The sequence below is a fragment of the Balaenoptera physalus genome (genome assembly GCF_965194825.1).
Source record: "Balaenoptera physalus genome assembly, chromosome: 4".
Classification (NCBI taxonomy): Eukaryota; Metazoa; Chordata; class Mammalia; order Artiodactyla; family Balaenopteridae; genus Balaenoptera; species Balaenoptera physalus.
The window spans coordinates 17,418,419-17,621,534 of NC_138891.1; the positions used below are offsets into that span (position 1 = coordinate 17,418,419).

At 46.5% G+C, this 203,116-nt stretch overlaps 1 protein-coding gene, 3 long non-coding RNA genes and 1 pseudogene across 7 annotated transcripts; 2 read left to right on the plus strand and 3 right to left on the minus strand.

Annotated features, from left to right (window-relative positions):
• Positions 1 to 11,768: 11,768 nt before the first annotated feature.
• Positions 11,769 to 134,506, plus strand: LOC309660337. The gene is made up of 6 exons (XR_014263351.1): positions 11,769 to 14,240; positions 20,046 to 20,100; positions 21,842 to 21,927; positions 66,579 to 79,096; positions 79,208 to 79,441; positions 133,865 to 134,506. It is a non-coding gene; the product is annotated as an uncharacterized lncRNA (long non-coding RNA).
• LOC309660338 lies at positions 29,894 to 34,396 on the minus strand. Its single transcript, XR_014263352.1, has 3 exons — positions 33,523 to 34,396; positions 31,120 to 33,385; positions 29,894 to 30,797 (listed from the first exon to the last, which is right to left on the minus strand). It is a non-coding gene; the product is annotated as an uncharacterized lncRNA (long non-coding RNA).
• On the plus strand, positions 50,199 to 54,049 carry LOC309660340. Its single transcript, XR_014263354.1, has 3 exons — positions 50,199 to 50,304; positions 50,521 to 50,659; positions 53,188 to 54,049. It is a non-coding gene; the product is annotated as an uncharacterized lncRNA (long non-coding RNA).
• Positions 95,149 to 112,674, minus strand: AMOTL2 (angiomotin like 2). Of its 3 annotated transcripts, none has more exons than XM_082460836.1 (10): positions 112,516 to 112,674; positions 109,115 to 109,909; positions 106,089 to 106,386; positions 104,891 to 105,035; positions 104,440 to 104,532; positions 100,561 to 100,856; positions 99,443 to 99,750; positions 98,444 to 98,661; positions 97,697 to 97,873; positions 95,149 to 96,951 (listed from the first exon to the last, which is right to left on the minus strand). In XM_082460836.1, the coding sequence occupies exons 2-10, from the start codon at positions 109,846 to 109,848 to the stop codon at positions 96,893 to 96,895; spliced, it is 2,328 nt and encodes a 775-aa protein (XP_082316962.1). In that variant the 5' UTR covers positions 109,849 to 109,909; positions 112,516 to 112,674; the 3' UTR covers positions 95,149 to 96,892. The 3 variants fall into 3 exon arrangements, with proteins under 3 accessions (XP_082316962.1, XP_082316960.1, XP_082316961.1); XM_082460834.1 differs by having other exon boundaries at positions 97,697 to 97,876; XM_082460835.1 differs by lacking the exon at positions 112,516 to 112,674 and adding an exon at positions 111,822 to 111,937 and having other exon boundaries at positions 97,697 to 97,876.
• A 40,845-nt stretch (positions 134,507 to 175,351) lies between the features above and the next one.
• LOC309660335 (transcriptional enhancer factor TEF-4 pseudogene) lies at positions 175,352 to 182,192 on the minus strand (annotated as a pseudogene). The gene has a single exon. The product of its transcript is annotated as a transcriptional enhancer factor TEF-4 pseudogene (transcript).
• Between the last annotated feature and the right edge of the window lie 20,924 nt (positions 182,193 to 203,116).

Consider the following 203,116-nt stretch of genomic DNA (forward strand, 5'->3'; position numbering starts at 1 on the left):
GAAGTGATATGTACCTCTCCTCATTTGTTCTAGGGAGTCCTTGTCCCTGAAAGACGTTAAGAATCACGGATACACCGTCTCTTTTAAAGGCCGACCAGCGAGCTGGTGCACCTCGTGATGTATTTATTGATGTGTCGCGGTCAAACCTCCAGGTGCCGCCTCTCTTCGTGAGGTTTCCAAGCATCCCAGCCAGGCCCGGGTCACCTAGCCCCTGTGGGCAGGTCCCTGCCCTGACCCTATGTCTCCCACCAGCCCTGTGCCTCTGGGAACAGCTGCTTCCGGCCAGGCCCAGCTTCAGTGCACAGTTGCTGCAAGAGCAGTGAGGCCCTGGGAGGCTGCTATTTTTATCCTCTGGGGTGGGTGGGGGAAGAGCCTGGCTGATGAGGCGGGAAGTCCTGGAACTTGATTTTCTCCTTCTCTACTGAGAGGGATGGATTGCGTTTAGAGATAAACAGGCCTTGATTTGTCAAGCCTCAACTCCCCAGCACAGAATACTGTGCCCACCATTCTACAGGAGGAGGCTGAGAAGAGGGTGAGGGCTGAGGAAAAGTGCTCCACCCGAGAACGATAAAGCCACAAAGGTCAGCAAAAATACTTCTCTTGGGGCAGCCACTGCTACTTATTAGGGGACCAGGGCTCTGTCAAGAAGGGCTTGGGGCTGGTGATGTGCTGTGTGAACAGGCTCTCAATTCAGACAGTAGGAGTTTTTTTTAAAGGATGGCATCTTCCCGGCATTTTTTTAAATGACTCACAGTCCCCATGTAAGAAAGCCCCTGTCGTCAAGGCAATCTCCTCTTATCAGTGACTTCTTGAGGTAGAGTGTGGTGTCAGCAGAGCACGGAACTGTCTGGCAGTCAGGCCTGGCTGGGTTCTGGTACTTGTTAGTGGTGTGACCCTGGGAAAATTACTTAAACTCTCTGAGCCTCTGGTTTCCTCATTTATAAAATAAGGGAGATAATGCCAGATTCACAGGGCTTTTACAGGATTTAATTGGAGAAGATGTCAGGAAAACACCTAGGCAGACACCGGAGTGGGTGGGTGTCACATCCATTGTTGTTGTTATTATAATTAACGTCTTCCCTCTAATGACCACTTCCTGGAAATTTCATCACCAGTTATCTCCAACCGTTCAGACCAGGGATCCTCAAGACCTTCATTCCAGGTAGCACCATGCCTGGCCCAGAGCCAAGCTCAAGACATTAATGCCAGGCATCATGGTTGGCCCTGGGACGCAGGGGTGACAAAGGAGCTTCCTTGAGGAGGTATGATAAACATCAATTGCACATTTTCATCACTGCTAGGAAGAAAAAGCTAGTGGTTGTCAATGTTCCCAGACCAGTAGTAGTATCACCTGGGAACATGCAAAAATGCTAATTCCTAGGCCCCACCCCAGACTAACAGAAGTAACAATTTCAAGGCATAGCAACACACAGAGAAGTGGTATGCACATTGCATCATTTGTTCTAAGGAGTCCCTGTCCCCCAAAGAGTATCACAGGCCCTCCAAGTGATGCCGGCCACTCTGTCAAGAAATCTCAGCTCTACCATCTCTCTTTTGGACTACTTCAGTTGCCACTTCACCGACCCCCTGCTTTCCCCTTATTCCTTTAGTCTGTTCTCAACACAGCAGCCGGAGCCATCCTGTTAAACCTTAGGTGGATCAAGTCACTCCCTGCCTCTTCGACTGCCAATGGCTCCCTAATTCATCTAGAATAAAAGGCAAAGTCCTTACAAGATGTCAAGGCAGTTCTCATTCTTCACCTTCCTCCCTTCCTGTCCGATCTAGTCTTCTTCTACTCTCCCCCTACTCGCTTAACTCCAGCCACAGTGGCTTCCTTGCTGTACTTCCAACACATCAGACATGATCCTACCTCAGGGCCTTTGCACTGCTGTTCCTGGAATGCTCTTCCTTCTGACATCCACATGGCTTCATCCTTCACCTGTTCAAATCTACACTCAAATGTTAACTTCTGAAGATTAAAATTTTGACTTCCCAACACTTTAACTGCCCAGAGGGGGAACCACTTCCCAGTCTCTCCTACCTCTGCAGGGTACTTGGTCTCACACAACACCCAACCAATCTCTGAAGAAGGAGTCCCCTCTCCCTCCTGGGTCAGGGTGTGGGTGGCAACTTTTGAAATTTCCCAATAAGCCTCAGTGCGAAAATGCTGGGAAGCCCTGACCTCAGCCTTCTGAGGTTTCTTTGCCTGGAGGAAATGAAGGCCACAGTCGTCATCCTGCTCCACCCGCTGCCCCCGCTCTTGGTTTTGCTTGTCACTTTGGTTGATCTTACTCTCCTCCAGGAGACAAATTTCAGGCCCAGAAACTACCATCATCAGGACTTGTTTCACTGCTCCTAAAAAAGGCCAGCCTTGGGTTTGAGATGCAGCAGGGTGGGTGGGTGGAAACCCTGGGCCGTCGGGGTCCAGCGGGGAAGGGGTGAGACATCCTGGTTAAGGGAAATGACTGGGGTGTTCACGCGTGGAGTCTTATGCCCACTCAGAGCCTGGCTCACTCATGTCCACAAGGATAGATGCCCAGTTCACAGAGCCCTGAGAACAACTCCCAACCCAGACTGCGCTCACTCAGCTAGGGGAGGGATCTAGAAACGGATGGCTCTAAGTTCTGAAAACACCCCCTTCCTTTGCAAGTGGCAGCTGGGAACACTGCTCTGTGTACTATGGAACAGTTTACTTTTTAAACCTTCTCCCTCCACTTGCGGTGTGAATGAGTCAAGCAGCACCAAAGTCCTGGAAGAAAATATGAACATCCTTTTTGACGCAAGTCATCATCTCTCTCCACCACCTCCCAGACTGGCGTACGTTCTTATAGCCCTTTCTCTAGACATTTACCTACACGTATCACATACATGCAACTGTACGTGTGTGGTTTCTTTTCAGTTTTACAGAAATGGGTAATTGTTGACACGATTTGTTTTTTCCCTGATCAAAATGAATTGAGGTCTTGAGGATGCTTGCATGACAGGACACACAGAGGCATTTTGGTTGGGATGGACAGTGCTAGATTTCACAGTTCTGGTGATGGACCACACATCCTTTTGCGTGCATCTCTGTGCACGTACGTAGATATTCAGAAGGGCAGATTCTCAGAAGTGAAGTGCTGAGTTAAAGGGAGTTAACTTTTAATGTTGATGGATTCCACTGAATCGCCCTCCAAAAGACTTTACCAATGTACCCTTCCACCAGTGGCATAAATGAAAGAGCCAAGGTAATATATCAGGGTTTTTTCATTTTGCTTTTGACAGTCTGGCGAAAGAAAAAATAACTCTTTAATCTGGGTTTCCCTCATTACCAGTGAGGTTGAACATCTTCTTGTAGGTATTTATTGCCCATTCAATGTACAGCTTTTGCCTGTTTTTCTAGTGAGTGGTTCGCCTTTTTTCTTGATTTGTAGATATTTTCTTTTACTGTATCCCTTGTCATTCAACTTTGCTTATGATGTCCTTTACTTAATTTAAATTTTGGATTTTCATTTTAGATAAATCTTACAATCTATTCCTTTATGGCTTCTGCATTTTGTGTCTTGCTTAAGAAAAACTCCACAATTAATAATTTTTGTGTTTTTATAATGCTTTTGTACCTTAAAAAAAATTAGCCCCTTAATCCATCTGGAATTTATGTTTATATATGGCATATGACACAATTTTATTTTTCCATATGGGGAGCCATTTGTCCCAAGTGCTATTTATTGTATTTATTGAATATTCCACTCTTAGTTGTTGTAACTAACTGTATTAGGGTTCTCCAAAAAAACAGAACCAATGGGGTATAAATATAAATAAATAAGTAAATATATGTGGGTGTATATATATATATATATATATAGAGAGAGAGAGAGAGAGAGAGAGAGGAGAGATAAGAGGAGATTTATTATGGGAATTGGCTGCATGATTATGGAGGCTGAGAAGTCCCAGGATCTGCTGTCTGCAAGCTGGAGACCCAGGAAAGCCTGCAGTGTAATTCAGTCTGAATCCAAAGGCCTGAGAAGGGGGTGGGGACAATGGTGTAATTTAAATCCCAGTCTGAGGCCTGAGAACCAGGAGTAAGTCAGAGGGCAGCAGAGAGGGAATTAGCCCTTCCTCCACCTTTTTGTTCTTTACAAGCCCTCATTGGACTGGATGATGGCACCCTTATTGGTGAGGGTGATCTTCCTTATTCAGTCCACAGATTCGAATGCTAATCTCCTCCAGAGACACCCTCACAGACTTATCGGAAATACTATGTTGCCAGCTATCTGAGCATCCCTTATCCCAGTCAAGGTGACACATAAAAATTGACCATCACAAGTCTACCCCTTGTGAACTTGGCACCCATATACATCTCCTTAAACTATGTTTAATCTCTAAATAAAAACAATAATGAGATCATAACTCTGACGACATGATACAACTCCCCTATGTACAACTGAAAACATGCTAATTTCTTCCCCAGAAGTGGAGGTAAAATCCTTGAGTGATGTTTATTCTTCTCCTGATATCCTACAACACAGATACTATGATGTGAAATTAATAATACTGATATAAAGTCAATACATCTTATGTTACATGATAAAAGGAAATACGAGTGGAAAGAAGACAAAGATATTTGTGTAATATATGTGTATATACACACAAATGTATTCATAACAAAATTAATTTTTTTCATAATAAAATAAGCTTTGGGGACAAATGGTTCCCATATGGAAAAAATGAATGTAACAAAATTCATGATAATTACAGGCATCATTTCTGTAGCTGGTCCCATGACTGTAGCTGGTATTTATAACTACCTTCTTCTACTACTCATTCTGTAGTATTCCTTTTGCCTTCGGCAAACACCTCAGCTGGTCATGGTTCTTTATGTGGTAGGGTGACCCAAGCCTTCATTCCTAAAGGGTCTGGCCATTACTAAGCCTGCCTGGATTGGGTTGTCATAGTTTTCCATTGACCCTAATCAGAGGGCAAGGTAAACTAAGGACATCCTCAGGGGTCTCCTGTATTCCTAACATACTCTTCCTTACTTATTTCTGGTTTCCATTATTGCTTTCGAAAAGTCAGTTGTAACTCTGCCAGTTTGACACATTATTTTTCTTTTCTTTACGGCTGTTTAAGAGATCTTTTTTAGCGGTGTTCCAGTAGGATATATGTAAATGTGGATATCTTTCCATTTACCTTGCTTGAATTTATTGAGATTCCTGGATCTGGTGTCTTTAAAAAAAATTCCAGGAAATTCTCAGCTCCATTTCCTTTGTCACTCCTAGATGGATAGATTGAAATGCTTTCTTTTTCTGAACCATTTAAGAATGGGTGGTAGACATCATGAGTACTTCATTGTACATTTCCCAACAAACACATTCTCTTTCATAACCGTAGTACAATTTTCAAAATATAGACACTTAACATTGATACAATACTATTTTCTAATCCACAGTCCATATTCAAATTTTGTCAGTTGTCTCAACAAAATCTTTATAACTGTTTTTTCCTGATCCAGGATCCAACCAGAATCACACATTGAGTTCACTTGTCATGTCTTTTTAGTCTCCTTAATCTGAAAGGTTCCTCAACCTTTCTTTTGCCTGAATTTCTTGTATTTTGTAGAACATTCTTCAATTGGTGTTGCCTGACATTTCCTCATGACGAGATTCAGGTTACATGTTTTTGGCAGGAATATCACTGAAATGATGTATTCTTCTCAGTGCATGGTATCAGAAGACACAGGATGTTGGTTTACTGAATATTCCATTCTTTTTTAAAATATTTATTTATTTATTTGGTTGTGCTGGGTCTTAGTTGTGGCAGGCGGGATCCTTAGTTGTGGCTCGCCAGCTCCTTAGTTGGGGCACATGGGCTCCTTAGTTGTGGCATGTGAACTCCTAGTTGCAGCATGCATGTGGGATCTATTTCCCTGACCAGGGATCAAACCCCGGCCCCCTGCATTGGGAGCGTGGAGCATTAACCACTGCGCCACCAGGGAAGTCCCCTGAATATTCCATTCTTAAGTGTTGTAACCAATTATATTAGTCAGGGTTCTCCAGAGAAACAGAACAAATAGGAAATAAATATAAATAAATAAGTATATATATATATGTTAACTTTGATCACTTGGTTAATGTGTTGTCGGATACATTTCCTTTTAGTAAAGTTATTCTTTTTCCCTTTGTAATTAATAAAAAATTAGGGGTGGTGGGGGAGATACTTTGAGATTCTTTAAATCTCTGGTTCTTCATCAAACTTTTATGTACTAATTTGATCATCCACTGATGATTTTTTAACTTTATTATTCCTTCCATATTTAGTTGGCATTCAACCATAAGGGAGACCTTTTCCTTTTCTCCTATTTATGTTTAAAATTTACTTATATCAGTGTGGATTCGTGAATTCTTGTTTTATTCAATGGATTATAATCTATTACTATCATTATACATTTTTCAGTCTCAAGACATATTTGATGATATTTGAGATTTGGCCACTTCAGTTGGTTCCTATGTCCTTTGGTATGTCTCTGGCATTGGTTGAACATTTTCTTGCTTTATGGAACAACGAAATATTCTTGTCTCCTCTTGTACTTTTCTGTCCCAATCCTGGAATCAACCCATTTTTCTTAGGAACCCCAGTTCCTTTTAGTGGAGAATAGTATTCAGAAACCAAGATTGGGGAGCTAGGTATGCTTACTGCTACTGGGGTATAATTGGTTCTAGGCCCTCTGAGGAGACAGAGCAAGGAAATAAATGCATTTATGTATGTATATGCCTGTGTGTGTATATGCATGCATACACACATGGATCTGTAAAATCCATGAGTTTGCATCAATACCTCTGATTCCATTCTCACACCATTCCTTCCTCATCCCCTATTTGTAACTCCCTTCTATGACAGTAAGAAACCTGGCTCCATTTTCCTCACTGTATCTGCTTATTTGTTCAGTCCTTCCATAGTTAAGCAAACTCTTGGCCTTGCTTTCTAAAACCTTAGCCCCAGAAACACCAATCTCCACCCCCACTCCCCACTCCAGGTGTGCCAGCCAAAGCTCTGCCGCCATGAAGGGGAAGGAAGGGCGGCCAGTTAAAGACTGGGCCCTTGACATGCCATCCCTTACCTCTTGGGTACACTGGCCAGAATGTCAGTCACTAATTCCCTTTTTATCTGTGTCCAGTGTATTTTTCAGTTCATCTTTTTCATTTAAAAAATTGCCATAAATTTGATTTTAATTTACAAATTCTTAAATGGTTGCTTTTTTACCACAGCTGGTTCTTGTTTTTTTTCTAAATAATAATAATAATAATAAAAGAATATCTAATATTTATTGAGCACTTATTATTACCTGCTTAACCAAGTGTTTTCACATGGATTATCTCATTTAATTTTCACAATAATCCTATGATATTGGTATTATTTAAATCCCCGTTTTATAGATTAGGAAATCGAGGCACAAATTAATTACCTTGCCCAATGCCATCCACACACCTAGAAAGTGGTAGATCTAGGAATTGATTTCAGGTATTTGATTCCTGAGCCCATGTGCTTAGCCATTCTGGAGCAATTACTCATATGCATTTAAACTCTTCTCTTTGTGCTCACTCTTTCCCCAGACATCAGTCTTTCTTGTTGTTGAGTTTGCTACTCTCTTTTAGGGAACTGGTTTTCCTCAGGTACCTCTTGACTCTTGACTGCCTTCTCCTCCTTGGGCTTGTGAACCATGTTGGTCTTTTATTTATTTATTTATTTATTTATTTATTTATTTTTGACTGTGTTGGGTCTTTGTTGCTGTGCACGGGCTTTCTCTAGTCGTGGCGAGTGAGGGCTACTCTTCGTTGTGGTGCGCGGGCTTCTCATTGCGGTGGCTTCTCTTGTTGCCGCATGTGGGCTCTAGGTGCGTGGGCTCAGTAGTTGTGGCTCTTGGGCTCTAGGCACGCGGGCTCAGTAGTTGTGGCACACGGGCTCAGTAGTTATGGTTCACGGGCGTAGTTGCTCCATGGCATGTGGGATCCTCCCGGACCAGGGCTTGAACCCATGTCGCCTGCATTGGCAGGCGGATTCTTAACCACTGAGCCACCAGGGAAGCCCCCATGTTGGTCTTTGAGGTGCAGGTTCTGGGGATGAGAGTGTGCCCCTGCCTCTCCCCCCGCCCAGAGTATGGGGGGGCCTCTGCATGCGTATCTTTTGCTATGAGGTCTTCATGTCTGTCCTGGGTGTCACTTGCTGCCTAGACATCAATCTGCCCCTGCGACCCCAGTGCCCAGGCACTGCTTTATCCTGGGGACTACGCCACTGGTAACCCCTGCTCAGCACAAGAGGAGCTCCGAGATGATTCCACCAGCCCTGTTGCTTCAAATTAAATATCCTCATGGTTGACCCAAGGACCCTCCCCCCATTCCTCAGATCCATTGACTCTGAGCTTTGATCCCTTGAAGAACCATTCCCACCTCCAAAGCAGGACTTTTCTGGTTTTTCACTGTGGTTTTCTCTGATCTTGTTTCTCCTAATTTGATACCATCCACTTTCTGTTTTCCAGGGGATTTCTCAATTTTTCTGATCCATGCAAAAGAAATCAGTATTTCTGCATGACAAAACTACCATAAGCAAAATTATAAAGCAAAAGATAAGTTGAGGAAAAATCTTTACAATTTTTATCCCAGTCAAAAAAGTGTGCTGTATGAAGAACTTTTGCCAGCTGATGTAAACACACACACACGTATCTACAATTCAACAACAACAAAAGGAGGTAAAGAAATGGACAATTAGCAGAAAAAATACAAATAGTTTGGAAATATATTAAAATGCTTAAGCTCAGTCATAAATAAGAAAAATGTGAGTTAAAACTACACTGAGATACTGTATTTTAACCTGTTAGATTGACCAGTCTCTAACAGTTTGATAACATGTCATAGCTGACGGGAATGAAAATTACAGGTCTCCAAGGAAGGCATTTTGACAATTGTCTATCTAGTCTACAAATGCAGATATTCTCTGACCAGCAGTTTCACTTCTAGTACTTTATCCTAAGGATATATTTGCATACTTAGGAAGTGACATGTGGACAAAGTTATTCACTGCATTATTTCATAATAGCAAACAATGGGAAACGTGCTCATTGATAGTGCAGTGGTTCAGTAAGCTATGGTGGGTCCCCATGGTTATGTGGGTGTAAAGAAAAATGAGAAGGCTCTTTATGTGTGTGTATGAGTAAGACCAGGTGCAGAGCAGTATGTGGAGCATGCTACTATTTATACAAAAAAGGGGCAATGGAATATAATTTATATGCTTGTACGTGCCTAATATAGATATGGGAGGTTACACACACACCACCATCACCATCACCACCACCACACGCTGATATTGATTGCCTGGAGCAGCGATGGGAGGAAAACTTATTGTATATCCTTTGATACTTTTCAGAATTTTGAACTAGGTGAACATGCTCTCCTTTCCCTCAACAATTTGTTTTATAGTTCTTCTCAAAACACAATGTGGTTCAATGATTAAACTTATTCTCTGGTGCTATTATGTATTCCCTTCCTCCTCCTCCCCTCCTCCTCCTCCTTCTCCTCCTTCTCCTTTCCTCCTCCTCCTCCTCTTCTTCTTGCTCCATGACTTTATGAGATTTGGGAATGTGGGGAGGGACAGCAGATATGTGCACCTAGTTTGCTACCTGTTTCCATTCTCATCTCTCATTATTAATCTCTAATGCATAGTATCAAGTTCAAAATAGCATAAGCCAGTGTGTTATGACTGAGAGAGAGAAAAGAGCCTGGTTTTAAGGAATTGGTCTTGTGATCGTGGGAGCTGGCAAGTCCAAAGTTTGTAGGGCAGACCCACAGGCTGGAAATCCAGGGAAGAGGTGATATTGGAATCCTGAGCCCAAAATGTGCAGGCTAGAAACTCAGGCAGACGTTCTATGTTGCCGTCTGGAGGCCAAATTCCTTCTTCACGGAAACCTGGGTCTTAAGGCCTTCAACTGATTAGATTGAGGTCCACCCACATGATGGAAGGTCATCTGCTTTTTTACAAATCTATGGAGTCAAATGTTAATCACATCTAAAACATACTTTCACAGCAGCATCTAGACTGGAGTCTGACCAAATATCCGGGCACCACTGCTGAGCCAAGTTAGCACATAAAATTAGCTACTGCAGCCAGTCTTCCTGTTTTTGTCCTCTTCACTGCTCACGGCTCTCTGATTACTCGTTGTTGTTGATGTCGAGCAATGTGTTCACAGCATGTTGACCCCTGTGCTCAGCCACACGGTGCTCTCCAAGCACCCACGCCGCCACAGAGAGCATAGGGTGTCATTTTCACTCAAGTGTCGGAATCGCTCCATGGTTCTCCCAGCCTCACACAGAGGGAAGCTCCACTGGGACTAAGATTTCACTGGACCACATTTCCCTTCCCTGGCTTCACTGATTTACTGAAGCTGTCTCTAATCTTTTCCTCTCTTTCACTACAAATATAATCATAACAAATAAACATTATATTTGTGACACAATGCACTCTTGAAAAATTTCTTCTCCTTCTCCTTCTTTTAATGATGCTGTTAGGGGTACCTGCTATGGATTCATCAGCCAAAGAAAGAAAAGGCACTTTTTCTTTCCTGTTCAACAGGATCTTAGGTCATGGTAGCTTTAAATGTTTAAGGTCAGCCTGGCTCTCCTGAACCCCAAAGAGTTACCAGACCTGTGTTCTCAGGAGCTTGGTGAAAGAAACTAAATTGGATGAATTGGGAGTGGACGTGAGGGCTAAGTTAGAGCTTCCAGGGAAGGAGGGATCAGTTGCCAAGTAAACCTGACTGGGGCTGGGGAGGGGGAGTGTCTCAAGTTTTGTGAGGAGGCTGTAAGTCTGTGGACACTGAGTGGTGGCCCTGGTTGCCACAGGGGCCCCTGTAACTGAGCCCTTCTGTGAGGAAGGGCCTGGGAGGGCCATTTCAGAGTCCTGCCTGGAGAGGCAGTGCTGGTCCAAGCTGAAGTCCAAATCTACAGAGCAGGAGAGGCTCCTCTTTCCCCACTGTTCTGGACTAGACAAGCCTAGGCTTCTGATGTGACTTGAGGGAAGGGGAAAGAGTCACTGAAAATGACTAGTACTTTTTGCTGACCATTATGAGTGGGCCAGGTTTGACTGAGAAAAATAAAGGTATATGTCATCCTTGCAATTTGAGTACTGAGGAGTAGTCTTTACCTGATAGGTATGTGATTTTTAGATCCGGGCTCATTCTACTCAGGTTCTTTCTGCTGGATTCTGTCCTTCTCTCAAAGCAAAGTTCCTTCCCTTACTCAGAATAACCCTTCTCTTTGGCATCTGTCTCTATCCAATTATATCAAGAAATATATGAGACCCTGCAGGATTCTGGGGGTTCCTCATTCTTTCTGTAGAAAATATTACCTTTATGGATGATCAGTTTGCACTACCTAAAACCCCTGCTTAATGCGATGCCTGCATTTCCTCCAAGTAAATGCTTTTCTGCAAGGAAAGCCAGAGTTCCCAAACTCTGTCGTATGATATAGCGGCTTGGTAAGTGGTTTATAGTTGTTCCACCAAACTTTATCCAGTAAGTTTGAGAAATATTGCATATCAATGCCTGCTTTTGGAGAATCAAATGCACATTAATGGGGGCGGGGGAGAGATGGAGTGGGAGTTTGGGGTTAGCAGATGCAAACTATTACATACAGAATGGATAAACAACAAGGTCCTACTGTATAGCACAGGGAACTATATTCAATATCCTGTGATAAACCATAACAGAAAAGAATATTAAAAAACTGTGTATATATATATATATATATATATATATATATATATATATGTATGTAGATATATATATGTATAACTGAGTCACTTTGCTGTACAGCAGAAATTAACACAACATTGTAAATCAACTATACTTCAATAAAAAAATAAAATAAAAAATTTAAATGTACATTAATATAATAAAGATTGTGAGAAGTCCTGGTAAGCTTTACTTAACTCAATGGTTTCTAGACGTATTAAATCGCCACTTTCTCATGGTACACTCATTGGCATCATCAGTTCTGCAGACCATGTTTGGGAAACTGGAGCAGTGGAAGGACCACTAGGCTTGGAATGAAAGGAACTTTGTCCTAATCCATGGGAACCCCTCGACGGGGTCACCGTGCTTCCTTGGAACAACCTCTTCCAATTTGCAAAATGAGATGGATAGACTTGATTTTTTTATTCAGACCTGAAATTGAACCTACCTTTTTATTTGACCACTATTAGAAAATTGGGGCCTACGGGAGGAGCTAAGAGTTTATCCAAGAGAAAGGAGAGAGCAGTGAATGATGATGAGGCAGATCGGGACTCTGACCCCCTCCAGCTCTGTGACCCCAGGCAAGTTGTAGGTCCTTGGTTGTAAATGGAGTCAATAATAGCAATTCTGCAGCAGGGATGAGGAGAGGAGGGCGTGAGGCTGTACATGCAAAGCACCCAACCAATGGCCTGGCCCACTGGAAGCATAGCTGTGAAATCGTTGTCCTAGTGATGATACCACAGAAGGAGAGCTGCGGCACTCTCTGAGATTTAAGTATAATTGGTTTGAAACCCCACCTTTGCTTCTACTTAGGTTCATGCACCTCCGCCAAAAAATGCCCTTGTGTTCCTAGGATCCACAGACTCCAATTTCACCCTCCACCCCTGCTCTGAGTTCTCTGTTCCGAGCAGATCCAGACAGCACCAACCTCTTTCCTCCATTTGCAGGATCGTGGGGGGCAGTGTTTCTGTAATAAACTTTGTTAAAGATGTGGAGTAAAGGGAAGTGGGGTTGAGAGTAGAATGGGAAGGGTTCTAGACCAGCCCAGAATGGTCCAAATCTTGAGACACTGCTGATCTTTACATGACAGTCACTCCCACCGAGGCCCAATTCTCTCCAGCCACCCACTGAATTGGTGAGATATCTCCCCCCCACACCTCCCCCCGCTCCCCAAGGCTGTCCTCAATTCCCTTCCCACTTGAGATGCCTTTAACTCCCCGATTCAGGCTTATTTCCTCTGCAGAGGAGTTTAACTATCTCTGTTTTCTATTCTCAACTGTTCACATTCACCTGTCTCCACCCAGGTGTTTTGTCAAACAAAGAGCCTTGTGCACAAGAGGAATGCATGCCTGGGGGAAGACACAGCTGCAGTGTTATGATTTTAAATATTAGCTTTCCGCCCTCTCTGCTACAATTATAATTATTACTGAAATATGCCTAGGAGAGACGGGACAGTCAGACTAGCATGTAGATGGATCATTTTCGTGAAATTTAGAGGATAGACTAGAAGTGAAATGTAAAATCAGAGGTCGGGAAACCAGGCAGCAGGGCCTTCCTGATAGAGTAGGTGAGAGAGGATTGGGCCTAAACAGGGCAGGGCAGTGAGGATGGGAACAGGGGACCTGATGTGAGAGATATTTATGGGATATGATCAGTAGGCTTGATGATAGAGTGAGTTAGGTTGTGGGGAGGAAGCAGAGGCCAAGGACGAATCCCAAGTGTTTGGACTGGGAACAAGTGATGATGGTGCCATTATGATGGAGAGAGGATAACAGCAATCTTAATGCTCTCCTTCCTCACCATCCTTTCCTCCTGCTACTACTAATGATCGGGGCCATTTATTGAGCATGGACAGGAGGTCAGACACTCTGACGAGTGCTTAACACGCATGATATATGAGACCATTTGATCCTCTAAGGAATGCAGTATCATCCAATTTTCCAGGTGAGAATGCAGTAACTTTCCCAAAGTTTCACAGATAACAAAGTGCACTTTGAACACGTTTAGGTTGTGAAATAGCGATTTTGGTTCGGGACATGCTGAGTTTGAGGTTCCTGTGGAATATCCTGGCAGAAATGTCCCACCAGAAGATGGAAATGTAGGTCCGAGCTCAGCAGAAAAACTGAGCAAGAGACACAGCCATCCATACAGAGGTGGCAGGAGAGGCCAGGGCGATTAGCATGGGATGAGTCAGGGAACCTATGTAGAGAGAGGGGGAAAGAGAGGTGAGATGAACGCTGGGCATTTCAATGCAAGGGACAGGAGAGGAAGAGAAACTACAGGAGAGGCGTGACCAGAGAGTGAGGAGAACCAGCAGAGTAGCAGTGCAGTCCAGTAAAAGTTGTGTGTCCCGCCTGCTGAACGCTGCCAGGGAAGCCAAGAACGAAGCATGCCCAACGCATCTGTCAACCAAGGGGGCAAGAGAGGGTGAGACAGAAGGATCTGGGATCAAAGTCTGCAAGAAAAGGACGTTGACTTAGAGGTAAGTACATAGAAAACTAAGCAAAGGGGGAAAAGGGCAATTATTAAATCCTAGGAAAACAAAAATTGTTCAAGAAAGGAAAGGCAATTAGAGTATACTATAGGAAGTTAGTGTGTGTGAGAGTCTTCATAAAAGCTGAATCTTTTATCTCCCATGCTTGGAAATCAGTAAATAATGTCAAAAGGTCAAGAGGTAGTGATATAACTTCACTCTTTAGCAATATGGAGGAAAATATTTTAAAAAACAAGTTACAGGTGTAAAGTGAGAATGGGAGTAGAGGACAGGAGAAAGGACCAGAAGACTGCTGTTTTTCTAATGTTTTAGAGAATTACTTGACTTTTAAAATTATATGTATGCAGAACTTTGATAAAAAATTAAAATAAAAGATTGAAATGGGATAAAGAAGGGTCGATTGGAGCATGATGAAGGGGTTCTGCCCACCCCGTGAACTGAGCTGTCTGGTAGACCTCATTCCAACTACGTAGTAAAAACCCATGTAACTCACGAGACAGGATGAAACATGAAGTCTTAATCTGTGGAGGACTAATAGCTGAGACATCAAATAGCAGGTTCACTCCCCTCAGCCACCACAAGAAGCCCTCTAGCAACAAGAATGGCAGACGCCTTAGCTTATCACTTCAAAGAGGTTCTGTTCTCCGGTGGACACGAGACAAAACAGTCTGGAAAGTCTGCATAAACTCGGAGAACTGGTTTCCACCGTGTCTGTGGTGTGTGTATGTGTTTATAGAAAGAGATTTGTGCTGGAGGAGGACAGAGACGGGAGACAGAGTGATAGAGGGAGAGCAAGGGTGATAAGAGGTAGAACAGTCCTCCCCCTAACATGATTCTGACGTGAGGAGAAAGCAGGAGAGGTGCATTGCCCTGGAGGGGCAGGGGCACCTCCGAGAAGGGGAGGCTTGTGGGCTTAGTGTCCAAATTGCAGTTGCTCAGATGGGTCTTCTACCTTCTGATAAGGGGAAGCGAGTGGGATGACAGCAGAGAGATGTGAGTGGGCCCCCGGGTTTGCAGGTCCTAGAGTGGCTTAGAGGCTTCTAGGAGCTTGCAGTGAGTCACAGGTTAGTTGGGAGGGTGAGATGTGCTGCCCTGGTCAGGAAGAGACACCTACCCATGGGGGCCTGTGCCAGGAGGTAAGAGAGGGACAGGCCTGATCCTTAGCAGTGAGGGAAGGGTGAGGCTGGGCTCCATGGGATGGAACAGGATGTGCCACTGACCAGAGCTGCCCCACTGTCATCTCTGAGAGAGCACCACAGACCAGAGGACATCAGGAACTGACAACAGCCTGGGTCCCAGAGCCTAGGAGACCAAAAAAGGGATCCATTTCTCCCTTTGTATGGTGACTGTGCTGATGAGCAAAGTTCTCAGATTATGTTGGACCAGGCAGCAGTGCAGAGGAAGAGAAGGGGATGCGCTGAGCTCCAACTGGATACTGACCCCAAATGTGGCTGTGAAGTCATGGGCTAGGACTGCATGTACCAGGATCAACTCATCCTTCAAAGGCCAGGACAGAGTCACAGGATCAGAAAATAAGGCCAGTGCGAGAAATTAGTAAGTTTCTATTTTACACCCTTGAATTTTGTGAATGGCCATAACTGGCTATTATTTTCATTACACTGTTAATATCCTTTGACTCGAGAGGCCACAGGGGCCTGAAAACCTAGTTATCCTGACAGTTTAAGAGCTATTGTTTATTGAGTGCATACTAAAGGCCAAGTGCTTTACACCCAGAACCTCATTTAATCCTCATACACCCAGTGGTGTAGCCCCATTACAATCCCCATTTTACAGGTAAAGGAGCTGGGATTTAAACAGGTGGTATAACTTGACTAGAGTCGGTAGTAAATGGCAGAGCCTGAATTCAGATCCAGTCTGCGCTGGTTCCAAAACCTGAGCTGACACTGAAGAATGACGTGTGCAAATTGTGCTTATAGCCACAGAGCCTGGTTTCTAGAAAGCAGCTGGTGTCTGGACATTAGTGAGTGAGTGCACACATCTACTTCTGGGGGCCAGTCGGCACAGAAGGGTGTTGTCAGTGGTGTGGAAGGGCTGCCAGGTGAAAGCCCTGACGTGCGGTTTGGTGCTCTAACCTGTTAACAGTAGCAGAGGCAAACATAGAACAAGAAGCCTGAAAGCCTTCAAGCTCGAGGCATGCTTTGTCCTAGTGATTTTGAAACAATTGAGGAATTTCTTAACTTTGGAAGACGTTCAATAAATTTCTATTAAGTGAGGTATTTAGTTCATGTTCTTTCAACTCGTGCCAAAGAGCTGTCAACTTAGATCACGAAAGATCATAACATAAAAAGCTCTCTGTTCTGGCAAGATTCATCAAGCCCTGTGCCTTTCCCTGTTAAATTCTTCCACATCTGTCCCCTCTCTTTCTCGGCTCCCCGCAGTGGCTTACACCTTCATCACGTCCAGCCTAGGCCATGGCAACAGCTTCACCATTCAGCAGGCATGGACCCAACACACTGCTCTGGGTCAGGCAGCAGGCTCAGCACCAGGGTCCAGAGATGAGGAAATGTGGTTCCTGCCCTCAAGGAGCTCCCAGACTCAGGAGGAGATGAGCACTTGTGGCACAATTGCCACCGCCCACCCCAAGTCCCCTTCTCCACCAGGAATAGAATTCCCGCTCTATATGGCTGCCCAGCTGGGCCACATTTCCCCACCTGCCTTGGGCTTAGGTGAGGCTGTGTGTCCCAGTTCTTGACAAAGGCACTTGAGGGAAGTGCTGTGTGCCGCTTCCAGGTCCAGGACATCAGGCTCGCCTCCTACACCTCTCTTCCCTCTTCCAGATCCGCTGGAGCCAGATCTGGTGGTGACCAAGTTTCTAGCATGCAGTTAATGACATTGCCTGAGGGGATAGCAGAGCAATGACTTAGACAGACCTGGGTCCTTGAATGATCATGAGGAGCAGGTCTCATCTCATATAGGTGAGAAAAATAAACATCTACATGATTTAAGCCACCATATTTTGGGAGCTGTTTTTTATAGACAATTACCTTTACCCTAACCATAACAGGAATGTTTAAAAGAGTAGCCCAAAGTATTCCTGGTGCTATGATAAAATGGAAACATCAGTTTAGATCGGGTGGAAGGTAGGAAAATAGAAGAAAGAGGAGGAGGCTGCCTGGTAGAGGCGCCCTTGAACTGAACCTTGAAAGATGAGTGTTTTCAGCAAACTCATATTTCTCATCTACCCTTTATTCTTTTGGTCTGCTATTTTTCTGTCCAGGTTACTTCTTTCAGATATGTTCTCTTTCGTCCCTACTCTCCACCTATTACAGCCTACCGAGGCTTCAAGACTCAGATTAAATCTCATTTTCTCTGGCCTTTCTTGACCAGCTCCCCAGGAGTGACATCTCCCTCCTCCAAAGTCCTGTGGCCCTTAGTCTCTATTATGTATTGATCACACATTTAATATCTTCTCTACCCATATCTGGCAAGTTTTGGTAGCCTCCTCATCATCTGGCACACTGCCCAGACTTGATCTGGGCTCCCTGAGGGTATCAGTATACCCTATATGTCGATTGCTTCTGTAACAGTCCTACCTCAAAATTTAGTGGATTAAAATAACAATATATTTTTATTGCTCACAGTTCGGGGGTTGACTGGGCTCAACTGGATGGTTCTCACTTAGGGCCTTGCACACTATCGTGTTCAGATAGCAACTGGGGCTGGAGTCAGCTGAAGGCTTATCTGGGTGTGTTGTTCAGGATGGCTCACTCACGTAGCTAGAAATTGATGCTGCTGTTGGCTAGTAACCAGAGAGCCTACATCTGGCCTCTCTGTGTGACTTGGGCTCTCACATAATTATAGCTGGATTCCAAGAATCAATGCCCAAGAGGATCGTGCAAAAGCCTTGTGACATAGCCTCAAAAGGCCCAGCATATCACTTCCCCCACGTTCTATTGGTCAAGCAAGTCACTATGGCCAGCCCAGGCAGGGGAATTAGACTCTACATCTTGATGTGCATCAGGGAGATGAGGAATTAATGACAGCCATCTTTGGAGACTATCTCACACCATGTAATTGCGGGATCTGGAGTGATGGTTACTGCCAAATCAAAACAAGTAACCATCCTGTATTTCCTCACCTACAAATCAGAGCCCCAGGGTGACGATGCTTCCCCGAGTCAATGAGAAGAATTCAACGTGATTCTGGTGTTAACCTGGGGATAGGAGGGCCATTCAAATGCCAAACTGTCCACCAAAATCTGGATGGCTCAGTGCTGTGAGCCAAGGGGGTGCCAGGAGAGGATAGAAGAAACCGTGGAAAGCAAATGTCTCTGGGGAATTGGGGATAAAGTGTCTGTTCATCTGTGTTTCTTCTGAAAGTCACTGACCACCCGCCCTTGCCCACCTAACATGGGGGTTAAGGACAAGGTTGGAGCAGAGCTGAAACGGGGAGGGGTTGCAGGAGACTAAACTTGGAGGAAGGCTTTAGCTTATCCTGAGTGGCTCAGCCTCTTAGCGCCCATTTGAGCTGAGTTTAGGCCTTTGGCTAAAGGAGGAGGAGACTGTTCCCCACCATCTACCCCCAGCCACTTCGGCCTTTGAACTCTGTGGTAGACTGAATGATGTCCCCCCCCCACCAAAGTGTCCATACCCTAATCCCTAGAAACTGTGACTATGTTATGCTACATGGCAAAGGGGAATTCAGTTTGCAGATGGCATTAATGTTGCTAATAGGCTGACTTTAAGATAGGGAGAATACCCTGGGTTATCGGGCAAGCCCAACGTAATCAAAAGGGCCCTTACATGTGGAAGACGGAGGCAGAATCAGATAAGAAGATAGGTGATGAAAGCAAAGGTCGGTATAATGCGATTGCTGGCTTTGAAGAGGGCAGGGGGCCACGGAACAAGGAATGTGGCAGCCTCCAGAAGCTGGAAAAGGCAAAAAACAGATTCCCCTCCAGAACCTCCAGAAAGGGGCACAGCCCTGGTGACACCTTGAATTTAGCCCACTGAGACCCATTTTCGACCTCCTAACTAGAGAACCGTAAGATAGTAAATCTGCGTTGTTTAAAGCCACTAAGCCTGAGGCAAGTTGCTACAGCAGCAATAAGAAACAAACTCAAAGGACCTCAGTGATTAAAATGGGAGTCCCATCACTGGGGACAGTGGGCCTGCACACCTCTTTGACAGATAACATACAAGAGCAGGAAGTATCTCGTCAGGACCGGTCAGGACTGCTGGGGAGAGGGCTGGAGAGGAAAGTGACAGAAGCTGAGAGCAGGCCAGACTCTCTGGCTGAGAAAGCGGTGGGGGGCAGGGAAATGAGGAGCGAGGGGCCAGTGGACTGGGTAGAGGGCATTTTGTGAAAGAGATGACTTGCCCTCTTCCCAAGAGGAGGGACCAGGAGAGACTGCCATGGTGGGTGGCATGATCCCCCCCTCATTGCCCATTTTGGAAAAACATTCAGTAAAAGCTGTCTCATTCTACAAGCTTTTGGAGGTGGATTTGTGTGTGTTCTGGATATACCTCTGGGTGAAGTGTGGCCGCAGAGCAGCCAAAGTTGCTGATTAAATGAATGTCTCTTTTCCTTGTCTAAAGGCAGAAACTTAGGCCTCTCTGAGAAGTTCTTGCCCAAGTCCAAGGAGGAAATTTTAAAAGCCATAGGAGCAGAACAAGCAGGGCTCTGAGAAGGGGGCGTGTTTATAGGTCAGTTTGCTTGAAACGAGGAGCAGAGTTATCTAGAATCCTTCAGACCAACGAATATCAAGGAACGTCATGCCTGGTGCCTTGGGTTTAGGATTCAAAACCCAAAATATGTTTCCTTACCTCTCAGAGCAGCAATTTCCCCCTTGAAGACTAGTTCAAGATACATGGAGAAGAAAGATGAGGTTGGTGGCTTTTCAAATGGATGTTTATTATTTCCTCCTCTCTCTCCTGTCTCTACTGGAGAGCAGGGGGAATGGGGGTGGGGGGGGAAGAGATGCCATCTCTGCTGCTTCTCAGTTTCCATCTCTTGGTGAGGGAAGGAGCACCTCAACCCCCATGGTGCTTGGAGTGTCAGGGACAGTCCTGGCTTTGCTCTTGTGGGAAGGTGAGGGGACAACAGGGCACTGCTCACAAAATTATAAGGTGGAGAGTATTCCCGAGGCTGCTCATCTCAGGGAAGCCTGCTCCAAGGGTTTGGCCACTCAGCTAGGGCGCTCACACGTGGGTGCTGCTAGGCAGACCCCCAGTCTCCGCTGTCAGACCTCTGCCCAGGGATGGGGCTCCATACCCCTCACCTCTCACTTGCCTACACTCTCGGTCCCCTGCCTTAAGAGATGATTCTTGCTTTAAAAATACTCATGCCCTGATTTAGACTTAACATTTTTAGCTAATGTCTTCTGCTGCCACTGTCATAGCTGGTTAAAAGATAACATATTAAAAACATATGCAGTGGACTTCCCTGGCGGTCCAGCGGTTAAGACTCCATGCTTCCACTGCAGGGGGCACGGGTTCGATCCCTGGTCGGGGAACTAAGATCCTGCATGCTGCACAGTGTGGCCAAAAAAAAAAAAAAAAAGAAGTATGCAAAATGTAAAACAGTTTACATTTATTTTCCTTCCTCTTTGTGATCTTCACACAAAGTAAAGAAACTGTGAAACCTCCACAGCTTCCTGAACCAGAGTTGTACTCAATACAAAATGCTGCAGGTAGATAGTAGAGGTGCGGGCCGTGGATTATGCCCCAACTTGATTCTTCCCAGCCATCTCTTATTCTTCATCCCTGAAGGATTTCTCAAATGCATTGTCAAATTCATTGCCTTCATTTCCTTGCCAATTCATTCCAATCCAGCTTCCATCCCCCAACTCAGGGGAAACTGCCCGTGCCTTGGTCACCAGAAACTGCCGATGGCTAGTTCTCTTTTTTCCACTTACGTTACTTCTCAGCGGCATTTCACACAGTTCTTCCTCGCGAAAGGCTTTCCTTGTTTTCCTCCTGCCTGACTGATGGCCAGTTCTCAGCCTCCTTCCTCCTCCTTACCCGACCTTTAAGTGTAGGGGCCCAGAGCTCAGATCTGTGCCCTCCCCATTTCTCTATTTATATAATCTCCACAAGTGATCTCATCCAAGTTTCTACCGCTGGCTCAACTCTTCCCGCTCGAGTTCCAGATTTGCCTTTATCAAAGCATTTTCCAACTCTACTTCTGTCTTTAATAAGCAGCTCACATTTAACATGGTTCAAAGTCAAACTCGGTTTCCCTTGAGTTCTGTTCCTCAGCAGTATCATTCACCTCAGTAAAGGGTACCCCAGGTTGCCATTCCTGAAGCTGAATCCCATCTCTTACCTTTCACTTCCCTCCTTTTGCTAAGCCATTGGCAAATCCCATCTTTTCCACCCTGAAAATATATCCTGAATTCCCTCTACTTCTCTCCAATTCCATCATCTCCTTGGAAAGCTTGACCCTGACTCCCCCCTCTGCCCCCACCACCTAACACTATCCACACATACATACACCCACCCACACACACTTGCTCTCAGTCTCTCTGGCTCCCACTCCCTAATGATTCTCCAAAAAGTTGCCTTTATAGCATTCATCACATTCCGCAGTTGCATTATTTATGTCCTGACTGCCTTGTTTACATTCAGTCTCCTCAGGACCAGGACTAGAGTACGCTGAGTGAGGCAATTGCCTTGAGCACTTAAGGATATGCCAGAAAAACTCAGTAATCAAGGTAAGTAATACTTTATGCAATATTTTTAAAAATCAAAATGCAAAAAAGTTCACGATGAGCAGAGCCAATTCCAGCATCGCATAATTTAATTTTATCGTAAAGTCTTCAGTAGACGTCTCTATAGATAAAGACAATAACAACAACAACAAAAACCACAATTCCATGATCACACCTGACAAAATCAATAATAATTCCTTAACGTTACTGCATATCTGGTTCATGTTCCATTTTCCTTGCTGTCTCACAATGTCTTTTACAGATGGTTTGTTTGAATTGATTTCCAAATAGGGTACATGTGATGGTTAATTTTATGTGTCGACTCAGCTGGGCTAAGGGGTGCCCAGATAGTTGGTAAACATTATTTCTGGGTGTGTCTATGAGGGTGTCTCTGGAAGAGATTAGCAGTTAATTCAGCAGATTGAGTAAAGAAGATCACTCTCACCAGTTCAGGGCAGGCATCATCCAATCCATTGTGGGCCTGAATAGAACAAAGAGATGGAGGAAGGGCAAATTTGCACTCTTTGTTTGGGCTGAGATGCCTGCAGACATCGTTGTTCCTGGCTTTAGGGCATTCAGATGCAGATCAGGACTTACACCGCTGCCCCTCACTTACCCCCCCCCACCACCCCCAGTTCTCAGGCCTTCAGACTCGAACTGAATTACAGCATCAGCTTTCCTGTGTCTCCAGCTTGCAGACATAGATGATGGGATTTGTCAGCCTCCATAACTGTCTGAACCAAAGCCTATAATAAATTTCCTCCTGTATATATCCTACTGGTTCTGTTTCTCTGGAGAACCCTGAGTCCACCCATTGCTGGGTTATCTCGATTCTCTTTTTTCACTCTTTTAGGCAATTTGTTTTTTGAAGAAATCGAGTCACTTATATGTAGAGTTTTCTACGTGTCCTCTGTATTTCCTATAAACTTGTAGTTGGGACTTAATTAAATTCAGGTTCAATTTTTTTTTTAGCAATAATATTTTACAGATAGTGTTGGGTACTTCTAATTGCATCACATCAGGAGGCTTATAATGTCTATTTGGCTCTATTTTTGTGATGTTAAGATTGACCAGTGAGTGAAATGATATGATGTCTGGGATTTACTTTAAAGTACCCAGTTGTTTTAAAAAATTAATTACTAAGTTCAGATATTGTCAGCCTGCGGATCCATCTATTATAAAGTTCCCCCTTAGCCTTGCACCTATGATTTTAGTAGTTATTGATGATCATTAGTCAGTACAAATCTATGGTATTCTAACTCTATCATTCCTTGTATTGGTGATCTACTGCTGCACAACAAATTATCCCAAAATTTAGTAGCTTGAAACAACAAACATGTATTATCTCATAGCTTCTGTGGGCAGCAATCTTAAAGTGGCTTAGCTGGGTGGCTCTGGTTCAGGGTCTCTCGTGTCATTGCAACTAATCTGCTGACTGGGGCTGCAGTCATTTGGGGCTGGAAGATCTCCTTCAAACTCACTAACATGGTTGTTGGCAGGGCTAAGTTCCTACTGGCTCTGAATAACTCAGTTCCTCACCTAGTGAGCTTCTTTCTTCATAGACTATTTGAATGTCTCACAATATGACAGCTGCCTCAGAGTGAGTATGGAGAGAGAGAGAGAGGGAGAAAGGGAGACTGAGAGAACAAGATGGAAGCCAAAGTCTTTTCTGATCTAATCTCAGAAGCGACATGCCATCATTTCTATTATGTGCTGTTGGCCAAACAGACCAACCCTGATACAGTGTGGGAGGGGACCGCACAGGGTGTGAATACTGGGAGATGCGATCGTTGGGGACCATTGTGGAGGCTGGTGACCACATTCCTTTGCATGTATTAGCTGGAAATCTATGATGGAAAATTCTCCTTCATCAACTACTCAGTTACTCTAAAAGATAGTTTGTATGAAAGAGGCAAAATAAATTCTCTATTCTTTCCTTTTCTTTACCACTTTTCAAAATAATGAGTTGGTTCCCTAGCATCCACTTATCTGCCTAATAAATTATTTTTAATAGCATAATGAAGTCATAACTTGAATATGCTTATTGTGTTTCAATCAAGTACACACATCGTTATTTTCTCAGACATTTTTCGTTTTTATTTTTTGTTTGTTTACTTTTCATTTTCAGATTGTTCCATCTTTGGTTAGTGGGAATTCCTTCTTGTTAGCTGTTGTGTCCTTTTGGCACAAATCCAGTAGTCTCTGATAACTTCCTTGTTTTCTGGTACCACAAGACATTTCAGGCTTATCTTGTACATTTCCTGCCCTAGCAGTTTCTCCAAAGAGCCCAGGTTCCCTTTACTTTTTTGGTTTAGTCTTCCATTTTTTCCTTTTTAAAAAAATATCATATAATCAAATATTTATGTATACACATGGCCATATTTCTCCTGCCTCTTTCTTAAAATAAATATGGCATACCTGTTCCTTTACACATTGCTCTATATGTTGCCTTTTTCACTTAACAATATATCACAGAGATCATTTTGTAGCAGAATATCGATATTTCTGAATACATTTTACATATGCATTGTATTCCTTTGTGTGGATATACCCAGTCCCCTACTGAGGGACATTTGTGTTGTTTCAGTAACAGCATCTTCAAAGGAACAGTTGTGTGAAAAATATGATCAGAGGTTTAATTAATTTAACAAAGGTTAAGTATTCAAATGAATGTACATAACTCCAGGGTTTTATGTGATATAATCTTTTCCACTTATTCTTGAAATGTAGGGGCAATAGGATCCCAAGTTGATCCTATTTTTCTGCTAGGGAAATTCAGGTGCAAAGGGAGTAAGTTCCTTTAGATATCCTGGATTTTATTTACCCCTATATCTCATAACTACTTTTACAATAAAATTTGTATTGGTGACTAGAGAGATATATTAGCATTCTCTATTATATTAGCAGTAAGCCATTTCTCCACCTTCAATTAAAACAAAAAAATCAAAGTTAATTTTCGTTCTTTGTAATGAACTCCTTGCCCCGACACACATTTCTTGGGCTCATCTGTACCCCATCTCCACTTTAAAAGATTTTGCTGGGGGCTGCAACTGAACAGCCTTCTCAATACAGAGACCTGGACATACCTGATGACATAAATCACAGTATTGGTCTGTGACACAAACCCCCAAACCATTACCTGATATAGACAACTTGAGAAAAAAAGTCACACAAGTCCTAAAATAAAAGCATCTACCCTAACCCTCCATTCCCTCCACCAAGATGTTACACTCAAAAAAAAAACAAAGAAAAAAAATAAAAAAATAAAGAAGGATTTTAACAATTGGAGTTTATTCTATTCTTCTGAAGGGCCTCTGATAGAAAAGGCGTTGAACAGATGGGCCATTCCCAACCCTTGTTCATTCATCAGAAACGCAAGAGAATGGAAGGAGAGGCTAAAGAAAACTCCTATTCCCAGGCCCATCCCCAGGCCTCACATTGCCCGAGATACTTTTGGTCAACTTCTTATTTATTTATTTATTTATTTATTTATTTATTTATTTGGCTTAAGGGATAGTAGAAAGACTTACAACTCCTGCTTGTTGGAAAAAACAATGGTATAGCTCTAAAGTAAGTTTCATTTGGATGAAAGATTTAAATATTTTCTCAATAATCACTTTGTTCATTTTATCAAAAATGGATGTTGAACACTGTCAAATGCTTTTTCTGCCTCTATTGAGATTATCATATAACTTTTATTCTTCATTCTGTTAATGTGGTGTATCACATGATTGATTTGTGGATGTTGAATCATCCTTGCATCTCTGGAATAAATCCCACTTGATCATGGTGTATGATACTTCTAATGGGTTGTTGAAATTGATTTGCTATTAGTTTGTTGATGATTTTTGCATCTATGTTCATCAGGGATATTGATCTGTAATTTTCTTTTTTTGTTGCATCTTTGTCTGGTTTCGATAATGGGTAATGCTGGCCTCGTAAAATGTGTTTGGAAGACATTCTATTTGAGGGGAGAGTTTGAGAAGGATTGGTGTTAATTCTTCTTGGAATGTTTGGTAGAATTCACTAGTGAAGTCATATGGTCCAGACTTATGTTTGTTGGGAGGTTTTTGATTACTGATTCAACTCCTTGCTAGTAATTCATCTGTTCAAATTTTCTATTTCCTCATGATTCAGTCTTGATAGGTTGTATGTGCTTAGGAATTTATCCATTTCTTCTAGGTTATTCAATTTGTCAGCATATAATTGTTCATTGTAGTTCCTTACGATCCTTTGTATTTCTGCGGTATCAGTTGTAACTGCTCATCTTTCATTTCCGATTTTATTTATTTGAATCCTCTCTCTTTTTTTTCTTGGTGAATCTTGTTAAAGATTTGTCAATTTTGTTTATCTTTTCAAAAAACCAGCTATTAATTTCACTGATATTTTCTCCGTTATCTTTTTAGTCTCTGTTTCAATTATATCTGCTCTAATCTTTATTTTCTTCCTTTTACTAACTTTGGGCTTCATTTGTTCTTCTTTTTCTGTTTCCTTATGGTGTAAAGTTTAGTTGTTTATTTGAGACTTTTCTTATAAGGCGGGTTTAGTGGTGATGAACTCCTTTAACTTTTGCTTGTCTGGAAAACTCTTTATCTCTCCTTCAATTCTGAATGAAAACTTTGGTGGGTAAAGTATTCTTGGTTAGAAGTTTTCTTCTTTCAGCACTTTGAATATATCGTGTTTTTGGCCTGCAAAATTTGTGCTGAAAAATCTGCTGATAGTCTTATGCGGGTTCCCTTGTATAGAGCTAGTTGTTTTTCTTTTGCTTCTTTTAAGATTCACTCCTTGTCTTTAACTTTTGACATTTTAGTTATGTGTCTTGGTGTGGGTCTCTTTGGTAGCAGCTTTTATGGAACTCTTAGGGCTTCCTGGATCTGAATGTCTGCTTCCTTCCCCAAGTTAGGGAAGTTTTCAGCCGCTACATTTTCTTTTTTTTTTTAAGATTTATTTATTATTTATTTATTTAATTTATTTTTGGCTGTGAAGGGTCTTAGTTGCAGCACGCAGGATCTTCTTTGAGGCATGCAGGATCTTTCGTAGTGGCGCACAGGCTTCTCTCTAGTTGTGGCGTGTGGATTTTCTCTTCTCTAGTTGTGGCACATGGGTTCCAGAGCACGTGGGCTCTGTAGTTTGTGACATGCAGGCTCTCAAGTTGAGGCGCGCGAGCTCAGTAGTTGTGGTGCATGGGCTTTGTTGCCCCTCAGCATGTGGGATCTTAGTTCCCTGACCAGGGATCGAACCTACGTCCCCTGAATTGTAAGGTGGACTCTTTACCACTGGACCACCAGAGAAGTCCCAGCCATTACATTTTCAGATAAGATTTCTGCCCCTTTCTCTCTTCTCCTTCTGGGAGCCCTATAAAGTAAATGTTAGTCTGTTTGATGTTGTTCCATAAATTCCTTAAGCCATCTTCACATTTTTTCATTCTTTTTTCTTTCTCTCCTCTGATTGGGTAAGTTCCATTGCCTTGTCCCTGAGTTGACTGATCTTTTCTTCTGCTTCATCTAGTCTGCTGTTGAACCCTCTAGTGTATTTTTCAGTTCAGTTATTGCATTCTTCAGCTCTCTGACTTCTGTTTGGTACTTTCTTATATTTTTTCATCTCTTTGTTGAAGTTCTCACTGTGCTCATCCATTCTTCTCCCCAGTTCAGTGAGCATCTTTATGACCATTACTTTGAACTTTTTATCAGGTAAATTACTGATCTCTATTTCATTAAGATTTTTTCTGAGGTTTATCTTGTTCTTTCATTTGGAACACATTCCTCTGTTTCTTCATTTTGCTCGACTCTCTGTTGGTTTCTGTACAGTAGATGAAACAACCACTTCTTCCAGTCTTGAAGGAGTGGCCTTGTGTAGAAGATGAACCTTGTTATTACAAGGTTATACCTTGTTATAACCCTACCTCAGCTCCTGGTTTTCTCTTAAACCTCTGTGCTTATCCAGGCAGCCTATTATATTTTTAGTAGCTCCCAGTAGTTGAAGATGTGTCAAGACCTGCCACTGTCCCAGAGTGGAGAATCTCAGCACCTAGATTGAATCTGACTGGGAGCTAACCCTCAGACAGCAGCTTTTATGCAAATATATATAGTTCTGAGGGGCTGCAAGGGTAAGCCCCACTGGCTACCAGAGCCAAGTGATCCAGAGATGTCCACCGTGTGGGCTCCAGATAAGTGTATAAGCTCTGGTATCTGGGAGACACCAGAAAGCTGGAGCAAGGCAGAGGGAGAATGCCAAGATAGCGTCCACAGCCTATCTTCCTTGAGAGCAGCTCCATAGGCCACTAAATGTGAGCCAAACCTGGAGCCGGCTCCTCAGTTTGAAGCTCCAGGACAAGCAAAGTGGCCTCCTTCACAGAAAAAATGGTTGGTGTGCCTCAGTCCACTGTCTGTGCTGTGCCCTGGGCATGGTAGTTTGTTAAGGATGGTTCCTCCAATTCCCACATTCACATGGAACCCAGAAACACAAGCTCCTCCAGCCACCAGAGTCAGGTGATCAAGGGGTGCCCTCTGGGCATCAGCTGCATAAACCAGACACCAGACATGTGTAAAGCTTCCCTCCAGGAGCCATAATAAAGGCTCTATAGGACAAGCTCACCGCTAATATCATACTCAACAGTAAAAATTGAGAATTTTTCCTCAAAGGTCAAGAACAAGAAAAGGATGTCCACTCTTGCCACTTTTATTCAAGACAGTGTTGGCAGTCCTAGACAGAACAATTAGGCAAGAAAAAGAAATAAAAGTCATCCAAATTGGAAAGGAAGAATTAAAACTCCCTATTTGCAGATTACATTATATTATATATAGAAAACCCTACTCTATCAAAAAACTTTTAGGAATAATAAACAAATTCAATAATGTTGCAGGGTACAAAATCAATGCACAAAAATTTGTCATGTTTCTTAACACTAACAACAAACTATCAGAAAGCGAAATTAAGAAAACAATACCATTTAAAACTGCATTGAAAAGAATAAAATACCTGTCAATAAATTTAACCAAGGAGCTGAGAGACCCGTATGTTGAAAACTACAAGACATTAATGAAAGAAGTTGAAGAAAACACAAATAAATGGAAAGACATTCCATACTTATGGATTGGAAGAATTGATATTTTTATAGTTCAGTTTGCTTAAGACTTGGGACAGAGTTATCTCTAATCCTTCAAACCAATGAGAATCTAATGCCTGATGGCTTGGGTTTAGAATTAAACACCCCAAATAAGTTTCCTTATCTTTCAGAGAAGGCTTTTATCCCCTCTAAGGCTAGTTAAAAATAAATGGAGAAGAAAATAAAAACAATAATTCAAAAATATATATGCACCCCAAGTTCATTGCAGCTTTATTTACAATAGTCAAGATATGGAAACAACCTAAGTGAATGGATAAAGAAGCTGTGGAATATATTTATATATTATATATAGATATATATAATGGAATATATTATATATATAATGGAATATTATTCAGCCATAAAAAGAATGAAATTTTGCCATATGCAGCAACAGGAATGGCCCTGAGGGTATTATCCTAAGGGCAATGTCAGAGAAAAACAAATATACATATGATCTCTCTTATATGTGGAATCTAAAACAAAAGAAAACAGAAACCAAGCCCATAGAACAGATTGGTGGTTGCAAGATGCAAGGGGTAGGGGTGTGGAGGGGTAGGAGAAATGAGGGAACTGTTTATTTTTAAGTTTAAATAAATTGAATAAACATTAAAGAAAAAAATTAAGACACAATCCATGTTAAAACAATTGAGTCTTCAGGTGCACGCCCAGGGGGGAAAAAAAGGTTTAAATATTAAAAAACCAAATCATAGAAGACAAACTAGAAGAAAATAAAATCACATAATTATCAAGTTTCTGGATAGGAAATACTTTTGTAAGTTTTTTTTTTTTCACAACTCACACACCCACACACTGTATCTTATTTTTACAAGAGATAAAAAAACTGACACCAAGCATTGTGAGTGGATAATCACAACAAAAGCAACAATGATTGCAACTACTGAACATGAAACACACTCATACTATGTCATAATATTGACATTCAGTCCAGTAATCCTCCACTGTAACAGCTCCTTTACTTTGCTGTGAAAATTGATTTGTATATTTTTTGCCTCTGAGTCCTTGTGGGATTTTTTTTTTTTTATTCAAACAGAAAGTCACAAAAATTATAATCATCCTCATCAGTTCACTCAGTCCCATGTAATTAATTTTTTTTTCATCTTGATCTTTTGTTAGCACTTTTATGAGTTCATCAGTTTTCCATTAGAGTTCTGAAAATGCTTATTCATTCAGTTCAGCCATATAGTCAGTTACCAGAAACCTGTACTTGTCAGAGTCTTCTCCATGAATTCCTTGAAGATGAAACCCTTTTATAGGAACATTTTTGCAAAAGCATCAGAGTACACCCAGAACTGTCTGTAAATGACAAAAGACTTAAAAATGACCACGGTTAAAGATTCGATGAAAGTTCATAATAATGCAATTGACAAGGAAATTTAGTTATTTCTGAGATATACATTTTAAAGTAATAACTAGAATTATGACTTATAACATTATACCAGAACATATACGATTTTTAGAAATTTCATGTAATGTCTGAAACATTTATATTAACATATTTCCATACAAATAACCCAAAGAAAGTTTAGTATTAGTTGTTTTTTTTGTTTGTTTGTTTTTTTTATACTGCAAGTTCTTATTAGTCATCAATTTTAACTTTTGTAAGCTTTGAAGTGAAAACAAAAAAGAAAAAAGAAGAAACCAGAATGGAAAAGACTGACAAATTTGAATAAATTAAAATTTAAAACTTCTGCACTACAGTGAAAGCAATGAAAATAAAATAACCAAAATAAAAAAGCAAAGAGGGCTTCCCTGGTGGCGCAGTGGTTGAGAATCTGCCTGCCAGTGCAGGGGACACGGGTTCGAGCCCTGGTCTGGGAAGATCCCACATGCCGCAGAGCAACTAGGCCCGTGAGCCACAACTGATGAGCCTGGGCGTCTGGAGCCTGTGCTCCGCAACAAGAGAGGCCGCGACAGTGAGAGGCCCGCGCACTGCGATGAAGAGTGGCCCCCGCTTGCCGCAACTAGAGAAAGCCCTCGCACAGAAACGAAGACCCAACACAGCCATAAATAATAAATAAATAATAATTAAAGGTGCTAATAATTAAAAAAAAAAAAAGCCAAGAGACCAGAACAGGGGAAGTGGGGTGAGGCTCTAAGATATAATTACCACAGCTAGAAGACTAACATCTTTTTTATACAAAGAACTCATAAAAATTGGTTTAAGAAATTAAGGCTTGAATAAGTAAATCAACACCTGCAGTGACAAATCACACAAGTATAAACACTGCTATAAGTCAAGATGGCAAAAAGTTAAAATCTGTGGTATTCTGTGGTATTCACAGAAATACAAATTAAAACAAGGGAAAAGTATGGCTTTTTACCACCACAGTGACAATATTTATAACAATGATAATTCCTAATCCTGGTGACAGTGCAAGAAACTGGTATTATCGTAGATAGTGCTTATCACCACACAAATCTCAGAAAACAATTTGTCAACTTGAATCAAGAGCCACAAAAAATATTTTAATACTTTGACCCAGCTATCCCACATCTGGGAATTTATCCTAGGGAAATAATCTAACGAAGAAAGAAGCTCTTCTTGGTGAAGTCCACTGAGTGTTATTGGCTTCTCAGCAGCTTCTGGATGACCTGAGCGTGAGTCTACAGTGGTCCTGGTGGGTGGCATTAGGGGACACCCCTTTCCAGAAGTGTGTTTTCATCAGTTGATGTACATGGCAGCTTTGGGATTTTGGTTGAAGAATGAGTAAGAGGTTCCTAGGGATGATAAAGATGAGGACCGTGGGGGACAAGAGGGTTTGAGTCTCTGCCACTGTAGAATTGGCTGCCTCACTGGTTTTGATGCTTTGTGGGAGAAACAGAAGGAAAAGAATGAACAAAGGACTATGTGAGACCCTAACGTCCAAACAGTATAGTTTCAGGGCCTACATGGTCAAGTGCCATACGGAACAGAGTGAGAAGCATTCTCCTACTCCTGTCAAGGCGCAGAGTTCTCAGCAGTGCTCCAAAAGGTTCCTGGCAGCACAGGTGGTGTGGGCAGAGGACAAGAGCATGAATGGGGTATGTGAGGGTGGGGACTGCATCTGTCTGATTTTCTGCTGTATCCCCAGGTGTGTCAGGCACAGTGCCTCACCTCCAGCACACACTCAATGTATATTTCTGAATGAGTAGAAGAACTTGAGTGGTCTTCACTCACCTGTGGACTCTGGGAAACAGGGCTGATCTGGATGAGTGGGGATGAGAGCTGAGGCTCTTCCTGAGTGGGTGGTGGCCTACATCTGCAAGATGGCAGTCTTAATGCCAGTGTGGTCCCACCTATAAACATAGTGAAACTGGGGAGCTCTGATTATATTTATAATATTGAAAAATTGCAAACAATCTAAATGTCTAACTATAAATGATGGAATGTGCAATTAATGAAAAGTCATGCAAACACGAAGTTGAAAAGATGGCTCACAGGTACTCTCAGTTTCCTTCCTGGACACATGGAAGACTGCATTGTCCAGGCCTCCTCACACGCTGCCTTGCCTTAAGATACAGGTCCGTGGCTAGGAAGTGATACTTGTTCTGCTGGGCTAGAGCATCTAAGATGCCACACACAGTTCTTCATTACAGTCAAGAAGAGGACCATGTGTTCAAATGGAGGGGCCATACGGTTTAAGCAGCTTCCATCTCTAAGTCATCCCATGGAAGATCACTGCACGAGAGTCACTCGGGTCCACAGAGGACATTGGGGAAATAAGGAATAAGCCTTTATTATTTTAAGCCTCTGAGATTTGGAGGTTGATACTGGAGCACAAGCTATTCTAAACCTAAGGGGCAACATAGAAAAAGTCTCAAAACACAGTATTTCGAGAATGCAAACTTACTCTTAAGTATGAACAAGGCAAGACGTTTGGGTTACCATCATGAGGTTGTGAGTGTTTCTTTGCATTTTTTTTCTTCTTTACTCCTAAACTTTAAAAAATTATTCTCTATTTTCTTTATAACTAAAAATAAAATAGTGTGAGAGAAGGAGGAAGAGAGGGCAAAAGGAAGAGGAACTGGGAAGCCCCCGCCCTCCAGCTCCTTCTGTTCTTCTCTCTGAGCCTGAGGATCCCACAGGCTTCCTGTCAACCCATTCAACAGTTCTGAACAGACACCTTTTATCAAATGACAGCTGTGTGCTGAGAACCATATAGGTTCACTTTACATTGTGTCCACACAAGAGTCTATAAGGGGGATGCTCTAACCATCATTGTACAACTGTGGAGATAGTGATTCAGGAAGGTTGTCACTTGTTCAAGTTTATGGAGCAGGTTAGTGGCAGAGCCAGGATTCAAACCCAGGGCAGCCTTCCTTGTAACCAGCCTGTTCAGCTCTACAACTTAGCTCTCTGGGATACAGGGAAAGAGTGTGGTTTTTGGAAAGTTTCCTCATCTTTCTGCTTTGAAAGTCCATTACACTTTTGTTCCCCACCATCCACATGATAACATGCTTTCTGTTTCCTGAACAGAGCTAAAATTTACCTAATTTTTGAATCTTAACCTGTTTATGAATAACAGGGAGGCAGCAGTGATGGTTTCCCATGTATGTGGTGTGGCTGAAGAGACCTCTATGGGACCAGGTGTGTTCTTCCCTCCCCAATGGCCAGTCCTTCAAAGGACAAGTATGGTGTGATGATGAGCCCTGGACCAGCTAGAGGCAAACAGAGCTGCTCAAGTCCCAATTATGCCTCTATGAGCGCCTGACGTTAGACGATGCTCTTAACCTTTCTGAGCCTCTGATTTCTCTTCGGTAAAAAGGTATTAAGTTCTACCTTTTCGTGAAGCCCACATGGAAGGGAAAGCTATTTGAAAAGTGTCAGTCCTGGAAAAATGAAAGTTAATGTTACTATTTTCCATAGCAGATATGGAATCAGGAAATGGAGCCTGCATTACCCAGAAAATCATCGTATTTTCTCACTGCCATCTGGCCTGGTTCAAGTGCTTAGAGCTGGCTCACATTTGATCTCTTCCTCTTGACTGGCCAGGGCTCATCTGAGTTCCCTGAGCTCTGGGAGGGAAGTGAGCGAGTAGAAGAACATCTGTGTCCGAACAGGCTTCTCGCCCACTTTGCCTCTCCTCCTCTTCCCCAAGAGGGTGCCTAGGAAGAGATATCTACTTCTTACCAAATATCTCTAGGCTCACCCACATTTCCTAGACCCCTGCTATTATGTGGAGCCATGTGACCAATTCTGGACAAAAGGCTGTGAGTGGATGTGCTGGCCCTCACTTCTGGGCTGACACATTTAAGAACCAGAGTGGGTCCCTCCATCTCTATTTCCCTGCTCTGGACAGGGTGACCAGATGACCCAGCTACAATTCAAAAGAGCCTCCATCAGTCTGGCTTCCTGAGACTTGGTACTGCCAAGTACCAAGTACTTGGTATTGCCAAGTACCTGCCAATTCACTTTGGACATGTATCATATGTGAGGAGTAAATTTCTGTCTTATATGACTGAGATTTTGAGTCTGTTTGTTACCAGACTGAAGGCTGTCCTCTACTAGCTAATACAGACCAGAGAACCAGTGATTCTCTGCAGGGAACCTGAGACTGGGGAAGGGCACAAGGAAGATGTTTAGTGGCATTTGCTTTTGGCTGTCAGCCCCCAGATCACTCTTTTTCACGCTAGACATAAAGAAAATAAAGTCAATTTTTAGAAATATTACTCATTCATTAAAAAATATTAAAAACATAAGTGGCAAAAAAAGATTGGGAAAGAGGGAAGGAGGGGGAAAGGGATAGAGAAAGAAAAAGAGAGAGAGAAAGGAAGGGAGGTGAGCTGAGCCAATCAGGTTACCCAAGTCTTGTGATGGTGCCCCCGAGAAGTCCTGGTGAGGCACGGAAATGTGCCAAAGGGGGCCTTGAGCAAGATAAGTAAATGGAGAAAGATTAGAGCAATCCCACCAAGAAAGGAAAACACAGCAAAACCCCCTTGTTTTTGGACTTTCCTGGCTGTGCTTCTTTTCCTTGGGTTCCATCATTGGTTCAACAAGTATTTATTGAGTGCCTGCTATGTGCCAAGCAAGGTTCTGGGGCTGGATACTCAGCTTGAACAAACTGTAGTACCTGCTCTCATGAACTATGCTTTTTAGTGGGGAGAGAGAGAGCCAGCCAACATATATGTGTACTGTGGTGTGTTAGGAGCTGACACATCTCCATGCGATGGAGAGAAGGCAGGGAGATGACAGAAGGTAGGGTGGCTCCAGTGTTTGTTTAAAGGATGGTCAGAGTAGACATCACTGAGAAAGCAAAGCCCTAAAGAAGGAGAAGGAGCTAGCAATGCAGCTACCTGGGAGAAGTGCGAGGCACAACAAGGAAGCCAGGGTGGCTGGGCTGGGTGGCCAAGGAAGGGAGTGGTAGGGGATGAGATGCAAGAAGTACTGGGGAAGGCAGATCATGGTAAAGACTTTGCTCAGAGATGGGAAACGCTTGGTGAATTTTGAGGAGAGGGATAATATGAGCTAATTTACATTTTAAAAGGCTGACTCTGGTTGCTACATGGTTAGGGTTGCCAGATTTAGCAAATAAAGCTTCATGATGTCCAGTTAAATTTGCATTTCAGATTAATGAATATTTTTCTTAGTAGAAGTGTATCCCAGATAATATTTGTGACATATTTATACTAAAAAATTATTTTTTGTTTATCTGAAATGCAAATTTAACTCAGTGTCCTAAATTTTATCTGGCAACCCTGTACATGGAGAAAGCTTTAGGGCACGGAGGTAAAAGCAGGAAGATCAGCTAGGGGTGTTGCAAGAAACCAGGTGAGAGATAAGGATGGTTCAGACTGGGGAGGTGGTTGGTCAGGGGGGAAAAGTAGCTGGTTGGATTCTGGGTATATGACATCCCCTGTGTATGCTCTCTCTCTCTTTCTCTCTCTCAGACCTTTTTTTGTGAGCTACTTTGATTCATTTTGCAACAAAAATAGAGGAAAAGGGGTGGTGGTCATTGGGAGGATATGGCTGGGGGCCTTTTGGCATAGGGGGAGGATGTGGGTTTTACCACAAGTTTCGTATAGTTTTAGAGAAGCCATGAGAATAGAATTAGTCGCTCGAAAGTGGAAAGGAGCCAAAGGCCTGGTGACAGCCTCGAAAGAACTCTGTCTCTCCCTGCTCGGGGGCATGTGATACGCTCCTGGAGAGGCAGGAAGACACTTTGTCTATGATACCTCCTTTCTGGTTCCTTCCCCTTAGCTTGGCGCCAGCAGGCATCTCCTGGTTGGGGGAATGTTGACTTGTCACTGGATCATTGTATTCAGATCTTTTGTTCGGAGCCACCATGCTGAGGATATTCTTAGAGGACAGGGGCAATGCTTTACAGGTGGTAGGAGCTGGAGGGGGGGAAGAGAGCCCCTGTGATGTGTCCTAAGGGGTGTTACTCACAGCAAGCCAGATCCAGACATTATCACCCCCTCTCACGGCGAGGAACTGGCACAGAAAGGTATGGCGACCTCCTCAGGGTCACTCTGCGGGGCTTCCTGACTTCCCAGCATCATCATGTGTCTAGTTCAACAGAAATCACTCCGGTGCTAATGAGCTGAGAGTCTGACAGGAGATAAGACAGCTGTACAGTTTTCATTCCACTAAGCGTTTACGACCAAGTGTTTGGTCAAAAGAGAGCCACATAAACATAATTCTTACCAGCTGCCTTCACTCACTCCTTGCCTGCCTCCTGCCTCATTTCTTCAGTTGTTCAACACGAGTGTATTGAACAGCTTCTATATGCCAGGTTCTATGCCAGGCCCCAACGGTGATACATTGGTTGAGCAGGTAGAGGTTTGAAGGAAGAGGATAGTTAATCAGGCCAAGGGCGAGGGATGGGGTTGGTGTCCCATGAGGAAAGCTCATGCACATGCTATGTGGCAGGAGGGAGTGTGGATGATACCGGGGGTGAAAGAAGGCTGGAGGGGAGACTTGCAGATGACAGGGTGCCGTGTGAGAGTGTCTGTCAGGTCATGGTTAAGGACTTTAATTTTTATCCCAAGAGCCAGGAGATGCCACGGAAGTATGGCATGGAAGTACTTTAAGCAGGACTGCAACATTTTGAAAAGATAAAACCCAAATGTCTGTCACTAGAGGACTAGTTAGATCAATTAGGAAACACCCATATGGGGAATCCCAGGTACCTGTTCAGAAGAATGAAAAAAAAAAAAACCCAATGTGCCCACAAAACCCAGCTACCATGCCACTTGGTTACATGGGCCCATTGAGCAAGCACTGGGGTGGCTGAGAAAAGAGGCTGACGGATCTCCATAGCACATGTTTTGTTCACCTGATTGAAAAAAAAAAAAAAGATGAATAAAGAATGAATGCAAACTAATAGCATGATTTCTATGAATGTTGGTAAATATTTGCAAATGGTACAGAACAGTGCATATTGTATTCTCTCATTTGTGTAGGAAACACATATATAGAAACAGTTGATTCTTGTTATTCATGGTAGTTATGTTCTATAAAGTTGCCACAAACACTGAATTAGCAGATATTGAACTATTGTTCCCAGGGGAAATACAGGGTTAGGTTCCTGCAAGCTCCGGTCACAATATTTTCATCAACAGACCAACACATACATAACTTTACTGTTTCTGTTTAAAGACATTTTATTTAATATGTATTGCTGATTCATTAACACTGAGCTCATAGCCAACAGCACTGGAACTCCTACCTGAATGAAACTCATCTAGCACATGTATCTTCTCCGTAAGGCACATCGAAGTCTTCTTGTGCGCTTAGGAACCCTAGACAGCACTTCAACACTATGATTGGAGGCAATTTTAAGCAGCACAATTATTAACAAAAAGCATGAAAATTCAAAAAACATGGCACTAAATAGACTGCAAAGAGGACACTTGTTTACAGGCTGAGAGCTGAAGCAGGGAGGGAGGGGGCCGCCTTGTTTGACCTCAGCTTGGAACGTGCATGTTGGATGACTCAGATTTGTCCCTGCTTTGCACATGCCTGTGAATGGCTGTGCAAGTGCCTGGAGTGTTGATTTGGGGCTCCAAATAAAGGTTAGTGAGTAGATGAATTTGCAAATACTTGAACCCATGAATATGAACATCAACTGTTTAGGAGAAATAACCACAAACTTAGACATAAGTTGCAAAAATAAAAGTACTACAAAAATATTCATCAACACTTTACCCAGATTCACCTATTGTTAACATTTACGCCATTTCCTTTATCGTGTGTGTCCTCCCTCCCCTTTTTATGTACACACACACACACACGCACACACACGTTTTTCTTCCTGAAACATATGAGGGTAAGTTGGACATCATGGCCCCTTTACCCCTAAATATGTCAGTGTTTATGTCCTAAAAAAGGGATTCTCTTACATAACCGCAGTAAACTTATCAATTTTGGTAAATTTAATATGGATACAGTACTTTTATCTAATCTACGATTCTCCTTAATTCTGGAACACGTCCACAGTCTTTCTTTGTGTTTTGTGATTTTGATGCTTTGTAACTGCCACTTTAAAAAACAGAATATTCCTCATTTGTCTGATGCTTCCTCATAGTTAGATGCAGGTTGTGGATTCTTCTCCCCTGGAATGCTGCACAGGTGGTGATGGACAATATATTTGCTCTAAAACACATGGAATATCTGTGGAAGGAAGCTAAAGAAACTGGTGACAGGGATTGTCTTTGGAGAAGACAACTGGGAGTCTGGAGGAGAGAAGCAGGAAGGAGAGTGACTTTCCACTATGTGCCCTTATATACCTTTTGAATTGTGTACTAGGTATACCTAGAACCTATTCACAAATTAAATTAAAAAAAAATTCTGTAAGGTCGGTGGGTCTGGTATGATTACCCCATTTTCCACATGGAGAAACAGGCTCAAAGAGGGCAAGTGAGCATCAGGAAGGCCCCAAGGCAAGTGCCATGCCTGCTGCCACTCAAACTGCTCCTCTGACACTCGGTGGCCAGGTTGCGATGAGTGCCCAGAGGGGACAGTGAGGGCGGGGTGTTAAGGAAGGCTTCCTGGGGGAGATACCTGAGCTGAGTGCAGAAAGGTGAGAAGTTAGCCAGGTGACCTGGGGTTACAGGACTAGGGGTGGGCTGAGGGAAGAGGAGCAAGCAGGAGGGTATTTCAGACAGAAAGTGCCTTGGATCCAGGGTAGCTGGCTTGCAAAAGTACACACGCCATTCCGACCTGCAAAGAAGATGAGGGTCTTACTTAGCAGTTCCACCCTACAGTGCAGGGGGAAGCCTGGGCTTGCCTCTAACACTACACCCGGCTCTCCATGTGGAATGGTCTCCCTTTGGTCTGAGTAGTCAGTCTATTTGGAGTTGAACTCCCTCGTGTGGCTGGTTTCCATAGTTTCTTGGAAAACTCACTGTCCTGAGCTCTGTGCCTCACGCTTCCTCTCCTCAAGATGCTCTCTGGGTATCTGGGTAAATAAGGACGCTTACTGTATCCACTGAAGTTTAGGGGGCCCTCAACACACCAGGTCCACTGGACCTCTGCTACTCTCTTTGAGGAAAGGGGCATCAGCTCCTAGCTGTTGACATGAGAATTGAGACTGGGCCCATATGACATCCTGGGCTAACGTGCTGCCATGGCCAGCTACATAATTTGCAGGACCCAGTGCCCCCTTGTTCAAAAAGCAGAAAAAAAAAAAGTACTACTACAGGTACTAAAATATTAAGTTTCTCCTTTCTTCTGCAGTCTCTCTCTTGATTTGTCATGGTGTTTTTTATTTGCTATTTAATGTCATTTTTAAGTAAAGAAAAATTAAAATTTTATACTCTTACTATGAATTTTACCATTCATCTTTAAATTGTACAATGCCAGTTTTAAATAAAAAATAAAAAACTTAAGAGCATTTAACTCATATGTAAAAATCACAGAAATTATGCAATTTATATTTCATAGATCATGCATGCATTTGTATTTTACTCATACCAAACAGTAGAAATGTTGCATAAAACCAACATTTTAATTTTACATCTTGGTATGCTCACATGGTACCAACATTGTCTACCTTCACCTTACTGATGATTAAAGGACTGAACATCACAGGAACTCTGGGTTACCCTATCATTTATCTGTCATCATTTTCAAAGTGAGTGATTGACAGGGAAGTAAGTGAATACAGGAAAGTAACACAAGTAAGAAAGGATACGGTGGGTTCCTTGGTTGTTTGTGTTTCCTAAAATGCCGCTACCTTCTTTCTGTATTTGAAGCAAGTTCTGATTCCAATGGAAAGCGTGGCCTCTCAGGGCTGTGGGCTCCCACTTAGTCATGGATTATAACATGCTTACCTGTACTCACTTTGAATCTTGATAAAAGCCCACACGTGGTGAGTCCACTGAAATTCTGTGCTCCTGGCACACGTGGAAATGGAAGGCACACGTACTACACATCAGCCATTGTCCTACTGGACTTCACTCACAAAGCACAAGTTCAAAGACAGAGTTAATTACAAATTCAAAACAGGAATCCAGAGCATTAAATTAATGCCTGCATGGAGGCCCTTTGATCGGAGTACAAGGTAAGCAATGTCATGGAAGCTGCATGCCAGGCCTTACCTATGTTGCGTGAGAGTGAGGGCTGCAAGGAGCGATGACACACAGGCACATTGCATGGATTTCCTCTGCTCGTGGGCATGCTCTGTTGTCCCATCAGACTTCTTTTACAAAACAGAAGTTCAAAGATAACATTACTAAGATTTCAAGATGGTGACAGTCCACCATTAAACTGAGTTGGGCCCCAAGTGATTGCACAGGTCACATGTCCACGGAGCTGAGGGTAGGGAGGGCTGCCCCCTTCTGCTCTCCTCCTCCTGCCTGCTGGATGTGAGGGGTGTGATGGCGGAGCTTCAGCAGCCACCTTGGGCCATGTGGATGAGAGCTGTGCCTAGGAATGGCAGAGAGGAAAGACCAGGCAGACACCTTTCTGTCCCTTTCCCTGGGACATAGGAACTTCTGGATCCCCTGCAAGCTACTTGGAGGCCATGGGGAGCCAGAGGTGGGACCTCTAGCTCAAATATCCAGCTACCCAGCTACCTCCAGCTGTGAGTGCTGAGCTATTTTCTGGGCCATATCTGAAGTGGCCTCCCAGGGGGATTATCTCAGACCAGGGCTTGGCAAACTACATGGCCCAGGGGCTGGCCACTTAATTGTAAATAAAAGTTTTATGGGAACACAGCCATGCTCATTCATTTAGATATTGTCTATGGCTGCTTTTGAGCTATAACAGCAGGGTTGAAAAATTTTGAGATACTTCTATTTATTTGAACCTTTAAGGAAAAGTTTGCTGACTCATACCTTAGAAGACTTCACTAAGAATGCCACTAGTTCCCCCATGACCCATCTAACCCTGCGGCCTTCACCACCTGCTTTCACCATCTTCATCTTCCTTTTTATTCTTACAATACTTCAAGCCAGACAGATCAGGCTTTCCCATGGGTATGCTGGTAAATATTTAACAACACGCTCTCTGGGAAGAAAAAAAGCCCTCATGTATAAAGTTTGCTATATCTGTGGTGTAAATATTCCCACTATGGCTAATTTCAAGCTAATGTCATGATGTCAGTGAGAGTTGGGAAGAGATGAAGACAATCAGCTCTAAGGAACTGTTAGGATGCCTCCAGTACAGCCCTGGAGCCACTTCCTTTGCATCTGGCCTGGGCTTTTCCACCAATTTTGTGATTAATAGAACCCTATACTCTAAACAACCAGGCCTGGCTTTGATATACTAATTGCAGCTAAAGGAATTTAGAGAATTTAGCTTTCTGGCTTTCAGCAAAGTAAATTTTCCCCTTTATTTTGTCAAGGTTTCTGTTCTGCTCATTTCATTACATGTTTTGTCTACAGATTGAGTCTAAGATATCAAACCCCACGTAAATAACACTATTGTAACATGTAATTCTGATGTTACAATTGTGTAAATATTATTTGCTACAGAATCAAGTTGTATGACTGGAGCACTTAAGAAAAAAATAGCCTTCAATTACTAAATCTCTGTAGGGCAAAGGAGAATGTTCCAGGTATCCAAGTCCAAACTAGTATCAGTTCATTTTTTTTCTGTGTTTATATTTCTTTGAACATTCAGCTTCTATTGTTTTAAATCTCACTTACTGTTTTTTGAATTATTTGGTTTCAGTGGGACATCTTCTTGAGTGATTTCTTCATAGACCATGCTTGAATGTTAAATTTTCTGACTCCCTGGATTTCAGAAAATGTCTGTATTTTGTCTTCACTTTGGGTGGTACTTTGGCTGGCTATAGAATTCCAGATTCAAATTAATTTTCCTTCAAAATCTGATGCAAAATCTGATGTCAGGCTGAATCTCATTTCTTCATAGGTAACCTGTTTTTTCTTTGAAGCTTATATGATTTTTCTCTTTATGCTTTAATTTCTGAAATTTTACCCAAGTGCATTTAAACGTGATTATTTCTTTATTAATCCTCATTGACCCTCAGTGGGACCCTTAAAAAAACACAAAACCAAAACAAAACATTTATTTGGTTTAATACCAAAATGTATTATGAGGAAAACAAGGATGGCAATAATAGCAACACAGAGATAACTCCAGTTAATTTTTTAAAGCATAAAACAAAACAATATCATGGAAAAAGTGAAACAGTTCTGTACTGTTTAAAAATGGAAGGTACAGCTCTCCTCAGGCCTCACCTGCAGTCCCTCTCCCCTTTTTCCTTGGTTCATTGGGTATCCATCTATCCAGGAAAAAATGTTTCTACTGGCAAATAGTATTCACTTTTTGGAAAGTACACACCACACACACTTAACCACACAGTCAGCCTTCCCTCACTCCACTCCCTCAGGGATCTAAGTGTAATAGGGAAGAACAAATCTGATTCCGAATGGATCTGTTTCTTTTACTTTGACCTTTGTATTCTATTGCTTTTGCTACAAACTAAGAAGGTTGCCTATAGCCTGAAGTATACAGCATAGCTTTAAAGTCAAGGCTCTGACCTTTAAAGGTATAACACTTTTCCATTCACAGAGAGATGAAAAAAAATAGCGGAACAGAGAGTAACAGTTGTCTTGTTGGAGGTTTACAGGAGCATCATGACCTGACTTAGGAGGACAGCTGCAAGAACAAAGGATTCTGGCACCAAGAAGTTTTCACCAACCAACCACACCTCCTCCCCTTTCAGTATAAAAGAAGCCTGAGTCCTAACTTGGGTAAGGTGGTTCTTTGGGACACTAGTCCACCATCTTCTCAGTCTGCTGGCTTTCCAAAAAAAGCCACTATTCCTTGCCCCCAGCACCTCATTTATTTATTGGCATGTCGTGTGGCAAGCAGTACAAGCTTGGACTCAGTAACATAAGCAGTCCCTTGTTGATGGACGTTTAGATAATTTCAAGTTTTATGGCTGTGCAAACAATACTACAGTAAACACCTCTGAATGACTATAGGTATCTTGACATACTTTAATGACTATATGCAAGGGATAAATTCCTAGTAGTGACATTGCTGGAATAACGAGTAAGGACATTTTATTTTTTGATCATTTTTTGCCAATTTGCCCTGCAAAAGTTTGCACATTTCATTCTCAATAACAGGTTATCAGTGTCTCATTCTCTAGAAACTTATTAATAGTAGGTATTATCAAGCTTTCTAAGTACTGCCAATCTGGACAGGTGAAAATATTGGTGCTTTCATGTGTGTTTCTTTGGCTGAATGTATGGCTTAGTATCATTTCCTATGTTTACTGGCCCTCTGAATTTCTTTTTCCTGACTCCCCATTTATGTTCTTGGCCTCAGTGGATCTTTTCTTGGATGACCTGAGTCTTTCTTTGCCTCAGGAAAAAGTCTTTTGGTTACTTCTCCAATTGTCTCCTTTCTTCTACATTCTCTGCCTTTTCTCCTGCATTCAGACATCTACGTTTGTCCTTGGGTTATTTTATTTTTATCTTATATTTTCCAGCTGTTTGTCTCTTCACTCTGTCTTAAAGAAAATGTTTTTCAACATTATCTCCCTAACATTCAGCTTGCTTTTTAAAAAATGTATAAATAAAATATGGCTTATCCAGTTTATAGATAGCACTGTCCCGCAATTTCTTATTCCTGATACCCCTTCCTAAACTTTTTAGCAGTATTTTTCTGGTATGTACCTCTGCATTTCTCAGTTCTTTGTATTTCTCAATCAAGACATTATCTTGATTTCCTGTTATGGAAAGTGAAGGTTTAGTACTAATACCACTTCCGTGTCCCCACTGCCATTCTCTCCATCCTGCTGCAACAGCTGTGCCCCAACTTTTTGTTAAAGTATTAGCTACTTTTGGAGATAAATAAGTGAGTGTAGCTCATGGCTGAGTTAAAGTGCTCACTATGGTTATGTTTCCTTTATTTTTCCCCCTGGAATTAACAATTACCTTAAAAAATCTTTTTTGGCTTTAGTTTTACATGCGTCTTTAACTAAAGCCTTCTAAGCCCTCCAAAAGGAATTGCAAAAGACTTCTGAATTTTGAAGAGCCGTTTTCCATGGATTGGCTCCCTCCTTTGTTTCTCTCCTTCTTGAGGTCTGAGGACAGAACCAAGAAAGACAGGATCAGGGCGTCAGGGGAAGATGAGAGGTAGGAAAGGGCTGGGGCCCAGAAAGGGGAAACAGATCCGCAGTGATCCCGGGACTGGAGCTTCAGGGGTCAGTTGTCTGAGTTGGGGATGTCTCCACAGAAAGGGTGTTCTCGGTGGTGGGTGGTTCCCAGCACCATCCCCCCGCAAGATGGACAGCTGTACTGGACCTTTACAGGAGAATTGTAACACTGTAGCAGTGTCATTTTTCTAATTAGCACCAACAAGTTTGCATTTATCTAAGAATAGTGTGTTAAGGGCAGATGGGTATGTGGTGAGTCATACTTGGTGGAGGCAGAAGTGGGCCAAAGGTAGGCCCTCAATGTCTCCAGCTGGGCAAATGGGGTGAGACAGGTGTGAGAGAGAGAGAGACCAAGTCACGAGGAACGGGGAGCTTTAAACTGGGCAGGAGCCCTTCCCTGACCTCAGTGCCTTCCTTCCCCACCCCTGCCCAGCACAGAGCAGGTGTTAAGAAGTAATATAAGTCCTAAGCACCGTGAACTCAGGGCACCTCTCAAGGCTGTTGGAATGTTAGAGGTTTGTAATTTAGAGGCAGGATGGGGAGCGCAGCAACAAGTGGTCCATGTATTTTGATATAATTTTATTCAATGAATTGTGGAAGGACCAAGAGTCCCAGAAGGGCCCACCAAGGACTTGGCAGATCTCTTCTGGGACACCAGCCCCTCCTTCTTTCTCCACCAGCAAACCCTTCTGCAGGTGGTGAGGGGAACTCTCAGAAGTTGCTAGTTTTGAACAGAACCAAATTTTATTGAACGAAACCCCAGAGATGGGGTAGGGGTGATTGAGAGACTGTACCTCAGACTTTTCCCTGGCTTCACCTGAACTGTGCGGGGCCCAGGACTTTCCAAAGAGCTGGGTGGTGACGCACCTCTGGCAGGACACCCGAGCAGAGAAGTCCTTACTCCGCCTGGGCCTGGTTTTGTGCACTTCCTGAGATTCTGTTCTGGTGGCTTCAGGGAATACAATCGCTAGTCTCCAGACCACCAGTCTAGACTGACCTCCCGACATCCCTCTTGTTCAGCCCTGAACTCTATCTGAAAGTGCCTTGTGACAGGCATTTGTTCCGTCTTGTTAACCCTGCCCAGCACATAGTAGGTGATCAATAAGTAATTGTTGTGTGAATCAATAACCCCCATCCTCTCTCAGAGTTGAGCTCTGCAGTGTGATTAGAGGAAGAGGTGACACTGGCTTCCCCTTTGTCAGCACTGCTCCCTTCTGGGAGGTGCCCTGAGCATCTTGCAGAGCTCTCTGCCTTTCTGCCGCGGCTGTGCTTGTACACACACACACACACACACACACACACACACACACACACACACACACAGGCTGATGCTTACCACCAGTGTCCAGGACACATTCACTGCTCATTTGTGTCTCTTAGCACAGAAACACAAGAGTTCCTGCTCACAGTTTCCCACTCTCCCTCCAGGGCTGCCCCCAGAGATATTTTCCAGGTGTTTTTAGATGTCTAGAGGCACTAACATCAATCATCATGACATCACAGTGCAGTTCTTCCTATGTGCTTGGCACTGTTCACTGCTTTTCACTCAGCATCTCATTTAATCCTAGCAGCAACTCTAAAACTCAGAGAAGTTAATTTGCCTGGGACCATCAGATGAGCCCAGATAGGAAGCCAGGTCTTTCTTACCTGTGTCTGTGCAATTGATCACACCACAGTACTTGAACACCAAAGCCAGGGTTCAGCAAATGTTACAGCAGGAGGGATGCCAGGGTTCTGAGGCACTGTGTGTCCCAGCCAGCAGGGGCCGCTGTTTCCCCATGCTCGGGTCAGGAACCTGGCCGCGGTCCCCCACTGACCTAGTTTGTGCCCCACAGAACACAGTCGGAGCTTGGACTTGTGAGCCCAAGGGAGTCCCCCAAACTCTAGGGGACCTGCCCTACCTTACCACAGTCCTCAGCACAGCCTTCAGCCTGCATGCCCCCCAACCAGACACAAGGGAGCATGGGAGGTTAGCCATTGCAGACGTCAAAGTAGAAGTCTGAACTGGAGAGTTCTGCTCTGTCAGAATTTCTTCCAGGTGTAGGGGTCTATCCATCTGGTTTTTGGGGGCCTGGCTAACTGTTGGGTTCTCTTCCTGAGAGAGGAAGGTTGGCTTTCAGGGAGGTGGGCCCCTGGGGTGGGAGAATCCAGTTAGACTACTGGTCTCCAAATTGGGATATGCAAGATGATCTGTTGGAGGTACAGCGAGAAAATACTAGAACTTTTATTTATGTATTTATTTATATTTTTAATCTAAAAATAAGAATGTAGCCTCGCTAATATTTAATATACAAATTGGTGGTGGTTCTCTCACTGGAATGGATGTCAAACAGTCCTGTATCAGCAAAGCATGTGTGACAGACTTTATGTGTCCCCACCAGGCTGGACTTATGGAGTGTATTATGTATGTTACCTAAACTAGTCCTTGGGACTTCCCTGGTGGCACAGTGGTTGGGACTCCATGCTCCCAGTGCAGGGGGCCCAGGTTCAGTCCCTGGTCAGGGAACTGGATCCCATGTGCATGCTGCAACTAGGAGTTCGCATGCCACAACTGGGGAGCCTGCCAGCCACAACTAAGGAGCCAACCGGCAGCAACTAAGGCCTGGCAAAACCAAATAAATAATAAAATTAAAAAAAAAAAAAAAGTAATCCTTACAGCACGGACAAGTAACTTTTAAGAATTCCCTGTGACGAAACCAGAGTCTGAAGGTAATACAAATGGTAGCTGCACAAGTGACCCAGAGAAAGAGAAATGACGGAGCTCTCATTCCACTCCTCGTATGAGCTCTTAGCTGCATATGACATAAAAACAAGGACAGCCCATTCAGATCTGACAAGACATCAGTCTCCCAAATTCAAATCTGTCAAAACCGTTTGAAATTATATCTATTACCATTTATAAAGAGCTTTGCTATAATAACAAACATAGCTGGGCCTTGATATCAGTAGTACTAGGGATAGGAGTACAGCCATATGGCTTATCAGGGGTGCAAGCAAAAATGTGTTTGGAGGCTGAGGCCCAGATCAAAAGAGCCTGGAGATCACTGGTGTGTGCCGCTGCCAACAGCCCTGTGTTCCTGTCCTGACCGTTCTTACAGTTTGCTGTGTACCAAAGGCTTAAGCACTGGGTTTTGTGAAGATTGTTGCTGACACTGCTCAAGGCCAGACATTGCAACCATGACCCTTTGGGATTTGGTTCAGATTCCAGCTGAGGCATTTCAAATAGGGTGGTTTTTGTTTGTTTTTGGTCTGCTTCATGAGTGCCAGATTCCTGTAACAGAAGGAGGAGGAAGGGGAGGTGGGAGCCTTCTGTGCGTGGCCCTCTTCCGGGCTCACTGGAGTAGGCCTACTCCCGAGGGTCCGTCCTGGTTTACTGCATGTTTCCCCACCCTGCATAATGGAGGGGCCTCCCTCTCAGCCCCAGTCCCTATGTGCTTCCTTTCGGGGGCAGACGATTAAAAAGATCTGCCCAAATCTTGACAGAGGGAGAGTTCATTCTAAGTGGACTCACTGAGAACAGATGCACGGTCGCCTGTATCAGTTCTTATCAAAGCACAGTCCAAAGACCAATGGCATCAGGATTCCTTAGGATGATTTGGAAACATGCAGATTCCCATGTCCCACCTGAGACCTCCTGACTCAGAATCTGTGAGTGGACTGAGGAAAAAGCATTTTAAGTAAACCCTTGTCCCCACCTCTACCAACTGATGATTCTAAAGCATGCTTGTATTATAGAAACATCACTCTATATAATGATATTTTTGAAAACTATAGTTTTCCAAAGGGCTTATAATCTGAATTCATTTTTCTCAATATGGGATAGGTAGGGCCCAGTAGCCTTCTGTTGATTTTAAGCCCAAGGGTGGAGTGAGGCTCGGAGGGGGTCAGTCACTCACCTAAGTGTGTGGGACGTTACCAGTGGATGGGAGCTGGCCCTCCCTGCCCAGTCCTGCCGCACACACCAGACTCACAGGGTTGTGGGGAGTGAGATGACAGTCCACACATCAGCAAAGGGGGCCCTGGCTTCAAGTAACTCCATGGGAAGGGGGTGAATTTCTGGGGTAAATTCATCCCTGAAACCATATCCCAGCCTGGGCCCTGTGAGAATTACAATCCCACTCATCTTTAGAAAGCGACCTCAGAACTCAAGGCTTAAAGGCTGGCCAATCTAACGACATGACCAGCAAAATCCATGGAGATTCTTTAGCAAAAAATAGCACAATGCACGTTGGCCTCACAATACTGAAGAGGACTCTGGAGGTTAGAAGCAAGAATTAGAGCGCCCTCTTCTGGCAGAGCCTTCCTTCCCCCCCACCCCAACCCTACCTCTGTAAAAGACCCTCCTGCCCATGCTCTGCCCCAGGCTGGCCAGCACCCCCCTCCCCAGTCTGCCCCCCCTGCCCCCCGCTGCATCCTGGGCCTGTCTCTACCTCATCACTCATCACACCATCACACTGCATTGCGCTGCCCGGGTTGGCGTCTGTCTCCCCCAGTGGACAGTAAGTCTCCTGGAGGTAGGGCCTGGGTTCAGAGAACGTTTGGAAAGTGAATAGACTCATCACTGGCGTTTCTCTTGTGTCTTTCACGATCACCTCAAGCACCCTCACACCCCACTGAGACAGAGCCCTGGCACTGCCATTCGGTGAACCGCCAGGGTGGTGAGAAAAGTCTAGAATGTCCATTTTCTCTGTCATGGGGAAGAGGCAGACCTGGAGCCAGGGCTGCAATCGCAAACCAGAGCTGCAGGGCCACCTGCCAACTTGTCACTCTGGGCCTACCTCCCTGCCAGGTAGGAAGGGACCACAGTATTTTCCTCCTCTTAGAGGCTAAGAAATCAACTGAGCAAGGTAAGCCAGCTTTCAAGGCCAACTTCCAATCCAGCTCCCCTGCCACCCAACCCTTTCTTGCAGCTGAGGTGTTGGCCAATGAGAGTTTGGCTTCTGCTTTCCCATCTTTCCTGGCAACATTCACAACCCTCCCCAGTGGTGAGCAATGCAAGTTCCAGGCATGCCTTGCTTCATTACTGGCTGCCCAGGTGTCACTTTAACCACGGGGTGAGTGCCGAACTGGTCGTGGGCTGATAAACATGCAAATTTCCATATGCAAACAGTGTTAGGTTGAAGCTTCTTTCCCACTAAGAAAGATACCTGACAACAAGCTGAGAAAGTTGGGTGCGAGCCCATGTCTTCCTGGCACCATCCACCATTCACGGTTACCAGGTATCTGTGAAAACAAGCTGCTTGTCCCCTCATGCAGGAGTGAGTAAACAGTATACACCCCTCTTCTTCAAGCCCCTAGAGGGTGACTTAAACAGGTACAGCCTGATCCTGGTTCTGGGTAAAAGTACTTTTTTGCTTACTTGTTTCAGTGGTGTTTGAGGTTGGTGCAGTTTCTGTGCATGTGATGTGAGTGGTCATGTGATGCGAGTGGCTTCTACACTATCATGGAAACCCTCAGCCTAGTGGCTTTCCACTTTCTTGGGGCCTCGACTCCCATCAGTAGCAGGGATCCTCGCTGTGAGGCAGTTGTGCTTTTTCCAGTAGGTGCCAACGTACAGACCTACAGACCCAGGCTCATTTTCTCACAGGTTTCAACCTGGGGCCACAAGAACTAGGGATGGACTGCATCTCCTTTCCTGAAGCCCTCAATGGAGCAGCGGGAAGTGACGGTGCAGGCATGGGTGACTCGGCCAGGGTGAGGCCTGCAGCTCATTCATCTTGGTCTCTGGCCCTGATGGGGAGGAGATGACACACAAGGGTAGGAGACTCCCGCAGAAGCACCCACCAGAGGAGGGTCAAGGGCGGCCTTCTGGGTACAGGATGGGAAGCCAGGAAAGGAAACCACCCTGGAGTTAGGATTTTGTGTTAAGGCTCTGGGGAGCCATTCTTTTTTACGTGATTTGATTGGCAGCAAATAACAAAAAAAGAAAACAACAGTGGAGAAGGGTTACTGAGATACAAGCAACAAAAGGCCCTCTGGAATCCTAATCAGTGTCCGGAAGCTGGAAGCTACCCGGGGAAGAGGAAGGAGTGGATTCTTGGATCCAAAGGTCAGGCTGGGTGCGGGCGGGCGCAGGGAGCGAGGGAGGATAAGGGGAGGACGCGCAGGGGGCCGGGACTGGAAGGCAAGGCCCGGGTCTCACCTCCGGCCGCCCGCGCCGCCAGGGGGCGCCCTCTCGGGCGGGGGTCCCGCGTCCGGCGGACGGGGCCTGGGGGCGGAGGCGGGGGCGGGGGCGGGGGCGGGGGCGGGGCCGGGGCGGGGTGGGCGGGGCGGGGCCCGGTCCCTGTTTCCGCACCGGCCAGAGGAATGCGGCCTTTGGCTCTTTCCCTGTCCGCATTCCGGTCGGCGCAGGAATGTGAACAGGATGTTCACTGCGCGCCCTGGACGCACAAGTTCGGTCCCCTCCCATCGAAGAACACCTGGCAGCGGCCCCAGGGGAGGCCCCCTGTCTGCCACCCCACAGGACCTGCCGCACGTCCGGCTGGAGGACAGGGTCCTGGGGGCTCTCAGGCCAGCTGGGACTCAGCACCAGCCCCCGGGTAGCGGTGCTTCGAGACCAGGTGTGGTTTAGAAAAGGAGGGAAACCCGAAGTAGTCCACTCAGGCACCGAGAAGGCAGGGCCTATAGCTGGAAGGGGAGATGGAATCCACCTTCTCTGCCACCAGCCTCAAGGGGCAGAGTTCAGACCCTAGATTTGCCCATCTTTAGGGCATGTTGTGGATGGCAAGGCCTGGAGATAGGAAGGGAAAAGCAGACAATCCAGTTGGGGATTAGGTGCTCTTTGACCAGCCAGGGAGAGACTGAATATCCAAGAATAAGCATTTAATTTATTCAACAAATATTTACCAAGACTCTGCTCTGTGCCAGTCCCTGAGCTAAATTCTGGGGACACAGAGGTGAACAGGGCATCACCTGTCCTTTAGGAGCTGACATTCTGATCCTAGAGACAGTCACTCAAACACCCAGAGAGAGGGAAGAAGCTGAGGGTGATGGGGAACATAAAAGAATAGCCCAGATTGGGAGATCCAGGAAGGCTTCCTGGGGGAAGCTGTCAAGTGACGTGAAAGGCCAATAGGAGTTAGCCCAAAAGATGGGGGAACAGTGTCCTAGACATAGGGAACCTTGTGTTCAGAGGCTGAAGGAAGACCATGTGATCCAACTGGTTCCCTGAGCCTGCCTCCCCAAAAGTGCCTGCCATGCCACCAGCTGAGTCACAACAAGAATCAGGGTTCCACCTCAGTTGAGCCCATGATATTGGTTGGTTTATGGAGCTCCCATTCTGCAGGAAACACAGTAGTGGGCCTGTGAGGAGTATAAAGAGCATCATGACTCAACATGATGCTTTGGGGTATTTTGGGGACAGAGACATAAAGCCCATAAAGCATCTGGCATGGTACCTAGCAACTAGTAGATGCTCAGTAAACACTGGCTGGTCTTCGACGCCCTGCCTGATTCATTGACTCCTCTTTCCCTTCAAAGTAGCTGTTTGTGCTTCTGAGAAGGGCAGCTGTCCAGCTCTTCTGCCCTGGGGAGGTGCTTGGCTGAGGGATGGACACTGGTCATGGAACTTCCTATTTTTTTGTCCCTCCCTGGTTGAGGAGAGGAGCAGGCAGGAGATGAGAGTGGTGTGGTTGGCCATCATAAAGGTCCTGGAATACATCTGGGGCATCTGGTGCTGCAGGTGCAAAGGACTGGGAGCAGGGAAGGACCTCACCTGTAGGTGCATTGTGGGAAGACGGCCCGTGGGTGAGGATAGGAGGGTCAGGGCCAGGAAGGCTGGACTTGGGCAGTAGTTCAGAAAAGGAGCGGTAAGAGCCTGATAAGAGCTGAAGGGGGAGTGCTGTGTGACAGAGACTGAGGAGGCTGATGAGACCAGACTCTTCAGCTGATTGGCTGCAGGGTGGAGCCAAGGCCCCAAATCCACTGTTAGATCCTCACCTGGTGTGGGTCAGTACGGATCTGAGTACAGGAGGCCACCTGGGATGATAGCCAGTGCATCCCAAATGTTCCTGAGAGATGGAACAAGAATGTTTACGTGCAGAAATTCTTTGTCCAGCCACCCTCCCAGGAATGCACCAGGACCTAAATTCTTCTGTATAGAGGAAAAGTGCAGGCCTTGGAATGGCCTCTCCAGCATTGTTCCTTGGCAAACACAGGAAGATGGGTTTCCTTTAGCTTTGTGGTGCTGACATCTGAATCCGGAGCCCTCCCCCAGTCTTTGGGGTGGGGGAAGGGAGGCAGAGGACCAGGCAGTCAATGGAAAATAAACAACCACCTCTGCTCTTCTGACTTATTTCACATTCTTAGAATTTCCTCCCTTAGATTCTGGCTTTGTTATTTTAAAACTCCATGCCTTGGGTAGGGCTGGGAGAATCCCTTGTTGCTGTTGCTGTGGTGAGGCAGGTCCACACAGGGGGCACAGGCCCGGCACCCCAGGAGAAGGGGCCCAGCCATCAGCCTGGTATCAGTGAGCTCCTGACTCAGCCTGTGTGAGGGAGACTTTCGGGGCTGGGTGTAGTGTTTCCTTCCGTCACCAATTCATTCATTCATTTATTTGTTCTTTCATTCTTTCAACAGCTGTTTATTGAGCACTATCAGGTATACTGCACTGTGCTGGATGCTGGAAATAGAGAGACGAATTAATTGGAAAAATTGAAAATAATCTTAGGGGAAGATGCCATAATCAAGATGAATATTATTTTAATGCAATATTAAAAAAATAAAAATCAATCCATGGTGAACAAAACAGTAGAATTTTAAATAAAGACAGAAGAATCTGAGGGAAAGGAAAAATGAGTAATACTGATTATGGGTTCAGAATTGAATACAGCATTGGCAGAATATCATACAAGTATTAAAATATCTCATGGAATTTTGCTTATCGACTTAGAAAGAAACTCATGGTATATCATTGAGTGAAAAATAGATTACAGAACCATATATAAAGTATGGTTTCTATTAAAAATGTATCCAGGTCCTGGAAACTGTAAGAGCATATGCCAAGATGTTAATTGCTTTCTCTCTTTTATGGCCTTCATTTTGTTTGTCTCTGCTTTTTTGGTTATTTTAACAGTGAACATGTAATACTTGTATAATTAAAGGTATTTCAAAAAGACAAGAGAATTGTAGCAGAGCACGCTGGGCTGTACAATGTAGTTAATCCTGGGCTATGAGAGACTGGAGAATTCCCCAAATCGCCCTGCTTCTCAGTGCTGGCAGGGGGGCAGGGCCAGGTTTACCACTCCCACTTTATAGATGAGGAAGCCGAGGCTCAGCGAGGTGGAGGACTCAGAGAACAGTACCATTGGGACCTGGTGGAACCGGCCTTTTCATGCTGCCCTACTGGATCCGCATTACCCACAGCCTGGTTTGCTGGGTCTCTTGCTTCCCAGCTTCTTCCAAACTGAAACCTCTAAGCGTCCCTTCTTCTTGGCCAGCTGCTCCCCCATTGACCTACCTCTTCCGTTGGTGCTTTCTCAACAGAGAGCATAACTGTAGGAAGAAAACCTGCAAGAAATATCTGGGTGGGTGTGGCTGGCTCCTCTCTGGGCTTGTGAGGGACTGAGTGAAGGAGTGAGAAAGTATTTCCAGTGTTATGTTTTTCTCTCTGGCACAGACACACCCCGCAGACTGGCATGAATCATAAGTAATTCTCTAAAGACCCCATCTTCCTGGAAATGCCTAGTGGTATTTCCCAGAGTTCAGAAGCCATCAGCCCTTCATGCCAGCAGGCTTGCCTATTGCCCACCATCTGCAAACTTCTGGCCGTCCCCGGGGGAGGGCCCTGAGGGAAGAGGGGCCTGAGGCAGAGGTGCCACTTCTGGAAGCTGTGGCCACTCTGGGGTTTGTTCACATAAGCCTCAGAGCTGAGACCTTCCTGACTTAGCAGTCCAACTGTCTTAAGCATGGTGCCTGTGGAGGCAGAATTGAGGCCCCTTCTCTCCTAAGAAGCGGGTTCCTAGGCTCCAGCCCACTCTTAGCAGTGTGTGGCCTCTGCTTGTCTATTGAATGCCATGAAGCAAGGGCACCCTTGCTTCTAAACGTGGGTGTGGCAGATTGCATTTCCCAAAGATGGCTGTGATAATATTCCTCTTGCAGCTGGCTATGGCTATGTCTCTAAGTTATGGCAATGACATGTAAGTGGAATTATTGTGTAGAAATTTCTGGAAAGTTTCCTTCAAAGAGAGGTGGAATGCCCTTCTTGTCGCTTTCTCCATACTGCTGCCTGTATTACAGATTGGATGGCTGGAGCTCTAGCAGCCTTCTTGGACCATGAAGACTTGGGGTGGGGGAAAGCTTTAAAAAATGCAAGAAACCCAGAAGCTATGAAAGAAAAATTAACATATTTGACTAGATTACAATTTCAAACTTTGTGTGGCAAGAGATAACACAAAGACAACAGATAAAGAGATTTGAAAACCATGTTTATAAACCAGGACAAAGGGAGCAAAGAATTTTTAGAAACTGACAAGAAAAAGATAAATGACCCAATAGGAATATTGACAATTTATTTAAGAACAATTCTAAAGAACCAAAAGATATGAAAAATCACTAGTAGTTAGCAAAGTAGTTAAATCAGCCACCTCCCCAAAATGAAAAGGATTGGTAATACCTATTGCTTGTGGACCTGCAGAGAAAGAAAGGGATTTTCACATACACTGTTAGTGGCAATGTTCATTTTTATAGGCTTTCTAAAAAATCAATCTGGCAGCATCAATTAAAATTATTATATAAAATTAACAATTTGATATATTATAAATTGTATAAATTATATGTACATAAATATATTTTGACTGCCAATCTATTCTTTATCATCTATCCTCAATATCTGTACAAGATAATGTTAATTATTGCAGCTCTGTCCATAGTGTCCAAAAATTGGAATCAAAGTGAATGACCAGTTATAGGTTGAGTAAATTAGGGTGCATCCATACCTAGGAAAGTTGTGCAGCCATTTAAAAGAATGAAATAGAGAAATGCCATAATAAATTATGATTAGACATTGATGAATAAGAAAAGCAAGATGAAGAAAAGCATTTACAGTATTTAGGGAAAAAGATGATTTAAAAACCTAGATATAGCAGAAGCAAGAAGAACTACAATCCCGCAGCCTTTGGAACAAAAACCACATTCACAGAAAGACAAGGTGAAAAGGCAGAGGGCTATGTACCAGATGAAGGAACAAGATAAAACCCCAGAAAAAAAACTAAATGAAGTGGAGATAGGCAACCTTCCAGAAAAAGAATTCAGAATAATGATAGTGAAGATGATCCAGGACCTCGGAAAAAGAATGGAGGCAAAGATTGAGAAGATGCAAGAGATGTTTAACAAAGACCTAGAAGAATTAAAGAGCAAACAAACAGAGATGAACAATACAATAACTGAAATGAAAAATACACTAGAAGGAATCAATAGCAGAATAACTGAGGCAGAAGAACAGATAAGTGACCTGGAAGACAGAATGGTGGAATTCACTGCCAAGGAACAGAATAAAGAAAAAAGAATGAAAAGAAATGAAGACAGCCTAAGAGACCTCTGGGATAACATGGGAAAGGAAATAGCCACCCAATCCAGGAAGTGCAGATAGTCCCATACAGGATAAACCCAAGGAGAAACATGCCAAGACACATAGTAATCAAATTGGCAAAAATTAAAGACAAAGAAAAATTATTGAAAGCAGCCAGGGAAAAACAACAAATAACATACAAGGGAACTCCCATAAGGTTAACAGCTGATTTCTCAGCAGAAACTCTACAAGCCAGAAGGGAGTGGCATGATATACTTAAAGTGATGAAAGGGAAGAACCTACAACCAAGATTACTCTACCCAGCAAAGATCTCATTCAGATTCGATGGAGAAATCAAAAGCTTTACAGAGAAGCAAAAGCCAAGAGAATTCAACACCACCAAACCAGCTCTACAACAAATACTAAAGGAACTTCTCTAAGTGGGAAACACAAGAGAAGAGAAGGACCTACAAAAACAAACCCAAAACAATTAAGAAAATGGTAATAGGAACATACATATCGATAATTACCTTAAACGTGAATGGATTAAATGCTCAAACCAAAAGACACAGGCTTGCTGGATGGATACAAAAACAAGACCCATATATATGCTGTCTACATGAGACCCACTTCAGACCTAGGGACACATACAGACTGAAAGTGAGGGGATGGAAAAAGATGTTCCATGCAAATGGAAATCAAAAGAAAGCTGGAGTAGCAATACTCATATCAGATAAAATAGACATTAAAATAAAGAATGTTACAAGAGACAAGGAAGGACACTACATAATGATCAAGGGATCAATCCAAGAAGAAGATATAACAATTATAAATATATATACACCCAACATGGGAGAACCTCAATAAATAAGGCAACTGCTAACAGCTCTAAAGAGGAAATCGACAGTAACACAATAATAGTGGGGGACTTTAACACCTCACTTACACCAATGGACAGATCACCCAAACAGAAAATTAATAAGGAAAAACAAGCTTTAAATGACACAACATACCAGATAGATTTAATTGATACTTATAGGACATTCCATCCAAAAACAGCAGATTACACTTTCTTCTCAAGTGTGCACAGAAGATTCTCCAGGATAGATCACATCTTGGGTCACAAATCAAGCCTCAGTAAATTTAAGAAAACTGAGATCATATCAAGCATCTTTTCTGACCATAACACTATGAGATTAGATATCAATTACAGGGAAAAAAACGTGAAAAACACAAACACATGGAGGCTAAACAATACGTTACTAAATAACCAAGAGATCAGTGAAGAAATCAAAGAGGAAATAAAAAAATACCTAGAGACAAATGACAATGAAAACATGACGATCCAAAACCTATGGGATGCAGCAAAAACAGTTCTAAGAGGGAAGTATATAGCTATAGAAGCTTACCTCAAGAAACAAGAAAAATCTCAAATAAACAATCTAGCGTTACACCTAAAGGAACTAGAGAAAGAAGAACAAACAAAACCCAAAGTTAGCAGAAGGAAAGAAATCATAAAAATCAGAGCAGAAATAAATGACATAGAAACAAAGAAAACAATAACGAAGACCAATAAAACTAAAAGCTGGTTCTTTGAGAAGATAAACAAAATTGATAAACCATTAGCCAGACTCATCAAGAAAAAGAGGGAGAGGACTCAAATCAATAAAATGAGAAATGAAAAAGGAGAATTTACAACAGACACCGCAGAAATACAAAGCATCCTAAGAGACTACTACAAGCAACTCTATGCCAATAAAATGGACAACCTGGAAGAAATGGACAAATTCTTAGAAAAGTATAACCTTCCAAGACTGGAGCAGGAAGAAATAGAAAACATGAACAGACCAATCACAAGTAGTGAAATTGAAACTGTGATTAAAAATCTTCCAACAAACAAAAGCCCAGGACCAGATGGCTTCACAGGTGAATTCTATCAAACATTTAGAGAACAGCTAACAGCCATCCTTCTCAAACTCTTCCAAAAAATTGCAGAGGAAGGAAAACTCCCAAACTCATTCTACGAGGCCACCATCACCCTGACACCAAAACAAGACAAAGATACTACAAAAACAGAAAATTACAGACCAATATCACCTAAGAATATAGATGCAAAAATCCTGAACAAAATACTAGCAAGCAGTATCCAACAACACATTAAAAGGATCATACACCATGATCAAGGGGGATTTATCCCAGGGATGCAAGGATTCTTCAATATACGCAAATCAATCAATGTGATACACCATATTAACAAATTGAAGAATAAAAACCATATGATCATCTCAATAGATGCAGAAAAAGCTTTTGACAAAATTCAACACCCATTTATGATAAAAACTCTCCAGAAAGTGGGCATAGAGGGAACCTACTTCAACATAATAAAGGCCATATATGACAAACCCACAGCAAACATCATTCTCAATGGTGAAAAACTGAAAGCATTTCCTCTAAGATCAGGAACAAGACAAGGATGTCCTCTCTCACCCCTATTATTTAACATAGTTTTGGAATTCCTAGCCACAGCAATCAGAGAAGACAAAGAAATAAAAGGAATACAAATTGGAAAAAAAAGACGTAAAACTGTCACTGTTTGCAGATGACATGATACTATACATAGAGAATCCTAAAGATGCCACCAGAAAACTACTAGAGCTAATCAATGAATTTGGTAAAGTTGTAGGATACAAAATTAATGCATAGAAATCTCTTGCATTCCTAAACACTAAGGATGAAAAATCTGAAAGAGAAATTAAGGAAACACTCCCATTTACCACTGTAACAAAAAGAATAAAATACCTAGGAATAAACCTACCTAGGGAGACAAAAGCCCTGTATGCAGAAAACTGTAAGACATTGATGAAAGAAATTAAAGATGATACCAACAGTTGGAGAGATATACCATGTTCTTGGATTGGGAGAATCGATATTGTGAAAATGACTATACTACCCAAAGCAACCTACAGATTCAGTGCAATCCCTATCAAATAACCAATGGCATTTTTTACAGAACTAGAACAAAAAAAACTTAAAATTTGTATGGAGACACAAAAGACCCCAAATAGCCAAAGCAGTCTTGAGGGAAAAAAACGGAGCTGGAGGAATCAGACTCCCTGACTTCAGACTATACTACAAAGCTACAGTAATCAAGACAATATGGTACTGGCACAAAAACAGAAATATAGATCAATGGAACACGATACAAAACCCAGAGATAAACCCATGCACATATGGTCAACTCATCTATGACAAAGGAGGCAAGGACATACAATGGAGAAAAGACAGTCTCTTCAATAAGTGGTGCTGGGAAAGCTGGACAGCTACATGTAAGAGGATGAAATTAGAAAACTCCCTAACACCATACACAAAAGTAAACTCAAAATGGATTAGAGACCTAAATGTACGTCCGGACACTCTAAAACTCTTAGAGGAAAACATAGGAAGAACACCCTTTGACATAAATCACAACAAGATCTTTTTTGATCCACCTCCTAGAGTAATGGAAATAAAACCAAAAATAAACAAATGGGACCTAATGAAACTTCAAAGCTTTTGTACAGCAAAGGAAACCATAAATAAGATGAAAAGACAACCCTCAGAATGGGAGAAATATTTGCAAACGAATCATCAGACAAAGGATTAATCTTCAAAATATATAAATAGCTCATGCAGCTCAATATTAAAAAAACAAACAACCCAATCCAAAAATGGGCAGAAGACCTAAATAGACATTTCTCCAAAGAAGACATACAGATGGCCAAGAAGCACATGAAAAGCTGCTCAACATCACTAATCATTAGAGAAATGCAAATCAAAACTACAATGAGGTATCACCTCACACCAGTTAGAATGGACATCATCAGAAAATCTACAAACAACAAATGCTGGAGAGGGTGTGGAGAAAAGGGAACCCTCTTGCACTCTTGGTGGGAATGTAAATTGATACAGCCACTATGGAGAACAGTATGGAGGTTCCTTAAAAAACTAAAAATAGAATTACCATATGACCCAGCAATCCCACTAGTGGGCATATACCCAGAGAAAACCATAATTCAAAAAGACACATGCACCCCAATGTTCATTGCAGCTCTATTTACAATAGCCAGGTCATGCAAGCAACCTAAATGCCCATCGACAGATGAATGGATAAAGAAGATGTGGTACATATATACAATGGAATATTACTCAGCCATAAAACGGAACGCAACTGGGTCATTTGTAGAGACGTGGATGCATCTAGAGACTGTCATACAGAGTGAAGTAAGTCAGAAAGAGAAAAACAAATATCGTATATTAATGCATATATGTGGAACTTAGAAAATGGTACAGATGAACTGGTTTGCAGGGCAGAAATTGAGACACTAAAGCAGAGAACAAATGTATGGACACCAAGGGGGAAAAACGGCGGGGAGGTGGGGGTGGTGGTGTGATGAACTGGGAGATTGGGATTGACATGTATACACGGATGTGCATAAAATGGATGACATAAGAACCTGCTGTATAAAAAAAAACAAACCTAGAGACATATATATATATATCCTTTTTTGGGTCCTTCAAGAATCAATCACTAAAATGGGATATTAGACTTCAAGTTTATTGGGAAAAACTCCTGTGATTAAAAAAATGCGGAGTTCGGGGCTGCCCTGGTGACGCAGTGGATAAGAATCTGCCTCCCAATGCAGGGGACACAGGTTCGATCTCTGGTCCAGGAAGATCCCACATGCTGCGGAGGAACTAAGCCCATGCGCCACAAATACTGACCCTGCACTCTAGAGCCCGTGAGCCACAAGTACTGAGCCCACATGCCACAACTACTGAAGCCCGCACGCCTAGGGCCCGTGCTCCACAACAAGAGAAGCCACCGCACCGCAACCAAGAGTAGCCCCCACTCGCAGAAAGCCCACGCGCAGCAACGAAGACCCAAAGCAGCCAAAAATAAATACATAAATAAATTTTAAAAATGGGGAGTTTGCTGGAGGAGGCTAGGAGAATGCAGTTCTAAGAAAGTTTCGGCAACTCGGATGGGGTGTCACTGAATCAAAGTCCCAGGTTCCTGGAGTCCAGTGTCCTGGGAACAGGCCTGGCTTAATGTCTGTGCCTTGCTGGGTCAGAGACTGGGGAAGCCTGGCCTCAGTGCAAACACTACAGTCAGAGGTATGAGAGGCGCAGTCCTGTGCTGCCACGTGTTCACACATGTGGATATGCTTGCATATGTTTGTGTCTAAATATGGATATATGTGCATGTATGTATACATGTGGAGATGTGTGTGTATATATACATTTAGTAGATGTGTGATATCTAGGCATAGAGACAAGTGTGGAAGTATATGCACTAGGTTGCTGCATGGGTTATGGGAAGGGGTCCTACAAAAGAAAAAAGGAAAAAAGAGAAAGAAAGAAAGGAAGGAAGAAAGGGAAAGAAAAGAAAAGAAGAAAAAAATGCACTAAAATCCCTAGAATTCCAGGCTCCTATATTCAACAGTCTATACAACATCTGAAGAAGTATCTCAATTTCTACACGTTTAAAAAAATGAATTTGAGTTTCCCCCCTTCAATGATCAAACCCCACTCTTCTTGCAGCCCTACTCAGTTTCTGATTCCTGTTACCTGTTTTCCTCCTACTGGAAGTCTTTAGAATCTTTTTTATGCCAGGTATTTGGAAATCTCTCCACCACTTCTCTTGCTCTGGGTCTTTCTTCATTTACTGTACTGGGTACTTGACAGGCACTTAACTCATGTCCTTCCGTTCAGGGAAGTTCTCTTGTGATATTTTTACATACGATTTCCTTCTCTCCACTTCCTCTGTACCTCCTTTCCTCCTTGGGCCTCTGATTGAGCCTCCAAATTTTTTCATCTTTCCTCTCCTGTCCTTTCTCTTTTTAGTCTCTCTGGATGATTTTTCTCATCTCCAAATCTTCCTATTAAATCTTGTCTGTTTTTATTTTAGAATCACAATTTTAATTTGATTTCTTTTTTCTTTTCTGTCTTTAAAAAATGTTCTGATCTAATTTAACAGAAGCCATTTTCTCACCTCTCTAAAGATATGATTGTTTTTCTTGACGTTCTCTTCTACTCTGCATTATATGTTGTCTGCTTTATTCTGCTTCTTTGTTGTGGTTTCTGTCTTTTGTGTCAGGAGTTTTTTCAAGTGACTGGTGACTCTTGCACATCTGTTCATAATTCAAGAGGGGTGCTCAGAAAAGTCTAACAGGAAACTGTGTGCTTAGCTAGAGATTTGTTTCACTGGAGGGTGATAGGAGGACCGGGGTTTGTCTGGGGAGCGCCAGGTGTCAGTTTCTGTGGGTCTGTCCTCTGAGGCCATTCAGTTTCTTCTGAGAATGGTATAATCTGGCCCTGGTGGAGAGGGCAGGGCTCACAGCATGGCTGAGTGGCAGCCAGAGTTTGGGGGTGTGGGGGAAAGGGGTCATGGGTTCATCTTCCATGTGTGGACCTTCACCCAATCCCCCGTTTTCAGTGCTGGGTCCCCCTTGCCCTCTGTTGTGCCCTGGTGCCCCTGAATCTGGAGTCCCCGGGGTCTAACTTTACAGTCTCCTCCGGGTGAAGGATAAGCTAGCCTGCTGCCCAGTGGGGAGGGAGCCGGGGTCTCACTGCTTGTGCCCTGCTTTCCACTCCAGCCCCTCCTGCAGTGCCTGCCTCCTGAGAAACCAGAAGAGTAGTCGGTGGCCTCCTGACGGACAGGTCCCTCCAGACTGGCACTTGGTTTTAGTTTGTCCATCTGCCACTTACTTTTCCTCTTTTATAAACGCACTAACATCTTTGCTCTGTTAGTTTTTCCCCTCTACCCCCTGCCATCTAAGGGTCCTTGTGGGACTATATATGATTTTTTATATATATATATATCTCCCATATATACATATATATATGTAGTTCTGCAATTTGCTTTTTTCACTCATTACTAGGTCATGGGCATTATTCCATACTGCATATTCAGGTCTATCCATCCCCTGGATGTATTTAACTATCCCCCCTTGTCATGACTTCATGTGGTGGCTTGTTCAGAATTTTCACCCCTGAAACCAGGGTTGCTGGGAGCTTCCTGTGTGTCCACAGTGGTGCACCCTGCCCTCCACCCTGGGCCTCCATCTGCAGGACCCTGCCGGTCACAGCTGGATCGGAGACCCTCACACCATGTCTCTGCTGGGAGATGTGCTGAGATGGAGTTGGAGGGTGGCTCTCGCCCTTCCAGGAGAGAGTAGGCGTGCAGGAGGGTGCTAGTGAGGGACCTGGCTTCCCTGCCAATCGGCCCATCGGAGTGCCTGACACTGACTCACTCCCAGTGTCTCCACTTTTCTAGGGAGGAGGCCTCCCCACCTGCCCAGGGCAGCACCGTGAGTCAGAGATGAGGCTCCTGTCCCACCTGCCCCCACCCTCGAGCCCTGGTTCCCAGGTCCGTGTTCCCGGGTAGGCTGCCGCAGACATGCCAGTGAGAGGCTTTAAGATGACCCGGCAGAACAGACACATGAAAGAATGCTCAACATCATTAATCATTAGAGAAATGCAAATCAAAACTACAATGAGATATCATCTCACACCGGTCAGAATGGCCATCATCAAAAAATCTAGAAACAATAAATGCTGGAGAGGGTGTGGAGGAAAGGGAACACTCTTGCACTATTGGTGGGAACGTAAATTGATACAGCCACTATGGAGAACAGTATGGAGGTTCCTTAAAAAACTAAAAATAGAACTACCATACGACCCAGCAATCCCACTACTGGGCATATACCCTGAGAAAACCATAGTTCAAAAAGAGTCATGTACCAAAATGTTCATTGCAGCTCTGTTTACAATAGCCAGGACATGGAAGCAACCTAAATGTCCATCGACAGATGAATGGATAAAGAAGATGTGGCACATATATACAATGGAATATTACTCAGCCATAAAAAGAAATGAAATGGAGGTATTTGTAATGAGGTGGATGGAGTTAGAGTCTGTCATACAGAGTGAAGTAAGTCAGAAAGAGAAAAACAAATACAGTATGCTAACACATATATACGGAATCTAAGGAAAAAAAAAAAAAAAAGGCCATGAAGAACCTAGTGGCAAGACGGGAATAAAGACACAGACCTACTAGAGAATGGACTTGAGGATATGGGGAGGGGGTGGGGTGAGATGTGACAGGGTGAGAGAGTGTCATGTACACATATACACTACCAAATGTAAAATAGATAGCTAGTGGGAAGCAGCCGCATAGCACAGGGAGATCAGCTCGGTGCTTTGTGACCACCTAGAGGGTTGGGATGGGGAGGGTGGGAGGGAGGGAGATGCAAGAGGGAAGAGATATGGGAACATATTGTATATGTATAACTGATTCACTTTGTTATAAAGCAGAAGCTAACACACCATTGTAAGGCAATTATACTTCAATAAAGATGTTTAAAAAAAAAAAAAAAAGAAAAGATGGAAATGACCTAAAAAAAAAAAAAAAAAGATGACCCGGCAGCCTGGGCTGAGAAGGTCTTCAATGGTATTTATTTATTTTTTGAATAAGTAAGATATCCACAGACTCTTTACATTCTTGGGCTCAAATATGGTGAAATTGTCCCTCACGTTCTTGTCACACAGCCAGGCAGCTCCTTTCATTACAGGCAACTGGTGCTAATTTCTTGTGCAGTCTTAAAGAGGTATTTTAACGGAAAAAAAAAAAAGGTCAAAGAAGGTCCACACGCCCCTATCTGGAACACTTGGGGGCAGGTGATTTTGGGAATTCGGGATTCGAGGAGTGTACAAAAGTAGTACGTGTATATTATGTCACACCCCCAGCAGAGTCTGTGATAAAACACGCTAGTATTTCTGCACCAGGTAGGATAAATGGAGCCGTAATCAGCCTTAAGTAAGTTCAGTTCAGTTCAAGTTTTGCTACCACATGTGTTTGTGCCAAATTTCCTAAGCAGACAAACAAAAACTTCTTTTTTTTAGAGAGTTTTGAACTTCATAATTGTGGGTAAGGGAATGTGGACTTGTGTTTATACTACTCCTTATTTAAAAGCTTACAGTAGTATTCTGTACACAGTGGATCAGTACTAAGGAGGTTTTTTTCGGTTTTTTTTGTTTTTTGTTTTTTTTGCATCTGCATAGTATTCCATTATACACATGCACCAGTTAATTTAACCTTTTTAAGGACATTTGGGTTATTTGCAGTTTTCTCCCCAGCTGCATCAGTGCTGCAGTGAATACATTGTACACTCATTTAGCACATGTGCAAGCGTATCTGAAGGATAAATTCCTAACAGTGGGATTGCTGGGCCAATTAATAATAATGATATTAACATTTGCATGGCATTTGCTAAGAGCCGGACACTATAGTATGTGCTTTACAATTACTAATAGATTTTAATCCTTTCATGAGCATCTCCAGAGGTAGGTACTATTATCATCCCCTTTTACAGATGAGAAAAACTGAGGCACAGAAAAGTAGGTGACCTGAACAGCTAGGATTCATACCAAGGTTCTGGGGCTCGACTTCATTCTCTTAACTATTACATTCTACCGCCTTTGGAAGGTCATGGGAATTTGTCACTTAAAGGGATGTTGTCAATCTTCCATACAGCGTTACCAATTCCCATTCCCACCAGCAGTGTGTGAGTGCCCTGTTTTCACACCGACGCTGTGCTGAATCAAGGGTTTTGATCTTTGCCAATCTGATATGTGAAAAGATTATCTCTGTGTAGTCGTAACTGGATTCTTTCATTATGAGTCAGGTCGGGCATCTCTTCACCTAAGGGCCGTTTGTGTTTCTTTTCCTATGAACCATCATTCATATCTTTTGCTCATTTTTCTGTTTGGTTATGTCTGTGACTTTTGTGGAGCTTTTTATATCTTGGGAAGGTGAATCCTTGGTGACTCAAGTAATACGGATTATTTCCCGGGTAGTCATTCATCTTTTGATTTTGCTTGTGGTGAGTTTTGGGCAGAGTATTGTAAGGAGGTGAATGAAAGAAAAGGCATCAGCATTGGGACGCGGAAGGAGGGAGAAGACAGAACAGATCCCCGAGAGAGATGTCCTCTGCCGACTGAAGCAGGAGGGAAGGAAGGTGATGGTGAGAGTGAAGGGACCACTTGTGGAGACTGGGGGACAGGGTTCAAATGCTCCAAGTGTGGTCCACTCAGACTGGCGGGTGGGGGCAGGAGAGGTTCCATGGCAGACGTGAAGATGTCTCTCCAGGAAAGGACTGCCCAGCTGCAAGGCTGTGGTCAGCTCACAGCCTACAGCTGTTGACTCCTGCTACATCCACCCAGCTTTCAGAACAAGTTTAAGGCCTTCTTGGGGTGGCCTTGGCAAATGACTGAGCAAGGTGGTGGTACAAGGGCCGAGGCATTTCCATGCTTCCCCCTAACCCTGGGCTCCTCTAGCGCTCCCTGGTGGGCTGGCAGAGATTGTCAGATCCACACCGCAGTCTGGAAGCTCCAATCGTGTTTTCTCTCCTTTCTTTCACAGGTGTTTTCTCCTGTGCCACACTTCACCCCGTAAGTCATCTTGCATTCCTAACTCCGTCTCAGCATCAGCGTCCTGGAAAACCCAGGCAGCCCAGACTCCTAAAATCCTCTGGTAAAAATTGACATACAAATTTTAGAATTCAAGAGCTATTCCTCAGTTTTAAAAAGTTCACTGAAATATATTTCTTGTTTGAGTCTAGAGATTTGCTTATTTGTTTTCCATTTGGTGGTGACTGTAAGTGTCCTTTGGCTTGGACATAAACCAAAAATGTTGGCCTGTGGGTGAAGACAGCTGAGGGCAGGCCCACCAACACCTGGCGGGGATTCCGATCTCAGCTCAGAGGCTGGAGGAGGGAGCATTGTGGAGTAGCCGGTCTGGGTCTGGGGTGACTGACCAGGCAGGCCAGGACCTCTGGACGGGTCTCTGAGGTAAGGAATGTGGGAGCACCTCCAACGCTGGCCCCAGGCCTGAGAACACACCACACAGGAGGTGGGGCTCAGAAACGCCTTCCCCAGCAGCTGCAGGTGGACCTGACTGCGCAGCCCTCGTGGGCAGCCTCTCTCTGGCCCAGCCATCTCTCCCGGGCCTGCTGCCGTGCCCTGACTGGTCTCCAGGTTGCCAGAGTGACCCCATTATAACACGTCTCGGCCTTCAGCTTTGGATGTTAAAACCTGGAGTCCACCTCCTTAGCCTGCGATTCAAGGCCCTTCATACACTGGCCCTGCTCTTCCTTTTCGGTCCCTTTTTAACCACCCCCATCCTTTAATCCCTTCATTCCACAGTCACAGGACCACCGGCCAGTCTGAGAACCCAGTGGGCATTGTGTCCCAGCTAGTCTCTCTGCCTGAAACACCCTCTCTTTCTCTCTCCACCCTTTAAGGCCTAGGTGGTATATCAGCTCCTCAGATGTGATTTACGGAGAGAGAGGTAGAGAGGAGACAGGAAAGTGTGGGTTCAGTTTGCCATGTTCAAGTTTCCTTAAGAGACTGCAGTAAATATTCAAAGTGCTCTTGATTAGAAAACATCTCTCCCCCACCCACTCCCCACCCACTTAGTTCCACTAAAACGTGGAACTGCCACGTCTTAGCGGATGCCCAGTGCGGAGCCTGGACCACATGGGAGCTGGGTTATATGGGTTACACATACATTCCTGGAAGAGAGTCTAACAGGCAGTTCTTAGCCTTTCTTCCTGCAGCCATTTTCACCCCCTGTTGGCCACCCCCATTTCCTCCGTGACCACAATCACTGATCAACATTAAAACCACTAATTTGTGTCAGACATTCTTTCAACTTTCTTACCAAGAGTGCTTGAAATGTTGAAATGCAGTAGAATGTAAGTCAGCCTTACTGACACTTACTGAGCATGTAATATGGGTGAGGCATGGTCATAGGTGGTAGGTCAGTGTGTTACAAGGAAGCATAATATGCAACAGAGTACGTGCCTCCACGGGAACGGATAGCTCCATTTGTAGACAAGGCAAATATCAGTCAATCAGTGGCTATGCGTGGTAAGTGACACAGGTCCTAAGTGACCGGGAACCTCAGAGGAAGGTGCTCAGAGCAGCTGAGGCAGCCGGGGAGCGCTTCCCACAGGAGGTGGGGATTGAGACGGTTTTTGAAGAATGGCAGGAGCTTAGCTAAGGAGAGCTAAGAGACTCTCCTCTCACTCTTAGGGAGGAGGGCCTCGAGGGAGAATGTGGCTCTGTGAATCACTCAGGAGGAGCCCTACTTAGTTTGTTTGATGAGCCTGGGATGCATCAGATATCTTTTTTCTTTCTTTCTTTCATTTTTTAAAAAACAAATTTATTTATTTATTTATTTTCAGCTGCGTTGGGTCTTTGTTGCTGCACACGGGCTTTCTCTAGTTGTGGCGAGCGGGGGCTACTCTTCGCTGCAGTGCGTGGGCTTCTCACTGCGGTGTCTTCTCTTGTTGCGGAGCACAGTCTCTAGGCGCGCGGGCTTCGGTAGCTGTAGCACGCAGGCTCAGTAGTTGTGGCTCGCGGGCTCTAGAGCGCAGGCTCAGTAGTTGTGGTGCACAGGCTTAGTTGCTCCGCGGCATGTGGGATCATCCTGGACCAGGGCTCGAACCTGTGTCCCCTGCATTGGCAAGTGGATTTTTAACCACTGCACCACCAGGGTAGCCCCAGATATCTTTTTAAAACACTGGTTGTCAACCATGGCTAATATTTTAATTACTTGGAAGCTTGAAAAAATGCTAATATCTGGGTCTCGCTTCCAAGGAGCATGATTGCATTGGTCTGGGGTGCGGCCCGGCTGCGGGGAGTTTTAGAAAGCTCTCCTGGTGATGTGCGGTGTGCAGCCAGGGCTGAGAGGCTCGGCTGTATGGGAAGTTCAGGCAACGTGAGGCTGTCAGCCTGTCAGCCCTTGGGCGCATGCAAATGTTGGGCTCTGGCACTTCTGAGGCGTGCCTCTCATTCCATCCTCCTGGACAGTAGCCACCCCAGGGAGGGGTCCGGGCCTCTCTTAAATCCCACTCGCACACCTGGCACGAGGTTCCCAGGAGGATTTCACAGTTTCACATTAAGCAGTCACGCAGTCATTGAGCAGGCTGCAAGCTGCTTGGCTTTCCTTCCGCCATCAGTTCCTCTCCTCTGGTGCTTTCCTGAAGCTCTGAAGCTGTGACCGTCGGAGGGGGGTGGGGGGCGGGGGCAGCTCCCAGGACAGCACCACGGGCAGGTTCCCTGAGCACACATCTACACACGCGGGCTGGGCAGGGGCCTGGCGTGGACCACAGAGGTGGTGCCAGAGGGGATTTCTCTCCCTGCGTTTCCTGGCGCTGAGTGGGGCCTGAATGAAGTCCACCTTGCCGTTTGAAGCTCTCTCCACTCAGTGGTCTCAGGAATGCTGCTCCTCATTTCAGAGAACTCTGTAGGTGTGTGGTTCTTGGCTGCCTGCTGGCATGCACATACTGGGTGAGGACTGGCCACCAGTCACAGGTTTGACCCAAGAAGGCCACGGCCCCACCCCCTTGCAGCAGCAAAGCCAGGTGTCCGAGCAACTCCAGGAAAGGGCACAGAGGGGTAACACCATGATTTTCTGACAAGAAAGATTGCTACACCCTGGGGTTTACAATCAAGGCAAGAGATGAAATGCCCTAGCTCGGTGGCCCTTTTATTTAGTTATTTATTTTAAAATAACTTTATTGATTTTGTTTTTAAATGATCCATGTTCTTTATTAAAAGAAAACAATGCAAACAGCAACACCCCCAGAAGAAACTGAAGTCCCACTGGCTCAAGAAAGCCAGTCTCTTTAACACTTTGTGAGCATCTCCAAAGGTCAGTGCTGCTGGCACTGGGCCTGTGCGCCAGGCAAGGGCACAGAGAACTCGACCTCTGAAAACCTTCTCAGTCCTGGGCCTGCATAAATGATGCGATGACTCTCTCTCCAAACAGCCCCTCTAGAGACTTCCCACCAGCCTGCCTTCTTGGAAAGAACATCCAGTGCTCCCACACCGGAACCGGTCCAAGCAGAGAGGATGCCGAGGCGGTGGCTCATCTTCCTCGGGTCTGCTCGGGAGCGGCCTCCTGGCAGTCATCTGCAGTCAGCTCCTTTGCCTCACAGCCCTGCAACTATGCTAAGAATGTGAACCATTTCCCATGGGACTGGCAACCGAGAAGCAATTCTGAGCCCAACCTCCCCAAATATCTGCTTTGCAAACAGATAAAACAAAGAAGCATCCTGAAAATGTGATCTTCGGCCGGTCACCTTAAGCGGTGTGCACATCTGCTCGCCTGCCAGGAGTGTTTCTGCTTCCAGAGGCCGTCTTGGAGTTGTTGAGGAGCTGGCTTGGGCTGTGGTGTGTTCCCCAAGAGGGCAGAGAACAGAGAACTCTCTGAAAGGGACCTCTCAGGGGAATGGGGACCAAGTAATGACCCAGGTCCTTTGCAGGGGTCTGGCTTCCATCCCAGTTCTGGGGTCTTCTGGGTGCCTTTTGGCCCCTGAGATGTCTGGGCTGCTTTCACCGGCAGTAAGAAACCACCTAGAGCAGCCTTTGGCCTGTCCAGCCCACAACACCTCCAATTTTGTGGCCTGATGGGGCGGGGGCGGGGGCAGGGCCAAGACCATGGCGAGCTTGTGAGAGGAGGAAGAGGACACAACTTTCTGAGTCGCTCTCACCTTCTGAGAGGCTCCAGAATACCTTGCTGCACCACTGCAGGCATGATGGGGTCCCCATGACCTAAATAACCTTTCAGATGTAGGGCAGGTGGGAGCCCTGACTCATCCCAGGGGAGCCTGCCTTGGGGAGGGTGGAAGTGGGGATTGATAATCCTGAGACGTTGAAACCACCTGCATGTTCAGTGATGGCTCAGTGAATCATGATATGTCCACAGTGTAGAAAATCATGTAAAAATCATTACCGTGAAGACTATTTAGCAACATTACAAATGTTCATGATACAGTGCTAGGTGAATGAAAGAAGAGATTCATGCAGAAAAGACTACAAAGGGATTTAAAAAAATAACAGTTGCTACAGTGGTGTGATTATGGACATCATTCTTTTTTTAAAAAATTTATTTATTTATGTATTTATTTTTGGCTGCATTGGGTCTTCGTTGTTGTGTGTGGGCTTTCTCTAGTTGTGGCGAGCGGGGGCTACTCTTCATTGCGGTGCGTGGGCTTCTCATTGTGGTGGTTTCTCTTGTTGCAGAGCATGGGCTCTAGGCACGTGGACTTCAGTAGTTGTGGCTCGCAGGCTCAGTAGTTGTGGCTCGCGGGCTCTACAGCACAGGCACAGTAGTTGTGGCGCACGGGCTTAGTTGCTCTGCGGCATGTGGGATCTTCCTGGACCAGGGGTCGAACCTGTGTCTCCTGCCCTGGCAGGCGGATCCAGATTCTTAACCACTGTGCCACCAGGGAAGTCCCAGGACATCATTCTTTTAAAAGAAAGCAGTGGCTTTAATGTCAGACAGATCTGGATTATTTGCTTAGTTATACAGTATTTCTCATTAGAAGCGACATTGGCAGGTAGCTTAACGTCTGTGAGATTGGTTAATATCTCTGAGATTGGTTCCTCGTCTGTAAAAGGTGCACAATAATTCCTGCCTTACAAGATTCCTGGGAAGATAAATCAGATGATGCGTCTGCTCTCTTCTTGCCTTCTTTCCTCCTCCTCCTCCTTCTCTCCCTCCCCCTGCATATTTTTCACTAACACAGCACCATGCAGTTACCCACAAAGGATTCCACCACCGAATCATCCTTAGGTCTGCCTATCTTTCTCTCTGTCTCAGGGAAGCGCATTTGCCTGTTTGGGCTCCAAGCAGAGCTGGAGCCCACATGCTCAGGGGAGGAGGGCCACTAATGACAAGAGTCTGGGCCGCCAGGGGCTGGGGAGGCCTGTTTTGTTTTAAATTTAATTTTTATTTTATATTATAGTTGATTTACAGTGTTGTGTTAGTTTCAGGTATACAGCAAAGTGATTCAGTTATACATATACACATATCCATTCTTTTTCAGATTCTTTTCCCATAGATAGTTTATCACAGAATATTGAGTAGAGTTCCCTGTGTTATACAGTATGTCCCTGTTGATTATCTGCTTTATATATAATAGTGTGTATATGTTAATCCCAAACTCCTAATTTATCCCTCCCCCACCCCTTTTCCCCTTTGGTAACCGTAAGTGTGTTTTCGAAGTCTGTGAGTCTGTTTATATTTTGTAAATAAGTTCATTGGTATCATTTTTTAAGATTCCACATATAAGTAATATCATATGATATTTGCCTTTCTCTGTCTGACTTACTTCACTTAGTATGATAATCTCTAGGTCCATCCATGTTGCTGCAAATGGCATTATTTGGGGAGGTCTGTTTTGTCTTTGCTTTCAGAGCTGCAACCGTGGTGCCCATCTCCAGCCCCCAAGCAAAGTCACAAATGCCATTCGGTTGAAGCAAGGATTTGGGATGCGGCCCGGCTGACACCACACAGCAGACCCTTCTCCCCTCCCTGCTGGTGGGCTCTAGCAGGATCCATGATTCCCAAGGCAGGAGGGCAGAGAAGTGATTTCCAGTGGCAAGGGGACATACATGTTTCGTTTCAAGAGTGTAGGATTTACATAGATGTTCGGAAAAAGTGAAGCAGTAGCTATAATGGTACAACAGACCTAAAACTGAACTAACATAAAGGGAAACATTATGTAAATAATGGTTGGGGTTGTGCCTGGATATGTCAAACACCAGGAAAGAGCAGGGGCATGACTGAAGCTTGGGGGCCACTGCCCTGACCTCTTTTTATTTTAAATTAATTGATTTATTTATTTATTTTTGGCTGTGTTGGGTCTTTGTTGCTGCGTGAGGGCTCTACTCCTCTCTGCAGTGCGCGGGCTTCTCATTGAGGTGGCTTCTCTTGTTGGGGAGCACAGACTCCAGGCGCGCGGGCTTCAGTAGTTGTGGCTCACGGGCTCTAGAGCACAGGCTCAGCAGTTGTGGCTCACAGGCTTAGCTGCACTGTGGCATGTGGAATCTTCCCGGACCAGGGCTCGAACCCGTGTCCCCTGCATTGGCAGGTGGATTCTCAACCACTGCGGCACCAGGGAAGCCCTGCCCGACCTCTTGCATCCATCCTCTAACTCTGACCCAGCCTCGTCTCTTCCAGGGTCTGTCCTGCCCCCCTCCCACTATGGCCAGAGGTCTTCCTAAAAAGAAACCTTCACTACAAGGCAGTGCCCTTAGGGAGAGGAGACGTCTGGACTTCTCCTTGGCAAGGCCTCCAAGATCTTCTAGGATGGGCCTCTGCCCATCTCGCTAGATTCTCTGTCACCCTTGTCCTTTTCCCACTTTAGATTCCTATACAGTGGACTTCCAAACCCAGCTTGCTCACGACGCCTCTGAGTCTTGGGATATGCTGACTCCTCTACCTGTGATGTCCTTTCCCCCTCGTCTGTCTTAAGGACTCCTATTCAACCTTCAAAGCCTTTGCAAGGGTCTCTTTCCTCTGTGAAACTGTCTTGATCTCTTTGCAAAGGGTTAAGCCCACCTCCCCCTCTACCTTTTCTTTTTATATATAAATTTATTTATTTATTTATTTATTTATTTATTTATCTTTGGCTATGTTGGGTCTTCGTTGCTGTGCGCTGGCTTTCTCTTGTTGCGACGAGTGGGGGCCACTCTTCATTGCGGAGCGGGGGCTTCTCATTGCAGTGGCTACTCTTGTTGCAGAGAACGGGCTCTAGGGGTGCAGGCTTCAGTAGTTGTGGCACACAAGCTCAGTAGTTGTGGCACACGGGCTTAGTTGCTCCGCGGCATGTGGGATCTTCCCGGGCTCGAACCCGTGTCCCCTGCGTTGGCAGGCAGACTCTTAACCGCTGCACCACCAGGGAAGTCCCTCTCCCTCTGTCTTGAACACCATTTTATCACATGGAGCCCAAAGCTGCTGTTTCCTTGACTGTCTCCTCGGTGAGGTGGCCTCTGTGGGCCCTGAACGTTTAGTTCAAAGTTACTGTACCGGGACTTTGTACGGTAGCTGGTATATGACAGGCACTCAGATACTAGAAAACATACAGTAATTATAGCTACTGTTTGTGAAGTGCTCTCCATGTATTATCTCCCTGAACCCACACAGCCTCCTTAAGAGAAAGAAACTACTGACGCACCTATGTGAGACATGAGGCTGAGAGATGGAACGCATTTGCTGCAAAGCTGATAGTGGAGGGGGCAGGACCAAAGCCAGGCCACCTGACTTTCGTGCTGGGCCCTCGGCCCACTGCTCTCTGCTCTCCTGCGCTCAGAGCTGCCCCTTGGTGGCGTGCACCAGGCGGGCCTCTGGCCCCAGTTAGTTCACAGGACTCCTTCCGGCCACCAGGTGTGGCCACAGCCCCAGGCTGGAGCGCACAGGCTCCTGGGGCTGCTCTATAAAGGGCACAAGGCTCAGGGTGGAAAAGCAAGAGGAAGGAGAAAATAGAGTTGAGTCAGATGCCTTGTGGAATTTCTGGCCTTTTTTGAATTCTGGGAAGAGAAAAAATGGCCGTACTTATTCCAAGTATGTCAAGAGAATAAGGGGCTCCCTACTGTTTACATGAAAAAAATCTCTGGCAGCCAACACCTGCAAGCAAGAGGCTGGGAATCTGTGAGACCCAGACGCCCTGAGCTGGGGCCCCAGGCCCCCAGGGAGGCAGCTGGCCAAGAGGGAAGAAGCATGAAGGGAAAGGGGCAGACAGGACCGTCCTCGCAGCCCCAGCATTTCCTGCAGGAAGAATGTGGTCCCCGTCCCTGGAATGTGGGTGGCCCCTCCTGTGTGGAAGGGGAAGTGAACGGCCACCTCCCTCCAAGCTCCCACTGCCGGCTGGGCGCCCTGCTCTTGGAGGCACTGGGCTGTCTAGTCCAGCTTCATTCCTCAGCAGCCCTCTCCTCGAAGGAGAGGCCCCGCGCTCAGAGCTTTGCAGAAATACATTAAGAACAATTAATTAGCTATCTTCATGCACATGTACGTGCATGAATTCAGTCAGCAAACATTTATTCCTTCATTCAATATGTGCCCTGGGGCTGGAACTGCTGTCAGGTCCTGAGGAGCTGGAGGCATCTGGCAAGGTCTAGATTGCAGTTTCTCACTTGGGGGTGGGTTTGCTTGAGAATCACATACACGTGCTGGGCCCCACCCAATCTAGGAATCAAGACTTTTGGGGAGGGGTCTGGGTCTGGGCCTGAGGAATTTGAAAAACTCCCCAAGTGGTATGGACGGGAATTCAGACACAATGACCAGGTTGGAAACATTTTTGTTCAGAGCTATCTCCACAGTCCTATCTCTCTGGGAGGATGGAGGCATGATCTCCATCTTGAATTCATTCATTCATTCATTCATTTGTTCCACCGGTATTTAGTATTTATTGAATGCTAGGCATGGGGTTGCAGAGTGACCCTGGCCTCCCGGGGCTCTCACAGGTGTGAGGGCCCATCACGCCAACCCCCTCCTCTGCAGAGCTCCCCACTTCATTCTCACAAAAGCCAAAGTCCTCATCGGGCCCCATGCGGTCTCTTCCCAGGTACCTCTCCCACCGCCCTAGCCCCTGCTCAGGCCTTTGCTCTAGCTGCCCCTTCCATTGCCAAGCTCCTCCCTGGGGTCCCCTCTGCTAACTCTCTTGAAGGCTACCACCTGCCCCCACCCCGAGCACCGCTTTCCCTGCTCTTCAGCTTCTGTTTTCCCTAGCGCGTATCACTTTCTGATGTTCTCTGTCGTTTGCTTATTAATTATGAATACTATTACTGTTGTCTGTCTCTCCCTCTCCTCCAACGGAATGTAAGCACCCAGAGGGCAACATCTTTGCTTTATCACAGATCAGGAATAGTCCCTGGCCTAGAGTGGGTGCTCAGTAAATATTTGTTGAATGAATTAAGCAAATAATAACACAGATAAATATAAAATTACTAATGTGGTAAGTGCTGGCTAGAAAGAATGATCAAAATTATCTCTGAGCTCCTCCCAGCTTGTCAGCTGTATAATTTCACTTTTGTGTTTCTTAGAAACATCGTTTGGTGTTTACAATTATCCCATGTGGTCAAGACCATTCCTTTCTATCTTTGTTATCATTGTATTCTTCCCATAATCCAGGCCTCAGGAGGGGAGAGTATGTTGAAGACCCAGAGGTCTCGGTCTCTCCGCTGCCCCAGGAATGAGGGCAGCAGGGGACCAGTTGGTGGCCGGTGGCCAGTCACGTATTCAGCCAGGACCAGTCACAGAACCTGTTCAAAGGATGAGATAATGGGATTTTAGAACAGTTGTAAAAATACCTTACATGCCAGCAGGGAATGGATCAGCGGGTTCAAGAGGTGCTGAGGCTTCTGACCTCCCATGGAAGCCAAGGGAGAGAGAATTCCAAGGAAAGTGCTCCGGAGTGTCAGTATTGCGTATGTTTGTTTTTGTGTATGTGTGCACGTATTTGTGTAAAAGGAGCTGATGCCACTGACCCCATTCCCAGAACCCCAGCAGAGATCAGAAAAGCCACTTCTGCAAGGCAGAAGGAGAACCACATCCAAGAACTAACCCATCAAAGAAAGGATGTGTCAGGCAGCACCCTGGCACAGAGGGCAGAGGGGACATCAGCCTTAGCCCAGCCATATGGACCCTTAACCATCCCAGGGATGGGGCGGGGGGCAGCAGGTCAGTGCAGTCTGAGACTCTCAAGCCCCTTTCTTCTGTCTCCCCTCTCTCTCCCCAGGCGGCTTTTGGCATCTGCCTATTATGAGTGCCCGGCATCCTGGTCAGGGTGACCATGAGGGTTAGGTTAGTCTTTGGCCTGGTTGATGTGCCCATTTCCCAGAGAGCCAGAGCTGGGCTCCAGGAAAGCTGGGATGAAGAGCGGGCTAGGCCAAGGAGAGAGTGCCCTCCTGTGTTCTCTGGAGCAGGGGGCCACCCGCCAGCATTTTCTCCATGCCCAGATATTTCTTGGTGCCCCAGAGATGTTACCCTTCTTTAAATGTGCTGAGGGCAGTGCCTGATGATTCAGGGAAGTGGCGGGTGAGGATGGCGCCGCTAAGGAGTGTGCAGTGAGGGCGGGAAGCTTGGGAAAGCCCGGCGCACGGTGTTCCACCAGGGCAACATGTGGCCGTCTCCGGGCCAGAGGGGGCCTACGGAGACGGAGACACCAGACCAAGGAGGCTGCAGGAGGGGGGCCAACGTCAGAGGTGGCATGGCTGGGTCAGAGCTGGCACACTCCAGCAAGGGTGAGACCGGAGGTCACAGGCGGTGACTGAGGTCACGTGGTGGGGATGGGGTGGGGACAGGTCCTGGGAGCCCACGGGGAGGAAGGAAAGCATCCCTTCTGCTGGGTATGACTCCAGGCTGGAATTGTGTGTGGATTGATCAAGTCATCCCTGTCTCAAGCACCTTCTGTGGTTCTGATACCCCCAGATCCAAGTCAAAATCCCTCATGGACAGCCTTCAAAGCCCCACCACAGGTACCAGCTCCCTCTCCCAGCCTCTCCCAGCCTCTCCCAGCCTCTCCCAGCCTCAATCCCACTTCTTCCCATAACCGCGGCTTCTTCTTTGGTGCTTTCAATCTCATTCCTCACCATAAAGTGCCACCACTTCCCAGAAACCTTTCCCAAACATGCCTGTGCCCTTGGTGACCGGGAATGGCTCTTTTGTCTGGGGGTGTCCCTCCTTCAACCACAGACAGGCAACGGGCACAGAGTGGAGAGGGCTCTTGTGAAGGCTGGGCCCAGGGAGCCCACCTTCCCCATTCTCCTCTGCCCAAGCTCGTGTACCCCCGACGAACCAAGCCTCTCAAACACAAGGACAGCACCGAAGTGAGCACACACAAAGCGTAAGGCAGGCAGGCTTCCAGAGCCCAGTCCCTGACTCTACCATCCAGACCAGCAGGCCCCAGAGTGGTTCCTTGAGACAGCAGCTCTGTCAGGGACAAAGGGATTCCATGCCAAATGCATTCAGAAATCTCTCTGGTGATTCAGAATCACCCATTAGCACATTAAAGACTCTGAAAAGTCCTGCAGGAAAGTGCCTCTTTGAGTTATTTAAGCCAGCACTTCCCAAGTTTACGTGACCAGGAGACCTGTTGTGTATGTGTGTGACACAAAGTATGACACTCATTAACATTGCCCAGAGCTCCTGCGTTGGGCAGACTTGGACCTCCTCTGTGCCTGATGTGCCATCTGACTTCAGGCAAGTTCCCTGGATGTTCTGAACCTCAGATGCCTATTTGCAGAATAAGTTCCTCGTGTGGTCAATGAGAGTGAGTGCGTGTTTGGCTGGCGGTCCCAGGAGGACATACCGTGGGCTCCTGTGGGTCCAGCCTTGTCGTTATGGCCCAGGGCTCATGGGGCAGAAGCAGGAGTGAGTGCTCTGGAGGACATGATCCTCGGGATCACACGCAGGACCCCCCCTTCTGACCCACCCTGTGGCCATCCGACAAAAGAGGCCCCCTTCCGGGCAGCAGGCATTTCCTGGGGTCCGTGCTGTCCTGGTCACCCTCTCTCCAGGCCATCTTGTACCCCTCGGCCCTCCACTCTCTAGCCGTATAGAATGGCTGCCGGCACCCCCTGCACACTGCTCTCCCTGCCCTCACCCCGGCCACCCGCCTTCCGTCCTCAAGCCTCTTCCTTATCTGGCAGGTCAACCTACAGGCCTCAGGTGAGATGCTCTTCCTCTCTGAGATTTCCTGGCTTCCCTCAGGTCTCTGCCCTGGGCTCCTGTAGAATCTCTGCTTCCACTTCACGAACTTCACGAACGCTTGCTCCACATGTTGTGAGTTTCTCTTATCAGCTGCCTCCAGCCGGCTTGAGCTCCTCTGAGGCGGGGCTGCTGCACCACCCGTGGCCAGCATGACAGTAGAGGAGGGGTCAAAAATGATGTGATTCCCTCTCACCCACTCTGGGCCTGCTCTGGCCTCCTCCTCCCTCCTCCTGCGGGAGCCGGAGACTGTGTCAGCCACCTGCTGCTGAAAGTGATGACTCACCTGTCCCCACATCAGCCCCACATGGTGAAAACCCCCTCCCAGGAGCATGGAGGAAGTGCCGCAGACTGTGGCTGGGCCCTGTCACAGGGAGCAAGTGAGTGCTGGATGGGAGGTGCCTGTGCGGGGGGGGTGGGGAGCCGGTGGGGGGTAGGGGGGGTTGGGAGGCTCCCACCCTCGCCCTGAGCATCTTCTTGGTTTCTGCCAGCTGGGGTTGTGCAGAGGGGCGGTTGTGTGGCCCTCAGCAGAGGTGGGGCTTAGGGACCTGGGCATCCCGGGCAGATGATGAGAGAGGACGGTGCTCAGAAGCCCAGCCCAGCCCAGACTGCCTGACATGCTGTGAGATCCGCGAGTCCCAGGTAGCTGGTGAAGAGCCAAGGCCCAAATCATCCCCTCCTTAAGCCTGAGGTGGGAGGCGGACAGCAACCCTGATGCGGGGCAGGTGAGTGAAGGACCTGAGACGGGGCCCTGGGACCTTCTAGCTTGGCCAGAGCAGCCCAACGGGCCAGCAGGGCAGGGAGGGCGGGCCCAGTGCCTCGGGGAGCCAGTGAGCTGCTAAGGGGCTCCGTTTTGGGTGAGGCCCAAAGCCCGAGGGCCACGCTTCCTCCCATGCCCGGGGATGCTGGGCCTGAGGGTTCCCATGGTCACTGCCCAGCAGGGAATCTCCCATGGGCAACTTGCTTGCTGGGGCCCCTGGCAGCCTCCCCCAGCCCTCCTGTAGGTCACTATTTTGAACTTAAGGCCAGAGCTGCCAAAGAAGTAGCAGGATGGACTTCCCTGGTGGCGCAGTGGTTGAGAATCTGCCTGCCAATGCAGGGGGACATGGGTTCGAGCCCTGGTCTGGGAAGATCCCACATACCGCGGAGCAACTAGGCCCGTGAGCCACCATTTACTGAGCCTGCGTGTCTGGAGCCTGTGCTCCGCAACAAGAGAGGCCGTGACAGTGAGAGGCCCGTGCACCGCGATGAAGAGTGGCCCCCGCTTGCTGCAACCAGAGAAAGCCCTCGCACAGAAACGAAGACCCAACACAGCAAAAAAAAAATAAATAATAAAAATAAAGGAATTCCTTTAAAAAAAAAAGAAGTAGCAGGATGCATAGCACTGTGGGCCTTGGGATAGGGATGGCGGGGCCCACAGGGTGAGTCTCCAGCTCCTGAAATGCAAACTGACCTTGCCACTCCCTGCCTCCCATCCCTCCCTGTGCCCTCCAGGGTAACAGGGTAACATGCAACCCTTGCCTCCAGTGATGTGGTCTCGACACCCTAGGAAAGCCTCACCTCTCACTCTTCTCCACTTGTGATCACTTCTGTTTCCCTCTGCCCTGAATGCTGGGTACCAGCACCCAGCTCCATCCCCCTCCTCCTGCCCTTGCTGCTCCACCAGGGCGTGACTCTGACCCCCAGCTGCTTCCTCTCTGCAGCCCCACAGCTCCCCCCTCCCCTCCCACTGCCAGCTCTGTGCACTGCCAGGTGGGCCCAGATGTCACACTCTTGACCAAGATGCTGAGGATCCTCTGGGAGCCTCTCCCCAGCAGTCCCCTGCTCAGCCTGCGGACGCCTGCACCCATTCACCTCCCTGAGTGCAGGGGCCGCCTGGCTCTACCGGGAGTCTCTTATCCAACCTTCCCAGCCACTCCTGCTCCCGGGGGCTCCCTGAGCCTAGCTGTGGGGTCTTGTTCATAATATTCCGGCAAGGTCTGACATCTTTCATGTTGTTCACATTAGGGCTCCTCTATGGGGACCCAGGCCCCTGGGTCCCTGTTCTCTGCCCTGAGCCCCTCACCTGTAGATTCCCCCCTGCAACACCTTACTCTCCCCCCACCCCCCCTCCCCCGCCATCACCTCCCTGCATCTCTGTCCTCCCTGCTCTCAGCCTCCTCTGATAGGATGCCGCTGGTGGGGCAGTCTGAGTCCCCTTGTTCCTCTCCCCTCGCAGAGCTTGTCTTAGATCAAGTTTTGCTGGTCTCAGCTAGCTGCATGCCCTGCTGCTCTTGTCTGAGACCTGCCCTCCAGTCTCTGGGGCTGTCCTGGCCCTGACACCCACTACTAGCCCTCCCTAAGGTCCTCATGGGAGCTGCTCAAGTGATCGCTTATCCACTGACAGCTCCCACTGCCGGCCTCCACCCCACGCCAGGCCTAGGCTGGAGCCGGGGCTGCAGTGTGGACAACAGGCCCTGTCATCAGGGCTCTCACAGCCTGCTGGGCAAACAGTTTACAGAATCAGATAGACCCATTACTGCAGGAGCCGACCAAGGTGCTTGCGAGCTTGGTGGGCAAATGGGGTTATGACCGGGAGAGAGTCCAGGAAGATGTATTTGAGCTTCTCCAGACTCTGGCCGTTTGACCTCTGCCCTTCACCTGCTCACACCATCTCCTCCCAATGGCTTCTGTGATGCTCGCTGGTCTCTGATCACAGCTTTGGGGGCACGTGTCCAGACAGTCCCATTGCCTTGAGCCGACCACCTGCTCTTGTGACCCCATCATGTGCTTCACAGGGGCTGAGTTCTTGGTTGCCCCTGGAGTGAGGGCCCCTCTACTTGGTGTGCAGAATTGTACTTAGGGACTCCTTGGGGAAGGAAAGGCTCTGATCCCTAGGAGGAGGCTACCCCTCTAGCCCTATCCAGCTGAGGGGCCTCCATAAAGGTCCCTCTGCCTCCTTCCCATCTGAACCAAAGGCCTCACTTGTCATTTTTGTTGAGGTTGTGAGCAGTTGTGTTTGCTGCCAGGGCAACCTGCTCCAGGTTTTTGTGGGAGCAGAGGGCATGGTACCTAGAGCAAAACCAGCCCACCATGACGGTCTGCTGGCCAGCGCCTGCTGCCGAGGGGGCAGCCAGGCTGTACAGAGGGGCTGGCCCTCATCGTCTTGGTAACAGGGCCCAGACATGAGAGCACTGGAGGAGGCTGAGCTCCATTCTCCCCCTGCTGACCACCTCCAGGTGCGTGTCCCAAGGTTCAGGTTGAAGGCTGTAAGTGGAACACCATGTGAGTGGTCCTGCCAGCCCCTGGGCCTCACCTGGTGCATCTCACACCAACTAAGGATGACCCTGGATGAAGATGGAAGTTCCCATTCGAAGCGCATGGTTGGAGAAGGGTGAAGAGCAGATCCTAGTAGGAGGGTTCTGCTCTGGACAGACAAAACAAAGGTAAACATAGCATGAGAGAATGAATGAATAAATGAATGAACCAAGAGCAAAAGACATCTTTACAGATGATGGTACAGTTTGCAAATCATTCTTGTTGGTTCTTACAAAAGGCCTGTGACCCCAGTGTATAAATACAACCAGGATTCCACCCATTTCTGTACTAACTCCCTGGTTTGAAAATCTCTTGCCTCAGTCAGCATTGTGCATGAGGATATAGCTGCTTCTTTGGAGATTTGAGATCATGCCATCCTTGCTTTAGGGTTAGTCTATGATCCCCAGCAATGATTACCTGAGCTTGTGACTAGAGCCATGAGGGCCCAAGACATGGGTCATTATCCAGAACCAAAAATGAGAGGGCCCTTCGCCTGGGAATCAGAGAGCAAGCGGATTACTCAGTTTAAACCTCATACTATCTTCCCCTACAAAGAACGCACTGCTTTCTCTCAGGCTTTTATCCAAACACATGGCTCATTCTCCAGGGCATCATGATCAGCTGCTGCACTTGCTTCTTAAGGGCAAGACCTGCATCTGCTCATCTTATCCTCCCAGAACTTGGGACCTATGGTAGATTGTTTGCAAAGAGAGTTTCAACAACCCCTCTCATTCCTGTGTGTATGGTCCTTTGCAATGTGGCTCTGCTGCGTTTTCCATGAAGAGGTGGAGTCTGTCTCCCTACCCCTTGAACTTGGGTTTGCCTGTGGTTTGCTTTGACCGCTATAATGCAGCAGCCTAGTCCTCAAGAGGACTAGCTTTTGCTAGCCCTAGTCCTCAGCTTTTGCTCTTGTACTCTTAGAATCTGCCAGCCTGTGTGTGAACACGCTTGGGCTAGCCTGCTGGAGCATGAGAGACACATGGAGAAGAACAGTGCCATCTCAGATGTGACTCACGAGGCTGACTGCCACCAGCGCCAAGAGCCGGACATATTAATAAGGCCATCTTGGACCTTCCAGGCCCAGTAAGGCCACTAGAAGACTGTAGTCACACTAGTGATCCAGGTGAGACTAGCAGAAGAATCTCCCAGCTGAGCCCAGGCCAAATTGCTGACTCATAGAATTGTGAGCAAATAATACGGTGGTTGTTTTAAACAGCTAAATTTTGAAGTGGTGTGTTACACAGTAATAGGTAATGGGTACAGGGAAGTTTGTAGTTGTAGAGGGTTGAACTGCGTGTCCCCCCAAAACATGTTCAGGTCCTAATCCCCAGTACCTGTGTAATTTGGATATAGGGTCTTTGCTGATGTAACCAAGTTAAGATGAGGTCATACTGTATTAGAGTGGACCCTAAATCCAATGCTGATGACTTTATAAGGGAAAGGAGAGAGATATTTGGATATAGAGACACAGAGGGAACACAGGGAAGAAGGCCATGTGACTACGGAGGCAGAGATTGGGGGTGTGATGCGGCTATAAACCAAGGAATGCAAAGGATCGCTGGGAGCCACCAGAAGCCAAGAAGAGGCTAAAAAGAATTCTCTCCTAGTGCCTTTGGAGGGAGCATGGCCCTGCTGACACCTTGATTTCAGCCTGTCAGCCTCCAGGACAGGGAAATAATACATTTCTGTTGTTTTAAGCCACCCCACTTTGTGGTGATCTGTTACGGCAGCCCTAGGAAATGAATGCACTAGTTCAACAGTTCTGCTCAGGGAGTGCTGGCTGGCTGCATGGAGAAACTGAGAAGCACAGAAGCACAGAAGCCATCCTTATGGCACCTCTTCCCCGCACTAGCTGCAGTCACCATGTAGCTGGGTCACCACCGCCCATGCACACGCATGTCCTGCTTAGCCCTGGAGGGCTGGCTCCAGGTCTGCCAGGCATGATGCTCATGGCTTTCTTTGAAATGAAGGTGCAGGGTGTGTGTGTGTGTGTGTGCACACTTTTTTTCTGCACATAAAAGTAGTTTTGTGAGCCTTTAAATATGCTTAGAAAATATAACAAAGTAAAAAGAAGAAAAGAAAAATTCCCCATAACTTTATCTTCTAGAGACAGCCACAGTCAACACTGGTTTGTAAATCCTTAGTCTCCTCGTTTATATAAGTATTAACATACTATATGTGTTGTTTTGTGTCCTATGTTTTTCACTCAGTAATATGCCATGGACCTTTTCTGTGTCAGTAACCACGAGTGTGTTTACTCAGCACGTGTTTATTGAATACCCCTTGTGTGTCAGATGCATGAAACAGTGCAATGATGAAAATGACTGCATTCACAGTTCCTGTCCTCGTGAAGTTTATAGCCTAGCAGAGGACACAGCCAGCAAGCAAATAATTACACAAATGCTTTTTTGATTTTCTATTTTGTGACCATTTTAGAATTACAGAAGACTTGCAAAAAATGATGCAGAGTTCTCATATACCCATCACTTAGCTCAGCTTCCCCTGGTATTAACATCTCCCACAACTAATATTATAGTTCTGAAGACCAAGAAATTAACATCGGTGCAGTATTATCTAGTACAGATTTTCTTATTTATATATATATATTAATATCTATCTATCTATCTATCTACATACACACATAAGAATGTTTTTTTCTGTTCTAGGATTTAAACCAGTGTCTCATGTTATGTTTAGTTGTCATTTTTCCTTAATTGCCTCCAATCTGTGACAGTTCTTTAGTCCTTTATGACCTTGAGACTGAACAGTATTCGTCAGTTACTTTTTAGAAGGTCCCTTAATTTGGGTTTGTCCAATGTTTTCTCATGATCAGATTGAGGTTATGTGATCAGAAAGGATGCCACAGGGGTGGTGTGCCCTTCTCAGCGCATGGTATCAGGAGGTACATGATCACAATATGTCTTATTACTACCGATGTTAACCTCTTGGTCACTTCGTTAAGTTAAAATCTGCCAGGTTTCTACACTCCAGTGTTGCCATTTTTCCTTTTGTCATTAATAAAAATTTTGTTTGGGGAGAGTATTTTGAAACTATGCAAACATCATTTTTATTCTTTAATTTTTGCCACTAAGATTAACATCCAGGGGTGGACCTTGCCTGCAGAGATCTGGAGTTCTAATGGTAGTTTTGTATTTCCTCATTCTTTCTATATTTAGTAAGAATTTTTCTGTAAGGGAGAGTTGTCACAAATATTTCTTCTGTGACAGCAGTGAAGAGTTTTACAAGGATGCAATGAGAACAGAAAACAGAGTGACTTAACTCAGTCGGGATAGTCAGGGAAGTCTTTCCTGGGGAGGTGACATTTGAGAAATTCCTGCAGGATCAAAACAACTTAGCAGGGCAAAGGGTTGGGGGCACAGGGGAGAATATTCCAGGCACAGGGAATAGCATGAACAAGAGATCTACACCTAAAGCCGATGGAGACTGCATGAAACTGCGTGACTGACTTTGGCCAGGTAGAAACCTTGGTCATCTGGAGGGGCTTCCTCAGTTGAGAGGAGCAGCTGTTTCTTACTCCAGCCAAAGCCTTGCCAGGTGGAAATAAGGGCCTAGAATTGCTGGAAGTTCTGGGGTTCAAGAGAAAATGGACATCTGGATTTTTTTTTCCATAAAAATTTTCAATCTTTTTAATTTCAGCAAATAATCCCATTCTCCTTAAAAGCCAAATGTAACCTGTGAGCTGTCAGGGTTTTGGTTTTGTGTGTGTTTTTTTTTTTTTTAAGACTTTATTATTTTAGAGCAATTTTTGGTTCACAGTAAGATTGAGGCGAAGGTACAGAGATGTCCCATGTGCCGCCTGCCCCCCACCTCCCCACACAGCTTCCTCGTTATCAACACCCCACCCCACAGTGGTACATTTGTTATAACTGATGAACATACACTGACACATCATAATCACCCTAAGTCCCAAGTTTACATTAGGGTTCGCTCTTGGTATTTACATTCTATGGGTTTTGACAAATGTATGATGACCTGTATTTACCATAATAGCATCATACAGAGTAGTTCATTGCCCTAAAAATCCCGTGTTCCGCCTCTTCATCCCTTTCCTCTCCCTTCCCTCCCACCCCCAGCTGTCAGGTTTTACCTGTGCATGGCTGGATCATAATTTATTTATCTCTCTCCTATGGCTGGACCTTGAACTTATTATCAATTGTTCACTGTTATAAACAACGCTGTGATGAACATCCTTGTACAGACAACCTTGGCACCTTCTTTAGCTGTGAAGCTTTGCTCTGAATAGTCACCTGTGGCCTCTTCATCACCAGACCCTGTGGCTTTTCCAGGCCTGCTCTCCTCCACCCCTCTGCGCCTGATGCCTCCATTCTCCCTCTACTTTCTTTCAAGCCAGAGTTGACTGAGACACCCTGGAGTTCACTCCTTAGTAGAGTCTGTGAGGTGATCTGGGATGTGGTCCCATAGAAGGTGCTTAGCTCTCACCTGGGCAGAGGGGCACTGCTGGTCCTGGTCTTAGGGGCATTTCAGGCCGGAGCTCTGGCCTGGCTCGTTCTGCTGCTCTGCTTCCTGGAGGAGAAGGGCCCAAGGCCAGCTCTGCAAGAGCTCTGGTTGCTGAAAGGGCAGCAAATACATTCTTGGTAGATTCACTGAATTGCTCTGATAAGGCTGGTATGGAGGAGATAAGGAGCTCAGGCCTGATGCCAGAATCCAGAGAGGAATTCCCAGCACACGGGGAGGGAAGAACCTGGGGTCCATTCTTAGAGCTGGCAGGCAGGGCCCATCGCCCCAACTCTCTGGCCAAGATCAGGTTTCTTCCAATTTTGCCCTCTTGTGCCTTGGCATCGTGACTGGGCAGTTCTCACTGTGTATGTCAAAAGCCAGGCTGACACATGGTGGAGGGGAGAGGCAAAATGAAAGGCAGCTTTCTTTTCCCCTAAAGCTCCTACCTGGGGAGACAGGAGAAAACTTCCTTGCTGGCTTGTCCTGAAGAAGTCTTCATCTGTGTCCAGGTGAGAGGAGAGGGTGGAGCCCTGATGGCTGCTCCTGGGGGGTGAGGTGGGGGATACCTCATGTTCTCTAGGTCTTAGATTGGTCCAAGTGGCACCTACTGAGGGATTTTTAAAGTTATGAATAGAATAAAGCTACAAGAGAGTCTGGCTGTCAATGGACTTCCTTCCAGAATAATTTTAAAAGTTTAAAAAATGACCATAGAAATAATAATGTCCCCGTTTACTGAACACCTAATCTATGCTAGACATCATGCTAAGGGCTCTTCATACATTTTCTCATTTAACCCTCATGCCAGCTTCCAGCAGTTCAGATTAACAGCCCTGTGTTCAGGATGAGATTAAAAACCTATTCAGAAGTTGTATTAAGGCCAGGCCTGTGAGTGGTGACAGGCTTGGCTGCCACAGCATCCAGAAATCCCCGCCCAGATCACAGTGGACAAGACCCCGCTGTTCACCACACACCCACTCATCTGTCTTGTGTCTGCTCTCAGGGGCCCTAGAACATATGTCGCCACCCTGGGACCTTGTCATGTTTCCCCAGCTTGGGGGTGGGGGTGGGCCGCCTGTGGAGGGAGGGTTCCAAGTCTCCAGAAGCTTCTGCCTCCTGAGTCTGGGCCGTCAGGTGAGATACCCTTGACTGGCGGAACAAGCTGCCCAGTGTCCCCTCCCCTGGGAAGGGTTTCATTCTAGTTCTGGATTTTTCATAGTCTCCCCTGCCTCTGTGCTTTACAAGGATCATGCATACGCAGACATTTGTGATAATGAAATAGTCACTATTTCTAACATGGCTTCTTTGGAGGCTCTTGAGATCCTATGCTTTATAGATTCATGTTTTTCATTCATTTCTTGGGGCTCCGTGAGTACTCACTGTACCTGGCACTGCTGGAGGGACTGGGAATACTGCAGTGATGTGGCCCCAGCCTTCCTGGGCTTATATTCTTTTTTTTTTTAATTTTTTAATTTATTTTTGGCTGTGTTGGGTCTTCGTTTCTGTGCAAGGGCTTTCTCCAGTTGTGGTGAGCAGGGGCCACTCTTCATCGCGGTGCATGGGCCTCTCACCGTCGTGGCCCCTCCCGCTGTGGAGCACAGGCTCCAGACACGCAGGCTCAGTAGTTGTGGCTCACGGGCCTAGCCGCTCCGCAGCATGTGGGATTTTCCCGGACCAGGGCTCGAACCCGTCTCCCCTGCATTGGCAGGCGGATTCTCAACCACTGCGCCACCAGGGAAGCCCTGGGCTTATATTCTTGTGGGAAAAATCCTCAGTGAAATACTAGCAAAATGAATCCATATAAAAAAGATTATATACCATGACCACGTGGGATTTACTCCAGGGATGCAAGCTTAGTTTAGCATCTAGAAATCAATGTCATTCTACATATTAATAGATTTAATAACAATAATCAAATGATCATTTTGATAGTTGCAGAAAACGTATTTGATAAAATCTTACACTCTTTCGTGATGAAAGCACACAAGAAACTGGGAATAAAAGGGAACTTCTGAACTTGCTAAAGGGCATCTCCAAAACCTCACAGCTAGTATCATACTTAATGGTAAAAACTAAATGCTTTCCCCCTAAGATCAAGACAAGGATATCTGCTCTCACCACTTCTATGAGGTATTGTACTAGAAGTTGTAGCCAGAGCAATTAGGCAAGAAAATTAAATATAAGGCATCCATATTGGAAAGGAAAAAGTAAAACTATTTATAGATGACATAATCTTATATATAGAAAATCCTAAGGAATCCACTAAAAAAACTAATAAATAATAATAAATTACTGCACACAGCAAGGGCTCAGGCCCCTGACACAAGCTCCCCAGTGCTGCAAAGACCTAACCAAAGGGCTAGAATAAAAGACAACACCTATTTAACACCTGCTGCTCCATGACAGCTGGGTTTTCCCCAGTTCTGTTCCAGTCAACCTTGGGTCCCAGCATGCAGGCCAGCACTTCTCGTCATGGTGACCTACTTGTTGGGAATGCAAAAGGCTGTCTGCTCCTGGCCTTGAGTCAGCTCCCGGGAGCTCTGACACATTCCTGCCCCAAACTGATCCCACCTCAGCCTTGACCTCCTGAAGGCCTGGTGGTGAGGGGACAAGCCTACTGCTTACTCCTGTGGGGCTGTGTTGGTGGGGCCACCTGAACACATGAGTGAACTTTGTCCCATCTATCTGTCTGCCACTTGATGTAGCTACCAGATGTTTTATCCTAGTAGAAACTCTCTTGGGAAGAGTGAGTCCATGTGTAAGGAGCATGTGTGCATCTCTGGGGGTTTGTATGTGGTGTGTGCATGGGTATGGATGTGGGCCCACAAGGCTATGTGTGTGTGTGTTTTTTTTGTGTGTAAAAGTGTGCATACCCACTTTAGTGTACCTGAAGGTTTACCATGGATGTTGGTGGACAGGTGTGCATGTGGCCAAGCCTGCGAGTATATTTCAAGTCTGGGTGTGTGTTTGGTGTGGAAGTGTGTATGTAACTGGATGTGAAAGTGTGTTCAACAAGAGAAGGGACTCTTGCCTGTCCACTGTGCCACATATCTGGGCTCTGGTCTGAACCCTTGTGAGTTGTTCTTGGGACTCAAGTATCATAGGGCATGGCTGGGAACTGTCATCCTGATACAAAGAGTTCCACACTGCCCCTACCCAGAGGGAGCCCCGGGCTGGCAGGGGCAGGCAGGAGTGGCTGTCTTGGAAGAGGAGGGAGTTTGGTTCTACCAGCTGTTCCCATGGCTGGAGCTGGCCGGGGCCCATGTGGCCTGCAGTGCCTGGGCCTGCCTCACGGGCCAGCCATCCTGCAGGGCCGGTTCTGAGCTCACACACCCACGGCCACCTGCTCAGCTACTCCCCTCCACCTCGGCCCAAGCCCTTGGGCTCAACCTCTCCTTCTCTGACCCCAAGACTCCACCCATAGAATCTCTTTCGTCCTCCCTTAGCTCCAGAACGGTGGGGGTCTGGCCAAGGAGAGGGGCATCGGCCCTCTGGCCAAAACATCCTAAGAAGGTACTGTCCAGGCAGTGTTCAGGGCCACTTTTGACCCCAGCATGGGGACAGGAGGAACCTCAGTGTGATTGAAATTATATATTCTTACATGCTCCCACTCAACCAGCAGAGCCACAGACTAATGTTCGCTAACAAGGGTCTCTCAGTCTGCAGGTCTCACCTCTCCTCCCTCTCCTGATCCTGAGGAACACAAAGGAAGCTGTGGAGGGGAGGCTGCAGGAGGAAGTGATGCTCAAGCTGGGTTTTGATGGATGACTTTTGAGTTAAACAGTCCAAGAGAGGAGAAAAGAGATGAGAAAGGCATTCCAGAGAAAAGGAGTAGCATGTACAAGGGCCCAGTGGTGAGAGAGACCACAGCGCACTCAGAACCATACATCCGTTGTTTGTATGGCTGGGTGTGCACAGGAAGGTTGTGGAATCCAGAGCCAATAGAGTCGACAGGGGCCAATTCTTGTTAAGAATACTCGTTTAGTCAACACTTTTGACCACCCCTGCGCTTGGCTCAGGATGGGGTATAACAGTAAAAGAGATGGTGGGAACATAAAGATGTTTGGACACACAATTTGCCTTATTCATCACTGTACCCTCAGTGCCTGCCCCAGTGCTGGGAACATGGCAGGCACTCAATAAACATCTGTAACACAGATGAATGAATGAATGAATGAGGAGATGGCCCAGTCACTTACAGAGAAATAGGATGGAGTAAAGAGAAGTCAGTCTTGCTGAGTCAGAGAACCCAAACCTTAGAGAAGAGCTTCTGGGAAGGAGGGCTGTTTTTCTTTATTTTATTTTTCATTTATTTATTTATTTATATGATCACCTCCTTTTCTTTCTCTCTCTCTTTCTCTGTTCCTTTCTTGGTTGTGTTGGGTTTTCGTTGCTGCACGCATGCTTTCTCTAGTTGTGGCGAGCCGCGGCTACTCTTCGTTGCGGTGCATGGGCTTCTCATTGCGGTGGCTTCTCTTGTTGTGGAGCACGGGCTCTAGGCATGCGGGCTTCAGTAGTTGTGGCACACAGGCTCAGTAGTTGTGGCTCGCGGGCTCTAGAGCACAGGCTCAGTAGTTGTGGCTCACGGGCTTAGTTGCCCCACGGCAAGTGGGATCTTCCCGGACCAGGGATTGAACCTGTGTCCACTGCATTGGCAGGCGGATTCTGAACCACTGTGCCACCAGGGAAGACCCAAGGGAAGTCCCTTTATTTTAAATTAAAGAAGGTTGCTGTAGTTTTCGGGGCGAACTTCAGCTGTGGCTTCCTCAGTTAGTCACTCCATGGTTGCAATTCTGGTATTTTTGCCGCTGATGCAACTCGCTGTGAGGATTTCCACAGCACATTGTGTTGAGCAGCAAAAGCTGTAGAGGAGAAATGGGGCAGGGCCTCCTGGAGCTGGAAAAGAAGGCCAAATCGATGCAGGAAGAGGCAAAGCAGTGCAGGGAACTGTCCACATTGTTGCTCAACCACATCTGGAATGTGGCCGCAGGTAGGAGCCTTTGGACTCGCAAGAGGCATTTATCTGAGGACAGCTTGTGACATTTGGCCAGCTCAGAATCAAAGGCGGACAGACAGGCCCTGCCACCATCGAGTTGGCATGGCTCTCCAGGGCACCTGGGGAGCTGACTGTCAGATGTCTGTTTGTCCCCACACCCACCCCAACCCCATGGCCCCACCAAGCTCTGGCTGGGGGGCTGGAGCTTTGCTCGGTGGGTGAGAGCAGGGGGCGGACATGGGCCAGCCACGGGTCTGGTCCTCTGCAAGCCCTATTGTCCGGGTTCTGTGGCAACATCTCTCTGCCAGACTCCAGGCCTCCTGGCTGTAGGCACCTCTGCCCCAGGGGAAAGAGCTGGGTAAGGGTGGGTACCCAGAAGCAGCCACTCCTTGTGTCCTGGGCTGGAGTAACTGCAGCTTCATTGTTCCCCAGCTCCAAGCCTCATTGGAGAGAAACAAGGATGAGTCCAAATTGAATCATGGTGCCTCCCAGGGCACCGTTCCTTTGGACACTCGATGCCGGAAGCCCAGATGCAGACTGACTGGGAGGTTAATGAAGCTTACGCCTCGAGGCACTCCCTTGAACAAGCGCCTTCTAAGACTCTAGACCTCCTTTTGTATTTGCCATTTTGCATTCTTCTTCTTCAAGGGGGTCCCCCCAAATGATATAAACTTCAGGTCCCACAAAACTGAACCCACCCCTTGACTCTGGACAATCTTGAGCAGACAGTGGGTGCCTGGTGGCTCAGTGCTTGTGGGCCTCCTGCCTGAATCTCAGACCAGGACTTCTGCCCGGCAGCCTGGGGGTCAGGTGGTGGAGGGCTCCAGCTCTGAGCAGGCAGTGTCCTCTTTGTGGCCCAGGGTGGGTGTGCTGGAGCTGTCGGGCAGGCCCAGTGAAAGGAGACCGTCAGCTATAGGAAGATCAAAGCGTCGTCTTGAGAAGAAGGAGCCAACAAGTGTGACTGCACCAGATCAAATAGCACTTCTAATTATGTCCATATGGCCCACTGGCGGGGCGTTTGGTGCTAACCCACGGTTGACCGCTGGCTTAAAATGGATGCTGTGATATAAAATACCCGGAATTGTACACTTTAAAAGGGTGGATTTTATGGTATGTGAAGTATATCTCAATTAAAAAAAAAAAAAAAAAAAAGAAGGCTGAGATCTGGGTTGCTGTGGAGCTGGGTTGCTAGGTCCCGGCTTGGACCCAGACGTGGCGGGCCCATGAAGGCACTGCTTGGTGCCGGGGCTTCTGGGCTGCTTCTTGAGGCATCGGTCACACGCAGGGACCAGTGTTCAGGGACTACTACGTCCTGGCCGGGTCCTCAATGAGTTAGGAGACAAGACGGTGGCACTGCAAACAAGGTTCCTGTCCAGCTCAGGTCCCCGGGGCCCGTGGAGGGGCTTCAGCCACTCCTGGGCTACTGGGCCCCAGTTTGCTGCCTGCATCTTGGCATTTTTCACCAAACCCTCTGAGCCTGGTACCTGCTCTGCTGGGGTCAGGCGAAGAGTTAACCATTAACCTGGAGGTGAGAGAGAGGAAAGGGCTGGGACAGTGCCCACTGATTGCCTTCCCGCCCTCTGGGCCAGTGGGCGTCCCTCCTGAGCCGCACTCCCAGCCCTGTTAGCGGAGGCACTGGGTGCGGGCAGGCAGAGCAGAGCTGTCTCTCGCAGAGGAACTGGGCCTCCAAGGGCCCGGCAGAGCCGCCTGTGGGACCCAGGGACTGGTCCTGTCGTGGCCCAGGCCCCCTCACCGTGGGTGCCCGGGCACATGGGCAGACACTCCCCTCCCCAGGACCAGCGCAACAGCACGCCACCAGCCCAGAGCTTTGTTAGTTAGGCTGCACGTCAAATGGCACTGAGAAGCCTACTCAACCCCTTTTCTGGGAAGACATGGCTCCTCACACCCACTGGTGACCCTGTCGCTAGACGCTGTGGTGACCCGGCAAGGACACCAGCCAGAAGATATCGGTGCCCCTCCAGTCTTTCTCTGTGGGACACACTCAGGCACACACGTGCACATACGCATACACAAATACACATGCACATGCGTGTGTTGGGCACACTGGTTTCTTCTACCACCTGGTCTGTGCCAAGGAAATATTAAAGTGACTCTTCATGGACTGGCTCCTGCAAAAGGCACAGATGCTTTGCAAGCCCCCGGCCCAGGTCCTGGGGGTGGGATGGTGCCCTCGTCAGGCCTTATCGCACCAGGTCCGAGCTGCCCTCCAGGGCTCTGTGGGCAGGTGGAGGTGAACAGGAACCTCGTGGCCAGGCTCTTCTTTGGAGCGCCCTGCCACAGGCGCTGCCATTTTGTCTGGACACCACATCTTATCGAATGTCTCTGTGGGCTGGTGTGGCCGAGGGAAGCAGATGGGAGCAGCAGCTCCACTGTTCGGGCCACCTCTGAGGACCAGGCCTGCATCTGAGGAGGGCAACCTAGCCACAGTCCACACAGCAAATCACAATCCGGGGCCTGGTAACATGGGCAGCGATGCTGCCTGCGTGGTGGGAGGTGGCCTGGAGGGGCTGGGGTGGAGGCGTGGCCACGGGGTGCATTGTGCTGGCCGGGGAATCTGGGGCCCATCGCTATCGCAAAGTTGCTAGAAGGTCCTTGGATGTTCCCAGTTCCTCCACCTGTTTGGCTCCATCTCTTGTGGGCAGGTCGGCCGGCTCAGGAAGCTGATCTCTAGGATCCTGCTCGGATACTCATCAACATGGCTGCTGGGTCCCTACACCAGCCCTGAAAATACTTCGCTCACTGCCGTGGAGGTGACCGTTCCCATCACGGGCCTGTCTGGCTGCCTGGTGGTTGGCCTCTGACTGACAGCCCGATGAGGCTGATGGTTCCTGATGGAGAACCTCAGTGTGCTGACTGGCTCATGGCAGCAGAGGCTTTGTTTCTGATACAAGGACCCCTGAGATTGAGATGGTTTTCTCTTTTGTGGATTGGAGTGATATGCTTTCCTGGAGCTTGGGCAGGAGCGCTGAGGCCACAGCCAGGGAGGGAGGCAGAGCCCAAGATCCTGCCGCACACATGAAGACCCTCTGCAGGGCTCCAAGCAGCACGGCTCCCTGTCTCCTGGATGGTCCCAGACAAGGACTCCATGCTGGGCAGGGGGAGGGAAGGGTAAAGCCACCTTTGGACACCCCTTCCTACTGTGGAGTCACCACAGCGTGTGGGCAAACAAAGCCAGTTAGGACAAAGTTACCTGGGGAGGCTGCCCTTCTGCCAGACTCTCCCGGACTGCGAGAAATGTCCTCTGGGGAAAGCCAACCACATCCTCATTCCAACCTTGTCCTTAATACAGCCTCACAAATTCCCAGGACTTGTGGGTCCTATCAGAAATTACACTGTGTAGCCTCCTAGCCTTGCAGATAAGGAGGGACCTGCCTTGCCCAAAGGTTTCCCTCAGTCAGAAACCAGCCTTCACTCCTCTTGTATGAGAAATGGCAGTCACCCTGAGCTGGTGGTTTATGGACGTGCTGTGGTCAGTGTTTAAGAACCAAGGCGTACAGGAGCACGGGGTGGACGAGTAGGGGTCCAGCTCAGTGCTGAAGGTGGTTGGGGACTATGACATGGGTGGCCCCCCCAAAGTTCCTACCCCCTCTCCTTTCCCTCTCAGTGCAGTTTCTCACCTGTGCAAAGACACCACTTTTAATTAATTTTTTTTTTTTTATTAAAATACTGTTATACCCAGTGGAATGCAGCAGCAATCCTGGTACAGGGTGGCATAACAAAACAGCCATGTTTACATTTTAAATATTTACGATAACTTAAACATACAGACACACATCATGGTCTTTGGCAGAAAATGTTCACAGCACAAAAAAATACTTTAAAAGAAATACCAAATATTAATCCAAAATATATTAAGTTGTGTTTTTTCTTCCACAATATTTTTTTGCCTTTTTTTCTCTTTTTTCTTTTTTCTTTGTAAACAATGCATATGAACCAAATGCATTTTTCAGCTTTCAAGAGGGGTAGGGGGATTTAAAAAAATATGCAATTGTCCAGCAAATGCAAATGTTTAAAAAGGAAACTTGAGGAACCATGGGAATAAAATAACACATATAAAACCTAAAAACGGTAAAGGAAAAAAAAAAACACCAAAGATTCAAGGAGAACTAAAAACAGTCAAGACAAACTGCTAAAACCCACCAATCGCTCCTGGGGCTGAGCTGGGGGACTCTTTAAGACCAGAAGTCAAAGTCACGGCCACTGGCAGGCTGCCATTGGATGCTTCACTCCAGTTCTCAAGCGCTGGCCCTGCTTCAGGGCGCTGGGCACGGGTGGCTCGAGGAGCCAGCCTCACGGCGCCATGCTGTGACGGGGGCTCCATTCAGAGGACCATCTGAGTCACGTCTCATGGACTAATTTTCACCAGCACAGCTCCCTCTCCCAATCCCTCCAGGGTGGGTGGACAAATGCCCTGATGAGAACAAGGCCATCTCTCCGGTTTCCTTTGGGAGAACTGGTGCTGGGAGCCCCACCACAGCAGACTTGTGTGGTGGCTCACTTCACCTGGCTCAGGGCTCATAACCAAACTGACAGGATGTCCCAAGGACAGGAGCTGTGGAGCCATTTCAAGAGGCTGGTGATGGGGGGCGGGGGTGAGGGGTGTGTTCCGTGGGCATTTCAAACAGGGTTCAAGATGGAGAAAAAGACAGCCAATATCCCGTGGATCAACTAGATCACGGGCCAAGGACTTGAGGAGGGGAGATAACTGGGCGGAACCGTGACGGCAGGGACGGGCGCACAGAACGAGGGGGCAGATCTGAAGCAGCCCGCTTCAGCCTTCTGTTCCACAAGGAAGGGAATTATATACAAACCGCACAGCGCACCCCAGTCCTCTGCAAGCGAAGGGGTGAGGCTGTGGCCTCGACGGGCCCCACAAGATGCAAGGCTGGGTGAGCCCAAGGCGGCAGTGAGGAGCTGAGAAGACGAGGCTGGAGGGGCCACACTGAGCCAGGCCTGGCTATGAAACCAGCCCACCTGGTGTCCACGGGCAGCCAGCCTTGGAAACCAGCCCCCAAACCAACATATCCTGTCCCTCTCTGCCCGAGTGTCCACTGGGGGTGCAGAAGGGGCTACTCCCTCCTGAGCTTTCAGTTGCTACCCCGGCAGCAGGCCTTGGGCTGCAAGCAGGTTAAGGTCCAGTCCTCATTCCACATGGGCCCAGGAGGAATGCGGGGCTAAGGAGCAGAGTCTTCTGGGGGCCGGGTGCTCACAGCTCCCCTCTCCTCTGCAGCATCCTTCCTCAGCTCCTGGGACCAGATGGTCAATGGGAATGAGTGCTGGGCTGGGGGAGGGTGAAGCAGCCGCTGGAGGGGCTGCTGGAATGGCCACGTGGCAGAGGGCAGAGGAGAGCAGGGAGTGGTTCGGAGTCCCCAAGGCACCACCTCCTTCAGATCAGTATCTCCACCATGTCCGACAAGTCCTGGACTCTGGATGTAGCAACAGAATCTGGAGAGATAAGAACACAGGCACATGCCAACGAGTGTTACCACACTGCTCTTTTAAATCCTACCACGTTTGAAAGATAGGATCTATCTTCACCAACTTTTCCCAACTCAGCTGCCCAGGTCGCCATAACTTGGCCAACCTAAGCACAAAGCTCTGCTCCCTCTCAGCTCTCTGTCCAGACCACCAGCCTCCAGAGTGGAAGACGCAGTTGTTTATAACTTGGAACTGGTTGGAGGGCTCGGAGGGAGGGTGGAGAGCCCCAAGGGAGGGAGGCTGCCGCATTCTTTTCATGCCTGCGGTTTTCTGAGATGGTGAGGCGCAGGCAAATATGCAAAGGCTAATGTGAAAGGGAGCAAAACACAGTAATGGCATCGTCTCAAATTTCTCCTTCCCGGATTCTTTTTAAACAAAGTCTTCTAACTTGAGTGGAAGGGTACCTCACCAAGCTCCATTATCTTAGATATTCAGACCGGCAATAAAAGAAGACTTCCAAAGAGAAGATAAAGAGCCTCCCAGGTGGATCTGTCTGTAATCAGGGTTTTCAGTTCCCCTATTCATGCATCCAACCAGCTCTCACATGTACTGTGGTGGGCCTCACACCCTGCTCACCCGCCCCTGTGCAGGGCTCCCTGTGGAGTGTGGGCAACGAGTGGGGCTGGGTCCGGGAATAAAGGGTCAGGGGCCCCAATTCACACCCCAACATGCCCTCAGCCCCGCAGAGAAGTCGGGGGGAAAGGGGACTTACCCAGCAAGGCTGTCCTCTGGCCACTGCTGCACCCCAGAAGGCCGTCGGGCTCCAGGCCCAGGCAGGAGGCGGCGCTGTCTGGGGGGCCGTCAGTCTGGGTGCTCCCATCCCTGCTCCCGTGTTTGGCGTGGGCAGCTAGGGGAGCCTCGGCCACTGGCTCCTCCGCCGGGGCCCTGTCTGCTGGAAAGGCAGGAGGTTCACAGTTATTGCCTTGGCCATAAGATGGAGCCCCCAGGAAGAACACCCCTACTTAACTGTACCTATTCGGGATGCGAATTGCCCTTGGTTTGCAAGAACTTCGATTACAACTAAACGCTCCTGTTTTCCGAATGGGAATAACTATCAGGTTGAATTGGGTTCCAAAAACTTTGAGTAGAGGAGCCTTTCTTAAAGGGCTGTAGATTAAATCTTAAAACCAGTAGGGACTCTCGGATTTCTGTGGCATCTGCTTAGAAGGGGGAGTGGAAGGGCTGGCCCAGAAGGTACATCTGTGCAGGGAGCTCTATTTTCACTTAGATGGTAAGCGGCTGGGGCCAGGGTGGTGGCATTTCCAGAGATGGGGGCCACAGCCTGCCCCTTCACACCAGGGGGACAGCTGTGGGCTGCAGGATCGCTGGAGCCAGAGTATAAGCCAGCTTCCCTGGGTGAGGGGCTGGGACGCCCTGGCTCCTCTGAGCCTCGGTTCCGAGAGGAAAGGCCTGAGAACACCCTAGCCTCTGCCTCTGCCGCTTACCCGCCTCCTCTCACCTGCAGCCAGCCGGGCAGGGGCATCCACCTGCCGCTCGCTGGAGGAGAGCCCGTGCCAGCCCTGGGCCCCTGCTGCTGCAGCCACGAAGATAGATGGCACAGACTTGGCGGGCCTCAGGGAGCCCTGGGTGGCCTTGCCAGGGTCTTTCCTGGAGCGCTGCTGAAGGACCTTGATCACCGCATCCTTCTCCAGGATCTGGGCGTGGAGCACCTTTAACCTGAGGGGTGAGAGGCCATGCTTACATCTTCAGACCTACAGATCCAACAGCCCGCATCCTTCCCGCCTTGTAGAGGTTGGAGGGAAAGCCTTCCCTACAGCCAGGCTGGGCTCTCTGGGGCTTGCAGCAGGGGCCAGGAGGGGGCCTTCAGAAATGCCATCACAGCTCTGGAACTGGATGCTCTGAAAACTGCCCGTGTGTGAAGTGCTAGGCCCTTCTCACACCAGCAAAGGTAGGTCATCAAGGGGCAGGTTCTGGGTTTATCCGATGACAGCAATGGTACAACCCCCGTCCTGGAGGACCACCCCCAGGGCTGTTGACCAAATGGGCTCAGTCAACGTGCTTGTGCTTTTGAGCCAGGTATAGGTCAAATGGAAATCTTGTGGGGCCTCTGAGATTGTTTTTGGAGAGAAAATACTAGCTACCCCCAGGCCAGGGGCCTCGGCCACATTCCTTCCGGGGGTGGTACGTGGTGTGGACTCAGTAGCAAAGTCTTACTCTCTGATTTACATGGGGGAGGGGGAGGGGATAGAGGCCCAGAGCCTTGGATGGCATCCACCAGTGGGGTCACCTGGGCAGACCAAGGACTTGGTTGGTACTTCTGGGAAAGAATACGTGTATGATGCCAGCTATGCCAAAAGCACGGGGGTCAGCTCAGAAGTAGGAGGGACTGTTAGGCCAGGTGGGGCGAGGGGTGTTTATCACGGATTAAGGACGGGGCAGGGACTTGACGTCACCACCCCACTACCCCCACCCAGGTGCCTGGCCTGTGATGCCCAACCTGCTTTCCATCTCCTGATGCCTGTGGCCGCCGGTGAGCAGGCCCTCGTTGAAGCTGCTGCTGGGCGAGGGCTGCGGGGAGTGCCGGATGAGAGTGGTGTCGCGCTGGGCGGCAGCCGTGGCGGCCGCATCCATGGCAAACTGTCTCATGGCACGTTCCTCCAAATACTTCTGCTCCCACTTGGTCATGTCGGCCTCCAGTGCCAGGACCTGCTCCTCCTTCTCCCGTAGCTGCTCCGACAGCCGCAGGGCACTGAGCTCCGGGGACCCCCCACTGCTACTGCCACCACCGGGGGTGCCTGCCTGTCTCTGCAGAGAGAGGAGCACCGTGGTCAGGGGCGGCAGCTGGGGCGTGTCGGCCACGGGTCCTCGCCTCCACACGAGGACTCTCACCGAGCCTTGTGCTTGGTCAATCTCCCCGTACGCTCTTCACAGCCCGCTTCCACCCACAGACAAAGGGGAGGCACGGGTCCCCACACCCCTGCCCCAAATCCTGTGGCCAAGGGTGTGAGAAGATCAGGTCTGCCTTTGCATAGTGACCACATAAATTATCTTCCAAACTGGGAAAGGGGTGCAACTTAATGACACTGGGACAACCAGTGTAAACTAGGACAGAACTGGGCAATCCAGGAGGTCTGGTCACCCTATCTCAGGGTCTGGTCACCCTTCCTTCTGTGGGAAGGGTAAGGTTGGGAGTGGACACAGAACCCTATCTGGTCTGTAAACACAAGAGCTATTCACACAGCCCAAAGTGAGGATAAAGACTCAGGATCTGGGCGACTATCTTCCCCCATGATCCTGAGGAGGCACACAAGAGGTAGCTAGTCTCCTCCATCAGTGCTCCTGAGTGACTTTCTCTAGAGACCAAGTGTGCCAACCCGTGCTGCTGCTGAGGACAGAGGCCCAAGTCTTGAGTCCCCGAGGTCGGCCCACGGCCCCGTGGCAAAGCCTCTGCTAAGGCTGGTGGCTGGGAGGGGCCTTCAGCAAGGCTGGCACAGATCACCCTGGCTTTCCAAGGGGGCTCGGCCTGGATCTCAGCAGGGGCTCCCGGGGGCTTCAGAGCTGGCCTCCTCTGATGCTGCTCCAGTTCTGCCACCTCCACGGGCCTTCCCAGCTCACCTGCTGCGCACGCAGGGCCTTGAGTTCCTGCTCCAGGCGCGTGCGCAGCCGTAGCTCCAGCTGCTCACGCTTCTCGCAGGCAGCCTGCAGCTGCCCCAGGGCCTGCTGCAGCCGCTCCACCTTCTCCACGTAGGCCTGCTTCTTCCGCAGCTCCTCCTCGGCTCGTGCCGCCCGGCCCTGTGCGTTGCTCAGCGCCTGCTCCAGCAGCTCGGCCCGCCGCCGCTGGTCCTCGATGGCCCCGCGCAGCAGCGCCATCTCCCGCTCCAGCTTCTCCTGCTCCTGCTGCTGCTCATAGCCTGCAGGGACAGAGGGAGGGGGCCCGGTCAGTGACGGCAGCCACCTAGCCGGCCCCACTGAGCACCCGCCACGTACTGGGCTCTGTGCTGACCTGCACCTGCATGACTGCATCTTGTCCTCTCCACAACCTACGAGTTAGGTACCCGTATTAACCCCATCGCATGGGCCAGGAAACTGAGGCTCAGGTTAAGTCATGAGTAAAGGACAGCGCCAGGCCGGGGCCCTTGCAGTAATCACTGGGCTACACTGCTCCTCCGCTGGGACATGGCCTTGCCAGGAGACAGCCCCAAACACTGCCCACTTGCGCCAGGTGTCACCATTTCCAAAACACATTCACAGTTTCCCTCGAGCCTCACGGTGACACTAGAGACTGGACCGGTAGGAACCGTGACGCCCATTTGCAGATGAGAAAACGGAGGCTCAGGTGGACTGTCGCATGGTCATCATTCAAGTGGAAGAATGAAGGAAAGGGGAAGAGACCACCGTGTGCTGCCCCAGGAGCCAGGCACTTACACATCTTATTCCACCGAAGCCTCCAGTAACAGTCCCTTGAGGCAGGATTTGTGACCCCTCAACTTAAAGGGGAGGAAACATAGGAGGTGAATGGTGCTGCCAGGATGGGGACCCAAGTCAGCCTGCCTCTGAAGGACCAGGCTGCTCGGCTGTGGTGCGAGGCCCTCGCACCTAGAGGGCTCCCGAAGTGGGCTCCAGGGCTCATTCTGTGGACCCGGGCGCCCCTACCCGCAGAGCGTGTGGGCTGCCCGCCTTGCTGGAGGGCAGAGGGGGACAGGCTCTGGGGCCCGCCTGATGGACTCAAAGGCACTCTCTAGGCCAGCACTATGATATAGCACGGTGGAATTCTCTGTTGTGATGGACTCTTGTCCTACACCGTGCCAACCAATGCAGCAGCCACTAGGCATGTGGGGCTACTGAGCACTGGAAACGTGGCCAGTGCGAGGGAGGAGCCGAATTTTTCATTTTATTTAATTTTAATTAATTTAAATCTTTGGGCCATCTTTAATCTTTGTACCTATCATATAGGACAGTACAGGCTCTGGAACAGAACAGTGAAGGCTTGGGAGCTGGCAGGCAGAAGGGAGGATTCATTTCCTCAGGGCCCTGGGGCAGAGAGGGAGGACGCAGGCGACTGACCCAGGTCAGCTCTGGTTCACTCGATTTCTGAAGGCTGGGTCCAGGCTGGCCTCATTCTTTGGGGTGGAGGGAAAGGATGGCAGAGCTCAGTAACACTGAAATTGAGCCTTTCATCCCAAGCTGGCCTGACACCTGAGTGGAGTGGAGGGGGCAGGCAGGAGTGCTGACTGGGACTTTGGACCTGGAGACAGTGACCCCGTCCTGGGAGGCTTCACAGAGCCCAACAGCTTACAGAGTTTGCAGGAGGCCTGCATCTCATCCCAGTCTTATGATGGCCCCATCTTACAGCCTCAGAATCTGAGGCTCAGTGGGAAGAAACTGCCCAAGGGGGACAGGGCTGGGAGGACCAGGCCTCAGGACTCAAGGCCAGCTCCCCAGGGAGGACAGGGCCTGACCTGAGCTGGAGGTCTGTACGGTTTGCCTAGTAGGAAAAGCAGATGGCACTGGTGGCAGTGGCCACACTTCCCTACTAGTGTTGACTGACTCCAGAAAAAAGGTGAGATCAACCAGAGGCATCTTCCCTGAGAATTCTGGTTTCCCCATGGCTATTGGGAGCAAGGAAGGGCTGCTTGGCTTCCATCAGCCCTTGGGGAGGATCCCCAGGACCCAGCCTTTGGCTTCCAGAAGCTTCCTGCCACCTCCCACACCTCTAAGGCCCTGGCAGGGGCAGGGAAGCCTGAGCCCTTGGCCATCCCCAGCCACCAGGATAAAACCCTGGGCCTGTCTGGTGGGCAGAGGTCAGGGGGCGGGGGCGCTCCCAGGCCGGGGTGGCCGCGAATCCGGGAGACAGGGCGAGGGGCCAAGGGCGAGCGAGCAGTGGAGGGAGCAGGAGGCCTTTCCCCCTGGGAAAGCGAGGCCCCACCGGCACGTCCCAGTCCCTTTGTCCCAGTGTCCTCCCTCCTCCCGCAGTGCGGGCGGGCGGGGCGCGGGAGGGAGCGGCGGCGGCGGCGGCGGCGGCGGCGGGGCGGGGCGCAGCGGAACAGCCCGGGCTCAGGAATGCCTGGCATCCAGGTCACCCGCCGCTGCCAGATTAATGGCTCCAGCCCGGAGCCAAGAACAGCCTGGCGCTCGCTCCCCGGGGAGCGGAAACGCCTCCAGGCCGGCCTCCCCCCTCGCCCCTCCCCTGCCCGCTCCCAGAAACCCGCCGGTGACTTCCTTTCTTTGGCAGAGCCCGGCCCCCAAAGTCGGCCCTCTACTACACGGCGCCCCATTCTGCCCCCTTCCAGAAACCCGCCCTCTCCGGACTCCCAACGGGACCCCCGGGGCCGTCCCCTCCCCCCTCTCCCTCACCTCCACCACCTCCCTCCCTGAGACCCTAAGTCATCGCCTCCCGCCAGTACAGCCCCGCCTGCCCCCTGCCCACCCCCAACCCCCAGCCCTTCAATGCTGGGCTCCGGGCCGAGCCCTCCTTGAGGAGGGAGGTGCTGGCAGCACAGCTCAGCCCTCAAGCTGCCCCTCCACTTCTGGACACGCCCTAAGTATCCAGCTTCAGCACAGTAGGCTTTCTGATGGGTTCCTCCTTCCTCGAAGCCACCCCTCGCCCAGACACCAGCTGCCCCCACTCCACTCCTTTGCAAACACCCTAACACCACTATAGCACATAGTAAGAGCATACAGGAGGAGTTTAATAAATAACTGCCTCTCTGTCTCTTCTGACTGCTGCAGCTTCTTCCTACTGCTGAGCTCGGGGCTCCCTTTGTCCTCCCCCTTCCCCCAAACTCCCTGCTCGCACCTCCACTTGAGCTATCCTGCTGCTTCTTCACCTGTCTCCTGCTCCCCACCCTGCTACCCCACAGAGCCCCTCTCTCAGGCTGCTGGGGACCTCTCCTCATCTCGCCTCCGGGGCCAGGCCACCCTTGTTCCCTGGAATCCGGGGTGGGAAGACCCTGCTCCTTCCCTCAAGCTCACCGCCTCTCTTGACCTCCCTGCCCTGGCACCTTCCTGACCTGTTCCTGCTCTGCTCCACGCTGGCCAGGGGCTCAGCACAGCTGTGCTAGTGAACAAATGAGTGACTGAATGGATGAGTCAACAATGAACTCATCTGTTCTCTGACCCCCGCATCCCCACTGGGCACCCCCGGGAGACTCAGGCTCTTCCTTCTCTCTCATCCCACCTGTCTCCAAGGCTCTCTGGCCTCCCGCATGCTTCTGAAGGACACGGAACTGATGGTCAGCACCACAGCTCAGCAAACCACAGCTCCCCAGCTATCCCTCTGGATCCACTGATTTCCCCAATACACAGAGAACCAGATCTTGCTCCTCTTCAGAAACTACCCCTCCCCCAGGTCTAGTCCACTGCTGGGTGCATAGGAGGCATTCAGTAAACCCAAGCTCCAAGCACTGCTTTGATAGAGGAGGCCGATCCTCCCTGTCCAGAGGGGCTGTCCTGGCCACCCCTCTGGCCAGGCTCCTGAGTGGGACCCCTACTCACTTTGAGCCAGCAACTTGGCCACCATGTCCTGACTGCCTGCCTGCGCTTCCTGCGTCTTGCTTGCCAGGCGCCGGTTTGCAGATTCCAGTCTCTCTGTTTCAAATAAAGAAAAGAAGTTTTAAGGAAAAATGTTTGAATACAGGTGAAGCTGCCTGCTGGGGTGTCCCCTCGGTCCTATCTGTCGGGCTGCATTCTCCAAGTTGGGGGTGGGCTCATAGGGAAGCCCCCTGGGCCACATGGGTGGGAGCTCCATGAGGGGCCCTAAGGTCTAGAACACAGAGACAAGCATCTCTCTATCAAGGTGGCCCCCAAGGAGTCTCAGCCTAGTCCCCTTTGAGTTGATTTATACTATTATCGCGGAGGACAGAGATTCTGAATTATTCCCTAGAACAGAGGGATCAAGCCGTCCGCAGGCACTCCCCCCCCCCCCACCTGGGTGAGCTGTCCTCACCTCTCAGATCCCGGTTGAAGTCCTGCAGCCGCCTCATCTCACTGTCCATCTTGTTCCGCATAGTCTTCTCCAGGGCCTCCCGCTTGGAAGAGGCCCTCGTCAGGCTCTCGTGGGCCTCAGAGAGCCGCTGGATTTCGCCCTCCAGCTGCAAGAGGCAGACAGCAGAGCTGAAGGAAGGGGAGAGCCCCCAGGGAGGGAGTGGCATCAAGGTCCCCTCCACAGACCCCGGCTGATCTGCTATTCTCCATCAGAAAGGGTGAGAGAGGAGAGGATCAAAAGCCACAGCAAAAAAATCCACCTAGTTCTGGTGGGACGGGCTGCAGCCTGTAGCCTCTAGAGGTGGACCAGACTGCTGGAACAGGCAAGCTAGGGTCCCTTCAACTGTCCCAAGGTCCTGAGCAAACCCAAGGCCAGGTTCTCTGGAAGTGGCTGCCTGCAGCGTGACTAAGCGCAGCTTTCTGGGGCCCACTGTCCAGAAAGAAGCATCTTCCTTTTGTCTGGCTTCTACTGAGAAATCTGAGCACAATGGGCCAGGAGTGGGCACTCAGACTCCAACCATGGTCTGGAGGGTGGACTTATCTTGGACACCACGGGACGGCCTCAGGAGGCCTGAGGCCACCTGCTAAGGCCGAGCGCACAGCTGGTAACCCTTCACTAAGACGGGAGGGCCAGACCCCAGCCTGAGCCGCCTCTGCTTGGAGGATCTGCTTCTCCAGCCATCGCCATCCACCCCAGAGGGCCAGCCTGGCCCTGGCTGCCCCTCCCACTTGGCGGCTGGCAGGTTCCGCACGTGCTCCTCGCTGGCCTGTGATTCCAATAAGTCGCTCGTTTTTTCCAAGAGGAGGGGCTTCCTCTGTGGCCAGGGCTGGCCTGGAACAGACTTGCTGTTGTGTGGGGGATACAAAGGGCTCTCTGTGGGAGGTGTCCACGGGAGGGGGTGTGTGCAGGGGAAGGGCGCGAGTGTGAGGGAGCCGAGTGTGAGGGAGCCGTGAATGGGCTCTTTCTAATCACCATTGGGCAGCAACTGCTCAAGCTCCAGGCCTGCTGTGCCGGCGGCTCCCCAGCTGTCTGGAGTCAGCCAGGGAGGGTGCACGAGGTATGGGGGTGGGGGCTGAGGGACGGCTGAGAAGCCCAGCCAGGCCAGCCCCGTCGGGGTCCCTTCTTCCCCCTGCCCCTCCGAGGCCCCAGCAGGGCCTACCTTCTCGATGCGGCCGGCCTTCTCCGCCGAGCTCTCCAGCTCCCTCTTCAGCCTCTCGTTGTCCCTCTGCAGCCTGGCATTCTCCCTCAGCACAGTCTCCATCTGGGCCAGGTGGGCACTGCCCGAGGAGGCCTGAGTGCTTGCTGGGGCCTCCACCCCGGGTAGGCTGAGGGGGCCTAGCGGGCCCTGGCTGAGGGGAGCCGGGGATGGGGGCGGGGGGTGCCCCTGGGGCTGCTGCAGGTACTGGTACTGCTGCCGCTGCTGGAGGAACACGGGGGGCACCTGGGCCTGCAGGATCCTGGGGAACAGAAGAGTAGGTGCTCAGAGACCGAGAAGCCACCCCGAGTCGCCCCAGCCCTCTTGGGCAGACAGCCTCCCCACAGCGTGAGGCAGCGACTGGTGGGGAAGGCCTTTCCACATGGCGTCCCCAAGACCTTCAAGGGCCAGGGGAGCAGGGCTGGAGGGGATTAACATGAGCATGCTTATTTCATGCCCAGCCTCACTGTGGCCGAGGCCTTGGGGATCAGCCTGAGCAGTCCTAGCAACCCGAGCTTAAATAAGAGATCTTGAAAAATGCACTCTTGACCCTTCTCATCAATAGAAGGCTCTTTTTGAGTCTGGAGGTCACATCCATCATGACTGAACACACAAACTTCCAGGCCCCTGGGCCACTTGGTGTCTGTTCCGGCCCCTGGTGTCAGGCCCTGCGCTCACACTCACTTCTTCTCCCTCCTATTTTGGGTCCCGTCACCCCTTGAAGAAACATTTTTAGAAGACTGCGGCTAAGGTTAGAGCGGCGAGACAGATGTCAGGGGTAGAGTCTGGGCTCCAGAGTCTGACAAAATAGGCATTCAAACTCCGGCTCCAGTGTTTAAGCCCACGGTGCGGCAGCACTGCTCAGTCATGAAGATGAGGTTCTCAGCCTCAAGTGGGTTTGTGAGGGCCACATGTGCCTGGCAGAGTGCTGGGCCTGCAGTGGGCGTTCCCACAATGACGGCCCATCCTCCGTCTCTCCTAGTGAAGACAGCGGCTTACTCTCTGCTCAAAGAGTAAATGTGACCCAAACACTGGATTTTCTGGGGCGTAGTGGTTGCCTCAGGACTATGACAATAGCCTGAGTTTAGGGACAATGTTCTACTGGTGTAACGTCAGCCTCAGGGCCCCATGTCAAGGGAAGGAGCAAAGGGCAAGAGGCATGGGGGGGTCACAGAGCTTTTCTGGGGCCTTGTGGCTCTAAGTGTAAAAGAGCTGATGGCCTCAGTTTCACCAGGAACTTTCCCAAGTCCCGGAAGCCCCACATGAGTCCATCACCTCAGCACCCATGCCTGCCCTTCCCCTCATCCTTCCCCTTCATCCTTCCCCCTCCAGACTCCGGCTCCCCTGCCCTTCTTATGACCCTAGGCTATAAGAACAGTCCCTGCCCCCAGTTCCCAGAAAGCAAGCCTCATCGGATCAGCCAAAGCAGAGGCTGGCAGATGTATTTCTCTTACTGCCGAAGGTAGAGCTTCCAGTGAGAGCTGAGGGTCCCCACTGGAATGTGCAAACTCTCCCTGTGCTGCTAAATGTGGCATCTTGGGGGTGCTTCTTGAACTTGCTCCCCCTGCCCTGGGCCAGGCAGACACAAATGGCATTCTTTGGGGATGACTTGGCTCCAAGAAAGAATAGAGCCTCCTTTCCTTCACACTTGCTCTCCCTTCCCCTTGTCCGCCCCTCCCCCTCCCTCATTTTTTGTTCTCCTGCAAACAGTCTACTTCCTTTCCACGATATTATCTCTTCCTGACAGGGCTCAATAAGGCTGGTCCAAGAGAAGAAACTGCGAGTCAGCTTCCGAAACTCTCCCAGGACGGAGCCCTGAGAAAGGAGATAAGGTAGGGGGGCCTGGGAGGTGGAGGGGGGCGAAAACCCACAGCCTCCATCCTCTGGTGCCTTCATTCCAAGCCATCACGTCACTCATTTCTCGAGAGCGAAGAAAGGCATCTTTCCCGGGAAAGGGCACACACTGGGAAAGTGGGTGACTAAATGAGGACTCAGCAGGCATGAAGAGAACCTGACTTGGACCTTGGGCCATCAGAGGAAGAGGGAGTCTGCAAACCTTCAGGCTCCTCTGGTGGGGCTTCCTGGACCCCTGTGTGGGGAAGATGCAGGGCGTGTGAAAAGGGCATGTGTCAGCTTCTCAGGAGAAGGTGCGGGGCCAAGCGAGAGCCTCATTTCTAGGAACCCTATTTCTGCAAACTATCTGGGCTTCCTGCCCCTCCCGGGCATCCCTGCTTCCATTCTAGCCCCTAGAATCCATTCTCTACATGCAGCAGAGGAACCTTTTTAAAAAGGTAAGCCAAATCACAGCCTCTAAAGGCTTCCCTTCACACTGAGACTCAAACACTAAGCCCCCCCAGCAGCCTCTCCGGAGCCTCCACAGAAAGGGGCTCACCTGGACCAAGAATCCTCTCCCACTCCAGGCTCCAGCCACATGGACCACACAGAAAAACATGAAAGGAAATGAATGGTAGGGACAGGGCAGCTCCCGCCCCGGTAGGAGCGGGGAGAGGTCCCTAAGGAGGCCATCTGGTCCTTTCTTCCTGCCTACAGTTAGGAATGCCTCCCAGTAATCACAGAAAGCAAACATGTCCACTTATTCTTAGAAACCTCCAGAGAAGGAGGTCCCACCTTCTTCCCACTTAACTTGGAAACAGTTTGGCAATGATTCCCAACCCTTGTCTTTGCAAGTTCTTTCTGAAACCCAACCTTTAACCCCCTGCTGTAATTCATAGCCTCTGAGAACCCTAGTTACTCACAACTGCTACAGCCAATTAGACAATGGTGTCCACCTCCAAATTAAAGCAAGGGATGCCGCTAAGTTCTCATGTGACCCTGGCTAAATCCCTCTTTCCTTCCAGCATTAGCTCCCATCTTGGGAGGGAGAGGGTATCATCGGCCTTCCTCTGGAGCTCGCCAGGCTTCTGGAGGCTCTTCACCCTGGGAGAACTATGCTGGAAGCCAAGAGCTTGAAGACCGAGGTGGGCAGTTACCTTACTTCCGCATGCTGGAAGTGCGGGCTGCCACGGGTGCGGTACCGCGGGTCGGTGACAGCGGAGGTGGTCTCATGAGCTAGCACGATGTGTGGGTACTGAGGTGGAGGTCCGCGGGGCTCCGGGCCCTCGGCAGGGGCGCCCCTGGGCGGGGGTCCCTGCTGGTTGCGGGCCAGCTGGGGGAAGCTGTGGGAGGCGCTCATGTGGCTGGGGGTACGGGCCCCGTTCCTCTCCAGGGACAGCTGCAGGAGCCGCTCGCTCAGGGAGCGCACGTGCCCGTGCCTCAGCTCACGCAGGGCCTCATCCTGCCTCCGACTGCCACCCGGGGCCCCGCGGGGATCCCGGTCCCCCATATGTGGCCGGGGCCCCGCCTGCTGGGCCGCATAGTACTGCGAGTGGGCTTTGGCCTCCTCATAGGTGGGCAGCTCCTCGCCCTTGCCGGGCTGTGGGCACAGCCGGTAGAGGCTGTTCTCTGCCAGGTGGGTCTCGGTGCCCTGGTGCTCCTGGCCCTGGGGCTCCTGCCTTGTGGCCTGCTGCAGCACCTGACTGTCCTCGGGGGCCACGATCTCCAGGGGGGCCTGGGGGCTCCCTGTGCCCCCAGCCCCAGCCCCACCCCGTAGGGCCTGCTGCTGGATGGCCAGCAGCGTGCGGGTCTCGGTCAGGTTGCCATAGCGCAGCTGCTCCTGGATGAGGCGGTGCAGGACCGTACCCGAGGAGTCTTCCAGTGTCCTCATGCTTCCTGGGCTTGCACACAACCGCCTGGACAAAGGCCAGCGGCACCTGGCGCCAGAGCACCTGGGAGGAGAGAACGAAGACCACTCAGTGGGAGCACATGGGAAAGGCGGGGACTTTCCGTTACTGTCTGGTCGAAGGCATAATGGTAAAGAGCAAGGCTATGGAGGGGCACACAAGCCTGGGTTCAACTGCCAATGCTGCCACCTACTGATTAAGGCAAGTCACTTAACTTCTGAGCCTCAGTTTCTCCATCGGAAATATGGAAAGAATAATGCTAGCCTCACGGAGTTGACAATTAAAACAGGCAATGGCTGTTGAGCTCCTGGTGCACCGTAAATTCCTGGCAAAGGACTGCCATTATAATCATATTCATGGAGACTTACTGTGCCTAGAGAAAAACACCAGTAACCTAGACACAAGGAAACTTGGCCTCCTGCAGTCAGCTTCCCATCAAAGAGCCTGATGAGAGACTCTAGGGCAGGCCTAATTCAGCTGTAACCACTGAGCATTCCAGTCCGGGGGTGGACAGGGCCCCAGTTTATTGGCAGGTGATAAAGAATGAGTCCAGCCTGGTAGAAGCCCTAGGCAAACAGCCCCCAGGACCCTCTAGGATGAAGCATGCCTGAGCGCCGGCCTTGGCACAGCTAACTCACCACACTTTACTCTGCTGAGCCCTCCCTGTCATGGGATGACCTTGGCAGTCACTCTGCAAGGTGAACAGGAAGAAGGAAAAAATGCATCTGGATTGGTGAATAAGGGATGAAAGAAGAGAGACTATAATAGGACAATGGTTTTGTGAGATGAGGCAAAAATGTGCCACCCATCAAGGTTTGTGGGCCAGTCACATAGCCTGTGTGCTGACAGTAAGTGCACACGTGCTCCAGGAAAAAAGAAAGGGTGGCACGATGTCTTAGATTTTATGAATACCACCCCCAGCTACACACACACTTGCTCCTTGGAAGTGCCCTGATGGCCCTCTAGGCACGCAGGGGATGATGGGCCCTCAGCATCTTGACATCGGTAACACCACTTGAGCCAGTAACACCACTTGAGCTGACTGAAGAAGTAAGGGAGCGAGCGCGGAGGCTCTTGGCTGCAGGGACCTGGGGCTGGGGGCTCTGAGCCTGAACTGCAGGGAGATAATATCTCCTGCGGAAGGTGTTCCCTTCTGAGCCTGGGCTCCCAGTGGCTCATGGCCTGGCAGGCTGCCCACCTCACCCAGCTTCCTTTCCACAGCCTCCTCTACCGCAGACCTCCAAACTGGGATTCAGTGAAGACCAAACAAAACCCACACCTCCGGAGGTCCTGTGTGCACGGGAGGAGGACAGTGGGAGGAACGCAGCCCCTCCTCTGCCCCAAAACTAGCCCCAGTGCCCTGCTCCAGTTAGGGCCTGGCTGACTGGCAGAGCAGCCATTCCACTCCCTCCTCCCAGCTGCCCAGAACCGGGGAGAGGGAGATGCATCTGGAGGGTACTCAGTATTCATCCTTCCTGGCACCCCCTCATTCCCCCCGCCCCAAACACACAAGGAGGGGAGATGCAAGACTCTAGAGCTACCCGAGGCAAAACAAACCGGAATCAATTCTCCCTAGCGTTTCATCCCCGGGGCACTCCTAAGTTAATCACTGTCTGGGCTGACTGCAGCCGAGGAGGACCGGAGAATGCAGCTTTCCGAACAGATTCCAGGCCCTCTCCCCACCAACAGTGTGCCTGGGTGCAGGGAACACCTCCCGCGCCTCTCATCTCGCGTTTGTCCCGGTCAAGCCCCTCGGATGCACATCCTTTCAGCTGAGCCGTTACTAAAATCTGCGCCCGCGACCCGGGTCGTGCACCCCTGCTGCACTAGCGCGCCCGGGTCTCTGAAACACCCTCTTCTAAGCAAGCACGCAACTCCGGCCTTTGCCTGGGCTCACGCTGGCCTAAGGAACCAAAGCGAGGGTCCCTAGGTCAGACCGCACCCCATCCCGCCCTACCCGGACTCCTGGCTGACTACGAGCACCCGGTGGCCGCCGCTGCGCCGGGAGCGGGGTGGACGACGGTAGCCCGTGGTCCGGAGAGGTCTTTAAGCGTCGTGGAGCCGCCTCCCTCCCTCCCTCCCGAGCCCTCTTTGTTTTCCAAATGCTCCAGCGCTGACGTCAGCGGGCTGGACGGCAAGCTGCATTCTTTCTAAGTGAGAGCCAGACCGTGGCTCAAGAGAGGATTTTCCAAGGAAGACAAAGAGGAATTCTTGGGCTAGTTGGGGGGCAAAGACACCTGTAACCCCTACCTAACCAAATCAGTACCCAGGGCGCTGCAAATTGAGCTCCAAGCGGCGCCTTCCGCCCAGATCCGCATCCCCTGGCATCCCCTCTTCCCGACCCGCGACCCCAAACACCCACTATGCTCTCCCCAGAGGCTGCCTCCTCCTCCAGCCCCAGCGGACCCGCGCGCTTTCGAGAGACTCCGGGCGACCCGCGAGACACCCCCGGGCGGAGCGGCCCTTGCCCTGCTTCGTGGCTGCCGGGAAAGGCGCGCTGTGCCTTGGAGGACGCTGGGTCCGCTCCGCTCCCGCTCCCGCTCCCGCTCCCGCTCCCGGAAAAGGCCGGGCTGCGGCGGGGCTCGGGCTTCGGCTGGAGAGAGTCTCTGCGGCCCCGCGCGCTCCCCAAAGCGCCGAGCAGCCTTCCTTACCGCAGCGGCCCGCGGGTGCTCGGCGCGGTCAGACCCGACGACCCGGCCCGGCCCGGCTCGGCTCAGCGCGGCGGCGGAGGTGTGCTCTCGGCCGTGGCGCCGACGCTCTGGCCGCTTGGGCCCCAGCACGCAGCCCCAGGGTCGGCCAGCGCCGGAGGCGGCAGCTATGCCAGGAATGTGAGAGTTTCAGGTTCCCCCTCGGGATCAAAGCGAACCACAAATAACCTCGCAGCGCGCCGCCCTCCTCCGCCCTCCTCCGCCCTCCTCCGTCCTCCGCCTCCTCCCGCCCCCTCCTCCCCGCCCCCGCCTTCCTCCGGGGAGGCGGCGCTGAGGACCCGGAGGCCCCGGCCTCCTGGACTCGCGGCGACCCTCCCCGGCCCGCACCCCCTGCTCTGCCTTCGGAGCTGCTGGGGACAGAGTCCAACTTGGCCCCTTACCGCCTCCAACCACGTCCCTGCCTTCCTCTCTCCTCCAGCTCCATCGGCCGGACGACACAGAGGGCTATACATCGCATGCCCCCGAGGGACTCTGGGTGTTGCTTCGGGACGTGGTTGGGGGTGAGGGGGCTTGGGGTGTGTGTGTGTGTGTGTGTGTGTTGTGTACAGGGAGGGAGGACTGCAAAGATGTCCCTATCTGCCCGGCTTGAACCTTGCCCCCGGCGAAGAGATGACTCTTGCTTCCAGCACTAAGCCTCGCTGGTTGGCGCTGGCGGCAACTTTCGAACTGCACTTTTCTTGTTTACAAACACCTTCACCAGCTCTTTTCGGATCTGTCTCTACAGGAAGTGTGAATCTGGGTTGAAAAACCTGGTGAATTTGATCCACTTAACTAGCTGATCACCCGCCGCCAGGCGCTTTGTCCAGTTCTTCCCAAAGACGGTAGTGAGGAGCAGCCCTTTACGGAAAGTGCACGGTGTGCTTGCGCCTGGTCGTCCTATCCAGCCTTTCCAGTTACCCTCCCAGGGATTTCTGTTATCACCCGTGTTTTATAAATGAGGAAACCAAGGCTCAGAGAGGTTAATTAGCTTGCCCAGGGTCACACAGAGAGGAAGTGATGAAGCCAGGTAACCAGCGGGCTGCAGGTTCTCATTCCCAGAACTTTTCCACAGCCACCAGAATCTGGGTTCCCTAGGTGGACAGGGAAGACCCTGGGGGCCCTCCTCTCTTCAACTGCCCTCTCTCTGTGCTGGTTTCTTTTTATTTTTTTAAATAGGAAGTCACACACACACACACACATACACACACATACACACACAATCCACAGTTTGTTTTTAGGGGGACTTCCAAATTCTGCTATATCTTTTTTTTTTCTTTTTAATTTATTTATTATTTATTTTATTTTTGGCTGTGTTGGGTCTTCGTTTCTGTGCGAGGGCTTTCTCCAGTTGCGGCGAGTGGGGGCCACTCTTCATCGCGGTGCACGGGCCTCTCACTGTCGCGGCCTCTCCCGTTGCAGAGCACAGGCTCCAGACGCGCAGGCTCAGCAGTTGTGGCTCACGGGCCCACTTGCTCCGCGGCATGTGGGATCTTCCCAGACCAGGGCTCGAACCCGTGTGCCCTGCATTGGCAGGCAGATTCTCAACCACTGCGCCACCAGGAAAGCCCCTGTTCTGGTTTCTTTATTTCCCTCCACAACCCTGCCAGCCAGGAGCCCTCCCTTGTGTCCACTTCTACTGCTCCTCCTCTGGATGGAATTCTGTCCTCTGCCCCTGGCACCCTTCCTCCCCAGCCTTTGCACTAGGCTGGTCCATCTGTGCCGGTGGAAACCCCCCTTTCTGAAAGCCTGCTCTGACAGATCCTCCTGGGCCCTCACCACACTGGGCCTCTCAACACCTCCATGTGTGAGGCCCAGGCCCCTGTCCATCCTGAGAATGAGGGCTGACTTCCATCCCTGGCTGGGTCCTCTCCACCTCCCCTCACGGTGGAGTTTGCAATTGCGAGATTCACTGGAAGGGACAGGGACAAGAAAACTTGGTAAGTTCAAAGAGCTGTTTACTAGCCAGGGACATTGTTAATTTTTAATAAAACCCTCCCCAAAAATGTGTGTATGTGTGTGTGATTTACTTGGAAGCCAAATATTGTGTTTCAAACACAGGAGTACCTCGTTTCAGTGTGCTATGCTTTACTGCACTTCACAGATACTGCATTTTTCACAGATTGAAGGTTTGTGGTAACCTTTCATTGAGCAAGTCAATCAGCACCATTTTTCCAGCCGCATTTGCGCACTTTCTCTGTGTCACATTTTGGTAATTCTAACAATATTTCAATTTTTTTTTCATTTTTATTATATTTGTTATGTGTGATTTTTGATGTTACTATTGCACAAAGATTATGACTTGCTGAAAACTCAGATGATGAGCAATAGAGTATTTTTTAATTAAGGTACGTACATTGTTATTTTAGACATAATGCTATTGCACACTTAATAGACTGCAGTATACTGGAAACATAATTTTTATATGCACTGGGAAACCAAAAAATTTGTGTGACTTGCTTTATTGCAATATTCACTTTATTGTGGTGGTCTGGAATTGAACCTGCAATATCTTCAAGGTATTCCTGAAGTGATCGGCTAAGACAAATGAGAAAATAAGTCACTTGTGCCAAGTTAGGGGATACTTGGTCATCCAAGGACCACCTCACCAAGAGGAGCTATAGCCAAGATGCCGCTGTCCCGACTAGATACAATAGGTAGGAATTTTAGAAATAAAAAGAAACAGAGAAGAGGTACCCAGGTGGCCTCTTACCCTGTGGACAGCATTCTTCTTGGAAACACTTGGTGGAAGTGTGAGAGTGGGTGTGGGCATGTGCACTCTGGTTGCAAAATCAAGGAAAAGGTCGCATGGTACAGTTCTGTGTTTCAGGGGCATTTGTGGCGACACTGGACAAAATGCTGGTCAAACATCCTTGAGATAGTTGCAGAAAGGGGCCGGCTCAAGATGGCTGGAGTCAGGAGGTACATCTTGGATTGGGCAGGCCTGCTGCAGCCCTAAAAGGGACCCCCTGACTGTGTACCTCTGTGTTCCCGAGACAGAAGAGGGAGAGAGATCCTGAAACCTGGATGGGAAATTTACACACATTGTTCTTCTTTCTCCCTTCTCTCTGCAAGGATGGAGGGCAGGGCCTCCCAGGCAGGGCAGGGCAGGGCAGGGCCAGGGGCCTCAGTGGAACCTGCCTGGCTCTGCAGGGTGGTTGGGTAAGAGGGTCATCACAGCTCAGACGTGCCGGAGGCAGGTGTGCACAGGTGGGTGCTGGGCTGGCCAGCTGGCTAACACACACACACACAGCAGGGGAAGAGAGGCTCGCCTAGTAAGCCAGTGCTTTCTACTTCCCAGCTTTGTCCGTCTCTGTCCACACTGCCTCCCTCTCCCTTAGCCCCCTCTCCCTGCAGGTAATGATTCTTCCCAGGTGAGAGTGTGGCTGGCTGGACCTGGAATCCTGCCCAGGAAAGATGCAGTGGTGACCCAGTTCTCAGAGTAAGCCAGGCTTGACGCCTTTGCTCAGGAGAGTGCAGCTCCCAGGGGTGTGGCTGCCTCATAGGCACGTACATGGCTTAGCAAGGGATCCAGGCACTCACACCCTCATCCCCGCTTAGCCTGGGCCTGGGCTCCGGCCTGGATCTGTGCCTGTGACATGGCCTCTCAGTCTGACCCTGCCACTGTTCCCCACTGCACCCAACAGGAAAAATAAAGGTGAGTTCTAAGCTAGACTCTAGCAGCCTGGGTCCCCCATGGAGCTGGGAAGGGAATGGTCCCCTTACTTCCCAAGTGGTTGATTGGCGAAGGAGGGGCTCCAGGGCCCAGGGGGCAGCATCAAAGGAAGACTCTGCTAGTAGTGAAATCCTCCCTTCCAGCCTCCCCTGGGCACTTCCTTTGACAGGTTATGGGACACAGGATGCCCACCAGAATCTGGAGCAGGGAGCAAATTCACAGGAAGAGACTGGACGTTGGGATGGAAGTTCCCATCTCCACTTCCAAGAGTCAAGCTGGGGGCCTTCTTCTCTTTGTCCTTTTGCAAGTCCCCGTGACACACTTTCTGCCCCCTTCTCGGTCCTCCCCAACCCCAGGTTTCCCCGTAAGTCTCTCCTTCCACCACCACCCCTCCTTCTATTCCAGGCATCAGGCCCGAATCTCCATCAGGCACTGGCTGCTTCACAGGGTCTATGTCTTTTGGGGGATTAATTCCTCCAGAGTGGAGCATTTTGGAAATTAGGCCCCACAGTGGTTGAGGTAAGAGGATGTTATCCTAAAAAATGAAAGAGCCCTAACTTTCCAAACTGCACACACCCCTCAAGCCCCTGGCCTCCATCCATGCCTCTTGGCTTCTGATGCTTCTGCAGGCCCAAGGCTGGGATGATTCCTGTGGGCAGTGAAGTCCCCCTGGGGCAGGATCTCTGAACACTGCTCCCATTTCCCCTCCCTGCTCTGGGGTCTGTAACTGCCCAGAATTTCCACTGGCCCAGCCCTGCAGACAGGTGTGTCCGGTGGATATTGTGAATAAACGGGTAAACTGCAGAAGTCCACTTTTCAATTTATTCTTATCTGAGCAGCCCTCAGGCTGGGGAAGGTGATGGGGAAGGAGATCTCAGAACTGGCATATTTGAGGCAGTAAAGGAGGGAAGATCGTTTTGATATATCAACGTAACCCCAGACACCGGTCTTTTCTGCAAAGCTACTTTGTACTGAGTGGGTACGGATTTGGTGGATGCTCACTGCTGCTTGGAAAGAGCCTCTGCTCTTGGCCAGAGGCCGCAGGGAATGTGAGGAGGCCCCAGGGTTTGCAGGGTTCCTTGTAGAAAAGAGCCTGGGGCAGGTTTCTGTGTCTGCTTGGGCAGGGCCAGTGTGATGGAAGAGTGCCCCCTAGTGAGACGCATCCCTGGCTGCTGGGGACAGCTCTGCCCAGGGCTCCCGAGGTGGACCTGGGGTCCCAGAGCCGGCCAGCAGGGATGTTCGGGACAAGGTTTCATTCCAGGGACACGTATTTCCCAGGTCCCTCCAAGAATGGACTAATGTCTCCAGTTGTGTTTCAGAGCTTTCCTCCCATTTCAACCTCTCCTGGGCTTTCCCTTGTTCTTTAAGGAGATACCATCTTTAAAACAAACAATCTTATATCATTGACATTGGGAAAATACCTTTCATTTACTCACCCATTCACCCTTCCGTGCATCTCTTCTGTCTTCTATTTCATGTATTCGTTCAACAAATATTTCCTGAGCATCTGCTCTAAGCCAGGCCCTCTGAATTGAAGGGGGGGTCTCCATCTTTGTGGAGGTCATGGATCACTGGGCACGGGAGAGAAAGAGGCCAGTACACTGCAGAACGGAAAGTTCTGGAGGCACAGGGAGGGAGTCAGGCAGGCTTCCACTAGGAGGTGCTCCTCAAGTTGAGCGCTAAAGGCCAAGATGGCCTGTGAGGTCTTCCCCAGCCTGGCATCTGGAGAACCTGCACTAGAAACACAGACCGAAGGGGGAGTGTTGAGCCATTCACAGGTGGTTCCTGACCTCCAGTCACCCATACGTCCCTGTCCCGGAATGATCCTGGGAGGGAGGGACTACAAAGGGATACAAGGAAACTTCGGGGGGGTATGGTGTGCATATGCCCAAATTTATCAAATTGTGTACTTTTAATCAGCATTGTTTATTATAAGTCAACTATACCGCCATAGAAAAGAAAAAAATTTTTAAAAGTCAAATAGTAGTACAATGTAAAAAGCAGCACCCTGTCGTACTCTTCTCCCCACCAAATTTCATTCCAAAGAGACAACCACTTTCAAGTCTTTTAGATGTTCTGTTATTTACACCTAAATTTCTAAAATATCTTCTTTTATTCCATGGTGTTTCTGTTTTAGGTACTGCCTATCTACTTCCTACTACTTCTTACTCACCACATACACACACAGACACTTAAACACATACACACTTCTCCATCCTCCACATGGAAACATGACAGTTTGGTTAAATTACTATTCAGTGTTTATGTTATTGTGACTGTAAATATTGCTAAAAGCTGAATCACCTACTGTGCCATGAGTACACTTCCTTTCTTGTACAACTTTTGTTTTTCTTGGAGTTAAATATTTGCCTCATTTTTTCATTTTCTTGGCATGCTATATATTTACCATTGATTTGTGCCCAAAGGGATAGACAGAGCCCTAAAATTCTACGCAGTGAGGGTAGACCCACTGGCGTTCGATCAGGTCCATTTTGGCCTTGGCATCATCCCTCCTGGGGAGTTGGGTGGGCTGCTCTCTAGTCCCACCAAACAGCTTTCATCCTGAGATCTCCTTTCATCTTCACTGTGGGTCCTCCCCTCACTTCTGTTTGGTTCCTTGTTTTCTGGATCCCTTGTCTTCATCTTCCTAAGAATGGAACTGTGGGAGGCAAATGTTTTTAACCATTTTGTGTCTCAAAGTGTCTCTACTCTACCCTCATACACTATTTGTGGTTGGCTGGGTATAAAATCCTAGGTTAGAAATAATTTTCCCTGTGTATTTTGACAGTGTTGCTTCATTTTCTTCTTGCTGCCAGTGTTGCCATTGAGGAAAACTATGTGATTCTGAGTACTGATCTCTGGATAGAAACTGTTTTCTCTCTGGAAGCTTTTAGCATTTTCTCGGCATGTCTGTTGTCCTGAAATTTCCCAGGGATGTTTCTTTGTTCTGGGCCCTTGATGGGTCCATCATTCTGGCACCTCAGGTCCCTAAGCACTGGGAAATTTTCTCTTATGATTTTGTTGTTACTTTCCTCCAGTTTAACTGTTCTCTTTTTTAGAACTCCAGTTGTTTGGATGTTAAAACTCCCAAAATACTTCTCTAAGTGTTAAATCTTTTTTCCTGTTATCTTCATTTCTCTGGGAAATTTCTACCCCTTTATATTTCAACCCTTCCATATTTTGCTGTCATTTCTAATTTTCAAGAGATGTTCCTTACCCAGTGTTCTCTTTTATAACATCATCCTCTTGTTACATGAATTAACAATCTTCTCTTATCCCTCTGGAAGTGGTGATTATAATGAAAATTGTTTTTCTTATTCCCATCTCCACATTATCTCTGTTTCCTTGGAGTTCATTTTTTTCTGTTTGTTTGCTTTGGTCTCTGTTTTTCGTAGTTAAGGCTTCCCTCAAATGACTTTGATTCTTGGCTGTCTGGTCCTATTTAAGAGGGAGGCGGTTAACAGCTGAGGGAAGCCCCGTGTGGATGCAGAGCCAGTTTCTTGGTGGGTCTCACAGATAAAGGATGGGATACGGTTTCGGCCCTGATGTGGAGGACCCCAAAATATCATAATATGTAGGTCAATTCCCTTGAGCCAGTCAGTTTACCAGTGGAGGATCCTCTGAATTTCCTGCTGGAGGCTGGAAGCCTGGCTCCCTGTGTTTCGAGAGCCGAACAAGAAAAGGGAGCAGAAGGGGGTTGGGGGAGTGAGCTGTGCCACACCCCAGGCCTCCGACCACAGCCTTCAGTCTCTCCGTTTAGCAGCAGGGATGGGGGAGGGATACGGAGGAAGGTGCTGGTCTCTCTCACTTGGTGAGGGAGGGATCTCCTTTCCTAAGGCCTTCAATCCCCAGCCCTCCCCCCCGACCCCATGCCTACTTTCTGCCTCCCCTCGTCCCTCTCTTGGAGATGCTGGAGGCTCCGTTTGCTAAGACCGTCTGAGGCGCCACTGAACTTGCTTCTTTCCCTCCCGGAACACTCAGCAGTGCGGGGAAAGCTGAAACCTCATCTATCTGCTTTCCCTTTTCCAGAATTTTGTTGACATCCCTCTCCTGCTCTCTCCTCCCCAGCCTTCTTTCGCTGAGGGGTTAGGCTTTTCCCTTTCAAGTCTGTCCTGTCTGGGAGGCGGGGCCTGGGGCGGAGCCAGGGTGAAAATGCTGGTCTCTCCTTCCTCCCAGTTTGGCTGGACTGGGTCTCCTCTTGGTTTTTCTCACCGAGGTGGCTCATTCCATGCCATGTCGGGACTGGTGTGGGCACTTGGGGCAGGAAGCTGGCAAGCTCAGGGTTGTTGAGCTAGTTCGACAACTTCGGGGCTTGCTTTCCCTGCTGTGGTGGGCTGGGTCCCCGTACCTCCGCCCAGGATAAGCCGGGATGGGGGTGCTTCCGTGACACGAGCTCTCTGCGTGACGCACGCTCGGGGCTCTGCCACTCAGGCCCTGTACGGCTGCAGCTAGGACATCGGACAGGAAGACTTGAGGCTTGGGGTTTCAGAGCTGCAGCTCCAGGAAGTGGATGATTCTCCTTCAGACACCGCTTCCTCTTCCCGAACTTGGGTCTCTGGGCGAAGGCTGGCCTGGAGCTGTCCTTGCTTCCCGTCTGACCCCTCTCCTCTTGGTGCATTCACAGGAGAGGGTGTCGGGGAGAACACCGCCTCTCCCAGGCCCAGCTTTGCTGTCTCCTGAGGGCTGAGTCTCTGGCCTTTCAGCCCTGTTGGAAAGGTTCTGTTGTTCACATGGGTAGGGGATGGAGAGTCACTTGGGAAACATCACAATATCTGGCTTAGTTCATGCAAGAGGCTCTCAGGGTGTGTTGTGTGGGTACTGGCCCTGTGGGGTGTTCCACGAGCAGTAAAATGTGCCAGGGAGACTCCATAAACAGTATTCCTCCCTTAGAGATCCACGATGACATCAACCCGTGTGGAGTCTGAAAAACATCTGCAGGAAAGAAACCATGTCTTTGTTTAAGGCACCCACATGGGTGAGGACGGGCTGAAAGAAATTACACTGATCTGAAAAGGTATCAGGCAGTAGACAATTGGGAGTGTCCAGTGTATCATCCTGGTGGAAACTAAGGTGGCCGCAGAGTTGGAGACAGTGAAGAATGTAGCCCATATTTAGACTAGTCCTTGGCTCAACTCTCCTGGCAGCCCAGTGGGTCTTGGCTTTCTGGCCTGCTTTTTCAGACCCTTTTGGATAACCCCTCCCCAAAGCAGCCCAGATCCAAATGGCTGGTGCTGGAGGAGACACGGAATCTGGCCCTAAAACAAAGAAGTGATCTTGGAGAGGTACAGGGAGAGTGCTTCCTCTGAGGTCAGCAGAAACAAAAGGACATCAGCCGTGGGGAGGAGATGGTAGAAAGAGGGGGAGGCAGGGTCGTGGGTCAGGCAGATCAGTTCTCATTATTTCTGGACAAGATCTTGTATCTTAGTAAGATATAATGTTATATAACGTATATAAGAATATATATAATATATAACAAAATTCAACCTTTTTAACGTATAGTTTGATGGAGTTTGATAATTGTGTACGGTGGTATAACCACAATCACAATAAGGATTTAGATTTTTTCTGTCTCTTTAAAGAGTTTCCTTGCACTGCTTTGCAGGCAGTTTCCTCCCTTGACCCCCCAAGCCCCAAGTAACTGCGGGTCTGCTTTCATGTCACTACAGTTTTGCCTTTTCGAGAATTTTATTTTATTTTTATTTTTAATTAAAAAAAATTTTTTTAGCTGCCCTGCACGGCTTGCGGGATCTTAGTTCCCTGACCAGGGATTGAACCTGGGCCCTAGTCAGTGAAAGCGCGGAGTCTTAATCACTGGACCGCCAGGGAATTCCCATAGAATTTTATATAAATAGAATCATTAATCATACAGCAGCAGTCTTTGGCATGTAGCTTAATTTCTTTCACTTAGCATTATTCTTTTTAGATTCTTTCAACTTGTTACCTGTATTAATATTCTGTTCCTTTTTTTATCGATGAGCAATATTCCAGAGTAGGGATGTATCACAGTTTTTATGTCCTTTCACCAGTTGGTGGACATTTGGATAGTTTCCAGTTTTTGGTTATTATAAATAAAGCTGCTGTGAATATTCACATACAAGTCTTTGTGTGGACACACATTTTTATTTCCCTTGGGTGACCAGCTAGGAATGAAATTGCTGGGTATGTGGAAAGCGTGTGTATCTTGATAAGATACCACCACACTGTTTTCCAAAGTGCTGAACCATTTTACATACCCACCACGAATGTATGAGACATCCAGTTGCTCCACATCTGTCTGCACTTGGTATTATCAGCCTTTAAAATTTTACCTATTCTAGTGGGTCCATGATGGTGTCTCATCATGATTTTAGTTTGCAACTCTCTGATGAATAGTGATGCTGAGCATCTTTTCATATGCTTATTTGCCACTCATACATCTTCTTTTATGAAGTGTCTGTTCAAATATTTTGCCTGTGGCTTGCCTTTCCTTTTGAGTTGGAGATGGACCACAAACTCTCTGGGTGACCTTGGGCAAGTGACAACTTCTCTAAGCCTTGGTTTCCTCATGTGTAAAAGAAGAATAAAAATGGTATTTAACCATAAATTTGTTATGAGAATTAATTCATAGTAAGATAAGTCTCCCTGGCACTGCCTGGGACAAAGTGGGCTATTGTTTCCAGGGGATGCTTGCTCTTCCAAGCATGAAGATGAGGTGACAACCACCGTATAGATAGCCATGGCCATCGCTAGTAAACTTGACAGATGAACTGGTGCCAGGCTACATGATTGTGGGCCTAGGAGAGGCTGGGTGGGCTCCATCTGGTATGTGTAGGTATACTCTAGGTCAGTGGCCTTGAAATATTTTCTCACATACACCCGGCACTTTTGAACATTTTTTACTCTCTAGCATGCTTTTAAGTTAACATTTAAATTTATAGCAGAAGTTTAAATAGTTCCAACTGATGTGATTTTCAGTAAAAATGACATTTAAAAATAAGACTGCTCAATTGCTCTTTTAAATGTATCATATGAGCTCTAAATATTATCACAGTTTGATACTCACCAATATGCTTTAGGGAAAAAAATTACACGAAAGATCTTTTTTTAAAAAATCAGAAATTCTAGTTAGTTCTTTTCTTCTTGAAATCGTATTTCTATTCTCTTTTCCACAGAAATATTTTCTCTTCTAGTATATTTTTATGCTAGAAAGTCTTTTAATGATCCCTCCTTGTTCCTCTCAATAAAAATATAAATTAAACTTTTTTAAAAATTATATTTTTATTGAAGGGATAAAGTAGGGATTTGGGATTAACAGACACACACTACTATATATAAAATAAAAAACAAGAACCTACTGTATAACACAGGGAACTATGTTCAATATCTTGTAATAGCCTGTAATGGAAAAGAATCTGATAAAGAATATGTATATATGAATAACTGAATCACTTTGCTGTACACCTGAAACATTGGAAATCAACTATACTTCAATAAAAAATTTCCAAAAATAATTTGAAACATTGAAAAATTGTCTGTGATTGTAAAGCTCTAGGAATTAAACATTTCTATCCTGAATTGAGTTATTATTACAATTATTATTAGTGTACAATTGATCGAAACAAAACATATTACACATTTTGACAAATAATTATTAAACAAAGTAACATTTTATTGGAAATCTATTTCTCAATGATATGGATGGGGTGTGTGTTAAATGTCCTCTTGTTAGGGATTCTGGCCCTGGGGGGGCAATGCACGTGAGTGAGACTGCTTCGCCCTGTGGAGAGGGTGAGGCTGAGAGGGGGGATGGGAAGGAGTCCAGCAGGACACCTCTATAACAGGACTCGCAGGTAGACCAGTTTTAAGAGGTTGTACAAGTAAACTGAAGATCAGGAAACCGGTTCTGTTAAAACACTGGTGCCCTCATAGCCCTTGGCAAGTCCATAGACACCCCAGGAATGTGCACCAGTTTGCAGCATGCCAATGTTGGTTACACAGAGGCCTGTTTGGCCTGTGTCCCATGCCAGTGATGCAGACATCTGATGCATAGGGTGAGTGTGTGTCTGGAGGTGAGTGGGGCATGCGTGTGTGGTATGAGGTGTCTATAAGGAGGCAATAGCCCAGTAACACAAGCAGAATAAATAAATAATACACAGTAAAATGCTTGGCATATTTTATCCATGTCGCCTCCTCAGCAAAGCAAATGACAACACATTTTCCCCCCAGGAATGTTTGTTTTTTATGCATAGAAAAAGAATTCATATTGAATTGAATTCATTGATACAAAAGGCAACTTAATCTAAATAGCTTTTCTTCACGAGAAAGGTAGCTGTGGTGGTTAATTTTATGTGTTCACTTGCCTAGGTTGTGGTGCCCAGCTGCCTGGTCAGACACCAGTCTAGATGTTGCTGTGAGGGTGTTTTGAAGATGTGATTAACATTGAAATCAGTAGACTTGGAGTAAAGCAGACTGCCCTCCATAATGTGGGTGGGCCTCATCCAATCAGTTGAAGACCTTAAGAGAAAAGATTGAGAATCCCAGAAAAGGAAGGAATTCTGCTTCCAGACTGCCTTCAGACTCAAGGGGCAACATCAAATCTTACTGGAATTTCCAACCTGCCTACCCTACAGATTTTGGACTTGTCAGCCTCCACAATTGTGTGAGCCAATTCCTTACAATCAATCAATCTCTCCCTCTCTTTCTCTCTCTCCACACACACATCTTATAGGTACTGTTTTTCTGGAGAACCCTGACTAATACAGTAGCCAACGTTATATTCATTGGATTTTCACATTACACACAGCCCGCCCTGGGATTTTTGTGAGAAAAGAATAAATTTCTTGTTTTTTACATTGCCACAACTTGGGGTTTATTTATTATTGCTGCCTAGTCCACACTAACTAATACACAAATCTACTATGTGCTGGACACTGTCTGGGGATAATATTCACCTCAAGGTTGTTTTTTTTTTTTGTTAGAGTTTAATGAAATCTTATATGTGGGAGAGTGGTTTGGCTGCACAGGGTCTCTCGTGAGGTTGCAGCCAAGACATTGGTGGGGCTGAAGTCCTCTGAGGTATTGACCGAGGCTGGAGGATCTACTCCCAAGGTGGCTTACTCGCATGGGTAGCAAGTCGGCGACACAAGTCCTCAGACCCTCGCCTCTTGGTCTCTCTCCCCTTTGAACATGCATCTCCTGGGGATGCCCTGAGTATCTCCTTTCTTTGCCTGGGAGACCCAATGTATCCTTAAGGACTCAGCTTGGTGATTACTGGGAGGAAGTCTACTGACCTCTTGAAAAAGCCAACTGCCTACTGGGAGGGATTCCATTCTTTAAGTTTCTAAATAGCTTCACTGCCAGCTTTTACATTGACATGTCTGAACACTTTGTGCCATTGCTTTCCTTCTACAGGCACCACTGGTGTCATGAGTGTGATCCACCGGCGCGGCCTTGAGTTCAGCTGCAGGCATTGTCATCTGCATCTGCAGTAGGTGCAGGTTTGGAAGAGCCCCCTGAGCTCTCTCCACAGCCTCCTATCCCCATTGAGGTAGAGTTGTCCCCTCCTACCTGGTCCCCTGTACCTGTACAGACCTCTCTCTCCACACTCAGAAGAGCAGCCAGTGAGCTTGTTCCCATGACCATCTTCTCACTGGACACCTTGCAAAGGCAGGGACATGGGTCTTACTCATGTCTTGGCACCTGGCACTTAGGAGGTGCCTAGTAAATGCCCATTTCTCTCCAGCGCTACTAATTTTATGCTAGTCCACACCACTGCCCTCTCTCTCCTGGCTCTGCAATCGTGTCCTCACTCATTTACCTGCCTCCACGACTGCCCCTTTCAAACTATTCTCCCCACCACAGCTGGGGTGATCTTTTAGAAACACGGCTTAGATCACAGTAGCTCCTTTCCTGAAACACTTGGTCAGGCACTCGGAATGACATCAGAGTCTTTTCTGCATGGCCCCTCTCGGCTCTGCTGCCCCGTCTCCGTGGAGCTCACAGTGCTCCAGCCGCACTGGCCTTTTATCCCTCACTCTGGGGTCTCTGAGCCTGCAGCTCCCACCACCTGGAACGCTCTGCTCCACCTCTGCCCGTGGCTGGTCCCTTCTCTTCCTTCATGTCTGATCTCAAATGTCACCTCCTCAGAGAGGCTGTCCCTGACCACCCAACTGAAAACACCCCTACCTGCCATGCTTTCCAGCACATCTTCCTTCTTGTTCTCTTCACAATGGAACCAGCGATTCCATTACCACCTAATATTTTTTGTGTTAGATTGTTTCCTCATTGTCAGTCTTCCCCTAGTGATATGTAAACCTGATGGGGAAGGACTGTCTTTCTTCACTGCTTTATTCTCAGTGCCAGGCACAGTGCCTGGCACAAAATAGTTGAATTATAAATATTTATTGGATCAATGCATACAAAGAAGAAAAGGAAAGAGGAAAAGAAGAAAGGAAGAAGACAGAGGGAGGACTAAAAGATCAGAAAGGGAAAATTGGGGAGAGGGGAGGGGAGAGAAAGACCACATCACAGTGGCTAAGAGCCAGGGCTGGGAATTCCCTGGCGGACCAATGGTTAGGACTCCGTGCTTTCACTGCCGAGGGCCCGGGTTCAATCTCAGGGAACTGAGATTCTGCAAGCCGTGCAGTGCGGCCAAAAAAAAAAAGAAAAAAGAACCAGGGCTTTTGCATCAGCAGAATCTTGAGCGTGTGACCACCTCACTTCTGTCTATGAAATGGAGTTTCCCTCACTGGGCTGTGGTGAGGATCAACCACCTGATAAGCGGGAGGGAGAGAAAAGAGAGAGAACTCTGGGTCTCCTCTCATGCGTACTGATGTGGGAACTCCATCTCCATTCGGGGGAGTGGAGCCCCGAGGAGCATCCCGCTGCCCAGACGGCTTCACGTCCTGGCACACACTGGCGTCCAGCTCCTGGTGGCTGAGATGTCCTGTTTATAGCGAGCAGATTAGAGGGACTGAGCAGACTCCAGCTGCGGTTCCCCAGGAGAGCTAATGTCCCTTGCACATTCCAGACCCCTCCCTTTGGGTCAGGGCCTATAAAAGTGCCACCAAGAAAGTGTCTGCCCCGCAGCCTCATTTCCATGAGTAACAAGGGCCAAACAAGGAAGGTCCAGGGGAGCAGTTGGGTGGGGCAGTGGGGTGGAGGGGTGGGATGGGGCCTAGGTGAGGGCAGAGCCCCTGGTCTCTGCAGCTGGGAAGCCCTTAATGCTAAGACCTGGCCCTTTGTCCCCTGCACCTGTGCTGCCACCGGGCCCCTGGAACCACAGGACCCATTTCAATGCTTCAGTCAGAGGAGGAGGGAAACGCTCAGCTCAGGCTCAGGCTTCCAAGGGGTACCAAGACTTCCTAGTGCTCCTTTCTCTTTACTTCCTCTTCTGCATTCTCTGTAGCCCCTGCCCTTCGCCCGATGTCAGCCTGATGGGAAGGCCCTGGAAATTGGATGGGTGGGTTTGTGAGGTGCTGAGGGCATCAACTAGGGAAGCTTCCCTCGCCATTTACTAGCTTTGCCACCTTTGGCCAAAAGATGAGCCTCCTTCTCATCTTGTGTAAAACGAGCATCACAGTAGAACCCATCTCATACATAGGGTTGTTCTGAGCATTAAATGGAACGATCTTTCTAATGGCATCCAGAACGTGTGTAATAATTACCCTCACCACAGAGCAGTTATGTAAATTCTCACCTTACACTACTTTGCAATGGGACCTCCCATATGCTCGACTGCCCCTCCCTAAGACTTAGCAGCAGTTCCGAAGCAAGCAGCACCCTCAGCCAAAGCCATCCATGAAGACAAGTTGTATTTTTCCGGAATCTTTCCTCTTGCTTTGCCATGAGTGGGTTGAAACATTTTGCCCATGTCATTTGTGTCCTACTTTCTCCATTCAGATCTTTTATCAAACATGACCTCTCAGTATGACCTTCCCTAATCATACTGAATAATCATTATTTAAATTGCAACCTGGACTTCCCTGGTGGCACAGTGGTTAAGAATCCGCCTGCCAATGCAGGGGACACGGGTTCGAGCCCTGGATCCGGGAAGATCCCACGTGCTGCGACGCAACTAAGCCCCTGAGCCACGACTACTGAGCCTGCGCTCTAGAGCCCCCGAGCCACAACTACTGAGCCCATGTGCCACAACTACGGAAGCCTGTGCACCTAGACCCCATCTCCGCAACAAGAGAAGCCACCGCAATGAGAAGCACGCGCACCGCAACGAAGAGTAGCCCCCGCTCGCCACAACTAGAGAAAGCCCGTGCGCAGCAACGAAGACCCAACGCAGCCAAAAATAAATAAATAATAAAATAAATAAATTTTAAAAAAATTTGCAACCTACCCCATTCCCTGTTCTCTTTCCTCCACTGTTTCTCTCCATCAACTTATTACCATTCTATATGCAATTGATCTCACTTATGTATTTGCTTATCTTTTCTCTCCCGCACTAGAATGTAAACTGCAAGAAGCCAGGGAGTTTTGTCTGTTTTGTTCATTGCTGCATCCCTGCTGGCTAGAACAATGTTTGGCACATAGAAGATGCTCTATAAATATTTGGTAAGTGGATGCAATGAACTCATGGACATTTGTTTTTGCTTTGGGAAGATCCATGTTGTTTTATGATTGTTGGCTGCCTACAAGAAATCACTTTCCCCCACTAACTCATTTAAGTTGCTTATACCCCCATACCAACATCCCTCTGGGTATGAGAGATGGGCACTTATGGGGCTTTCCTGTGGCTAGTCCCAATCCATTAAACTCTCCTGCAGTCTGATTGGTCCAAATGGTCTAAGTTACATTGTGCTCATTAGAGGTTTTGCATGGTACACAACCCAGTGGTTTTAATTGGTTTAAGGTTAGTATCTGACACTCAGAGGGTTTTGCAGATGTAATACCCTCAACCTTGTGTATCAGGAATTGTGCTTAGCCACAAGCATTGGACACCACACACAGAGTGGTTTAAACTTTAAAAAGTTAGGGATTTGTTTCTCTTTCATAAAGCATGAAGTTGGAGGTGCGTTGTCTAGGGCTGGTATGGTAGCCCCACAGCATCTTTAGTGTCCCAGGCTCCTTTTTTCTTTCTGCTCATCCATCCTCTGCCCACAGCTTCTAGACTCAGCCTCATGGTTGTAAGATGGCCACTGAAGCTCCAGCGATCAAGTCAGTCTCCCAATAATTAAGAGGGTTAAGGCTAAGGGGAGCAAGGCAAACGGGTGCATGCTCCCTAAGTCAGCCTTCCTTTGAAATAATCTGATAATCTTTGATCTTAATTGGAGCATTTAGCCCATTTATTGAATATATTTAATAAAATTACTAATATCTTTGAGTTTAAATCCATCATCTCACTATTAGTGTTTTGTTTCACTTGTTTTTTGTTTCTTTTTTCCTCCTTTCTTGCTTTCTAAACAGTTTTTATTATTCCATCCCATTTAACTTATTAGTTACATATTCTTTTATTATTTTTTAGTGTTCACCCTGGAGATTATAATATGTACCTTTGACTTATTAAAGTTTAATATAAATTAATATTTTTACCATTTCCAGGACAATGCAAAGATATTAGAACACTTTAACTCCATTACTCCCCTCCCATCTTTTGTGTTCTTGTTGTCATGTGTTTTAATTCCATATATATTTTAAACCTCACAAGGCATTATTATTATTTTCTTATATATTATCAATATTCATTTAGTTTTACCATATATTTACCCTTTTCATTGCTCTCTATTCCTTCCCTCAACTCCATGCTTTTACTTGGGGTCATCTTCCTTTTGCTTTCTAAGTGTTCCCTTAATGTGGGTTTGCTGGTGACAAAATCTCCCCATTTTTATTGGTTGGAAATGTCTTTATTTTGTCCTCGCCTCCTGTCTGGAGAAGCAGAGCACTCTTGGCTGCCAACCTGGGGCCCTTGTAGAGCCAGGCTGTCCTGGATACCACAGGCTGGAGAGAAAGTTCACCCCTTCTTTCTAGGATGCGAGAGGCATCAAGCAAAGCCAGTGTCTGACAGAAGTCAGAGGCAGGCATTTGATTCTGACTTGGGCCAACGGATCAGATCTGGCTCGGGTCAGATTTTGGCAGGAGAGCTGCTCTTGGCACCTCCTCTCACAAATCACCATCTCCACTGAGCAGCTCTGGTGTCCAGCCGCTCTCTGGGCAGGTGGGGTGGGAAGGAGAATCACTGAGTGCACCCAGACGTCCACTTTCACACACAATAGGATAACTTTATCAGGCTTACTTCCTTCACAAGGCAACTGAAAAACATTTTGTAAACTGCTCTTCCCTTGAATTCCTCAGGTAAACCTAAGGGCTGTGCGGATGGAAGTGAGTGGTCATCAGTGCCCCTGTCTCCAACCAGCTCTCAGCATCTAGAGTGGCTCTGGACGGATGTCTTAGACCCTCAGGGGGTCTGGCCCAATGTGAATTGGTAGCTGGCCCCAGGGATCTCAGAGTGAATGGGACCGTTCAAGTCTTCTCCAGATGGTACCCCTCTGGCCTGGGGTCCCAACCACCCAATCCTTACATCCTATACTCTGTGTCAAGTAAGAAAGCCACACCAGGGCAGAGGGCGGGATGGAGAGGCATTAGGCAGCCTCCTTCCCTCTTAAAATCACAGAAGCCCCACCTGCCAAGGTGAGTAACTGCCTATATTGAGGACACAGGAAACAAACAAAACAGAAACATAGCTTACCTCTGTCTGGACCCAGAGCTCTCTCTGGAGCAGGAGGAAAGTTGGAATGCATTTCTGGTGGGCTGCCTGTGTTTGGTTATTTTTCCTACAGGCTAAAAAGAGAAGCCGAAAGCCTTTCCTTCTCTAAATGTTATTTTGCCAAGCAAAACAAAAATGTATTCTAGACCATTCCTTCTGTAAGGAACACTTTCCCCTTAGATAGCCCATGGCCCATGCTTTCACTGCTGGTCTCTGCTCAGATGCTACCTTCTCAGGGAGGCCTTTCCAAACACCCTACAACTACCGTCACCCCCAGTTACTGCTTACCCAAAACCCTGGCAATTTCCCATTCCCCTTCACCAGGCTTTGTTTATCATCTGCCTCCCCTCACTAGGCTGTCAGCTACATGAGGGCAGAGTTGTGTGTATGTTTTGTCCTCTGCTATGTCCCAGGACCAAGAACAATGCTTGACACATTGTTGGTGTATGAATTATGTATTGCTTCGTAACAAATTATGATGTCCCATCACTTTTGCTGCATTCTGTTCATTAGAAGCAAGTTGCTAGGTCCAGTGCACACTCAAGGGGAGGGGATTACACAAGAATATAGTTACCAGGAAATGGGATCATTGGGAGCCATTTTAGAAACTGCCAACCACATTTGATTTTCAGTTAGTGTTTGCTGAATGGATGAATGAATGAATTTGGATAAATGCAGAGGGAGCATAGAGACAGGTGGGAGCATACTGGTGTTAAGAACTTGTCTCTTGAGCACACTGGAAAGCCAGGGACCTGCGCATCAAAGGGCTCACCAGTCTCCACTTGTCACTTGCTACATTTTCAAGATCAGTTAATTTCTACTCTGATTCCATCCTCCTCATTTACTCACAAATGCATGTGTGCATACGGCATACAAACAGGAGGGCAATTCATTCTTCAGAGAGATGAAGAAAAGAAACTGGCGAGCTTACACACTGGGCTTAGAGGTTTGTGAATTGCTTTCAGAGGAAAGGCTGGGGGAATTTGTTAATTTTGGGAAAAGCACATTTTTTCCCACTTGCACAACTCAAATAAGTCTGAACACTCCCATGTTGGAATTTTCCAAACCATTTTCATTTCTCAGATGGAGAGGGGAAAATTTGGAGAAAACAAAGCCTTGTTTTTAGGGAGAAATCAGCTATATCTGTGGTGTACCTTTTGTGTGCTCAGCTCGATCTTGCATCTCAGGGAGGAACACCCAGGACGGGACCAGACTAACAGCAGGGGGTAACAGTGGACCGCAGAGATCTTATTGCCTCATTTATGAGGCTCGGATGCTGTGTGCTCCAGAGCTCAAGAAGAGGGGCTTCATAGGGCTGATGTGGGCAGGGAGGGGTTCTAGAAATATGTGGGTTACAGCTTTACCTTTGAGTCTGAAAAATGTGTGAGTAGGAGGAGGGCATTCCAGGCGAGGAGCAGCATGGGAGAAAAGGCACAGAAATGGGAATTGGTGTGTCATGATCATGGGCAGAGAAACAGGCCTGAATAAATGGAAGGTACATGGTAACGACTCAGAAAATAATGAGAGACTGCGGGCCATGACTTTTCTGAGTTTAGGAGGTGGGATTTGTGGGAGGAGTCTTGGCAGAGAGATGAGGAAAGTACTCAGTTTTGGGGGTAATTAGCTCATCCCTGGGCCCAGGGACGGGCAGCCCCAGGAATGGCTGTGATGGGGCAGGGGGGAGAGGGGGGCTGCCATGATGCCCTCCTCCTGTCCAGGAGAAGCTGCTGAGAATACGAGCGGGCCTTGGATACAGCTGCCGAGGGAACAACAAAGTTCACCCTGATTCCTTGTGGTCTGCTCTAAGATCAGGGGGAAAACCCATCACAGGTGAGAAAAGGGCGGGTCATGCCAGAGCTTCCGTGTGACTCCGCCTCTTCCCTCCCAGCTCCACCCACAACCCCTTCTTCTACCCTTGCCTCCTCTCCTATCTCTGCTTTATTTTTCTTCACTGGACTTACAGCCATCTGACACATTGTGTGTTTATTTATTTGTCTTGTATATGGTCTGTTTTCCCCACTGGAATGTAAGCTCCATGAGGGCTGGGATTACCAGAGACCAGAGCACCTGGCACGTGGTAGACACTCAATTAATATTTGTTGAATGGAAGAGGACTTGTTACAAAGTGAAAGCTTGGCTATTAGAGCTTGATCTGGTCCGGAGGACGGGGGTGGTGGGTCTGCTCCTTGCCCACAGCCGGGGCAGCTGCGCGGGCATATGTGTGCGTCTCCACCTGCAGAGAAGAGCTTGCCCTTGCTGGGATCAGCCCCCACCTTGGTCTGGACACCCAGGAAAGCTGCAGGTGACATAGCCTCCCCCAGGGTCACACTGGGGTCCCCATGCTTTGACTGCTCCTAACAGCCTAATTTCCCACGCTTCCGCGTCTGGGGCATCTGCTGGCCTGGAGGCCTGCACCAGCCTGCCCTACCTCCCCAGATGCCCGTAGGAGTCCCATCTCCTCGGTCCCCTCCTGCCAGCCTCGACGGGTGCCAGGACCGCCTCTGCGTGAGACCCTGGCTGGAAAGGACAGGCAGAACTGGGGTTTTCTCTTCCCCACATCCACCCCCAGCACCAACAAGCAGCAAGAGAAAGGGTTGGTGGTGGTATTTCAGAGGCTCCATGACCCCATAAAGTATGCTTCGTTTTTCTCAGAAAATGAGCCATTTTTTCCCTCTTATGTTTTCATATGGTGCCCAGAAGTCCCTGGATTTCCTGGAATTTATATGAAGAATTCCAGCTATTCTAGCCGTCGTTTTCACACACATAGCTCCTGCCAACAGACTTTGGCCATCTGGGGGCAGCAGTGGGGGTGGGGTGAGCTCGCTGGAGCCCTAGAGATCCGGCGTGGGCTTCTCTGCTGACCCTGTGCGCGCTCTTGAGTGCTTTTGAAGAACAGTTTTGGGGCTTCCCTGGTGGCGCAGTGGTTGAGAATCTGCCTGCCAATGCAGGGGACACAGTTTCGAGCCCTGGTCTGGGAAGATCCCACATGCCACGGAGCAACTGGGCCCGTGAGCCACAACCACTGAGCCTGTGTGTCTGGAGCCTGTGCTCCGCAGCAAGAGAGGCCACGACAGTGAGAGGCCCGCACACCGCAATGAAGAGTGGCCCCCACTCGCCGCAACTAGAGAAAGCCCTCGCACAGAAACGAAGACCCAACACAGCTAAAAATAAAAATAAAGAAATTAATTAATTTAAAAAAAAAAAAGAACAGTTTTGTTGAGATCTCATTGGCATATGATAAACTACACTGAAAAATGTGTTAAATTTTGACTGAATATACAAAATCATCACCACCATCAAGGGAGTGAACATATCTATCGCCCCCATGGTTTCCTTGTGCACTTTACAGCACCCGCTCCTCCCTGGCAACCACTGATCTGAGACCCTTTCTTGTCTGGTTTCTTTCACTCAGCATCATTCCCTTGAGATTCATCCAGCTGTTGTGTATCTCAATAGTTCATTTTCTTTTATTCTAGGTTGTATTCCATTGTATGGGATATACCACGATTTGTTTATCTTTTCATCTTTTGATGGACTTTTGTTTTTCCCCCCAGCTCTTAGGTATTATAAATAAAGCTGCTATGAACATTTGTGTCCAAGTGTTTGTATAAACATATATTCCCTTTCCTCCTGGGTAGTCACCTAGGAGAGGGGTGGCGGGTTAATCTGGCAGGTATATGCCTAATTTTGAAAGAAGCTGCCAAACTGGTTTCCAAAGTGGTTGTACTATTTAACTTTCTCCCCCACAGTGTATGAGAGTATAATTTCCTCCACAGACTCACCAAGGATGGTATGGCAGGTCTTTCTAATTGTAGCCATTTAATAGGCATGTAGTGATATCTCATTGTGGTTTTCATTTGAATTTCCTTCATGGCTATTGAGGTTGAGCATCTTTTCATGTGTTTATTTGCCAACTGTATTTCTTCTTGTGAAGTGTCTGTTCAAATACATTGCCTTCTCTCCCTTTTAAATTGGGTTCTTTGTTTTCTTTATTGTTGAGTTTGAGGATTCTTTATATATTCTGTTTTCGTTTTTATTTATGTATTCTTTTTTTTTTTGGCCGCATGGCTTGCGGGATCTTCGTTTCCCAACCAGGGATTGAACCCGGATTCCCGACAGTGAAAGTGCAGAGTCCTAACAACTGGACCACCAGGGAATTCCCTATTCTGGATACAAGTGCTTTATCAGACATATGCTTGGCCAGTGTTTTCTTCCAGTCTGTGGCTTGTCTTGTCCTGTTCTTAACAGTGTCTTTTGAAGAGCAGAAGTTTTTAATTTTGATAAAGTCCAATTTATCCACTTATTTTTTTTATGGATTGTGCTTTTGGTGTTATACCTAAGAAACCAATGACCAACACAACATCATGAAGATTTACTCTTATATTTACTCCTAACTTTCCTCTAAGAGTTGTGTAGTTTTAGCTCTTATTTTAAGGTCCATGATCCATTTTGACTTAATTTTTATTAATGGTGCAAGGAGTGACTTTCCTTCCCCAGCGCCCCCTTCTTCTCCTCTTCAGAGTCTTCATTTTGCCTATGTATAAATCCAATTGTTCCAGCATTATTTGCTGAAAAGGCTGTCCTTTCTCCACTGCGTTACTTTTGTCCTTTGTCAAAAATCGGTTGTTCATTTACGCATAGGTTTATTTCTGGATTCTGGATTCTCTATTCTGTACCATTGATTTATTCGTTTATCTTTGCACCAATACTATGTTGTTCTTATTACTACAGCTTTGTAATAATTTCTGAAATCAGGTGTTTTCACTGTGGATAAGAAAGTTAAATAGTACAACCACTTTGGAAAACAGTTTGGCAGCCTCTTTAAAAATTAGGCATATACCTGCCAATAGTCCTCCAACTTTTAATCTCTTTTTCAGGGTTGTTTTAGGTATTCTAGGTTGTTTGTATTTCCATATGGATTTTAGGATCAGCTTGTGAATTTATATTCTTTAAAATGCATGTCAAATTTCTGACTTGGGTTGTTTGAATCTACAGCTCTTAGATGTTTTACTTTACTTCCTCCTGGAGCTTCAGTTTCCTCCTCTGTCATGTGGAGATGATAATTCCTGCCTCACAAAGCAGTTAGGAGGTCCATATGGGCTAATACTGTAAAACTTCTGACACAGTGCCTGGAGCATAATAGAACTAAGAGACGTCAGTTCTTTTATACCTTGTAATATGACAAAACCTTGCGTCTTTTACTCCTAACCTTCCTTGTAGAATTCCCTCTGTCATTTTTGGAAATTTCACTATCACATACTGCCGTGAATGTGACTTTTTTTTTGTCCTTCTCTCTTTTAAGTGGCCTCAGAAACAATGTATTCAGGATCTGTTCAGTTTGAATCACCAAGACAAAATCTGGGCTTAAGCTCCAGCCATTAATCTGTAAACTTCCACAGTCAAACTCTTGACTGAATTCTTCCTCTCTAGGTTTGATTCTCTCCAAAGTTTTCTGAGCTCCAGCCTATTAGTTAGGAATGTGTTCAGTTGCAAGTAACAGTGAATTTGGCTAATGATGGTTTAAACAAATAGGGGTTTATTTCACTCAAGTAACAAAAAGACTGGAGATAGGAGGTTGCTTGCATTGGTTCAGATGGTAAACAATGTGACTGGAAAACCAGAGGGCTTCACTCTTTCTGATCTGCCATGCTTAATCTGAAAGCTTTCACCCTTGAGCTGTTTTCTTGTGGTCATAAGATGGCTGCCAGCACTCCAGACCACACTTCACCTTAAGGCAGGAAGAAGGATGTGGGAAAAGTAGAAATTTTCTCAGAATACTTCCTCCCCCAGTAGACTCCTGCTTATTTTACATTGCCGAGAATAGGCTTACATGGCCACCCTTAGCTGCAAGGGGGTCTGATTCTGCAGGGAATAGAATTTGTGTGATTCATCACTAGGGCTGGACACATTCTCACCCTACACAAAGCTGGAGTTGTAGTGTCAGAGAAGATATTAGGATATTAGGAGAATGGATATTAGGTAGGCAATGGACAGTGCCTTTTACGCTTAGTTTTCTTACCTGAAAATGGAGATAATAATGAAGTTGTTGTGGGATTAGATGAGGTGATGTGTATAAGGTGCTTAGCGCCTGGCCCATGTTAAGTGCTTAATAAAAGGTATATTATTATTATTATTATTATTATTATTATTATTATTATTATTTTGCCACGCTGCGTGGCACGCGGGATCCTAGTTTCCCAACCAGGGATCAAATCCGTGACCCCCAGCAGTGGAAGCGTGGAGTCTCAACCACTGGACCACCAGGGAAGTCCCAGTATATATTATTTTCATTACAATTATTATCATCCTTGACAAGGTCCAAAGGATTCCTTCATTGCTTATAAAACCCATTTGGTCCCCAGTGAAATTAGCTCCTCCCTCTGGGCATGAAATCTTTCCTACTCTCCATCCTCCTCTCCTGACCACAAGGCATTGTTGTAGCAGATATTTAAGAGCATTCGGCATGTTCTAGTTAGTGGTGCTGTCACAGGGAACAAGGCAGACAGCTCCAGCCCTCATGGGAAACAGGCAATAAAAAACAAATAAACAAACAGGGGTGATTACAGCTAGTGACGAGTGGTACACAGGAAATAGAGTGGAAAGCTGCAGGGCTTGGAGGAAGCCTCTTGGATAAGGCAGCCTGGGAAGGCCTCTCTGAGGGCCCCATTTGAACTGAGGCTTCAAGGATGAGCTGGAGCCTCCAAGGGAAGTGTATTTATTCCAGGCCAAGAAAGCAGCAACAGCAAAGTTCTAGAGATTTGAAAGGGTTGGTGAACTTGAGGAGGCTGGAAGAAGGTCAGACTGCCCAGAGCTCCATGAGAGTGGAGGAAGAGAAGGTAAGAGATGCTGCAGGTGAGGGCAAGCAGAGGCAGGCTTTGTCAGCCATGGTAAGGAGTGTAGATTTCATTTTAAGTGCAATCATTTTAAGATTTCATTTTAAACAGAAGTTTTTAGGATGGGAGGGAAGTGATCTAAGTTTTTAGCTGATCACTCTGGCTGCTCATTCATTCAGTCACTCATTCAAGCACTATTTATTGAGTGCCAGGCAATGTGCTAAATGTCAAGAATAGAAATAAAGCAGTGAACAAAACAGAGGACAATCCCTGCCCTTGTGAGTGACCACCATCCAGTTTTCCAGGGACTTCCTGGGACATGGTCATTTCAGTGCTAAAATAGGGACAGTCCTAGGCAAACTGGGATGGCCATGATACACAGAACATACACTATCCCTACTAGAGATGAAAAATAAGCAAACAAATGAGTAAATTGTATCTCTGGTTTGATAGTGATAAGAAAGGGGATCTGAAAGTTTGGGTAAGAGGTGATGTTTTGGATAAGGTGGCCAGGGGAAGTTTTCCTGGGAAGGTGAAGCAAGGGGATTAGCTGTAGGAGTTTTGGGGAGCAGCATTCCAGGTAGAGGGAGCAAGTGCAAAGGCCCTGAGGCCATTGTGTGCCTGACAGTGTTTGCAGAGCAGTAAGGAGGGCAGTGTGGCTGGAGCAGAATGTGTGAGGGCCAGAGTATTAGGGAGTGAAGTCAGAGAGGTGGGGAAGTGAGGGCAGGTTATGTAAAGCTTTGTAGACCATTACAAGGACTTTGCTTTGCTCTGAGCTGCAAGCCATCAGAGGTTGGGAGCAGAAGGGTGGCATGATCTGATCTACTTGTAAGTATCACTGTCATTGCCATGTTGAGAGAAGACTGAAGGGGGCAAAGGCAGAGCAGGGAGAGCAGTTGTGAGCTATGGCAGTCATGCAGGTGAGGGATGCTGGGGGTTTAGACCAGGGAGAGGCATGTTTTGGAGGCAGTATCATGTTGATGGGTTGAGTGTGGTGAAGAGGTGGTAAGGGAGAAAATGGGTGAAAGGTGATCCTCTGCCTTTTGTCTGAGCAAGAGGGTAGAAGAGGGGACCACTGCTGAAGTCAGGTTTGGGGTGGAGGCAGGGAACCTGGAGTCCCAGATGGAGAAATGTGTGAGATCTGCAAGTGGAGATGCTAGGGGGAGATGGGTTGTGGGAACTCGGGGGGGCTTGAACTTAGGGGACGACTGGGGACTGAAATGTAAGTTAAGGAATCCTTAGCAAATGCATAGCATTTAAGGCGTGGGGATGGGTGTTCCTTAGGAAGGGAATGTAGAGAGAAGAGATTGAAATGTTGCTCCCAATTCTTTGCTCCATGGTAATACATACCATTGCCACTATTTCATCATGAACATGACCCCCCTTGACTTTGGGCCATGTGACTTATTTTGGCCAATAAGATGTTAGCAGATATTATGCATTTGTAGTTTGGCTTGGATGTCATGCTTCTGTCATTGCCAGAGGAACATACCCTAGGGAGTAAGACACCTCAGCCTAGCCTCAGGATAAGACACATGGAACAGAACTGGCCCACAGTTTACAACCTCAAGCAGAACTGCAGCTGGCCTGCAAGTGCTGAGGAAGAAAGAAATGCTTATAAGTATAAGAAATGCCATAAGTATTTTGTGGTTGTTTGTTACGCAGTGTAAGCTACCTGACACACCTCCCTTCAGCCTCTTGTGCCCATTTTTAATTAACTCCAGCTCTCCTCCACATTGGAACAGCCTATAACCTCCCAGCTGCCGAATCTTTCCTTTTCTCATCCAAGATCTTCAAATCCTATCCCCTTGGACTTTGCTCAACAAGGTGAGGTGGAGAGAATAGTGCTTTGTTTCTAGTAGTCATGACTTGCCAGCACTCAGCACTCCCGCAGGCCTGGAGCACTTTTTACACATTCTCATTTGGTCCTAACAACCTCATGTGGCAGATGTTCTTGCCGTCATCTTGCTGAGGAGGCAGCCAAGGTTCAGAGAGGAGAGTCTTGCACTCGGTCCCACAGCTGGAGGCAAGACAGGAGCCCAGCAGCTGAGACGGAAGCCTTCCTGGGGCCAAGCAGAAATCAAACACTGGCATTCTGGGAACAGGGTGGAGGGGAGATTTGTTTTTCGCTGAATAACCATTTGTTCCTTTGGAATTCTGTGCCACATGCATGCATTATCTACACACACACACAAACACATGCACGTGCATATACACACAGCCCAGGAATAATCAGCAATATTAACACACTTTAAAAAATCCATTTGTTTTGGGGGATGGGAAAGGGGATTCTGGGAAGCACATTTTTTACTTCCAGTTCTGTCCAAGGGAGGAGACCTGAGGTGCAGTATCCCACAGAGGCCTCTCTACTCCCAGTTCTGATTCCACCCCTCCAGGCCTTCCTTTGGATGGAGAATTAGGAGCTGGAAGCATTGAAAGTTCTAGAGGAGAAGAGCCCCACTCTGAATGGGATTCTGCCCTGTCTTGTGTGAACATGCTTCCTGGGGGTCTGAAACTTCTGGGGTGCTGGCACTCTCCTTTCCTGGCCGCAGGGTCAAGAGACCGACACCTACTAAGGTATCAGCCTGGAGAGACCCCACCTGAGAGATCAGCCCCAAATCTCCCCCCTTGAGCCCTGACACCCCTCTTTGCATGGATATGCCTGTTAGTAATAGCAACCCAAATTGAGTGTGGGTGCTTTTGTTTTTAAATCCATAAAATCCACATCTGTCCACAGTTTCCTCTGTCTCTTAGCCTTTGGTTTTCCATCTATGAAAAGGGGTGATGTGCTTGTTGTGTGGGAGAGAGGGGAGTGGGGTTGAGTGGGAGAAAGGTGAGCTCCACAAGCTGTGGCCTGAGAGGTGCCTAGGAGGGAGAGTGGATGATTAGAATCTTTGGGGGGCACGGCAGTAGTTTGAAAAGGTGAGTAGTTTGAAAAGGTGAGTTCACAACGGCTATAGCTTTGTTTTTGTTTGTTTGGTTGGTTTGGTTTGGTTTTGGTCGGGATATGCCAAAGTATTTGAAACTTCCAGTAACTTAAAGGAAGATGTGAGCTATTAAACACATGTGGCTGAGGAGAGGACTGCTGGGGCAGCAGGCTGGCAGGTGGGACGGGAACGGGCCGCATTTGCAGTTGCAGAAAAGAGAAACTCTTCTTTCAAGCCTGCGTCCCAGGAGGCCCGGACAATTGGGGTAAACTCGGAGGATCACACTTGCAGACAAAACCTACATCTGCATTTGAAACGGGATCGCGGGGGCTCTTCAGGAAGGCTTCCGGCGGGATCTGCCGGCTGACGGGCTCCTGCGGTTCCGATAATATCCCAGAAAGCCCAAGCAGAGGGCTCCGGCTCAGATGGCGGACCCTGGGTGTCCGGGTGCAGGAGGGGCCCCCAAAGAAGCCCTGTGCCCAGAGCTGGAGTGGGAGGGTGCCGGCGAATGTCCCCGGGTTTGGCTATTTGGCTCAAGGTCACCTCCAAACGGGATTGGAATAAACCCTCCTTGTTTGCCTCTCGCCCGGGCTAAGCCCCGGGTCCCCTTGGGTGTCTTCCAGGACGCCAGGCGCGGCGGCTTACAATTGCGCTCAGACGACAGATGGCGCGCGGGGCGGGGCAGGGCGGGGAGGGGAGGGCGCTGGCAGGTGCGCGGGGCAAGGGGCGGGGGAGGGGGGACGCGCCACCGCTGCGCCGGCCGCCCCGCTGAGCTCTCAATGGACTGCAGCCCGCTGGTTGCAGGCGCCCCCCAGCGCAGCCCCGAGAATAGTAACCGAATTCTCCGAGCACCCCCGACCCCGGGCTCGGCCACGCGCCAGCCGAGCTCGCCCATCCCCGTGCGCCCGGAGCTCCCGGTGGGCCGGCGTAAGGGCCAGCGCCTCGTGTGCGCTGGGGAACACGTGCACGCACGGACACACACACACACACACATGCTCACGCGGGGCTCTGGGCCAGTGAGTGCTTGCAGAGGTCGCAGGTGTGGCGATGCCAGTGCCGAGAGCACAATGGCTTTCTTCCCTGGCACGCACGCGCACCTCAGAGAAGCGGCGATTGGCTTGAGTGCAGAGCTCACTATCAGAAGCCACGGGGCTGGAAGATCAGACAGGGCAGCGACACAGAGGGCCCCGAATCGGAGTTGGGAGGCCCGCAGCCTGGCCCTGGCTCTGCCTCGCGGAGGGGCCAAGTCGTGGGTTCGCTGAGCACCTTCTCCTGCGTTCGCCTTTCCCCTCTCCGCTCTAGCCCGCAGGCCCTGGCAACTACTGTTACACGCCCCTCCCCACTCTGTGCTTTGTACTCCTTCCTAGAAAAAGGGAACCTGAACCCGCCAAGGCAGGTAACCCACAGCAGCCCTTTGTGTCCATCTCCTCAGGCCCGAAGCTTTCCTGAGGTCGGGGAGGCACTTTGTGAGCTAAGTGGAGTGTTAGGTCCTTAGGGGGAGGGGGGGGGGTCTCCCGAATCCTCAGGAGACACAGAGCAGTTGGGCAAGTCCATTGCAGATGGAGGCAGGACCCAGCGCAGGATGAACCAGGACCCTTTGTTGGTGAGGAGCTCACAGCAGCTGGGTGATGTGGGTCTGTGAAAGTTTAAGGGGTGTGTGTGTGTGTGAGAGAGAGACTTTGAGAGAGGTGTGGTGTGTGCCAGCAGGGCCTCTTAGAGGTGCCACAATGACCTCCCTCCCTCCCTCCCCCACGCCTTGTGGACAAGTATTAATGAACATTACACAGCAAAAGAAACAAAAGAAACACGTGAGGCACTTATTTTGGAAGGAATTCCTCCCTGTAGTAAAGGCATATTGGGCTTTGAGGTCCTCACTAGCCCAGACGCCTCTATGGAGGGGGTACCCGGTGAGAGAGGAAGTCCCTTGTGATGGTTACAACTCCTGTCCGACCTCTCTCTAATAGCCCCGGGGTTCTGTGTCCTTGCAGCTATTATATCTAAAACATTATAATGTCTGCCTCCTTGCTTTCTTGAACTATCTGTGTCTGTCCTAAGTTCTGTCTATGTATATGTTATACATATGATACATGTGTATTGTACATACACAGTGTGTATATGTATCTGTGTATGTATGGCTTATCTAACCGTGGAGAAGTCATTTTACTAGTTTAGTTCTGATTGTGAGCTTTCGGTTTTTTTTTTTTCCTTTAAAGGAACACATAACACCTTGTTAGAAGAACACTCTGGTAATTCTGCTATGTAGAATTCTGCTGTGAAAGGAAAATTCAACATTTTTCTGGTGTAGTATTTCCCAGGCTTTGTTGTTCGCACACCACCTTTGTGATTTCTGTCATAGCATGTATTGCCCGTAATATTATATACTTAAGAGGTTTCTGTAAATCCTTTTGCTTTTTAAACTAAATTCATTTTAAAAGGATATTTTAGAGGTGATTCTGGGGACATGGTAACTTGAATGTGGTTCCCTTTCCATCCATTTCCAAATGAATTTATCTCTCTCTCTCAAGCTAAACGGTTGTAGGTACCAGTGGAAAGAATGAGGGATAGATGTTCTCCCCAGTCAGTTCATCAAATACTGGGGAGCCTTGAAATGTCCAAGAAAAGGTGGAGCCTGGCGAGAGTTTGCACCCCAGAGATCTGTGGATGTCCAGAGGAAAGCTGACATTGGGTCAGATGAAGACACCTGGACCCCTCATCCCAGCAACTAAGAAGTTGTTGAACCAGTGGGCTTAGTTCCCTTGCTCCTGAGTCTGGAGATGCCAAGGAACCCAGACCAGGAAAGCATCTACCAGGTACCCCCACAGGAGATGGGCAGTATGCCTGCATCTGTGCTACCTTGATTAGGACAGAGCTCTTTCCCCTGTTTTCCACCAATAGAATGCCCATCCCTTAGGCTGCTAATTACTGTCTATTCTCATTATTCTAGGATTCTGTATTTGCAAATTCACATACTTGCTAAACTTTCTTTGTAACCCCAAAATCAATTTTGCAAAGTACAATACGTATAGGAAATGCAAAATGTACAGCTACTGTGGAAGATAGTTTGGCAGTTTCTTACAAAACTATACATACTCTTATCATACGATCTAGCAATTGCCCTCCTTGGAATTTACCCAAATGAGTTGAAAGCTTATTTTTACATAAAAACCTGCACATGGATGTTCATAGCAGCTTTATTCATAATTGCCAAAATTTGGAAGCAACTAAGTAGACGAATTTCCTTGAGTAGACAAATGGATAAAATAAACTGTGGTTCATCCATACAATGGCGTATTATTCAGCACTAAAAAGAAATGAACCATCAAGCCATGAAAAGACACGGAAGTACCTTAAAGCATATTACTAATTGAAAGAAGCCAATAGGAAAGGGATCATACTGTATGATTCCAGCTATGTGATATTCTGGAAAAGGCAAACAATGGAGACATTAAAAAGATCAGTAATTCTGAGGGGATAGTGGGGAGGGAGGGAAGGATAAATAGGTGGAGCACAGAGGATTTTTAGGGAGGTGAAACTATTCTACAAGATACTGTAATGATGGATATATATCATTTTACATTTGTCAAAACCCATAGAATACACACCAAGAGTGAAGCCTAATGTAAACTATGGACTTTGGTGACAATGATGTGTCAATGTAGGTGCATCAGTTGTAGCAATCGTAGCAAACGCAGCACTCTGGTACCAGTTGTTGATAGTAGGGAGGCTGTGTGCAGGGGCCCTGGGGGCATATGGAAACTCTCTGTACTTTCCACTCAGATTTGCTGTGAACCTAAAACTGCTCTAAAAAATAACTATCGGTCTATCTTGGATTAAAAAGATCAAAGTTATATAACAAACTGTCTAAAAAGCAATGGAAAACTGACAAATAAAGAAACTGAGTATTCATCTTACAAACGAGAAAAGCGAATAAACCAGAAAAAGTCAGATACTAGATTCTAGTTTAAAAAATAAAAGAAAGGAATCAAGAAAAGGGAATCTAAAAAGATAAAAACTGAAATTAATGACATAGAAACAACAAGAAATATGTCAAAGGAAAAATAAACCTCAGAATGGGTTTTTTGAAAAGATGAATGAAATAGATAAACTCTCCACCCACTTGATCTTACTCCTTAGTCCAAAGGGAGAGAAAGGGCAAAAACAAACATGATTAGGAATGAGAAAGGAGACATAATTACAGATGAGATTAAAAATAATTATAAAGAATACTACATGCAAGTCTTTTAACAACAAATTTGAAAACTTACACAAAATGGCTGTTTCTCTGGAAGCATAAATTTCCAAAATTGGCCCTATAGAAGAAGTAGAAAATATGAAAAGGCCAATTACCATACATGATGGGAAATGTGATAAAAGACTTACTACTGAAAAACACTCTAGTAGCAGATAGGTTGATGGTTGAGTTTTTTCTTACCTTTAAGGAAAACTAGGCCATAGAAAAAGATGGAATGTTTCTAATTCATTTAATAAAGTAAGTTGTATTAGTCAGGTTCTGCTGCAATAATGCTGCATAACAATTTTTTAAAAATCTCAGTGGCTTTCAACACAGGCTAAGGTCTGTGGGTCAGCTATGGGTTGGCTGGGCTTGGTTAGGCTTGGCTTCAGGCTACAGTCTGGGGTTAGTTCTGGTCCATATGTTTTCTGACTCTGGGACCAATGATTCCCAGGGAAACGTTTTTCTCAAGGAGGAGGATAGCATGGGAAGGAGGCAAGTCAAACCAGGGATGAATGTGGCATATGCTGTGTTTGCTCACATTTCACTGGTCAAAGCCACTCACATGGCTAACGGCAATGGGGTGACCATGTCTACTCCATCCTCACTGAAGCCTTGGCAAAGGCGGTGGGGGAGGTGGAGGGGGAGAAATGTGTACAGATAGTACTATTTACTTGCCAGTATAAGTTGAATACCAAACTTTACTATTTTATTTTATTTTATTTTGGCTGCGCAGCGTGGCATGTGGCATCTTAGTTCCAAGACGAGGGATCCAACCCACGGCCCCTGAAATGGAAGCACAGTGTCTTAACCACTGGACCTCCAGGGAAGTCCCCCAAACTTTACTTTTTAATATAAATGCAAAAACTCTAAATAAAATATTAGCAAATAATAGAAATATCTCTACCTTGACCTGAGTGGTGGATATGTAATTATTTGAGCTATTCACTTAGGATTTGTGCTCTTTTTTGTAAGTGTGATATTCTTCAGTAAAAAGCCTGAGTGTATACTAGAAAATTAAACACAAGACCAGATAACTGACAGACCTATGAGCAAAGAATAAATGGTTTGTTATTGAAGGTCACTGAATTTTTTAAACAGCTTCCTAAAAGGTAAGCTTCATGAGATCAGAGATTTTGTGTTTTGTTTGTTGCCGTGGATCTAAACAATGCCCTTGACACGGTAAGCTATCCATAAGTATTTGCTACGGATAATGAAATAAAGTAACAAATAGATTCCACCAAAATATCACAAGAATAATGTATTTTGACCAAGTAGATTTTTTTTCTAGGAGTAAATATCAGAAACTCCATTCAACATAATTTATTATATCAGCAGGTTAAAGGGGAAAAATTGTAGGCTCATATTAATAGATACTGCAAAGATCTGGTAAAATTCAACAACCGTTCTAAAAAATTTTCATAATAAACTTGAAATAGAAAGAAACTGCTTAAATATTTCAACAGGCTATTCACCAAAATTCAATAGGAAATGCTATTCTAAGTATTGAAACACTGAGATAATTTCAATTAAAATGGGAAACTTGACAGGGGTGCCTACTATCATCATTGCTATCCAACATTGCTTTGGAGGTTCTAACAAATGCAATAATAAAAGAATACGAAATAATTGCTATGAACAATTAGAAAAGGAGAGCTAAAACTATCTTTTTTTCTTTCTGTTTATGTTATAGTTCACCCAGAAAATCCAAAGACTAGAAAAAAACCTGCTGGAATTAATAGGATAATTTGGAAAGTGTTTTAGTAGGTGATACATATGTCAGAATAGCCTTTCTTTATTTTAGCAATAAACACATAGATATAGAAGTAGGAAAAAAATTTCAATACAAGGTTGGCAAAAGATACATGGTGCCTAGAATAAATTTAGCATGACAAGCACAAGGTCTACTTATAGGAAAATCTGAAATCTTATTTAAAGACATTCTTAGTTGAGAAGGCAATATTATAAACTATCAATTCTTCCAAAATTAATATAAAAATTTAAAACTTTAAATTTCCATAGGAATTTTTGAATTGGATAAAGTTATTGTAATGATTATGAAGAATAGTATAATGCCTGAGAATTGGCCAAAAGGTTAATATTTATAATATGATAACAGCTCTTACAAATTGATAAGTAAAAGATGACCTAATTTTTTTAGACAAGGGCAAAGGTTATGAAAAGGAAGTTTAGAATGTCCAAGAAGCAAAAGAGAATATACTCAAAATACCAGCCATCAAGGGACTGCAAATTAAACTAAAAATGAAATAATACTTTTCGTTTATTTGACAAGAAAAATTTTAAAGGTACAGCATTGTTTGCTGGAGGAGATTCAGGAAAGAGGTACTATCATACGGCCCTGGTGGAAATGTGAGTTTTGGGGAATAAAACATCTATTAAAATAAAAATATAGCTCCTCTTTGACCAGCAACCTCACTCCTGAGGGTCTTCCCCTTAGTTATTAAACCATGGATGTATAAAGATACATATACAAGGATGTTTATAGCAGCGTTGTTTACGAAGGGCAAGAATCAGAATCAGTGTGAATGTTCATCAGTGGGCGAATGGTTGAAAGAATTGGGACACATCCATGCCATAGAATATACATGGTGCATACAGCTTCTAAAAGAATCAATTAGGGCTCTAGCAGTGGACTTGGAGGAATTTCCAAGAGGTAGTTTTAAATAAGTAAAGCAAAATGCAGGACAGCATATACAACATGATTACATTTTTGTGGAGCAAACAGTGCCAAAGTCCTTCTATGAATGAAATTAAAAAAAAAAAAGAAAGAAAACTAGCATGATTTTTCAAATAAAAAAGTAAAACGGGAAAGAAAGAAAAACGCTTTTGTCCCTGCTAATAGTCAGACATGTTTATCTACACCTAGTTTATTTCTGCTGAGTATCTGGATAGATAACAAAGCAGTGTGAGTCAGAGTTGTCATTTGCAGTTGTCTGATGCTTGAACTGATCATCTTTAATTCAATAAGATTTGCTAATGCCTTAGATTTTCCTTGGTCCATTCTAATATTTAGAAAGGTTAATCCCAACAGGTTTACTTAAAGCACACTCCGTATCCCAACCCCTGTTTTCCTCCCTACAATGTAAAATGCGAAGCCCTTTTTAATGGAAAAAAAAAAACAAAACTGAAAAGGAATCTATATTTTCACCATAAGTAGAAAGCTAGATACAGTTAAAATAAATAGAAGGTAGCAGAAAAAATTAAAATAGTAAAATCAAAATGAAGTTATATAACTCCAGCTGCTACTGCCAGCAGATGGCTTGGACCCAAGGCTCAAGCTCAACCTGTAATAAAGGATGATTAAAGTCGTTACAGAGGTGTTAACGGCCCACCAGCACCAAACTGAGACTTTCTATGCTCCAGTATTAAAGAACCGAAAGATAACTGCAAAGAATTCTTTCAGTGCCTGCTTAAGTCTCATCTGATGCTCTGCTCTTGTGCCACCTAAATTCCCTCGTGTCACAGCTCCAGCACTTGGGCAAATGCTGATTTAGTCTAATCTTCATTTCTCCAACTGGAAAATCAACCCCAGGAAAGATGGGTGTCTCATGCAAGGTCAAACACCTGGACCGTAGCATGTCCTTCTGCCTACCAGGCTGGCTCTCCCTGAAGAAGCAAAAAAATAGATGGCATTCAGTTCTGTTCTTTGCTGGTCGTGGAAAATAACTCCTTACTCCTTTCCTTTCAGTCACTTAGAAAAATAATCTTATTGCCATGAAAATGAAAACAGACGTTCAAAGTGTAGCATGGAATATGTAAAGGTTCTCAGAGGAGAAAAATGTTCATCAAGAAACCATTTAAACTGCTTTGTCTTGTTTCTCAGGGCGGAGAAGGAATTTAAGAATAGAACTCACGGAAGCAAGGGTTCCAAACGGAAGAGAGCGGGCCGGGTAATTACAATGTGATAGGTAATTACGGCTTTCCAGGAAGTGCCTAAATTACAGGGCAAGTGTCAGGTCCATGCTGCTTCCTCCTGAGAAGAATAATACAGGCCAGAAAAATCGAGGTCTGGCTGGTAGGCATTTGAAACCTGGGCACACCTGGTCCAAGGCAAGACAGTTTTGTGTCCGGGGCTCACTACTGCCCCCTCCCTTCCTTCCGCCCCTTGTCTGGGGGGTTGAAGGGGCGCTGTCACTGACGCCCCCCTCCCTTCCCTGACCAACCTCCATAGTAGGGTGGTGCCCTTCACCAGTCTCCCCCCGGCCTTCTCCTTAGCTCCAAGAGAGATGAAATGGTGCGAAAGTCAACACTGATGAAGTCATGGAGAACAGGCGGCCATGAAATAGCAGATTCTCCTTCCCCTCTCCTCTGTACAATGGCAACCTTTCATTCCCTTGGAAAAGTCCACCACGGGCCCTGGTGAAGAAATGGTCTTCCCCAGGACTTCTGTTTACCCAGCTCTTGCCTGGGAGGCCAGGCCTGGCTGACACAAATGCCATCCTTTTAAGCCATACTGACCTTAAATTGGCAGGGTGGAAAAATAAGAGTTTGTGTGAGGGGATCCCACAGGGAAGGTCCATGGAATTTTCCTGCAGCCATTTTGACTGCAACTGCAGCAGCTGTTAAACACACAGTTGTTTTGATGCGGGGCTGTTTTGACTCAGCCTAAAACCCAACCATTAATCTTTAGGCTTAAAAAAAATAGGCCAAGTACACAGACATCCCTATCCAGCTCTTGAGCCTCACCCCTTGGGTGGGGTGAGTCAGGAATGGAGTAAGAGTTATAAGAGTCTGTTTTACACATTGACTGATGATTTTAAGAAAGTGTTTTACACTTTTACATAACCTATCAAAGTGTCAAGAAGGTAGCATCAGAATGGCCACATCAAAACATCTTGCTTCTCATGCAGCCCCACTCTTGCCCTTCCACAGGGCACCCCCTTCCTCATATAGCCTCCTCTGTTGGTTTTTGTCTCCGCCCCAGCATAAAGTCCTCAGGGGCAGGCACCACTTCTTTTGAATAGCAAACAGTAACAGCTGCTTAGTGCATGCTTATTTGACTAGCAGAATAAAATATGCTTACATTCAGCTGGGACTTTACCCACATCTCCAGGAGAAAAGATAATAAGTGAAGATCTCTAGACCAGTGGTTTGTTCAAACTCTTTGATCACTATCTATAACAAAAAATTTTTAAAGCATTCTATACTACAACCCAGTGTAGTATAACCTCTCTCTCTCTCACACACACTCACACTTGATACAAAAGTTTGGTAAAATAAAACTTACATTTACTATGTGCAATGCACTTTGCTATTTTCTATTCTATGCTATTTTGTTCTCCTTGATTTCATTTTCAAAAATGCTTGAACATTCTGCATTCAGTTGATTTACCTGATGGATGTTGACTCACAATATGAAAACACCACTCTTGACTTTTGCTGGACCCATTCCTGACAGTGCTCAGCAGGGCATCCGCCTCGTGGTCATTGCTCAGGGCTCACTCACCTCCCTGAAGGTACATAAGCAGGAGCTGCACTGTGTGCTTCTGAGCTTGGGCCCATGATGGCTCCCATCCTCACTGACCAGGTAGCTGGCACTCAGTTGACTTTATGGGATAGGTAAGTAGGCTGAGTGTTTTGTGCCAATGTAGAGCTCAGGCCTGGTATGCCAGTCAGGGTGCAGTTGGGAAAAGGGAAACCCCATTGGTATTTCAACAGAGGGGAATTAATATAGGGAATTGCTAACACAGCTGTTGAAGGGCTGACAAAACAAAAAGGCATCATGAAGTAACTCACAGGTAAAGTCAGGCAGTTAAGTGGTTCCTAATCTGGCTGATTTGCTGCACATCCACAGATTTGCCTGGTAAAGGGACAATGAGATTTAGACAAGTGGGTTTAGACAGTTTATTTCTCACAGCACAACAGGTCTCATGAGCTTCCTGTTTGCATCCATTTCCCTTGTCCTGTATTCCACATTCTGTCCAGTGCAGTGGAGTGATAAAGAGAGAGTGATAGAAAAAGAGAAAGGAAGGGGAGAGCTCCCTGCAGGGACATAGAGAGGGCCTGAGAGAGGGCAGGAGGCCACGCTCGGCCACCCAGGGCCCCGTCTGTGGCCTCTTCCTTCCTGCTACAATCCCTACCTGCCCTCACCTCAGGGCTCATCCTCGCCCTCTCTGCGCTCCCACTTCTCAGTCCCTGATTTTTTTTTAAACCGCTCTATTGAGGTATGATTGACATGGAAAAGGCTGTATATGTTTCATGTATACACCTTGATGAGTGGTAAGTATACACCCATGAAACCATCACCACCATCAGGCAATAGACATATCCATCACCTCCCAAAATTTCCTCCTGACACCTTTATTATTATTGCTATTGTTATTGTTATTGTTATTGTTATGTGTGTGGTAAGAACACCCATTACTCCCTCCCCCACAACCCCCGGCAACTACCATTTTATTCACTGCTTCTATAAATTTGACTATTTAGATCCTACCTATAAGTGAGATCATACAGTATTTATCTTTCTGTATTCAGCTTATTTCACTTAACTTGATGACTTCAAGGTCCATTGTATTAGTCAGGGTTCTCCAGAGAAACAGAACCAACAGGAAACATATAGATACATATAAGAGGACATTTATTATGGGAATTGACTCGTGTAGTTATGGAGGCTGAGAAGTCCCACAATCTGCCATCTGCAAGGTAGGAAAGCCGGTGGCAAAATTCAGTCCAAGTCTGAAAGGCTGAGAACCCAGGGGCCACTGGTGTAAGTTCTGGAGTCCAAAGGCCCAAGAACCAGGAGCTCTGATGTGTGAGGGCGGGAAAAGCTGAATGATGTCTCAGCTCAAGAAGAGAGAGCATATTAGCCCTTCCTTCACCTTTTTGTTCCAATTGGACCTTCAATGGATTGGATGATGCCTGCCCACATTGCTGAGGGTGGATCTCTTTACTCAGTCTACTCAATCAAATGCTGATTCCTTCTGGAAACACCCTCACAGATACATCCAGAAATAATGTTTTACTAGGTATCTGGACATCCCTTAGCCTAATCAAGTTCACACATAAAATTAACCATCACATCCACCTATGTTGTTGTGAATGGCAGGGTTTCCTTCATTTTTAAGGCTAAATAATATTCCATTGTATAGATATCCCACATTTTCTCTATCCATTCATCTGTCAGTTGATATTTAAGTTGTTTCCATATCTTGGCTATTGGGAATCTCAGCCTACCCACCATGATGTTCCCAGGACTTGGACTTTGGCCACTACCTGTGGACAATGGAGGAAGAGAGAATTTGGTACCCAAGACCTCTGGATAAGGTCCAAGGGTCACAAAGGAGACATTGTTTAGCACCTCAGAGCTAGAAGTGATTTTAATCACCACCTAATTGAAGGCTTCATTTCACAGAGAAGAAGGCTGGCCTCAGGGGCTCGGGGACACCCACAGGTCTTCAGGTTCCTCTGGCATGGTCTTGCCCACCATTGTAGAGCTCTCCCACCCAATCTGGGCTGGCCAGGCCTCTAGTACCAGGCCCTGTGTGGGGCAATTTTACCACTGGATGTCATCTGCCCTTGCTTCTTTCAGTGTGTACTTGTACTGTGTTCTCTCTCCTTGTGGAAAAGGATGGCAACAAGTCCTGGGTTCAAATCTGAACTCTGACAGTTACTTGCTGAGCAACCTTGAGCATCATTTCACTTCTCTGAGACCAAACCTCCTCTCTCTGAGAATGAGGATCTATTTTTTTAAAGGTGTGGTACATACTAGATGAAATAATGTTTACGCATAAGGCAGCTATGGCATCATGGAAAGAAGTCAGAAGAATTGGGTTCAGTTTCCTGACTTGCTAGTTGTCTGAACTTGGGCAAAGTTGTAGCTTCCCTGACCTCAGCATACTGATCTGTAAAATGGGGATAATAATCCCTCTCAAAAATGGTTGTTATGATGATGATTTTATTCATCCATTCATTGAACAAATGTTTATTAAACTATAAACTCTTATGTGCCAGGCTCCATTCTAGATGTTAGGAAAGCCACAGTAAATAAGACCTACAGAATCTGTCATCATGGAATTTACATTCTATTGGGAGAGACAATTAATAAGCAAATGAATAGATGCACATACAATCTAATATTCTGAGGTGAAAAGGACTATGAAAAATGAGAGAGAGAGAGGCAGAGAGAGAGGGAAAAGAGAGAGAAAGAGAGAGGGAAAAGAGAGAAAGAGAGAGGGAGGGAGAGAGAGAGAGAAGAGAGATTGATTGTAGGAAGGCACTTGGTAAATTACAGAGCACCAAATAATTGCCTGGCATTTAGCTCAACAAATGCCAGTTTCCTTCTTGTCTACATTTCTTATTTCCACCTTCCTCAGGCAATTCCATGCCCACTGTTATTCTCAGGATGCCCATAACGCCACTTTGAGCATCCTCACCATTTCCATCCACCATCCACCCAGTCATGACGTGTTCCTTCCCACACCCCACCTCTTGCAGCCCCTGGGCCAGGCACTGGGCATTCAGTGATAGCAGGGCATCAACGACAGTAGGAAGTTTTGTGCAAGGCAGTGGAAAGGCAAGGAAACAGAGGCACATTATATAGCCAGGAGCATTCCCCTTGGTGCTGCGCAGCGGCTTATGCGCTGGGGCCTTGCCCTTTTAGGACTGGGAGCTCATCCTGGACAGAACTTTCACTTTAGTAATGAAGAGATTCTCTGAAAATATCACACTGATTATCAAGGATCAAGCCTCTCTCTCCCAAACTTATTCGTATTAATGAAGCTTAACATTATTGATTTATCTTATTCACCAAAGAGTATAAAAAGCAATTCCAAAATATAGAGCAAAACCAAGGAAAAAAATTTTTTAAATTTTTTTAATGAAAAAAGGCAAGGAAAGGAAATTTAAGAAGTCCATCATACTTTTTTTTCATTTGTAAATACATACTCTGTCCCCTTGTACTCTCTCCCTTAGTTATGAATGACTCCAGGTGTGAGGTGCTTGTCTATTCTGCTGAGAGTTGAAGGTCGGGAATGTCCTTGATTAGTTCTGTTTGGGGTGTCAGAGGGACAGCTTACCTCTTTTGGGTGAGAAAAAGTCTAAAACAATCTTCCTTCCATTGCAAAGTCTCCCTTTCGTCCTTTTCTTTCTTCTAAGGTCCTCATCTCAAGCCCCCTCTCTGGAGCAGGCACCTACAGTTCATCTCTGAGCAAGGCTGGATGCTGGTCTTGGAGGGCACGCAGGGGTGAGGACACAGAGGCCCCCCTCTCAGGGAGAAGTTACTTTCAGTTCCAGCTCAACCTTTCACCATCCAGGCCTCAGTTTCCCCACGTGTAAAATGAGCGGGCAGGCATAGATCAGTTATCCACGTACAGCAGTCCCATGAGATGCTCTGGGGAAAGCGACACTTTGGACAGTAAGCTGTGAGCCACTCCCTCCTCCAGGACCACCTGGGAAGGCCTGCAGGTGAAAGGTCAGCTGCTGCGTTGCACCCAGCCCAGCCGCCCACCCTGGTGGGACACAGAGCTCTTTCCTGCCAGGTGCCTGCAGGCAGCTTTCTGGGAAGAGCCCGCTGTGGGTTTCTGGAGGCCTTTCCTAGTCAGAGCACAGGGCTGTGAAGCTCTGGGCACCCTCTATGACGTATGGCCTGTGGTCACATCCCGCCTCCGTGGAGCTGCTCCCGCTGCAGCGGGGCCTGATGCTCTGCAGGCTGGTGGTTAAGGGGGCAGGACCCAGCCAGGTGCACAGCCGCAGCCATGAGCAAGCGGGGCTTCGCTGCCTGCAGCCCCAGACAGCCTGCCTCATCCTGCCCCTTCTCACACCCTCCCCCAACCCCTCCAGCTTTTCAGAGATTCCCTGGGGCAAGTGAGACTCACGCTGAAGTTCGGAATATACTGTGGAGGGGCAGGTCGGCCTTGCCTGGCGGGGACCCCTGTCCGAGTCACCAGCAGGGACATTGCCCGGCTTCTAGAAGCGGAAGAGGGGCAGTACCATCAGAGCAGCTGAGTTAGTCTGATTGCAGAAAGAGGTGACAAATGAACCATCCTTGGTGAAGGAAAGGAAGGACAGTGCACAGAGCCCCCGGTTACTGAGACCGTGGTGGCAAAGGTCAGTGAGAGGGAGATGGTGACCTCAGCCTCTGCGAGGTCGGCCAGGAGCCCAGCTGGCACAGCTGCAGGAGCCAGCAGGAGGTCTGGCTTGAGTGTAGACTGAGTCATCCCGGGACGGCGGAGTCCAGGGTAGTCACCCCTGTGAGTGATGAGCACCTTGAGGGAGGTCAACGTCACGGACGTGTCTGGAAGGTGAGTCAGGGACCCACGGGACAGAGGTCTCGGCAGTCCTGGGAATGGCTTCCTCTACTGCCTTTTTCTCATGTGTTTTCTCCCCTGAGTGACCTCAAAGGAATGAGAGCTTCACAAAAGACATTTCTACAGCAAAATGAGCCAGTGTGCATCAGCGCTCCAGCGGGTGGTAACTGTGGGGATTCAGAGGCTGATAACTCTTCTCTTCTTCCCTCCCTCCCTCCCTCCCTCCTTACTTCCATCACGTCTATATCCATCTTTCAAATATTTACTAAACAACTACTGCGTGCAGGCAGCGTGGCTGGGGACCGAGAGATGAGCGAGACACGGATGGTCCCTGCTCCCACACGCCCTGTGGTCTATGGCGGGAGAAGGTCGCTAAACAATCACAAATAATCAAGTGCAATTTTAACCTAGTCCTGGGGGCTCTGAATGCCTCTAAGTGGACTTGGCAGGACCTGGAGGGCCAGGGAGGGCTTCCTCAAGGGCAGTACACTTAGGATGAGACAGACAGGGTGGAAACTTCACAGGGAAGAGTGTTCCAAGCAGAGGAGACAGAGGAAGTGGAGGCTTTGAGAAACAGTGTGGTCAGTGTGGCCTGAGAGAGGGGAGTGACGGGGAGGGACAGGAGTCAGGCCCGGCAGGGCCTTGGGGGGCTGCGCTGAGGATGCCGGGATTTATCTTAAGGGCAATTCTCAGGTAGGGGAGGGTGGAGGACAGGGTCTCCGGTGGCGCTGCAGTTGTGAATCCTGCTGGTGGAGTGTTCTGATCCCCCACCATAGTCACACCTGTGTAAGAGTGCGAGCCCACGGTCAGGGAGAGAGAGGCTCCGGACCAGATGTTCTGCCCCAGGAGGCTGGCTTCCAGGTGTCATCCTGCCCAGGCCCACAGTGGGTTGAGTAAGACTTGGATCAGCATGTCGAATTTCTAAGGGGAAACGATTGCAGTTGCTGGAGGGGTGCCCTGTGGTCTTCTAATGGACAGTCTAGGCCTAGATGGAGGCTGCTGACTGCCCTGCTCCAAGCCAGCAAACCCTGGGGTCACGGAACATAGCAGCCTCTTCATCGCGAGGTGGTACCTTACTCTAGGAAGTGGAGAAATCCCAAGGAAGAACCAAGTAGTTCACAGACACTTTGATATAGTAGAAGGAGTCCAGGCTTTGGAGCCAGAAAGACTTGGACTTGCATTCTGGATCTGCCACTAGCTGTGTGGTTCACTTAACCTCTCTGAGCCGCATGTCCTCATCTGTGACTCAGGAACAGTTGCAACAAGCTACCCTTATCCAGTTGTTTCAAGGATTACAGATGGTGTTTGTAAGTAGTGGAGGTAGGGAAATGTTCACACCATCTGAGAGAGGTGGCTTTTCACCTGTGTTCTGAGAAAGGAGAAACTTCCTCTGCCATCAGGGCCCTGTGACAGTCCTTTATCCATCAACCATCACTGCCAGGAAGTCCTGCCCTGCGTCTCTCTGCGTCGCAGCTGGAGCCCATCTTCCTTGATCTGTCCCAAGTTGAGACTGGCCGCGTCTGGGCACCATCACCAGCGAGAGGTGCCTGAACCCCTGACCACTTACAGGCCTCCTCCCCTAGTTCCCACGTCAGAGCTTACAGATGCAGGGAACACTGGTACCGCTGAAACAGCAGGAAGGCTGCCTGCATTAAACCCTGTCAACGCAGGCATAGACACCCCCTCCCCATCACTGTCTTTGAGCCACACACCAACACCTATCACTGCAGCACTAAACCTTCCCAGGACCAAAGCAGGAGAGACCCACCCTGAAGTGAGCAGGGGCCCAGGATGAGGATACAGGGTTCTGGGGCTCCAAACACACACATACATACACACAAACAAGGACACACATGGGAACACATAATTATGTAACACACACAAGGAGAGACGTGTCAGGGGACCCAAAACCTAGAGACCCCCAGACACTTCAGTCCATGAAAATGTTATTTAACTTTTCCAGACCTCAGGTCTCCTGTCTGTGAACAGGGAGGATAATAAGAGGGTAATGGGGTTAAGGTTACACAGAAGGTACGTGGAACACTGCGGGGCCCAGAGTGGACGCTCAGTTTTCGTTAGCTGTGATTCATTACAGTTGGAAACCTTCATAGGACACAGACAGACATGGGAACACCAGTACACCAGGCCCTCAGGATCAGATCACAGGCACACATACCCCAGGTCTGGCCACAGATGTAGGTGCAGGGGCCCGTCTGAGAGAAGCCTGCTGGTGGCCAGTGTGGTAAGGCCCACACGGTTTGGCCTTGGCCCAATTAGGCCTGGTCTGTTTCAGCCAGACTGCAGAAAAAAAAAAAAGAACGAAAAAAGAAATTGCCTGGCAAATTCTAATGAGCAGAATTTTGAGGAGTGTGGAGGGAGACCAGGGAGAGAAGGAGGGTGTGAGGAAAGTAGGGGGGCTGGGCCTGAGAGTCAGAGCTTCTCTCCAGAGTTCAGATAGTCTGTTTTTAGCTGTCTAATGGCTGGGCCTGCAGAGTCGCCCCGTCCCCAGCCCCTGCCTCTTCAGTGGAAGGTGTGTTGCTAGCAGCACCTGACATAACAGGTGTTCGGAGATGACCCAAGAAAGGGGGCTGTGTCCCCATCTGAGTTACTGCAGCGCTGGCCACACTTAGAGGCAATACATAAGAGATGATGGATTCAGTGGGAGCAGGAAATCAGAGCCTGCTGACCAGGACAAAGGGAAGGGGCCTGAGGCCATTTGAAGACGGGGATTGGAGTCATTTCTATGGCTGGACGGCCATCTGGGTGGCCAACTTCTGAATTATAAACAGAGCTGAAATGTGAGCACATCTGTCCAGCTCTCGCTAAAACAATATTCCCACCTGCTAAGGGAGGCTGGAGGGAGGGTGTGGGAATTGTGTGGGTTTTGTAAGAGGAAGCTCTGTGAAAGGTGAGTGTGGAACCGAGGAGAACTACATTGCGGTTGACCTGAAAGCAGTGCACGTTAGACGGTGAGGGGCTCCTCCAGGAACTTTCTCTCCATTCACTAAGAGATTTCCCCTGCTCCCACACTGCGTAGATTTAAGAGGAGTCTGTGAGTGGCCCTCGGATAATTAGTCCCTATCATCTTTCTTTCGAGGATGAAGCCTCCCTCCCCCACAAAATCTGTGATTGACACACACCGGCTCTGGATGTCACCGGGGGTTAAAGGAGGGGGTGAGGCGCTTTTGAAGAAAACGTGGCCATCTGGAAGGTACAGGTGCAAGGGCTGGGCTGGAAGGTGGCAGATGGTTTGGTTTTCTGAAGACAAATTAGGGAACACGGAAGATGACAGACAGGCAGGTGTTGTGAAAGGGTTGTGCCCAGGTGAAACAAAGAGTTTTTTCTATTTAAATTTGGGATGAGCACAAAGATTTCATCACTATTTATTAACTGCCTTTCAAACTTTGCCCACAAACACAGGAGGAATCTCTTTATGGCAAATTAATTTGGGAAATAACTCAAGCAATAAAAAGAAGAGAAATGAGAAGACAGGCAGTCCTAGCATCCCTTACCTGCAATTCCAACAGGTAAGACAGCTCTGAAAACTGCAAGTTTTAAAAAAACTCATTTTGCAGCACGACCTGACCTGAACTGACCTGTAGGTCTTTGTCATATTTATCCCACATAGTGCAAACGTTTGGTGCAGAAATACTGATTGATGCATTTGACTATTGAGTCCTGCCCCAGGCCCCACGGGGGTTTTACATAATACAAGTAATATGCACTATAGTAACTTTCTAAAATCCCCAAAGTTCTGGATTCTGAAACACATTTGGCCCCCGGGGTTTGTGGACAGGCCCCGCCCACCTCCAGGGACGGCTGAGAATGAATGCTGGGTGGGCTGCCTGGTGGTGGGTCTCAGTGTGGGATGCTCAGGTGAAAGAGAGTGGGAGAAGCTCCAAGGAAAGGCTGCAGCTCTTTGTATGGGTACATTTGGGGAGGGTGTGGGGTACACTTGGGGAGGGGGTGGGGTACACCTGGGAAGGGGATGGGGGTACCCTTGGGGAGAGGGGATCAGGGGTACACATGGGTTAGGAGGAGCAGGGATATGGTACATGCCCAGGCTGGTTCTACTGACTCCAGGTTGTGAAATAAAGAAAAAGAAGGAGAAGCCCTTAGGAAAGCCATCCTCCTGGATGAAATGATAATTCACTTTGACATAGTGCTAACGATTAAAATATTTTTGATGGCAGTTTTCTTTTTAACAGACTCATTTTGTTAAGTCCACCTGCCAAGCCACTCCCACTCCTTTTACAACACATTTCAGAAGTCTGGGGTGTGATTTTGCTGTCCCCTGACTTGCCTTTTTGTCTCCATCAGGTGGGTCCCAGTTCTTGGCCCCTCAGTGTCCCTTTCTTGGCAGTGAGGAGGAAGGTGGAGGTGGGAGGGATCGGGGCCAGGGCATCATAAATAGATTCCGCCTTCCCCGTTCGTCTCACTGAGTCCTCCTGAGCTTCCCCAAACAGCTGCAGCAGCTGCAGCCGTGGCCACAGGAGTGTTGGTATCACCCAGGACACAGCATCAGGTAAGAGGGGTCCTGCTGGCTGGGAGCTCCAGAGCAGCTGATGAGAAAGGCTCAACAAGTAAACAAATAAACACCCAGAGAGCTCTCGTAATAAAGGAGAAAACTTACCAACTTCTTGGACAATTTTTTAAAAATAGAGCGTAATTCAAGAAGAAATATCCTGTGTGGTGTTTCTGCAGAGAACCTTGAGTGACCTGCATCTGTAACAGTGGTTTTGCCATTGACACAAATGTAAATTTTTAATGATTTTTTTTGTTGATGTGACCAACAATGGAAGACCTCAAAAGAGGCTCCAGACTAGTGATTCTTTGGGGGCCACCTCGAGCATTCAGCACAAGCACTCCTGTTACAAAGGATGTGGTGCAGGCTGTGCTAGGTCCCCTGCACAGGGCGCAGGAAGAGATGCTCTCTGGCACAGCTTATTAGGCAGGAGAGGCTAAGGCTCTTGGTGGGAACCCAGAGTCCTCTTCACAAATTAAAGGACTTCCAAAAGAAGGAGGAATCAGGGAACCAAGACCAAGGGGAGGAGTCTCTATAGTCACCTTCTGTCTGACTCCATCGAAAAAATGCTTCCCAAATGATGGAATGGGCTGTAGGGGGAAGTAAGGAGCTTCTCATCACTGGAGGTGTTGAAGCAGAGGCTGGCAACTCATTGACAGATGGGCTGCAGAGGGAATTCATGTATCAGGTGGGGGATTAAAATAGACAAGTTATTCTAGCAGGAAAGACAGTGGAGAGAGGGTTTCTGAATCCATGGGTGGAGGGGGTTAGAATTTACAGTCGTCTTTGGAGCCACTGATCTGCCTCTCCCCAAATCTTACATCGTGAGTTGCTGAAGCCGGTGGGCAGGTATCGTGTCCTTTAAGCTGTTGGGGAAGAGAGGTTGAGGACCTCTGGGCTGATGCTCTCACCTGAGGTGCTTGGAGAAACAAATACCTGGGTAACTAATGGACAATACTGCGTAAGAGCTTCCTAGGAGTATTTCAGCCCAGGAAGGGAAGCTGAGCTCGCATTTGACAAAAAGCAGACTTCCCAGGGGTTGGCTTCTTCCCCAGGTAAGCAGGACCCCGAAACCCCACTGCATTCACTGGCCTGGCTAGGGGCTGCTTCTGGTCTGTAGGCGATTGAACATAAAAGACTGTGGTGTCGGCAAGTATTTAAAACCAGGAGAAATGTGGATCTATCTAATTTATGTCTGTCTCCCACTGCCTATCCCCAGGCCAAGCGCTATCCAATAGAATTCTCCGCGACGTGAAAATATCCTCTGATCCAATATGACAGCCACTAGCCACAGGTGCTCCTGAGCACTCGCAGTGTGGCTAGTGACAACGAGGAACTGAAATGTTTAGTTTCATTTAATTTTCATTGATGTAATTTAAATAGCCACATGCTGCTTAAGTCTACTATGTCAGATGGCACAGTACTAGACTATTTTGTTCATGGGTTCTGCATCCATGGATTCAACTAAGCTCAGATCAAAAATATTCAGAAAAAAAAATTCCAGAAAGTTTCAAAAAGCAAAACTTGAATTTACAACTATTTACATAACATTTACATTGTATTAGGCATTAAGATGATTTAAAGTATACGGGAGGATATGCATAGGTTACAAGCAAATAGTATGCCATTTTATATAAGGGACTTGAGCATCCTTGGATTTTGATATCCCAGGGGGTCCTGGAAAAAATCCCCCATGGATACTGAGGGACAACTGTATTTATTCTTTGAGAGCAGGCATTGTTTTTTAAAAAGTCTTTGTGGGACTTTCCTGGTGGCCCAGTGGTTAAGACTCCGGGCTTCTACTGCAGGGGGTGCGGGTTTGATCCCTGGTCGGGGAACTAAGATCCCCCATGCTGTGCAGCATGGCCAAAAATAAAAAAAAACTTTTTGTCTCCAACTCCTTGGATAATGCCAGTAAGTAGATATGCGATAAACAGATAATAAATGAAAATGAGGACTTTCTGGGAGGTTTCTGGAGAGAGCATGGTTGAAATCTGAAGGCTAAAGGATTGCTTTTAGTAGATTAATGTAGAAAGCAAGTCACTGGAGATTGTTGGCTGGTTTGTCTGCAGTTTTGTTCTCAGTGGTTTTGGTAATTTCTGCCATTTGCATTTTGACAAATGTACACAAACATGTCACCACCACCAAAATCAAATATAAAACATTTCACCCCTACTAAAAGTCCTCTTGTACCCAGGGTCGGTTTCATGGGTGTGCGACCTGTGCCCTCACATGGGGTTGGGGAGTCAGGCTCAGAAGGGCCCCTCGCTCGGTTTAATGCTCTGCTGTCCCTGCCTTGAAATTCTTAACTTCTGAACAGGGCGCCCCACATTTTCATTTTACACTGGGCCCCACAGATTATGTAGCCAGTACTGTTAGTACCTCTTCACAGCTTATCCCCTCCGACAACCCCCAGTCTCAAGCAACCACTGATCTGCTTTTGTCGATATAGGTCAAATTTGTCTTTTTTTGGAATTTTGCTACTGACCCAAACTTGGGTTCACTCGCCTGGTTTGCAGCAAAGCCAATGTACTGACACCAGGTTGCGGTGAAGGAAAATACAGGGTTTATTGTAGGGCCAGGTAAGGAGAATGGGCAACTCATGCTCAAAAGACCAGAACTCCCCAATGGCTTTTAAGGAAGGGTTTTTAAAGACAGTGTGAGGGAGAGGGTCACAGGGTGCACGATCAGCTTGTACGTAATTTTCTGATTGGTGGGTGGTGAGGTAACAGGGAAGGTCACGGGGGTCAGCATTATCAGTCCTCAGGCTCCAGCCCGTCTGGGGGCTCATGGTCACCATGCAGTTAGCTTCTTCCACCTGGTGGGGGTTTTAGTATCTGCAGAACAGCTCAAGGATATGGCTCAGGATATTATCTAGCTCTTGAGGAAGAACTAAATGTCCTTGATTTTGTTTTATGGCTAAACTATTTTTATTTTGTCTCACTTGACTCTTTTTCTGTGTCTCTGCACTTTCTCACTTCTCTGATTAAATTTGCTCTTTGGAACTCAGGGAAGGCCTAGGAGGCTAAAGCTTTTACATAAACAAGAGGCATGGGACATGCAGGTGTGTACCTGGGAAGGCTCCACAGGGTCCCACTCAGTTTCAGTTTCATATAAATGGACTCATAAATATGCACTTCTTTGTGTCTGTTTTCTTTTACTCAAAACAATGCTCTTGAGATTCATTCTGTTTATGTGATTAGCAGTAGTTTGTTCCTTTTTTATTGTTGACTAGTATCCATTTGTGTGGATATGCCACAATGAGTCTATCGATTCATTTGCTGATGAACATTTAGGTTGTTTACAGTATTTGTATATTATGAATAAAGCCTTTGTGTGGACATAGGTTTTCATTTCTCCTGGGCAAAAACCTGGGGATGGGATTGCTGAGTTGTAGTTTAAGTGTATGGCTAACTTTTCAGAAACTGCCAAACTGTCAAATCGCCAAAGTGTTTGTAGCATTTAGTATACTCACCAGCAATGTGTGAGAGTTCCAGTTGCTCCACATTTTCGCCAGTTCTCTGTATGTCCACCTTTTAAATTTTAGCCATTCTAGTAGATGGGTCATATCTCTTATTGTGATTTTACTTTGTATCTACTTGGTAATTAGTGATGTCGAGCATCATTTCACATGGTTTTGATTATTTGTGTATCTCCTTTTGTGGTTTCTGTCCAAATCTTTTGCCCATATTTGTTTGTTTGTTTTCTGATTATTGAGTTCTTTATATATTTTAGATATACATTCTTTGTCAGATGTGTATGTATTTATCAGATATATTTTCTGCCATTTTGTGGATTGCCTTGTCATTTTCTTAATAGTGTCTTTTAAAAGTAGAATTATTTAGGACTTGCCTGGTGGTCCAGTGGTTAAGACTCTGCACTTCCACTTCAGGGGATGCAGGTTCAATCCTTGGTCAGGGAATCCCCATGCCGTGTGGTGCAGCCAAAAGAAAAAAGTAGAAGTATTTTTAACTTTGAGGAAGTCTTTCCTATTTAATAATCTTATCTTTTACGGTTTGTGCTTTTTGGTATCCTAAGAAATTTTGCCTACCCTAAGATTACAAAAATCTGCTCTTAAGTTTTCTTTTAGAAGTTTTATAGTTTATTCTTTATCTTTAGGTCTATGATGCCTTTTGAGTACATTTTTGTGTATGGTATGAGATAAGAGAAAAGGTTCTTTTCCTTTTTTTTTTTTTAAACATACTATATCCAGTTGTTCCGGCACCATTTTTCCAAAAACTTCTCTTCCAACATTAAATTACCTTTGCACTTGTGTCAAAAAACAATGGCCACGTAAGTGTGGGTCCATTTCTGGATTGATACATGTATCCTTATGCTAATGCCACATTGTCTTTTTTTTTAAAGCATCTTTATTGGAGTATAATTGCTTTACAATGGTGTGTTAGTTTCTGCTTTATAACAAAGTGAATCAGCTATACATATACATATACCCCATATCTCCTCGCTCTTGCATCTCCCTCCCACTCTCCCTATCCCACACCTCTAGGTGGTCACAAAGCACTGAGCTGCTCTCCCTGTGCTATGCGGCTGCTTCCCACTAACTCTCTACTTTACATTTGGTAGTATATATAAGTCCATGCCACTCTCTCACTTTGTCCCAGCTTACCCTTCCCCCTCCCCGTGTCCTCAAGTCCATTCTCTACATCTGTGTCTTTATTCCTCTCCTGCCCCTAGGTTCAGAACCATTTTATTGTTTTTAGATTCCATATATATATGTGTTAGCATACGGTATTTGTTTTTCTCTTTCTGACTTACTTCACTCTGTATGACAGACTCTAGGTCCATCCACCTCACTACAAATAACTCAATTTCATTTCTTTTTATGGCTGAGTAATATTCCATTGTATATATGTGCCACATCTTCTTTATCCATTCATCTGATGATGGACACTTAGGTTGCTTCCATGTCCTGGCTATTGTAAATAGAGCTGCAATGAACATTTTGGTACATGACTCTTTTTGAATTATGGTTTTCTCAGGGTATGTGCCCAGTGGTGGGATTGCTGGGTCATATGGAAGTTCTATTTTTAATTTTTTAAGGAACCTCCATACTGTTCTCCATAGTAGCTGTATCAATTTACATTCCCACCAACAGTGCAAGAGGGTTCCCTTTTCTCCACACCCTCTCCAGCATTTATTGTTTGTAGATTTTTGATGATGACCATTCTGACTGGTGTGAGGTGATACCTCACTGTAGTTTTGATTTGCATTTCTCTAATGATTAGTAATGTTGAGCATTCTTTCATGTGTTTGTTGGCAATCTGTATATCTTCTTTGGAGAAATGTTTACTTAAGTCTTCTGCCCATTTTTGGATTGGGTTGTTTGTTTATTTGATATTGAGCTCCATGAGCTGCTTGTAACTTTTGGAGATTAATCTTTTGTCAGTTGCTTCATTTGCAAATATTTTCTCCCATTCTGAGGGTTGTCTTTTCATCTTGTTTATGGTTTCCTTTGCTGTGCAAAAACTTTTAAGTTTCATTAGGTTCCATTTTTTAATTTTTGTTTTTATTTCCATTTCTCTAGGAGGTGGGTCAAAAAGGATCTTGCTGTGATTTTTGTCATAGAGTGTTCTGCCTATGCTTTCCTCTAAGAGTTTTATAGTGTCTGGCCTTACATTTAGGTCTTTAATCCATTTTGAGTTTATTTTTGTGTGTGGTGTTAGGGAGTGTTCTAATTTCATTCTTTTACATGTAGCTGTCCAGTTTTCCCAGCACCACTTATTGAAGAGGCTGTCTTTTCTCCATTGTATATTCTTTTTTTTTTAATAAATTTATTTATTTATTTATTTTTGGCTGTATTGGATCTTCATTGCTGTGCGAGGGCTCTCTCTAGTTGTGGCAACCAGGGGCCACTCTTTAGTCGCAGTGCTCAGACTTCTCATTGCGTGGCTTCTCCTGTTGCGGAGCTTGGGCTCTAGGCACGAGGGCCTCAGCAGTTGCGGCTCGTGGGCTCCAGAGCGCAGGCTCAGCAGCTGTGGCGCATGGGCTTAGCTGCTCCGCGGCATGCGGGATCCTCTCAGACCAGGGCTCGAAGCCGTGTCCCCTGCATTGGCAGGCGGATTCCCAGCCACTGTGCCACCAGGGAAGCCCTCCATTGTATATTCTTGACTCCTTTATCAAAAATAAGGTGACCATATGCGCGTGGGTTTATCTCTGAGCTTTCTATCCTCTTCCATTGACCTATATTTCTGTTTTTGTGCCAGTACCATACTGTCTTGATTACTGTGGCTTTGTAGTATAGTCTGAAGCCAGGGAGCCTGATTCCTCCAGCTCCATTTTTCTTTCTCAAGATTGCTTTGGCTATTCGGGGTCTTTTGTGTTTCCATACAAATTGTGAAATTTTTTGTTCTAGTTCTGTGAAAAATGCCATTGGTAGTTTGATAGGGATTGCATTGAATCTGTAGATTGCTTTGGGTAGTATAGTCATTTTCACAATGTTGATTTTTCCAATCCAAGAACATGGTATATCTCTCCATCTGTTGGTATCGTGTTTAATTTCTTTCATTGGTGTCTTATAGTTTTCTGCATACAGGTCTTTTGTCTCCTTAGGTAGGTTTATTCCTAGGTATTTTATTGTTTTTGTTGCAGTGGTAAATGGGAGTGTTTCCTTAATTTCTCTTTCAGATTTTTCATCATTAGTGTATAGGAATGCAAGAGATTTCTGTGCATTAATTTTGTATCCTGCTACTTTACTGAATTCATTGATTAGCTCTAGTAGTTTTCTGGTAGCATTTTTAGGATTCTCCATGTATATAGTATCATGTCATCTGCCAACCGTGACAGCTTTACTTCTTCTTTTCCGACTAGGATTCCTTTTATTTCTTTTTCTTCTCTGATTGCTGTGGCTAAAACTTCCAAAACTATGTCGAATAATAGTGATGAGAGTGGGCAACTTTGTCTTGTTCCTGATCTTAGTGGAAATGGTTTCAGTCTTCACCACTGAGAATGATGTTGGCTGGGGGTTTGTCATATATAGCCTTTATTATGTTGAGGAAAGTTCCCTCTATGCCTACTTTCTGGAGGGTGTTTTTCATAAATGGGTGTTGAATTTTGTCAAAAGCTTTTTCTGCATCTATTGAGATGATCGTATGGTTTTTCTCCTTCAATTTGTTAATATGGTTTATCACATTGATTGATTTGCATACATTGAAGAATCCTTGCATTCCTGGGATAAACTCCACTTGATCATGGTGTATGATCCTTTTAATGTGCTGTTGGATTCTGTTTGCTGGTATTTTGTTGAGGATTTTTGCATCTATGTTCATCAGTGATATTGGCCTGTAGTTTTCTTTCTTTGTGACATCTTTGGTCTGGTTTTGGTATGAGGGTGATGGTGGCCTCATAGAATGAGTTTGGGAGTGTTCCTCCCTCTGCTATATTTCGGAAGAGTTTGAGAAGGATAGGTGTTAGCTCTTCTCTAAATGTTTGATAGAATTCGCCTGTAAGGCCAGCTGGTCCTGGGCTTTTGTTTGTTGGAAGATTTTATCAGAGTTTCAATTTCAGTGCTTGTGATTGGTCTGTTTATATTTTCTATTTCTTCCTGGTTCAGTCTTGGAAGGTTGTGCTTTTCTAAGAATTTGTCCATTTCTTCCAGTTTGTCCATTTTTAAAAAAAAATTATTATTTATTTATTTATTTATTTTTTGGCTGTGTTGGGTCTTCGTTTCTGTGCGAGGGCTTTCTCCAGTTGCGGCAAGCAGAGGCCACTCTTCATCGTGGTGCGTGGGCCTCTCACTCTCGTGGACTCTCTTGTTGTGGAGCTCAGGCTCCAGACGTGCAGGCTCAGTACTTGTGGCTCACGGGCCTAGTTGCTCCGCGGCACGTGGGATCTTCCCAGACCAGGGCTCGAACCCGTGTCCCCTGCATCGGCAGGCAGATTCTCAACCACTGCACCACCAGGGAAGCCCCCAGGTTGTCCATTTTATTGGCATATTGTTGCTTGTAGAAATCTCTCATGATCCTTTGTATTTCTGCAGTGTCAGTTGTTACGTCTCTTTTTTCATTTCTAATTCTATTGATTTGAGTCTTCTCCCTTTTTTTCTTGATGAGTCTGACTAATGGTTTATCAATTTTGTTTATCTTCTCAAAGCACCAGCTTTTAGTTTTATTGATCTTTGCTATTGTTTCCTTCATTTCTTTTTCATTTATTTCAGATCTGATCTTTATGATTTCTTTCCTTCTGCTAACTTTGGGGTTGTTTTGTTCTTCTTTCTCTAATTGCTTTAGGTGTAAGGTTAGGTTGTTTATTTGAGGTGTTTCTTGTTTCTTGAGGTAGGATTGTATTGCCATAATCTTCCCTCTTAGAACTGCTTTTGCTGCATCCCATAGGTTTTGGGTTGTCATGTTTTCATTGTCATTTGTTTCTAGGTATTTTTTGATTTCCTCTTTGATTTCTTCAGTGATCTCTTGATTATTAAGTAGTGTATTGTTTAGCCTCCATGTGTTTGTATTTTTTACCTATTTTTTCGTGTAATTGATGTCTAGTCCCATAGCGTTGTAGTAGAAAAAGATACTTGATACGATTTCAATTTTCTTAAATTTACTGAGGCTTGATTTGTGACCCAAGATATGATCCATCCTGGAGAATATTCCATGAGAACCTGAGAAGAAAGTGTATTCTGTTTTTTTGGATGGAATGTCCTATAAATATCAATTAAGTCCATCTTGTTTAAATGTGTCATTTAAAGCTTGTGTTTCCTTATTTATTTTCATTTTGGATGATCTGTCCATTGATGAAAGTGGGATGTTAAAGTCCCCTACTATTTTTGTGTTATGTTGATTTCCCCTTTTACGTCTGTTAGCATTTGCCTTATGTATTGAGGTGCTCCTCTGTTGGGTGCATAAATATTTACAATTGTTATATCTTCTTCTTGGATTGATCCCTTGATCATTATGTAGTGTCCTTCTTTGCCTCTTGTAATAGTCTTTATTTTAAAGTCTATTTTGTCTGATATGAAAATTGCTACTCCAGCTTTCTTTTGATTTCCATTTTCATGGAATATCTTTTTCCATCCCCTCACTTTCAGTCTGTATGTGTCCCTAGGTCTGAAGTGGATCTCTTGTAGACAGCATATATACGGGTCTTGTTTTTGTATCCATTCAGCCAGTCTATGTCTTTTGGTGGGAGCATTTAATCCATTTACATTTAAGGTAATTTTTTTTTTTTTTGAGGCGAGGAATACGACTTTATTCAGAAGCCCAGCAGACTGAGAAGATGGCAGACTAGTGTCTCTGAAAAACCATCTTATCTGGGTCTGGATGCCAGTTTCTTTTATAGAATCAGAGAGGGAGAGGTGGTGAGGAAGTTAAATAAAAGAGCCATCAGTCTTGCAAAACATCTCCTGGAATGACCCTAAGGTAATTATTGATATGTATTTTCCTATTACCATTTTCTTAATTGTTTTGGGTTTGTTATTGTAGGTCTTTTCCTTCTCTTGTGTTTCCTGCCTAGTGAAGTTCCTTTAGCATTTGTTGTAAAGCTGGTTTGGTGGTGCTGAATTCTCTTAGCTTTTGCTTGTCTGTAAAGGTTTTAATTTCTCCATCAAATCTGAATGAGATCTTTGCTGGGTAGAGTAATCTTGGTTGTAGGTTTTTCCCTTTCATCACTTTAAATATGTCCTGCCTCTCCCTTCTGGCTTGCAGAGTTTCTGCTGAAAGATCAACTGTTAACCTTATGGGGATTCCCTTGTATGTTATTGGCTGTTTTTCCCTTGCTGCTTTTAATATTTTTTCTTTGTATTTAATTTTTGATATTTCGATTAATATGTGTCTTGGCATGTTCCTCCTTGGATTTATCCTTTATAGGACTCTCTGCACTTCCTGGACTTGATTAACTATTTCCTTTCCCATATTAGGGAAGTTTTCAACTCTAATCTCTTCAAATATTTTCCCAGTCCCTTTCTTTTTCTCTTCTTCTGGGACTCATATAATTCGAATGTTGGTGCGTTTAATGTTGTCCCAGAGGTCTCTGAGACTGTCCTCAATTCTTCTCATTCTTTTTTCTTTATTCTGCTCTGCAGTAGTTATTTCCACTATTTTATCTTCCAGGTCACTTATCCATTCTTCTGACTCAGTTATTCTGCTCTTGATTCCTTCTAGAGAATTTTTAATTTCATTTATTGTGTTGTTCATTATGGTTTGTTTGCTCTTTAGTTCTTCTAGGTCCTTGTTAAACGCTTCTTACATTTTCTCCATTCTATTTCCAAGATTTTGGATCATCTTTCTATCATTACTCTGAATTCTTTTTCAGGTAGACTGCTTCATTTGTTTGGTTTGGTGGGTTTTTACTTTGCTCCTTCATCTGCTGTGTATTTCTCTGTCTTCTCATTTTGCTTAGCTTATTGTGTTTGGGGTCTCCTTTCTGCAGGCTGCAGGATCGTAGTTCCCATTGTTTTTGGTGTCTGCCCCCAGTGGGTAAGGTTGGTTCAGTGGGTTGTGTAGACTTCCTGGTGGAGGGTACTAGTGCCTGTGTTCTGGTGGATAAGGCTGGATCTTGTCTTTCTGGTGGGAAGGACTGCATCCAGTGGTGTGTTTTGGGGTGTCTGTGACCTTATTATGATTTTAAGCAGCCTCTCTGCTAATGGGTGGGGTGTGTTCCTGTCTTGCTAGTTGTTTGGCATAGGGTGTCACGCACTGTAGCTTGCTGGTCATTGAGTGGAGCTGGGTCTTAGTGTTGAGATGGAGATCTCTTGGAGAGCTTTTGCCATTTGATATTACATGGAGCCAGAAGGTCTCTGATGGACAAATGTCCTGAACTCATCTCTCCCACCTCAGAGGCACAGGCCTGACACCCGGCCAGAGCACCAAGACACTGTCAGCCACACAGTCAAAAGAAAAGGGAGAAAAAAAAGAAAGAAAGAAAAAATAAAATAAAATAAAGTTATTAAAATAAAAAATAATTATTAAAAATAAAAAAATTAAAAAGTAATAAAAAAAAGAAATAAAGAAGAGAGCAACCAAATCAAAAAACAAATCCATCAATGATAACAAGCACTAAAAACTATACTAAAAGGAAAACAAAAACAAAACGGACAGACAGAACCCTAGGACAAATGGTAAAAGCAAAGCTATACAGACAAAATCACACAAAGAAGCATACACATACACACTCTCAAAAAGAGAAAAGGGCATACACACTCTCAAAAAGAGAAAAAGGAAAAATATATATATATCTATATATTAAAGAAAAAGGAGGAAGAGATCAACCAAATCAATAAACAAATCTACCAATGATAATAAACTCTAAACACTAAACTAAGATAAACATAAAACCAGAAACAAATTTGATGCAGAAAGCAAACCCCAAGTCTACAGTTGCTCCCAAAGTCCACCACCTCAATTTTGGGATGATTCATTGTCTATTCAGGTATTTCACAGATGCAGGGTACATCAAGTTGATTGTGGAGATTTCATCTGTTGCTCCTGAGGCTGCTGGGAGAAATTTCCCTTTCTCTTCTTTGTTCACACAGCTCCTGGGGTTCAGCTTTGGATTTGGCCCCACCTCTGCGTGTAGGTCACCTGAGGGCATCTGTTCCCCGCCCAGACAGGATGGGGTTAAAGTAGCAGCTGATTAGGGGGCTCTGGCTCACTCAGGCCGGGAGGAGGGCGGGGTACAGAATGCGTGGCAGGCCTGTGGAGGCAGAGGCATGACATTGCAACAGCCTGAGGCTCTCTGTGCGTTCTCCCGGGGAAGTTGTCCCTGGATCACAGGAACCTGGCAGTGGCGGGCTGCACAGGCTCCCAGGAGGGGAGGTGTGGATAGTGACCTGTGCTCGCACACAGGCTTCTTGGTGGCTGTAGCAGCAGCGTTAGCATTTCATTCCTGTCTCTGGTGTCCGTGCTGATAGCCGTGGCTCGTGCCCGTCTCTAAGCTCGTTTAGGTGGTGCTCTGTATCCCCTCTCCTCGTGCACCTCAGGTACGTGGGGAGTTTCTTGCCTTTTGGGAAGTCTGAGGTCGTCTGTCAGCATTCAGTAGGTGTCTTGTAGGAGTTGTTCCACATGTAGATGTATTTCTGATGTATTTGTGGGGAGGAGGGTGATCTCCACGTCTTACTCCTCCACTATCTTGAAGGTCCCCTGCCACATTGTCTTGATAGTTATAGTACTTAGTAAGTCTTGAAATCAGGTAGGTAAGAACTCCAAATTTGTTGTTTATAAAAATATTCTTAACTATTCTAGATCCTTTGTACTCCTTTATAAATTTTAGATTCAACTCATGAACATCACATTGAATCTATAGATCAATTTGGGGGGATTTGATTTCTTAATGATATTGAGTCTTCCAATTCATGTACTCTGTCTCCATTTATTTAGTTCATCTTTAACTTCCTTTAGTGATATTTTGTAGTTTTGAGTACATGTCTGCACATTTTTTGTTAAATTCATTCTTAAATATATCATGCTTTTTCAGTGGTATTGTAAATGGAATTATAAAATTTCTGTTCGAATTGTTCATTGCTACTGTATAGAAATACTTCTGTTTGATTTTTGTATATTGACTTTGTATTCTGATATCTAGAACTTATTAATTCTAGTAACATTTTGTAGGCTCATTAGATTTTCTATGTACACAATTGTGTTATCTGAAAATACAATTTTACTTTTTAAAGGTTTATTAATTTGTATTGTGGTAAAATATATATAACATAAAATTTATCATTTTAACCATTTTAAAATGTAAAGTTCTGTAACATTAAGTACATTCACAATGTTGTGCAACAATTACCACCATCCATCTCCAGAACTTTTTCATCTTCCTCAACTGAAACTCTGTACACAGTAAACAGTGTAGTTTTACTTCTTACTTTCCAATCTGAATGCCCTTTATTTCCTGTGCTTGTCTCTTACACTGACTAAGACCTCCTGTACAATGTTGGATAGAAATGATGATAGCAGACATTCTTTCCTTCTCCCTGATCTCAAGGAGAAAGCATTCTATCTTTACTATTAGGTATGAAGTTAGCTGTAGGTTTTTCATTGATGCTGTTTATAGGTTGAGGAAATTCCCCTCTGTTCCTGATTGGTTGAGAGTTTTTACCATGAATAGATGTGGAATTACGTCAAATGTCTTTTTTTTTTTCTTGAGACAGTCATGTTATTTTTCTCTTTTATTCTGTCAATATGGTGGATTATGTTGATTGATTTTCAAATGTTGTCAAGTTTGCATTCCTGGGATAAACCCTACTTGTTCATAATACTTTACCCCTTTTAAATATTGCTAAACTTTCTGTGCTAATGTCTTGTTAGATATTTTTGTGTTTGTATTCATGAGGGATATTGGTCTATAGTTTTCTTTTCTTGTAACATCTTTGCTTGATTTTAGTAACAAGGTAATGCTGCCCTCATAAACCAAATTGGGAAATGTTCCCTCCTCTCTTTTATAAAGAATTTATGTAGTACTAGTATTAGTTCTTTCTGAAATGTTCAAAAGAATCCATTAGTGATACCATCTAGGACAGCAGTTTTCCTTATGGAAAGAAATTTATTTACAAATTCAATTTCTTTAGTAAGCATATGATTATTCAGACGTTTTATTTCTCCTTTTCCAGTTTTGTTAAATTGTATTTTTCAAATGATTTGTTCATTTAAGTTGTCAAATTTATTGGCATAGAGTTGTTCCTAATATTCCCTTTCATCCTTTTAATGTCTATAGCATCTGTAATGATGTGCCCTCTTTCATTCCTGATATTAGCAATTTGTGTCTTCTCTGTTTTCTTCTTGGTCAATCTACCTAACAGTTTATCAATTTTACTGATCTTTTTAAAAAAAACTAGAGGTTAAAAATTGATGTTCTTATCGTTTGTCCATTTTCATTGATTTTCACTCTCTCTATTTTGGGTTTAATTTGATCTTCATCTTTTAACTTCGTAAAGTGGAAGCTTATATACTTGATTTTAGACCTTTTCAAATATAAACATATAAAGCTATTAATTTTTACCAAGTACTGCTCTAGCTACATTGGTCTAATTTTGATATGTTGTGTATTCATTTTTATCCACTTCAAAATATTTTCATGATTTCTTCTTTGACCCATAGGTTATTAGGAAGCTTGTTTTTTAATTTCCAAATATTTGGGGAATTTTCCCCCTAGATACATTTGTTACCAATTTCTAATTTAATTCTGAGTGGGCAGAGAACATATACTTCAATATTTTTATATTTATTGAGACTTGTTTTATGGCCCAGAATATGGTCTATACTGGTGAATGTTCCATGTGTACTTAAAAAGCATGCATGTTCTGCTGTTTTTGGTGGAGTGTTCTATAAATGTTATGAAATCAAGTTGGCTAATTACTGTTCAAATCTCCTATATACTAGCCAGTTTTTCTGTCTACTTGTTCTATAAATTAATAGAGAAATGTTGAAATATCTAACTGTAATTATGGATAAAGTCTATTTCTCTTTTCAGTTCTGTTAGTTTTTGCTTCATGTGGTGTGAAGTTTTACTTTTGGGTACATAAATGTCTAGGATTGTTATATCCTCTTGGGGAATTGACACTTTCATCATTATGATATGTCCGTCTTTACCTTTGATAATATTATTTGAACTAAAGCCTACTTAATTAATATTAATATAGCATTGTTAGCTTTCTTATAGTTAGTATTTGCATTTTATATCCTTTTCTACAAAAGACATTTTTACCTTTAACTTTTATGAGTCTTTATGATTAAAGTAGGATTCTTATAGACAGCATATAGTTGGGGCTGTTTTCTTTTTTTTTAATTCAGTTGGTATTTCACTTCAACTCCACTTTAGTTTTTAGCTATATGTCTTGTTTTATTTTTTAATGGTTGCAATAAGATTTACAATGTATATCTTTAACTTACCACAGTCTACATTTAAATAATATTATATCACTTCAGGTGTAATAGAGAAATTTACAGCAATATATTTAAGCCTCTAATCCTTTGTCCTATTGTTATCATACATATTACTTCTGTTATAAATCCTACAATATATTGTTATTATTTTTTTCTTCGAACAGCCAGTTATCTCCTAAATACATTTTTTTTTTTTTTTTTGGTAAAATAGCTTTATCCTCTGTCAAAACACAAACCAACACACTTTGAGGGGAGGGGAGGAGAAGGAGGCAACACAGTCTGGCCCCACGGCTCATTTAGAAGAGGACATGAGATTTAAAAGCCTCACCCCACTGCTTGCCCAGCTGAGAAAAAGTCACGACCCTAACGCCCACTTATAAATATCTCTTGTTATATTAAAAATATATATATACTTCCAGGGCCCACCTGGCTCTACTCCTGCACAGAAAGGGTTAACATTCAAAATTCAATACCAGGGTTCCGGGATGGGGCTGGTAAGGAGAGGCAGATTGGGAAGAAGGGGGTGCTGAAAAACAGAGAGGGACAAGCCAATGTGTAACTGGGGCCCTCCAAAACATCCAAAACAGAGAAGGGGGAGGTTGCCTGTCAGAGACAGAAACCAGTGCTGTCCCAGGGGTTGTCTCACTCCTGTCCCCAGTGTCAAATGCTCTGGAGTGATCTGTCCTTTCAGACACCCCTGTCAGGTCCCAATATCAGGATCCATCCATCCTCTCAGTCCCAGCCCATTCAACTCACCACCGAGCTTTTAAGGTCCTAAGAGGGAGCAGCCCACCCCCACCCCCACCAAGTAAGAAGCGTGAGGAAAGCTGGAGGTCCTTCCTGGGAGGAGGGTACTCCGGGGGTGAGCCACTTCTGGGGTCCCCCTTCAGTCCCTGACCAGGCGGTAAATGTGGTGCTGGGCCCCCCGCTCACTGGTGGAGACCTCGAAGACATGGGCGGTGCAGAGCAGCAGTTCCTGGGTGTCTCTGTTTGTCACTATCTGGAGGATGGTGAAGTTCTCCAGGACACTGTTCATCATATAGCACTCGGGTAGCTGCCAAAGCTTGTGCAGGAAATTCACCAGGTGCTCACACATGGGTGAGCGCAGCAGGCGGTACACGAACCTCCCGTCCTCCAGCTGGGCACGTTGCGTCTTGGAGGAACAGGTGAGGGCCATGTGCTCCAGGCTCTCGTACTGGCTGCTCACTCCATAGAAGCCACCACTGCTACCGCCGGCCCCCACCTCCTCGCCACTCGGGCCCCAGTTCAGGTCCGCCCAGAACTTGACCAGGAAGAAGGCGTGGGGGGGCCCATGATCATACAGCTCCCGCAGATCACCCTTTTTCTCAGGGAATTTGTCATAGATCTGCCGGACGTCCACACTCTCGAGGGGGGGCACTCCGGGGCTGGGGCAGTGCTGGCTGATGTGTACAAACAGGTGCCTCTGGTAAGAGTCAGCTGAATCCGGAGGTTCCACAAAGGCTGAGAACTCCACCAGCTGCAACCGAGCAGTGCCCAGAGCCTGAGCCTGCCAGGCTGGGGGTGATGGGGCAGGTGGGGACAAAGCAGGAGGTGAGAGGGCTTGGGGGGACTCGTACCCTGGGAGGTCAGTAGATGGAGGAGTCAGTGACAAGGAGAACGGTGTCTGCGAGAATGGCTTCTGGAATCTGGAACATTCCAGGGGGGCCCAGAACCCCCCGACCAAAACTGGAAAAGCTCTGGGGCCTGAGGACCAGCGGGACCAAGTTTGGCCTGCAGGGAAGGTGCTGAGATGAGCTGGGCTGAGGACATGGTGGCCATTGTCTGGAAAGCCTTGTCCACATTCAGGGCCTTGAGCTTGGACTGGATTTCCCTCGATTTCCTTCGGGCCAAAACCTGGATATGACTAGAGACCTGTTTGTGAGTTCGAGTCTTCCCTGTTCTCAGCTTGATGTAGCGGGCAATCAGTTCATTCCGACCATACATCTTGCCTTCATCGGACAGGATGATTTTCTGCCGGCCACAGGGTGGGTAGATGGCCAGGGCCTCCTGGAAGCTCTGCTTGATGTCTGGACTCCAGACACCCTCTGCGTCTGGGCCCCCGTCTCCGCCCGCCCCCTCACTGCCGCCAGTGCCCTCTTCGCTTCTTTCCTCACTTCCTGTCCAGCCGCTGCCATCGTCCAGGGGGACCCCAGCCCGGGGTTCCCCCATCTGGGCCTCCTGGCCTGGGGCTGGGGAGCCGCCCTAAATAAATTTTTAAATGAGGAAAAGGTATTTTATATTTACCCACTTATTTACTATTTCTGACACTTTTCATTCCTTATGTAGGTACAAGATTCCATCAGAGTCATTTTTCTTCAGCCTGAAAAAGTTCTATTTATATTTATAAAAATTTTCTATTTATATTTATAAAAAATATTATTTTGTAAAGTAGGTCTGTTGACAATGAATTCTCTCAACTTTTGTTTGTCTGAAAATATCTTTATTTCACCTTTAGTTTTGAAGCCTATTTTCACTTCTTATAGAATTCTGGACTGATTTGTTTTTTCTTTCAGCATTTAAAAAATACCATTTCATTGTCTTCTGGCTTGCATTTTTTTCTGATGATAAATTTATGGGAATTCTCATTTTGTTTTCTTTATGTTGTATGTCTTTTTTTTTTCCTCTGTCTGCCTTTAAGATTTTCTCCTTATCCTTGGTTTTAGCAATATGCCTTCATGTTGTTTTATTTGTGTATGCCCTTCTTGGAGGTTAGTAGAGCTAATTAGATCTGTGATTCAAAATAAAATTACCAAATTTGGAAATATTTCAGACATCGTTTCTATATGAACACATATGTTCAACCACTTGACTTGTTTTCATGGTTCACAAGTTCTATTAATTTTTTCAGTTTTTTTTTCTTTTCCATGTGTCAGTTTGAGAATTTCTATTGTTCCATCTTCAAATTCACTTGCATTTTCTTCTGCAGTATTTTATCTGATGGTAATTCCATTCACTAAACTTTTCATTTCAGATATTGTATTTTTTATCCCCAGAATTTCTATTTGTTCTTTCTTAACCCTTCTATTTCTTTCTTCATTATGCCTATTTATGTTAACATATATATATAAAATAGCTGTTTTAATATAATTGTTTGCTTATTCCAAAATCTCTGTCATTTCTAGGTATGCTTCTGTTGCCGATTTTTTTCCTAGTTATGGGTCACATTTTCCTGCATCTTTGTATGTCTAGTAAATTTTTGTTGGGTGCTAGGCATTGTCACACTAGCCTTTTTGAGTGGATTTTTTTTGTTTTTTGTTTTTCTCTTTAAAGAATATTGAATTTTGTTTCAGCATACACTTGGGGAATTTAGGATCAATTCAAGTTTTTGAAGGTTTGCTTTTAAATTTGTTAAGGCAGGTCTAGAGTAGCCTTTACTTTAAGTCTATTTTAGCTCTGCTGTTAAGATATAACCCCCTAGGGTCTCTACTAAGTGCCCTTGGTGTCCAGTGAACTCTCTTCCTTGGCTGGATCTATACTATCTCATATCCCTGAGTAAGCTCTGGGGTTGTGCACCACAGATTCCCAGTACTTCTTTGCATAGCCTCTTGGAGTTTCACCCTAAGCATTCACAGCTTGGTTTTCAGCAGTAGACTCAAGGAGACCACTATGTAGATCCAGGAACTCCTTCCCATAGTTCTTTCCTCTCTAGTACTCAGCCCCATAAATTCCAGCCATTTCTGCCTCTCTGAACTCTGATCTCTGTCTGTTTAACTTGACAAGACTGTAATGTTATTCTGCACCACTGTCTGGAAAAGTGGCTCCTGACAGAAAGCCAGGGCAATTGTAGGGCTCACTGTGTTTCCTAACTCTCCTCAACCAGTGTCCTGCACTGCCTGTTGTCCTGTACTTGGAAACAGCAGTTTCATACATTTTGTCCAATTTTATCATTTTTTTAATAGTGGGAGGACAAGCCTGGTACCAGTTACTCTATCATGCCTAGAAAGGAAAGATGGATTTTTAAAAAGACCACATTCATAGCAGTGGTGATTCTAAACATTTTTTATAGAGCCACATACCAAGGGACTTTGGGAACTGGAAAGGACTTTGGAGAATCTGAGGTATGGAGATTTGACAATGGTAGCAGAGGCCCAGGATGCCAGGAAAAGGATCTCAGCAGAAAATCTGACAGTTTAATCTAGAACAATTGTAATTCCTGGTGTGCAGGCTGAGAATAGGATAGGAAAAGGATTTGAGTATTTTCTATCTAAACATTATTTGCTTCTTCTTGAAGCAGAGAACCCAATATAAGATGGACCAGGGACTTTTCTTCTAAGAACTGGGTCTCAACCCTGGGTACATATTAGAATAATCAAGGGAGTTTTTACAAATCCTGATGCTCAGAAGTACTGAAAAAAAAAAGTCAGTCTCTAGGTGGGTCCAGGCATCTGTATTTTTTAAAGCTATTTAGGTAATTCCATTGTGCTGCCAAGGTTGAGGCAACTGACCTAAGAAGCTCCACAGTCAGCATGAGGGCTGTAGTTCTTTCTCGTTGGGGAGCTGTATCAAATGCTCTCTCTGTATCAGATGTGTATCTCACCTACTTAACACCCTCTTCCTTTACTTTCCTGAGCATCTTCTCACCTTGCTGTTGTTCTGCTCAGAAGGAGGCACAGGTGATGAGACAGTGGGGAAGGCCAGGCAGGATGCATTGCAGTGGGAAGGAGGAGTGTGGATCCAGGAACGGCAAGGGAGGTGGGGGCAGAGAGCAGAGGATGCAGAGACAGAGGGGGTCTCCACTGCCCCTTCCCCTTCTCCTGCTTTCACACTTTCTTCTTATGCTCCAGGCCCATATGAGGAGCTGGGCAGCTAGGTTGGCGACTGCCCAAGGACTTCTGCCCACACTTCCTGGCCACAATTCTCCTTTCGGGGTGGTGAAAGGGCCCTGGAAGTCCCTTCCTATTTACCGAAGAAGTGTGGGCTTGTTTCTTGGGAACAGAATCCACAGACTTTCTGTGACGAGAAGCATCCTGGGTCAGAGCTCCTGCCCTGCAGCTGACTCCAGAGTGATCTGGCTCAGTTGCTTCTCCTCGGTGCCCCTCTGTTTCCCCACCTGTAAAATTAGGGGACCATGCTGCATGGCTTTTCTGGTCTTCCATCTCTGACAGTTTGGACACGTGAAGGAGGCCTTGGGTTCCATTGGGAAGACTCCAGAACTAGACTCCAGAACTTCTCCTGAGATGTGTGGTGTCTGGTGGGTGCTGTCTCTGATCTCCCCTCCTGAGCATGCCTAGCTCAGAGAAACAGGTTGGAAATGGAAATCTTCAGCAGCTAATAAGCTGTCAGGTGGATCATTTGATGTGTAACTAAGAATGCAGTGGAATTGGATCGTAGCATGGCCTTTTCTTTCTTTTTCTTTAAAACTGAGAAAAATGACTACTTTGAAAGGGTCATGCTGGGGACAGACTAAATGTCTATTTTTATCTTTTTATTATTATTTTTTAAAATATTTATTTATTTATTTTATTTATTTGACTGCGCCGGGTCTTAGTTGTGGCACGCGAGATCTTCAATCTTCGTTGTGGCATGTGGGATCTTTAGTTGCAGCATGCGGAGTCTTTAGTTGCGGCATGTGGGATCTAGTTCCCTGACAGGGGATCGAACCCGAGCTCCCTGCATTGGGAGCGCGAAGTCTTAGCCTCTGGACCACCAGGGAAGTCCCTAAGTGTCTATTTTTAAAGGAACCATGCAGTACTACCACATGGTCTGGGGAGGGAGAGACCTGCTCTCTCAGGGCTGAGCGAGTGCCATGGAGTTGCCTGGGGATTAGGTGGGCTGAGGGTGGACAGCCATATGGCAGGTGCCACAGGAGGTCCTCAGAGGACGTCTGGGGGCTGGGAGAAGCCAGCCAGCCAGACAAGGGGCTCTGCAGAAGGAGCCTGGCGCTGTCTGAGAAGATGTGTGGAGCAGCGGTGGAGGAGAGATTTCCGTTCATGGGTGAGGGGCCAATGGCAGAGTTAGGTCTCTAGGCTGGGCCCTGCAGCAAGGCTCTGGTGGGGCTCAGCCCAACCACCCAAGGAGACATGCCTTCACGTGGACATTAGGCAGAGGGGCAGCAGTGCTGGGGCAGAGGATGAGTGCGGAGGCTATCTGAAAGCATGTCTCCAGAGCCCACCAGGGAGCAGATTTCAGACAGCCCGGATTCCCTGACTGGGAGGACGAGGGCTGAGGTAGAACAAGAAGTGGTCCTTCCTTTACAAGCTGGGGTGTGAGGGATGCTTCTTACAGCAGTACACAGAGATACCACACAGAGCAGGGCAAAGAGCTGACTGCGAGAGCAGAATGTGTAAGACCCAGTGCCTTTGGGTGTGTTTATAGAACTGCTGCTGTGATTATCACCATTGCTAACGATCCGTCATGGGAATATTTTCATGAACTGTGGCCCAATTTTATGGATCCTTTTGTTGACTTCTTCTGGGTAACAGGGGTACCACAGTCCAGGCCTGATCCTCAGATTTGAGGGGCCCAGGCCAAGAGTGCAAAGGGAGGCTTATGTACTGAAACGTTACAGATTCAGCTGACAACCAAGGTTAATAGCAGTGGGAATGATGTAATCAAATTGCAAAATGTTCCTTAGCCACCATGTATACACAACTGCTGTGAATGCAGCACTAATTGAGAACATCTAGAAGCACACACTGGAACAGGAAGAGAACAGGAAAGTAGATGCTCAGTACGACTGGGAAATTATATTCTGTTATGTAAGAATCTATTGCATTCATACTTTCTGAGAGGAAGGATCAGGCAGGTTAATTTGTCTTTCTTGATCTGAGCACCCCACCTCCACCTAAGCACACTGCACCTCTCTGAGGCCGCCCCTTCACAGCAATCCGACAGTCACTTTGTTTTGAGGATTCAGGACAAAAGCTCTGGGGATAGGTTTTCCCAGGCTCTCAGTGGTGCTCATCACGAGGGTGGATGTTTGGATTTTGTGTTTGTAACATGTGGGGTGCTCAAAAGTATGGGGCCCCTCTCGCTGGGTTAGCATTGTTTTATTTCATTTTATTTTCTCTTTGGACCTTAGCTACAGAGATTTTAGTTCAGTGTACTCCTCATTTCATGATACAATATAATCCTTGGTGTGTCCAGGGGCCTCTTAACATTGGATGCAATATTCAGGATGAGTTTTTCAAAGAACTATTAAATTAGACTAAATATACTGCTAAGATGTTCTATTCTATTTTGAGAAATATGACTTAAAATTAGTTTAAGATAGATTCAGCTTAATTCTTGAATTTTTTATCAAAACAATTTTCAGGTGTTTTCTTTGATATCAGTTACTAAGCTCCTGAGGATCATAAGGATTGACACCATTGGGTGTAGATGGGTGTTTATAGAGGCGGGTGTCTAGATTTGCCCCAAGGAGAATATAGGGAACCAAGGAAGAGGAACTAAACTTGCGGGCTGGGCTGCCTGCCTGTGAGGATTGTGTCATCACTGGCCTGTCCACGTGGCCACTCCTGGCGGTCAGCCACTTCCTGTCGCCCTGTGGCTGGACTTCCCACCACTGAGCCCCCCCAGTTGTCATTCAGCCATCACAGCTGGCACCTCTTGAGCCTTGGCAAAGTTTCTGGTGTCTCCTCAAACCCCAGGGGCCTGCCTGCGCCCTCTGTGCCCACCGGCCCCATCTCAACCCTACTGTCTTCCCCAGAGGCCAAAGGCTCTGCTTATGGAAAGCCTCCCTTGGTGTCCATCACGGCAGTGGAGACTGGAACCGTGAGTGAGGCCACCAGCATGGCTGACCCTGTGGGCAGCCACTGGAGTGAGCCACGCAGCTCTCCCTTCAAGAGGGAACCTGTCCAGAGGAGCTAATAGGCTCCGGCTGCACCGCCCCCAGGATCCGTTGCTGTGTTACAGCCGAGGCCCCACTCTTCTGGCAGCAACAGGCAATGACCACGTACATGACGGTCTCTGTCCAGTGCAGGGCTCCTCTCATGGGCAGTCCTTGTTCCGGAGCTCCCAATGGGGCTGGCTGAGAGTTTCTGGGGGTTGTACTGCTCTGAGGCTCTTGCTGCTTAATTCTCCTTCCTTCCTTCTGTCTTTCATGGGGTCAGAACGGCACTGTGGTCTGAAGGCTCTCCCTGCCTCCCCGCCTTCTTCTCAGTCATCTCCTCCAGGAAATCCCTTGCCCTCCTAACTCCATCTTGGTGTCTGCTTCCTGGAGAACCTGAACTGATGTAACATGTGAGGAAGTCTGTGTGAGAAATACCACATGTGGCTTTTCAGCTGTCAGCAGAGAGGGTGAAAACGGTTTGAGGGCGGGGCGGGTCAGCAGTGGCCTGCCCAGAGCCACTTGCCCCTGAGGGCATGGCTGGAGCAGGAAGTGAGATGGGGAGAGCTTTGCGCCTTTGGTTTCTGTGCCTCCGGCGATCTCCCCTTTTCTGGGTGGAGTATAGGGACCCTGGGATCCAGGGCTGCTGCTCACCTTCTGCCTCTGGCTATTATTGGCCCCCATCCCACCCCCAACTCCTTGCAGGGTTTTTTTAACAGGTGGAGTATGAAAGGGAAGAAACTGGCCTCATGACCCTCTTTTCATTTGGCCAACTTACCTACATATAAGTCATATCTGTATTAATTCCTGGTGCAAATATCTCTTAAATGTCTGTCTTCACCTCTACAATGTCATCTCTATGTGCAAAGGGGCCCTGTCTGTACTGTTCAGAGCTGATTCCTTGGAACCAAAAATGGTGTCTGAAACATAACAGCAACTCAGTAATGTTGGCTGATGAATAAATGAGTGAGTGAATGCAGGATGGACCATATTTTTATACTTCCAGTGGTTATAAAAGTGAGTGAAGAAATAAAAGCTTTCCCAATAGTTCAGTATTCTAGCCAAAAAATACACCCCTCCCATGGCTACCTTTCTAATGGGCATGGTCCCTGTGTTGGGTCTGATTACCCTCTCGCGCCATCACTGAGCAATCCTTCCCTCCTGAATATCTGTCCCTGCCCTAGAGATGCCATTCCTGTATTTAAGATGTTGTTTAAAAAAAATTCCTTGTAGGAAGCCTCTTCCCCCACCCTCTGTACCCAGACTTCCCTGAGAAGCTAAAGCCAGCTCCACATTGGCCAGCGTGTTTAGAGTGCCTGGAGATTACTCCTAACTCAGGAAAGCCTGTGAGATGACATTCCAAAGAGTACTCCTCCCATCTTCTTTCATTTAAATAATTACGGGTCTCTTCCTCCCGAGGTGCTGAAAGAAGTTTCCCATGGGGCAAAGTCCTTGGAAGGTGATCCAAGCCTGGCTTTGTTGATGTGCATGCATACTTTAAAAACCATCTTCTATCAATCATCTCAGGCACTGGGCACGCTAGCAAGCAGTCATTTGTATATACCAAAAGGAAAAACGATAGTCACACTTGAGAGTTGAACTGAGCTCGAGGCTCTGGGCTTTCACAGTAGAGGAGGGAGGTCTCTGTCTATGCTTCCCTTCACAGAGGACCAGAGGAGAGCTAATGGGTTGAAAAGGCAGTAAGCATCCCATAGGCTGGGTGTTGCTGAGCCGTGGCTCCTTTAACAAATAAGGTCAGCTTGCTCTTGCGGAGTACGTTAGATGTGCTCACAGAGAGAGCTGGGCTCTGGATAAAGTCTTGTGTTCCCTTCCTACTTGGTCACCTCAGGACACTAAACCAATTAAAGGGCAAGTTGCCATACCAGGGATGAGTCCTTTCAACACAAGAGTCTTTATAGCTGAGTCTCAGTCACTCACTTGCTCTGTTTTCCAGAAAACATTATGTTACGTAGGAGGAAATTTCTCCAAGAGCAAGGTGGGAAAGAGTAGGTTCAATCAATCATTTATTCATTCAACAAACGTTCATGACATGTGTACCATGTGCCAGGAATTGTTCTAAGAGCTGAAGATGTGGTAGTGAACAAAGCAGACAGGGTTGCTGCTCTCACAGAGCTTATGCTTTCATGGAGAGGAAAGACTAAAACAGGCAGAAAATAAATGAGCAAGACAATTTCCAATAGTAATGAGTTCTTGGGAGACAATAAAATGGATAATGTGACGGAGAGAATGGGCGCTCTCTGGGCACATGTTGAGGACAAAGTTGCTAATTTGGGTTGGTGGTCAGGAAAGAACTCACCAAGGACGTGCCATTTGAGCTAATACCTGAACAACCCCAAGAAGCCAGCTATACAAAGACTTAGAAGTAGGGCTTTCTGGGTAAATGGAAGAGCAAGGACCAAGGCTCTAAGATGGGAATGAGCCAGATGTATTTGAGGAATCAAAAAAAAGTCCAAGTGATTCAAGTGCAATGAAATTGGGGGAGAAGAAGAAGTCAGAGATGTAGATCATGTGGTGAAAATTGCCAACCTGCCACACTAAGGAAAACATTAACTGTTCTATGCCCATCTCGATCTCTAGACCCCTAACACTAGGTGCCAGTGGGGCAGGGAGCTGACTTTGGCCACTTCCATAGTCACACATATATGCAGGTGTATGTAGAATCCTTTGTTCCCACCAGGCTTCTGGATGGTCTCTTCCATATTTTACTCTCATCTTGGCCAAGTCAACAGAAGTGACTTTGCAGATAAGCATTCCAAACCAACTACAGAATTCCCATTTAAAGAATTGGTGTTCTACAAAAGGGAAGTGGTTAGCCCTCTATGCTTTCCAGTGAGGCCTCTGACTTCCATGTTAACTCTCTTATTATGCAGCATCAGGCTATAGACCAAAGCTGATTCAGAGAGTTAACGCCAAAGCTTCTCAATGATCAAGCCAGGACCTTGCAGAGTTTTGCAGTACCTTCATTCATTTTCCCTAGTGATTGTATCTTCTCCTACTTTCTGTTGACAGCTAGGGTCAGAGAGTCATTTGTGATTCATGTTTCCCACCCAGTGAAGGGATCTCAGTGCCAACATCCTTGTCAGGAAGCCATCCATCCTTGACTGGATTGTTCCTCTGATAAGGAGGTCACCTCCATCTGAAGGAGTTGGTCCCTTTGTTGCACAACTTTATTAGAAAACTCATCTACCTGCTGAATGGACACAGTAACATCCATCAACATGGTATTTGAAGACTTATTGTATAGTATTAGAATCTTCTCTTCTCCGGATTACATCACCAGTTCCTCAGCTGCTCTCCTTGGTGAAGTTTCCAGATCCTTCCAGGCACTCAGATACACTTGTATCAGTTAGGATACAAGTTTGTTACCCTTTTGGTAACAAATGACTGAAAATCCAAATCAAATAGATTTAAGCCCCAAAGAGAAATTATTGGCTCAACTAACTGAAAAGTCCAGGAGATGCTCCAGGACTGTCATGGTCCAGGGGCTGGTTTCTCCCTGTCCGGCTGACAGGCTCAGCCTTCCTTGGTGTTTGGTTCATTCTAGCACCCCATGTGATGGCCTTCGGAGCTCCAGGCTCCAGAGTTTACAAGGGATGCTCTGACTGGCTGGTCCTGATCACAGTCTCACAGGTGGAGAAGGGGTACGAATCCACGGCACTAGGAACAGGTACACTGACCATGGAGGAGAGGCGGTCCCCCAGAAGAGAAGTGATGTACAGCTACCTGGAAAAAAGAGTGAATAGATGCTTTGGGGGCAAAACAATAGCACTCCAACTAAACCACAGATTTAAAAGTAACCAGGAGGGGATATGGGGATATATATATGCATATGGCTGATTCACTCTGGCATACAACAGAAACTAACACAGTATTGTGAAGCAGTTATACTCCAATAAAGATCTATTAAAAAAAAAAAAGTAACCAATATCTCCCACTTCATCTGCTTGGGGTGCAATTGAGGTCATATCTCTCTTTGCAGTATTCCAATTAAACGTCTCGTGCCCCCAATCTCAACTCATGTTTTCTCTCTTCCTGGGGTCTACCCTGCCAGGATAAACTGAGAAGTGTCCAAGTTGTTAACTTGTGTTTGTTTCATCCTGTCTCACGGTGGAGAAGAACTCAGAGCTATCCCAGAAGCCAGGAATCAGGCATCACAGCTGATGCCTCTGATGTCCCTGGAGACCTCTGCTGCTGTTGGGACCCTCACCACAGAAGGATGTCACACCACTGGTCACAGGTGAAAATCAGTGGCCAGTTGGGACTGAGTCTCCTATTCAGGTGCAGCCTCTGGCAGAGGTGGAGGGTCTGCAGGTGGGGATGGAGGCTGACTTCCTTTTCCTCTCCCTTCCCACACCCTCATGCTGAGGCTCATACTTTGGTGTCCTCAACAAAGCATGGTCTGAACTCTAAGCATGTACATAAACAATTCTTTAATGGTTGAGGGCTTTTGAGGATGGAGAAGAATTACTACTCCTGCACTTTGTTTACTGGTTCATTCATCAATCTTCCAAATTTATCAAATGATTAACATTCCACTAATCTTAAATGTTCCATATTTCTCTACATATTCACACAGCAATTACACAATTATAAATCAAAACTCATTGACTTACAAATTAAATTTTCCCAGTCATTTTTTCCCACTGATGGAAAATTATTTAATTTTCTAAACATTTATCATATTCTAAATCATATTCTAAAATTACAAATTCATTAGATTAGACTTTCTTAAATACTTCAAATACTTTAAGAAATAATAACACTCCAAATATCACAGTCATTATAAAACTGATTATTAGATTTCTATTAAAATCATTTACAAAAGTGCTAGTACCTAGATTTAATTATTATTATTTGTTCTTATCCTAATTCTTACTTTTATTCTAATATCTCATTGAAGTTCTCTTCCTAGGGTTTACAACGGTTTTAAGGTTTTATTTTAAAATAGAAACCATCTATGTTTCTAGCTTTGTCATTGTAAATAGACTGCTTGTACCAAAGGACGCTTCTAGCAAATTCAGCTTCAAACTTGGTAAAGTCCAATTTACTTCACAATGTTAATATAGCTTACATCTGGGGAGTGGCAGTGGGAGGAAAAAGGAGAAACTTTAAAGTTTACTGTATATACTTGTGTATCGTTGGAATTTTTAATCAAGCATTTACAATTTGTAATAACAAATGCAATTCTAAGTGCTCTGAATAATACAAACTAAACAACCCATGGTAAACACTGTTAATACTTTTTGTGGTTTCTTCTAGTCTTTTATTTCTCTGAGGCATCTATTCCATTTTGTACAATTAGAATCATAATCCATACTTGATTTTTTTCATCCTACTTTTTAATTTTAACTTAACATCATGTCACAAGCACTTTCTCACCTTAAATATTCTTGGGAAACAAAGGGATTGTAACAGCTGCATGATACTCTATCATGAGGACGCACCATAATTCATTGAGTCATCCTCCTATTGCTGGCAAAGAATTGCTTCAAATCTGGGACGTACAGGAAAGAGCATCCCATTTTTCTTATTTTCCAGATGAGAACACTGCATTCCCCGAAGCTAGTAACTTGTCCAAGCACGGCCAGCTGGCCAGAGGCTCTGCTGGGACCTGGCACTCCCAGGCCCAGCCCTCTGCCCTGGCTTCACCACACGCTGCCTCCTGGGCCTCTGCAAGGCACTTTTTGGAACCTAACTGTAGGGCACTGCCTACATTCTTTCTAAATTACATTTTCTCATTTGGGGCCCGTTATTCCTGCCTGTCAAGCTCATTTTTTATCTTCTGTCATATAACCATTAGGTAATGAGGGACACCATAGCCAACATTGGAAATTATGGCTTTTCCCTCTATCGAGATGTGCTTCCTGAATCATCTCTGTGCCAACGAAGGGGGACTATTGTCATCACTTTTATCAGATAATTCCAATAGTCACCAGCAATTAGGGGGAAGGGTGCTAATGAGCATACCTCTGTCCATGTTTCTCGGGGATCTCCGGGTTCTCACCTTCTGTGATTAACACACCAGCAGATGCCTGGGCTCTGCCTAAGGGCTGATGCTCACGAGGTGGAAGAGGAGTAATAATTGGGTGGGAAAAGAGGGGAGGAGGGAACTAACATCCGTGGCTGACTCCTTGCCCAGCTCTGGGTACCAGGGTGTGGATGCCACAAGCATCACAGGAGGGGGACCGTGGAGGACGGGACTGGTGTGCCTGGGGGGAAGCAGGTGGACCAGGGTAGCTCCCTTTTACTCAGTCTCATCTTGAGGCTGTATTGTTCAGTTCTACATGGAGGAACTCAGCATGGTACAGGAGACTGCTCTAGAAGGGCTGAGCCTTATTCTGCTTCTTCCTTCACATGGTATGAGACACATTTTATCCAAGCTTTACAAACAAGTCTTTGACATCAGTGTCTGTCATCACTAGAACCACTTTTTGAGTCACCTAATGTTGTATTTTTCCAGGATTCCATGTTCCCTCCCACCTAATTTCTTGGAGATACAGCCCCTTTAAAAATCTGTCTTTGGAAATGTTGTGGCTTGGGCTTATCCTGCATTAATATTTTTTGTGTGTATTGCTTTTCAGAAAATGCTTAATTCATATGAATGTGATTGGCAGGCGCCACAGAATGTGATGGTTTCTATTTATGGTTGATGTTAATCCCTTGACCTTATGGTAGTTTAAATTTCTGGTACAAATTCCTTTTCCACGATGTTATAGCTCCTTCCTGGACTGCTGTAATTGTGTAATTTATCAATGTGAAAAATGGACTTTGAAATGTAATAGTCCAGAGCTAATATGGGGAGCAGCAAGGGAATTTAGTATGCTTAGAGAAGAGCTGTTTCCATGGAAACTAATTCCTTTGAGCAAGGTCCCTGGGTCCCCTGGCTGCAGGGTGATTTGTGTGTCCAGGTGATACGACCTGGATTCCAGGCTTAGTTCTGACATGAATCACCAAGTGAGGTAGGCAAGTCCCTTAACCTCTCTGGGACTTAATGTGCTTATCTGTGACTTGAAGAAGGCAGACAAGTTCAGTGTTTACTAGACTTTGGAGTATTAGTGACTGGTAATATATCTTTTAAAAGTTTTTATTTGGGAATCATTTTAGATTCATAGAGAATTTGCAATGGTAATACAGAGAGTTCATCCAATGGGTACAATCTGGAGTCGGTCAGAAAGGGACACCTTGCCTGGAGAACACTTTCTCATGACAAATAATTGGGTACCCTGGGCTGAGATGATCTCGTCTAAGGCCCTTTCAAATCAGTCAGGCTACTGCTGCGTGCTGTAATGGTGTGGAGGCCACCATGCCAACAGCAGTGGGGACCTTTCAGTGTAATTATCAGTGAGATAATGAAAAGCTGAGTGATAAAGGTTTTTTTCAAATAAGATTTTTATAAAAGGATAAAAGGTTTTTTATAAAAGGATAAAAAGTGATTTTTAAAATCCTGTTTAAACCCCCTTTTTAGAATCACTGGGATTAAAAAACAACAATAGTAACAGTGTAATTATCACTGAGAAAACAAACACCAGCCCATGGTTTCCCATTAGGGAGTCATCATTTCAAGAGCTAAAAGAATGACAATTTGGAAATACATTGACTTCTCCCATCTTTATGTCCTATACACTCACTTTTGCAATGATATATATAAATAGTTTTTGCTTGCCCTCTAAGCTTTTAAAAATTAAAACAGTTTTTACTCCTTCCCTCCCTCCCACACACACTTTCTCACGAGCAGACGCATACGTGAATACACTCAGACCTCTTGTGGATCCACATATTTTGGGCATGTACGTGAAACCATTTATGGGGGTTTAATCCATGAATCATAAACAGAAGATTCTCATTAAGAATGGGCAGTGGCTTCTTAAAGCTTGCATAGTACTTACGGTATTATGTACTCTCAACACTTTATGGGAGTCTCAGAGATTCACAGCAGACTCTGCGTTGTAATATTAACTCAGATACGGTATTAAGCCCAAGAGGCAATAATCTGATACAGTAGCAGCCCTTTATTCAGGGCCTGGCACAGAGTACGTTGTTAAAAATATTTGCTGAGAAAATGAATGACATTCCCCCCCCCCATTTTTCACAACTAAATAAGGGAAATAGGGGTTTCAGGGTAAAAAGTTATAAGGCAGAGCTTTAGGGAAAACCCAGTGACTTCAGGATAAATAGCAACTATTCCTGGATTACTCACTGAAACAATTTTTAAATTTCTATATAAATTTCAACGTGGCTGTTGGCAGTTGGGCAGATTCGTCACTTTCCTGTGAATGAAATTTCATCTTTAGTGTAAAACTGGCTCTGTTTCTTGAGCCCATGTTTTGGGGGTAGCTGCTGCTCTCTGCAGCCCACACAAAGCCATCAGGGCCTGGCCCTCACACTGCTGAGAGGCCAACACTTTCCTTCTTGGTCTCAAATTAGTTTCACTGAAACCCTATCTTTATGTGGGTCAGGGCTTCCTTTTTCCTTAAAAACTTTTTTTTTTCCACTTCAAAAACAAACAAAAAAACACCCTCCTATTTCCAGAAATTCCTTGCAATTCTTTATTTCCTGTTGGCTTCTTCAGGGGCATTTTTTGCTAATGAAGTTTCAAGATGATTTCTTGAAACTGTTATAAAGTTATGTAACTTTGCTGATTTAAAACTATCTTCTTTGCTAAATTCTTAACTGTTGAGTCTCTCTCTCTTTTCAGAATAGAGACTCGTTCTTAACCATTGATGGTCACGATGGTGAAACTAGGGAGGATTTTACACCATATCGATCTCAGTTGCGAAGAATACGAAGTTAAGCATTTTTCCCCTTTTCTGTAACTGTCCTCTGCTCTGTAACAGTTGTATTACCTACTATTTTAACCCTGCTGATTTCTACTATTTCACGAAAACCCACTTTTGGACTCCAGGGTCAACCATGGGCTTGTTTCTGGGTTCCTGGGACATGCTGTCCAGAAGACAACCTTGTACCAGGAGCCAGGACATGGGGCCCAGCGCCCGATTCTGCCTTGGTTTCCCTGTCTGCAAAGCACAGAGCCCGCAGTGAGTGTCTTTACGGTTCCTTCAGTCCCAAGTCTGCTTCTGTCTAGGTATTCTGCCAGGCATTCTATTTCTAAAGACCTCAGAGAAGAAAATTCTAGAGTCCATGGGTTCTTTTTTTAATTTTATTTTTAATTGAAGTATAGTTGATTTACAATGTTTCAGGTGTACAGCAAAGTGATTCATATACATATATATTCTTTTTCAGATTCTTTTCCATTGTAGGTTATTACAAGATATTGAATATAGTTCCCTGTGCTATACAGTAGGACCTTGTTGGTTATCTATTTCATGGGTTCTTTTCTTTAATTTTTTCTGCCTGTTAGCTCTAAAAATTTCTTCCTTCCATCATATAGATCTTTTCCCATTCAGTCAAGATCCGCATCTTCAGCCACAGGGATAGTTGGCATTTGTGTGCTGATGGATGTAGAATAGTTGACTTTTCTTCATAAATGTTGACTACCGTAATTATTCATTTGTTTCAGAATAACGATTACAGGTGGGATGGCCTGGTGCAAGAAGGATGGGCTGGGTTGGGCAGACCGCCCTCTGACCTTGGCTCTCTGAATTTCCTTCCCCCCTGTGTAAAGTGGGGACCTGGCCACCCTGGCCGCAGGGCTGTTGTGAGGCTGAATTGAGACGATGCGGAGGGGGCCGTCCTCAGGCTCTGCGATTTTGGGGCCGCCCGTCTCCCGCTGAGGCAAGGATCGGCTGTGCACCGCCACCCCTCAGGAGCGCCTTTAGACCCGGTGCAATGCTTGGTGGCATGCGGGGGGCTATAAATAATAAAAAGAATAAGGTGAAGATAGAGACTCCGAGAGAATCTGCCTCCCTGTGATTCCGTTGGGGTGCCGGGCAGGGAGCGTTTATTCGGAGCACCGCAGCTCCCTCCTGTGCTTCCCCCGCCCAACCCCGGGTAAAAAACAAACAGAAAAACTTTCCCGAACTTTCCCATTCCTCCGTGGCCTGGCTGCGAATGCTGAAATTCCATCCCGTGTTTGTTGTCACCCGCGGGCCCGTTTCCATAGTTACCCAGATTCCAGGCGCTGGCCCGGGGCCCACGACAGCGCATCCCCCAAAGTCTCCTTGACAGAGGAGAACCAGAGCGAAGAAGGGCCCTCTCCTTCTCCCCGCAGCCCTGCCTCACCCCCAGGTCGTGTGCGATGTGTGTGTTATAGGTGGTTCTGTCCAGCATCAGTTTTGGGGGGTAAGCACGATATAACAATTTCCTCCACTTCTCTTTTCCTCTTTGAAGCTGAGGAATTACTTTCTTATACCAAACATTACACCCTTGGCAAACACTCCAGATGGTTCTCATTAAAATTCCAATTCCTTTTTTTGCAATTCCTTTCCCCCCCATTCTTCTCACACTGCTATCTCAAAAATAAACACCAGGTGGAAGACTGATGAAGGGTCCTGTGGCCATGAAGGAGCCCCCTGGTCCTCTTCTTACCAATGGCCACCTCTGCCCTTCATGGGGCTGGCTGGCATAAATATACACCTGGGGTGGGGCATATTTCATGTTAAAGGTGCCCTTGGCTTTGGTCTCTGTAGGAAGAGGGGCAGAGAGACAGCTAGGTCCCTGCTCCCCACTAGGCCCTGGCCCAGACTCTGCCAGCAGAGGGACTGGGGAGGGGGCTGCTGACCACCCCAGTTAGTGCACACTGAGGCCTCTGCAGCCTACTCAAGACACAGAAGTGAGACACACTTGCTTTAAGAAGCCAGAGGGAAGGATTGCCAATGCTTTTTGGCCATAATTGCAGCCGAGCAAGCCACAGGCTTTGCTCCCACATCTGGAAAAATTTGCTTGCGCAGGAAAAGTGTGTATGTGTCCAAGGATGTGTATTTGATGTGTTTTTATTTCCAACTTTATGAGAAAAAATTTTAAAATAGTTGAAAAAATAATACAGTGAATACCCATATCCCTCCACCTAGATCCAACAAGTATTACATTTTGTTATATTTGCTTTCTCTCTCTTTCTCTCTCTCTCTCTCTCTCTCTGCGTCTTTCTAGATAGATGGAGAGATGATAGATAGATCAATCTCTATGTCAAATGTCTAGGCATTTGGAAGTTGGAATCTTGCCCCTGTAGTGTTTTATAACACTTTATGTATTATAATTATGTAATATATGAGTACATTCTTATTGTAAAATATTCATACGTTCAAATAATACAGAAGATTAGAGAGTAGAAGCAAAAGCCCTGTCCTGGTCCCTCCTCAGCCTGCCTCCTCACCCTTCAGGGTAGTTTGGTTTGTGTCCTTCTTGACCTTTGTCTGATTTTTGCAGACATATGCATGTTTAAATAGAGACATATACTTTTGTTATATGTGTTTTTAAACATAAATGAGATCATACTATACATGCTCTTTTGCAATGTGTTCTTCACTTGAAAATATGTCTGAGATCTTTCTATGTTAGTACTTGGAGCTCTGCCTCATTCTTGAACTACTGTGGAGTAGTTGCAAAAGATGGTTGTACAGTAATTTTCTTAACTATTCCCTCTTGATGGACATTTCAGTTATTGTTATTTTTCCATTTCTCACAATGATGCAATTAATATCCTTAGAAGATATTTCCTTCAGGACATGTAGTAGTATTTCTCTTTGACAGCCGCTTAGAGGTAGAATCCTGGGTTGGATGTGAGGCATATTTTACATTTGGATAAATACTGCCAAATTGCTTTTCAAAATGGCTCCTCCAACATACACAACCACTGAGAGAGCCCACTTCCCCTCATCCTCATGAATGTTGAATTTTATCAGTCTTTTTTAAGTGTTCACATTCTGATGAATGAGCAATGATTTCATTGTTGGCTTAATTTGCATTTCTTTGATTATTTGTAAGGTTGATCATTGTATCAGAGTTCAACTACAGATGACAGAAACCACTCTACATAGTTTATGTAGAAAGATAGGTAGAAAGAGGGTAGCGGAACTACTTGGATTAAAATAGGGGATTGGGTGCTTACAATTTTGTCAGATTAGGTGGAAGAGCAGGTTCTAGGTTGGGTTCCTAGGACTGGCTCCCAGACCTCTAGCTCAGAACAGACCCAGCAAAGCAGGCTCCCCTTCTGCCACGACCAGGAAAGTGGGGATTGGAAAGCTGTGCCCCGACTGCTGACTTGGCAATCTGGGAACCAGGAAGCCTCAGCCACACCTGGTCTCCAGGACCACACTGCCTCAGCTGCATAGCGAATGCCTTGCACCCTGTCCATAACACCCATGAAGCTGGAGACTGCATCTAGACACAGATCTCTACTATGTTGATGAAGGAAAAAAACAAACCGAACCGAACCAAATATGAGAAATAAGGATCCCCCTTAACTCTGTGTACCAGCAGAGTCAGTAGATCTCCTGCGGGTACATCTGCCCAGGGGAAGCCAGGTCATAGGCAGAAGCTCAGCTCTAAGGGAGCCTGAGAACTGTAGGCATTAGCTTTTCAGGCTCCAGCATGTGGCAAGGCAAGCTACAAAGTGGTAGGCACAGAGTTGAGTGAATCAATTTGAAGAGTTTGTCATGATCATATTTTCATGTTTTGTACCTTCTTATCTTTTTCTGTGAATTGCCTGATTAGACCTACTGCCTATTTTTCTATTTGGGTTACTTTTTCGTTATAATTTGTAGAAGCTAATGGGTTATCTGGAAAATAATCTTTGTTATATATATTAAGACCAACTTCTATTCTTTCAACATTATATTTTTTGCCATGTAGAAATCTTAAATTTATAGTTTAAGTTTAGTTTTATACTTTCTGGTTCCTAGGTTTTGTAGATTTAAGAAGGCCTTTCCTATCTCAAGGTTCCTAAAGTATTCAACTACATTTTCTCCTAACAACATCTTTAAAAATTTTTTATGTTTAATTCTTTAAATCATCTTGAATATGTGATGTGAGGTAGGGATCTAACCTAGGTTTTATTTTCCCACATGGAAAGCCAGTTGTCCCAGCATAATTTGTTGAATGAATTTACTTTATTATACTTTAAATTTGCAGAAGTTTAAAAAATATAGAATGACCGCTTAGCTTTTGCTGATGCAGAACCAGGGTAAAGCTTTAAAAAAATTAACTTGTTATCACTTCACATTTTGGTTCGCTTTAAAAAAATTAACTTGTTATCACTTCACATTTTGGTTCTCTTTAAAATAGGGGTTTGGCATTTCTTAAAGCAGAGGTATGACAAGATCATTCCCCTAATCAACGACCTTGATTGAGCCTCCTTTTCTTCAATACCTAGGTTTAATCTCTGTGGACTAGCCCTCTGCCTGCTCATCGCCCACCATGGGCCTTTCCAATGTTATTTCCCTCCTCCTTTGCCTAGAAGAGAGGTCACAACATTTGATTTGGCTGACAAAAGCAGAGAACATGTGCATATATCTATGTCAGCACTTTCTTTATGACATTGTAATAATCGTTTATGATGCTTCTCTCACCAACTGGTATTTCTCAATGTGGTCACCATCAATATTTCAGAATAATTCTTTACTGCAGTATATTTAACAGCTCTGGCCAAAATACCACTAAATGCAGCAGTAGCCTTTGACACCTCCCTTCCCCACCACTCCAGTCACTGTAACACCAAAATTTCTCACATGTTTCTAAACATACCAGCTCTGCCTCTTAGTTGGAAGGAAGTGAGAGAGGGAAGGAAAAACTGGGATTGAATCAGGAATGACAGGATATCATCACTAAGGGACGTTCCCAATTCCCCTTTTCATCTCTAGATGTCCAAAACCAGCCTGTCTTTCAAAGGCTATCTTTTCTACAAAGCTTTTCTAAATTCCCTCAGCTCTAGACCTATTCCTCTTCTGCCTTCCTTCTTTCATGGCATTATCTTTATATCTCCATCCATCCATCCATCCATCCATCCATCCATCCATCCATCCATCCCTGTGTCCATCTATCCAGTAAGTATTTACTGAGCACTTATAGTACACCAAGCGCACTGACCACTTTCTTCTTAGATTATGACTCTTTGCCTAAGTGTCTTATCTGATCTGTTGTAATCTCAGGTAAAATCCCACATCTGATCTACTTTTGCATCTCCCAGAGTGCTTCACACAGAGCTGGTGTTCCTGCTGAACGTCAGTAGAATGAGTTACTGAATGCTGACACAAGTTTTAACGTACGTTCCAAATCTTTATTCAAAGGCAGTGGAAATACTTTTTTTAAAAAGCTATGTCATTCTGATTTTCACTATATCTACATTATAATTTTCAAAAGTTACCCATAACCCCAACACTATCCTTTTCCAGAAGAAGATAGAGTAAGATGTGACAATTTCCTTCTTGGCCGGTCTAATCTTGTTCCAAGAGGCAACCACTGCCAATAATTTGCTGTCTTTCCTTCCAGACTTATAAAAACATGTTTATGTACATTCGCATACAGATATACCTACATGTACATTTATTATGTTTAAATTAGCACATATGTTAAGAGCTATATGAAACATGAATTTTAGAATAAATTGTGAATTTATGAAGTAAATAAATTAAGATGTCTAATGTAAGTGTATACAGTTCTTTATAACTACAAAACAGTTTTGAATTTATTGTACTCATTTTATTCCCTAACCCTGTGATGTAGGCTCAGAGAGGTTGACAGGCAGGCTCCTGGTCACACAGCTGGTAAGTCATAGAGCTAGAACTTGAACCCAGATGTTTTGCCTTCTAATTCATTGCTTGTTCTATTATATAAAATAATCCCCAAGGATTTGGGGGGAATAATTATCTACATAATAAAATGAATTATTCTTTGCTTGACTTCTGAGTATCAGCGTAGAATTTTTTTGGAAACGCTTATTTTATTATATTGAAAACAAATAAGAGCTAATATTTATCAAGTGCTTCCCATGTGCCAGAAACTGTTCTAAGCACTTTACTTGCATTGTCTCATTTAATCCTCCAATAAGCCATCATGTAAGCAGTATTGTCAACCCAATTTCCAACATGGAAACTCAGGTTCAGAAAGGTAAATAACTTATTTGAGGATGGGCACCAGATGTGCTACGCTGTTTTTTTTTTTTTTTTTTTCTACGCTGGGTTTGCAACCTAGGTCTTTCTGCCTCCAAAGTCTGTACTTTTAGCCACGATACTTTGCAAGAGCCTATATATGCTTTACTTATATGTAATTTTATATAAGTAACTATTATGTAAAATAAAACAAGATGCAAATGTGATGTGAGTTCTACTTTAAAGGAATTTGCAACATGAAAGAAGAAAGATAAGTCTAATGTATAGAGGAAGATATTTGATAAATGCTTGAATAAGAGAAAGGGAGAAAAATAGCAAGAAAGAGAAATAGGAACATACACAGAGAAAGACTGATTCCTTGATAGATTTTAGAGAAAGACTGAAACCTGGTGAAAGAGGCAGGAAGCAGTCAATGGGAGGAGGGGCGACCAGAGCCACAGCCCTTCCACTCCTGTCTTGAGTCTAGTCCATTGGGAACCCTGCAGCCCGTACTGTACTCCTTATACTCCTGAAGCCTCTGCTGCCTGTACTCCCCGGCTAAGAGCTTGGATTTGTCAGCACTGGGCAGCCCTGGCTGAGCAGGAGCTGTGAGTGGGGCAGAAGGAGCATCTCCCAACATCTGTATAGCCCTGGGAGTTGAGAGCCTGAGCTGGGAGGAGAGCGGCTGGGAAGGCGAAAGCCAGGAAGATGGGCCTGAAGAGAAGGGCCTCAGCAGGCAGGCCTGTTCCCATGTGTCTGGGCTGAGCTGGGGTAGGCGGTGGAGGGTCTTATTGGATGACAGATGTAAGGTGTCCCCACTGGCAGAGAGGCAGGGACGCTGCCACTTCGCTCTTCCTCAAGAAGACCTCACAGTTAGACTGTCTGCCAGCTAGAGTGAGCACCGATCTGTGAGCACGGCGGTGGGGGCAGCGGGTAGTGCTTGAGACTGAGCTGCATGGGCAGAGGTGTCAGGAGAATGGAGGCAGGACCATGGCAAGGGTGGAGGAAAACCCCTTTGGCCTTGGGTGGTGGCACGACGATAAAGGGGAGCTGAGTCACTAGGGGAGGCATGGAATCACTGGGATGGGTTTATGCATCAACCTCCCTCACTTCCTTTCCAGTCATTTGGCTGTTTTCACATTCTCCACCCTTTGCCAACTCCTCACCTCCCCCATCAAATCTGGTGTGTGTGCGCTGTGTGTGTATGTGTCTTTGGGTGTATTCATGCACAGTTGGCTCTAGGTAAGAATATGAGCTAAAGACAGAGGAAATTGTGACTGAAGATTTCGACCTATAAAAGCAGCTTTTTCATATGGCTTAACACAGAAGGGTAAACTAAATAAAAACCTAGGTAGAACCCGTCATGAAGGAATGTGTTGACGGTGGTTCCCAGCTCTGTAGTTGTGCTTCTCCTCTTACTTGGTCAGAGGCTGTATCGTGAGCCAGCTGCATTGTTGTACCCAGGGCGACAGAGCACACATCCATATAGTAGTTGGCCGAGCTCCAGATGAAATTTGGGCAAGAACATGCCTGGGATTGGGTGAGCACCTCTCTTCAGGTTCTCTTAGCCATCCACAAAAATGTGTCTTCCTGCACTTCTAGCATTTCTGTACATACCCCTCACCCCAGTGTCAGCTATCAGGCAGCAAGAATGACAGAGGAGCTCAGGAAACAATTTCAGCAACTGCACTTGTAGGATTTGGTGAGGAGCCAGAATACATTTCAGGACTCTGCATGAAGCCTGGAGGTCTGCACCAGCTTTTTTCTTGCTTTTCCTGGACCTGCCTGCTTTTCTGTCACCCCAAAGGCTGATGCTCATGGTGTCTTGAATTCTCACTACCAAGGTGGAACCCCTACAGATGGTTGGTTGCCAAGGACCAGCTACAGAATTTACGGACCCCAGTACAAAATGAAGATGTGGGCCACTTGTTCAAAAATGATTACTGGTTTCCACAGAGCCACAGCAGGGCCTTCTGCGTGCAAGGCCTGTATGTCTGCACAGGTTGTGTGCCCACGAAGCCAGTCCTGGTTGGCTCAGGTGCAGAGGCCAAGGCCAGGAAGGCCACAGACGTGAAGTCCCCTCAAGAGATCGCGCAGCTGCTTTTCCCCGCCAGCCCCTAACCTCCCCCACTACTTCCCAGAGGAGCCCATGGATGAGGTGCAGCGTGGCAATGGACTGGGTGATGAAGGCCACATCAGGGAAGGAAGATTTGGGAAACAGTCTTTCTAGAGTCTAATAGATCATTCCAGGATGGTACCTAACATCTCCAAATAACTTAACACAAAGAGCTGGGAAACAGCATAGTAAAGAGTCCCCAGGCCAGACTATGAGTATAAGCTGGGGTCACCGGTGGGCAAACCCCCTGATTCTGGCTACCTTCTTCTGTAACCCAAATTCTGAACTCCCCGCACCTTCCACGTGCCCTCTTGGCCCCCCACAGAGCGGGAGTGAGAAGCCCACTAGGTGAGCTGTCCAGTCCATGTGTGGCCAGCCAGAATTCCGGGGACTCACACAAACCCTTACCCAGCACGCTGGGAATCCAGATATGCAGAATCGCTCCCAAGCAAAACACCACATTTATTCAGGACCTTGAGTTAGAGTTTACTTAAAGTTCCGCCAGCAATTCTGACTTTCTTAAAGGAATCGAGCGCCTCCTGCTGGGTACATTGACATCAAACTGTCAAAGCACCAAAATCTGAAAACACATCTTAGGGATTTGACCTTGTACACAAACCAGTGACAACAACATGACTCATGGTGGTAAAATTATGAGTTATATGTATTATATATAGGTTTGGTAATAGGTTGAATTTTTAAATGTTTCATGACTCCTACATTCCTAGTAAAAAATTTTCAGTTTTTTTAATCTCAATTATAAAAGAAGGTAGACATTTGGAAGTTCTAAATGATCCAATAGGATTTTCTTCCCATTTCAGAATGCAGTGGTCACAGAAGGTTTTTCAGGGGACGTCACGTGGTCCAGAAAGAGGACACAGATTTTAGGATCAGACAGCCTAGGTTGGAACCCATTTACTATTTGAGTGACTTTAACTTGGAATGAGTTATTCAATTCTAAGCTGCCATCACTTGATCAATGAGGACAATAATATCCACCTTAAAAAGTGGACATGAGGGCTGGAGGTCACGTGTCTAAAACACAAAGAAGCGCTCAGTTAACTGTATTACTGTTACTATATTATTAAGAAGTGGGTTTAAGTTGGACTTCAAAGGATGGGCAGCTCCTGGACCAGATTCTCCATTGCTAGAGGACAGAGGCTGCACCCAGAGTCCTGTGTCTGGCTCAGAGAATCTCCCCCTTGGTCACAGGTTAGCACTCACACTGGGCACCCGAGTCTCTATTGAACCACACAACCACCATCCGGGGTGCTGGCTTCCTGACACACACCTCTCACCTGGCACTTGTGGGCAATGACCTCTAAGATACTCCAAGTCCCTCTACTGCCACCCCCATATTGCTGGTTCAAGCCATCATCATCCCTCACTTGAGCCAAGGCAAAGCTCTTCTGTCTTTCCACTTCTGTTCTTACCTGCTCAAACCCAGAGTGACTTATGTTAAAAAAAATAAAACCTGATCAGGCCACTCCTCCACCTCCTCCTGCCTCCCCACCCACCTTGTTCAGGACGCCAGCTCCACCTCTGAGCTTTATGCAATTTGCTCTTGGCCATCAATCCTCACCCCCCAATTCTTCCCCTGGCTACTCCTACCCATCTGTCAGGTGTTGGCCCACAAACTCAAGGAGGGTACAAGAAATATGTTTTCTTATTTTCTTCAGAGCAAATTAAATCTTTTCGGCTCCATTCTGCTGTGCTGCAGCAGAAGTTAGATCTGTGGTCCCTGAGGCATCCTTTCCTCTTTCAGGGTCTCACAAGCATTTAGGATGTTCATAAATGAGCTTGAAAATGGATGAGGACCTCTACTCTCCAGTCCATCTGTGTCCCTGTTGCTATCCTCACCGTCAACTCTGAGGGGCCCTTGAAGGAGGTGGTTCCAGTGCTAGGGTGTCTTTGCCCAAGCTGGGAGACTCAGGTTGACTTCAGTTTTCCCTTGGGGCACCCCCAAACCGCAAGCCTCTGAAGTTCACCATCTCCCTGGGTACCACCAGCCACTGGGGCGCAGACTTCCACTACTCCTAAGAGGCTCCGCCTCTCCCTCCCTCCCCTGCTCCCCAAAAGGGGGTAGGGTTGGTTTTGAGCACATGCTCTCTGCTGTGAACAGGAAGCACTAAGGACCTGGCCACTTCCTTGGACAATGGAAAAAATTCAAATACAAAATATTTGAAATTATGTGCTATAAAAGCTACTTATCACAAAGTTTTGCTGTGATTATCTAAGTCAGGTCCCCAGTCATACTCCCTATACCCTGCAATAGTCACTGCTGGGGCCCAGATCCCCTTTGCCCCATCTGTCTGTACACCCATTCCCTGACTGTGTTGGCTGCCAGGAGATGCACTGTTCCCTGGAGAGCCCTGTCCCCTGGCAACGCCTGGTTATGCCCTCCCTGGGGGACGGAGGGAGGGCAGAGCCAACGGCTGACTACCGCATACTCAACACGAAGGCCTAGGATCTTGCTTCAAGGTGGGAAGACTCTTGGTAACATCATGCTCTGTAGCGCCTGTGGGATCAGGCAGAGGCCAGACTCCAGCTGAAGCCACATCTTTGCTCAGGTTCTTCCCCTGCCCTACCCTGCTTCCCTCACAGGTTTCTCCTGAGTGCACAATCTCAATAAATTCCTTGCACAAGAAACTGCTTCAGATTTTGCTTCTAGGAACCTAAGGGACATATTCTATTTTTTCTTCCTAGCATGTGTCACAATTTAAAATCAAAGATTTGTATGCCTATTGGTTTAATGCTTGTTTCCCTCACTAAATGAAGGCAGAAGCCATACTTATTTTGTTCACTGCCATATTCTCAGCACCAAGTGAGGTGCCTCCCATAGAGGAGAGCAACACACATGCTTTGAACTCGAAAGTTACAGGAACCAAGGCGCAGGAACCAACTGGAAAGCTATAGGGACACAGCCTCTCAGCCTCCCTCTGCAGACACTTTCCTCCTTGGGTATTCTGGCACATAAGGTTGAAAAGGCACCCTACAACGGCAGCCTAGCATCTCTCGTGCCCATCATCCTCAAGCCAGTCCTAGATGGGCAGATTCCAAAGCTGCAGTTGACAATTTGGCCCAGAATTTGTCACCTAATTCCTCATGAGCTATTGGTCTGTCACCACATCAGAGGTCACAAACTTGGCGTGGGGGCAGTTCTCAGATAAGGGTCACAAGCCAAGCAGATAAACCAACAGCTGCCTGTCTTACAAGCCTAATTCTGATTCAGCTGAAATCCAGACAGCTTTCATATTTCACTGGTCTACCAGTACTCCTGGGAAAGGCTGGGTCCACAAGCAAGGCTGGATTCATATGAACATCTCCTAATATCCAGATGTCAGTGCTTTAGGTATTATATACCACAAATAAAGTTGTAGTAAAGCCCTCATTTAACTAGAACATGGAAGAACTGTGGAATTTTAGGTACTTTAATTTTTTGAAAAGCTTTGTTTTCTCTCGGTATAAAATGTTTTTTCTGAACATCATAATCCTCTTTTCTACTGGGTTGTCTGTTATTGAGGGACTGCTGACTTGGGGTCTTTATTCTGAGATAAATGACTTCTAGGCAAGTCACTGATCCACAGGGAGATCAGCCTGGGTGTGTCTGGATGTCAGGTGAGTTGTTACAACCATGTTTCTGATCGAAACCCTAAAATTGGCTCATCT

Excerpts from the sequence above, each read along its gene's own strand:
- AMOTL2 (XM_082460834.1), bottom strand. The coding sequence starts at position 109,848 with ATGAGGACACTGGAAGACTCCTCGGGTACGGTCCTGCACCGCCTCATC. Across the intron at positions 98,662-99,442 it reads CATCAGGAGATGGAAAGCAG|GTTAAAGGTGCTCCACGCCC; the intron begins GTTGGGCATCAC and ends CTCACCCCTCAG. Across the intron at positions 96,952-97,696 it reads CCAGAGGACAGCCTTGCTGG|ATTCTGTTGCTACATCCAGA; the intron begins GTAAGTCCCCTT and ends TTATCTCTCCAG.